This window comes from Anomaloglossus baeobatrachus, chromosome 1, assembly GCF_048569485.1.
Source record: "Anomaloglossus baeobatrachus isolate aAnoBae1 chromosome 1, aAnoBae1.hap1, whole genome shotgun sequence".
Classification (NCBI taxonomy): Eukaryota; Metazoa; Chordata; class Amphibia; order Anura; family Aromobatidae; genus Anomaloglossus; species Anomaloglossus baeobatrachus.
Window position 1 is genome coordinate 949,752,071 of NC_134353.1, and position 243,134 is coordinate 949,995,204.

At 48.2% G+C, this 243,134-nt stretch overlaps 3 protein-coding genes across 3 annotated transcripts in view; 1 reads left to right on the forward strand and 2 right to left on the reverse strand.

Moving 5' to 3' along the window:
• Positions 1-7,207, forward strand: part of LOC142257084 (uncharacterized) — a 15,334-nt gene extending 8,127 nt beyond the window's left edge. The window contains exons 6-7 of the mRNA XM_075329158.1: positions 179-281; positions 5,621-7,207. Coding sequence (XP_075185273.1) covers positions 179-281; positions 5,621-7,086 — 1,569 coding nt within the window. The 3' untranslated portion in view covers positions 7,087-7,207. The remainder of the gene's footprint in view (positions 1-178; positions 282-5,620) is intronic.
• Positions 7,208-64,801: 57,594 nt separating this feature from the next.
• On the reverse strand, positions 64,802-210,457 carry LOC142259134 (uncharacterized). Its single transcript, XM_075331670.1, is given in 14 exon segments — positions 64,802-67,008; positions 73,802-73,904; positions 74,106-74,176; positions 74,258-74,381; positions 74,464-74,640; positions 75,102-75,179; positions 98,965-99,457; positions 180,306-181,779; positions 182,830-182,932; positions 183,134-183,201; positions 183,283-183,406; positions 183,489-183,665; positions 184,553-184,651; positions 210,409-210,457. Coding segments are annotated over 13 exon segments (4,224 nt in total). The 5' UTR covers positions 184,631-184,651; positions 210,409-210,457; the 3' UTR covers positions 64,802-65,854.
• LOC142257138 (uncharacterized) lies at positions 110,349-136,593 on the reverse strand. Its single transcript, XM_075329250.1, has 7 exons — positions 136,537-136,593; positions 117,583-117,684; positions 115,857-116,033; positions 115,651-115,774; positions 115,502-115,569; positions 115,198-115,300; positions 110,349-112,839 (listed from the first exon to the last, which is right to left on the reverse strand). Exons 2-7 carry the CDS (start codon positions 117,658-117,660, stop codon positions 111,659-111,661), a joined length of 1,731 nt encoding a protein of 576 aa, XP_075185365.1. The 5' UTR covers positions 117,661-117,684; positions 136,537-136,593; the 3' UTR covers positions 110,349-111,658.
• Positions 210,458-243,134: the final 32,677 nt, after the last annotated feature.

Consider the following 243,134-nt stretch of genomic DNA (forward strand, 5'->3'; position numbering starts at 1 on the left):
GGTGTAGACGGCTGTGACCTCCTTGTGGTCAGTCTTGTTTTCTCCTCCAGTATTAGATGTTTTATACTTGTGTAATGAGAGCGGTGGAGACGGCAGGATCACAGCTGACCACAGACCTCACATGTCCGGATCTTATCACCATTATTCCCAGGGACCTTTACAGTATTTTGTTTTGCAGCTTTTGGATCCGGATAAAGATCTGAACAATATTAATTCTCCAGAGAGAAATGTGAGGGGTGATCAGCGGAGTAACGAGGAGATTCCTACAGATCACCGCCCCGGTGAGTACAGACCACCCAATAATGCACACAAGTCACACATTTCTCCTTTTCTTAGTATCAATCTATTTTTTTCAGCTGTCGGGATAGTAACATGTCCATTCAATATACTGTTATTTGTGATATAACAGGTCGTGCATTGATAATACGGATGGACATATACGGCTGAACATGAAATCTTCCTATGTGACCGCAGTCAATTTCTTCTTCATCTGTTGTTACTTCTAATAAAGGAAAAATGTTTTTCAAATTTTGTGATAAGAAACCATTAGCTAAAAGAATTCAAAACATGAAGACATAAATCTAAACCAAAAGAGATCATGGATCATCTTCTCATCAGGGACCATGAGAAAGAAACTAGATCATCATTAACATGTAACAAACCGCATTGTTAGCGTGAAAGACGACTTTCACCTGTCACTAAATCACAAGTGTCCAGCTCCGCTGTTGAGCATTATTAATTTAATATATTTATTGTTATAAATTCGCCATACGGTTCCAGATATACTAGTTTTTGTACTTACTGCTAAATTTAAACTTGTTTATCAAGGATTCATGGTTCACATGATTCTCTGGGGGCGTCTGTAGGCTGATCAGCTGTTTCCTGTGTGCTCAGTGACTGCACTTCTCCTCAGTATTTACCTCACTGCTCCTCTGCCCTATCAGCTGGTTCCTGTGTGCTCAGTGACAGCACTTCTCCTCACTGTTTACCTCACTGCTCCTCTGCCCTGTCAGCTGGTTCCTGTGTGCTCAGTGACCGCACTGCTCCTTAGTATTTACTTCACTGCTCCTCTGCCCTGTCAGCTGGTTCCTGTGTGCTCAGTGACAGCACTTCTCCTTAGTATTTACCTCACTGCTCCTCTGCCCTGTCAGCTGGTTCCTGTGTGCTTAGTGACAGCACTTCTCCTTAGTATTTACCTCACTGCTCCTCTGCCCTGTCAGCTGGTTCCTGTGTGCTCAGTGACAGCACTTCTCCTCCGTATTTACCGCACTGCTCCTCTGCCCTGTCAGCTGGTTCCTGTGTGCTCAGTGACAGCACTTCTCCTCCGTATTTACCGCACTGCTCCTCTGCCGTGTCAGCTGGTTCCTGTGTGCTCAGTGACCGCACTGCTCCTCAGAGTTTACACTCACTGCTCCTCTGCCCTGTCAGCTGGTTCCTGTGTGCTCAGTGACAGCACTTCTCCTTAGTATTTACCTCACTGCTCCTCTGCCCTGTCAGCTGGTTCCTGTGTGCTCAGTGACAGCACTTCTCCTCCGTATTTACCGCACTGCTCCTCTGCCCTGTCAGCTGGTTCCTGTGTGCTCAGTGACCGTACTGCTCCTTAGTATTCACTTCACTGCTCCTCTGCCCTGTCAGCTGGTTCCTGTGTGCTCAGTGACAGCACTTCTCCTTAGTATTTACCTCACTGCTCCTCTGCCCTGTCAGCTGGTTCCTGTGTGCTCAGTGACAGCACTTCTCCGTATTTACCGCACTGCTCCTCTGCCGTGTCAGCTGTTTCCTGTGTGCTCAGTGACTGCACTTCTCCTCAGTATTTACCTCACTGCTCATCTGTCCTGTTAGCTGGTTCCTGTGTGCTTAGTGGCCACACTTCTCCTCAGTGTTTACCTCACTGCTCCTCTGCCCCAGGGAGTCAGCTGGTCCCTGTGTGCTCTGTGGTGGAACTTCTCAGTGTTTACCTCGCTGCTCCTCTGCCCTGTCAGCTGGTTCCGGTGTGCTTAGTGGCCACATTTCTCCTCAGTGTTTACCTCACTGCTCCTCTGCCCTGTTAGCTGGTTCCTGTTTGCTTAGTGGCCACACTTCTCCTCAGTGTTTACCTCACTGCTCCTCTGCCCCATCAGCTGTTTTCTATTCTTGCTGAATTATAGTATTTTCTGCCAGAAAAATTCAATATGTGGAGAAGTTATTCTCCTCAAATGTAATGTCCCTTATTACATTCTTGGGTTTCTCTAGACCCCAGAGCTTATTAAACGTAATATTTAAAAATTAATACAAATCTTCATTCACCTCATTGCTCACATCGCCGGCCCCTCTGCTACTCACCGCTACTCACTTACCGATCCTCATGGTATCTTCAGATTGGTGTTTGTGGCACTGAAATCCTTGGGCCTTCAGGTTTTACTAGGCATGGGAGGTGTAAAGGCTACATAATGGGCCGCAATCTTTGCAGACACATGGCCAGAACCCTCATGGGCCTTGAAGACTCTCTTTATTTTATTGTCAATCTTGCCATATGAGGGCTTATTTTTTTTGCAGGATGAGTTGTACTTTTAAAAGAAACCTTGAAATGTACTGGTTGGGAATTGTATCGTAATTGACTCAGATTGGTGTGATTCCATGTTTATTGTTAAATAAAGAATTTAAAAAAAAAAAATAAAAGAAACCTTGAGTTTTACCAAATAGTGTACTGGAAAATGGCAAAAAAAATCCAAGTGCAGAAAAATTGCAGAAAAAAATGCGATTGCACGATTGTTTTTGGGATATTATATTCCCCATGTTCACTATATCTTAAAACTGATGTGTCAGTGTGATGCATCAGGTCCAGTTCGTAGACACCAAACATGTATAGGTTTACTTTTATCTAAAGAGTTAAAAAAAAATCATACATTTGTCCAATAAAAGTGGCTCACTTTTTGCACCATTTTGACTTGTAGCGTTCTCATGTTTCAGGATATATGGCTCAGTGATGGCTTATTTTTTTGCGTTTTGAGCTGACATTTTTTAATGGTACCATTTTTGCACAGATGCTACTTTTTGATAACCTGCATTTTGCGCAAAATTAGCAATGACCAAAAAAAACGTAATTTCGGCGTTTGGAATTTTTTTTGCCCTTACGCTGTTTACTGATCAGATTAGTTGATTTTATATTTTCATCTGGCATTTCCAAACACGGTGATACCAAATATGTGTGTGTGTGTGTGTGTGTGTGTATATATATATATACACAGTTAGGTCCAGAAATATTTGGACAGTGACACAATTTTCGCGAGTTGGGCTCTGCATGCCACCACATTGGATTTGAAATGAAACCTCTACAACAGAATTCAAGTGCAGATTGTATCGTTTAATTTGAAGGTTTGAACAAAAATATCTGATAGAAATTGTAGGAATTGTACACATTTCTTTACAAACACTCCACATTTTAGGAGGTCAAAAGTAATTGGACAAATAAACCAAACCCAAAAAAAAAAATTTTATTTTCAATATTTTGTTGCGAATCCTTTGGAGGCAATCACTGCCTTAAGTCTGGAACCCATGGACATCACCAAACGCTGGGTTTCCTCCTTCTTAATGGCTGTTTGTGGGTCTTTCCGTCTTAAGTCTGGATTTGAGCAAGTGAAATTCATGCTCAATTGGGTTAAGATCTGGTGATTGACTTGGCCATTGCAGAATGTTCCACTTTTTTGCACTCATGAACTCCTGGGTAGCTTTGGCTGTATGCTTGGGGTCATTGTCCATCTGTACTATGAAGCGCCGTCCGATCAACTTTGCAGCATTTGGCAGAATCTGGGCTGAAAGTATATCCCGGTACACTTCAGAATTCATCCGGCTACTCTTGTCTGCTGTTATGTCATCAATAAACACAAGTGACCCAGTGCCATTGAAAGCCATGCATGCCCATGCCATCACGTTGTCTCCACCATGTTTTACAGAGGATGTGGTGTGCCTTGGATCATGTGCCGTTCCCTTTCTTCTCCAAACTTTTTTCTTCCCATCATTCTGGTACAGGTTGATCTTGGTCTCATCTGTCCATAGAATACTTTTCCAGAACTGAGCTGGCTTCATGAGGTGTTTTTCAGCAAATTTAACTCTGGCCTGTCTATTTTTGGAATTGATGAATGGTTTGCATCTAGATGTGAACCCTTTGTATTTACTTTCATGGAGTCTTCTCTTTACTGTTGACTTAGAGACAGATACACCTACTTCACTGAGAGTGTTCTGGACTTCAGTTGATGTTGTGAACGGGTTCTTCTTCACCAAAGAAAGTATGCGGCGATCATCCACCACTGTTGTCATCCGTGGACGCCCAGGCCTTTTTGAGTTCCCAAGCTCACCAGTCAATTCCTTTTTTCTCAATGTACCCGACTGTTGATTTTGCTACTCCAAGCATGTCTGCTATCTCTCTGATGGATTTTTTCTTTTTTTTCAGCCTCAGGATGTTCTGCTTCACCTCAATTGAGAGTTCCTTAGACCGCATGTTGTCTGGTCACAGCAACAGCTTCCAAATGCAAAACCACACACCTGTAATCAACCCCAGACCTTTTAACTACTTCATTGATTACAGGTTAACGAGGGAGACGCCTTCAGAGTTAATTGCAGCCCTTAGAGTCCCTTGTCCAATTACTTTTGGTCCCTTGAAAAAGAGGAGGCTATGCATTACAGAGCTATGATTCCTAAACCCTTTCTCCGATTTGGATGTGAAAACTCTCATATTGCAGCTGGGAGTGTGCACTTTCAGCCCATATTATATATATAATTGTATTTCTGAACATGTTTTTGTAAACAGCTAAAATAACAAAACTTGTGTCACTGTCCAAATATTTCTGGACCTAACTGTATATATATATATATATATTATATATTATATATGTGTGTGTATATATATATATATATATAATATATATATATATATATGTATTTATATATATATATAATATTTATTTGTATTTATTTATTTTTTTTAACCCTTTAATTTTCAATGGGGCGAATGGGGAATGATTTGAACTTTTTTTTTTTATTTTTTTTTTAAATTTTTTAAAACGTTTTTTAATTCTACTAATCCCCCTAGGGGGCTATAAGGATCAGCAGTCTGATCGCTGATTCATTTTTCCTGATCAGAGCAGCATCACTCTGAGGAGAAATGCAGTGTTCTTGTTACACCTGATGCTCTGCCCGCTGTACCAGGAACTACGTCATGATAGTGACAGGAGTTATCAGATGACCCGTCACTACTATGGCAGCCATCGGCTCCCCGTGATCATGTCACGGGACCTCTGATAGCACCGGGGAAAGGTGTTTTCCCTGCTGCGGCGCTTTAAATTGCGCTGTCATATCTTGACAATGCGATTTAAGTGATTAACGGGCGCAGGTGGATCGTGGATCCACCTGTACCTGCAAATCACACGTCAGCTGTTCATATCAGCAGACATGTGCTGGGATCACCAATGGCTCACTGCACCAGCTGGTAGTGATCACTCCTTCATGATTTAGGATATACCATTACGTCCTAGGTCTTGAAGGGGTTAATATCTTGGAAAACCAAATTAATAATACCTATATAAAATATACATATTAATTTACATTTTCTATAATTTCTAATAAACACTATCTTATATTTTGGCAGATGACTGTTCTAGGAGCTCAGAGAGATGTTCATCTTCAGATTTGAAAGCCGTTAATCCTAGTATACTTTATCCGTATGAAGATCATGAACTTTACATCCAAGATCTGGCATCTAATCTTACTTATCAAGTCCTATCTCCTGATTCATCGGAGAATGTTGAGCAAAAAAAAAATCACAGAAAAGGTGTTCAACATCAAAAAGCTTACTTAGGGGAGAAGCCATATTCATGTTCAGAATGTGGAAAATGTTTTACTTGGAAATCACGGCTTTCTGCACATCTAAAAACCCACACAGGGGAGAAGCCATTTTCATGTACAGAATGTGGAAAATGTTTTAATTTGAAATCAAAACTTGCTGTACATCTAAAAACTCATACAGGGGTGAAGCCATTTTCATGTTTAGAATGTGGCAAATGTTTTACTTGGAATTCACAGCTTGTTGCACACCTAAAAATTCACACAGGGGAGAAGCCGTATACATGTGTAGAGTGTGGGAAATGTTTTACTTGGAAATCAAAGCTTGTTGTCCATGTAAAAACTCACAAAGGGGAGAAGCCGTATTCATGTTCAGAATGTGGAAAACATTTTACTCAGAAATCGGATCTTGCAAGACATCACAGAATTCACACAGGGGAGCCTTTTTTATGCTCAGAATGTGGAAGATGTTTTACTTGGAAATCACAGTTTCATGCACATCTAAAAAATCACAGAGGGGAGAAGCCATATCCATGTTCAGAATGTGGAAAATGTTTTAATTGGAAATCACATCTTCTTGTACACCTTAAATCTCACACAGGCGAGAAGCCATTTACTTGTTCAGAATGTGGGAAATGTTTTACTCAGAAATCTGGTCTTATTAGGCATCAAATAATTCACACAGGGGAGAGGCCATTTGCATGTTCTCTGTGTGGAAAATGTTTTAATGAAGGGTCCCTTCTAAATGCCCATCAAAGAACTCACACAGGAAAAACATTTTCCTGTTTAGAATGTGGAAAATGTTTTATGCTCAAATCAAATCTTTTTAAACATCAAGAAACTCACACAATGGAGAAACCATTCTCTTGCTCAGAATGTGGAAAATGCTTTGCAAAAAAGTCAGTTCTTGCTAGGCATCAAATTATTCATACAGGTGAAAGACCATTTTCATGTACTCTTTGTGGAAAGTGTTTTAAACAAAAGTCAGTTCTAATTGTACATCAAAGAACTCACAAAGAAAAAACATTCCCATGTCCACAATGTGGGAAATGTTTTAGTCACAAATCAAATCTTTCTAAACATCAAAAAACTCACACAGATGAGAAGCCATTTTCTTGTTCAGAATGTGGGAAATGTTTTGCTAAAAAATCAGTTCTTGTCAGACATCAAATAATTCACACAGGGGAAAAGCCATTTAATTGTTTAGATTGTGGGAAATGTTTTACACAAAAATCAATTCTTGTTAGACATTTGAGAATTCACACAAGATAAATGTCAGTTGTTTAATTAAGAAATGGTACAAAGAAAAATACCATACTTATTTTTGTTCAATGTTGTAAAATAGAATATTATGTATTAATTTATAATTGTATCCCAAAACTTGTCACCAATCAGTAATGAGCTTTTGCTTTTAAACTTCCATGGTTATACGTGGGCTTGTCTTTGTGTTGTCCTTTTGATGGTATGCATTTTTCCTCAGAAACTGAGGAGTTGAGGAAAGAACTGATTTTGTATATAAAATGACTTTTTGAAATTTCTTAAGTTACTTTTAGAGATGAGCGGTTCCGTGGAGGTTTGGTTCGCCAGCAGCAAACGAGCCGAGCCTCCACTGGTTCGAGCTTGACCCTTGATCAAGTCACTGATTGGCAGTTCGAGTCTCTGCCCACATACAGCCAGCCATAAACAGATCACTTCAAGAAGCAGGTGGGCAGGCTTTTTTAAAAAAAAATGTGGCGTTGCACACTACATCTAATTGTGCTGATGTTACCTCCAGTGCGAGCTGTTCAAACACTGCAAGTGGCTAGCACAGGGCTGGCCACCAAGTTTACCTGAGCACAGCATTGCTCGCGCAAGTGAAGTTCACACGTAAAGCGTCCGAATGCCAAATACAAACTTTGATTTTCCAGGTCGCCACATGACAGCACCACAGGAGTTGTCTTTTGACCTCTACAGGGACAGGAAAACACAAGAGGTTAAAAGCACCTCGCACCTCAACCTTCTCAGTGTTTTTCCTGTCCCTGTACAGAACGGACACAAGAGGAATCTTAACGTCGGGATGAAAGGGGTCCAGGCGGATGCAGGGGCCTTGATCTCTCCTTCTGGCCTGTCAAGCAGCCCCGGGTACACCCCTCTAGAGAAGAGGTCCCTCAGCCTCGACGAGGCAGAGGGCTCTCGGCATCCTGCATGTTAGCCGCGGGCACTTCCAGTCTTGCGCACGGTGTGCGTTCTATGCTGGGATGCACACACTATGGATCCAGTTGCATTTCCGGTTCCGGGTCAGAGCTACACTCCGGAAGGTGGCATGGGTTCCAGTACAGAACAGAGGAGGCAGGACCAGGAAGCAACCTGGATCAGGTAATATAAACCTTTGGGGAAGTAAAGGGACACCGTCAGTATCCCTCGGTGTAGGTGGTGACAGCCTAGTCATGGATGAGGGTGCACGCTCAGACGTTTCCCCTGATGTGTCCCAGGTCCAAGTGAGTACCAGTCAGTAGGATAAGCCCCGAGGGAAATTCGGCGTACTAAATAGACTGAGCCCTTGTATGTTCTAGGGTTGAGGATTCTTTGCAGGCTCTGGTACCATCCCTAAGAAAGAGTCTGCTAAAAAGTCGACAGGGAAGTCTAAAAGATGTGCAGTATGCAGCGGGAAGTTGGCTGACACCTATGTTAAAAAACTGTGTCAGGCCTGTATTGCCAAACTTGTATCAGAGGAACAAAGTCCTTCTTGATGGATATGAGAGCGATGATTCGCAAGGAGGTGCAGACTACGATGTCTAGCATCATGCCCCAACAGGAGCCCCGAGCAACTTCTCGAAAAACAGCGCTGGGAAGTAGAGGAGTCATCTGAGGAGGAATATCTGTCTTGTGACTCACGATCGGAATTTGAGGAAGAAGTTATGGGAGCAATGCCGGAGGAAGGGAAGAGATATCTTTTCTCATAAGAGGATACAGATGAACTCCTGAAAGCAGTCCGAAGGACCATGATGGTGAAGGAGAAGGAGAAGCCACGATCCATCCAGGATGAGATGTTTGGGGGACTCAGGTCCCAAAGAAACTGAGTCTTCCCTGTTAACCAACATGTCCAAGCCGTGATAATGGAGGAATGAGAGGAGACTGAGAAGAAGATGGTGATTTCCCGGAACTTTAGAGCTCATCCTCCTTTTGAACCCGAAGACATCAAGGCATGGGAAGATGTTCCCAGGATTGATGTTCCTGTATCAAAGGTGGCTAGCAAGACATCTATACCTTTTGAGGACTCTTCCGGTCTTCGAGACCTTATGGACAGAAAAGCAGATGGCCTTCTGAAGGCTTGGGAATCTTCGGCGGCCACCATTAAAGCTAATATAGCGACTACTTCTGTAACTAGATCTATGTCTAAGTGGTTGGATGATCTTTAGAGTCAGATCAGGAGTATGGCCCCTAGGGAAGCTATATTAGATTAATTTCCCCTTTTAAATATGGCCACGGGGTTCATGGCAGATGCCTCAGCAGAATCTGTAAGGTTTACTGCTAGAAATGCGTTAACAAACTCAGCCCGCCGTGCAATATGGCTTAAAACTTGGTCAGGGGAGGGCGGAGCTAGCCGATGGCACATTAGGACACAGAAAGAAGGAGCTCCCAGAGACCCACGGCAGAACTCCAATAACACAGGCACTCACCGGGCTCCAGGACGGTAATGGCGCGCAGGAGAGGACGGGCGACGAGCACACAGATCCAGGAGGGAGAAGGTGCTGATATCGCCCGCTTTTTCGGGGCCGCAGCCTCTCAGCCTGACACTGCTGCTCTCTCCAAGATGGCGCCGGCAGATACTGAGACAGGAGATAATGCTCAGCAAACATGCAGAGGAGCGACCTCACTGCCCCCACACATACCGGCAGCCAGCACAGCTCACATTAAAGCTGGGCACCACAGAGGGGAATACTGATAACCCCTTGCCCCAGACACAACAACGATCTCCAGGGGAGTTACAGGCAGAGCAAGGCTCCAGCCCAATATTACAACAAACTCCAGCAGCTATGGGAAGCAGACCTGCAGCACCCGGAGAGGAGCCTGTAATAAAACCACCACAACAACATACATCACCTAAAGAACAAAGACCCTCCAATTCAAATACCTCCACCAGCAGAAACAAAGGAGACAAGAATAAACCAGACCAGTCACAGGTACAAGAGGAAGATTGGGATTGGAAAGCACATATTAGATCAATTCCAACCAGGCAGGAAATGGACTCTTTGCTGGGGAAACTAAGGGAATCCCACAAGCAGGACATGGCTGCTATACAATCAGAGATCAAACAAATTGGTCAGCGTGTAGCAGCTACAGAAGAGGTGCAGGAACAGATATTTTCCCATATAGAATCACATCAACAAGTCCTATCAGAGCACACAGCCCAGATTCAGGACATTTTGACCCATTTAGATGATATCGAGAACCGGCATCGCCGTAATAACTTAAGGATTAGAGGCCTCACAGAGGCAGTGGAGCCATCACAGCTGGACGAATGGGCACAAAAATTCTTCACCCGTCTCCTCCAATGTGATTCAGAACAACGCACAGAACTGGACCGCATCCATAGATCCCTGGGTCCCAAATCCCCTGACCCGGCCAGACCAAGAGATGTGATATGTCGGGTCCACTTCTATAAAGAAAAGGAGGCCATACTACAAAGATGCAGAGAGAAAGGAGCGGGTACATATAAAGGGACACCCTTGATTGTCCTGCCAGACCTATCACGGAGAACACTACAACTACGTAAGGCCTTAAGACTACTACTCCAGTCCCTTAAAGATAAAAATATTCCATATCGCTGGGGATATCCTTTCCAACTCATAGCCAAGAAGAATGGGAAGTCGGCAGTCCTCTGGTCCTTGGGAGATCTTCCTAATTTCTTAGGGACTTTTGAACTGCCTATGATCAGCCTGCCAGATTGACCAACTCCGGGAGGTCCCACACCCTTACCACCAAGGGAGCAATGGCGACAAGTACAGAACAGACGAGCTGGAGGATCCCCCCGAGATGTACATCGCTGATCATCGCTGACCATCCAGAGAAAGGAAGGAAACATACTGGAGGAACCAGGAGGCGAGATACATGTTGATTATATTTGACTGTTTATCTACCTACATATCTATAGAGCATAACTATATCAATGCTTTTTCCCACCTCTCCCATCATACCATCTCCTTCCCCCCCTTTTTGTTTTTTTTTTTTCCCTATTCTCTCTCCCCGCTTCCCACCTTCCCACATTCTCCACACTCTCTAGCACACACCATATTCAACTCTCTTACCCCCTCCCCCCCCTTTTTTTTTTCCTATTCTCTCTCCCCGCTTCCCACCTTCTCCACACTCTCATCACCCTCTAGCACACACCATATTCAACTCTCTTACCCCCTCCCCCCCTTTTTTTTTTTTCCTGCCCCCCCAAATTTTTCCTGCTTCTCCCCACTGGTCCTTTATCTTCGCATCATTCCCTGCGTTACATAGTCCTTCTTTCCCCAGTTGTCTTTCCCCTTCTCCCCTTTTCCCCTTCCCCTTCATCTAGATCTGATATTGAGCTCTGGTTTAATTACATTTTTCTAAGTTGGTTGTACCGTGTTCTCCCGGTGCCATATGTTTTATATTTGAAATATATCAAACATTCGGGGGTTGGGAGGAGGGAGGGAAGGAAAAGTTATTGATCATTATTAAATTGCATATGTGGATTGTTATTCATATTTCATGTGGAGGTCTGTCGTGGGGACAGGGGAGCTCTTGAAGTGCCATAGGCTTCCCCGTACCTCTATTAGGGACGTGGCAGAGTGCCACATTAGACAATAGTCTACTAGTAGATACTCAGGAGCAGTAGGCCATCTAGTCCTACTTAGCTTACTTACCTCTTTTCTTTCTCAACTATCTTATTTCTATTCCTCTCTTCTTCTTTTTCCTTTTCTTTTCTCTCTTTCTATCCCCTTCCCACTCTTTTCTGTGATGTCGCATCTAACCTTTTGCACCTACAATACTAAAGGTTTAAATAAACCTGAAAAGAGGAGTCAAATCTTATATCGTCTACATCGGAAGGGAGTTAAAATAGCTCTATTCCAAGAGACACACTTCATAGCTTCCAATACACCTAAATGTAAAACCAAAAATTACCCGACGTGGTTTCATGGCCCACACCCTAGTCAGAAGGCATGCGGGGTTTCCATTGCCTTCCACAAAACGTTCCAGCCAACAATCCTTGACACACTCATTGACCAGGAGGGACGCTGGTTATTTCTTAAAATATCTTTTTTGAATAACATCTATAGTATTGCTAACATCTATTTTCCAAATCAAGACCAGGTATCCTTTGGACTAGAGACTTTGAGGGGGCTGGCGGAGTTTGCGGGTGGCACCTGTATCATCGTGGGAGGAGACTTCAGCCTCGTTCTAGACCCCGTCCTGGACTCGTCCTCTGGTAGGTCCGCAATCCCCTCCTCGGACTACGTAGATTGAAAAGGGAACTGACATCCCTTAAATTAGTTGATCTTTGGAGGGTCCTACATCCCGGAGTCAGAGACTACAGTTTTCATTCCACAGTACACAACAGCTACACCAGATTAGATCACATCTTCATATCCCATGACTTGCTGGACAAATCCCCGGGCTGCTCGATGGATGTCTTCCTTTGGTCGGACCACGCACCAGTGTATGGGGAAATTGGGGTAAGGGACAGAGGGGACACGGGACACACCTGGAGATTTAATGATAATCTACTTAAAAATGAGCAGTGTCTGGAAGATATCCATAAGACCATTGCAAATTTCAAAATAGATCATGCGGCAGATCCTACAACAGACCCGGTCAAATGGGAAGCGTTAAAATGTATGATTCGGGGGGTTTGCATATCGCATGGATCCAGAATTAAAAAAGAAAGTTCAAGAGAGCTAAAAGAACTACTGCTGCAGCTAGGCCACAAAGAAACGATAAATAAATCCAGAGCCAGTGATATACTCAAAATAGAAATATCTAACATTCGTCACCAAATATTATCCATACTAGATCGAAAATCGTTGTGTGCCAGGGATAAATTCCGCAGGAATATCTTTGAGTTTGGAGATAAAAGTGGACGATTACTAGCCAGAACCCTACATCCCAGATATGCACAAACTCCAATACTCTCGCTAAACTCACAGACAGGAACTCAGATCCACTCTACCCCTGACATACTAGAAGAATTTAGAACCTACTATGCAAAACTTTACAACATACCAACTCCACATGCCCCATTATCTGACATGAGACACCATAACATCTTAGAATACCTCAATAAATATCCACCAGACCCTCTTGAGGATACAGAGGCTGAGAGCCTAGAAGAGGATTTCTCAGACACTGAACTAGGCGATGCTATTAAAGCCCTTAAAGTTGGCAAAAGTCCTGGCCCCAACGGGTTTACCCCCCGGTTCTACAAAATATGTGGAGAAGCCTGTAGCTCTATAATGTTGAAAGCCTTTAACTCCATAACAAAAACATGCCAGTTCCCTAAACAGACACTTCAAGCCCGAATAACAGTAATCCCAAAACCTGGCAGGGATCCACTAACTTGCGCCAATTACAGACCTATCTCATTAATAAACGTGGATATTAAACTATACTCTAAAATGATAGCTTTGAGATTAGGTCCCTACATTCCCAAGCTGATACACAAAGACCAGGTAGGATTTGTTCCAGGGAGGGAGGCGCGTGATAATACAATCAGAACCCTGTCTTTGGTAGCCCAAGCCCGACAACGCCAGACTCCAATGTGCCTCTTGACAGTCGATGCCGAAAAAGCATTTGACAGAGTCCATTGGGGCTTTTTAGAAGCCACGCTGCAGGCAATTGGCGTCCGTTCGCGCTTACTACAATGGGTAAAGGCCCTATACCGTGAACCAACGGCACAAGTGGGCGTGAACGGATGCCTGTCAACCCCATTCAATATTGGAAATGGCACCAGACAGGGATGCCCTCTATCACCATACCTATACATTTTGGTAATGGAATCCCTGGCAAACGCGCTTAGGAAAAACCCCTCGATAAAGGGGTTACAGATAGGACCAACGTCTCATAAACTGGCACTGTTTGCAGATGACCTCCTGATATATGTGACACAACCAAGGATTAGCTTACCCGCTATACTACAGGAGTTTGAGACTTTTGGTGGACTCTCCAACTTTAAAGTAAACCTACAAAAAACAGAGATCCTAAACGTATCGCTACCGTCGGTGGAAGAGGATGCCCTCAAACCCGTTTTTCCCTTTAAGTGGAACAGCAATTGCATAAAATATTTGGGGATCAGGATACCTTCTAAACACCAAGACCTATATGAACATAATTTTCCAGACCTTTTAAAAAACATACAAAAAGACCTCACGGCTTGGCATAACCTCCCCATCTCGTGGTTTGGCAGAGTCAATACAATTAAAATGGATGTCCTACCCAAAATACTATATATGTTCCAAACAATCCCATTGAATCTAGGAGAAAACTTCTTCCTCAAGTTAAAAAAGATGATCAGCAATTTTGTATGGCGAGGTACCAGACCCCGACTGAAATACTCCATGTTGAACAGGTCTCACTGGGGCGGAGGGGTGGGGCTACCTGATTTTAAAGCGTACCATGCGGCGTCGGTGGGCAATTGCATACTGGATCTCCTCCATAACAGGGACAGAAAATTGTGGGTAGAGATTGAATGTGATCTACACGCAACCATGACGCAGGGAATCTTCTGGTTATCATCTAGAATCAACTTGGAGACCCTGGGAATTTCCCAAATTCTCTTGTCTCTGGCTACTGCATGGAGGAGGGCCAATAGGCGATATAGGCTGACAGGGGAACCGGGCCCTATGACACCACTGGTGGGCAACCCTGCATTCCAATGCTGGCTTCACGAAATCCGTCCCGGCTTGATTTCAATGCCAACGGGAGGGATCCCACGTGTTAAAGATGTCATTACTCAACAGGGTTGCAGACCACTGATGTCCTTGCTAGATGACCGGCCAAGAGAGCCAAGTCATTGGTTTCAATACTTACAACTACGTAGCTTTGTAGACTCTCTATCTCCGAGATCTGAGATGCATAAGGACTTAACTCCATTTGACAGACTATGTTTCCTTCGAGAAACACCTCCCCACACAGTCTCAATAATCTACAACATAACAGTGTCTGGAGGGACGGGGGGGACCTGCCCGAGTATGTAGGGCAATGGCAGTCAGAACTGAGAAAGACTTTTTCCAAAGAACAGTGGTATAAGTCATTTAACCTAACACACAAATCCACCATCTCATGTAGAATGCAGGAACTCAACTATAAAATCCTTGCGCGGTGGTACAGGACACCCGCCAGGCTCCACAGAGTTTCCAGAGGTCTCAGACACTTGCTGGAGGTGTCAGTCCTCTGTGGGCACAATGCTACATGTTTGGTGGTTTTGTCCAGGGATTATGGGAAGACGTCTTTGCTCTCTATAATCATTTACATCAAGTGGGAGTGACACCCTCGCCGGAAGTGGCACTCTTCTCAATGTGCGGGGGGGCAATCTCTAAGGCGAAGAGAGGTCTGCTCTCATACTTCATGATCTCAATGAGACAGATCATACCGAAACATTGGAGGTCCACCTATACATTGAGAAGAGCAGACTGGGTGGGGGCTATGGATGCCCTGAGACGTTTGGAAGAGATAAGAGCATTTGATGAAGGGAGAGACTCACTATGCTTTTCCACCTGGTATCCGTGGCTTCAATTCAGAGAAACACAACAATTCCAATCCTGGTTACACACGGGCACGCTGCCACACTGATGTTTGGCGGGGCGAAGTGGCCCTCCTGATGGGAGGGTGGTGTGGTGCAACGTCACAGAACCCTACAGAATCTCCCCTTCTCTCTTTCTCGTGTTTTCCTTCTTTCTCTTCTCTTTCTCCCTCTTCTTCTCCTTTCATCCCTTGCTTTTCTTTCTTTCCCCTCTTTTCCTTCTCTTGCTTATCCAATTAGTGTACATAGGTTTACTTGTTGAAATATATGGCAAGATTATACAGAATGATATTGGCATCTACATATTAAATAGAACAAAAGATAAACGATTGATATATACTTGGGATAAGATGTCATTAAGGATGTTATGAAGAATTTTTCTTGTAAAACCTACGATAAAGTTCACTGTAGTATATGCTCTATAAGATTTAAATGCCCAGACCAAACTGCAACTTTTCCATATTCTGTAAAACCGGGCACTACAAAATTATCTATATTCATGCTTTGTTATATAATTTTTCTTGAAAACAATAAAGAAATATTAAACGAAAACTTGGTCAGGGGATAGCACCTCTAAAAATAAGCTTTGTTCCGTTCCCTTTTCATGGCTCTAGGTGTTCGGCCCATGTTAGACGATATCTTGGAGAAGGCTTCGGATAAAAAAGGAGGATTCCCAGAGGAGACATCTATGAGACCTCTGCCCTCTTGTAGAATTCAGTCCCACAAGGGGAAAGACTACAAAGTAAAGGGGAAAACAGGGAGGTGGAGCTACCCAAAAGAGAGGAAGGATAGGAACCCCCAATTCGATTCCCAGAGAAGACCAGATAGGCCCTGACGCCAAGTACATAGGCGGGAGACTGTGGCTTTCTGGGGGAGTGGAGGAACATATCCTCCAATCCATGGGTCCTCCAGATCATAGCTCAGGGACTCCAGATCGAGTTTTCCCATCACCCCTCTCCCCCCCAAAGATTCGTCTTTACAAGGCCTCGATCTCTATCTATTTGCAACTGACTCTGGACGGATGTAAAAACCTTATTGAATACGCAAACAGTAATTCCAGTTCTGAAACAATTTCAGGGTCACTTAACCCTCTTTTCTGTAAAAAACCATGGGGCGATTTCCGCACTATAATAAACCTAAAACTGCTAAACCAGTGGGTCAGATACAAAAAATTTCATATGGACTCAATCAAAACTACTATCCCTCTTATCAACACAAATTCAGTCATGGCCACGATAGATCTTAAAAGAGGCCTATTATCACATTGCTATTCACCCAGACTCCCAGAATTCCTAAGGTTCGCCATGGAAAAGAGGGAAAGGTATTCCACTTTCAGTTCCGGTGCCTCCCCTTCAGCCTGTCCTCTGCTCCCCGAACGTAATGGCCGAGGTAATCGCTCATCTCAGAAGAGACGATTTGACAATTGTACCCTACTTGGATCTTCTGCTTGTAGCAGACTCACAGGAAGAACTGTCCTGAAAGATAACTATTGCCTTAAGTCAACTTCAATCCCTAGGTTGGATAATAAATACCCACAAGTCAAGCCTTCATGCAGACACCAGGAAGGTGTTTCTAGGAATTTTACTGAACCTCCTTTTTACCGACACAGAAGGCAGAGCTGATCAGGAACAGAATCCAGGTAGTCAGACAGAGGCGGAAGAGCACGATCAGGGAAGGCATGAGCATTTCTCGGCCTGATGACATCGTTCATCCCAAGCGTCAGATGGAGCCAAGAGAACTTCAGACGCTGATCTTGACAGCTACGATCGGTTCCCAGTGGTCATTGAACAGGAAGATCGGTTTGCCCTACCATCTCAAGGAGGCTCTGGGATGGTGGATGGAATGGAAGAACCTACAGGTCGGAGTTCCCTGGGATTGCTCTCCTTGTGTCACACTTACTACGGACGCTAGTCATACGGGTTGGGTTGCCCATATAGGATCCAAATGCTACCAGGGAGTGTAGCCAGTAGAGATGAGCCACCCCCCTAGCGTTCGAGTTCAGTTCGGTTCGTCGAACGGAGGCTCCGTTCGACGAACTACTCGAACCCCATTGAAAACAATGGGAGGCAAACACAAACACATAAAAACACATAGAAAACACCTTCAAAGGTGTCCAAAAGGTGACAAACAACTCCCAAGACACCACAAACACATGGGAAAGTGACAAGGACATATACTCATGCGAAAACAAAAGAGCTGGACAAGTAAAAAGAGGAGACACAGATATAGGCATGTCATGCTCTTCTAAAATCAGGTAAAACACAGCAAGGGGACTCCAAGCAGAGTCTCCCTTTTTTCCAAAAATTGTGCCACACACACCACTTCAGTGGCATCACTTGTGCCCCAGTTGCAAACTGGACATGTTGATTTGCATCAAACACATTAAAAAATACGCCAGCCTTAACTGTCCCCAGGATGACACCGGGGTAGGTAGCAAAGTCCTTGCTGAACCATGACTTGTTCATCTTGGCTCATTGTTAAAAACACAGCAAGGGAACTCCAAGCAGAGTCTCCCTTTATTCCAAAAATTGGGACACACACACCACTTCAGTGGCATCAGTTGTCCCCCAGTTGCAAACGTGACAGGTTGATTTGCATCAAGCACATTCCAAAATACGCCAGCCTTTACTCTCCCCAGGATGACACAGGGGTAGTAAAGTCCTTGCGGATCCATGACTTGTTCATCTTGATGAACGTTAGTCTGTCCACATTGTCACTGGACAGACGCGTGCGCTTATCTGTCAGCACACACCCAGCAGCACTGAAGACACGTTCAGAGACAACGGTGGCTGCGGGACACGACAAGCTCTCCAAGGCATAAGTGGCGAGCTCAGGCCATTTTTCAAAATTTGAATCCCAAAATGAGGAAGGCTCCAGTTGCAAAGTCATGGCATCGATGTTCATTTGGAGATACTCCTGTATCATCCTATCTAGCAGTTGACTATGTGTCAGACTTCTTGTCTCTTGTGGCCTTGCAAGGTCTAAAAAAATTATGAAACGATTCCATAAAATTGCTGTTACCTGCACCAGATACGGTGTTGCTGGTACGGTTTGACTGATAATGACGAGACAGTCCCATGTTTGGCAAGTTACAACTGGGAGATTCATGTGCACCACTGGTGTTTGGTGGAGAAGCCGAGCTAAGATTGCGGAACAGCTTCTGCTGATACTCCTGCATATGTGCGTCCCTTTCTATGGCTGGAATTATTTTGCCAAATTTGGACTTGTACCGGGGATCTAAGACTGTGGCAACCCAGTAGTCATCATTACTTCTAATTCGAACAATCTGAGGGTCATGTTGTAGGTAGTGCAGCAAGAAGCAGCTCATGTGTCTTGTGCATATCTGCGGACCAAATCCTTGCTGTGTTTGTGGCGGAAAGGTGATAACCGTGCTTCCTTCCTCTGACATCTCCCCCCAACCTCGAACAACCGAAATTTGACCAAGGTCTCCCTCATCTGCTGAGTCTTCCATGCCCATCGACAGTTCGTCATCCATTTCTTCCTGGGCTCCTGCACCTTCCTCAACAGTTTGGCTGCTACCATGCACCTTTGTTTATCCCTCTCCCCCACCATCCCATGCCTGCCGCCTTGGTGATACAGAACATCTGGACCTTGCAGATCTTGATAGCCCTTCCACATATGAATCCTCATGTACTTCGTCCCCTTTCCCTTGTCCCACCCCCTGACTCCGAATAGTGTTTAGAGTGTGCTCCAGCATGTAAATGACTGGAATTGTCATGCTGATAATGGCATTGTCAGCGCTAAACATATTCGTTGCCATGTCGAAACTTTGCAGAGGGGTTCATAGGTCCTTGATTTGAGACCACTCCATGATTGTTATCTGCCCCACCTCTGCATCTCGTTGGCTCAGGCTATACGTCATAACGTATTGCACCAGGGCTCGGCGGTGCTGCCACAGTCGCTGCAATATGTGGAGAGTCGAATTCCAGCGTGTCGGCACATCGCATTTCAGGCGATGAACCGGCAGGCTGAAAGACTTCTGGAGCGATGCCAGTCGGTCAGCTGTGCCGGTTGAACGGCGGAAGTGAGCAGAGAGTGACCGTGCCCTGTGCAGAAGCCCATCTAGGCCAGGATAGTGGGTTAAAAATTGCTGGACAACAAGGTTCAACATGTGAGCCATACAAGGCACGTGTGTCACATTGCCCCGGCGTAGGGCCGCACCCAGGTTTGCAGCATTGTCGCACACGGCCTTCCCTGGCTGCAGGTTGAGTGGAGACAACCATTTACTAAACTCGCTCTCCACAGCTGACCACAACTCCTCAGCTGTGTGACTCTTATTTCCTACACATTTCAAGGTAAAGACCGCCTGATGCCGTTGAGTTCTGCTGCCAGCATAGTAAGGAGGTGTGCGGGATTCCTTGTGCGCAGTTAAAACACGGGTGGCCTGACCATGCAGGCTTGGGGCGGAGGTGGAGGACCCAGACGAGGTTGAGGACGCAGAAGCAGTGGAGGAACGTCCACATACAGAGGATTGACGCACAAGTCATGGGGACGGCAAGACTTGTACAGCAGACCCTTCTCCATCTCGCACATAGTTACCCAGTGCCCAGTCAGCGACATGTAACGCCCCTGTCTATGCTTACTGGTCCAAGTATCGGTGGGGAAATGCACCCGTTCACACACAGAGTTTCTCAAGGAAGCGGTGATGTTGTGTGCGACATGCTGGTGTAGCGCAGGCACACCTTTCTTGGAGAAGTAGTGGCGACTGGGCATCTGCTACTGGGGCACTGCGACGGACATAAGGTCTCAAAAATCCTCTGTGTTCACCAGGTGGAAAGGCAGCATTTCTGTAGCCAACAGCTTGCAGAGGGTGAAAGTCAACCTCTTAGCTTTGTCATGGCTCGGAGGAAATGGCCTTTTAATTGTCCACATCTGAGGGACCGAGATCTGGCTGCTGTGCGGAGACGGTGTGGAGTAGGGTGTCCCTGGAAAACTGCTGGTCTGTGAGGAAAGTGCAGGCGGAAACATGATATTGCCTTCATCCAAAGTTGGTGCTCTCGATGTCTGAGAGAGCTCTACAACAGCACCTGTTTCCCCTCCCAAAACAACTGATGATGACCTGCCAAGCAAAATGCCTGTTCTGGTTAAATAGGTGGAAGGTCTGCGTAGAAAAACATGTGTGACAGCTGTCCCCACAGTCATAGAGGATGATGAGCGCGCGGATGCAGTTGAAGGGGCAGATGGTGGTTAGCCCGCTCTGCTAGGCCGCATTGTAGCACAGTGAGCTTCCCACTGGGACTTATGCTTGTTATTCATGTGACGGTTCATGGAGAAAGTAGTCAAACTAGTGAGTTTTTGGCCTCTACTTACAGATTGTCGACAAAGCCTACAGATCACATGAGTTGGGTGATCCTTTGCAATGTCAAAAAAGACCAGGGAATGCAACTATTAGAGCCCATGTGACCTGCAGAGCCACCCCAACTTGTGCTCAGAGGCAGAGTTGTGACTGAGGATGCAGTTGTTGACATGCTTCTAGTACTCCGTCTTTGTCCAGGAAGGCGCAAGCTAACCTCGTCGTAAAGTCTAATCCTCCTCCACTGTCTCTGCTGACCTCCTCGAGTGCCTAACTGTGGGTTGACAGTAAGTGGGATCTAGAACTTCATTATCAACTGTTGTGTTTGCACTCCCCTCGCCCTCAGACCTAACCTCTTCCTGCCCTGACTGAATAGTTAAGTTGTCATTTATAATCATATATCTGAGTCTCATCGTCATCAGTATGTTCCTCATTGTCTCCACCAAGAGGTGTTACAGTTTGTGAATGAGGGTCTACATTATGCTCAGAAACTTGGTCATCCGGGCCTGAATCAGAGTCACAAAGCTTCTGGACATCAATGCAGACCATTTCCTGGTCTGTACTCACGGTAGCTTGGGAGCAGACCTCTGATTCCCAGGCTATAGTGTGACTGAACAGCTCTGCAGACTCACCCATCTCTGTTACACCATACTCTGCAGGGCGGATGGAGACTTGAGAGCTGGGAGAAAGCAAGTGCGATTGGGGTGACAACTTAGAGGATTGATGTTTTTTGGATGTTGAAGTTGAGGTGGAGGAGAGGCCATTTGTTGGAGCACTTGAGATCCATTCAAGCATGTTTTTTTTTTGTGCATCATCTACCTTTGTTACAGTAGTTTGGTTCCGTAAAAAAGGGAGCACATCAGATTGGCCACGGAAAGTAGTAGACATCTTACTTTTGCTTGAAGATGGCCTTTCTTCAGCAGATGTTAATGTAGCTTTACCACCTCTCCCACGGACACAAACTTTTCTTCTCTTTCCACCACGCCTGTTCTCCTTTCCACCCGCATCTGTCCTTTTGCCACTCATTTTGTTTGTGACCAGATTGGACACTTAAAATGTCGTAGCAAAAATGGAGAGGTGGTGTACAATGCAGAAGTGGTCTAGCTTTATTGACAGCTGAAGAACCAACACTGACTATCCCTGACAATGCAACTATGGCCCTAAAACTGGAAGCACTTTTTGCTATAAAAATTGCGTAGCAAAAATGGGCAGGTGTGTAGAATGCAGAGGTGGTGTACCTTGCGTGGCACCAGAGGAACACTAAGTTAGTATCCCAGACACTTTTAGTATGCCACTAAGTGTCAGCACTGTTTGCTATAAAAATTGTGTAGCAAAAATAGGCAGGTGTGTAGAATGCAGAGGTGGTGTACCTTGCGTGGCACCAGAGGAACACTGAGTTAGTATCCCAGACACTTTTAGTATGCCACTAAGTGTCAGCACTGTTTGCTATAAAAATTGCATAGCAAAAATGGGCAGGTGTGTAGAATGCAGAGGTGGTGTACCTTGCTTGGCACCAGAGGAACACTAAGTTAGTATACCAGACACTTTTAGTATGCCACTAAGTGTCAGCACTGTTTGCTATAAAAATTGCGTAGCAAAAATGGGCAGGTGTGTAGAATGCAGAGGTGGTGAACCTTGCGTGGTACCAGAGGAACACTAAGTTAGTATCTCAGACACTTTTAGTATGCCACTAAGTGTCAGCACTGTTTGCTATAAAAATTGCGTAGCAAAAATGGGCAGGTGTGTAGAATGCAGAGGTGCTGTAGGTAGTAGGACAGCAAAGGAAGCCTCAGTTTCTATCCCTGCCAATGAAAAAATGCAGCAAGGAATTGCCTGAGCTGCTGTAGCCAGACGCTGTTATCTAAAGCCCTGAACAGCGTTGGCACGGACCTGCCTAGCAACAATGCCTATGAACGGCTGTAATGTAGCCCTGAAAAGGGCTGAAATTACAAGTAGTCCCTAATCCCTAAAGCGCTGTGGAGATTGCACTGTATGTCTATAGCGCACACAGCAGCAGCGGGGGCGGGTGCAGTGACTGTCACCCACCCGTAGCAGAGAGATAATGGCAGCGAAGGGGAAAATGGCCGTGTCTTATAGGGCAAGGACATGTGACATGCACAGCCTATGACACATGCCCTTGTTTGTCTGGCAAACATCCACTTTGCTGTGTGTGTGTCTGTGATTTGCTGACAGCCTGGCCCGCCCCACTGTACGTGCGGTTAGAAAGAAAAAAAAAATAGCGATCAGCATTCTTTCAGCACTCAGCAGCAGCACTGATCTAAACCCCGTCCCACCAGCACACTATAGGCTGAATTTTGATAATATCATGATTCAAAGTGACTCACACTATTACAGTGTGAAGCCAGCTAGTAACTAGGTATGCTTTTTGTTGATCGAACCGTTCTGGAACGTAACTCGAACTACCAAACTTTTACCAAATCGTTCGAGTTCGTCGAACGACTCGAACACCCCCCAAATCACTCGAACATGAAATTGGCGAACCTCGAACATCGCTCATCTCTAGTAGCCAGTACAGATGAAGGACAAATCTTCAAATTTCAGAGATTTAAACACCGTCTGTCAAGCCCTCAGGAGGAATCCTGAATCGACATTTCTATCCAACAACGTCACAGCGGTGTCTTTCCACTGACATCAGGAAGGCTCAAGGCATCCCAATCTACAAGTCCTCCTTCTGCCAAGACTACAAAAATCAGAAGAAACGCTGCTTGCATTCCTTGGATGTCAGACGAACGGTGCTGTCTTATCTGGAGGCCACCCGAAACTGGAGGTTGGACTCTAGCCTATTTGTACAATTGAATGAAGGCCGCAAAGGCAACGCTATCAAGGTGGGTTACATCGGCTATAGATTTCACCTATAAATCGGTAGGTAAAGACCCCCCCCCCGCTAAACATTAGGGCCCACTCTACTAGGGCATAATCCACCTTGTAGGCAGAAAAATCAGTGTTTATTTATAACATTGGGATGTAGAAATTTTACCCATATGAAAAATATGGGTGGGAGGTAGCATTGATGCACAAAGTTGGCCCCCCCATCTGCCATGGCTATCCTAAGGGTATGGAGACATGACACTTTTTTCAAGCAGACTCCAAGACTACTTTAACAACAAGGACTTCACAAACTAGTGTACCGCCCCTGTGCGAGGAGCCGGGCTGCTACTGCTCGGATCCGCGGTGGCTCGAGGGGTCTCCGGAACCAGGGGTCGCGCGGCCACTCGATTAAAAGAAGGGGGGGGAGATTTGTACAGGGGGTTTTTGGAAAGTTTGTGACGCCACCCACAGTGCGTGGTAATGTGAGGGACCACCGCTGCCGTTGTGGAGCCCGGTGACGATGGTGAGGCAGCCTGATGTTTAACCCCTCCGTGGGTAGGGTGTTTGTGTCCCGGGGGCCCTTGATGGTTGGTATGGTATTTGGGTGCCGTGGGGGGGATAGGAACAGGGGTCATCAATGTACTCAGTCCTGGAATAACTAAACCGACAGCTTGTAAACCAGAATTCTGAGCAGCACTGCAGCCTGCGGGAGGCATGCTTGGATCCGTGCCCTTGGTGTTGCTGTTAGCCTGTGGCCCTGTCCTTGGCACCTTCGTCTCTGTTGGACCCGTAGGTATGAAACTCTTCGGGTCCCACTCACCCGTATGGCTAACGGAGTGAGCTTGCTCTCAGGGTTCACGCATAGGATTTTTTTGGACTGTAGTGGGAAAGTCCTATCCCATCGGTGCGCTAGTATCCCGATTTTGGAGCGGGTTGGGGATGACACTTGAAGTCTTCACCCTCATCGGGTAAATTACCGGAACGCGTGAAGCTACTTTCCGGCCTGGGGTCCACGTACCCCGTCGTGCCCTGGCCCCTGCCCAGTGATAGCTCAAGGCCGCCGGCTGCCCTCCTCAGCAGTCCATGCCCCTTGACACTGTCCCCTGCGACCGGGTTCTAGTCTCTCTCTCTCACTCTCTCTCTCTCCATTGACTTACATTGGGCCGGATTCCGGTTCGGATCCGGACTTCTATGACAACCCGACTGATCCGCCGGACCCGGATTATTAGCAATCTCAACTCTACTCAGGAGCCCTGCACCGGTGACCTCTCCCTCCCAGAGAGTCACTTCACCTCCTTCACTCTACACTGTCTGAACTCAACTGTCACTTTCCTCACTCTCCCCTTACCAACCCCCCATGTGGGCGGCCCTATTCCCTTCAGGCCCCCCAATGGTGTGTCTGGTAGGTTAAAGTGGGAAGTGTTCCTAGGATTTTGATTGGCTAAGCTGTTAGCAATACCAAAGGACCAGGATCCATAACCAAGGAGGGTGGATACTGTGCAGAAGGGCATATTGCACAATAACCTGTGACGACCTGATAGGCCAGGGCATCACACTAGCTCTACAAAAAGGCTTGCTATTGTCAGGATGATGAAGAAGAGAAGTGAGATGTGAGAAGACTAAATTCTGCAGAATCCATCCAGTTACATGAATTTGCCACATTTCGAGTAAGGGCCATCAAAGCAGAAACTATTTGAGAATAATTGTTAATAATACCAGAAATAATTTGCAAAAGCAAAAAATATCTGAACAGTTTTGATGTCCAAAGGGTATAGTCCGTTTTAAATTTGCCAGATCCATTTGTAAGCTGCCAGGGGATATGATGTATCTGAAAATTGCACCTCCGGGTGTTCAAATAGACATTTCTTCATGTTGATGTACAAAGTGATCTCTCTTAGTCTGTGTAGAACCAAACAAATGTGAAGGTGATGAACAAGATCGAGACTAATTTTTTATACAGGAGTATGTATCAAAACAGTAAATCTTTGACGTGTGTGAGCATTGTAGATGTGTCACAGAGCATAGGGCATAAACAGATACTTATAGAGACCATCCTGTTTGTTGAGTTGAATGTCATCTTTCATTCTTCCACCTCTTTAAAGCACCACTCCAGCGGTTTGTTTGTTTTTAAGCTTTGAAGTGGTGCCTTAAATATCAGTCCCCTGCTCTCATTGTTATACTCACCCTTCGATGGCTTCATCCTTTTTCAACACCACTCTAGTCCCATGGCGACATCTTATGCTTGTAACTGCTGACTGGCCGGAAATAAAAAGTTACATCACAAGTGCTCAATGCAAGGCTATGAGAGCCAAAATGAGCCCAGAACGTATCCTTTAGAGACCAGGAATAGGATTTTACCTTTGACATTCTTCATAGCCAAAATGTTGTTCACCTCAAAGATATTTTCAGACTAGACAGGTGTAGGCATGGAGCAAGGATCCTTGTAAAAGCAGCTCATGATGACTGGTTTTAGAAAGGATACAGAGAAGGAGTTGGGCATGCATAACGAGACAGGAAGCTTCAATTTGTAGGAAACAGCATTTATCCACCTCATCACTTCAGAAGGACCAATGAAGTGTGTACCCAACTTATAAGACGGCACCTTGAGTCGAATATATTTTGAGGAGAGCTATACCTTGTCCACAGGATGGAAATGCAGCAAATCTCTGCGCCTCTTGTCAGCATGTTCCTTCATCTGCTTGGACAATTTCTTATGAAAGATCTTAGTGTGCTGCCAGATTTTGGAGAAGTCCTTAGAGAGAGTCGGCTGCAGGGATACCAGAACTGGTTGTCACCAGGAGAGTTAGGCTGTTGGCCATAGACAATTAAGAAAAGTGACTTCGCAGAAGCCTCACTCACGTTATTATTGTACAAGAATTCTGCCCAAGGCAACAGCTTGGCCAGGTTGTTGTCGTGTGGATTTGTGAAATGCCACAAAAAAGTTGTAAGAATCGGATTGACTCGCTCCACCTAGCAGGTGGAATGAGGATAGTACGAGGATGAGAATTTCAAGGACACCTTCAGAAGTTGACATGTATCTCTCCATAATCTGGATGTGAACTGAACACCCCTATCAAACACAATGTGAAGAGGCAGATATGCTGAATGAACTCTTTTGCCAGCAGAGGAGCCGAAGAAATACTAGGTAGCATGACAAAGTAGTCCATCTTTGAGATGCAATCCACCACCACCCAAGCGACAGAGCAGCCAGAGCACACCAGAAGATCCGTAATAAAATCCATAGCTATATTCTGCCAGGGAGCCAAAAGAACAGGAAGTGGTAGTAGCAGTCCATAAGGTCGTTGCTTGGGAGTCTTGTTCCAAGCGCAAGAAGAGCAAGCAGAAACCATCTCCAGAATGTCCCTCCGCTTGGATGGCCACCAGTAATGTCGAGAAATGAGTTGGTCTTTTTCTTCCCAGTATGGCCAGACACTTTAGAAGAGTGACCCCACAACAAAACTTGCTTTTGATCAGACTCAATATTAAAGTCTTCCCTGTGGAAATTCGAGACAAGTCCACTGGAGCCAGAGTAACCATCTTGCTGAGGTTAATGATATGTTGGAGCTCCTCTCCCTGGTCACGAGGTAGGAGCAACCTAGAGAGAGCATCTGCCTTGATGTTTTTGTCCACCGAACAAAAATAGAGGATGAAATCAAAGCGGGCAAAGAACAAGGACTATCTAAGTTGTCTCAGATTTAGCCTCTGTGCGGACTGCAGGTAGGCATCGTCCTTATGGTCAGTATAAATAATACCTGGATGAATTTTTCCCTCAACAAGGTACCGCCACTGCTCTAAGGCCATTTTAATTGCCAACAATTCTGGATCCCCAAGAGAATAGTTGCGCTCAGGAGCAGAGAAGGCATTGGAGTAAAAAAAAAATAAACCATTTTGTGACGGGGTGTACAGCAGTGCAAGGAGAGACAACAGGCCGAGGAACGATCCAACAGGTTTATTCACAAGAACACTGGAACAGCACACGATAAGTCCACGTAAAACAGATTCGGGGGCCCTTCCCGACAATCCTCGGACCGGATTACAAAGCAATCATCCTTACAGTAGTCCAAAGAGTTCCACACAATCCCACGGGCCGCCACACAGGCCTAGCTCCGTCCGTGTCCACAGCCACACAGGCTGGAGCTCCTGCTCCCTTCAAGTTTCAGCTCACTCTGACTGAATCTCCCAGGTAAGCAGAGTTTACACTAGTTGGACTCTAGGCCCACCTCCCCCTACTCCCAGGGATGGAAGTGCCTCAAGAGGATACAACCTTGCATTTCAGGGGGTGATTACCTACAACAATAGAAATGTACACAGAAGTAGTTCAAATAAGACAATGAACCCAGCTTGAAATAGGAATCTGTACAGCAAGATACACCTCCCCCAAGGAAATACATGAATTACAACTAATACAACCAGGAAAATATACATATCATGACATAGTATCACAGCATATACAGTGAGAGGGTAAATTACATCTTCACAATCCCTCCCCCTCCCAACTTGTGTACGTACTAGGGACCTCTACAGGTCACTGGTTAAGTACACACAGGCAGAGCGTTACTTACATGTGGCTTCATGCAGCCACGAATTGGCATCGTAGCTCTCCCACATCATTGCCCAGGAGAACAGCTGCAGGCAGACCACCCATCACCCCAACTACACATCGCCTGACCCCAAAACCAAAGTTCAGATCCACAGTGGCTGTGGGAATAGTCCTCCATTGTCCACCAGCCAGTTCAATAACAATCCCAGGTCCTCTATGGATTGCCTCAGGCCGAACCACTCGGGGATCAGCCAGTGTGAGGAAAGCACCCGAGTCACAAAATCCAACAAGTCTCTGTCCATCCAGCACAACCTCCTGCAAGTGCTTACCTCGATGAGCAGAAGTCGTCATAACTGCGGGTCGCACCCCGTAAACTCCTGGTGGTGCAACATGGGGGGCTGAGTCACTAGGCCAGTCCTCACATAACGGTGCCACATCTTCCTCCATGGCACTGGGCTGTAAATAATTAACAATCCGATTGGGTGCAGGATCAGTCCTCATTTGAACAGCTGGGCAGGAGACTTGCCGATGCCCTGGCTGTCCACATTGATAGCATCTGCGCTGGGTCTCCCTCCATCCAAGGCGTCCTCTTGGGTAAGGGGTAGGGGAACTTGGAGGCCGGCTCCCACCTGAAGGTGCTGTAGGGGTTTGAGGATGATTCCTCCATGGCCTGGCTGGGCATGAGGCCTGCAAATGCCCGGGATGCCTACAAACATAACACCTGCGCTCTGTTACTTCCTCTCCCCGGCGTATTCCAGAAAGTGCAGTAGAAGCAACTGGAGGCACATTAACACGGGTATCAACATGTGGTGGCTTAGAGGAACGGGGAACAATGGGGACAGAATAACTGGGGGCATCCGGTGTTGTGGAGCTGTTAGGCGTCTCTCCATCCTCCAACAGAACCCTCCACTGAGGCTTGATGGTGAGAGCCTCATCAGCGAGAGCAGCAGCTTCCTCCACTGTCGCTGGTTTTCTCTCACGCACCCATTCCCGGATCTCAGCGGGGCACTGGGCAAAGAATTGTTCTTTTAGGATGACCTGCAGGAAGGTCTCCCAAGATAAGGCCTCCTCTGCCTCCAGCCAGCGATTACATATTTGTTTGAGTCTATGAGCATATATCTTAAAAGACACTTCCCCATCACAGGCTAAAGCACGGAACTGAGTCCTGTAAGTGTCTGGGGTCACAGCATAATGTTCTAGAATAGTCTGTTTAATATCCGCATACTCACAGTTCCACCGAGGGTCCATGGCTCTATAGGCTTCAGCAGCTCCCCCCTCTAGGAGCCCAACCAGATGCCGGACGCGCTCCCTTTCTGGGACTTCCATTAATCGACACTGATGCTCAAAGTCCTGGAAGAAGCCCTCAATGTCACCAGCAGCCTCATTAAACTGCTTGAAGTCTTTGCGGGACACTCTGGGAAGTTCCCTCATGATGGGTGCTGGGGTTACAGTCTGTCTGGAACCTCTCGCGGCTTCCACAGCGAGCTGCTTATCCAGCAATGCCATCTCCTCCATCCTGCGCTCCTTCTCTTCAGCTCCACGCATGGCCTCCCTCTTATCTTCTATGGTGGCCTCATCTCCAAGCAGTGCCATCTTTTCCTTGTACCACACAACCCATTGACTTTTTTGGGTATTCACCTCCGGCTGCCGTCTTTCTTCCGTTTGCTGTGAGGATCCTTCCTCCACGTCATTTTGCGAACAGACTCCTTCTAGCGCCTCAATCAGCTGCTCCTTGGAGAGTCCTTTGAAACGAACTCCTACTTCACGGGCCTTTGATTGTAGGCTCACCACAGTCCAGTTCTTGTACTCTGAGGTTCTGATTCCAGATGTTAATGGGCCGTTGTCCTCCATTCCTTCTGCTCTGATCCCAGCGCTGCCAACCAGTTTGTGACGGGGTGTACAGCAGAGCAAGGAGAGACAACAGGCCGAGGAACGATCCAACAGGTTTATTCACAAGAACACTGGAACAGCACACGATAAGTCCACATAAAACAGATTCGGGGGCCCTTCCCGACAATCCTCGGACCGGATTACAAAGCAATCATCCTTACAGTAGTCCAAAGAGTTCCACACAATCCCACGGGCCGCCACACAGGCCTAGCTCCGTCCGTGTCCACAGCCACACAGGCTGGAGCTCCTGCTCCCTTCAAGTTTCAGCTCACTCTGACTGAATCTCCCAGGTAAGCAGAGTTTACACTAGTTGGACTCTAGGCCCACCTCCCCCTACTCCCAGGGATGGAAGTGCCTCAAGAGGATACAACCTTGCATTTCAGGGGGTGATTACCTACAACAATAGAAATGTACACAGAAGTAGTTCAAATAAGACAATGAACCCAGCTTGAAATAGGAATCTGTACAGCAAGATACACCTCCCCCAAGGAAATACATGAATTACAACTAATACAACCAGGAAAATATACATATCATGACATAGTATCACAGCATATACAGTGAGAGGGTAAATTACATCTTCACACATTTGACCTCAGGAAGATTTTTGCATGAGGACTGCACCCACCCCAGAAGATGAAACATCCACCTCCATTAAAAATTGTTTATTAATGTCGGGCCTATGAAGCATGAGAGCAGAAAAATAGGCCAGTTTTAAGGAAAGGTCCCTAGTGCTCATCCTCAAATTGGTGCCCTTGTGGATTGTTGCTGAAATCAGAATGGACAGAGACAATAAATGAGGAATAAATTGGCGGTAGTCGTTTGCAAGACCTAAGAACCGTTGTATTGCTTTAATGCCGTAAGTACGATGCCGTTTGAGAGTTGCGGACAGATGTCTCAGGATCTATCGTCACTGCGGTGTCCGAGTTAATATAGCCCACGGGAGCGAGGACAGCACTTAGCATATAGATGATTATCCCAAGGTCTCGGCAAGATTTGGCAAATGTTCCTCCAGTGGGAAATCAGGTCTGGAGAGAAAACAAAGATATCATCCAGGTACAGCACCACACCAGTAGAGGAGATCTCTGAAGATATCGTTTACGAACTCTTAAAAAACAGCTAGGGTATTACAAAGCTCAAAGGGGATAGCACCGTATTCATAATGACCATCTCTGTGTCTACCATTCGTCTCCTTTACGAATATGGAATAAAGTTGTAAGATCAAACTTGGTGAAAAATCTTAGCTCCTCTTAGAAGATCAAACAATTCTGAAATTAGAGTCAACAGATATTTGTTTTAATTGTGATGCTGTGAGGAAAGAGTTAACCTTTTTCACTGGCTTAGAAAATAATAGAAATTCATTCTCCCTGGCAAGACCGAACCAAACTTATTTAGGTAATAAACTATGAGACCAACTTCAAGGACGCAGAATGTTTTGACTTAGAGACGACTGAAAAACATCTTGTTATTGGAGTATAAGTCATTATATTAATTTCTCTTGCTGGGAATATGTAATTCACGCCTTTAATGAATATGTATGTTGCATAGTTACGCCCTAATCAACTTTGTATAACTTTGTAATGTAAACAATACCAATACACCTTTCTATTCGGAGCCGCACATCTCCAGTCTTATGTGTATAACAGCGTCCGATTGTTTTCATTGAGACGGAGTAGCAGAGGGGGGGTCACCGGTACCCTCTCTGCATTCGGACATCGCTGGCAACAGCTGTGACTGTTAGGTCAACCTAACAATGCAGATGAGACCCTATAATCTATACACAGTCAGAAAGTTCCATCTTTTTTCTTCACAAACAAGAAACCTTCCTCAGCCGAAGAGAACAACTTCTGGATGAAATCTCTTCCCAGGTTTTCCTTGACATAACCAGACATCGCTTGACAGCGACAGGGGATAGATACTGCCTCGAAGAGAAGAGATCCCAGGAAGCAGGTCAGTGGTCCAGTTGGACAGTCTATGTGAAGGCAACATCTTCACCTCCTTTTTGTCAAAGTCCTGCAGACACCGAGCAGAACCCCCTGGAGCAGCAGCCCCTAATCATGTAACTGATCACATGACGGTGACATCACACAGGTCTTGTGAACACAATTGGTGCCGGCTCTGCGAGTGGAGACGAGTGGTGGCTCTCTGTCACAGTCAGGAGCTAATAACCAGGAGACTGGAGATGATAGAGCAGCAGTATCTGCTTATACTGGAGCCAGGAGACGCTGCTGTGGGAAGAAGCAGTAAGCATAATCACCCGAGACCCCCAGCACAGAGAGGCAAACTACTGATCCCAGCGCTCTGCAGAGACACATAGATTTCCTGCTGGGTGGCACCACAAGTCCAAGCCACACTAATGTCACACAGGACTGCGCCCCCAGTGCTGTCCACAGTGCAATTGCCACCTAGAGGCAGAAGCCGCGAAAGAGGGGTAAAATGCCAGTTAGTCTGTAAACTGTTCTCCATACAGATCCTCTGCTGATAACAAAAATGAAGAACAGAGGCAATAATATGGCGGAGAGGATAATAAACCTCACTCTGGAGATAATCTTCCATCTTACTGGAGAGGTGAGAGGTTCTGATGTCACCACATTACATCATTATCTATGGGAATAACAGAGGATATGACCGGGGAGGTGAGAGGCTCTGATATCATCACATTACATCATTATCTATGGGAATAACAGAGGATATGACCGGGGAGGTGAGAGGCTCTGATGTCATCACATTACATCATTATCTATGGGAATAACAGAGGATATGACCGGGGAGGTGAGAGGTTCTGATGTCATCACATTACATCATTATCTATGGGAATAACAGAGGATATGACCGGGGAGGTGAGAGGCTCTGATGTCATCACATTACATCATTATCTATGGGAATAACAGAGGATATGACCGGGGAGGTGAGAGGTTCTGATGTCATCACATTACATCATTATCTATGGGTATAACAGAGGATATGACCGGGGAGGTGATGGACTCTGGAAATGTCTGTAGTGATATTATTAATGTCTCCACACTCAGGATTACACAGTAGTGAAGACCTCTAGTGATCGCTCTAAGACGTCTGTGTCTGAAGGACGGGGAGGAACCCTGAACCCAATCCCAGGGTCTCCACCTCACCCCCAGATACATGAGGACATCAATGACCAGAAGATCCTGGAACTCACCAACAAGATGCTTGAGCTGCTGACTGGAGAGGTGACACTGCTGTGAATGCTGGGACATTATACAGGAGAGAAATGTGAGGGGCGATCAGCGGAGTAACGAGGAGATTCCTACAGATAATATTTATTCATTTATATAGCGCTATTAATTCTACAGCGCTTTACATACATTGGCAACACTGTCCCCATTGGGGCTCACAATCTAAGGTCCCTATCTGTATGTTTTTGTAGTGTGGGAGGAAACCGGAGTACCTGGAGGAAACCCACGCAAATGTCGCGGGCGGGGAGGAGGGTGTCGGCACACCGCGCTCACCCCCTCTGCTCGGGTCCGGCAGCTGCTCAGTGGTGGCTCGAGCGGTGGGCCGGATCCCAGGGTTTCTCGAGCGACACTCCTCGCCCGTGAGTGAAAGGGGATTTGTGGTTGGGTGTGGGGGATTGTTATAGTTCGTGACGCCACCCACGGTTGTGGTGATTTCACCACCGCTGCTCAATTCGGGGGTCCCGGGGATGGTGATGCGGAGCAGCCAGGTGTTGTGTTGCCCCTCCGTGGGTAGGGGTTGGTGATCCCGGGGCCCGGTGGTGGAGAAGGAGGTGCAGGGCCTGGTGGGCGCAGGGACGCGGGGGCAGCGCTGTGCCTTGCGGCACTGTGGTACTCACTCAGCCTGAGACTTGGACACAGTTTGTACGGTAAACCAAACGGCTGGTAGGACGGTCCCACAGACGGCTGCACCTGCACTCCCGGTAGTTGACGGTGATGTCCCTCTTCCTTGCACCTATGTTTGACTGATGGTAGCGGTGGATTCCCTCCGGTTACCCGCTCCCCGACTACAATCTGGGCCGGAGGAGCTCTACACTTTGCCCGCAGGCGCTGGCCCTGAGAAACTGGTGCCTTGGCGGTGGCGGTGTCTCTCTGCTTCAGGTTGGGCTGTTGCCGTCAATCGGGACTTGGTTGTTGGGGGATCTACGTCCCCTTCACTGACGGATTCGGCAAATTTGGCGACTCCTAGCCTTGCCGGGGTCCGAGAGGCCCCTGCCCTGGTGCTGACTGTCCTTCAGAACACTGCTCCAGACCACCGGGCACACAGCCAACGGGGTCCTTCCAGGAACTTCCAAACGGTCCCCCTCCAGACAGTCACCGCCGTCGCTGACCTTGCTGTTCTGGCCCTACACAAAGCTGGACCCTTCAGGCTTGCACACTCTCTGCTCTGTCACCACTTCTTGCTCTCCTCCTTTACTACTCTTCTTTCCTCCACTTTCACTTCTCTGTTGTTTACTCAAGCTCGTCCCTGAGCTGACTTCACTCTTGCCCTGCCCGGGCTAATCTCTCTGTTCACTCGTTCATGTCCCTCACTGGACTCCACTCTCAAGCTCTTCCCTGAGCTGTCTGCCTGGTACTTCCCGCCTCCAGAGCTGTGATCTCCTTGGTGGATGGAGCCAACCGCCTGGCCCACCCCCTGGTGTGAATCATCAGCCTCTGGAGGAAGGCAACAAGGATTTCTGGTTAGCTGTGATGTGCCTACCTGGAGTGTGGGGTATGGTGGTGTTGTGACCTGTGACCCCTGGCTTGCCCAGGGCGACACATTCCCCCTTAGCAAAATGCAGACCGTCCGCAGGCTGCCATCCTACACCGGTTTTATTTTTCTGAAAAAGGGGTAACAAGGTTAAGCAAACATGAATAACATTTTTAATAACTTCTTCCCAAGACGGGAGGCACATTTACTTTTAACGTTGCAACGGTTTACGGCTACGGTTTCCGCTCTCTCCCACCCAAGCAACCTGGCCCTGATGCTGCCCCTAAAACCCAGGCAGCACCCCTTGACCCACAGTCCAGCACACGGTACCCGAGCGGGATCTGTCCTTCCCTCCAGAGGGTAGCCACCGGTTCCTTTGGTGGCTGGGCCCTAGCCTGCTCTGCTGAGGGCCCTCCCTCCAACCTGCCTCTCCGGAGGCGGCATTGCGGAAAACGGTAACGGTAACCAACATATTTACAAGCCACTAACGTTTGTGGTTGCCCTGCAAGTTCACGGGCTTGTCCATTGATAGTTCCCATGCATTTTTAAACGGTCCCCACGGGGACAACGGTGCCGGCTCCAGCCGGTTGCAAATCACACGGTGAATCAGGTGAACTTCGGATCATTTTCATTTTCATCATTTTTCAAACTTTTCAAACAAACAAACAACCACTCCTTCATATTTGCGGACCCCTTTTACTCATAGAACGGTCTCCCTGTACCTAAGTGGGGGTCTACCTAGGTTGGAACGGGTGGACCTTCGGGGCCCGGTGTCAGTGGTGCTAGACAGTGGGGTAGAGGGAACAATCGGTTCCTCCTCCCGGCTATAGTGTGGAGCAGGCGGAGGCGTAGGGGAGCTGGGTACAGGTTCATCCCTGGGCACTGGCACTGGTTCTGGCTCACGGTTAATCGCTTCCACTACTTCTTCATCCACGGGTTGTGGGAACAGTATCACTGGAAGTATCACCGCGCCGTTCTGTGTAGGCCACTTTGCTGGGAAGTCACCCATTACAGTGTGGATTACCTCTGCTGCCTTCTCCACGGGTGGAGGAACCGGTACTTCAGCCTCTGCCTTCAACGCTGGGGGGCATTTTTTCAGATGGTCCCGAGAAACGGTGGCCAGGGTACCCCCTTGGTCACGACTGATCTGGTAGGTCTTCCCATCGTCCCACTCTGTGGGTTGTATGACGTAAGGGACTTGCTCCCACTGATCATCCAGTTTGTGGGCTTTCCTCTTCCGTTTCAGCACCACATCTCCTGGCTGGAAAGGACCGGCGGGTGCCTTCTGATTGAACCGGTGCTCTTGCTGTTCTCGACTCCGACTGAGGTTTTTCTCCACATACTCCTGGATTTGCCGGTACTGGGCCCTCCTTCGACTTTCCCACTCTGCCGTTGAAGGGAGTGCTTCCGGGGCCTCCAACCCCATCTCCAGATCCACCGGCAGGCGGCCAGGACGAGCCCTCATCAGATACGCTGGGGTGCACTTCGTCGAGCTGGACGGGATATTATTGTACATGTCGACCAAGTCGGGTAACTTTTCTGGCCACATGTTCCGTTCTTCCAGCGGTAGCGTCTTGAGGAGCCCCAGGACCAAATGGTTCATTTTCTCGCACATGCCGTTGGTCTGGGCGTGGTACGGAGTGGTCCGGATCTTCTTGCAGCCGTACAACTGGCAGAATTCGTGAAACACTTCTGCTTCAAAAGCCGGGCCTTGGTCAGTCAGCACCTTCTCGGGGTACCCATGGGGTCGGCAAAAATAGGCCTGGAACGCTCGAGCAGCGGTTCGACCAGTCAGGTCCTTAACGGGGACTACCACCATAAATCTTGAGTAGTGGTCTACCATGGTCAAGGCGTAGGTGTATCCACTTCGGCTAGGGGTGAGTTTGACATGGTCTAGGGCGACCAGCTCCAGCGGCTGATGGGTAACTATTGGATGTAAGGGTGCCCTCTGGCTAGTCTCGTCCTTTCTTCTCAGCGTACAAGGACCGCACTCTCGGCACCAGGCTTCCACCGATTCACGCATCCCACTCCAATAGAACCGCTCCCTCAACAGCATCTCCAGCTTCTTCCACCCGAAGTGGCCAGCACCATCATGGTATGCCTGTAGGACAGTGGCGACATCAGCTTGAGGAACGATTAACTGGCATATTTTCTCATGGGTCTTCGGGTTGATCAGCTCACGGTACAGCCTCCCTTGGTGTAGGTAAAGCCGTTTCCGTTCTTTCCACAAGCGTTGGGCTTCGGCTGGAGCGGCAGGGTCTATTCCCATAGCACCTTGTTCCACCAGGGTCTTGACAAGGCGGACAGCCGGCGCTTGGTCCTGGGCGTCCTGCCACTCTTGACTGGGCCGCGGGTCCAGATCCACCCTTTGCTGACATACTTGTACCCTCTCAGTAGGCGGCTGGTGAAACGCAGGCAACTCAATCTCCTCGAGGTCGTCATCCTCGCACCCCTCTTCTGACAAATGGGGCATCCGGGAGAGTGCATCTGCATTGATGTTGACATGACCAGCTCGGTACTTTATGGTGAAATCATAGTTGGCTAACCGGGCTACCCACCGCTGCTCCAGCGCGCCCAACTTGGCCGTGTTCAGGTGAGTCAGCGGATTGTTGTCCGTGAATGCGGTGAATTTTGCTGCCGCCAAATAGTGACGGAACCGCTCCGTGATAGCCCACACCAACGCCAGTAGCTCGAGCTTGAAGGAGCTACAGTTCTCAGGGTTCCTTTCGGTCGGCCGGAGTTTTCGGCTGGCGTAGGCAATCACCTTCTCCTTTCCATCCTGGACCTGGGATAGGACCGCTCCTAGCCCCACGTTACTGGCGTCCGTGTGGAGGATGAATGGGCGCCCATAGTCAGGGTACGCCAGGACCTCTTCTCCGGTCAGGGCCGCCTTCAACTGGCAAAAGGACTCCTCATGCTTGTCCTCCCACGACAGTGGGGCCCCGATGGGTTTACCACCTTTGGTCTGTCCCACGAGGAGATCTTGCATGGGGGCAGCCATCTTCGTGTACCCCTTTATAAAGCGCCGATAGTACCCCACCAGACCCAGAAACTGCCTTACCTCCCTCACTGTAGTTGGTCTCGGCCAGCTTTGGATGGCAGTGATCTTCTCAGGGTCGGGGGCGACACCATCCGCACTCACCACATGCCCTAGATACTGCACCCTGGGTTTCAGCAGGTGGCATTTTGAGGGCTTCAACTTCATCCCGTACTTGGCAAGGGACGCGAACACCTCGGCCAGGTGCTCCAGATGGGCTTCATACGTCTGGGAATAAACAATCACATCATCCAAATACAGCAGGACGGTCTCGAAGTTTAAATGTCCCAGACAGCACTCCATCAACTGTTGGAAGGTCCCAGGGGCATTGCACAGCCCAAACGGCATGCTATTTAATTCGCAGAGCCCCATCGGGGTGGTGAAGGTGGTCTTCTCCCGGTCCTCTGGAGCCACGGCCACTTGCCAGTACCCGCTGGTGAGGTCAAGGGTCGAGAAGTAGTTTGCAGTCCTCAGTGCGGCCAAAGACTCTTCAATACGCGGTAATGGATAGGCATCTTTATGGGTTATCTGGTTGATCTTCCGGTAGTCCACACACATCCGCATGGTACCGTCCTTCTTCTTAACCAGTACCAACGGAGCGGCCCAGGGACTACAGCTGTCCCGAATAACCCCCGCCTCCTTCATATTCCTCAACATATCCTTGGCACACTGGTAATGTGCAGGGGGAATAGGTCTGTACCTCTCTTTGACAGGGGGATGTTCACCTGTGGGAATGTGGTGTTGGACCCCCTTGATCTGCCCGAAGTCTAGGGGGTGCTTACTGAAAACCTGTTCGTACTCCTGCACCACCCTGTGTACCCCCGCCCTGTGATGTTAGGGGGGATCATCAGTGCCTACATGTAGCTGTTGGTGCCACTCTTTTGTGTCCCCCTGGGGTGGGGGAGTGTTGGTGGCAGGTTGGAGTGTGGAGGGACTGGCTTCATGGATAGTGTGAGGGTCCAGGGTAAGCAGCTTGGCAATGGTGGCATACCGGGGAAGCCTGACTTCTTCCTCCCCACAGTTCAACACTCTCACAGGCACTCTCCCTTTCTTCACATCCACCACCCCTCGGGCGGCCATTACGGTGGGCCAGTGCTCGGAAGGCATGGGCTCCATCATTGCGGGGTAGTCACGCCCCTGAGGCCCTACTGCTGCCCTACACCAGATCATCATCTCACTCCTAGGGGGCACAGTCAATGGAGCAACATCCATCACTCTCACTCCACCAATCTCCCCTCCTGTTGAGCTTACATGCTGGCGGTACATCAGGGCACGGATTTCACGCTGCACAGCCCTCTGCCGGCTCCCCGCCGCTGTGGCGGCTAGCTGTTGCAATAGGGTCAACACATCAGCCATGCAGTGTTCCATCACATTGGTTCCCAGCACTATCTTCGGGTTATGATCACTTGGTTCATTCATGATCACAATCATACCCTGGTGTTGTAGTTCAGCTTGCCCCACTGTCATAGCCACTTGTTTATACCCCACCTGGGTCAATGGAAGTCCATTAGCGGCTATCAACGTTATGCTATTGTCTGGGGGCGCCAGCTCGTCTACGGCCCAATACCGCTGGTACAACTTGTACGGTATAGTAGTTACCTGTGATCCAGTGTCCAAGAGAGCCATCACTGGTATGCCGTCCACAGCCACGGGGATAATAGGGCGGGCCCCGATATATCGGTCTCGCCAGTCCGGGGGGCCACGATGTTCTACTCCTGAGGATTGGCCCGGGGCCCCAGGGGTTGCTCGTTTAACGGGCACTGTCGGTAGTAATGGCCCGGCTTACGGCACTTGTAGCAGATTGGAGGTCTGCTCCGCGGGTTGTTAGCACTTCTCTGCTGCATCCAGGGAACATCCTCGGGACTGTCAGCAAGCTGTATCTGCGCTGGAGGCTGAGATCTGGTCAAAGGTTGCAGTGCAGCAAGGATTTTGGCAAGGTCTCCGTCCATGCGACGGACCTGGGCTGCCAACTCTTCGACTGTGCTGCTTGGGGCTGCAGGCATTACAGAGGTTGGTTTGGCTGAGGCCGCCACAACAGGAGCTGTCTCGACGGGCCACGGGGCGGGTTCCAGAACTTCGGCAGCTGGGGGCTGGAGTGCTTTGATAGCCCGCTCTTTTAACACAGCAAAGTCCACATCAGGGTGTTCCAGAGCCCACAGCCGGAGTTGTTTACGATCCTCAGGGGACCTCATCCCCTGCGCAAATTGTTCCACCAGCATCTTGTTGCTATCCGCCTCATTAATAGAGTTCACCCGCTTCAGCGTCCGGAGGGCGGTCTGCAGACGTAGAGCATAGTCCCGAATGCTATCCCCGGCTCGTTGCCGGCACTGGTAAAACTGCATCCTCAGCTCAGCTTCAGTCCGGGTCTCGAAGGCAGTCTGTAGCTTCTCAAAGATGGTGGCTACAGAGAGCCGGTCCCCCTCGGCCCAGGTCTCCGCTTCCTGCTCCGCCGCACCGGTTAGCTGGCCTAGCACTATCGCCGCTCGTTGCTTATCAGTCAGGGGGTACAGCTCCAGCAACGGGTTAAGCTTTTTCCGGAAGGCCTGTAGGGCATCCGGTTTCCCATCATACTGCGGTAGCCAGGCAGCTCCGGGCGCATAGGGCAAGGAAAACGGCATGACCTGAGCGAGCGCGGGGGCCGCGGCACCTCCCGCCGGTACAACCGGGGCTTGGGCAGGCCCATTCCCATCCGCGGGTGCCGCTGCGGCTGCGACCACCGCTCCTCCAGCGGCTCCGTCGGGCGCAGACATCTTGTTTTCGTCCCCCTTAGCTCTTTCCGGCCCCTCCTCTCTCGGGGCGGGGTTTTGGCCTTCGCGCCTCTACTGCTCGAGAAGACGCTCGAGCGGGAACTCTTCGCGCCAAAGATGGCGGCTTCTGAAATTTTTCTGCCGGATACCTCCGGCGGTAACAAGGCGCACCTCTACCAGACGGCAGAGCGGTAAGATCCTGTTCGTGACGCCAAGTTGTCGCGGGCGGGGAGGAGGGTGTCGGCACACCGCGCTCACCCCCTCTGCTCGGGTCCGGCAGCTGCTCAGTGGTGGCTCGAGCGGTGGGCCGGATCCCAGGGTTTCTCGAGCGACACTCCTCGCCCGTGAGTGAAAGGGGATTTGTGGTTGGGTGTGGGGGATTGTTATAGTTCGTGATGCCACCCACGGTTGTGGTGATTTCACCACCGCTGCTCAATTCGGGGGTCCCGGGGATGGTGATGCGGAGCAGCCAGGTGTTGTGTTGCCCCTCCGTGGGTAGGGGTTGGTGATCCCGGGGCCCGGTGGTGGAGAAGGAGGTGCGGGGCCTGGTGGGCGCAGGGACGCGGGGGCAGCGCTGTGCCTTGCAGCACTGTGGTACTCACTCAGCCTGAGACTTGGACACAGTTTGTACGGTAAACCAAACGGCTGGTAGGACGGTCCCACAGACGGCTGCACCTGCACTCCCGGTAGTTGACGGTGATGTCCCTCTTCCTTGCACCTATGTTTGACTGATGGTAGCGGTGGATTCCCTCCGGTTACCCGCTCCCCGACTACAATCTGGGCCGGAGGAGCTCTACACTTTGCCCGCAGGCGCTGGCCCTGAGAAACTGGTGCCTTGGCGGTGGCGGTGTCTCTCTGCTTCAGGTTGGGCTGTTGCCGTCAATCGGGACTTGGTTGTTGGGGGATCTACGTCCCCTTCACTGACGGATTCGGCAAATTTGGCGACTCCTAGCCTTGCCGGGGTCCGAGAGGCCCCTGCCCTGGTGCTGACTGTCCTTCGGAACACTGCTCCAGACCACCGGGCACACAGCCAACGGGGTCCTTCCAGGAACTTCCAAACGGTCCCCCTCCAGACAGTCACCGCCGTCGCTGACCTTGCTGTTCTGGCCCTACACAAAGCTGGACCCTTCAGGCTTGCACACTCTCTGCTCTGTCACCACTTCTTGCTCTCCTCCTTTACTACTCTTCTTTCCTCCACTTTCACTTCTCTGTTGTTTACTCAAGCTCGTCCCTGAGCTGACTTCACTCTTGCCCTGCCCGGGCTAATCTCTCTGTTCACTCGTTCATGTCCCTCACTGGACTCCACTCTCAAGCTCTTCCCTGAGCTGTCTGCCTGGTACTTCCCGCCTCCAGAGCTGTGATCTCCTTGGTGGATGGAGCCAACCGCCTGGCCCACCCCCTGGTGTGAATCATCAGCCTCTGGAGGAAGGCAACAAGGATTTCTGGTTAGCTGTGATGTGCCTACCTGGAGTGTGGGGTATGGTGGTGTTGTGACCTGTGACCCCTGGCTTGCCCAGGGCGACACACAAACACAGGGAGAACATACAAACTCCTTGCAGATGGTGTCCTTGGTGGGAATTGAACCCAGGACCCAAGCGCTGCAAGGCTGCAGTGTTAACCACCGTGCCACCCCGGTGAGTACAGACCACCCAATAGCGCACACAAGTCACACATTCCTATTTTCCGCTCTTTGCTGTGTCAGTTTCTCCAGCGGTATATTAACCCTTCATGTTAAATACACATGAAATGTGAATGAATCTGTGATGCCGATGCAGGTGATAACACAGGATGTGCAGTTATGTTATAGAGGAGAAATACAGCTGGACATGAATTCTGCCGATGTGAGCGAGGACGAGCTCCAGCTCTCTCCTATTATCCGCTGTCAGGGCTGATGAGGTATAAGAAGAAAAAATCCTGCTCCAAAATACTTGAATAAAAATTTCAAGGCTTTATTACAAACTTGCTGTTAAAATCCGAAATGGCATATACTGTAGCTAAAGGTAATAAAATATCATGACCCCATGAGGCTGAACATTGACCATAAAATACAAACGGCAACGCGTTTCAGACATATAGTTCTGTCAGAGATTCTATACACTTGAATGCAGTGTTCAGCAGTGAATGCTGTGTTCAAATGTGGATTTAAAGGGCCAGCAGCCAGGAAAGTGCGGCTGCCGGCCCCCCTGAGCTCAGCAAGTGGGCCCCCCCGGTTGTCAATGGCCCCAGCACTTGCCCAGGTGTGCCGGGTGCTGACACCAGCCCTGAATGCGAGCAATGCGGATCTAAGTCGCAGTCCATCGGCTCAGTGGTCATGGGACAACTGGTGGCTATGTTACCTCCAACAAATCACATCATTGTCTGCGGATTTTGACAACAACTCAAATGCCCCCTTGGCCTTTGGATGTGCCCCATATATTAGTCTACTTCCCTTCTTTTTATCGGCCTCCCTTTGGGAACCCCAGTACAGAGGTGCTATGAACCCTTGTTTCCCCAAGAACCTTTCAGCATACAGGCAATTTAAAGGCGTTGTCAACTGCTTGGACAATCCCTTTTTATTCCCCATATTTGACCCCATTAATATAAAAAACCTCATACTCACCTCAGCGGCGGTTCTAGCAGCTCACCGAGCTCCTCCACACTGCTCCCACCTTTGGACATAAGAGTAAGCTACAGGACGTGAGACCTACGGCTAGCGAGCTAATAGAAGCGATCAAGCTAGTTCTGGCCGATGCGTTTACAGGTAGTTACCAGCTATGTAGCACAGTTCTTTTATGATTCTGTACTGAGCATTTTACTACAATAGGATAGTAACGAATACTCTGCAAAATTAACCTATAAAGACAAAAATTGAAAATTAATAGAGAATAGTGTAGTAGCCTAACATTACTGATCCTTGCTTTCAGGTCTGGTTTAAATAAATGGGACAGAGCTGCAATACCCAGGACAGCTACTAAATGTATGAGGTACAGGGGGGAAGATAAGTATTTGATCCTCTGCTGATTTTTCACATTTTCCCCACCTACAAAGAGTTCTGTAATTTTTATCGTAGGGAACTTCAACTGTGACAGAATCCCCAAAAATAATCCAGAAAATCCCATTGTCTGATTTATAAAGAATTAATTTGCATTTTATTGCATGAAATAAGTATTTGATACAATAGAAAAACAGAACTTAATATTTGGTAGAAACCTTTGTTTGCAGTTACAGTGGTCGGACGGTCCCTGTAGCTCTTGACCAGGTTTGCACACACTGCAGCAAGGATTTTGTCCGACTCCTCCATACAGATCTTCTCCAGATCTTTCAGGTCACTCCTCCATACAGATCTTCTCCAGATCTTTCAGGTCACTCCTCCATACAGATCTTCTCTAGATCTTTCGGTTCACTCCGTCATACAAATCTTCTCCAGATCTTTCAGACCACTCCTACATACATATCTTCTCCAGATCTTTTAGGTCACTCCTTCGTACAGATCTTCTCCAGATTCTTCAGGTGACTCCTCCATACAGATCTCTCCAGATCTTTAGGTCATTCCTCTATACAGATCTTCTCCAAATCTTTCAGGTCACTCCTCCATACCAATCTCCTCCAGATTTTTCAGGTCACTCCTCCACACAGATCTTCTCCAGGTCTTTCAGGTCACTCCTCCATACAGATCTTCTCCAGATCTTTCAGGTTTTGGAGCTGTCATTGGGCAACATTGAGTTTCTGCTCCCTCCAAATATTTTCTATTGGGTTCAGGTCTGGAGACTGGCTAGAGCACTTCAGGACCTTAAAATGCTTCTTACGGAGCCCTGGCTGTGTGTTTCGGGTCATTGTCCTGCTGGAAGACCCAGCCACGATCCATCTTCAATGCTCTTACTGAGGGAAGGAGGTTGTTGACCAAAATTTTGTGATACATCACCCACCCATCCTCCCTTCAATACGGTTCAGTCATACTGGCGCTTTTGCAGAAACGCACCCCCAACGTTTGATGTTTCTACCCCCATGCTTCAAGGTTGGGACGTTGTTCTTGGGTTTGTACTCATCCTTCTTCTTCATCCAAACACAGTGAGTGGAGTTGATACCATAAAGTTCTATTTTGGTCTCACGTGACCACATGACCTTCTCCCATGCCTCCTCTCAATCATCCATATGGTCATTGGTGAACTTCAAATGAGCCTGGACATCTGCTGGCGTGAGCAGGGGGACCTTGCGTGCCCTGCAAGATTTTACTCCATGATGGTGTAGTGTGTTACTAACCGTAATCATTGAGACTGTGGTCCCAGCTCTCTTCAGGTGATTGACCAGGTCCTCCCGTGTAGTTCTGGGCTGAGACTTGACCTTTCTCAGAATCATGCTTACCCAATGAGGCGAGATCTTGCATGGTGCCCCAGATTGAGTAAGATTGACAGTCATAGAATCAAAGATAGTCTGTAAGGTATGTAACATATACTTGAAAACGTATTAAATGCAATGCTCATATAAATAAGTATTAAGATATAAGACTCACTGATGAAAATGGGCATATCGCAATATCAACCAAGCAAATGGCAGCCATTCATGAAAATTCTAAGTGAAGCCTAAAATGTGCGCTTTTACTCAGTGGAAACAAATATGGATCAACCCCGATAGGTCACTCAACTAAGATAACTGATGTCGTAACTCACTGCAAGAATTCTGTAAAGGGACGCTTTTGCTAGGTATTTGAGTAAATGAACAATGTCTCAATGACAACTTTTTATGCATGTTTAATTTTTATTTTGTGATGTAAATTCTTCAAAAATAAAATATATCTACATGTATGAATTTGTTTTAATAACCAAGAAGGCAAAAATAATAATATTTAGTTGACAGCAATCCTAGTTTTTCGACTAGTTGTATGCAGATTCATACGGTATATCATATCTCCTTAACTAGAGCTGATGGAAGAAAAATAAGAGCAGATTTAGAGTCAGCAACAAAAACTGACCTAAAAACAGGTTACATTTCACATGCCCCAATTTTTTCCTTTCCCAATGTAATAATTGCACCAACAGTTGTTGCCCTCTCACCAAGCTCCTTGCCTATTGTCCTGTAGCCCTTTCCAGCCTTGTGCAGGTCTACACTTTTGTCCATGGTGTCCCTACACAGCTCTTTGGTCTTGTCCATGGTGGAGAGGTTGGAGTGTGATTGATTGAATGTGTGGACAGGTATCTTTTATACAGGTAACGAGTTCAAACAAGGTAATGAGTTCGCAGAGTAGGAGAAAAAAAATAACAGGTCTGTGAGAGCCAGAATTTTTGTTGGATGGTCATTGATCAAATAGTTATTTTATGTAATAAAATGAAAATTATTTATAAATCATACAATATGATTTTCTGGATTTTTTTTTTGGGGGGGGGGGGCATTCTGTCTGTCACAGCTGAAGTTACCTACGATAAAAATTACAAATAAAAAAATTATCTTTTTTTTTAAAATCCGGTTCCGATCCAAAATCTGGTCCCTATTTAAGTCTATGGGGATCAGAAGCTGGAGATTAAAAATATTGGTAGAAGTTATGGGGAGATAGAAGCGCCCACGATGTACTTACCGAAGATCTGTCATGGCGGCAGGCTGCTTCCAGGTCATGCAGTCACTTCCGGACCAGCTAATTAAGCTTCATTGAATATGCATTGCTTTCCCTGCCCACCGGTGCCTGTGATTGGTTGCACACTGAGTGTCAGCGTCTCTGCATGTCAGCTGACTGCTTCCATTCACAGGCACTATGTTATTCTATATCGTAGGCCAGGGTCACACTGCCGTATGGCATCCGATGCAAGAGAATTGGATGCATTATGCTATTGACCCTCGGCTCAGGCTCTGCTTCGAGCTTGCACCGAGTGTCCTGCGATCGGATGACAGATGCAGAGGAGAGGGAGGGATTAATCTCCCTATCTCCTCCATTGTCATCCTGTGCGTATATCGCACTGCACGTGGATAACATCCGAGTGCAGTCCGATGTTTCTCTCGCACCCACAGACTTGTATGGGTGTGAGTGATAGGAGACTCGCAGACAATCGCAGCATGCTGCATTTTTTCCTCAGTTTGATTAGGGCTGAGGAAAAACTCGCAGATGTGAGCTGAAGCATTGTCTTACATGGGGCCGAGTGCAATGCCAGATTCTCTCGGGTTGCACTCGGGTGAGTCATACGTCAGTGTGACTCTACCCGTACAGTAAAAATAAATAAAAAAAATTGGAATAGGATCCCCCCATATTATGATACCAGCACAGATAAAGCCCATGGCCACAGGCTGCAGCTCTCATCCGTGCACTTATCTTGGTTGTGTATCAAAATGAGGAAATGCATGCGGCTTTTTTTTTTTTTTATTTAAATAAATAATTTAAAAAACAGTGTGCGGTCCCCCCAATTTTGATACCCAGCCAAGATAAAGCCCAACAGCTGGGGGCTGGTATTCTCAGACTGGGGAGGGTCATGATTATTGGCTGCCCCCCCAGCCTAAAAATAGCAACCTGCAGCCTCCCAGGTTTGTCGCATCCATTAGATGTGACAAGCCTGGTGCTTTACCTGGCTCTTCCCGTTGCCCTGGTGAGGTGGCAATCGAGATTATAAGGGGTTAATAGCCCACAGCTACTACTAAGCGCTAGATTAGAGATGGCAGGTGTCTATGAGACCCCCCAATCACTAATCTGTAAGTAAAAGTAAATAAACACAGAAACCGAAAAATTCTGTATTTGGAATAAAATACAAAAACCACCCTCTTTCACCACTTTATTAACCCCCTAAACACCCCTGCAGGTCTGACGTAATCACACAAGGTCCCACGGCAATTCCAGCTCTGCTATATCTCAGTCACAGCAAGCGGCCGTAGAGCATGACTGCCCGCTGTAAGCTCCAGGGAGAGAATGAATGAGCCGCGATGACTGGTTGCAGGCAGATGTTGTCACACAGGCTGAGGACGCATCTGACTGCAACCAATCACAGAGGCCAGGCCAGCCGATGGGCGATGAAAGCAGTGCATATGGATGAGCAATGATGAGCGGCCCAGGGAGGCAGCAGGAGCAGTGTACAACCACACGGGAGCAGTTTACAGCTGCAACGTAGCCTCGGTAAGTATGAAGCGGTCGCTTCATTCTTATTTTCTTTATTTTTCCTTTATATTTTTTTTTTATATGTCTAGTACCGAATCTGGATCAAACACCTGGAAGCCAAGGCCTGGCACCCAGGCAACTTTGAAAACGCGCGGATCCGGACTTTTACAGTCTGGGTCCACCCATCACTACAATGACCTCTCCATTCTTTGTAGATGGGAAAACTTGCAAATTCAGCAGTGTAACAAATACTTATTTTCCCTACTGTACTTGGTGTATGGAGCATAGTAACTATTCACAATAAGTCATAAATATTAATATCCTGGAAAACCAAATTAATAACTCTTATAAACTATAGGTGTCAATGTTCTATTATTTAAAAATAAAATCTTTATTTTTTTTTTGGCAGATGACTGTATTAGGAGCACAAAAGGACATCTATCTTTAAATTTTGAAGCTATTAATCATGGTATCATTCACCATACATATGGAGAACATGCCATTATCCCAGATATACCCACAGCTGGTCATATCCAAGATCTGTCATCTAATTACACAAAAGAAGTCCTACCTCCTGATTCTCGTAAGATTGTTGAGGAAAACCAGAGTCACAGAGGATGTGTTCAATATACAGTTAGGTCCAGAAATATTTGGACAGTGACACAATTTTGGCGAGTTGGGCTCTGCATGCCACCACATTGGATTTGAAATGAAACCTCTACAACAGAATTCAAGTGCAGATTGTATCGTTTAATTTGAAGGTTTGAACAAAAATATGTGATAGAAATTGTAGGAATTGTACACATTTCTTTACAAACACTCCACATTTTAGGAGGTCAAAAGTAATTGGACAAATAAACCAAACCCAAAAAAAAAATTTTATTTTCAATATTTTGTTGCGAATCCTTTGGAGGCAATCACTGCCTTAAGTCTGGAACCCATGGACATCACCAAACGCTGGATTTCCTCCTTCTTAATGCTTTGCCAGGCCTTTACAGCCGCAGCCTTCAGGTCTTGCTTGTTTGTGGGTCTTTCCGTCTTAAGTCTGGATTTGAGCAAGTGAAATTCATGCTCAATTGGGTTAGATCTGGTGATTGACTTGGCCATTGCAGAATGTTCCACTTTTTTGCACTCATGAACTCCTGGGTAGCTTTGGCTGTATGCTTGGGGTCATTGTCCATCTGTACTATGAAGCGCCGTCCGATCAACTTTGCGGCATTTGGCTGAATCTGGGCTGAAAGTATATCCCGGTACACTTCAGAATTAATCCGGCTACTCTTGTCTGCTGTTATGTCATCAATAAACACAAGTGACCCAGTGCCATTGAAAGCCATGCATGCCCATGCCATCACGTTGCCTCCACCATGTTTTACAGAGGATGTGGTGTGCCTTGGATCATGTGCCGTTCCCTTTCTTCTCCAAACTTTTTTCTTCCCATCATTCTGGTACAGGTTGATCTTGGTCTCATCTGTCCATAGAATACTTTTCCAGAACTGAGCTGGCTTCATGAGGTGTTTTTCAGCAAATGTAACTCTGGCCTGTCTATTTTTGGAATTGATGAATGGTTTGCATCTAGATTTGAACCCTTTGTATTTACTTTCATGGAGTCTTCTCTTTACTGTTGACTTAGAGACAGATACACCTACTTCACTGAGACTGTTCTGGACTTCAGTTGATGTTGTGAACGGGTTCTTCTTCACCAAAGAAAGTATGCGGCGATCATCCACCACTGTTGTCATCCGTGGACGCCCAGACCTTTTTGAGTTCCCAAGCTCACCAGTCAATTCCTTTTTTCTCAGAATGTACCCGACTGTTGATTTTGCTACTCCAAGCATGTCTGCTATCTCTCTGATGGATTTTTTCTTTTTTTTCAGCCTCAGGATGTTCTTCTTCACCTCAATTGAGAGTTCCTTAGACCGCATGTTGTCTGGTCACAGCAACAGCTTCCAAATGCAAAACCACACACCTGTAATCAACCCCAGACCTTTTAACTACTTCATTGATTACAGGTTAACGAGGGAGACGCCTTCAGAGTTAATTGCAGCCCTTAGAGTCCCTTGTCCAATTACTTTTGGTCCCTTGAAAAAGAGGAGGCTATGCATTACAGAGCTATGATTCCTAAACCCTTTCTCCGATTTGGATGTGAAAACTCTCATATTGCAGCTGGGAGTGTGCACTTTCAGCCCATATTATATATATAATTGTATTTCTGAACATGTTTTTGTAAACAGCTAAAATAACAAAACTTGTGTCACTGTCCAAATATTTCTGGACCTAACTGTAAAAGAGCTCACACAGGGAAGAAGCCATATTCATGTTCAGAATGTAGCAAACATTTTACTAAGATATCACAGCTTGCTGCACATCTAAAAAATCCACAAAAGAGACAAGCCATTTTCATGTTCACAGTGTGAAAAGTGTTTTAAATCACAGCTTGTTACAAATTTAAATTCTCACACAGAAGAGAAGCCGTATTGATGTTCAGAATGTGAAAGATCTTTTAAATGTAAATCAAAGCTTGCTGCACATCTACACAGTCACACAGGGGAGAAGCCATATTCATGTTCAGAATGTGAAAAATGGTTTAGTTGGAAATCACAGCTTGATGTACATATAAAAACTCACACAGGAGAGAAACTATTTTCATGTTCAGAATGTGGAAAATGTTTTACCCAAAATTCGAATCTGGTCAGACATCAAAGAATTCACACAGGGGAGAAGCCATTTTCTTGTTCAGAATGTGGGAAATGTTTCACTTCCAAATCAAATCTTTTTGTGCATCCAGAAACTCACACAGGGTAGAATCCATTATCGTGTTCAGAATGGGGGAAATGTTTTACAAGGAAAGAAAATCTTTTTGTACATCAAAAAACTCACACATGGGAGAAGCCATATTGATGTTCAGAATGTGGAAAATGTTTTTTTTTCATTGGAATCACAGCTTGTTAGACATCACAGAATTCACAGTGGAGATGAAATTTTCATGTCCTCTAAGTGGTAAAATGTATTAAACAAAGGTCAGTTCTAATTACACATCAAAGAACTCACAAAGGTCAATCATTTTTATGCCTTGAATTTGGAAAATGTTTTATCCACAAATCAAACCTTTTTATACACCAAAAAAAAAAAAGCTCACACAGGGGAGAAGCCATTCTCATATTCAAAATGTAAAAATGTTTGTTAAGCAAATGAAGTATTTTTCAAAGTAACAAGAACTCACACAGGGGAAAAGCCACTTAAATGATTTGAATGTAAGGAAGATGCAGAACATCCTAATAGCTTCGATCTTAAATGCAAAGATTTTGAAATCAGATTTTGCTTAAGAAATATATGTGTTAAGGGTCTCCCAAATAGCAGTACTCTCCTGAAGCATACTGCAATATCTCTTTTCTCTGCCGTTCTTCCTCATACCGATCTGGCATCACTCCACCTCACCAAGATCCATAGAGCACTGGGAAGACCGTGGGCTGCAGACTGTCCTAGAGATGTGGTATTGAAACTACACTATGAGGAGTCACGAGACTTAATCCTAGCTGATGCTCATGATATCTCACCACTCCCTGGCATACCAGATGGGGTACAGCTATTTGATGACACCTCCAAAACAAACCAAAGGGGGTGGCCATCTTCCTCAATAATTTCCCACTACAGATTTCAACCTTCTATTCAGATCCAAGTGGTGCTTTGTCTTCCTCTCCGGTTCTCTCCAGGGTCAGGAAATTTGTGTAGGCAATACCTATTTAGATACACGGTACTATATATACTGTGGAAAATAAGTTTTTGATATACTGACGATTTTGCAAGTTTTCCCATCTACAAAGAATAGAGAGGTCTGCAATTATTATTGTAGGTAACTTCAACTGTGACAGACCGAATAAAAATCCAGAAATTCGCATTGTATTATTTTCAAATAATTAATTTGCATTTTATTGCATGAAATAAGTATTTGATCACCAAACAACCACCTAGAATTCTGCCTCTCACAGATAGGTTATTTTTTCTTTAAGAAGCTCCTACTCTGCACTCATTGCCTGTATTAATTGCCCCCATTTGAACTTGTTACCTGTATAAAAGACACCAGTCCATCACACATCAACCTCTCCCCCATGGCAAAGACCAAAGAGCTGTCTAAGGACACCAGGGACAAAATTGTAGACCTGCACATGGCTGGGTAGGGATAGAGGACAATAGGCAAGCAGCTTGGTGAGAAGACAACAACTGTTGGCCCAATTATTAGAAAATGGAAGAAGAACATGGTGACTTAATCTTAGTCGGTCTGGGGTTGCATGCAAGATCTCGCCTCATGGGATAAGGATAATTCTGAGAAAGGTCAGGAATCACCCAGAACTACAGGGGAGAACCTGGTCAGTGAGCTGAGGCCACAGTCTCAAAGATTACCATTAGTAACACACTGTTTTCATGGATTAAAAACCTGTAGGGCACGCAAGGTCCTCCTGCTCTTGCCAGCACATGTCCAGGCCAGTTGAAAGTTCTCCAGTGACCATCTCTATGATCCAGAGGAGGCATGGGAGAAGGTCATGTTATCAGTTGAGACCAAATTAGAACTTTTTGGTATCAACTCCACTCCCCGTGTTTGGATTAAGAAGAAGGATGAGTACAACCTCAGAACACTGTTCCAATTGTTAAGCATGGGAGTGGAAACATCATATTTTGGGGGTACTTTTCTGCAAAAAAGACAGGATGACTGCCCCGTGTTGAAGGGAGCATGGATGAGGTCATGTATCATGAGATTTGGGCCAACAACCTCTTTCCCTCAGTAAGAGCATTGAAAATGGCTTGTGGTCTTCCAGCCATGGCAACTAAAGAGTGGCTTTGTAAGAAGCATTTCAAAGTCCTGGAGTGGCCTAGCCAGTCTCCAGACCTGAACCCAATAGAAAATCTTTGGAGGGAGCTGAAACTCAATGTTGCCCAGTGACAGCCCCAAAACCTGAAATAACTGGAGAAGATCTGTATTGAGTAGTGGGCAAAAATCCCTGCTACAGTGTGTGCAAATCTGGTCAAGAAATATAGGAAATGTCTGACCTTTGTAATTGCAAACAAAGGTGTCACGCTAGGTACAGGGAAGTACCCAGAATACGATGAAAGGGAAGAGAGAGATGGTGACCCCTGACCAAGTCTACTGCTGAGCCCTGGGTTCCCTCACCGCCTCAGATAGGTTCTGCACCTATGCTCCAAGCTGGATACCTGGCTATAGGCTGACCCTGATCTAGGTCCTAGGTAGGGAGCGGATGGGATGAGCGCATAGTCAACTTCACTAAGTTCTGAAGAAGACACAGAGATAACAAACATGGGAAGGAAACAACAATTTATCTCAAGATGCCCCAGGAAGAGGAATGGAGTATTGAGAAAAGAGGGTATATATAGACACCAATGAAGGGCTGATGAAAAGCAGCTGAAAGGGTGAGGAACTCTGCAGGGTCCTAAAGGGAATGGGATGAAAATAAAGCAGAAGAGATACATAGGATACCAAATCACATCAAGCAGGAATAATAGAAGGTCAGTGAGCAGTTTGCACAAGCGAGACGCTATGACCTTCTATTGCCGGACACCTTATGACCGTCTGTCATCTGTGACACACCCGTGACAGTACCCCCTTCTATGAGTGGTCTTTGGAAACTCAGGACAGGCTTATCTGGATGGGCATCATATAATTAATGAACCAATATTGTGGCATTCACATCCAATGCTGGGACCCGCACTTTCTCCTCCGGTCCATAACCCCTCCAGTACACCAAGCATTGAAGAGAATGACGTAGGAAACAAGAATCATCAATCTTAGCTATTTGAAACTTTAAATTGCCATCAACCATGATTGGAGCTGGCGGAAGGGGGATGGCTCCAAGTGTGCCACATACTTCTTGAGCAGAGACTTGTAGAACACATTGTGGATCCTAAGAGCCTAAGGTAACTCCAAACGAAACGCTACTGGGTTGATGACGGTGATTACCTTATAGGGACCAATAATCCAAGGTCCCAGCTTCCAGGAAGGAACCTGCAACTTAATATTTCGGGTAGACAAACACATAGTCATTCACTCTTAGCTCCAGACCTGGCAAACATTTCTTTCAGCTATATTTTTATATCTGTCTCCCATCAGCTTCAAATTACTCTGAACCCCATCCATTACAGAAAAGATCAATGAGTCAAAACGTTCTTCCTCAGAATCCCCCAAAGCCCCGCTACCACTAAAGGTACCAAACTGCGGATGAAAACCGTATGCATCAAGAAAGGTGACTTGCCAGTAGACTCCTGATGATGATTGTTTATAGCACATTCGGCCAATGGTAAGATGCCCAATCCTCCTGGTTCTCGGAGACAAAACACCTGAGGTAAATTTCCAAATTTTGATTTGTGCACTTGGTCTGACCATTTGATTGAGGGTGAAAGGCAGAAGAGAAAGACAACTGCACCCCCAGTTGAGCAGAAAATGCTTTACAAAACTTGGAAGCAAACTGGGTTTTCTGGTCTGAAACCTCATTGCAAGGAACCCTGTGAAGATTCACAATCTCATAGATGTACACCTGAGCCAGAGTCTTGGCATTTGGAAGTGCTGGTAATGCAATGAAATGTACCATTTTACTGAACCTATCCACAACCACCAAGACCACAGTTTTACCTGCAGACAAAGGTAGGTCAGTAATAAAATCATAAGACAAACCAAAATTGAATTCCATGAGCCATATCATAATTTAAGTACACGTGTACTAAACTGGAGTCCCAACTATAACAACCTCAAATAACCCCAAAAGTAGCAATATCAATAACTCTCATAAACCCAAATGGGATTTTTGTAAATGCACAATCAATTTTATTTATAGAAAACACACAGTGCAATAGGACTATAAAAACACTAAAACCAGCAGAGCAGTGTGATCAAGAAGATGTCTCTCTCAATATCACAACATAATTGTATATATACATATGCTCAGTTAGAGGCAATTAGATGTAGGGCTTGCAGTGTCATAATGCACGTCATAGGTTCACATTGTATAGCATTCTTCATTTATCACATACAACAGTGGGCATAGATAAAAATCCACAAATAAAGTGCATGTGTGGAAAGTACAAAAATTCGTAGTACATGCAGGACAGGCCGCTAATAGAGGAGGCACACATGCCTCAGCAATAGCCACAAGGTGGTGAACACATATATCAGACCAGTGTCAGAAACCACAGAAGGTAGCCATAATGATCGCATTGCGCTGAACCCCGATGCACGTTTCGCCAAAGCTTTCCTTAAATCCAGCTTAGAGAACCATTTAAATCACACAATCTGGTTGAACAAATCTGGAATCAAAGGAAGAGATTAGGGGTCTTTTTTTTTAACTTCGTTTTATTAACAATTTCAAACATGGTACAACTGACATTTGCCATATAAAGATAGCTCAGTATATAGATAGTAATATTTAAATATAACAATGAACAATCATATAAAGTCCATAATATCTTTAGCACTTAAGATAGAACAATGTTATTATCCATACTACTTATCATTTGCATATATATCTAATTTTATATTGAGCATAAGAACAGCTTTATCAGCATGACCATATTTTGAAAACAAGATAGAAAGAGGAATAGAAAAAGGAAGAAAGAAAGAACAACAGCCACATTGCATTATTATATCTTAATATACCATAGGACAGTGTTTCATATCCCAACATCTAACGGGAACCACCATTATCCGCATAATCTCCCTCAAACCTCCGCAAGTGTGTCTGGAGAAGAATTCCACAAACCCCAGATTTTGTTAAATTTTCCCGGGCACCCCCTATTATAATATACCACCCGCTCATAGACTATGGTTGCATTGACTAGTTTAACCCAGGACCGCACAGTTGGATTCGAATCTCCCATCCACCTCAGAGCTATTAATTTCCTAGCCAGAAACAATGCCTCTCTGAGGAATATTGTCATGTAATGATCCCAATACTCTTCCTCCACCACCCCAAACAGGCATATCAAAGGGTCACACAAAACAGAAATCGACACAATCAATGTCAGCAGAGATGTCACTCCCCGCCAGTACGAAGATATATTGGGACAGCTCCAAATCATATGTATGAAATTTGCCCCTGAGAGATGACACCTCGGGCACTCCGATGTACGAGAACGGCCCATACTAAATAATCGAGTTGGAGTAAGGTATGCCTGGTGGACAATGTAGCATTGAATCAACCTATTATTAACCGAAGGGGATACCGCAGTCGGAGATTCCAATATCTCTTCCCATTCCTCTCCCTGTAGAGAGGGAATTAGAGATTTCCATCTATCCTGGGCTGGCAAGGGGTCAGACTCCACCCCCACCGACAACAGGTAAATATATATAGCTGAGATGAGGCCTCGAGGTCCTTGTGATTTTAGAATACCTATCATAGGAAGTGATGATATCAAATTCCTCACTCCAATTTTCTGTATGTGGGATTGAATCACTGTGCGAATCTGCAGGTATCTAAAGAATTGTGATCTTGGGACATTATATTCAATCTGGACTTGTTCAAAGGACTTGAAGGTTGTGGTTCCCGGGACAAAAAGATCACCTAATGCACTGACGCTGTGAGTGGCTCAGAATTGCGCCGAGGGGTGATCTCTCAGAGTATGGAGGTGGCTATTCCCCCATAATGGGAGTTCCGCCACCACCCCTTCGAAGTGTACCACCCTCTTGGCTTGTCGCCAGACTAATCTTGCCAACCTGAGGAGGGGTAATTGTCGTGTTCTCAGTCCTTCTGATTCCAGAAAACCCACTAAACAATCAGTCCCAGCCGCGTGTGCCAAGTGACTCTCAGAGTTTGGCAGCTGACATCCAGGCATCCAAGTCTCTAGTGCCCTAAGCTGTCCCGCGAGGTGGTAGAGGAAGAACTCCGGTAAAGCCATCCCTCCCAGTCTTTTGGATCTCTGTAAAATGGATAACCGAAGTTTGGGTCTGGATTTCCCCCATATGAAAGAGGTAGTAAGCGAGTTCAACATTGAGAAGAAGGATTTGGGTACTGATACTGCACTATGTTGTAGTGTATAACTAAGCTTTGGAAGTAATATCATTTTGATTAAATTTATTCTGCCAACCACTGACAGGGGTAGCTTGCTCCACAAGTTATATTTAAGTTTAACGTGCTCCAGAAGTGGGGTTATACTCGTCTGCAGGTCTAGTGTATGGTCTTTCTGTATGTGTATTCCCAGGTATTTAAAGCTAGTTACCACTTGCAAAGGTGACCTACCCTCCATTGAAATTCCAGACCCATGCATTAATGGCATCAAAGCCGACTTATCCCAGTTGATGCGTAGTCCCGAAAACTCCCCAAATGTATCTATTGTGTCTATAACCACCGGTAGAGTCTCTTGCACTCGATCTAAGAAGACAACCATGTCATCCGCATACAATCCTATTTGATCTGTGCGGTCGGCTATAGTGATTCCAGTGATCTGTGGATGAGAGCGGATTCTAATTGCCAAAGCTTCAATAACTAGTGCAAACAATGCTGGAGACAGAGGGCATCCGTCTTGTGCCCCGATTCAATGCAAAGGGTGTAGACATAGCACCATTGACTAGTATCCTGGCTGTCGGGGACCTATACAACATATGAATCCAATTACTGAATTTAGGCCCAAAGGTGAATCTCTGGAGGCAGGCAAATAAAAATGGCCATTCTACCGAGTCAAATGCCTTGGCCGCGTCCAGCGAGGCCAAGGCCCACTCGTTCTCCTGGACCAGTGTGCTATATTGCACTATGGACTGGACCCGTCTTATATTTATAGGTGTTTTTCCCAGGCATAAATCCGGTTTGATCTGGGTGAACTATACTCAATATGACTGAATTAAGCCTGGACGCCAGTATTTTGGTAAAGATCTTGTAATCCACATTAACTAGGGATATAGGACGGTATGAACCGCAGTCTAGTGGGTCTTTACCCTCCTTCCTCAGCACGACTATATGTGCTTCGTACAAGGAGGCAGGTAGAGAGTCGCCGGCTGAAAAATGTGAGAAAACCTCTAAAAGAATCGGGGCCAATACGTCACAATATTTACTATAGAATTCTATGGGAAGGCCATCTGGACTCGGAGATTTCCCCCTAGCCATATCCGAGATGGCAGTAATCACTTCATCCAGTGTGATGTCCGCCTCCAGAGACTCCCGTTGTGATTCACTCAAAGTGGGAAACTCCAAATCCGACAAATATGTCACGCAACTTTGAACTCCATGAGGATTTCTAGATGTGTATAGGGTTTTATAGTATTCACAAAAGCACTCTAAAATATCCTCAGGGGATGTACCTATTGAGCCATCCATCCTCCGTATACCCAATATTGTATTTGAAGTGTTGTGCTGCCTAACCATATAAGCCAATAATTTACTGGATTGATTTCCAAGCTCAAAATATGATTGTCGGGTAAAGAACAATTTGCGTTTGGACTTGGTCTCAGAGTGCTGCATATATAACCTATATGATTGCATCCAGGCCGCCCTATTTCCATCGGTTGGGGCCGATATATATATTGCCTCTAAGTCCCTAAGTCTCCCCTCTACTATATCATCCTCAGTTTTAGTCACTCTTTTAAGATATGTTATGGTTGAAGACAAACACCCTCTAAGGTAGGCTTTAAGAGTGTCCCACACCAAGTTAATATTCCAGGGTTTAGGGTGGGCTTCCAGGAAATCCTCTATTTGGGTCAGAGTTCTATCACTTTGATCTATTAGTTTTAGCCAAAAGGGGTTTAACCTCCAAAAGGGTTTACTAACACCTTGGTTAGTCTTCATAGTAAGAATCACTGGGCTGTGATCTGATATGCCCCTAACCCCGTTTACCACGTCATCCACCCAGGTTGCGATATTGCTCGACCCAAAAATATAATCTAGTCGGGACAGCGTGCGTCTAGTAGAAGAATGACATGTATATTCTCGGGTGTTAGGATGCCGGAGTCGCCAAAGGTCAATCCACCCACCTCCCTCCGCGCATTGCTGCAAATCAGTCAAGTGTGTGGCCGAATGTTGTCCCCCTCCATCCATCCGAAACCTGTCCTGCTCCTCATTCATCACAAGATTAAAATCCCCCATACATAACACATACGCATCTGGATAATTGAGGGCAAAGCTCATTGCTTGTTTAAGAATGGAGATGCGAGCTGGCGGGGGTTGTAAATACATAATAGCACATAATCTCTAGAGTTTATAGACGCATATATAAACACAAATCGCCCCTCCGGGTCACGCCTCACCACCTTCACTTCCCAACGGATATGTCTATGGACCAATAGAGAGACACCCCTGGAGTAGCTGGTGTGGTACGCATGTGCCGACCATTGTACCCACGGTTTGTTTACTAGTCTGGCTGTGTCTCGTGTGAGGTGAGTCTCTACCAGTACCACCAGTTGGGCCTTGACTTGCTTAATTTGGGAGAATACCTTAATACGTTTTTTGGGCGATTTAAGGCCTCTGACATTCCAGGTCATAAATATTAGCTCTGACCCCATATCACATAGATCTTTTTATAGAACCAGGATCCCAGGTATAAGACGCTTTCTGCCCTGCAAGTAAGTGTGGTTATCCCTCCAACAGTAATAAGCCTGTCCCTGCAAAGAAATAAAGTTAATGCAATTGCAGCTGTAAACATATAGAACCAATATCGAACTTCAGGACCTTTCCAATAAGTCCTGTAAAACATTTCAAACATCAATGGGGATACCACCACTGAATACAGTGTCCTGGTATAGGTGGTATAAGGGTGCACAAGATAGGGCTCCCATTTCACAAGAACCAATTCCTGGCCAATTCCTCCATCACTCGAGGCACGGGGAAGTCCCATCTGTCTCCAAAGGGGGCTTAAAGCAGCCATGAAATAAGAGGGTCGCCAGGGGGCACAGAAAATGTCACCTAGGAAAGTAATCTCATGGCTTCTGCCCCTTAGGTTTCGGGTGTACCTGTAGCCAGTCCTCAGCCTCAGCAGGTGTAGTAAAAAACAGAGGCGACCCTTCATGCACTATGCGGAGCCGGGCAGGGTACAGCATAGAGTAGATGATGTTCCGCTCCCTTAATTTCTTCTTCACCTCCATGAAGTGTTTCTGGAGGTCCACCGAAAAGTCCGGAAAGATCGAGAGCGCAGCATTATTGAACTTGAGTGGGCTCTTCTGTCGGGCCAGACGGAGTGCTGTGTCTCTATCTCTGTAGTTGAGCATCCTTGCTAAAAAGGGACGTGGTGGCGCGCCTGGAATAGGAGGCCTCGTTAGAACTCTGTGCGCCCTCTCCACCGCAAATGTCGAGGAGAACTCATCTCCGAGATTACATTTCAGCCACTCCTCCAGGAATTGTTCCGGATGCTGACCTTCCGAGCGCTCTGGCAGTCCTATGATTCGTATATTGTTTCGACGCATGCGGTTCTCCAGATCGTCTGCTTTCTGGCGCCATGCATTTGCCGATCCGGCCATTGTTGTCATTTTTGTTTTGAGTGTTACAGTTTGATCCTCCAGTTCAGACACTCGCGTCTCGACTTCCGCTGTTCGAGCCCTCAGGGATTGCATGTCCTGACGCAGGAGGCCCACCTCTGAATGTACCTGCTCAATCTTCCCTGTGAGGGAGCTGTTGCTCGTAGAAATTGCTTGTAGAAGCTGTTCATACACCTGCCTCAGGGTTAAATCATCTTTATCCTCTGACCCGTCATCCAATAGTGCCTGACCTTTTGGGGTGGCATTTCTCTTGGCTTTAGGGGCATCTGCCTGACCACCCCTTGCGAACTCCTTAAGTTTGTCAATAGCTCCACTTTGTTTAGGGGGACTCATTGATACACTGGGGATTTGCTGATTCTGCACCCCTCTCTTATCGTGCCCCCGTGCGTCTGAATCTGTGCCTTTATAATGTATATTTAGTAATATGTCTTTCTCCACTTCCTCACCACGTCCAGAGAGCCGGAAAACAGCCACTTATAAGGTGGATAATAAGAATGAAGGGAGTCCCAGGGCAGCACAGCACTCAGGGTGTATTTATCAGGATGATGCAGGCCTGCACAGCGTGGGGACTTCAATATGTGTCACTTGTTTTCATGTGTCAGGAAAAATCTGCAGGGCCCGTTTTTTAAGGCACACACTCCAGACCCTCCAGCACTCTATGGGTTAAAGTCTCCCACACTGCAGCCCCCTGATGTGCTGCACACTGACTGCCAGTTACACAGCTAAGGGAGAATTAACTTCCCTGTGCTCACCACTCCTGGGTCTTCACCTCTGGCCATAAATCTGTCACTCCTCACTGCTCTCCGGAGTCATGCTCTGCTGCTCACTGTGGAAATGCAGGCTGTGGGAAGATGGCTGCTGCTCCACACTCTCCAGCCTCAGGAGATCCAGCAACGCCGTGCAGGAGTCAGGGAATAGCTCCAGTGGGAATCTGCAGCCTCCAGATGGTGTCTCCTGTCACAGCAGCAGGTCAGTGAGTAAATGGATTAGGTAACCAGGTGTAAATGGCCAGGATAAGATCAGGATTATAGGAGCTCTCTTCCCATGCATCCTCTCTGGTCGGCTACATCGCCCCGCCCCCAGAGGTTAGGGGTCTTGGACGGTAATTTAATTCGATTCCCAAAAATCCAAGCAAGGGCGGAGACCCCGTATTTCTTCTTAATGAAAAAAAAACCCTACTGCTACGGGCGAAGATGAGGGTCTGATATGTCCCTTTTCCAAGCTATCAGCAATGTAATCTTTCATGGCTTGTGTCCCTGGACCAGAAAGATTATACAGTCTGGATTTGGGAAGTTTTGCTCCAGGAAGCAGATTAATGGGACAGTCATATACACAGGCAAATTCTGACACCACCTCTCCGAAAATACAGCCAATGACATGGAGTACCTCTTTTTGTCGGGACCTTATCCTAATATACCTCAGAGGGGCCTTGTCGTTGGCTGTCAGGCTTACACGAATTGACCAATTTGTAAACCAAGTATCTTATTTTTTCCAATAGCAGTAATGCAATTCCAAAATTCCTATATTTCATGTTTGCATATTTTAGCTTTTAAGTGTGCTACTGTGCATATTTTTGTAACTTTGTTGAATTTTCAGTGTGCACCTGTACACTAGTGGATGTGCTGGTCAGTCTTTTTATATTAGTATTCCATGTCTTTCTGACCGAGCACTCCGCCCTTTAGCCAGAGCATGATCATTTAGCTGGATCCTACCTGCCTGTGGCATATTAAAATAGTGTCCTGACAAAAAGAGGTACGTCTTGTCGGTGGCTGTCGGGCTTTCACAAATTGTCCAATTTGTAAGCCAAGTATCTCATTTTTTCCAATAGCAGTAATTCAGTTCCAAAATTCCTATATTTCATGTTTGCATATTTTAGCTTTTTAGTCTTCCACAAATTAACCCCCCGACAATTGAGTGCTGTCATGAGGTAGAATCTCTATGGAAGGTGCTCTAACCATTCTATCTCTGAGGTGTCTATCCACACATATAGCCAAGGACATGGCAGCCTCTAAGGTCTCAGGGGTTTCATAAATCATCAGGGCATCCTTCAAACTTTCTGAAAGTCCCTGGCATAACTAGCTTCTAAGCACTGGGTCATTCCACTCGGTGTGAATTGCGCACCTATGAAATTCAGAGCAATAATTTGCTGACCGATCTGCTGGAGGCAATGCAGCCTGGACTTCACCAAAGAGACTCGGTAAGGATCATCATAAATTAGGCCCAAAGCCTCAAAAAATCCATCCACCGGCCATGGGCAACCTGAGCCACGTGACAAAGAGAAAGACCAGGATTGTGGATCCCATTTCAACATGAGATCATAATCCCCACCTGCAGTAAGCACTTTTTTGGTTGATGTTTGGTGGTGGATCTATGTGGTAGGCAGAGGTTATGAAGGGACAGCCGACGTGGAGCAGGGGGACCAAAATTTAGGGTGTTTAGCCTCCACTGTCAGGCAGGAAGGGATTTAAGGTGAATTAGTGTATTCCCTTACTGTCTGTGGTGTATACTAGCCTGATACTACAAGCCTCCATGATTCCTATACCTCTCCTAACCTATCACCATGACACAGGTATCTGTGTGTTTCATGGTGCACAACACCTTTTTCTTATTTTGACAGTTTTATTCTATTAAATAAAATATTTTGGTTTTAGAGGAATTTCAGTAGGTTTACGATGTTAGTATTAGCCATTGAGAAGGTATTCAACTCTATGTCCTGGCCCCATCTTTTTAACACACAAAATATATTTGGATTTTCACCAGGCCTGATTACTTTATTAAAATTGCTTCACATGGTTCCCCTACAGCTTATTTACAGCTTCCTTCTACTCGACCAGCACGTATTAAGATACAGAGAGATATGTGTCAGGGTCGCCAGCATAATTTGCATTGGTTGTGGAGCCCCAAGCTGAAGGATATCAAAGACAGGCAATGTGGAGTGATTACAAGGTCACTTTGTTCAAAGATGCTAAAGTAAGGAAGGAGTTAAAGTCTTCAAGCTTGCAAAAAGATTACAGGGGATGAGAGTCCACTTTTTAGACAAAGAACTGGATGAGAGTCCACTTTTTAGACAAAGAACTGCTTAGGGGGTTTGGCTAAGTTGGGTGAATTCTGGCAATGTCTGTATTTACTATGCATTTTTGTATTCTACGATTTGCTATCACATAAGAAAAACCTAATTTTATGCATGGTACACCAATATTTCTGAGGACTTATTAAAATCATTTGGAGAGTTTTGGAAATTACATACCTGTGTATTTCTTTGTCACCGGTGCCGTATAATGAATCCCAGAAACTTTTAATTGAAGTGAGAATTACTTCAACACAGACAACATTCATTTAACCATTTTGCAGCCTCTATTATCTCTCACTCACTTCTCCACACTTGTCTGAAGATTTCAAATAATCTCTGGCCTCAAGTTAAACATTGATAGATCAGAGGCAATGTTTTTAATGTCTTTACCTTCATACAAGACCATATAATCTCTCAACTTGGACTGACCAAAAAAAACCATTATCTAACCTTTGGGTTTGGGTTAGGTATAAATCTAACTACTAACAAATCAAAACTATTTAGGTGGAATTATGTTCCTTTGATACAAAAACTGCAGAGTGACCTCAATAACTGGACTTCTTCTTATCTGTCATGATTGGGATGCATTATTTTTAAAAAAAAATGGTTAGGTTGCTGTAACACCAGCGTCTCTGCAGCAGGGACACCAACATACTTACCACCGTGGTCAGCCTGCGCCCTCCTATGCCTCTTCACAGCAATTCACATGTGCTCCTGCTGCCTCCTGCTCGTGGGGCCTGGGAACGTCTCATAGGTCCCCCAGGAGTGTGCTTATGGTCAGTGCATACTGTACACACCATCCCTGTTCTTAAACAGCCAATGCCCTTTTACACAAAAGTGCCTCTCGGGGCACGAGATATTTAAGGCATTTTCACAAGAGGGGAGGTGCCTGAGCAACGTGATCAGTTAGTTTATTGTCTACCTAGCTAGTTGAGAGGTCCCGTTTCCGTGTGAATGTTACCTTTTCCTGTGCCCACCTTCCCATACCTGTCAGTATCGGCTGTCCTGTCTGCATCAGCCATCCCATCTGCACCTGCCTTCCCTGGAGACTGCCTGCTCGTACCTGAGCCTGTTTCTGCTCTGGGGGTCAGATGCCAGAGTCCTGGACATTGCCCTGGGAGTGGCACCAACAGTCAAGCCCATCCTCACCATCTGTGGCTTTGACATATACTTTATAGGTGCTTAGTTAAAGCCCCCCAAAAAAAAACACTGAAGTCACCACGCTCCTTTTAATCCAAAGAAGGCTGCTTAATAATATATCCGAAGAGCGCTGATCCAGCCGGTGCTGCCCAGCACTAGTGTGCTATCAGTAAGGGAGCACTTCACGCCTGAAACGCGTCAGTTTTTTAACCATGTTTGGACACGTTTTTATTTGATGAAATAAAGTTCTAGTTTTTATCTTACTGGATGGTAGCGCTACTCTTTCCTCCCCTCCTCCATTGTATACTAGTTCTGGATCAGAGCTCTTCGGATATATTATTCAGCAGCCACCTTTGGATTAAAAGGAGCGTGGTGACTTCAGTTTTTTTTACATGTTACTTGTATACAGCAGGTAGTAATATTGTAGGGATTCATGCTCTCAGGTAGGCATTAGTAAGCGTTCACACAGGTAACGCAGTCTGCTCCACACATGTGCAGTTTAATTGCTTTCATGGATTCAAAATTACAGTAAAACAGCCTCTTCTGGGCACAAAGGTATAACAGCAACTACACAGTTCATTCAGCGAATCATAGTTATATAGTTACATAGGTTGAAAAAAGCCCTAGGTCCATCTAGTCAGGAAGCAATGCAGAACAGATTAGGGGGGATCTTTAGGGGCATTATACTTTCACATTTATGGAAAAACAGTAACTGAGTCACAATATTGGAAAAACTGTTTAACGAGTATGATAGGCTCTGCCTCCCTAATACAAACTTTTTTATCCTGATGACTATTTTTCTCAACACACTAATGAAAAATCCCATTTTGGAGCTCCTTTAATCACCTGATGAGGTTATCAACAGTTGCATATTATTAGCTCTTAATCCCATGAATTCTTTATTTCCAGTACATACATAAACAGTTGTTAAGTGTTATAAGCACAAAGCCCATAATACAAACATCATTATCACTGTCCCCATTGGGGCTCACAAACCACACTCCCTATATACCAGGTTTGGAATGTGGGAGAAAACCAGAGAATCTGGAGAAAACCCACATAACACAGGAAGAACATACAAAGCTCTTGCAGATCGTTGGGGATTTGACAGAAACAATGGAAAAAAATATCTGCTCCCCTGTGTGTCAGTTCTATGATGTCTAAAAGAATTGATTGGTGGATATGTTTTTTTCTGTGTGAGTTCTCTGATGTGCAATCAGAACTGACTTTCGCTTAAAACACTTTCCACATATACAACCTGAAAATGACTTCTACCCTGTGTGATTTCTCAGATGTTTAAAAAATGCACATTTCTGAACAAATCATTTCCTCCATTCTGAGCATGAATACGGCTTCTCCCCTGTGAGATTTTAGATGTATAGTATAACGAGCTGTGATTTCCTATTAGAAAATATTTCCCATTCTGAACTTCACCCCTGTGTGAGTAATTTGATGGTTAAGCAGATTTGATTTGTTGATAAAGCATTTTCACATTTTGGGTATTAAAATGTTTTTCCAGAGTGCATTCTCTGATGTATAATTAGAGCGGACTTTTAGTTAAAAGATTTTCCACATACGGTACAAAAAATGGCTTCTCTCTTGTATGAACATTTTGATGTTTAAAAAGATTTGATTTATTGGCAAAGCATTTTCCACATTCTGGGCATAGAAATGGTTTTCCTGTGTGAGCTCTTTGATGTAAAACTAGAGATGAATTTTGTTTAAAACACTTACCACATAAGGTACATGAATATGGCTTTTTCCTTGTGTGAGTATTTTGATGGCTACGAAGATTTGATTGGTGGCTAAAGCATTTCCCACATTCTGGGCATGGAAATGGTTTTCCTGTGTGAATTCTCTGATGTACAACTAGAGATGACTTTTGGTTAAAACACTTCCCACATACAGTACATGAATACGGCTTCTCCCCTGTGTGAATTATTTGATGTCTAAGAACATCTGATTTCTGCGTAAAACATTTCCCACATTCTGAACATGAAAATGGCTTCTCCCCCGTGTGAGTTTTTAGATGTACAACAAGCTGTGATTTCCGAGTAAAACATTTCCCACATTCTGAGCAAGAAAATGGCTTCTCCCCTGTGTGAATTCTTTCATGGTTTACAAAATCTGATTTCTGGGTGAAACATTTCTCACATTCTGAGCAGGAAAACGGCTTCTCCCCCGTATGAGTTTTTAGATGTACAACAAGCTGTGATTTCCGATTAAAACATCTCCCGCATTCTGAACATAAATACGGCTTCTCCCCCGTGTGAGTGTTTAGATGTGCAACAAGCTGTGATTTCCGAGTAAAACATTTCCCACATTCTGAGCAAGAAAATGGCTTCTCCCCTGTGTGAATTCTTTCATGGTTAACAAGATCTGATTTCTGGTTAAAACCTTTTCCACATTCTGAACATGAATATGGCTTCTCCCCCATGTGAGCTCTCTGCTGTTGCACATCCCTCATGTGGATTTTATTTTGCTGAACATTCTGCGGATCAGGGGATTGTTTAGAAGCATCAGATGACGGATCTTGGAAGAGACGGGTTGAGGATTGATCTGGGATAATGACTTGCTCCTCATATGTATGTAGTTTGAAAGCAGCAGATGATGTATCTTGGATGTGAATGGCTGAGAATATATCTGGGATAATGACTTGCTCCTCATATGTATGTAGTAGGATACTACAATAATCTGTCAAGAAAATAAAACAGATTTTGTAAATTGTCAACACTATAACATTAAAACTTGATAAACTCAGGCCCCTGACTCCATTATCATTGTACTGCACAGATAGTGATGGTCTTATTACCAAGACGACTCTTCTACTTTTCCAAAGTTAAACTACATAGAAAGATGATAAATACTTACCGTTAATTTGAATTTCCAGAACCATGACCGCACCATACATGATAGAGTATATCCGCCCCCATGAACAGGAAACCTAATGTCACGCTTGCCGGGTGTAGCAAGCATGGGCAGGTGCGTTCAGACCTACGTGCGTCTGAAGCACAACAAAAAACACAAGAAAATGGGGGCACCGGTGACACAAAAACAATGGGAGGCCATGGAACTAGTGAGAGGGATGATGGGAACCTCCTAACCTCACCTGAAGCTGGCCATCCTCTCTTCACCAGTCCCTATACAGTCTCCGCAACTGTCGTCAAGGAACCTAGGACCCTCAGAAGACCCCGTTGTAACCCTGCCTAGTGAGGGGCAGGTGGGGTTCACTAGACCTCACCGCTGCACTAACAACACACTAGGGAACTAAAGACAAACAGGGGGGGGGGAACAACCAAAAGGATATAGCCTGAGCACCGGAACTTGACTTGCAGAACCTTCCTCGGAGGAGGCCAGGACACAAATGACTTTGTATCTTCAGCAGAGAATGCTGGGATACACCACTATTTAAAGCTGAATGGCGTGACTACTTAGTAAGTGCAGATGATCACTCAGCAAGGAACTGCTTTGGAAAAGCTGCAATAGAAAAACTGGCACTTAACCACTTCAGTGCCAAGAGAAATTAAACCCATTTAAATGAAGAGAGCCAGATGAGAGGCTCCAGTCGAAAGGCTGTCACTGGTCTCAACATGCAGGGAGACGAATGTGAGACCTATTGAAATAAAAAGGGTAGTACCTCCCCCTCCTGCCCCAGTGTGTTTATGGAGCCAAAGATGTAGCCGTCGTCATTAATTGAAAAACAGCCATACAAAGGAAATCTCCCAACTTAAGTAAACCTATTTGAAGGTGTGGTGAAAAAGCAACCCATCACCAATCCCCAGGGAATTAGCATAGTGCTGTCAGGTTCTGGAAAATCAAATTACCGGTAAGTAATTATCATCTTTTCCCTTCACCATGACAACACCATATGTGAGAGAATAAAATAGAAAAAACTATAGGGTGGGACTACAGCAGAAAGCACCTATCACCCAAAGAGAGGCCCAAAAGTTCCAACCTGTAGTGTTTCAAAAAATTAGAAGTTGAAGACCAAACCACAGCCTTACAGATTTGTTCCAATGAAGCATTAGCCCTTTCCGCCCAGGAGGAAGCTATAGCCCTAGTGGAGTGAGCCTTAATGCCCAGAGGTGGTCCTTACCCAAGGCAGAGCAAGCTAAAGATATAGCCATCCTCACACATCTAGCAATAGTGGATTTAGAAGTTCCTTTACCCCTATTTGGATCTTGGAACAAAATAAATATAACTGAAGAGTTCATCCATGGCTCCATTACCGCCAGATACTCAAGTAGGCACCTTTTGATGTCAAGGGATTCTAATGTTACTTCCCTTTGGGATTTTGGATTATTGAAAAAAGAAGGTAACACTATTTTTTGGTTTCTATGAAAGCTAGTGTTTACTTATGGTAGAAAAGCTGGATCAGGGTTTAGGATTATCCTATCTTGTAAGATAGTTGTAAACAGTGGACTAATCGAGATAGCCTGTAAATTAAATACACGTCTAGAAGTATTGTGTTGTGCATAAGAGCTTTGATGGAGATTAACGAGATTGGCTCAAATGGTGCCCCTGTAAAAGCATTTAAAACTAAATTTAGATCCCAAGGGGCTAACCTAGAAGTATTCAAAGGCCTAGAGGAGAAGGAAGCCCAGATAAACCTATGGATCCAGGGGTGGTCATCAATTTTCTGATTTAATAAACGCACCCAGGGCTGACACCTAAACTTTTAAAGGTGGTGGTGAGAAGGCCCCTCTCCAGACCCTTTTCTCGAAATTCTAATACCTCTGCTATTGGGAACTTGCTGGTACTGGGTGGTCAGACTTTGACCCCTGAGTTCCAGGAACATGTTCCATATTCTGGATTACTTCATGGAAGTCACCTTTTTCCTACTAGAAAGGAGAGTAGACACTAAGCTTTCTGAAAACCCTCTGGCTAATAACAACCCCCTTTCACGCTCCAGGCCATCAAATGTAACCTGTAAACTCAGACCCTGAGACTGCATATCTGGCACATCGGGAAGTATCCAGGGATCCAATATTGACATGACTCTGAGCCATGTGAACCATGCTCTTTTCAGACACAAAGGGGCACTTTATATGACCTTGGATTCTTCAGGACTATTGGAATCAGGGGAAATGGAGGAAAGGCATAGGAGAGGTGAAAGTTCCACCTTTGTAAGAGCGAATCTACCTCACCTGGGGATTCTTTTGGGTCTAGAGAAAAAAATAATTAATTTGTTGATTTTTCCTGGTCGCAAAAGAGATCTATTTCTGGTTTTCCCCAGTCCACACAAATGTTTGGGATAATTTCCCGACTCAGAGTCCACTCCCCCGGCTCAGCCGGTGCCGGCTCAAAAAGTCGGCCACAACGTTCTCTGACCCTTTTTAGTGACAGCCTGTTAAAGAAAGCAAGTTTTCCTCTGCTATCTGGAACAATTCAGATAAGCCTTTGTTGTTGGATAGAATAATTATGTCTCTCCCTGTAACTTGACCTAAGGCCATTTGAATAGAAAGTTTTACTGCCACTAGTTTCTTAAGGCCCAGTCACACTAAACAACTTACCAGCGATCCCAACAACGATCCAACCTGATAGGGATCGCTGGTAAGTTGCTAGGAGGTTGCTGGTGAGATGTCACACTGCGACGCTCCAGCGATCCCACCAGCAACCTGACCTGGCAGGGATCGCTGGAGCATCGCTACACGGGTTGCTGGTGAGCTCACCAGCAACCAGTGACCAGCCCCCAGCGCCGCGTGGAAGATGCTGCGCTTGGTAACTAAGGTAAATATCGGGTAACCAACCCGATATTTACCTTGGTTACCAGCGCACGCAGCTACACGTGCAGAGAGCAGGGAGCAGCGCACATCGCTTAGCGCTGGCTCCCTGCTCTCCTAGTTACAGCACACATCGGGTTAATTACCCGATGTGTACTCTGCTACACGTGCAAGGAGCAGGAGCCGGCACTGACAGTGAGAGCGGAGGAGGCTGGTAACGAAGGTAAATATCGAGTAACCAAGGACAGGGCTTCTTGGTTACCCGATGTTTACCGTGGTTACCAGTGACCGCAGAAGCCGGCTCCTGCTGCCTGCACATTTAGTTGTTGCTGTCTCGCTGTCACACACAGCGATCTGTGCTTCACAGCGGGACAGCAACAACTAAAAAATGGCCCAGGACATTCAGCAACAACTAACGACCTCACAGCAGGGGCCAGGTTGTTGCTGGATGTCACACTAAGCAACATCACTAGCAACATCGCTGTTACGTCACAAAAGTTGTTCGTTAGCAGCGATGTTGCTAGCAATGTTGCTTAGTGTGACGGGGCCTTTAGGATCTGAAGAGCCGGTACTTAGATCGGGGTCCCAACAGCCCTGGAGGAAAAGATCCCCTAGGTGGGCTCCAGAGCCCACAGGACTTACATCTGTGGTAACTACTAGCAGGTTCTGGATAGTTCAAGGTACTCTTGACTGTAATGATATGATCGGCCACTGAATTTCCCTCGTATGGAACTGAGCCCACTAGAAGGCTAGTATTGTAGCAGTTAGGGAACCTAACAGGGATATTGCTTCTCTTATGGGGATCTTTCGCCATACCTGATTTTGCCAATTTTGTCTTGTGGGAGAAAGCAACGTTGGCGGACTGAATCTAGACTGATCCCTAAAAAGACCTGAACCTGAGAAGGTCCTATTTTTTATTTTTTTCATGTTTATCAACCAGACTTGTTAATATTGAAAGGACCCACTTGACAGCGTCCTTCGCGATTTTGCGATCACCAAAAAGTCATCCAAATAAGGTACGATTAGGATATGCTCCTTTCTTATGTAAGAGGTCATCTCGGCTACAATATTTGTAAAGATCCTTGGTGTCGGGTAGATGCTGAAGGGAAGAAATTGGTATTGCAGGTGAGATGGAATTTCCCTGATTTCTACTGCCACCCTAAGGTATTTCTGTTCTATGTGAACTGGGATGTGGTAGTAAGCGTCTTTACTGTTGATTTTAGTGTCTCTATTTTGAATTTTTCCACTGTTAAATACTGGCTTAGGGACTTCTTAAATTTATAATAGTCCTAAGGGAGCCATCTGGGTTTTTTTTTTTCCAAAAACAAATTGCTGTAAAAACCCCCTCCTATGTCTTGACTAGTACCTGCTTCTCTAGCAGGAGTTAGAACCTCTCTTTCTAACGCAGTCCTGTTGTGACCACCCCCCATCCAGGGTTTTAATAAGCGCCGAGGAGGTGAGGAGGAAAAAGTTACCTTGAGACCCTGAGATAGGGTGTTCACCATCCATCTGGAGGCTGTTAGTGAAGCCCACTGATGGGAAAATAACTTTGACCTTCCCCCCACCTGTCAGCTGGCGTCATTGTTGTTTGGATGTTCTTCTGTCTTATTAAACAAAAAACCTTTGTTATTTTATCCTTCCCCCAGGGGAGTCTCCCCTTGGTCTTATCCTGTTCCACTTTATTCCTCCTCTATTCCCTGCACCCTGAAAGGATCACCTAAACCTGGGAAAGGGCGGAGGAGGGAAACTCTTTTTCTTATCGGCCGCTTTTTCAAAAATTTCATACAGGGCCAAACCGAACAGAAAAACTCCTTTGACTGGGACCTAGCATAGTTTTACACTCGATTGGAAGTCTGCCGCCCAGTTCTTGAGTCAGAGAGATCTGCGGCTGGGGTTGGACAGGTTGCAGGCACATGCGGAAAACCTCACGCTGTCCACTGAAGCATCTGCAAGGAAACTTGCTGCTTTCTGTATAATAAAGGGATAGCCTCTAGCAGTTGGTCCCTGGGACATTTATCGCAAATTTGTGTTGCTAGCTCCTGAAGCAATTTAACAATGGATTTTGAAGTACAGGTGGCTGCGATGCTGGGCTTAAAGGACCATGCTGCTGCTTACCAGGCCCCTTTGAGAAAGGTATCTGCTTTTTTATCCAAGGGTCTTTTAGGGATCCTAAGTCTTCAAAGAGAAGAGCGATGTGCTTAGAAATCTTGGCAATGGCAGAATCTATTTTTGGAGGCCTTTCCCAGATTTCACACAGCTCCTCGCTAAATGGGTACTGCCTCTTTAAGGCCTGAGAAACTGATAGTTTTTTTTAACAGTTTTTTGATTAGGGCCAGCAAATTCTTATGTAACGGGAATACTCGCTGTTTATGTTCCTCTGGGTTGCAGAACATAGTGTGCTGTATGGAGCGTTTACCTTTAGAGGATTCTACTCCCATAGTGGTTCTGACTATTTTTAACAGTTTGCTCCTGTCTTCCACCAGAAAGCATGGACGTCCATACTCCCCATCAGAGTAGGATGAATCTGACCCCTCTGATTGCAATAACTCCCCCGACTCTACCTCCGAACTAATGTCAGAAAGAAGCTGCTGCCTACTTGAGGAGGGGGAAGGAGTTCTGATACGGTGAATCTCCATCTTCACCGTGACCTTAACTTCTTCCTTAATCAAGGCTTTGGTGTCCTGGAGGATCGAGGAGGATTCCTCTGCCACCGTTTTCTCAATACATGAGCAACGAAGCTTCTTGTCATATGCTCTAGGTAACCCTTCTCTGCATAGGGCACATGCCCTATTTTTGTTCTTCTTGGCCTGAAACATTAACACTAGAAGTCCCAGGAATTTCGAGCTCCATAGGGTTCCAATGGTAGAAATGTTAAATGACCCCTCTCTGGGACTTCTAGTGTGAATGACAACACTACCATCATTATGCAGTTTTAGTGAAGCATTCACCTCATCCTGAGCCTTGGATCTACCACGCTAGGTGGAGGATTTGGGTCTTCTGCATTGCTGCTGAGCATTGTGGGGTTCTCGATGATGCACCTGTGATGCACCGCTCTGGAATCTTGTTTGCCATTATTGAAAAGGGACGGCCCCTTTAAATAAAATCTCAGGGGTACGGTATATTAAAACCCTGGGCCCTACTTGCGACCTGGAAGTGGTTGGGATACCGTACCTCTGGCGTGTGATGTCACATCCAGCTCTCAGAGTCTGGAAGAAGCTCGGAGATCCTGCACAAACCCATGGTGTACGCGATCCCAGCCACATACCCCTCTCGGCCTCGGCCCAGACCTTCATTCTGGAGCGGCCGCTAGGGCACATCTTGCCGCGGGAGCCCCATGGGGGAAACCTGACAGGGGGCTACGGACAGCAAGACACTGGTCAATGCCAGCATGTCTCCTCCACGCCATTTGGGTTTATTATGTCTCCATGTTCTGTATCTGTCACGCACTGACATGAGTATAATAGGAGATAATGGATTCTTAGTCTCTAAACTGGAGAAACCCCTCATCAGCCCTGACAGCGGATAATAGGAAAGAGCTGGAGCTCGTCCTCGCTCACATCGGCAGAATTCATGTCCAGCTGTATTTCTCCTCTATAACATAACTGCACATCCCGTGTTATCACCTGCACCGGGATCACAGATTCATTCACATTTCATGTGTATTGTACATGAAGGGTTAATATACCGCTGGAGAAACTGACACAGCAAAGAGTGGAAAATAGGAATGTGTGACCTGTGTGCGTTATTGGCTGATCTGTACTCACCGGGGCGGTGATCTGTAGGAATCTCCTCTTTACTCCGCTGATCGCCCCTCACATTTCTCTCTGGAGAATTAATATTATTCAGATCTTTATCCGGATCCAAAACCTGCAAAACAAAATATTGTAAAAGTCCCCGGGAATAATGGAGATAAGATCCGGACATGTGAGGTCTGTGGTCAGCTGTGATCCTGCCGTCTCCACCGCTCTCATTACACAAGTATAAAACATCTAATACTGGAGGAGAAAACAAGACTGAACACAAGGAGGTCACAGCCGTCTACACCTCATAGGGGAGATCTCCATCTACCTGAGGATCCTGTGGAGGAGGAGGAGGAGCGGGACATCTCTCTGGGGTCGTCCTCCTCGTACTGGAGAGACCTGCAGGAGACACAGACAGGACGGACATCATTATTACATACAGATAATTATAGGCCGGGTGTATTCAGTCCTGTCTATTACCTGGTGATGTGCGGGGCAGGTGCTCCTCCATCATCACCTCCTTGTACCGGTCCTTGTGTCCTTCTAGATACTTCCACTCCTCCATGGAGAAATAGACGGTGACGTCCTGACACCTTATAGGAACCTGACAACACAATGATACCGTCATTACCCAGAATCCTCCAGTGCCGTCCTGTATAATGTCCCAGCATTCCCAGCAGTGTCACCTCTCCAGTCAGCAGCTCCATCATCTGGTTGACGAGTTCTAGGATTTTTTGGTCATTCATGTCCTCATGTATCTGGGGGCGAGGTGGAGGCCCCGGGATTGGGCTCAGGGTTCCTCCCCGTCCTTCAAACACAGGGTCCTGACAGCGATCACTAGAGGTCTTCACTACTGTGTAATCCTGAGTGTGGAGACATTAATAATATCACTACACACATTTCCCGAGTCCATCACCTCCCCGGTCATATCCTCTGTTATTCCCATAGATAATGATGTAATGTGATGACATCAGAGCCTCTCACCTCCCCGGTCATATCCTCTGTTATTCCCATAGATAATGATGTAATGTGATGGCATCAGAACCTCTCACCTCCCCGGTCATATCCTCTGTTATTCCCATAGATAATGATGTAATGTGATGGCATCAGAACCTCTCACCTCCCCGGTCATATCCTCTGTTATTCCCATAGATAATGATGTAATATGATGACATCAGAACCTCTCACCTCCCCGGTCATATCCTCTGTTATTCCCATAGATAATGATGTAATGTGATGACATCAGAACCTCTCACCTCCCCGGTCATATCCTCTGTTATTCCCATAGATAATGATGTAATGTGATGGCATCAGAACCTCTCACCTCTCCAGTAAGATGGAAGATTATCTGTAGAGTCAGGTTTAATATCCTCTCTGCCATCTTGTCTTTGTCCTTATTCATCTTTCAGCAATCAGGAAAATCTCCTATTTTAAAAAAGACAATAGAGGATCCTTTATTGTAAAGAAGTTAAGATGTTTGTTCCATTAAAGATAAAACAATTGAAAAACAATAAAAAATTACACATATGTTTGGTAACATCAACATTAGTTAAAGTCCAATCTATTGAAATAAAATAAAAATAAAATAAATTACTCCGAAAAAGTAAAAGCTCCAGAATTATGTGTTTTTTTGGGCTGCCTCAACAATACAGTAAAATGTAATAAAACGTGATGAAAACATCACATCTACTCAAAAATAAGCAAAAACATCAAGGATAAAAACATGAGCCATCACACAGCCCCAGATCTCGAAAAGTGAAAGCAGTTTAAAGGGGGCTTTACACGCTACGATATCGTTAATGTTTGGTCGCCGGGGTCAAGTTGTTAGTGACGCACATCCGGCGTCATTAACGATATCGCAGCGTGTAATACTTACCAGCGACCTTAGGCAACCTCAAAAATGGTGAAAATCGTTCACCATGGAGAGGTCGTCCCAAAGTCAAAAATCGGTAAGGGTTGTTTAGCGTTGTGGTTCATCGCTCATGCGGCAGCACACATCGCTATGTGTGACACCGCAGGAGCGAGGAACGTCTCCTTACCTGCCGCCGGCCGCAATGAGGAAGGAAGGAGGTGGTCGGGATGTTACGTCCTGCTCATCTCCGCCCCTCCGCTTTGATTGGCCGGACGCTTAGTGACGTTTCGGTGACGTCGCTGTGATGCCGAACGTCCCTCCCCCTTGAAGGAGGGATTGTTCGGCAGTCACAGCGACGACGCCGACCAGGTAAGTATGTGTGACGCTGCGTAGCGATAATGTTCGCTACGGCAGCGATCACAAACAATCGCATGCGCGACGGGGGCGGGTACTTACACGGTCACTATCGCTAGAAATTGCTAGCGATATCGCTACCGTGTAAAGCCCCCTTAAGTCTCGGAAAACAGCGACAATTTTTTTTTCATTTACAAATTTCTGAAATTCTTTTCTTTACTTAAAAAAATGATACATGTTTAGTATCTAGTAATCGTGTGACCTGCAAAATCATATTATCAGGTGAGTTATATTGTAGAATGATAAGGTAAATGAAAAACCCATTGTGGAATTGCACTTTTTTTGCAATTTTCAACACAATTGGAATTTTTTTCTCGCTTTCCAGTGCATTAAATGAGAAAATTAATGTCATTCAAAAATAGACCTCGTCCTTCACATGTGGGATGAAAAATAAAAAACAAAGTTATAGCTTGGAAGAAGAGAGGAAAAAAAGAAAAATTGCTCGTTTGAGAATGGGTTAAAGCAATGTCGAAAGATGTCAGGCAATCACTTGAGCTGCAGACGATCAGTCATCGGCCGATGTTCTTCCAATCAACGTAAACTGGGATTGACAAAGATCACAGGAGCATCAGAGTGGGAGCGATGGGATATTTACAAAGTGTTTTGTTTGTTTTAACCCCTTAAGAACGAAGCCAATTTTGTCCCTAATGCCCCGGCCACACCTTACAATTCTGACCAGTGTCATTTTATGAGGTTATAACTCTGAAGTTTCAATGGATCCCGATGATTCTGACATTGTTTCTTCGTGACAGATTGGATTTCATGATAGTGGTGAATTTAGGACGATATTTTTTGTTTGTGAAATTATAGGAAATTTGGTGAAAATTTTGAAAATGTTGGGGGGCTTTGGAATTGTCATTAAAATGGAGGAATCTCATTAGTGTTTCATATCCGGATCGGGTCATGACAGCTGCAAACACAGGGGTACATTTCATTGTGCTACAATTTTCTCACATGCTGGAATCTGATCACTGGTGTGGAGAAGGTGGAAAGACTAATTTCTCCATCTACACTGCTCTATTCACATGCACATATATAAGCAGGTTTCAGAATAGATGCAGGCAGTTATACATATACTGTATGCACACACAGAGACAGGCCTCATACATATGTGATGCCCCTGGACGTCACAGGGTATTGCGCAATCTGCCCTCCCGTGCAGTATCCACCTCCTTCTTAGTTTTGGGTCCCTATGGTACCATATGGTGTTGCCTCCATCAGCTAATCAAATCCTAGATACACCCTGCACCACACCCACCAAAGACACCAGTGGACAGCTTGAGTGAAATAGAGTCGCCCACTTGTGGGGTTGGGGAGGGGAGGTGAGGAGTGTCAGAAGAGTGTAGACAGAGAGTGGAAGTGAGAAGAGGTTTGGAGCGGGGCTCCTGGAAAACTATCTAGGTTGCAGACGGTGGTCTGGGCCTAGAGGAGTCGGACCCCCGGTCGCAGGGGATCGTGGCAAGGGGCACGGATCTGTCGAGGAGGACAGCCGGTGGCCTTGCACCATCACCGGTCCCGGACTGAGGCACTACGTGGTACGTGGACCCTAGGTCGGGGAGTAGCTTCAGGCAACCCAATAATTTACCCGAGGAGAAACCCGCTCCAAAATCGGGGCACTAGTGCAACGAGGGGGATAGGACTTTCCAATCCGAAACGGTCTAGAAAATCCCAAGCGTGAGCCCTGAGAGCAAGCTACCACACTTAGCCACAGTGGGGAGCGGGACTACCGGGACCACCAGAGAAGTAAACTTAGTGCTAGGAGGCAGGTTACGGATCACCAGGCAGCACCATTGGGGACGGGACCCGAACTAAGCTCCCCTCAGCGGCAGCGGTTTCCAGAGATTTGTTTTACCAGTTGTCGGTGTCTGCTTAATGGACTGGGTGAGTATCAAAAGTGACCCCCCCTGCACCCAACGGCATCCCCCCAAACACCGAGTCCCGGGGTATTCCTCCTACCCGTGGAGGGTTCTAACACCTGGCTGCCCCATTCCATCACCCCCGGGTACTCCCAACTGCAGCGGTGGTACTCCTAGTTACCACATACCACGGGTGGCATCACGAACTCTATAATATCCCTTGTAAATACTCCCCTTCATTTGAGTGGCCGCATGGGCCCCGGGTCCGGAGACCCTCGAGCCACCGAGAACCCGGATCCGAGCAGCTCGGCTTCTTCCACGGGGGCGGCACACACACAAGCACCTACATACACACAGAACCTAGTATGTATAATTTACCTTCCAGCAGGAGGAGTTTGAGCCCACAGTGGAGGCCGGCCTCAGCGGAGAACAGGAACAGGAAGTCACTTAAGATCAGTTCCTGTGCAGTGAACACTGTAGCCTCCTCTCCCCACCCCCAACATTTCTCTGGTGAATGCGGCCTCCATATCTCAGTGTGCAGCTGCCGACCGCCTGTCCCTGCATGATGGCAGGGAGCTTCGGGGAAAGAGCAGCCGCTCAGACCAATGATGCAGGTGGCCGGGCTGCCTGAAACTGCTTCTCAGGGACCGGCCCAGGGGGCATTTGCCCCCGGAACCAACTTGCCCGTGAGGAATGGCACACGGTGATATGGCATGGTTCAAAGTAGAGCGAAGCATCAGAGAAAGCGGCATTCTGTCACGATTTATCTTCAATTTATACGAAGACACTATTTTCAGGAAGGCTGGACTTGCCGAAAAAGAAGGAATCAAAATTGCAGGACTAACCATCAATAATGTTAAATACGAAAAACGATACAACATTGATAGCAACAAGCGTAGATGGAATGAAGGACTTTTTTACTGAGTGTTAAAGGGAACCTGTCACTAGTTGTCTTTCCATGTACAGTGGGGAAGATAAGTATTTGATCCTCTGACGATTTTGCCGTTTTCCCACCTAAAAGAATGGAGCGGTCTGTAATTGTTATTGTAGGTAACTTCAACTGTGACAAAATAAAAAAAAAATCCAGAAAATCCCATTATATGATTTATAAATAATTAATTTTCATTTTATTGCATGAAATAAGTATTCCATCAGTTTACCAAGCAGCAGGAATTCTGCTCTCACAGACCGGTTATATTTCTCCTACCCTGCACTCATTACCTGGATTATTTGCACCTGTTTGACCTTGTTACCTGTATAAAAGACGCCTGTTCACACACTCAATCAATCAATCAATGAATCAATCAATCAATCACACTCCAACCTCTCCACCATGGCCAAGACCAAAGAGCTGTCTAAAGGTACCGTCACACTAAGCAACATCGCTAGCAACATCGCTGCTGAGGCATGACTTGCTAGCGATGTTGCCGTGTGTGACATCCAGCAACAACCTGGCCCCTGCTGTGAGGTCGTTGGTTGTTGCTGAATGACCTGGACCATTTTTTAGTTGTTGCTCTCCCGCTGTGAAGCACAGATCGCTGTGTGTGACAGCGACAGAGCAACAACTAAATGTGCAGGCAGCAGGAGCCGGCTTCTGCGGAGGCTGGTAACCACGGTGTTGTGAATGTTAGTTATGTCTTGGCTGCTGGGAGGCTCCCTCTGGTGGCCAGGAAGGGTTTGGACAGAGACCAGGTGTGTTGTGCAGTGGGTGTTTCCTTTCCTAACTCTCTGCTTATTTAAGTCCTGGTCTGATTGCAGGCTGTTGCCGGATGTCAGTTGTTCTTTGTATCTCTAGCCTGCTTAATCCTGCTCTACACCACATCCACTCCAGATAAGTGTTTGCTCTTTATTTATTGTCTGGTTCTTTTGCTTATCTAGGTTTGTCATTTGTTGTGGTTGGTTTCAGTTTATTTCCTTCCAGGGATTTTCCCCCTCAGTGGATTGTTGAGGAACTCCCTGCAGTTCTGTGTGGAGTATAGCTCCTTTGGGTCCATGTGTTTATGGCTTGTTGAATTTGTTATAATTCTTGTTTTCTGTTCATTGGTATGACAAGGGCACCTGGTATAGGACGGAGTTCAGATCGAGCGATCTGAGGGCCTTTTTGTACTATCAGGAAGTTGGTATTTTGCAGGGTTTTTCTCTGGCTACCATCAGTCCCTTTCCTGTGCTTTCCTATTTTAGTCAGCGGGGGCCTCACCTTTTGCTAATCCTGTCATCTACCTGTGTATTGTGTTTTTCCTATATCACCGCAGTCTTTGAATGTGGGGGGCTTGCTATTCTTGTCTATTTTCTGAGGCAGAGAGTTATTCATCTTTCCTACCTTTAGGATAGTTAGTTCTCCGACTGGGTTCGCAGTGCACAGGATGTTAGTTCACCCCTCGGCTACTTCTAGTTGTGTTGGTTAGTAAGGGGATGGCGGCCAGATTAGTTGCCAATGCTCTTGTCACCTTTTTGCCAATGATTTGTGGTGATCTTCCATGGTTCCGGATCATAACACCACGGTAAATAGCGGGTAACCAAGAAGCCCTTCCCTTGGTTACCCGATATTTACCTTCGTTACCAGCGTCCGCCGATCTCAGCTGTCAGTGCCGGCTCCCTGCTCCCTGCACACGTAGCTGGAGCACACATCGGGTAATTAACCCGATGTGTACTGTGGCTAGGAGTGCAGGGAACAGGGAGCTGGCACTGGCAGTGTGAGAGCGGCGGAGGATGGTAACGAAAGTAAATATCAGGTAACCAAGGAAAGGGCTTCTTGGTTACCAGCGTCTGCAGAAGCCGACTCCCTGCTGCCTGCACACGTAGCAGAGTACTCATCGGGTAATTAACCCAATGTGTACTGTGGCTAGGTGAGCAGGGAGCCAGCGCTAATCGGTGTGTGCTGGTAACCAAGGTAAATATCGGGTTGGTTACCCAATATTTACCTTAGTTACCAAGCGCAGCATGCTTCCACGTGTAGCGACGCTCCAGCGATCCCTGCCAGGTCAGGTTGCTGGTGGGATCGCTGGAGCGTCGCTTAGTGTGACATCTCACCAGCGACCTCCTAGCAACTTACCAGCGATCCCTATCAGGTTGTATCGTTGTTGGGATCGCTGGTAAGTTATTTAGTGTGACTGGGCCTTAAGGACACCAGGGATAAAACTGTAGACCTGCACATGGCTGGAATGGGCTAAAGGACAATAGGCAAGCAGCTTGGTGAGAAGGCAACAACTGTTGGTGCAATTATTATAAAATGGAAGAAACACAAATTGACTGTCAATCTTACTTGGTCGTTGCTCCATGCAAGATCTCACCTTGTGGGGTAAGGAAGATTTTGAGAAAGGTCAGGAATCAGCCCAGAACTACACGGGAGGACCTGGTCAGTGACCTGAATAGAGCTGGGACCACAGTCTCCCCAATCCAATCTATATAACATCAAAAAGACCTTTTGTCATACTCAATAGGCATTGTTGGTCTTGACCAGCATCTTTTCTCTGCTTGCGATCGTCGTCCTCCTGCCCTTCTTAGTATGGATAACACATCCTACGTCATCCACACAGTGTCCTCCATGAGCTGGCATATTTCAACCTTTCCCCATGACTGCGCATTACAATACTGTAATCTACCCTTAGCAGGGCAGAGAGACGTATGCGTGCACTGGAGCGCAATGGAGGACACTGTGTGGATTACATGTGTCATCAATATGAAGCTGGGAAGGAGGACAGCAATCGCAAGCAGGGAAGAGGCGATAGGACAAGACCAACAACTTCCACTGGACCCGACCGCTGCGCAAGGGAGTATAATAAAAGATGTTTTTTACGTTCTACAGAGCGGCATGAGCTCTTATATACAGTATTCTAGAATCCCGTATATAAGTGCTCACTGGTGGTGGCAGCAGCTCATAAGAGAAAAACCTGGTGACAGGTTCCCTTTAACTTCGAACATGGGTCTCCTAGTCAATACAAGAAGACAAAAATATTGACTACTGCCAGGTACAACCAGGACACATTTCAGATGGACGGTGATGAAGTAGAAGTTATAAAGTACTTCAACCTACTCGGATCGATGATTAGAGATGAGCGAACCTGAGGTTCAAGGTTTGATGTTCGGAAATCGACTTCCAAAAAAACAAGCTTTAAGTTCAATGTTTGAATGAGGTACGAGAGAAAACCACTCAAGTGAGCAGCTCAATGCTTGGATATGATTGATGCTCAGCCCTGTGCGAGCTGTGTGCAGTGTTAGAATGGCTCACATTTGGGGTAAAATAAGAGTGATTAGATGCAGTGTGCACACACAAACCATAAAAAAAAAAAAATTTGAAAAACCCTGCTCACCCGCCCCTGGAAGTGTTCTGCCTATGGGTGGCAAAATTTCCAATTACTGACTTCCATTAAGATTAGCATCAAGTCTGAGTCACAATCTGAACCTTAAAGGTTCAAATCTGCCGTGCGAACCAAACCTTCAAAGATTTTCTCATCTCTATCAAAGATCAGTGAAGATGTAGCAATGACACCAGAAGTCAATAGAAGAATAGCTATGGGCAAATCAACAATTAGGTCACTGGACAAGGTCCTCAAATCGAGGAACATTTCACTTGTAATGAAGACACGGCTCCTACATAGTTTGGTCTTTTCTGTAGTCACATATGGATGTGAAAAAAAAACGATAAAGAAACAAGACAGAAGAAGAATCAACGACTTCCAAATTGGGAGCTGGAGAAGGAGGTTATCACTACCATGGATGGCAAGAGGAACAAACAAATCAATTGTGGAACAAATCAAGCCTGACATGTCACTCGAAGCAAGGATCGTCAAGCTATGACCAGTCTACCCATCATACGAAGACAGTACTGGAGAAGGACATCATGGGTGGAAGAATAGAAGGAACAAGGTGAAGTGGAAGACCAGAAACCTGAGGGCTTAATATAATCAAGATAAAACGTGAAGACTCTGGTAAACCTATCTAGGCTGCACAAGATCGATCTTCCTACAGAACGTTCATCTATAAAGTCGCCATGGCTCAATATTGAGATGAAGGCTGTAAAAAAAAATTAAAAAAAGCCTGGATACTTGTTTTCCTCCAATTAGTATATGAAGCATGGCGCTGATGTGCTGCACCAATGCTCCATGTGTAGTGTAGTGCGGGGTCTGTCGCTCTCTCTCCCTCATGTGTAGTACGGGGTCTGTCGTTCTCTCTCCCTCATGTGTAGTGCGGGGTCTGTCGCTCTCTCTGCCCCATGTGTAGTGTGGGGTCTGTCGCTCTCTCCCCCATGTGTAGTGCGGGGTCTGTCGCTCTCTCTCTCCTCCATGTGTAGTGCGGGGTCTGTCGCTCTCTCTCCCTCATGTGTAGAGCGGGGTCTGTCGCTCTCTCTCCCCCATGTGTAGTGCATTGTCTGTCGCTCTCTCTCCCTCATGTGTAGTGCGGGGTCTGTCTCTCTCTCTCCCTCATGTGTAGTGCGGGGTCTGTCGCTCTCTCTCCCCCATGTGTAGTGCGGGGTCTGTCGCTCTCTCACCCTCATGTGTAGTGCGGGGTCTGTCTCTCTCTCTCCCTCCCTCATGTGTAGTGCGGGGTCTGTCGCTCTCTCTCCCTCATGTGTAGTGCGGGGTCTGTCACTCTCTCTCCCCCATGTGTAGTGCGGGGTCTGTCGCTCTCTCTCCCCCATGTGTAGTGCGGGGTCTGTCGCTCTCTCCCTCATGTGTAGTGCGGGGTCTGTCGCTCTCTCTCCCTCATGTGTAGTGCGGGGTCTGTCTCTCTCCCTCATGTGTAGTGCGGGGTCTGTCGCTCTCTCTCCCTCATGTGTAGTGCGGGGTCTGTCGCTCTCTCTCTCCCCCATGTGTAGTGCGGGGTCTGTCGCTCTCTCTCATGTGTAGTGCGGCGTTTGTCGCTCTCTCCCTCATGTGTAGTGCGGGGTCTATCGCTCTCTCTCCTCCATGTGTAGTGCGGGGTCTGTCGCTCTCTCTCCCCCATGTGTAGTGCGGGGTCTGTCGCTCTCTCCCTCATGTGTAGTGCGGGGTCTGTCGCTCTCTCTCCCTCATGTGTAGTGCGGGGTCTGTCGCTCTCTCTCCCTCATGTGTAGTGCGGGGTCTGTCGTTCTCTCTCCCATGTGTAGTATGGGGTCTGTCGCTCTCTCTCCCTCATGTGTAGTGCAGGGTCTGTCGCTCTCTCATCCATGTGTAGTGCGGGGTCTGTCGTCGCTCTCCCTCATGTGTAGTGCGGGGTCTGTCGCTCTCTCTCCCCCATGTGTAGTGCGGGGTCTGTCGCTCTCTCTCTCCCCCATGTGTAGTGCGGGGTCTGTCGCTCTCTCTCCCTCATGTGTAGTGCGGGGTCTGTCGCTCTCTCTCCCTCATGTGTAGTGCGGGGTCTGTCGCTCTCTCTCCCTCATGTGCAGTGCGGGGTCTGTTGCTCTCTCTCCCCCATGTGTAGTGCGGGGTCTGTCACTCTCTCTCCCTCATGTGCAGTGCGGGGTCTGTTGCTCTCTCTCCCTCATGTGTAGTGCGGGGTCTGTCGCTCTCTCTCCCTCATGTGCAGTGCGGGGTCTGTCGCTCTCTCTCCCTCATGTGCAGTGCGGGGTCTGTTGCTCTCTCTCCCCCATGTGTAGTGCGGGGTCTGTCGCTCTCTCTCCCTCATGTGCAGTGCGGAGTCTGTTGCTCTCTCTCCCCCATGTGTAGTGCGGGGTCTGTCACTCTCTCCCTCATGTGCAGTGCGGGGTCTGTTGCTCTCTCTCCCTCATGTGTAGTGCGGGGTCTGTCGCTCTCTCTCCCTCATGTGCAGTGCGGGGTCTGTTGCTCTCTCTCCCCCATGTGTAGTGCGGGGTCTGTCACTCTCTCTCCCTCATGTGCAGTGCGGGGTCTGTCGCTCTCTCTCACTCATGTGTAGTGCGGGGTCTGTCGTTCTCTCTCCCTCATGTGCAGTGCGGGGTCTGTTGCTCTCTCTCCCTCATGTGTAGTGCGGGGTCTGTCTCTCTCTCTCCCTCATGTGTAGTGCGGGGTCTGTTGCTCTCTCTCCCCCATGTGTAGTGCGGGGTCTGTCACTCTCTCTCCCTCATGTGCAGTGCGGGGTCTGTTGCTCTCTCTCCCTCATGTGTAGTGCGGGGTCTGTCGCTCTCTCTCCCTCATGTGCAGTGCGGGGTCTGTCGCTCTCTCTCCCTCATGTGCAGTGCGGGGTCTGTTGCTCTCTCTCCCCCATGTGTAGTGCGGGGTCTGTCACTCTCTCTCCCTCATGTGCAGTGCGGAGTCTGTTGCTCTCTCTCCCCCATGTGTAGTGCGAGGTCTGTCGCTCTCTCTCCGTCATGTGCAGTGCGGGGTCTGTTGCTCTCTCTCCCCCATGTGTAGTGCGGGGTCTGTCACTCTCTCCCTCATGTGCAGTGCGGGGTCTGTTGCTCTCTCTCCCTCATGTGTAGTGCGGGGTCGTCGCTCTCTCTCCCTCATGTGCAGTGCGGGGTCTGTTGCTCTCTCTCCCCCATGTGTAGTGCGGGGTCTGTCACTCTCTCTCCCTCATGTGCAGTGCGGGGTCTGTCGCTCTCTCTCCCTCATGTGTAGTGCGGGGTCTGTCGTTCTCTCTCCCTCATGTGCAGTGCGGGGTATGTTGCTCTCTCTCCCTCATGTGTAGTGCGGGGTCTGTCGCTCTCTCTCCCTCATGTGTAGTGCGGGGTCTCTCTCTCTCCCTCATGTGTAGTGCGGGGTCTCTCTCTCTCCCTCATGTGTAGTGCGGGGTCTGTCGCTCTCTCTCCCTCATGTGTAGTGCGGGGTCTGTCGCTCTCTCTCCCTCATGTGTAGTGTGGGGTCTGTCGCTCTCTCTCCCTCATGTGTAGTATGGGGTCTGTCGCTCTCTCTCCCTCATGTGTAGTGCAGGGTCTGTCGCTCTCTCCTCAATGTGTAGTGCGGGGTCTGTCGCTCTCTCTCCCTCATGTGTAGTGCGGGGTCTGACGCTCTCCCTCATGTGTAGTGCAGGGTCTGTCGCTCTCTCTCCCTCATGTGTAGTGCGGGGTCTGTCGCTCTCTCTCCCTCATGTGTAGTGCGGGGTCTGTCGCTCTCTCTCCCTCATGTGTAGTGCGGGGTCTGTCGCTCTCTCCCTCATGTGTAGTGCGGGGTCTGTCACTCTCTCTCCCTCATGTGTAGTGCGGGGTCTGTCGCTCTCTCTCCCTCATGTGTAGTGCGGGGTCTGTCGCTCTCTCTCCCTCATGTGTAGTGCAGGGTCTGTCGCTCTCTCTCCCTCATGTGTAGAGCGGGGTCTGTCGCTCTCTCTCCCTCATGTGTAGTGCGGGGTCTCTCTCCCTCATGTGTAGTGCGGGGTCTGTCGCTCTCTCCCCCATGTGTAGTGCGGGGTCTGTCGCTCTCTCTTCCTCATGTGTAGTGCGGGGTCTGTCGCTCTCTCTCCCTCATGTGTAGTGCGGGGTCTGTCGCTCTCTCTCCCCCATGTGTAGTGCGGGGTCTGTCGCTCTCTCTCCCTCATGTGTAGTGCGGGGTCTGTCGCTCTCTCTCCCTCATGTGTAGTGCGGGGTCTGTCGCTCTCTCTCCCTCATGTGTAGTGCGGGGTCTGTCGCTCTCTCTCCCTCATGTGTAGTGCGGGGTCTGTCGCTCTCTCTCCCTCATGTGTAGTGCGGGATCTGTCGCTCTCTCTCCTCCATGTGTAGTGCGGGGTCTGTTGCTCTCTCCCTCATGTGTAGTGCAGGGTCTGTCGCTCTCTCCCCCATGTGTAGTGCGGGGTCTGTCGCTCTCTCTCTCCCTCATGTGTAGTGCGGGGTCTGTCGCTCTCTCTCCCTCATGTGCAGTGCGGGGTCTGTCGCTCTCTCCCTCATGTGTAGTGCGGGGTCTGTCGCTCTCTCTCCCTCATGTGCAGTGCGGGGTCTGTTGCTCTCTCTCCCTCATGTGTAGTGCGGGGTCTGTCGCTCTCTCTCCCTCATGTGTAGTGCGGGGTCTCTCTCTCTCCCTCATGTGTAGTGCGGGGTCTGTCGCTCTCTCTCCCTCATGTGTAGTGCGGGGTCTGTCGCTCTCTCTCCCTCATGTGTAGTGCGGGGTCTGTCGCTCTCTCTCCCTCATGTGTAGTATGGGGTCTGTCGCTCTCTCTCCCTCATGTGTAGTGCGGGGTCTGTCGCTCTCTCCTCCATGTGTAGTGCGGGGTCTGTCGCTCTCCCTCATGTGTAGTGCGGGGTCTGTCGCTCTCCCTCATGTGTAGTGCAGGGTCTGTCGCTCTCTCTCCCTCATGTGTAGTGCAGGGTCTGTCGCTCTCTCTCCCTCATGTGTAGTGCGGGGTCTGTCGCTCTCTCTCCCTCATGTGTAGTGCGGGGTCTGTCGCTCTCTCTCCCTCATGTGTAGTGTGGGGTCTGTCGCTCTCTCTCCCTCATGTGTAGTGCGGGGTCTGTCGCTCTCCCTCATGTGTAGTGCAGGGTCTGTCGCTCTCTCTCCCTCATGTGTAGTGCGGGGTCTGTCGCTCTCTCCCCCCCATGTGTAGTGCGGGGTCTATCGCTCTCTCTCCCCCATGTGTAGTGCGGGGTCTGTCGCTCTCTCTCCCTCATGTGTAGTGCGGGGTATGTCGCTCTCTCTCCCTCATGTGTAGTGCGGGGTCTGTCGCTCTCTCTCCCTCATGTGTAGTGCGGGGTCTGTCGCTCTCTCTCCCTCATGTGTAGTGCAGGGTCTGTCGCTCTCTCCCCCCTCATGTGTAGTGCGGGGTCTGTCTCTCTCTCTCCCCCATGTGTAGTGTGGGGTCTGTCGCTCTCTCCCCCATGTGTAGTGCGGGGTCTGTCGCTCTCTCTCCCTCATGTGTAGTGCGGGGTCTGTCGCTCTCTCCCTCATGTGTAGTGCGGGGTCTGTCGCTCTCTCTCCCTCATGTGTAGTGCGGGGTCTGTCGCTCTCTCCCTCATGTGCAGTGCGGGGTCTGTCGCTCTCTCTCTCCCTCATGTGTAGTGTGGGGTCTGTCGCTCTCTCCCCCATGTGTAGTGCGGGGTCTGTCGCTCTCCCTCATGTGCAGTGCGGGGTCTGTTGCTCTCTCTCCCTCATGTGTAGTGCGGGGTCTCTCTCTCTCCCTCATGTGTAGTGCGGGGTCTGTCGCTCTCTCTCCCTCATGTGTAGTGCGGGGTCTGTCGCTCTCTCTCCCTCATGTGTAGTGCGGGGTCTGTCGCTCTCTCTCCCTCATGTGTAGTGCGGGGTCTGTCGCTCTCTCTCCCTCATGTGTAGTATGGGGTCTGTCGCTCTCTCTCCCTCATGTGTAGTGCAGGGTCTGTCGCTCTCTCCTCCATGTGTAGTGCGGGGTCTGTCGCTCTCCCTCATGTGTAGTGCGGGGTCTGTCGCTCTCCCTCATGTGCAGTGCGGGGTCTGTTGCTCTCTCTCCCTCATGTGTAGTGCGGGGTCTGTCGCTCTCTCTCCCTCATGTGTAGTGCGGGGTCTGTCGCTCTTTCTCCCTCATGTGTAGTGCGGGGTCTGTCGCTCTCTCTCCCTCATGTGTAGTGCGGGGTCTGTCGCTCTCTCTCCCTCATGTGTAGTGCGGGGTCTGTCGCTCTCTCTCCCTCATGTGTAGTGCGGGGTCTGTCGCTCTCTCTCCCTCATGTGTAGTGCGGGGTCTGTCGCTCTCTCTCCCTCATGTGTAGTGCGGGGTCTGTCGCTCTCTCTCCCCCATGTGTAGTGCGGGGTCTGTCGCTCTCTCTCCCCCATGTGTAGTGCGGGGTCTGTCGCTCTCTCTCCCCCATGTGTAGTGCGGGGTCTGTCGCTCTCTCTCCCCCATGTGTAGTGCGGGGTCTGTCGCTCTCTCTCCCCCATGTGTAGTGCGGGGTCTGTCGCTCTCTCTCCCTCATGTGTAGTGCGGGGTCTGTCGCTCTCTCCCTCATGTGTAGTGCGGGGTCTGTCGCTCTCTCCCTCATGTGTAGTGCGGGGTCTGTCGCTCTCTCTCTCCCTCATGTGTAGTGCGGGGTCTGTCGCTCTCTCTCCCTCATGTGTAGTGCGGGGTGTGTCGCTCTCTCTCTCCCTCATGTGTAGTGCGGGGTCTGTCACTCTCTCCCTCATGTGTAGTGCGGGGTCTGTCGCTCTCTCCCTCATGTGTAGTGCGGGGTCTGTCGCTCTCTCTCCCTCATGTGTAGTGCGGGGTCTGTCGCTCTCTCTCCCTCATGTGTAGTGCGGGGTCTGTCGCTCTCTCCCTCATGTGTAGTGCGGGGTCTGTCGCTCTCTCTCCCCCATGTGTAGTGCGGGGTCTGTCGCTCTCTCTCCCCCATGTGTAGTGCGGGGTCTGTCGCTCTCTCTCCCCCATGTGTAGTGCGGGGTCTGTCGCTCTCTCTCCCCCATGTGTAGTGCGGGGTCTGTCGCTCTCTCTCCCCCATGTGTAGTGCGGGGTCTGTCGCTCTCTTTCCCTCATGTGTAGTGCGGGGTCTGTCGCTCTCTCTCCCTCATGTGTAGTGCGGGGTCTGTCGCTCTCTCTCCCTCATGTGTAGTGCGGGGTCTGTCGCTCTCTCTCCCTCATGTGTAGTGCGGGGTCTGTCGCTCTCTCTCCCTCATGTGTAGTGCGGGGGTCTGTCGCTCTCTCTCTCCCTCATGTGTAGTGCGGGGTCTGTCGCTCTCTCCCTCATGTGTAGTGCGGGGTCTGTCGCTCTCTCTCCCTCATGTGTAGTGCGGGGTCTGTCGCTCTCTCTCCCTCATGTGTAGTGCGGGGTCTGTCGCTCTCTCTCATGTGTAGTGCGGGGTCTGTCGCTCTCTTTCCCCCATGTGTAGTGCGGGGTCTGTCGCTCTCTCTCATGTGTAGTGCGGGGTCTGTCGCTCTCTTTCCCCCATGTGTAGTGCGGGGTCTGTCTCTCTCCCTCATGTGTAGTGCGGGGTCTGTCGCTCTCTCTCCCTCATGTGTAGTGCGGGGTCTGTCTCTCTCCCTCATGTGTAGTGCGGGGTCTATCGCTCTCTCTCTCCCTCATGTGTAGTGCGGGGTCTGTCGCTCTCTCTCCCTCATGTGTAGTGCGGGGTCTGTCGCTCTCTCCCTCATGTGTAGTGCGGGGTCTGTCGCTCTCTCCCTCATGTGTAGTGTGGGGTCTGTCGCTCTCTCCCTCATGTGTAGTGCGGGGTCTGTCGCTCTCTCTCTCCCTCATGTGTAGTGCGGGGTCTGTCGCTCTCTCTCCCTCATGTGTAGTGCGGGGTGTGTCGCTCTCTCTCTCCCTCATGTGTAGTGCGGGGTCTGTCACTCTCTCCCTCATGTGTAGTGCGGTGGGTCTGTCGCTCTCTCCCTCATGTGTAGTGCGGGGTCTGTCGCTCTCTCTCCCTCATGTGTAGTGCGAGGTCTGTCGCTCTCTCCCTCATGTGTAGTGCGGGGGTCTGTCGCTCTCTCTCCCCCATGTGTAGTGCGGGGTCTGTCGCTCTCTCTCCCCCATGTGTAGTGCGGGGTCTGTCGCTCTCTCTCCCCCATGTGTAGTGCGGGGTCTGTCGCTCTCTCTCCCCCATGTGTAGTGCAGGGTCTGTCGCTCTCTCTCCCCCATGTGTAGTGCGGGGTCTGTCGCTCTCTCTCCCTCATGTGTAGTGCGGGGTCTGTCGCTCTCTCTCACTCATGTGTAGTGCGGGGTCTGTCGCTCTCTCTCCCTCATGTGTAGTGCGGGGTCTGTCGCTCTCTCTCCCTCATGTGTAGTGCGGGGGTCTGTCGCTCTCTCTCCCTCATGTGTAGTGCGGGGTCTGTCGCTCTCTCTCTCCCTCATGTGTAGTGCGGGGTCTGTCGCTCTCTCCCTCATGTGTAGTGCGGGGTCTGTCGCTCTCTCTCCCTCATGTGTAGTGCGGGGTCTGTCGCTCTCTCTCATGTGTAGTGCGGGGTCTGTCGCTCTCTCTCCCCCATGTGTAGTGCGGGGTCTGTCGCTCTCTCTTCCCCCATGTGTAGTGCGGGGTCTGTCGCTCTCTCTCATGTGTAGTGCGGGGTCTTTCGCTCTCTTTCCCCCATGTGTAGTGCGGGGTCTGTCTCTCTCCCTCATGTGTAGTGCGGGTGTCTGTCGCTCTCTCTCCCTCATGTGTAGTGCGGGGTCTGTCTCTCTCCCTCATGTGTAGTGCGGGGTCTATCGCTCTCTCTCTCCCTCATGTGTAGTGCGGGGTCTGTCGCTCTCTCTCCCTCATGTGTTAGTGCGGGGTCTGTCGCTCTCTCCCTCATGTGTAGTGCGGGGTCTGTCGCTCTCTCTCTCCCCCATGTGTAGTGCGGGGTCTGTCGCTCTCTCCCTCATGTGTAGTGCGGGGTCTGTCGCTCTCTCTCCTGCATGTGTAGTGCGGGGTCTGTCGCTCTCTCTCCCCCATGTGTAGTGCGGGGTCTGTCGCTCTCTCTCCCCCATGTGTAGTGCGGGGTCTGTCGCTCTCTCCCTCATGTGTAGTGCGGGGTCTGTCGCTCTCTCCCTCATGTGTAGTGCGGGGTCTGTCGCTCTCTCTTCCTCATGTGTAGTGCGGGGGTCTGTCGCTCTCTCTCCCTCATGTGTAGTGCGGGGTCTGTCGCTCTCTCTCCCTCATGTGTAGTGCGGGGTCTGTCGCTCTCTCCCTCATGTGTAGTGCGGGGTCTGTCGCTCTCTCTCTCCCCCATGTGTAGTGCGGGGTCTGTCGCTCTCTCCCTCATGTGTAGTGCGGGGTCTGTCGCTCTCTCTCCTCCATGTGTAGTGCGGGGTCTGTCGCTCTCTCTCCCTCATGTGTAGTGCGGGGTCTGTCGCTCTCTCTCCCTCCATGTGTAGTGCGGGGTCTGTCGCTCTCTCTCCCCCATGTGTAGTGCGGGGTCTGTCGCTCTCTCTCCCCCATGTGTAGTGCGGGGTCTGTCGCTCTCTCTCCCCCATGTGTAGTGCGGGGTCTGTCGCTCTCTCCCTCATGTGTAGTGCGGGGTCTGTCGCTCTCTCCCTCATGTGTAGTGCGGGGTCTGTCGCTCTCTCTCCCTCATGTGTAGTGCGGGGTCTGTCGCTCTCTCCCTCATGTGTAGTGCAGGGTCTGTCGCTCTCTCTCTCCCCCATGTGTAGTGCGGGGTCTGTCGCTCTCTCTCCCTCATGTGTAGTGCGGGGTCTGTCGCTCTCTCTCCCTCATGTGTAGTGCGGGGTCTGTCGCTCTCTCTCCCTCATGTGTAGTGCGGGGTCTGTCGCTCTCTCTCCCTCATGTGTAGTGCGGGGTCTGTCGCTCTCTCCTCATGTGTAGTGCGGGGTCTGTCGCTCTCTCCTCATGTGTAGTGCGGGGTCTGTCGCTCTCTCTCCCATGTGTAGTGCGGGGTCTGTCGCTCTCTCTCTCTCATGTGTAGTGCGGGGTCTGTCGCTCTCTCTCCCTCATGTGTAGTGTGAGGATGTCGCTCTCTCTCCCTCATGTGTAGTGCGGTGTCTGTCGCTCTCTCTCCCTCATGTGTAGTGCGGGGTCTGTCGCTCTCTCTCCCCCATGTGTAGTGCGGGGTCTGTCGCTCTCTCTCCCATGTGTAGTGCGGGGTCTGTCGCTCTCTCTCTCTCATGTGTAGTGCGGGGTCTGTCGCTCTCTCTCCCATGTGTAGTGCGGGGTCTGTCGCTCTCTCTCTCTCATGTGTAGTGCGGGGTCTGTCGCTCTCTCTCCCTCATGTGTAGTGCGGGGTCTGTCGCTCTCTCTCCCCTCATGTGTAGTGCGGGGTCTGTCGCTCTCTCCTGTAGTTCGGGGTGAGGAGAACATGCACTGACCTCCTCCTCAGAGCTGGCACCGCCTGTGCTCACAGGACCTGTGTGACGTCACCGTCATGTGATCAGTCACATGATCAGGGGCTGCTGCAGGGGGTCTGCTCAGTGCTGTGTGGGAGGAGGGCTCGGAGCTGGGTGTAATGTGGCTGTGCTCGGTGTCTGCAGGGTAGCACCTCACCTGGAGAATTAGACATGAATCGCACATCCCAAAATCATACGTTGATCTAAAGCCACTTTGGCAAAAATAAAATCCCTGAGCATGAGGTTGTTGGTTGTACATTCTGATCAGACTGTATGAAGCCGCTGCCAGGTCATGGAGAACCTCTGAGTGAGTCCCTAATCTATGCTTTAAAAGTGCGGTGTCGCGTGCCAGCCATTGCAGAAGCGACAATGCACCAGCAACAATGCACCAGCAACAATGCACCAGCAACAATGCTCCAGCAACAATGCACCAGCAACAATGCTCCAGCGACAATGCACCAGCGACAATGCACCAGCGACAATGCACCAGCGACAATGCACCAGCGACAATGCTCCAGCGACAATGCACCAGCGACAATGCTCCAGCGACAATGCTCCAGCGACAATGCACCAGCGACAATGCACCAGCGACAATGCTCCAGCAACAATGCACCAGCAACAATGCTCCAGCGACAATGCACCAGCGACAATGCACCAGCGACAATGCTCCAGCAACAATGCACCAGCAACAATGCTCCAGCGACAATGCACCAGCGACAATGCACCAGCGACAATGCTCCAGCGACAATGCACCAGCGACAATGCACCAGCGACAATGCACCAGCGACAATGCTCCAGCGACAATGCACCAGCGACAATGCACCAGCGACAATGCACCAGCGACAATGCTCCAGCGACAATGCACCAGCGACAATGCTCCAGCGACAATGCTCCAGCGACAATGCACCAGCGACAATGCTCCAGCGACAATGCTCCAGCGACAATGCACCAGCGACAATGCTCCAGCGACAATGCTCCAGCGACAATGCACCAGCGACAATGCACCAGCGACAATGCTCCAGCGACAATGCACCAGCGACAATGCTCCAGCGACAGTGCTCCAGCGACAGTGCACCAGCGACAGTGCACCAGCGACAGTGCACCAGCGACAGTGCTCCAGCGACAGTGCTCCAGCGACAATGCACCAGCGACAGTGCTCCAGCGACAATGCACCAGCGACAGTGCTCCAGCGACAATGCACCAGCGACAATGCTCCAGCGACAATGCACCAGCGACAATGCTCCAGCGACAATGCACCAGCGACAATGCTCCAGCGACAGTGCACCAGCGACAGTGCTCCAGCGACAATGCACCAGCGACAATGCTCCAGCGACAATGCTCCAGCGACAATGCTCCAGCGACAATGCTCCAGCAACAATGCTCCAGCAACAATGCTCCAGCAACAATGCACCAGCAACAATGCTCCAGCAACAATGCTCCAGCAACAATGCACCAGCAACAATGCTCCAGCAACAATGCTCCAGCAACAATGCACCAGCAACAATGCACCAGCAACAATGCACCAGCAACAATGTTCCAGCAACAATGCTCCAGCAGAGCAGGTGACCCGGTGCCTCACTACACAATGCTGCAATGCAGAGTCCCCGTGACTCCAAACCACCGCCACAAAACCAGTGTCTGCAGGACTCTACTGTGCGAAAGGACGGAACAGAGCTGCGTGTATTATGCGGGGGGAGCGTAACCACACGCGCGTGTAATGTGTGGGGGAAGCGTAGCCGCACGCGTGTGTAATGTGCGGGGGAAGTGCAGCCGCACGCGTGTGTAATGTGTGGCAGGAGCGTAGCCGCACGCGTGTGTAATGTGTGGCAGGAGCGTAGCCGCACGCGTGTGTAATGTGCGGCAGGAGCGTAGCCGCACGCGTGTGTAATGTGCGGCAGGAGCGTAGCCGCACGCGTGTGTAATGTGCGGAAGGAGCGTAGCCGCACGCGTGTGTAATGTGCGGCAGGAGCGTAGCCGCACGCGTGTGTAATGTGCGGGAGGAGCGTAGCCGCACGCGTGTGTAATGTGCGGCAGGAGCGTAGCCGCACGCGTGTGTAATGTGCGGAAGGAGCGTAGCCGCACGCGTGTGTAATGTGCAGAAGGAGCGTAGCCGCACGCGTGTGTAATGTGTGGCAGGAGCGTAGCTGCACGCGTGTGTAATGTGTGGCAGGAGCGTAGCCGCACGCGTGTGTAATGTGTGGCAGGAGCGTAGCTGCACGCGTGTGTAATGTGTGGCAGGAGCGTAGCCGCACGCGTGTGTAATGTGCGGCAGGAGCGTAGCTGCACGCGTGTGTAATGTGTGGCAGGAGCGTAGCTGCACGCGTGTGTAATGTGTGGCAGGAGCATAGCTGCACGCGTGTGTAATGTGTGGCAGGAGCGTAGCCGCACGCGTGTGTAATGTGTGGCAGGAGCGTAGCCGCACGCGTGTGTAATGTGTGGCAGGAGCGTAGCTGCACGCGTGTGTAATGTGTGGCAGGAGCGTAGCTGCACGCGTGTGTAATGTGTGGCAGGAGCGTAGCTGCACGCGTGTGTAATGTGTGGCAGGAGCGTAGCCGCACGCGTGTGTAATGTGTGGCAGGAGCGTAGCTGCACGCGTGTGTAATGTGTGGCAGGAGCGTAGCCGCACGCGTGTGTAATGTGCAGAAGGAGCGTAGCCGCACACGTGTGTAATGTGCGGCAGGAGCGTAGCTGCACGCGTGTGTAATGTGTGGCAGGAGCGTAGCTGCACGCGTGTGTAATGTGTGGCAGGAGCGTAGCTGCACGCGTGTGTAATGTGTGGCAGGAGCGTAGCCGCACGCGTGTGTAATGTGTGGCAGGAGCGTAGCCGCACGCGTGTGTAATGTGTGGCAGGAGCGTAGCTGCACGCGTGTGTAATGTGTGGCAGGAGCGTAGCTGCACGCGTGTGTAATGTGTGGCAGGAGCGTAGCTGCACGCGTGTGTAATGTGTGGCAGGAGCGTAGCTGCACGCGTGTGTAATGTGTGGCAGGAGCGTAGCCGCACGCGTGTGTAATGTGCGGCAGGAGCGTAGCTGCACGCGTGTGTAATGTGTGGCAGGAGCGTAGCCGCACGCGTGTGTAATGTGTGGCAGGAGCGTAGCTGCACGCGTGTGTAATGTGTGGCAGGAGCATAGCTGCACGCGTGTGTAATGTGCAGGGGAAGCTTAGCCGCAATCGTGTGTAATGTGCGGCAGGAGCGTAGCCGCACGCGTGTGTAATGTGCGGCAGGAGCGTAGCCGCACGCGTGTGTAATGTGTGGCAGGAGCGTAGCTGCACGCGTGTGTAATGTGTGGCAGGAGCGTAGCCGCACGCGTGTGTAATGTGCGGCAGGAGTGTAGCTGCACGCGTGTGTAATGTATGGCAGGAGCGTAGCCGCAATCGTGTGTAATGTGTGGCAGGAGCGTAGCCGCACGCGTGTGTAATGTGCAGAAGGAGCGTAGCCGCACGCGTGTGTAATGTGCAGAAGGAGCGTAGCCGCACGCGTGTGTAATGTGTGGCAGGAGCGTAGCTGCACGCGTGTGTAATGTGTGGCAGGAGCGTAGCCGCACGCGTGTGTAATGTGCAGAAGGAGCGTAGCCGCACACGTGTGTAATGTGCGGCAGGAGCGTAGCTGCACGCGTGTGTAATGTGTGGCAGGAGCGTAGCTGCACGCGTGTGTAATGTGTGGCAGGAGCGTAGCTGCACGCGTGTGTAATGTGTGGCAGGAGCGTAGCTGCACGCGTGTGTAATGTGTGGCAGGAGCGTATCTGCACGCGTGTGTAATGTGTGGCAGGAGCGTAGCCGCACGCGTGTGTAATGTGCGGCAGGAGCGTAGCTGCACGCGTGTGTAATGTCGTAGCCGCACGCGTGTGTAATGTGTGGCAGGAGCATAGCTGCACGCGTGTGTAATGTGTGGCAGGAGCATAGCTGCACGCGTGTGTAATGTGCAGGGGAAGCGTAGCCGCAATCGTGTGTAATGTGTGGCAGGAGCGTAGCTGCACTCGTGTGTAATGTGCGGAAGGAGCGTAGCCGCACGCGTGTGTAATGTGTGGCAGGAGCGTAGCCGCACGCGTGTGTAATGTGCGGGGGAAGTGTAGCCGCACGCGTGTGTAATGTGCGGGAGGAGCGTAGCCGCACGCGTGTGTAATGTGTGGCAGGAGCGTAGCCGCACGCGTGTGTAATGTGTGGCAGGAGCATAGCTGCACGCGTGTGTAATGTGTGGCAGGAGCATAGCTGCACGCGTGTGTAATGTGCAGGGGAAGCGTAGCCGCAATCGTGTGTAATGTGTGGCAGGAGCGTAGCTGCACGCGTGTGTAATGTGTGGAAGGAGCGTAGCCGCACACGTGTGTAATGTGTGGCAGGAGCGTAGCCGCACGCGTGTGTAATGTGCGGGGGAAGTGTAGCCGCACGCGTGTGTAATGTGCGGGAGGAGCGTAGCCGCACGCGTGTGTAATGTGTGGCAGGAGCGTAGCCGCACGCGTGTGTAATGTGCGGCAGGAGCGTAGCCGCACGCGTGTGTAATGTGTGGCAGGAGCGTAGCTGCACGCGTGTGTAATGTGCGGCAGTAGCGTAGCTGCACGCGTGTGTAATGTGTGGCAGGAGCGTAGCCGCACGCGTGTGTAATGTGTGGCAGGAGCGTAGCCGCACGCGTGTGTAATGTGTGGCAGGAGCGTAGCTGCACGCGTGTGTAATGTGCGGCAGTAGCGTAGCTGCACGCGTGTGTAATGTGTGGCAGGAGCGTAGCCGCACACGTGTGTAATGTGCGGCAGGAGCGTAGCCGCACGCGCGTGAAATGTGCAGGGGGAGTGACGTGCCCACAGGGTCTTGGGGAGGGTTACTCGTCACCAGGCCGGTATCGGTTTACGATGTCACAGCAGCCTGACCCGCTTCAGTGACCCTGTCGGTGTCAATCAAAGGGGAGATGAGGATGATAGGAGTACTGATTCATGACGCCACCTTTGGTGTGCGGCTATAATATGGGAGCCGCCGCTGCGAGGAGTTTCCCCTTAGGGCCGGTGGTAGTCCAGCTAGGTTGGTACAGCTGTCCACAGGCAGAGCTCGGGCCCACAGGGAGGTTGGGAGTAGTAGTCCACTCTGGCTGCTGCGCAGCTAAGGCGTTGGAAGGGGTTGCAGTTAAAGTTCTTTACTCACAGAGATGTCACCACCTTTGGACTGACAGACTCCACTGTCATGGTCTCCAGCCGATCCCGGATAGTTCGGAGGTCAGAACCGGTATTTCTTTCACTGAGTCCTTCCTACCTGCGTGTGAGTCCTTGCAGCCTGAAGCCACGCGGGGACCCGAGTCCTGGGAATGGTTTCTTTCCCGTCCCGTATAGCAGGCAGTGCGAGTCCGTAGATAGGGCCGCCCTATGGTCACGACTCCTGGCTCTATGTGCTGCTGTGCCCGGGCACTGTGTGTGGGTCAGAAGACTTTAAATCCTCTACCCGGCGGATTCTGCTGGCAGGATGTGAAGTACCCACCAACCTAGGGCTCCGAACACTGTAGTCTACGCTCGGTCCTGAGGGAGCTATGGCGCAGCTCTCCCCTCAGCGACCATGTCCTCAAGCGTACCACTTGTTTACTGGTTGCTGACTAACTGATTGTATGAGTGTGTGTCGCTTTGCTCCCCGGTGTCAAGCTCCTCCCCCCGGGGTCCTGAACTAGTGAGCAAAGGGTCCACTACATTAGTGATGGCCACCCCCCCAAGTTTCTACCTTAGCCCAGTCCCAGTGAGAGAGCAACTAACTGTATGTTTTGGTGAATTATGGTGGTTTACCGGCAATGACCTCTTCCTTACCCGGGATGAATACTGCACCTCTGGTGAGGTGCAGTACCCTATGGCGACTGAAGCCTCAGGGGTGCCACACTCCTCCACAGCGAATCCTAGCACATCTGCGGGCTGAAAAATAAGACAATACAATGGACATTACTGCAAAATTTTGTGATGCTGTAAGCATTAACATTTCTTCCCTTTATGGGAGGCATGGTTCCTTGAACATTACAAACTCTTATCACTATACACATTAAGACATATAAAACCTCCGGGTACTGTAAAATGCAATAAAACATTCACTTTTGAAACCTTGCATTGCTCCAGTCAAGTGAAAATTTTAGAAGAAAAAAGACAGCAATATGGGGGACCTGCCTCAAATCCCCAACTTAGGCTCTGGGCATGCTTCAGAGCATTCCAGACCACTCCTCGTTACTTCTGCACGTCCGACAGGTTTTGGGGTCCTATGGTCATATTAATGCTGATAGGGTGCACAACAGGTGCTATTTATTTACAAGGTAGTCCTTGCCACACCTAGTCCAGTGGCCCAGATGTCCATTTCAATACAACACTTATCAAACACTTATGCAGCATAATTTAACTATTTACAGGGTCTGGGTGAACTCATTATTTGTTTGCAGCATCTTGCTTTGAGACCCACTGGGGGCTCAGATAAGCCATTGACACCATCGTTTGGGTCTCCTGGTCACAAGGTCACACTGATGTAAGACCCATGTCCAGTTCACTATCTGAGTCGATGTCCTCCCGCAACTGGTTTGCCCGCACATCCAAGGCATACCACCACCTCTCACCTTTTTGACGGGTGTAGGTTACATGGTAGCCTGGGTACAGGTCATGTTCTGGGTGACCCCTGCTAAGGTGGGATTCCACGTCCCTCCGGGAGACGAATATGTCCTTCGTCATCCCAGACTCGCCAATGAACCCCCACCCCAGCTCTAAGTCAAATCTGACCACCACGCCATGCCTCAGCGGTCCCAATTCTGAGGGTCGCCTTTGACGGAGCCGCTGCTTGGCAGCCAGGTTTCGGGCCTCCAGAACTTCATGCCGAGCCCGGCACTCCACCTGCCCAGCCTGCAGTTTTCGGATCTGCTGTGTGCAGATCACATCGAAGGCGTCCTTTGTTATGGTGGGCTCCAGGGGAGCCTGCAGGTTTTTCTCCTTGTTGACCACTGCATCCCAGGCCACGCTTGGTCTGCCGCGGCCAGGTGTAAGGGTTGGGGGCGCTGCCAACAGTCCTACCAGGTCACCGTCGCCGCCTCCTGGGGCCAAAGGTGCTGACGCTCCAGGCACCTCATTAGTGACAGGTTGCTTCCCCTCCAGGATTGGCATCGCCGGTACTCCCAGCAGGGTTTCCTGCCACCTCTGGACTACTACCTTATGCAGCCCCAGCAGCTGGGCTCCAAGTCACCTCACTTCCTCCTCCAGCAATTCCGGGCTGATAATGAGTCACATCTTCGATGCCTCCGTGGGACGGCCAGAGGAGCTGGTTGCTTCCACCCCATGCTCCTGGGAGCTCGGGTTGCTGCTCGCCATCTTGCATCCGGAATCTGACTGTGCAATCAGCCCATCCTCCTTCACTTCCCAAAGAGGCGGGCCCTTCCCCTTGGATAAGTTTTGTTTTTGGGCCCTTGCTGCAGGGGGCGGGTGCAAGTCTTGGCGCCAAACTGCCAGCCAGCCCACGAAAGGCAGGTACAAGCAGACTGGGTGATTGCACATGGCACCTGTAGTTCTTTAATGGACACCAGTATGCAATCCTTGTAACAGTCAATTTGTAGGCATACAGTACCCGTTAGGATGGGCATGAAATCCTGTTTGTGACACCAAAGTTGACGTCTCCACGGGGTCTTGGGAAGGGCTACCCATCACCGGGCCAGTTTGGGGATGTCACAGCAGCCTGGCCCGGTTCCGTGACCCTGTTGGTGTAAATCAAATGGGAGATGGGGATGATGGGAGTAGTTATTCGTGACGCCACTTGTGCTGTGCGGCTATAATATGGGAGCCGCCGCTGCATGGAATTTCTTCTGAGGGCCGGTGGTAGTCCAGCTAGATTGGTACAGCTCTCCACAGGCAGAGCTCAGGCCCACAGGGAGGTTGGGAGTAGTAGTCCACTCTGGATGCTGCGGAGCTAAGGCATTGGAAGGAACAGACGACACAGAGGTTGTAGTTAAAGTTCTTTACTCACTGAGATGTCACCGCCTTTGGACTGCCGGACTCCGCTGTCATGGGCTCCAGCCGATCCCGAATAGTTTGAAGGTCAAAACCGGTGTTTCTTTCAGTGATTCCTTCCTCCCTGCGCCGTGTTGTGTGAGTCCATGTGGCTTGAAGCTACGCTAGTCCTGGGAATGGTTTCTTTCCCGTCCCTTATAGCAGGCAGCGCGAGTCCATAGATGGGGCCACCCAATGGTCACGACTCCTGGCTCTATGTGCTGCTGTGCCCCGGGCACTGTGTGTGAGTCAGAAGACTTTAAATACTCTACCCGGCGGATTCTGCTGGCGGGATGTGAAGTACCCACCAGCCTTGAGCTCCGCACCCTCTAGTCTGCACTCGGTCCTGAGGAGCTATGGCGCAGCTCTCCCCTCAGCGAACGTGTCCTCCTGTGTCTGACTTGTTTCCTGGTTGCTGACTAACTGATTGTATGAGTGTGAGCTGCCTTGCTCCCCGGTGTCAAGCTCCCCTTCCCCCCGGGTTCCTGAACTAGTGAGCAGAGGGTACACCCCCCCAAGTCTCTACCCTAGCCCAGTCCCGGTGAGAGGGAAACTAACTGCATGTTTTGATGAATTGTGGTGGTTTACCGGCAATGACCTCCTCCTTACCCGGGATGAATACTTCACCTCTTGTGAGGTGCAGTACTCTGTGGCGACTGAAGCCTCAGGTGCGTCACAGGATCATAGCCGTGCGCATATGTAATGTGCGGGGAGCGTATCGGCGCGCTTGTGTAATGTGCAGGGAGCATAGCCGTGCGCGTGTAAAGCGGGCTTTACCCCAGACGATAGATTGTGCGATATGTCGTCGGGGTCACAGTTTTCGTGACGCACATCCGGCATACCGCACGACGTCGTCTCGTGTGACACCTCCTAGCGACGCAGTATCACTCAAAAATCATGAGTCGTTTACTCGTCGCTAGGTTTCATAAAATTGTTTAATTAAAATGGCGGCGGTTGTTCATCGTTTCTGTGGCATCATACGTTGCTCCGTGTGACACCATGGGAACGATGAACAACAGCTTTACCTGCCTCCCGCGCCACCCGACGGCTTAATGGAAGGAAGGAGGTGGGCGGGATGTTTACATCCCGCTCATCTCCGCCCCTCCGCTTCTATTGGCCGCCTGCCGTGTGACGTCGCTGTGACGCCGAACGTCCCTCCCACTCCAGGAAGTGGACGTTCGTCGCCCACAGCGAGGTCATCCGGAAGGTAAGTATGTGTGACAGGGGTTAAACGAGTTTGTGTGCCATGGGCAACTAATTGCCCGTGACGCAAAAACGACGGGGGCGGGTACGATCGATTGTGCTATCGCACAATCTATCGTCTCGTGTAAAGCAGGCTTAATGTGCGGGGTGGGGAGCCTCAAGTGGGGGGCAGAGCCGCACATATAATGTTCTCGGAGATTCCAGAACAGGAGATTCCAGCGCTCATTGAAGGATTCTTTTCTTTGTAACGACACTAGAACAATGGGACTGGATGACATTTTCAAATTATTCTGCCCCTTTCTGGAGGTGGGGTGATCTTTGGGGGGGATGTTTCTTATTACCCTTTAGTGTGTAAACATTGTGACAATTTAACTCTTTAGTGACTCTCATCCTTAGCGTGTGTTCACACAAGCGTATGGCTCGCACAAATATCGGATCGCAATGCCTGGACCGGCTGGCTTCTTTCCTTGATAGGAGCAGCTCAGCTGCATGTATTTCTATGCTGCTGACTCGTTCAGGAGAGCCCTGTCCGGTCCAGGCATTGCAATCCGATACTCGCACAAGTCATACGCTTGTGTGAACGCACCCTTATAATGAAACTTTCTGAAAACTTTCTGAAAACTTTCTGAGTCCTCTTTCACACGTCCGTGAAAATCACGCACGTAGTAGCACCCCCTTTGTCAAGTATTACAGCTTTTAAATGCTTTTTGTAGCAACCAAGAGTCTTTCAATTCTTGTTTGAGAGATTTTCATTCATTCTTCCTTGCAGATGTCTTCCAGTTCTGTGAGATTCCTGGCTCGTCTTGCATGCTCTGCTTTTCCTTGGGGACTTCTTCCAGTTCTGTGAGATTCCTGGCTCGTCTTGCATGCTCTGCTCTTTTGCGGTCACGCCACAGATTTTCAATGATGTTCAGACCAGGGGACTGAGAAGGCCATTGTAAAACCTTCAGTTTGCACCTTTTGAGGTTGACTATTGTGGATTTTGACAATGTTTAGGATCATTATCAATTTGCAGAAGCCATCTTTATTTCTCTTCTTTTCAGCTTCAGCTTCTTTACAGATGGAGTTATATTTGCATCAAGAATTTGTTGAAATTTCAATGAATCCATTCTTCGCTTTATTCATGTATGGGCAGCGCCACTTTGCTTAGGGGTCGTATCTACCCTTTGTCACTGGCTTAGACACAGGCCATGTCCGAGTATGTCAAGGAGAACCTTGCCAGAGGTTTTATACAGAAGTCCTCCTCTGTGGCTGGAGACAGGTTCTTCTTCCTCAAGAAGAAGGATGGTTCTCTTCGACTAGCATTGGCAATATCTTGTGGTCAGACCACGCTCCAATTTATTGCTCCCTCAGAGTGCTCTCCTTCTCCAAATCATCAATTCCTTGGCGTCTGAACGAGTCATTATTACATGACCCAACCTGAAAAGCAGAGATCACTACAGCTATTTCCAATTTTAACACGGATCACACGAGGGACAACACAGCCCCCAGTATAAAATGGGAAGCCTTAAAATGCGTGTTGAGAGGAGTGTTTGTCAGAAATGGGGCCAGACGGAAAAGGGAGAGGGCACAGGAAATTGCGTCAGCTCTCCAAACAATGAGCCAGTTGGAGATGGCACATAAAGATGCCCTTTCTACAGAGACTCTTCGGAACCTGCTTAAGGCTAGAATGAAGGTAAAGCGATTGTTAGATATTTCTTTTAAGCGTCTCCTCCAGGTGGGTCGCAGCAAATTCTATGAATTTAGGAACAAACCAGGCGGGATGTTTACTAGGGCACTGAAAGCTAAAATCACGTCTCTTGCATTAAAAATGCGAACAACGTCATGGTGAATACTAGTCCAGAGATTCTGGATACCTTAAAAAAATACGATGCTAGACTTTACAATCTGCCCTCATCATTAGTTCCGCCCCCTGACTTGCCCTCTCTATTTCAGCCTCTGGGAGCAGGGGTTGTCGCAGAGTTGGAGGCCCCCTTGATGCAGCAGGAGTAAAGGCCCCGTTACACGCAATGACATCGCTAACGAGATGTCGTTGGGGTCACGGAATTCGTGCCACACATCCGGCCTCGTTAGTGACATTGTTGCATGGGACACGTACGAGCGACCGCTAACGATGCAAAATACTTACCAAATCGTTGATTGTTGACACGTCGTCCATTTCTCAAATGTCGTTGCTCGTTTAGGACGCAGGTTGTTCTTCGTACCTGAGGCAGCACACATCGCTACGTGTGACACCCCAGGAACGACAAACAACACTGTAACTGCGTCCTCCGGCAACGAGGTGGGTGTGACTTTCATGCGGCTGCTCTCTGCCCCTCCGCTTCTATTGGATGCCTGTCGTGTGACGTCGCTGTGACGCCGCACGAACCGCCCCATTAGAAAAGAGGCTGTTCACTGGCCATAGTGACGTCGCTAGGAAGGTAAGTATGTGTGACGGGTACTAGCAATATTGTGCGCCACGGGCAGCGATTTGCCCGTGACGCACAAACGACGGGGGCGGGTGCTTTCATGAACGACATCGCTAGCGATGTCGCTGCGTGTAAAGCCCCCTTTTTCTGAAGTAATTAATGGCCTTCCGGGCAATAAAAGTCCTGGTCCGGATGGCTTTACTTCTCAACTTTATAAAACGTTTGCAGAGCTGTTGTCTCCTCTGGCGTTGGCGGCCTTTAGCTTGGTAAGTGATGCCTCCCCCTTCCTGTACCATGCTACTGCTGCCTTTATCTCGGTGATCCCAAAGCTGCGGAAAGACCCAAAATCGTGCACAAGTTATAGGGCAATCTCCTTATTAAATATTGATTTGAAAATATATGCTAAGATGGTGGTGAAGAGACTCAATCCCCTTCTACCCAAATTAATACACCTGGACCAGACCGAATTTTTTCCAGGTAGAGAGGCCCGCGACAACACCATCAAAATAATTGATATTATACATCAGGCTAGTGTTAACAAAACCCCATTGCTGGTGTTGTCGCTGGATGCGGGTAAGGCGTTTGATCGGATTTCGTGGTCTTCCATATTGCAGACATTGAGGAACATCGATCTGGGTCCATGGTTCTCATCCAAAGTACTTGCCCTTTATCAATCCCCTTTGGCAAAAATCAAGGTAAATGGAGCGTTGTCCGAGCCACTCACCATAGGTAATGGCATGTGACAAAGGTGCCCTATATCCCCCCCTCTTATATGTGTTAGTAATGGAACATCTTCTCCATGCAATCTGTGAGAATCCACATATCATGGGTGTCAGGGGAGGAATATAAGTGTTCGGCCTTCGCTGACGACCTACTGGTGTATGTTACACACCTACTGACCTCCCTGCCACCCCTGGTGTCCATAATAGAGCAGTTTGGGGAGTGGTCTAATTTTAAATTGAACTTACACAGATCGGACGCTCTTGGCATATCCCTTTCTTCCCACATGATAGACACATAGGACGGATTACCCTTTCCAGTGGCCTTCTAGTGGGGTGATAAGCTACTTGAGAACCCTTATCTCGTCGGACCTTTCCATACTGTTTTCATTGAACTTTCAACCATGGCCAGGTTGGGGGGGGGGGTGGTTGGCATCTTGGGATAGAGCAGAATTTTCCTGGTTTGGTAGAATAAATAGTTTGAAGATGACAGTTCTACCCAGGCTGCTATACCTCCTTCAAACAATCCCGTTATACATCTCCGCACCCTTTTGGATAAAAATTCAATGCGTTTTTGTGAGCTTCGCGTGGAGCTCTAAGAGACCTAGGCTCTGGTATGAGGTTCTCACCCGTACCAAGTGAGCCGGAGGAGTTGGACTCCGGGATTGCAAACGATATTATTTTCCCTCGGCCCATGCGAGAGTACTCGATTTAATACACTGCCATTCTTCTAAATTGTAGGTACACTTAGACCAAGACATATGTCCCCCTTCACTAGCCACGACCCCCTGGACCTGGCCCACTCTCGTCTGGGACAGAACCCCCATGTCCTTTTCAATTAAGCAAACACTGAAAATCATACATACTCCGTCGGTTAGAGGGGTCTTGATAGATTCAAATGGACCTATGCAACCACTGACAGACTCTGCTCACTTCCCTCCAGGCACCTCCACATGTTCATTCTTATATAGTTCTAGACGGATTCCACTACGTGTATACTGTGTTGTGCCGGGGCGTACTCTTCTTCCTTTGGGGTCCATTTTGGGAGATCGTCCTACTTTGGCCCGCCATGCGTTTGAGTATATGCAGCTTCAACACTTCCTCTCAAGAATCACAAACAGATCTACCATGAGTCATTCTCTATCGGGATTTGAGGAGTTGTGCGCTGCCTCCATGGGGCCGGCACACTCAATGTCAGTATTATACGGTTTGCTGACTGAGTTGGGACGGAGGACGCCTCCTCCCTTTTGTGATGCATGGGAGCTTGAACTCGCTACCACCTTCAAGCAGGAACAATGGGAGAAATGTTTCTTTTTGTCACATAAATCTGTCTTGGCAACTTAATCCCAAGAGACAAGCTTTAAAATTGTCTCCAGATGGTATCGAGTCCCTGTGGTCTTGCATAGGTGGTTTCCGGCTATGTCTGGCCTTTGTTGGAGGTGCGGATTGGAGGAGGGATCCATGACCCATATATGGTGGTCTTGCCTGATCCTGCAGGCTTTCTGGCAGGGGGTACTCAAGGTGGTAAAATCGATCACGGATGTATCAGTGCCTGCCTGTCCGGAGGCAGTGCTCCTGTTCATGTTCCCGATGTCAAAGGTCACTTATAAGAAATCCTTGCTACATCACTTATTACAGCCAGCCAAAACAATAATTCCTCGATATTGGAGATCTACTGATCCCCCCACTTTGGAGGAGTGGTTTACAGAAATCTCTCTAATTCACCGCATAGAGACTCTAGTAGCTCAATCTCACCAAGATCAAGCTGATGTTGCTGCCAAATAGTTCCATTGGGAGGCCTTCCTATCCTCCCCACTGTATCGGTCCGTCTTGAGATAGAGATGGATGAGTGACAGAGTCTACGCCGTGGAGATGACCTTTGGGTTCTTCTCCCGGGGTGATGGGTTCTCGTGTTTAGAGTCTGGAGTTCTAAGGATATCTCAAAGCAGTTTCACTAACCGATTCTCTTTACCTCTCTATTCTTTATATCTCGCCTTTTTCTGTTTCTATGCTACTCTGCTTCATAGTTGCCTGAGAAAGTTTAAATTCACAATATTGTACTGATATATTTGCTGTATTGTCAGGCCATCTGTGAGGATAGGTTATTCCTTTTTTGTTTGAAAATAAAACTTTAAAATTGAAAAAATATGTATGTACGCACACTGCTTTATACCACGTGAACTGCATATACACCCTGCTGTATTCCCTCTATATTATGAATACATTTATAATTCTCTCCCCATCCCTCCATTACTCAGTGAGGAGGAGTAGGGGATAATCTGTATTGCCAGAGCTGCTGTTCTGGTGCTTTGTGCATTCCTTCTATTCCCTGTAACAGTGTCCTTTATAAGAGATTGTGCTGATACTGTGAGTGATGCTAGGGGTGAAGTGAGGAGGGTTTAGGAAAAGTTAGTGTGCCGCCCTGGAAAAACCAGGGTGTCACAGAGGTCTGAATCCATCTTTTTGGTGCAGATCTCACTCTCCCTTGGGGAGTTTCCCACACAGATACACACCAGCCAATCAGGCCCTACTCACCCCTTCCCCAGGAAAATGGGAGGGGGCGAGAGGAGCTTAGGAAGGGCAGAGCAGAGTTTGAGCTGTAGTCAGTCTGCAGGAGGAGAAAAGTCTGGAAGGAGCTCCATTGTGGAGCTAGGAGGAGCGGCAAAGAGGGCCTCAGGAATAGGCCAACCGCTTGTAGGGAACTAAAGTGGACCGGGACAGGGTAGTGGCCCTCCGGTGCCGACTGTCGGGACCCTGTCCGGACCTGTGCACGGAGCAGACACAGACGTCAGGCAGGAGAAAACCACCTGAATTACACGGGTGTGGGACCCGTCCTCACAGCATCCGTGGGCACCAGTTAGCAGCAACTTGGTTAATTCCTGGACTCGTGTCAGTTATTGCCTTACACTGTGAGTACTCCTGCACCACCCGGTCCAAGCCGGGGACTGCACCCGTCACTCCCCAATCCATTACACCGGGGTCCCGGGACATCAACACCCTACCCGTGGAGGGAAAATCACCACCTTGTTGCCCATCACCATCCCCGGGATCCTCTTACCGGCAGCGGCGGTGTTCCATTACCTCACCACACACCACGGGTGGAGTCACGGATCATAGACTTACAAATTTCCCTTACATATTCCCCTTTTGTTGTGGAGCATGGGATCACAGACCGGGTCACGCCACCGTGATACCTCTAGAAGCGACCCCATTGGCCCGGTTCTGAGTACCAGCTTACCCCCGGGGCGATACATTAGTAGAGCCCCGCTCAAGGGCTGATGAGAATCCTATTCGGTAGGGAGCGGAAGAATCTTGAAAAGGAGGTGGTGGCCGATACCAGAGCTGATGCCAGGGGCAGGAAGCAAAGCAGAACAGGTTAGGGCAGGGGCTTCAAACACGCTGCCTGGGGGCCACATGCGGCGCCTTCTTGCGGCCCGCGATTCCCTTGATGATCGCGGCCGGTGGAGAGGCTGCAGATGTTAGAGCTTTATTTCAGATGATTTGTCAAGCTCTGTGCATAGCTATCGCAGCCGCCAGTTAATCAAGAGGCCAATAGCTGAAGCGTATGACGTCAGCTGCTGCCTCTGATCGGCTGGCAGCTGCCCGTACTTGTGCACAGAGCTTGACTCTGCGCAGTGCATCTGAAGTAAAGTGCTGAGTGACTGCTGCACCAGAGACACGATCACCAAGGGGGCTGCAAGAAGAGGACACAAGGGAATGGAGGATAGCCAGGTGAGAAGGGCGGTGATGTATCCTACGGCCCCGGGGCCGAGTTACGGGAACCACAGTGCTCGGGCTGGCAGCCGCACTTCCTGGCTGCCGGCAGTTAAATCCACACCTGCACATAGTGTTCTCTGCTGAACGCTGTGTCCAGGGCAAGTTCATCTGTGTGCTGAGCTCCCGTCCCACAGATGAAGAGAAAAGCTAAAGCACCAACATCCCGCCGAGCTGTATGTTCCCCCAACCCCAGTGCTGCATGTATACCCCCCAGAACTGTCGGACATACCCAATCCCAGTTCTGCCTGTATACCCCCCAGGACTGTCTGTCCACCCAAACCCCAATTTTGCATGTATGCTCCCCAGAACTGTCTGTCCCCTTAACCCCAGCGTTGCCTGTATACCCCACAGAACTGCCTGTACCCCTCAACCCCAGTGCTGTCTGTATACCCTCCCAGAACTGTCGGTCATCCAAAATCCCAGTGCTGCCTGTATACCCCCCAGAACTGTCTGTCTACCCAAACCCCAGTTCTGCCTGTATACCACCAGAACTATCTGTACCCTCCAACACCAGTGCAGTCTGTATACTACCCAGAACTGTCTTGGCACCCAAACCCTAGTGCTGCCTGTATGCCTCGCAGAACTGTCTCTCCCCCAACCCCAGGGCTGCCTGTATACCCCCCAGAACTGTCTGTCCCCCAACACCTGTACCTGTATATCTCTCAAGAACTGTGTCTGTGCAACCCCAGTGCTGCCTGTATACCCCCAGAACTGTATACTCCCAGAACTGTCTGTCCCTCCAACCCCAGTGCTGCCTGCTTACCCCCAGAACTGTCTTCCCCCCAACCCCAGCCCTGCCTATATACCCTCAGAACTGTGTGTTCTCTGACCCCAGTGTTGTATACACCCCCAGAACTGTCTTTCCCCCCCAACCCCAGTGCTGTATACCTTCCCAGAACTCTGTTGCCTGACTTCACTGCAGTATAACCCTCCAGAACTGTCGGTCCCTCCCCCACCCCAGTGCTGTATCTCCCCAACCCACTGATGTATACCCCCCAGGGCTGTATGAGCGGCGTGTGTGTGTGTGTGTTTGTGTGTGTGTGTTTGTGAAGAATTGCACAATAGGCAAGACTACTACAACAGGGCATTGCTACCAGGGAGGACACATTACTACCAGGGGACAATGATGAGCACATTACTACAGGATGGGGACAAAGATGGAGCACATTACTATAGAATGGGCACATTACACAAGGATGGGCACTTCACAACAGAATGGGGCACATTACTACAGGATGGGGATCAGGATGGGGCACATTACTATAGCATGGGCACATTACATCAGGATGGGGCACATTACTACAGGATGGGTCACTTTTCTACAAGAAGGAGAACAGGATGGGGTAAATTACTATAAGATGAGGACCAGGATGGAAAAATTACTACAAGATGTTGGCCAAAATTACTACATGGTGCTAATTGTAATATTACTTACAAGAAGGGAACAAAATGTGAGCAAAAAAATACATAAAAATAAAGCATGATTTTTTTTATCACCATTAAAAATGCTTTTTATATATAATAAAAAAAAGTGCATGTTTGTTATAATAAACAAGCAAAATCTGTTCAAAAACAGTGATCCAAAATTGTAAAGAGAAATAAATGGTACCACTGAAAACGTCACTTGGTTCTGCAAAGAATGCGGCCCACCAGATTATTTTTTTTCCATATGCGGCCCATATGCCTAACTGAGTTTGAGACTCCTGGGTTAGGGGGATCTTTCGGGGCATTATACTTTGACATTTGTGGAAAAACAGTAACTGAGTCACGGTACAGGGGAAACTCTTTAATGAGTAAGATAGGCTCTGCCTCCCTATTACAAACATTTTTATCCTGATGACTATTTTTCTCTACATATTAAGGAAAAATCCCATTTTAGAGTTCCTTTTACCACCCGATAATGGTATCAACAGTTGAGTGCATGTTATTAGCTCTTAATCCCATGATTTATAGTGCATACATAATCAGTTATTTAGTGTTTGAAGCACACAGCCGATCCCTTATGCCAATAAAGCTGGGTTCACACATAGCGACAGCGACAACGACATCGCTGTTACGTCACCATTTTCTGTGACGCAACAGCGACCTAGTAATTCGCTGTTATGATCGCTGCTTAGCTGTCAAACACAGCAGACGCAGCAGCGATCATAACGACACGCGTCGCTGTGGAAGCCATGCTGCACTTGGTAACTAAGGTAAATATCGGGTAACTATTACCCGATATTTACCTTGGTTACCAGCGCACACGCTTAGCGCTGGCTCCCCGCTCTCCTAGCCAGGGTACACATCGGGTTAATTACCCGATGTGTACTCTGGCTCCGGCTACGTGTGCAGGGAGCCAGCGGTATGCTTTCACGGTGCCAGTGCCGGCACCCTGCTCACGTAGCTGGAGTACACATCGGGTAATTAACCCGATGTGTACTCTAGCTAGGAGAGCAGGGAGCCGGCAGCACTGGCAGCGTGAGAGCGGTGGTGCTAGTAACTAATGTAATTATCGGGTAACCAAGGAAAGGGCTTCTTGGTTACCCGATGTTTACCTTAGTTACAGCTTACCGCAGGCTGCCAGACGCCGGCTCCCTGCTCCCTTCAGTTCGTTGCTCTCTCGCTGTCACACACATGAGCAAAAAATGAAGCAGGACATTCAGCAACGACCGGCGACCTCGCAGCAGGGGCCAGTTCGTTGCTGGATGTCACACACAGCGACAGCGACAGGACATCGCTGTCACGTCACAGAAAATGGTGACGTAGCAGCCACGTCGTTGTCGCTATGTGTGACACCACCTTTAGTCACAATACAGATATCATTATCACTGTCCCACTGGGCCTCACAATCTATATCTCTGGAGTGTGGGAGGAAACTGAAGGACAAGGACATAGAAACACAAAGCCCTTGTTCATATGTTGTCTATTTGGGGATTTGACAGAAACAATGAAAAAAATATCTGCTTCCCCATATGTGAGTTTTATGATGTCTAAAAGAAGTGATTTGTGGATGTTTTTTTCTGTGTGAGTTCTTTGATGTACAATCATAGGTGACTTTCACTTAAAAAACTTTACACGTAGAGAACATGAAAATGGCTTCTACACTGTATGAATTCTCAGATGTCTAACAAACGCAAATTTGTGAACAAAGCTTTTCCCACATTCTGAACATGAATATGGCTTCTCCCCTGTGTGAGATTTTAGATGTATAATGAGCTGTGATTTCCGATTAAAACGTTTCTCACATTCTGAACATGAAAATGGCTTCGCCCCCGTGTGAGTATTTTGATGATTAAGAAGACTTGATTTGTTGATAAAGCATTTTCCACATTCGGGGCATGGAAATGGTTTTCCAGTGTGAATTCTCTGATGTACAAGTAGAGCTGACTTTTGCGTAAAAGACTTTCCACATATGGTACAAAAAAATGGCTTCTCTCCTGTGTGAACATTTTGATGGTTATGAAGATTTGATTTGTTGCTAAAGCATTTCCCACATTCTGGGCATAAAAATGGTTTTCCTGTGTGAGTTCTTTGATGTACAACTAGAGCTGACTTTTGTGTAAAACACCTCCCACATATTGTACATGAATATGGCTTCTCCCCTGTGTGAATTATCTGATGTCTAAGAGCACCTGATTTCTGTATAAAACATTTCCCACATTCTGAACATGAAAAGGGCTTCTCCCCCGTGTGAGTTTTTAGATGTACAACAAGATGTGATTTCCGAATAAAACATTTCCCACATTCTGAGCAAGAAAATGGCTTCTCCCCTGTGTGACGTCTCCCATGGTTAACAAAATCTGTTTTATGGGTAAAGCATTTTCCACATTCTGAACATGAATATGGTTTCTCCCCTGTGTGAGACTTTAAGTGTATAACTAGCTGTGATTTCCGAATAAAACATTTTCCACATTCTGAACATGAATAAGGCTTCTCCCCTGTATGAGTTTTTAAATGTATAATAAGCTGTGATTTCTGAGTAAAACATTTCCCACATTCTGAGCAAGAAAACGGCTTCTCCCCCGTGTAAATTCTTTCATGGTTAACAAAATCTGATTTCTGGATAAAACATTTTTCACATTCTGAATATGAATACGGCTTCTCTCCAGTGTGAGTTTTTTGTTGTTGATCACCCCTCATGTGAATTTTAGTTTTCTGAAGACTGTGCGGTGAATCAGGAGATTGTTTGAAAGCATCAGATGATGGGTCTTGCATGTGAAGAGCTGAGGATATATCCTGGACTTGCTCCTCATATGTATGTAGTACGATATTACAATTATCTGTGAAAAAAATAAAACAGATTTTGTAAATTTTAAGCACTATAATATTAAACTTTGTTTTCTCTGTTAACTCAGGCACCTGACTGCAGTATCCTTATGCTGCCCAGATAATGATGGTTTTACAGCCAAGACAACGCTTCTACAATTCCAAAGTGAAACCACATACAAAATTAGTAAATATTGATGAGTCCTCGGTTCCACTTGCATATCGTATCCAATGTGAGGGCATCGGATCAAATGTGCTAATGACCCTCGGCTTAGGTTCTGCTGCGAGCGTGATCAGAGTGTCATTCTACTGTGATGTGATCACCATAATGTCTAAATACTCTATAACAATGAGGAGTCAGCAACACTAATGTACAACGAATGTGATATTTTTCACATTTTAGCACTTTGTGATAAAAAAAACCCCTCCAAACCTGCATAATTCCTTTTTCCTATTCTTAAACTCGTATCGTGCACATTCACTGATGAAATTACGTCAGTAGAAGAATCTCTCAAGAATCCCACCCCCCAATATCAGGATTAAATTGCTGGACCCCGGACATCCTATCAGGACACAATGGGTAATATATAAAAGGTGACGCTCGTGTAACACCCCGGGGTCAAGGGGGTTAACCCGTCCCGTCATCGGGCTGGGGGTGCACATTCTCTGCGTTGTCACTCGTGTGACCAGGCCCGGTTTCGTGACCCCCTAGGCGTACAGAAGGGAGGGAAGGCGGAGGACGGAAGGGATGACGGAGGGTGAATGCCGGTAGAGGATGTGGGTGACTGAAAAAAGTCTTTTATTGTGATGCCACCTGTGGTCCGTGGCCAGAGATGGGGCCACTGCTGCGGGTGCTGCTCTCTCATGGCTGGTGGTGGAGGCCGCAGGCGGGATGGTATCGCTCCCCACAGGTGGAGCGGGATTACCCCGGGGAGGACGGGGGGTTGTACTAGTCCCTGTTGGCGCCGCAACGCTGGGCGACGGCACCAGTAAAAGAAAGGCAGAGACAGGGGCTGCGGTTCCAGGCCTTTTACTCACTGTTCATTTAAGTGCTGCCCCGAAATTCCGGTCTCCGCCATGATGGGCTCCAGCTGATCACGAATCCGTGGAAGATCAGGTCCGGTGTGTCAGTCTATGAGCCCTTCATCCGTGAATGCGCTAAAATATCGTGGCGTGAAGCACTGCGGGATGGGTGTCTCTAAAGTGTCCCGTACTGTATGCTGATAGTGCGGTAACGTCATGGGGCCGGTCCAAGACCACGGCCCCAGATCCTATATGCTATTGGCTTCAGGCTTTTGGGACAGGTCCGGTGACTTTTCTAGCCTGTTCCCGCAACCCTTGCAGAATTGGTAGACAACTTGAAGTATGCCTGCCCGAGGAATCTGTAACCCGACAGGACCGGTCCAGTGGAAGCAGCCTTCTGCTTCTCCCCAGCGACCGTGTAGAAAACTCCTTGGCCCACAGACCTGCCTTGCAGCACATCCGCTCTGCTCAGCGTCTAAAGCTGTTCTCTCTGCTTGTGGTGTTGTGTGGTTCCAAGCTGTTGCCCCCAGCCGCTGCCTCCGGCTGGTTCACTACTCTCACTAGGTCAACCTGCTCTTTCCAACTATGTGCTCATAACTCCCCCTAGTGGTTGCTTCTCCCTGACCATGGGTCCCAGTTCCAGGGGATCGGAGGCCCCCTATGCAGTGGCGTCCTGTAAACCCATCTGCTATGGAGACCCCTCATGTGACCCGACCCTGGTCCGCACCCCATTGGGGAGAGCAACCCACTGTGTCTGCATGTATGTGTTAGTGGAAACCAGCATCGACCTTCCTTAGACCCGGAATAAGTACTACCCCTTAAAAGAGGTGCAGTACCCTGTGGTGCCTGAAGCCTCAGGGGCGCCACATTCATCTTTCATGTAACCATGATATTTGTTATGTGATAATAACGCTCTGCCATAGCCGCCTCTTCCTCCTCTCTGGTGAGCAGCGTTACTGACCCTCAGAGCAGTAATCTCCATCCGCTCCTGTTATTTGGGTTTATGCCTCCATGTTCTGTATCTGTCACACACTGACATGAGTGTAATAGGAGATAATGGATTCTTAGTCCCTAAAGTGGAGAAACCCCTCATCAGCCCTGACAGCGGATAATAGGAAAGAGCTGGAGCTCGACCTCGCTCACATCGGCAGAATTCATGTCCAGCTGTATTTCTCCTCTATAACATAACTGCACATCCCGTGTCATCACCTGCACCGGGATCAGATTCATTCACATTTCATGTGTATTTTACATGAAGGGTTAATATACCGTTGGAGAAATTGACACAGCAAAGAGTGGAAATATAGGAATGTGTGACTTGTGTGCGTTATTGGGTGGTCTGTACTCACCGGGACGGTGATCTGTAGGAATCCCCTCGTTACTCCGCTGATCGCCCCTCACATTTCTCTCTGGAGAATTAATATTGTTCAGATCTTTATCCGGATCCAAAAGCTGCAAAACAAAATATTGTAAAAGTCCCCGGGAATAATGGAGCTAAGATCCGGACATGTGAGGTCTGTGGTCAGCTGTGATCCTGCCGTCTCCACCGCTCTCATTACACAAGTATAAAACATCTAATACTGGAGGAGAAAACAAGACTTAAAACAAGGAGGTCACAGCCGCCTACACCTCATAGGGGAGATCTCCATCTACCTGAGGATCCTGTGGAGGAGGAGGAGGAGCGGGACATCTCTCTGGGGTCGTCCTCGTACTGGAGAGACCTGCAGGAGACACAGACAGGACGGACATCATTATTACATACAGAAAATTATAGGCCGGGTGTATTCAGTCCTGTCTTTTACCTGGTGATGTGCGGGGCTGGGGCTCCTCCATCATCACCTCCTTGTACCGGTCCTTGTGTCCTTCTAGATACTCCCACTCCTCCATGGAGAAATAGACGGTGACGTCCTGACACCTTATAGGAACCTGACAACACAATGATACCGTCATCACCCAGAATCCTCCAGTGCCGTCCTGTATAATGTCCCAGCATTCCCGGCAGTGTCACCTCTCCAGTCAGCAGCTCCAGCATCTTGTTGGTGAGTTCTAGGATCTTCTGGTCATTGATGTCCTCATGTATCCAGGGGTGAGGTGGAGGCCCCGGGATTGGGCTCAGGGTTCCTCCCCATCCTTCAGACACAGGGGCCTGACAGCGATCACTAGAGGTCTTCACTACTGTGTAATCCTGAGTGTGGAGACATTAATAATATCACTACAGACATTTCCAGAGTCCATCACCTCCCCGGTCATATCCTCTGTTATTCCCATAGATAATGATGTAATGTGATGACATCAGAGCCTCTCACCTCCCCGGTCATATCCTCTGTTATTCCCATAGATAATGATGTAATGTGATGACATCAGAACCTCTCACCTCCCCGGTCATATCCTCTGTTATTCCCATAGATAATGATGTAATGTGATGACATCAGAACCTCTCACCTCCCCGGTCATATCCTCTGTTATTCCCATAGATAATGATGTAATGTGATGACATCAGAACCTCTCACCTCCCCGATCACATCCTCTGTTATTCCCATAGATAATGATGTAATGTGATGACATCAGAACCTCTCACCTCCCCAGTCATATCCTCTGTTATTCCCATAGATAATGATGTAATGTGATGACATCAGAACCTCTCACCTCCCCGGTCATATCCTCTGTTATTCCCATAGATAATGATGTAATGTGATGACATCAGAGCCTCTCACCTCCCTGGTCATATCCTCTGTTATTCCCATAGATAATGATGTAATGTGATGACATCAGAGCCTCTCACCTCCCCGGTCATATCCTCTGTTATTCCCATAGATAATGATGTAATGTGATGACATCAGAACCTCTCACCTCCCCGGTCATATCCTCTGTTATTCCCATAGATAATGATGTAATGTGATGACATCAGAACCTCTCACCTCCCCGGTCATATCCTCTGTTATTCCCATAGATAATGATGTAATGTGATGACATCAGAGCCTCTCACCTCCCCGGTCATATCCTCTGTTATTCCCATAGATAATGATGTAATGTGATGACATCAGAACCTCTCACCTCCCCGATCACATCCTCTGTTATTCCCATAGATAATGATGTAATGTGATGACATCAGAACCTCTCACCTCCCCGGTCATATCCTCTGTTATTCCCATAGATAATGATGTAATGTGATGACATCAGAACCTCTCACCTCCCCAGTCATATCCTCTGTTATTCCCATAGATAATGATGTAATGTGATGACATCAGAACCTCTCACCTCCCCGGTCATATCCTCTGTTATTCCCATAGATAATGATGTAATGTGATGACATCAGAGCCTCTCACCTCCCTGGTCATATCCTCTGTTATTCCCATAGATAATGATGTAATGTGATGACATCAGAGCCTCTCACCTCCCCGGTCATATCCTCTGTTATCCCCATAGATAATGATGTAATGTGATGACATCAGAGCCTCTCACCTCCCCGGTCATATCCTCTGTTATTCCCATAGATAATGATGTAATGTGATGACATCAGAGCCTCTCACCTCCCCGGTCATATCCTCTGTTATCCCCATAGATAATGATGTAATGTGATGACATCAGAACCTCTCACCTCCCCGGTCATATCCTCTGTTATTCCCATAGATAATGATGTAATGTGATGGCATCAGAACCTCTCACCTCCCCGGTCATATCCTCTGTTATTCCCATAGATAATGATGTAATGTGATGGCATCAGAACCTCTCACCTCTCCAGTAAGATATAAGATTATCTCTAAACTCAGGTTTAATATCCTCTCCGCCATCTTGTCTTTGTCCTTATTCATCTTTCATCAATCAGGGAAAATATCCTATTTTAAAAAACACAACAGACGATCTTTTAAGATGTTTAAAACAATCAACAAAAGGGAAAAACACAAAAATTATCTGGCTATAAAAAGGTAAGTTAATTGAGAGAATAACACGGAGTAGATGTTGTTTTCCCTCTTCTCTTGATCAGATGAATAACTTATCGAGGTTAAACCTCTGCACGAGTTTTGACGTACAAGTTTGTCAAAGGTCATGTTTCTGCCTTTGATGCGGGCTCGCACAGCCCACATCTTTCCTGGCAGATTTAATCTGCTATCATTTGCCTTTAACAGTCGTGGGTGGATCGGAGCTCTGCCCACAGCTGTTAACCTGTTAATCGCTGAAAACGGCATTTAACCCGCACTGGCAGGAGGGTGCATCATTCCATGTCTCATTGATGAACCGTGACGTGATCACAGGGCGCCAATGGGTTGCTAAGACCCCCCGTGCTTGTCACTGTAATTCTCCTGTGAAAGCAAGCATTTAGCTGGCGTTCATAGATCATGATTTTCTCTATACATAGCAGTGATGATGCACTGCAATGAACAGGACAAGCGGTCAGATCATCGCAGCTTCAAGTACTCTAAGGGGACTAGTATACACAATTACAAAAATGAAATAGAAGTTAAAATTACCCCCCTTTTGTCCCATTAAAAATAAAAGAATTGAACAAAAATACACAAATAAATGGTATTACTGAATTTATAAAAGTCTGTTCTATCGAAATATAAAATAAATGAATCCGAATAGTAAACAGTGAAATGCAACAAAAACGTAAAAACACCAGAATTATGGTTTTCTTGGCTACCGTAATATTGCAATAAAATGGGAAGGAAATAACGAGAAACAGGGCTCGGAACGGAAGGAGCGCCATTTGAAGTTTGGAAGCGAAATTTGGCTGAAATAGATTGCTGGCACCATGTTGCATTCGCAGGGCCCCTAACGTACCTCAACATAAGACACCCCCCACAAATGATCCCATTTTGGAAACAAGACCCCTAAAGGCTTTTGTTCAGGGGTATAATGAGCATTTTGAATCCACAGGTACTTCACAGAATTTGATAACATTAGGCTGTCATATTGAAAATGTTAATTTTTTCACAATAATCTTCTTTTAGAACCACATTTTTCTCTTTTAAGGGAGGCAACACCAAAAAGTGGACCCCACAGTTTGGTATCCCCTTTCTTGTGAGTGCAGTGATACCCCAACATGTTGTCCAAAAGTTCTGTGTGGAGAAACCGGAGGGCTGGGAACAAAAGGGGCAACAGTTGAATTTTGCAAAGCAAATTTTGAAGTTTGGTGGGTTGATTTTGCGGTCGCTACCTTCATAAATGAGAGAGGTGCACATGTACCCGCTTGGGCCTTTGCACATTTTGTACAATTTCTCACCACATTTATAAGCAGGGGTGGGATTCAGCCGGTTCTGTCCGGTTCGGGAGAACCGGTTGCTAAAATAGAAGCCGGTTCACCGAACCGGCAAGAAACAGCTCCGGCGATCCGGTTCCCTGTATTCATTTGTGTTAGTGTCTCTTTAAGACTCTAACACAAATCAATCCCCGTACCTCCGCACCGCACTCCCGGGTTCAGTGGAGCCAGTGTCTGCTCCCTGACCCGGCGTACAGCGACGCACTGACGCAGCAGAGAAGTCACGGCAGTGTGAGGAGGTAGTTCCTCCTACTGCCGTCTGTCAGCGTCAGTGTGCAGAGAGCCGCGGAGGATGGGAGACAGAGGAGATGTCACCTGTGCTTGCAGAAGGTAAGCGCTCAGTGAGCTGAAGATGCAGGGAGCAGGGAGAGGGGCCGCATAAGATTGCAGCTATATGGGAAAAGGAGCCATATGGGACAGGATCTGTAGGGGAAAAGAAGCACATGGCATCTGCTGGGGAAAGAGGCCATAATGGGATGGGATCTGCTGGGGAAAGAGGCCATAATGGGATGGGATCTGCTGGGGAAAGAGGCCATAATGGGATGGGATCTGCTGGGGAAAGAGGCCATAATGGGATGGGATCTGCTGGGGAAAGAGGCCATAATGGGATGGAATCTGCAGGGGGGAAAAGGCCATAATGGGATGAGATCTGCAGGGGGAAAAGGTCATAATGGGATGGGATCTGCAAGGGAAAGAGGCCATAATGAGATGGGATCTGCAGGGGAAAGAGGCCATAATGGGATGAGATCTGCAGGGGGAAAAGGACATAATGGGATGGGATCTGCAGGGGGAAAGAGGCCATAATGAGATGGGATCTGCAGGGGAAAGAGGCCATAATGGGATGAGATCTGAAGGGGGAAAAGGACATAATGGGATGGGATCTGCAGGGGGAAAGAGACCATAATGGGATGGGATCTGCAGGGGGAAAGAGACCATAATGGGATGGGATCTGCAGGGGGAAAGAGGCCAAAATGGGATGGGATCTGCAGGGGAAAGAGGTCATAATGGGATGAGATCTGCATGGGGAAAGAGGCCATAATGGGATGGAATCTGCAGGGGAAAGAGGCCATAATGGGATGGGATCTGCAGGGGGAAAAAGGCCATAATGGGATGGGATCTGCAGGGGGAAAAAGGCCATAATGGGATGGGATCTGCTGGGGAAAGAGGCCATAATGGGATGGGATCTGCAGGGGAAAGAGGTCATAATGGGATGAGATCTGCTGGGGAAAGAGGCCATAATGGGGTTTGATCTGCAGGGGAAAGAGGCCATAATGGGATGGGATCTGCAGGGGGAAAGGGGCCATAATGGGGTAGGATCTGCAGGGGGAAAGAGGCCATAATGGGATGGGATCTGCTGGGGAAAGAGGCCATAATGGGATGGGATCTGCATGGGGAAAAAGGCCATAATGGGATGGGATCTGCAGGGGGGAAGAGGCCATAATGGGATGGGATCTGCAGGGGGAAAGAGGCCATAATGGGATGGGATCTGCAGGGGAAAGAGGCCATAATGGGATGGGATCTGCAAGGGAAAGAGGCCATAATGGGATGGGATCTGCAGGGGAAAGAGGCCATAATGGGATGGGATCTGCAGGGGGAAAGAGGCCATAATGGGATGGGATCTACTGGGGGAAAAAGGCCATAATGGGATGGGATCTGCAGGGGGAAAGAGGCCATAATGGGATGGGATCTGCAGGGGGGAAAAGGCCATAATGGGATGGGATCTGCAGGGGGAAAGAGGCCATAATGGAATGGGATCTGCAGGGGGAAAGAGGCCATAATGGGATGGGATCTGTGGAGGGGGGGGGAGACCACATGGGATGGGATCTGTAGGGGAAAGCAGCCACATGGGATGGGATCTGTATGGGGAAGGACGTCCGTTCCAATTTTAGTGGGGCTCCTTTAGTAATAATTTTTAAAAATTGTAGAAAAACTGTTTAATACAATATGACTGACAGTGACTGGAACAACTGATGCTGGACAGGAGAGTGACTGTAGAGGAGGGGAAGAAGGGGAAAGATTATATTGAAAATTACTTGGATTTTTTGGTTGAGGAAAGTGTGAAAATGGGTGTGGCTTACAAAATGGGTGTGGTTACAGAATGGATGTAGTTTTCAAATGGGTGTTTAGTGTACTGAGAACCTGTTGTTAAAAATTTGAATCCCACCCCTGCTTATAGAGGTTACATTTGAGAAAGGACAGACGGCCCTTGTATCTCATCAAGGACTTGACAATGGAAACATTTTGCGCTGGGGTATAGAAATTTAGAAATAAATATTTTAGGAGGGAAATTAGGGGTCTCAATTTGATAAAGGCAGTAATAATTGGGATCAATTGGGGGCTTAGGAATTGTCCCTAAAATGGAGGAATCTCATTAGGGTTTCATATCGGGATCGGGTCATCACAGCTGCAAATACAGGGGTGCTGGGACAGACTTAGTTGCCCAGAAGGAAAGCAGAGTGGGTTGTTTTTTACTATGCAGAAAATAATAAACCAATAATGACCATCAGAAGTAAACTGTTGCCTCTCCAACAACAGGACAGGAAAAATGGTACTGTGCAGTGTATATACAGTATATAGAATAATACAGACACTGAGGATTACACCCAGTATATAGGACAGGAGAAGTGGCACTGTGCAGTGTATATATATACAGAATATTACAGATACTGAGGATTACACCCAGTATACAGGACAGGAGAAGTGGTACTGTGCAGTGTATATATACAGAATAATACAGATACTGAGGATTACGCCCAGTATACAGGACAGGAGAAGTGGCACTGTGCAGTGTATATATATACAGAATAATACAGATACTGAGGATTACACCCAGTATACAGGACAGGAGAAGTGGTACTGTGCAGTGTATATATACAGAATAATACAGATACTGAGGATTACACCCAGTATACAGTACAGGAGAAGTGGTACTGTGCAGTGTATATATACAGAATAATACAGATACTGGGGATTACACCCAGTATACAGGACAGGAGAAGTGGTACTGTGCAGTGTATATATACAGAATACAGATACAGAGGATTACACCCAGTATACAGGACAGGAGAAGTGGTACTGTGCAGTGTATATATACAGAATAATACAGATACTGAGGATTACACCCAGTATACAGGACAGGAGAAGTGGTACTGTGCAGTGTATATATACAGAATAATACAGATACTGGGGATTACACCCAGTATACAGGACAGGAGAAGTGGTACTGTGCAGTGTATATATATATACAGAATAATACAGATACTGAGGATTACACCCAGTATACAGGACAGGAGAAGTGGTACTGTGCAGTGTATATATACAGAATAATACAGATACTGAGGATTACACCCAGTATACAGGACAGGAGAAGTGGTACTGTGCAGTGTATATATACAGAATAATACAGATACTGGGGATTACACCCAGTATACAGGACAGGAGAAGTGGTACTGTGCAGTGTATATATACAGAATAATACAGATACAGAGGATTACACCCAGTATACAGGACAGGAGACGTGGTACTGTGCAGTGTATATATACAGAATAATACAGATACTGAGGATTACACCCAGTATACAGGACAGGAGAAGTGGTACTGTGCAGTGTATATATACAGAATAATACAGATACTGGGGATTACACCCAGTATACAGGACAGGAGAAGTGGTACTGTGCAGTGTATATATACAGAATAATACAGATACAGAGGATTACACCCAGTATACAGGACAGGAGAAGTGGTACTGTGCAGTGTATATATACAGAATAATACAGATACTGAGGATTACACCCAGTATACAGGACAGGAGAAGTGGTACTGTGCAGTGTATATATACAGAATAATACAGATACAGAGGATTACACCCAGTATACAGGACAGGAGAAGTGGTACTGTGCAGTGTATATATACAGAATAATACAGATACTGAGGATTACACCCAGTATACAGGACAGGAGAAATGGTACTGTGCAGTGTATATACAGTATATAGAATAATACAGACACTGAGGATTACGCCCAGTATACAGGATAGGAGAAGTGGCACTGTGCAGTGTATATATACAGAATAATACAGATACTGAGGATTACACCCAGTATACAGGATAGGAGAAGTGGTACTGTGCAGTGTATATATACAGAATAATACAGATACTGAGGATTACACCCAGTATACAGGATAGGAGAAGTGGTACTGTGCAGTGTATATACAGAATAAATATAGATACTGAGGATTACACCCAGTATACAGGACAGGAGAAGTGGTACTGTGCAGTGTATATATACAGAATAATACAGATACTGAGGATTACACCCAGTATACAGGACAGGAGAAGTGGTACTGTGCAGTGTATATATAGAATAATACAGATACTGAGGATTACACCCAGTATACAGGACAGGAGAAGTGGTACTGTGCAGTGTATATATAGAATAATACACATACTGAGGATTAAACCCAGTATACAGAACAGGAGAAGTGGTACTGTGCAGTGTATATATACAGAATAATACAGATACTGAGGATTACACCCAGTATGCAGGATAGGAGAAGTGGTACTGTGCAGTGTATATATACACAGAATAATACAGATACTGAGGATTACACCCAGTATACAGGACAGGAGGAGTGGTACTGTGCAGTGTATATACAGTTAGGTCCAGAAATATTTGGACAGTGACACAATTTTGGCGAGTTGGGCTCTGCATGCCACCACATTGGATTTGAAATGAAACCTCTACAACAGAATTCAAGTGCAGATTGTAACGTTTAATTTGAAGGTTTGAACAAAAATATCTGATAGAAATTGTAGGAATTGTACACATTTCTTTACAAACACTCCACATTTTAGGAGGTCAAAAGTAATTGGACAAATAAATCAAACCCCAAAAAAATATTTTTATTTTCAATATTTTGTTGCGAATCCTTTGGAGGCAATCACTGCCTTAAGTCTGGAACCCATGGACATCACCAAACGCTGGGTTTCCTCCTTCTTAATGCTTTGCCAGGCCTTTACAGCCGCAGCCTTCAGGTCTTGCTTGTTTGTGGGTCTTTCCGTCTTAAGTCTGGATTTGAGCAAGTGAAATGCATGCTCAATTGGGTTAAGATCTGGTGATTGACTTGGCCATTGCAGAATGTTCCACTTTTTTGCACTCATGAACTCCTGGGTAGCTTTGGCTGTATGCTTGGGGTCATTGTCCATCTGTACTATGAAGCGCCGTCCGATCAACTTTGCGGCATTTGGCTGAATCTGGGCTGAAAGTATATCCCGGTACACTTCAAAATTCATCCGGCTACTCTTGTCTGCTGTTATGTCATCAATAAACACAAGTGACCCAGTGCCATTGAAAGCCATGCATGCCCATGCCATTACGTTGCCTCCACCATGTTTTACAGAGGATGTGGTGTGCCTTGGATCATGTGCCGTTCCCTTTCTTCTCCAAACTTTTTTCTTCCCATCATTCTGGTGCAGGTTGATCTTGGTCTCATCTGTCCATAGAATACTTTTCCAGAACTGAGCTGGCTTCATGAGGTGTTTTTCAGCAAATTTAACTCTGGCCTGTCTATTTTTGGAATTGATGAATGGTTTGCATCTAGATGTGAACCCTTTGTATTTACTTTCATGGAGTCTTCTCTTTACTGGTGCCTTAGAGACAGATACACCTACTTCACTGAGAGTGTTCTGGACTTCAGTTGATGTTGTGAACGGGTTCTTCTTCACCAAAGAAAGTATGCGGCGATCATCCACCACTGTTGTCATCCGTGGACGCCCAGGCCTTTTTGAGTTCCCAAGCTCACCAGTCAATTCCTTTTTTCTCAGAATGTACCCGACTGTGGATTTTGATACTCCAAGCATGTCTGCTATCTCTCTGATGGATTTTTTCTTTTTTTTCAGCCTCAGGATGTTCTGCTTCACCTCATTTGAGAGTTCCTTAGACCACATGTTGTCTGGTCACAGCAACAGCTTCCAAATGCAAAACCACACACCTGTAATCAACCCCAGACCTTTTAACTACTTCATTGATTACAGGTTAACGAGGGAGACGCCTTCAGAGTTAATTGCAGCCCTTAGAGTCCCTTGTCCAATTACTTTTGGTCCCTTGAAAAAGAGGAGGCTATGCATTACAGAGCTATGATTCCTAAACCCTTTCTCCGATTTGGATGTGAAAACTCTCATATTTCAGCTGGGAGTGTGCACTTTCAGCCCATATTATATATATAATTGTATTTCTGAACATGTTTTTGTAAACAGCTAAAATAACAAAACTTGTGTCACGGTCCAAATATTTCTGGACCTAACTGTATATACAGAATAATACAGATACTGAGGATTACACCCAGTATACAGGATAGGAGAAGTGGTACTGTGCAGTGTATATATACAGAATAATACAGATACTGAGGATTACACCCAGTATACAGGACAGGAGAAATGGTAATGTGCAGTGTATATACAGAATAATACAGATACTGAGGATTACACCCAGTATACAGGACAGAAGTGGTACTGTGCAGTGTATATACAGAATAATACAGATACTGAGGATTACACCCAGTATACTACAGGACAGGAGAAGTGCTACTATGCAGTGTATATGTGCCGCCCCTGTAGCGGTCGAACCGTTCGGATCTTTGGGTTGCTGTGGCTCGAGGGTCTCTGGACCCGGGGGCTCACGGGGGTATTTACAGGGGAGTGAGAGTTCGTGACGCCACCCGTGGTTCGCGATAAGGGGAGTACCGCCACTGCCAATGAGAGTACCAAGGGGAGATAGAGTGGGGCAGCCAGATGACGTTCCCTCCACGGGTAGGGGAGGCTCCAGGACTCTGGATGGTGGAGGTGGAGGTGAGCGTGGTGCAGATTGGAAGCAGGGGAGGACAGCGTACTCACTCAGGCCATGTGGGTATGGATGCGACCAGAAAGCAGACTCTGACACAGAAGTAAACCAAGTCTCTGGGTGCCGCTGCCACTTCAGGGAAGCTCATCTGGGAGTCTGCTCCTGTTGATATTGCTGATGGTCTGTACCTTGCCTCCATGCACTGTATTTTAGATGTTCTGCGTGACCCCTCTGCTTGAAGCTGTTGGGGTCCCACTCCCTACTGTTAAGTTGGGGAGCTGTGCTCTCGATGGCTGACACTTGGGATTTCAGTGGTCTGCATAAGCTGGAAAGCCCTATCCCCCTCTTTGCGTTGGTGCCTTCGATCTCTGAGCTCTTGGGGAAAGTTCATAAAGAGACTATCCTCCACAGGTTAATTATCAGGTTACGTGAAGCTACTCCCTGATCTAGGGTCCAGTACCCTGCCGTCATGCTCGGTCCTGGTTCGGTTACTAGGTACTCCGGTGCCGACCGTTCTCAAAAACTAAGCCTGGCACTCTTCTACAATGCCCTGTGACCGGGTCTCCGACTACTCCAGTCCCAGACCACCGTCCGTGACCTAGCCAAAAGTCCCCAGGAAGCTCCAACTCCCAGCTCCTCACTCTTTGGGAGCTACTACTGCACTGACTGAGCTTTGCTCTCCACTTCCTCCCACTGACATCCTGCCTCCCACCAGTCTGCCTGACCCCTAGGTGAGTGGCCATGTTCCAGCTAGACCACCTACTGGTGTGCCTGACGGGGTGTGGTGTGAGGTGTGGGTAGGATTTGGAAGCTGATGGAGCAATACCAACATTTGGGATCCCAGAACAATGGGGGGTTAAGTCCTGCACCAGAAGGAAAGGGGTGCAGTACCCTGTCACACCCTGACTAGTTGAGGGGCGTCACATATATATATATATACAGAATAATACAGATACTGAGGATTTCACACAGTATACAGGACAGGAGAAGTGGTACTGTGCAGTGTATATATTCAGAATAATACAGATACTGAGGATTACACCCAGTATACAGGACAGGAGAAGTAGTACTGTGCAGTGTATATATACAGAATAATACAGACACTGAGGATTACACCCAGTATACAGGACAGGAGAAGTGGTACTGTGCAGTGTATATATACAGAATAATACAGACACTGAAGATTACACCCAGTATACAGGACAGGAGAAGTGGTACTGTGCAGTGTATATATACAGAATAATACAGATACTGAGGATTACACCCAGTATACAAGATAGGAGAAGCGGTACTGTGCAGTGTATATACAGAATAATACAGACACTGAAGATTACACCCAGTATACAGGACAGGAAAAGTGGTACTGTGCAGTGTATATATACAGAATAATACAGATACTGAAGAGTACATCCAGTATACAGGACAGGAGAAGTGGTACTGTGCAGTGTATATATACAGAATAATACAGATACTGAGGATTACACCCAGTATATAGGACAGGAGAAGTGGTACTGTGCAGTGTATATACATAGAATATGGCTGGGGTCACACTAGCATAGAGCATTGGATGTGCCGAGTTTCTCTATCTTCTCCATCTCTGCATACATCACACTGCACTCAGATGTCATGCGTGCTGTCCGAAGTTTCACATGCACCCATAGACTTGTATGGGTGCACGTGATCCAATTTGCAGAGGCACTCGCAGATCTGCTTGGTTTCGTTGACTAACATTGCTTCGAGTGTAATGTGAGGAAAATCTAGTCCGATTTAAACGAAAAAGTAATTGAGCCCTAATACAGATACTGAGAACCTTTGAAATAGTGCAACTCATATGGGCAAATAGAGACTTCCCCAACTTTTTTCAAATGTAACCGGAGTGCTGTTTGTTATATATATATTATATTACAGATATAAAGCAGATACTGAGAATCGCACCATGTATACAGGACAGGAGATGTATACACTGCTCAATTCAACTGCATACATATAAGTAGGGTTCTGAATAGATGCGGGCAGGATTATATATATATATATATATATATATATATATATATATATACACACACACTGTATACACACAGACGCAGATAGGCTACATACACAGGTAACACAAGCACCTACATACACACGGAACCTAGTATGTATAATTTACTTTCCAGCAAGAGGAGTGTGCGCCCACAGTGGAGGTGAACAGGCACCGGAAGTCACATAGGATCAGTTCCGGTGCAGTGGATACTGCAGCTTCCTCTTCACTGCAGACTCCCCAACTTTTCTCTGGTGAATGCGGCCTCCATATCTCAGTGTGCAGCTGCTGACCGCCTGTCCCCGCATGATGGCAGGGAGCTTCGGGGCAAGAGCAACCGCTCAGACCAATGACGCAGGTGGCCGGGCTGCCTGAAACTGCTTCCCAGGGACCGGCCCAGGGGGCATTTGCCCCCGGAACCAACTTGCCCATGAGGAATGGCACACGGTGATATGGCATGGTTCAAAGTAGAGCGAAGCATCAGAGAAAGCGGCATTCTGTCACGATTTATCTTCAATTTATACGAAGAAACTATTTTCAGGAAGGCTGGACTTGCCGAAAAAGAAGGAATCAAAATTGCAGAACGAACCAACAATAATGTTAAATACGATAAACGATACAACATTGATAGGAACAAGCGTAGATGGAATGAAGGACTTTTTTACTGAGTGTTAAAGGGAACCTGTCACTAGTTGTCTTTCAAATATATAGTTGGGAAAATAAGTATTTGATCCTCGGACGATTTTGCCGTTTTCCCACCTAAAAGAATGGAGCGGTCTGTAATTGTTATTGTAGGTAACTTCAACTGTGACAAAATAAAAAAAAATCATAAAATCCCATTATATTATTTATAAATAATTAATTTTCATTTTATTGCATGAAATAAGTATTCCATCAGTTACCAAGCAGCAGGAATTCTGCTCTCACAGACCGGTTATATTTCTCCTACCCTGCACTCATTACCTGGATTATTTGCACCTGTTTGACCTCATTACCTGTATAAAAGACACTTGTCCACACACTCAATCAATCACACTCCAACCTCTCCACCATGGCCAAGACCAAACAGCTGTCTAACGACACCAGGGACAAAACTGTAAACATGCACAAGGCTGGGATCAGCTACAGGACAATAGGCAAGCAGCTTGGTGAGAAGACAACAACTGTTAGCGCAATTATTATAAAATGGAAGAAACACAACGTGACTGTCAATCTTACTTGGTCTGTGGCTCCATACAAGATCTCACCTTGTAGGGTAAGGAAGATTTTGAAAAAGGTCAGGAATCAACCCAGAACTACACGGGAGGACCTGGTCAAGGACCTTAGTAGAGCTGGGACCACAGTCTCCCAAAGGCAATATATATAACATCAAAAAGACCTTTTATTATACTCACCTGAGGGGCAGTCCAGTTCGATGGGTGTTATTGGTCTTGGCTGGCACCTTCTCTCTGCTTGCGATTGTCGTCCTCATACCCTGCTTCGTATGAATAGCACATCCTACTTCATTCTCACAGTGTCCTCCATGAGCTGGCAGTCTTTCACCTTTCCCGGGGACTACGCATTACAATACTGTGATCTACCCTTAGCAGGGCAGAGAGAAGTACTCGTGCACTGGAACGCAATTGAGGACACTGTGTGGATGACATAGGATGTGTCATCTATACAAAGCTGGGAAGGAAGACAGCGATCGCAAGCAGAAAAGAGGCACTGGGTCAAGACCAACAACTCCCATTGGACCCCACCGCCCCGCAAGTGAGTATAATAAAAGATGTTTTTTAAGTTTTACAGAGCGGCATGAACTCTTATATACAATATTCTAGAATGCCGTATATAAGTGCTCACTGGTGGTGGCAGCAGCTCATAAGGGAAAAACATCATGACAGATTCCCTTTAACATGGAACATGAGTCTCCTACTCAATACAAAGGCAAAAATATTGACAACTGCCAGGTACGACTGGGACACATTTCAGATGGACGGTGATGAACTAGAAGTCAAAAAGGACTTCAACCTACTAGGATCGATGATTAGAGATGAGCGAACCTGAGGTTCATGGTTCGATGTTCGGAAACTGACTTCCAAAAAAACAAGGTTCAACTTCGAGTGAGTTACGAAAGAAAACCACTCAAGCAAGCAGCGCAGTGCTTGTGTATGAGTGATGCTCAGCTCTGTGCGAGCTGCGTGCAGTGTTAGAACGGCTCACATTTGGGGAAACATCAGAGTGATCAGATGCAGTGTGCACACACAAAAAAAAACAAAAAAAACAAAAAAAAAAACATATTTGAAAAATCCCGGTAACCCGCCCCCGGAAGTGTTCTGTCTATGGGTGGCAGCATGTACATGGAGCCACAAAATGTCCAATTACTGACTTCCATTGAGGTTTGGTTCAAGTCTGGGTCACAATCACAACCTTAGCTAAGGTTCAAATGTGCCCTGCGAACCGAACCTTCAAAGATTCGCTCACCTCTATCAATGATCATTCAAGATGCAGTGATGACACGAGAAGTCAATAGAAGAATAGCTATGGGCAAATCAACAATGAAGTCACTGGACAAAGACAGGGATCGCCGAACAGTGTGTTGTCTTCCTGGCGCTCGAGTTCGGCACATCGCTGATCGGGTTGACAGATTACTGGGAGGGGCTGGGGAGGACCCAGCGGTCATTGTACACATTGGCACAAATGACAAAGTTAGAGGTAGGTGGAAGGTCCTTAAAGATGATTTCAGGGAATTAGGTTGTAAGCTTAAAGCATAGACCTCAAAGGTGGTATTTTCGGAAATACTACCTGTGCCACGAGCCACACCAGAGAGGCAAAGAGAGATCAGGGAGGTTAACAGGTGGCTCAGGAATTGGTGTAGGAAAGAGGGTTTGGGTTCCTGGAGAATTGGGCCGACTTTTCAGTTGGCTACAGATTCTATGCTAGGGATGGGCTGCATCTTAATGGGGAGGGTGCAGCTATGCTGGGGCAGAAAATGGCTAGAAGGTTGGAGGAGTGTTTAAACTAGGAATGGGGGGCGAGGGTATTCACTTTATAGAGGGGGAATGTAGTGCAGATAGTGACCAGGGCACAAGTAATGAAATTGGGGGTGGTACGGGGGGAAGGGTTAGGACAGTCAATACAGTAAGCAGGAATACAGGTACAGAGTCATACGTAACGTGCATGTACACTAATGCCCGAAGCCTCACAAATAAGGTGGAGGAATTAGAATTAATATTGTTGGAAGAAAATTATGATATAGTGGGGATATCAGAGACATGGCTGGATGAGAGCTATGACTGGGCTGTTAATTTACAGGGTTATAGCCTATTCAGGAATGACCGTACAAATAAGCGAGGGGGAGGTGTGTGTCTATATGTAAAATCATCCTTAAAACCCATCCTGCGTGACAACATATGTGAGGGTACTGAGAATGTAGAGTCCCTATGGGTGGAGATAAGGGGGGGAGAATGAATAATAAAATACTGATAGGAGTGTGTTATAAGACGCCGAATATTATGGAAGAGGTAGAGAATCTCCTCATAAAGCAAATTGATAAAGCAACGAGTCTCGGAGAGGTAATTATTATGGGGGACTTTAACTATCCTGATATAAATTGGGGAACAGAAACTTGCAGTTCCAGCAAAGGAAATAGATTTTTGATAACAATGAAAGATAATTACCTTTCACAAATGGTACAGGACCCCACAAGAGGGGGAGCACTACTAGACCTTGTACTAACCAATAGGCCAGACCGCATATCAAATATACAAGTTGGGGGTTACTTGGGGAATAGTGATCACAAAATAATAAGTTTTCATGTATTCTTTAGTAAGATGTATAGTAGAGGGGCTACAAGGACACTAAACTTCAGGAAAGCAAATTTTAAACGGTTGAGAGATGATCTTAGTGCAATAAACTGGGATGATGTACTAAGTAATAAAAGTACACAAAGCAAATGGGAGACTTTTATGAGCATCCTGAATAGGGCTTGTGCAGAAAATATACCCTATGGGAACAAACATGCTAGAAATAGGAGGAAACCCCTATGGCTAAATAGAGCTGTAAGGGAAGCAATAAAAGAAAAACAGAAAGCCTTAAAAGAATTAAAGAGGGTAGGTAGTGATGAGGCATTATATAATTATAGAAAATTAAATAAAATATGTAAAAAGCAAATTAAGTTAGCTAAGTTTGAGACAGAGAGACTCATTGCGAGAGAAAGTAAAAATAATCCTAAAATATTCTTTAACTACATAAACAGTAAAAAACTGAAAAGCGATAGTGTTGGCCCCCTTAAAAATAGTCTTGGTGAAATGGTGGAAGGGAATGAGGGTAAAGCCAACCTGCTGAATGACTTTTTTTCTACGGTTTTTATACAAGAAAATGCCATGGCAGATGACATGACCAGTGATACCATAAATTCACCCTTGAATATTACCTGCTTAACCCAGCAGGAAGTACGCCGCCGCCTCGAAATCACTAAGGTTGACAAATCTCCGGGCCCGGATGGCATACACCCCAGAGTACTACAGGAATTGAGTTCTGTGATAGATAGACCATTATTTTTAATCTTCTCAGATTCCTTAATAACAGGGTCGGTACCGCAGGACTGGCGCATAGCAAATGTGGTGCCAATATTCAAAAAGGGGACAAAAACTGAGCCGGGAAATTATAGGCCGGTAAGTTTAACCTCTACGGTTGGTAAAATCCTTGAGGGTTTCTTGAGAGATGCTATACTGGAGTATCTCAAGAAAAATAACCTTATGACAGAGTATCAACATGGGTTTATGAGGGATCGATCCTGTCAAACTAATTTGATCAGCTTCTATGAAGAGGTAAGTTCAAGCCTGGATCAGGGAAATGCAGTGGATGTTGTGTATATGGACTTTTCAAAAGCTTTTGATTCGGTGCCACACAAAAGGTTGGTACATAAAATGAGAATAATGGGGATAGGGGAAAATATGTGTAACTGGGTTAAAAACTGGCTCAGTGATAGGAAACAAAGGGTGGTTATTAATGGTACGTACTCGGACTGGGTCTCAGTTCATAGTGGGGTACCACAGGGGTCAGTATTGGGCCCGCTTCTTTTCAACATATTTATAAATGACCTTGTTGGGGGCATGCGGAGTAGAATTTCAATATTTGCAGATGATACTAAACTCTGCAGGGTAATCAATACAGAGGAGGATAATTTTATATTACAGGGAGATTTATGTAAATTGGAGGATTGGGCTGAGAAGTGGCAATTGAAGTTTAATGTAGATAAATGTAAGGTCATGCACTTGGGTAGAGGAAATAACATTTATAATTATGTACTTAATTGTAGAACACTGGGTAAAACAGACACAGAAAAAAACTTGGGTGTATGGGTGGATGGTAAACTTCACTTTAGTGGACAGTGTCAGGCAGCTGCTGTCAGGGCTAATAAAATAATGGGATGTATTAAAAGAGGTAGAAGTGTTCATGAAAAAAATATAGTTCTACCTCTGTACAAGTCACTAGTGCGACCGCACTTATATACTGTGTACAATTCTGGTCACCGATATATAAGAAGGACATAGCTGAACTGGAGAGGGTGCAGAGAAGAGCGACCAAGATTATTAGAGGAATGGGTGGGCTGCAATACCAAGACAGGTTATTAAACTTGGGGTTATTTAGTTTGGAAAAACGAAGGCTTAGGGGGGATCTAATCACAATGTATAAATATATGAGGGGACAGTACAGAGACCTTTCCAAAGATCTTTTTACACCTAGGCCTGCGACTGGAACACGGGGGCATCCGCTACGTCTTGAGGAAAGAAGGTTTAATCATAATCACAGACGAGGATTCTTTACTGTACGAGCAGTGAGACTATGGAACTCTCTGCCGCATGATGTTGTAATGAGTGATTCACTACTAACATTTAAGCAGAGCCTGGACGCCTTTCTTGAAAAATTTAATATTACCAGTTATGTATATTAGATTTTATGACATGGTATTGATCCAGGGAACTAGTCTGATTGCCGGATGTGGAGTCAGGAAGGAAATTTTTTCCCCATTGGAACTTGTTTGCCACATTGGTTTTTTTTTGCCTTCCTCTGGATCAACATGTTAGGCTACGGGTTGAACTATATGGACTTAGAGTCTCCCTTCAACCTTAAAAACTATGATACTATGATGATGATGACAAGGTCCTCAAATCGAGAAACATTTCACTGGTAATGAAGACACGGCTACTACATAGTCTGGTCTTTTCTGTAGTCACATATGGATGTGAAAAAAAGGACAATAAAGAAACAAGACAGAAGAAGAATCAACAACTTCCAAATGTGGTGACCAGTCTACCCATTATACGAAGACAGCAATGGAGAAGGACATCATGGGCGGAACAATAGAAGGAACTAGGTGAAGAGGAAGACCAGCAACACAATGGCTTCATAGAATCAAGATAACAAAGGTGAAGACCCGGGTGGACCTATCTGGGCCGCACAAGATCGATCTTCCTACAGAGCGTTCATCTATCAAGTCGCCAGGGCTCGATTTTGAGCTGAAGGCTGTAAAAAAAAAAAATGCCTGGATACTTGTTTTCCTCCAATTAGCATATGAAGCATGGCGCTGATTTGCTGCACCATTACTCCATGTGTAGTGCGGGGTCTGTCGCTCTCTCCCTCATGTGTAGTGCGGAGTCTGTCGCTCTCTCCCCCCTGTGTAGTGTGGGGTCTGTCACTCTCTCTCCCATGTGAAGTACGGGGTCTGTCGCTCTCTCTCCCTCATGTGTAGTGCGGGGTCTGTCGCTCTCTCTCCCTCATGTGTAGTGCGGGGTCTGTTGCTCTCTCTCTCATGTGTAGTGCGGGGTCTGTGGCTCTCTCTACCTCATGTGTAGTGCGGGGTCTGTCGCTCTCTCCTCCATGTGTAGTGCGGGGTCTGTCGCTCTCTCTCCCTCATGTGTAGTGTGGGGTCTGTCGCTCTTTCTCCCCCATGTGTAGTGCGGGGTCTGTCGCTCTCTCCTCCATGTGTAGTGCGGGGTCTGTCGCTCTCTCTCCCTCATGTGTAGTGCGGGGTCTGTCGCTCTCTCTCCCTCATGTGTAGTGCGGGGTCTGTCGCTCTCTCTCCCTCATGTGTAGTGCGGGGTCTGTCGCTCTCTCTCTCCCTCATGTGTAGTGCGGGGTCTGTCGCTCTCTCCCTCATGTGTAGTGCGGGGTCTGTCTCTCTCTCTCCCCCATGTGTAGTGCGGGGTCTGTCGCTCTCTCTCCCCCATGTGTAGTGCGGGGTCTGACGCTCTCTCCACCATGTGTAGTGCGGGGTCTGTCGCTCTCTCCCTCATGTATAGTGCAGGGTCTGTCGCTCTCTCTCTCCCTCATGTGTAGTGCGGGGTCTGTCGCTCTCTCTCCCTCATGTGTAGTGCGGGGTCTGTCGCTCTCTCTCCCTCATGTGTAGTGCGGGGTCTGTCGCTCTCTCTCCCTCATGTGTAGTGCGGGATCTGTCGCTCTCTCCCTCATGTGTAGTGCGGGGTCTGTCGCTTTCTCTCTCTCATGTGTAGTGCGGGGTCTGTCGCTCTCCCTCATGTGTAGTGCGGGGTCTGTCGCTCTCTCTCCCTCATGTGTAGTGCGGGGTCTGTCGCTCTCTCTCCCTCATGTATAGTGCGGGGTCTGTCGCTCTCTCTCCCCCATGTGTAGTGCGGGGTCTGTCGCTCTCTCCACCATGTGTAGTGTGGGGTCTGTCGCTCTCTCCCTCATGTGTAGTGCGGGGTCTGTCGCTCTCTCTCCCTCATGTGTAGTGCGGGGTCTGTCGCTCTCTCTCCCTCATGTGTAGTGCGGGGTCTGTTGCTCTCTCCCTCATGTGTAGTGCGGGGTCTGTCGCTCTCTCTCCCTCATGTGTAGTGCGGGGTCTGTCGCTCTCTCTCCCCCATGTGTAGTGCGGGATCTGTCGCTCTCTCCCTCATGTGTAGTGCGGGGTCTGTCGCTCTCTCTCCCTCATGTGTAGTCTCTCGCTCTCTCTCTCCCTCATGTGTAGTGCGGGGTCTGTCGCTCTCTCTCCCTCATGTGTAGTGCGGGGTCTGTCGCTCTCTCTCCCCCATGTGTAGTGCGGGGTCTGTCGCTCTCTCTCCCTCATGTGTAGTGCGGGGTCTGTCGCTCTCTCTCCCCCATGTGTAGTGCGGGGTCTGTCGCTCTCTCTCCCTCATGTGTAGTGCGGGGTCTCTCTCCCCCATGTGTAGTGTGGGGTCTGTCGCTCTCTCTCCCTCATGTGTAGTGCGGGGTCTGTCGCTCTCTCTCCCCCATGTGTAGTGCGGGGTCTGTCGCTCTCTCTCCCTCATGTGTAGTGCGGGGTCTCTCTCCCCCATGTGTAGTGCGGGGTCTGTCGCTCTCTCTCCCTCATGTGTAGTGCGGGGTCTGTCGCTCTCTCTCCCTCATGTGTAGTGCGGGGTCTGTCGCTCTCTCCCTCATGTGTAGTGCGGGGTCTGTCGCTCTCTCCCTCATGTGTAGTGCGGGGTCTGTCGCTCTCTCTCCCTCATGTGTAGTGCGGAGTCTGTCGCTCTCTCCCTCATGTGTAGTGCGGGGTCTGTCTCTCTCTCTCCCCCATGTGTAGTGCGGGGTGAGGAGAACATGCACTGACCTCCACCTCAGAGCCGGCACCACCTGTGCTCACAGGACCTGTGTGATGTCACTGTCATGTGATCAGTCACATGATCAGGGGCTGCTGCAGGGGATCTGCTCAGTGCTGTGTGGGAGGAGGGCTCGGAGCTGTGTGTAATGTGGCTGTGCTCGGTGTCTGCAGGGTAGCACACCTCACCTGGAGAATTAGACATGAATCGCACATCCCAAAATCATACTTTGAAATGAAATCCCTGACCATGAGGTTGTTGGTTGTACATTCTGATCAGACTGTATGAAGCCGCTGCCAGGTCATGGAGAACCTCTGAGTGAGTCCCTAATCTATGCCTTAAAAGTGCGGTGTCGCGTGCCAGCCATTGCAGAAGCGACAATGCTCCAGCAACAATGCTCCAGCAACAATGCTCCAGCAGAGCAGGTGACCCGGTGCCTCACAACACAATGCTGCAATGCAGAGTCCCCGTGACTCCAAACCACCGCCACAAAACCAGTATCTGCAGGACAGAGCCGCGTGTGTCATGTGCACTGTGATTCATTTCCACTTTGCCCTGTGTGTAGACAGGAGCCCCGCAGAGACTGTTCACTCTAGAGATGATGATAGATGAGCCATTGGAGGGTCATAGAAGTGAGTAAAGACCTGTGGAAGCTAAATTGATGAAATGTGATAAATTGCAAAATATGATCAATTCAGAATGAAGGAAACATGTGTGACACGCCCAGCTCCAGGGCTGGGGGGGTACTTGGTACCGGGCCGGACTAGTCCGGCAATTTCGCAGCGGCGTGGCCCGGTTCCGTGACCCTGGCGTTGTCTTTCAATAATAAAGGGATGATGATTATGATATGATGGGAGTTGTAGTTAAAAGAAAAGGTTTGTGACACCACCTGTGGTACTGCGGCTATGTGGGCCGCCGCTGCGCTGTGTATTCCCCGGGGCAGATGACGATGGCGCAGCTGAGGTGATCTTGTTCCCCACAGGTGGAGCAGGACCCCGGGGCAACTGTTGGAGAATCTATTTTTGGGAACTGGTGGGCTTCAGGATGCAGGGCCAGGAATGTGGACAATAATGGACAAGGACTGTAGTTTCCTTACCTTTCACTTTACTTGTTAACCGGTGAGGAAGTCCTGGGAGACCGGTACAGGTGGTGATGATGGTGGTCCGAATAGCCTGGAAGCAGTCGGGGAAGTCACCCTGGCCAGATGGGTCTGAGGCCTACCCGCTACGCTCTTTCCCGGTTTTCAGGGCCTCGCTGCGTTAGCTAGGTTGAGGCCCTCTCCTCTGTCACTTGTAGTAATTCTCTCACCCATATGGCAGGCTGTGCAGGGCGTCGCAGGTACTGCTTTGCTGACAGCAGCTCCCGATCCCTAATCTGCAGCTTTTCCTTCAGGTGGTCTGTGGGGCCAGGAGACTTATAATCCTCCTGCTCTCCTGATTTAGCTACCAGGGCTCGAGTACCCGAGCAGCCACGGACGGTGTCCGGTTTCTAGCGTGCCCTTCTGGGGTGTGCCGGCTTAGCTCCACTCCCCAGAGTATTCCTCCTTGTTCTGCCTTCGTCCACGTGTGAGCTGTGTGGAATCCGGCATACAGCTAACCTTCATCCACTGTTTCAATAAACAGACTGTGTTGCCTTTAAGTCTTTATTTATTAAATGATGATGGATAGGTGGATGATCATAAGAAATGGATGATTGATTGGTAAAAACTATAACAAAAGATACAAATCCATATCAGTACAGGCATATCACAAATAACAGAATGACATACATAGTAGTACTGGTATTTACAGAATCTGCATAACACAGAGAGCAATGCATATGACTGAATACAACATTTACACTGCTGATGCCGCCCTACACCTGCTCTGCATGTATCACAGCCTATGCAATCTGAGTAGAGCCACTGCCACTTCACAGTGCCTACATAACAACTGTACACATATTCCAACACAAATATGTAGTCTAGTACAATGATTCCTACCGGGATCCATTAGTCAGGAGGAACGATTGAAGAAAAGGAACTGGAGCCGGCCATAGCACCTCTGAATCCTATGGAGACACCAAGACATCTGCGTCTCCAACTCAGTAAGGGAAGGGAAAAGGGGCAGTCCAAGGAAGTATCTTTTCCTTAAAGCAACAGGCTCCAAACCACAGAAATACTGTAGAGATGTATGAGGAAAACATAAGAAAGCCAACAGTGACCTCTTGTGGGCAACAAACGATATTACCCTTATCCTATTTAATGAATAGAAGACAGAACACTCCCCGCTTGGCGTTAACCAATGCCACTATTGGACTCCTGAGGGGATAACAACAACACAAGTTCAGTGACTGGTCTGGTGAACAGTTTGTTCTCTCCGAGCTTGCTCACTCTGACCTCTACCTTGCGTACTCTCCCATCCTTGCTGGGAAAGGGTTTGGTGACTAGGCCGAGTGGCCACTCATTTCGGTGTGATTGACTGTCCTTTACAAGTACCACATCGCCAAGTCTGATGTTTGGATGGTCTTTCTGCCATTTTGTTCTGGTTTGCAGAGTGGAGAGATATTGTTTCCTCCATCTGTCCCAAAAGGCATTGGACACGTTTTGTACTTGCCTCCATTGTCTTCTGTAGAGGTCTTTCTCGGTGAATTCTCCAGGTGGAGCTCCTGGGACACAGGTTTTCTGTGTAAGTAACATGGCAGGAGTAAGAACTGTTGAGTCTCCAGAATCTCCAGAAAGAGCTGTCAATGGCCTAGCATTCATGATAGCTGTAACTTCGGCCAAGAACGTAGTCAAGCTTTCGTGGGTAAGTCTGGTGTTTGCTTGCAAGAGGATAGAATCTAGAATCTTGCGTGCAATTCCTATCATTCTTTCCCAGGTGCCTCCCATGTGCGAAGAGTGTGGCGGGTTGAAGGTCCAGGTGCATCCTTGCTCACCTAGGTACCTCTCTACATTTGTAATGTCTAGATTGGAAGGGATTTGGAGTTCTCTTGCTGCTCCAATAAAGTTTGTGCCTCTATCAGAACGAATGTGCTTCACAGGGCCTCTGATAGCAATGAAGCGTCGAAGTGCATTTATGAAACTTGAAGTGTCCATAGATTCTATTACTTCGATATGAACAGCTCTGACAGACAAACAGGTGAATAGAACTGCCCAACACTTTGCTTCGGCATGGGCCTTCCTAGTGCGTCTTGTAGCTACGGACCAGGGGCCGAACACATCCAGTCCAACGTTGGTGAAGGGGGGTTCAGTACTGAGCCTGTCAGGTGGAAGATTGGCCATCTTCTGGTTTTGAAACATGCCACGAAGTTTGCGACACGTAACGCAGTTGAAGATGAGTTTACTCGCGCTTCTCTTCGCTCCGACTATCCATAGTCCAGCCGTTCTTAGACTCCCTTTGGTAAACAAACGACCTTGATGTCTCACCAAGATGTGATGATGTTGAATGAGCAAGGTTGTGACGTGATGACGTCCGGGAATTATTACCGGGTGTTTCTCTGAGACTTCTACCTTAGCTTCTTGAATGCGGCCACCTATTCTCAGCAGCCCATCTTTGTCAATGAACGGGTCGAGTTTCCTCAACGCACTGTCTCTAGGAATGGGTAGTCCTTTGTCGAGATTGTCTATCTCCTTGTTGTAGGCTTCATTTTGTACAACATGGAGTATTGTAATCTTGGCTTTCTCTAGGTTGGGAGCAGTAAACGCATGCTTGCAGTGATGCCAACCTTTACTGCATCTCTGATTTGTTGGTAGTTCGGACTTGTAAAACTGAGTCACGTGTAGTAAAAAAGCGATGGCTCTAACAAGTGAGTACCAGGTTGAGAATCTACTGAACCGATGAGATCCGAGGTGACGTCCTGAAACCACTGTATGAAGAGCTGACACTTGAGGACGAAGGTCTTCATCGACATCTGGATCCACCAGTTCGAATGTATCGGGCCTGCTGATGTAGGATGTTGTTCGGTACAGGAAGGCAGGGCCTGTGAACCATGTAGTGTCCTTAAGGTGACTTTGTGCAACGGATCTAGTCGCATGGTCGGCGGGATTGTGATGAGTAGATACGTAATGCCACTGATCAGGGCGAGTTGATCTTCTTATTCTCAATACCCGGTTGCTGACGTAGACATAGAAGCGTCGTGTTTCGTTGCAGATGTATCCTAGTACCACCTTGCTGTCAGTGTAGAACTCTGCATCTTTGATCTCCTGATTCATTCCATCTGAGATAAGTTCAGCCAGCTCTACTGCAAGGACGGCAGCACAGAGTTCCAGTCTAGGTATCGAGTGTTCACGGAGTGGCGCCAGTTTTGTCCGACTCATGACGAACCCAATATGGATCTGTTCATTCACATCAGTGGTTTTAAGGTATACTACCGCTGCGATTGCTTTGACTGATGCATCGCAGAAGATACAAAGTCTTTGAGATTTGACTTCGGTGGATGGCACAGGAGCGTATGGTCGGTTCACATGAAGATCGGTCAAGGCCTTGAGAGACTTCCTCCACTCTGCCCACAGGTGTGCCTTTTCTGCAGGAAGTGTATCATCCCAATCAGATGTCTCTTGGGTGAAGTCTCTTAGCATCATTTTACCTTGGACGGTAACTGGAGCTACGAATCCCAGAGGATCGTACAAACTATTCACAAAGGAAAGGACACCTCTACGTGTGAAGGACTTTTCTTCTTTGTTGATCTGAAAGGTGAAGGCATCTGTCTTCAAGTCCCAAAGTAGTCCTAGGCTCCGTTGCATGGGAAGAGAGTCGATGCTCAGGTCTATGCCCTTCAGATCACTGGAATAGTCTTGAGAGGGAAAGGCTTCCATCAGTTCTCGGCTATTGGATGCAATCTTATGCAACCTTAAGTTGGACTGAGCGAGCATTTCTTGAGCTCTTTTTAGAAGACTGATTGCTGCCTCGTTTGTGGGTGTGGATTTTAAGCAGTCGTCTACGTAGAAATCCTTTTCCACAAAGGATCTAACATCCGACCCGTACTTCTCTTCACCTTCTTTGGCGGAATTCCTGAGACCGTAGATAGCCACGGCGGGGGAAGGACTGTTCCCGAAGATATGTACCCTCATCCGGTACTCTATGATGTCTTTATCTGGGTCGTTGTCACGGTACCAGAAGAACCTCAGGTAGTTTCTGTGTTCCTTTTTGACGAGAAAGCAGTGGAACATCTGTTGGATGTCAGCCATAAATGCCACCGTATCTCTGCGGAAACAGAGTAGAACTTCTAAGAGTCTGTTGTTGAGGTCTGGGCCAGATAGTAGGACATCATTCAACGAGACGTCTTCGCACTTGGCACTTGAGTCGAACACCACTCTTATTTGGCCTGGCTTTTTAGGATGGTACACTCCGAAGATGGGTAAGTACCAGCGTTCCTCAGAGTCCCGTAGTGTAGGTGCGATCTCTGCATGGTTATTTCGGAATATCTTCTCCATGAAGGTAAAGAAATGTTCTCTCATCTCGGGAGACTTCTTGAGCTTGTGTCTGAGGGAGACAAATCGACTGTAGACCTGTTTCCTGTTGTTGGGTAGGCGTTGTCTCCGTGGTCGGAATGGTAAGGGTGCCACCCAGCTGTTCGACTTGTCTTTGGTTATTTCTTGGTCCATGATATCCAAGAACATCCTGTCTTCTATGGACATTGCTGTTTTGTTGTCCTCTTTGGTCCTGTGGAAGACTGTACAGCATATGTGGTCTTGTTCGCCCTCACAAGCGTGGTCTTCGTTGGAAGGAACTGCGAAAGGACATGGCAGAGGAGTACTGCTTGGTAATTCCTTTACCAACAGACTGTTGTGACATGGTCGGAAGAAAGACGGACGTCCATTTTCTAGTGTGTTGGTGAGCATACTGTTGACTGAGGCTGGCTTGTGTGCTCCTCCTAGACAGACATCTCCTATTACGACCCATCCTAGGTCAAGTCTCTGCGCATATGGAGCGTTCTGGGAGCCGTTAATGGACTCTCTAGCCTTATGCACACGTACCATGTCTCTTCCAAGGAGTAAGGCTATTGGAGCTTCTGAGTCCAGTTCTGGAATCAGGTGAGCTATACGCTTCAGATGGGGGTGATGAGCTGCTACCTCTGGTGAAGGTATCTCGGACCTGTTGTCAGGAATCTGGTTGCACTCCAGTATGGTAGGTAATGATAGGCAGGTCTGGCCATCTATGGATTCCACCTTGTACCCGCTTGCCTTCCTCCCCGCCGTCTCAACGGTACCTGTCTTCATCAGTGTTCTTCTGTTTTCCATCGTGTTCTTCTGCTTGCGGCAACGCTCGTGTAGGTGGTCCAGGGTGTAAGGCTGTATTGTGATCCGTGCTGTCACATTCTGCACATTTCACGCTAGCTTCGCAGTTCCTGGCCATGTGCGATGTTGCAGCACAGCATTTGAAGCAGATGTTGTGTTCCTTGAGGAAGCCTTTGCGATCCTCTAGAGACTTCTCCCTGAAGGCTCTGCATTTTAGTAGAGGATGTGGTTTCCGGTGTAGAGGACACTGTTTACTGATATCCTGGGGTTTGTTCTCTTCTGGAGGATGCTTACTCTCTTTGTGAGCAGGACCTGAGGAGACAATGTTAGTTTTGTGGACCGCCACGGGTGTCCTACTGGGTTTGACACCGGGGGCGGTGGTACATGACAGAGTAAAATCAAAACTAGGGTCATTTCTGATTTTAGCTTGCTGAGCTACAAAATCTACAAATACGGCAAAAGGAGGGAATGGCGCGTTATGTGTTTGCTTATACCGTGAACCATGTGAGACCCACTTTTCTTGTAGATTGTAATGAAGTTTTTGCACTATCGGATTGACACCCCTAGCGGTATCCAAGAATGCCAATCCGGGCAAATCTCCTTCCTCTTGGGCAACCTGTAACTCTACTAAGAGATCGCTTAGCTCTCTTAGCCTTTGAAAGCCTTTGGGTCCTATCTTAGGGAAGTCATCAATTCTTTTAAACAGAGCATTTTCAATAACTTCTATGGACCCATAGCATTCATCAAGTCTCTTCCACGCCAAGTGTAGACCTTTGGGTGGGTTTTTAATGTTAATGTCTCTTAGTCTTTTGGCGTGTTCTACCGATTCACTACCAAGCCATTTTACCAGGAGGTCTAACTCCTCACTACAAGAAAGGTCCAAACCTCTTATGGTGTTCTGGAACGAGGCTCGCCACGACCTATAATTCTCGGCACGATCATTTGAACTTTACAAGTCCTTTTGTGACCAGATCTCGACGAGCAAAGAACTTTGCAAAGTCCATGGTGGCTTGGTCAGTGCTGGTGCGAGCTGGTGTATGGTCGTGTCTATTGTGTGGTGTATCACCATACCTGTAGGGTGTTTCCGCCTTCGGAAAGTCAGCATAGTACCTCCCCGGAGAGAAAGGTGTCTCTTTGTGGTAAAATGGTGGTTGTACCTTCCACCCTGTGGAATAGTAGTTTTGGTGAACCTCCTCGTGCTGTACACTCTCTTGCTTGAAGCGGTGTAATTCAAGGTTGGATGGCTGGCCGTCTGCGTAGTCTGTTTGGTGAAGCACATCTGAGCTGTCATCTATCCTGGAGTATTGGTAGATGTATTCTGCGACGCGCTGTGCTGGATCCTGCTGGTTTAGGTCCGGCCCAAGAACATCGCTACGTCTTCCTTCGGGTTGCTCTGCCGCTTCCAGGAACTCTGCCTTTGCTATTGCGGCCGCTGTCTCCTTTTCTACGGCAAGTCTTTCTAAAGTCAGTTGCAGACGTGCATTCTCTGCTTCTTGTTCTGATTGCAGACGTGCACTCTCTGTCTGTTTTAGTTTGAGTTGCATTTCCTGTTCAGCGAAGGAGGACCTCACTTTAGCTGCTTCGGCCTCAGCGCGGGCGACGGCAGCAAGCTCCCTAATTGAGGATTTAGTAGAGCTTGCCCGTGACCTTGTCTTCAGGGAAGACGCTCGGCTGACAGACATTGTGCACTTGGCTGCAGACTATTTTAGCGGGAAACAGAGTCTATTTGCGGACGGCCTTCCGCGTGGTGGAGAGTGGAATGGTGGTTTCTGGCGTACTGCGGTCTAGTCACTGCGGCTGTATGGTGGCTGCTGCGACATCCATATGCGGTACAGCGTGGATGTTAGCGGTCCCGTACTACAGCCTGCGACCGGCTATCTTTACTGGAGCTGGACTGCGCTCTTGTTCTATGTAGCTGTATGGCGGCTGCTGTAATACCCGTGTGCCGTGTAGCGTGGGTGTTAGCTGTCCCGTACAGTTCGTACAATCGCTGCCTGCGACCAGCAGCCCGTTTTTACTGTTCTGCCTTCGTCCACGTGTGAGCTGTGTGGACTCCGGCATACAGCTAACCTTCATCCACTGTTTCAATAAACAGACTGTGTTGCCTTTAAGTCTTTATTTATTAAATGATGATGGATAGGTGGATGATCATAAGAAATGGATGATTGATTGGTAAAAACTATAACAAAAGATACAAATCCATATCAGTACAGGCATATCACAAATAACAGAATGACATACATAGTAGTACTGGTATTTACAGAATCTGCATAACACAGAGAGCAATGCATATGACTGAACACAACATTTACACTGCTGATGCCGCCCTACACCTGCTCTGCATGTATCACAGCCTATGCAATCTGAGTAGAGCCACCGCCACTTCACAGTGCCTACATAACAACTGTACACATATTCCAACACAAATATGTAGTCTAGTACAATGATTCCTACCGGGATCCATTAGTCAGGAGGAACGATTGAAGAAAAGGAACTGGAGCCGGCCATAGCACCTCTGAATCCTATGGAGACACCAAGACATCTGCGTCTCCAACTCAGTAAGGGAAGGGAAAAGGGGCAGTCCAAGGAAGTATCTTTTCCTTAAAGCAACAGGCTCCAAACCACAGAAATACTGTAGAGATGTATGAGGAAAACATAAGAAAGCCAACCGTGACCTCTTGTGGGCAACAAACGATATTACCCTTATCCTATTTAATGAATAGAAGACAGAACACTCCTTTTTGCCTCCTTGTCAGACTCTGTTCCCCTAGGCTTTTCTCAGCCCCCCGTAGGGATGTGTCGGTCGGGAACGATCCGACACAAAGATCCGACTCTCCTGTGACTGACAGGAGCCGGATCACCACTGAGAGCCACTAAATTCTCTTAACGGCTCTCACTGGGCGTAAAATATGACTGTTTGGTCGGCAAAACCCCGCCCACCTGAAAAAAACCGCCCACTTCGAAAATTGGCTTGTTGTGGGTGGGCGGAGTTGAGCCACGGTTGGGTGTGCTTTCGGTGGCGGTAAACACGTTTTTAATAAGGAGCCATAAACGATCTGAAAGATCTGGCTCTTTTTGGTGAGCGGAGCCATGGGAACCGGATCTCCAAAAAGAGCCGGACTGCCCATCACTAGCTTCCCGACCTCAGGAGGAGCCGGTCTGCTCTCCTCAAACTCTTGGCTCCAACTCCTCTCACTCCAACGGTCAACTCCCAACTGTCACTCCCCTAACTCCTCCCCCAGGTCAGAGCTTCTGGGAAGCTCCCCAGAACACCAGGTTTAGAGCTCCCTCTGCTGGCCCGGAGTAGGAACTGTGTTGAATGAAGGTACTTACTGACCAAGGGACCCCACGCTTGCTTCCAGGCTTAGTATTAACCCCTCTGTGGGGGAAACACTACTGTGACAACCAGACCACTGGGGTGCCACACAGGAGCCTATTCCCCGTAATCCCACTCCTGACATCAAAAAACTCATTCAACTCACATCTGACAAACACCTGAAACTAGGCACAATAGATCAAAAACTAGCAGAATTTCTGGATAAAATACATCCCAAAACACCAGTATTCTATACACTGTCTAAGATTCATAAGAACTTTAACAAACCCCCAGGCAGACCCATTGTAGCCTCCACGGAATCTGTTACCTCACCCTTGTCAATTGCCTTGGAGAAAATGCTGACACCTCTTGTGCCGCTTATTCCCTCATTTCTTAGAGATACTACTGACATGCCCACCAGGGCCGTGGGGCACTCGGGACCGGGCCGGTTCTGTTGGGAAGTCACGGCGGCAGGGGCCGACTCCATGACCCTGACGGTGTTGTTTAAATGAGGGATATGTACAGGGGGATAAGTCATGACGCCACCTGTGGTATTCGGCAATGTATGGCTGATGCTGCTGGATAAAACCACCGGGGCAGATGGTGATGCAGCAATGATGGTACAGCTCCCCACAGGTGGAGCAGGGCCCCAGGCCAACCGTTATAGTCTATGATGGAGGAATTAACGTTGGGGTGCAGGACCGAAGACGCAGCCAATAACTGGATGACACAGGGACTGTAGTTTCCTTTACCTTTTTACTTGATAGTGAATGGTGCAAGCCAGTGAAACTAGTTCAGATGGTAACAGAGGTCCGGGCAGTCTGGAAGCAATTGGGGATCCACCTTGCCAGGTCGGTTCGGAGGCCTTCCTTCTGTACTGTCCTGTGTAGGTCCCTGCTGCTTAAAGCTATGCTGTGGCCCTCTTCCTGGTGTTTCAAAGGCTAAGAGAGCTAAGCGATCTCTTAGTAGAGTTACAGGTTGCCCAAGAGGAAGGAGATTTGCCCGGATTGGCATTCTTGGATACCGCTAGGGGTGTCAATCCGATAGTGCAAAAACTTCCTTACAATCTACAAGAAAAGTGGGTCTCACATGGTTCACGGTATAAGAAACATCTCACTCTTATGGCAGGTGGCACGAGTCTTTTACAGGTGCCGCTCCTCTGGTCTCGATTTTGGGCTCTAATATGCTGCTGTGCCCTGGGCGTTCTGTGTGGCCAGACAACATGCAGTCTCCTGTCCTCCGGATTCATCTGCTGAGCCTTCAGTACCCGGACAACCAAGGACTCCAGCATCCTGTTCCTAGCGCTCTTCTCTGGGGCGAGCTCTCTTCCTGCTCCGCTCCCCAGGCTCTTTCATCAGAGATTGTCTGCTTGATTCTGCTCTGCTCTCCTCTTCCCTGTTTCTGACCCCTTCCCCAGGCCAGGATGTATAGGGAAGCTCCCCTTAAACTGGGTTCTTGAGCTCCCCATTCTGGTCTGGAGTCAGGAAAGTGTTAACTGCTGGTGCTACCTAGTATGGGGAAGTCTCTTCTTGCTTCCAGGCATAACATCACCCCCTGTGAGGAGGGAACACTACTGTGGCAACCGGACCACTGGGGTGCCACATTACCAACTTCCTCTCTTGCTTTAGAGACATACCCCTTATTCCTCCTAATTTATTTATTTATTTATTCCTCCTAATAGCGTCTTAGGGACCCTTGACGTTAACAGTCTATACACGAGTATTGACAACTGTTATGGTGTTGACTCTGTAGAATGGTTTCTGAAACCAAGAGTACAATCACAGCACCACAGATATCATTCTGCACCAACCTGCTTCAAATAATATTGGAAAAGAACTTCTTCCTCTTTGAGGACCAATATTATACACAAGGGGACCACAATGGGATCGAATGTGGCCCCGCCGTATGCAAACATCGTCATGGCCAGATTTGGAGAAGATTTTATACGGCCTCATCCACTCTACACAGACATAGTCATTTGGAAACGATACATCGACGATGTGTTCATTATTTGGAATGACAGCAAAAATACACTCGAGGACTTTGTTAGGGACATTAATATGTGTCTATCTGGTATTACATTCAGTCTGAATTATCATGGTATAGATATCAATTTTTTTGATACAATCGTACACATGACCAAAGAGAGTACTATCTGGATGGACTGATATACTAAGCCAATGGATAAAAACTGTCTTCTACATTTCACAAGCTGCCATCCACAACATATGTAAAGGGCCTTACCGAAGTCCCAACATGAAAGAGTATGCAGGATTGTCTCTGATGACAAACAACGTGCTATCAGACTCAGAGAGATGAAATCTAAATTTATAGAAAGGGGTTACCCAAGTGACTTAGCCAGACATGACAACTCATCCAGTATACGCAGCAGATCAACTAACCCATGTATACCATTCATCAGCAGGTACCACCCTTTCCATCCCTTAATCAGGAATTCTTTGTTAAGACACTGGTCCCGATTTCGGTCAGCATATCCTCATATTTCTGAATTCCCGGCTCACCGATTATTCTGCCATAAGAGAAGCCAGAATCTCCGGGACACACTAGTCTGGGCGGATATAGGCTCAAACCAGATCACACCCAGCCAAAAGACACTTCCCAATCCACGCAAAGGCAACTTCCCATGCCTACACTGTGTATAATGTTCCAACCTAACGAAAGTGGAAACATTCTCCCATCCACACACAAGCAAGTGTTCAGGATTAATGGATTTTTTACTTGTGACTCAAGTTTTGTTGTGTATCTCATCAAGTGCTCGTGTGGTCTCGCATATGTTGGCGAAACCACACAACATATCCAGGACCGCATTAGCAAACATAAGTCCACCATTAGATGTAGACATATATTGCTACCGATCCCTGCACACTTTATCTCACATGGACATACGATATCTCAACTTAAGTATCAGGTGATCGAGCATGTCCTTCCGAACAGAAGGGGTGGTGATCGGGAACAGAAACTTAAGGAACAAGAGGCCCTTTGGATCTTCACCCTTAAGACCCTCGAACCATTTGGCTTAAACCGAGAGTATGAAACGTTTTAACAATATATAGTCTGTATGCTGCGGGTAACTACAACATCTTGGGCAAATGTTATTTTGTACATAAGTATATGCAGGTATATCATATAATATAACTTATATCCCGTTCTTTTGGATATTATCCCTTATATCTGTTACAGGGACATCTAGGCACAAACTATCAATACTATTCTCATAGTACAAAATTACAGAGTCTATTAAAGGTTATATTTCTTCCCTGTACATCAATATACACATCTGTTAGGTATATTGACATCTGACACATCATAACCCTTTTGTATATCTATTTATTGCTATACTTCATGTTATAGTATATACAATTTTTTTTATATATATATATATATGTAACATTTCAGTCATGTATTCTGACTTCTAATTCCATTATTTTACCTCCACAGATATCGTAATTATCCCTCACTGTAACCCTTGTGTCATCCTGTACACCTTTTCCTACCCTCTGTTCATGCTCTACTACTCAGGTCTGACCACTATCGTCCACTTCACGCTAGTGTAATACTATTGTATGGTTTGAGGATTTCGATAGCGTTTAGGGCAATGACAGCCAGAGACGAGTTTGTGGTACAAGATGTTTATGATATGTAACCACGGTAGATACACAACAGAAATACACAGTATAACAAACACAAAAATACCTTTCTGAAACGGAGCGAAGGGGATTCCCGGGGCCACGCACCGGACTCCCCCAGGGAGACCACCAGAGCGAACCCCTATACAGGGACTGTCCGGCAATCAACCCCGGAAGGCCTAAATGCGCCGCAGCCGGGACACAAGGGGCAAGCGGTAAAGTCCAGAAGTGTCCGTACGGAATGAAAGTCCAGAATGGTTATGAACCGGAAGAAACCCGGCAGACGTGCTGACAAAAGACGGCAGACGGAGTCCGGGCACAGTTTGAAGAAACCGGGTATGGTCCAGAGTCGGTCGGTAGATCTTCAGGAGGATCCAAAGGTAATCCAGTAGCAGCAGCAGCAAAGCAGGAGCACACAGCAAGCAGTATACTCAGGCACTGGACTAAGCTTAGAGGCGGCCTTTTAAGCAGCTGGACAGGAAGTAGGGCAACAGAACACAAAACTCCATGTTAACCGAGGGCAAGCTTTTTCAAAAGAGGACTGGAAAACCCGGAAACCTGACATTACTCCCCCCCCCAGAAACGGCCTCAGGACGGGTCAGGGCCCGGCTTGTCCGGGTACCGTCGATGAAACTGAGCGATCTTCCGTGGTGCTCGAATGTTACCCACCGGTTCCCAGGAATCGTCCTCGGGGGCGTACCCCTGCCAACGTACCAGATACTGAAGCCGACGACGATGAAGCCGGGAGTCAATAATGTCCTCAACCACGAACTGCTCCTCGCCGTCGACCATCACAGGCGGAGGAGGAGGCACGACACGACCATGAAACGTATTGGGAGAGACGGATTTGAGGAGAGAAACATGAAAGACCGGGTGTACCTTTAGATGGTGCGGTAACCGCAGCCGACAGGCCACAGGGCTCACGATCCCGGTGATCTTGAACGGACCGATGAATTTTTGTCCCAGTTTCTGCGAAGGAACACCCAATCTCAGGTTCTTGGTGGACAACCATACAGAGTCCCCTACCTTATACATGGGTGCCGGTCTCCGGTGAGCGTCTGCCGACCTCTTGTAACGCTCCTGAGCTGTAGCCACAGTGTCCTTCAGAACCTCCTGATTTTGTCGTAGCTCTGTTAATCTGTCCTCCACCGCAGGCACTGAGACCGCAACCGGTGACCTAGGCAAAATAGTCGGATGGTAACCCAAGTTAGCAAAGAAGGGCGTTACCTTAGTGGAGCTGCTCTGAGTGTTGTTATATGAGAACTCCGCCAACGGAAGCATCTTCAACCAATCGTCCTGCAGATGGCTGACATAACAGCGAAGGTATTGTTCCAGTGTTTGATTGGTCCGTTCGGTTTGCCCATTTGTCTGAGGATGGTATGCAGAAGACAAACAGACATCAATCTGGAGTGCCGTACAAAACCCCTTCCAGAACCTAGACGTGAACTGCACGCCCCGGTCAGAGATGATCTCGTCTGGTACCCCATGCAATCGGAATACGTTCTGGATAACCAGATCCACTGTCTCTGCGGCTGAGGGAAGACCGGCACACGGAATAAAGTGAGCAGCTTTAGTCAACCGATCCACCACCACTAAAATGGTATTGTGACCGTCTGAGACGGGCAACTCCACAATAAAATCCATTGAGATAGACCCCCAAGGGCGAGATGGCACGGGTAACGGTTGGAGGAGTCCTGTAGGAGCCACACGAGGGACCTTGCACCGGGCACAAACCACACATGAGTGGACATAGTCCTTTACGTCCTTTAAACAGGTAGGCCACCAGAAAAAACGGTTCAGAAATTCCTGCGTCTTCTGTACCCCCCTATGACCAGCCAACACGGAGTCATGGACCAACTTGAGAACCCGAAGTCTTACGGCCTCCGGGACATAAATGCGTCGCTCTCTCAACCACACACCATTCCGAAGAACAAGAGTTACATCATTCGGGGGGGCAGCAAGAAATACGTCACCATCATAGGCCAGCTTGATGTCCTTCCACAAGTCCTGGTCCTGGATTACTCCAACGAAATTGGCATCCGATAACACGGTCTGAGACGGGGTTCCAGGCACGGAGTCCACGGCGTGGATTCGGGACAAGGCATCGGCTTTCCCATTACGTGAACCTGGACGGTATGTAACGACAAAATTGAACTGGTTAAGGAATAGGCTCCAACGGGCTTGCCGTGGAGACAGGCACCTGGCAGACTTAAGAAATTCCAGATTACGATGATCTGTGAGTACTATCACTTGCTGCGCGGCTCCCTGTAAGTGGTGTCTCCATTCCTTGAAAGCGGAAATAATCGCTAACAATTCCTTGTCCGCAATGCCATAGTTCCTTTCTGCAGGGGACAACCGGCGGGAAAAGAAAGCACACGGATGTAAGAGACTCTTGTCCCCAGTCCTTTGTGAAAGGATGGCCCCTAATGCGTAGTCGGAAGCATCGACTTCCACGATAAAGGGAAGTGCGGGATTCGGATGTACCAATATAGGCGCTGAGGTAAAACAAACCTTGAGACGATGGAAAGCTTCCTGGGCCTGGGCGGACCACACAAACTTCTGTCCTTTCTTGGTTAACAGAGTGATGGGACGAACGATCTCTGAAAAATTACGGATAAAACGTCGGTAAAAGTTGGCAAAACCGACAAAGCGTTGTACCTCCTTGATGTTCCCCGGTTCCGGCCAGTCTAGAATTGCTTGTATCTTGCCAGACTCCATGTTCAGTCCCTGAGGAGAGATGACATAACCTAAGAATTGTATTTGTGAGCAGTGGAACTCGCATTTCTCCAGTTTGATGTACAGGTGGTTTTCCCTCAGCCGGGTAAGTACGGTCTTGACGTGTTCCTGGTGTTCCTGTAGGGAATCAGAAAAGATTAGGATATCGTCCAGATAAATCACCATGAATTGGTCCATGATATCCCTAAAAATATCGTTAACTAGATGTTGGAAAGTCGCGGGAGCGTTACAAAGTCCAAAAGGCATCACTAGGTACTCAAAATGTCCATACCGACATCGGAACGCGGTCTTCCACTCGTCTCCGGGACGTATACGGAGTAGATTGTATGCCCCACGGAGATCCAATTTGGTGAATATTTTTGCCTGTTGGACCCTCTCCAATAGCTCAGGAATCAACGGTAACGGATACCGGTTCCGGATAGTTATTTTATTCAGTTCCCGGTAGTCAATACAGGGTCTCAGAGTCCCCTCTTTCTTTTTCACGAAAAAGATGGGTGCCCCTGCTGGTGAGGTAGACGGACGAATGAATCCCTTAGCTAGACTTTCATCAATGTATTCTTTTAGTGCTTCTAGCTCAGGTGCCGCCAACGGGTAGACATGACCAAACGGGATCTCCGCCCCTGGGAGTAAGTCTATGGGGCAATCATACGGTCTATGCGGGGGAAGCCGATCGGCTTTTCTTTTGTCGCATATATCCGCAAAGTCATTATACACCGGGGGTAGAACAGGTACCTGTACAGTGCCCTCCGCATTCGGTGTTACTGGAACCGGAACAGTTGGACTAATGGTCGGAATACTCTGCGGGGGGAAGGATATTTCCTTAGTTTCCCAATCGATGACCGGATTTGTAGACCGTAGCCACGGAATACCTAGAATAATCGGAAAATGAGGAGAAGAAATTAACATGAAAACAAGGGTCTCCTGCTGACCTGGCTTCATGACGCATTCTAGCGGTACGGTTTCCCGATCAACTGGTCCAGAGATTAACGGAGATCCGTCAACCGTCTCCATGGTAACCGGTGAGGATCTTTGCTGAGTCCGGATACCGTGTTTCCTGGCAAAAGAGGAGTCCATGAAATTTCCCCCTGCCCCAGAATCTATCATTGCAGAGGTAGGTATTAGCTGTCCCTCCCACCGGATCTGAATGGGGAGCGAGCAATGGGTATATTTCCCTTCCGAGTCCTTCGGTGAGGTTGACATTACAGTCAAGGGAAATACCGCATCCAGGTGTCCACTTGCCTCCGAGATATCGGACTCTGCGTCCGTGTTGTCACACTCTGCCATGGCTGCCAATACCTTATTTGGGCGATTCGGACGTTTCGGGCAGTCGATCAAGAAATGGTCCGATTGACCGCAATAGAAACACAAACGCTCACGGAGCCGGTGTTCGCGACGTTCATTGGTCTCTCGCTTTTGCAGAGAGTCTACTTGCATAGGAACGTCCTCGGCCTCCCGTGGCGTCCTGAGAGCGGGTTCTCTGGAAGGAAAGGCAAAGTTGTTTACACGGTTTACAGCTGCCCATTTTTCCTGCCTACGTTCCGTCAAGCGGGTATCAATACGCACACAGTGCTGGAGAAACAGTTCAAACTCCCCTGGAGATTCGGAACGAGCTAACTCGTCTTTGATGGTACCGGACAAACCCTTTCTGAAAACAGACAATAATGCATTGTTTCCCCAGTCGGTGTCTACCACTAACCTCTTAAATTCAGTGGCGTATTCAACGACAGAACGCTTTCCCTGACGTAAGGAAAGGAGAGCCGATTCAGCGGTAGCACGGCGATTTGGATCATCAAACATCTGCGCCATTGCGGTCAGAAAGTCCTCTAGGTGATTTAAACGGATGTCCCGGTTCTCTATCATAGGATTAGCCCAAGCCAGTGCTCGTGAGGTTAATAACATAATTATACATAACACTTTGGACCGGTCAGAACGGTAATAATCAGCATGTACATCAAAAAACAGTATACATTGGTTCACAAATCCACGAAACTGACTACGGTCACCATTGAAACGGAATGGGGGTAACCTAGGCATACCGGCAGCTGATACGGACGTAGTGGGGCCGGCTTCCTGAGCCTCCACTCTGACTTGCAAATCCTGTATAGCCGGACCCAGTACCTGGTGATCATGGCCCAGCTGTGTCTCCACATCTCTAAGTTTAGTCTGCACCACCTCCATCTCCTGCTGCAAGGAGTTAATCATAGAAAAGAGCTGATCTACTCGTGTCTCAGTCATTGCCCCAGCGAAATCCTCTTAGGGCCTGAGTATAATGTAATACTATTGTATGGTTTGAGGATTTCGATAGCGTTTAGGGCAATGACAGCCAGAGACGAGTTTGTGGTACAAGATGTTTATGATATGTGTGAGGCAAATCCCGGGATATGAAGATGAATTATGACTCCAGTCATAATCCCTCATCACTCCCTGGCAGTGCCCCCTCCCTTCTTGTTCTCAGTGTTCCACTTACACCTCCATGGCCATGTCCTGTGATATGGAGATGAGGTGGTGTGGGAACAATGGACACAGGATGACTCCCTGCCGTCACCCTGTAACAAGAGTTGTATCTCATTAGCAAGGCTATGGAACTAGCTAGACAGAACGACTCCAGTAAAAAATGGTTCATATCTCGCAAGCCATATTTCCGATAAATATGGCAACCATAAAAATGGTGTCTCTGCATGCGGACGATGCCGGCACACCCTTTTTATGGGAGCAGGACATTGGGAAATGCCCCAGGCGTGATATCAGCCAATGGGGAACTGGCAGACAGGTCATGAGTCCCCTCGTTCTGTAGCTAAATTCATAACTGTCACAATGAGAGCATTGGCGTCCGCCTACGACGCTCCCAGGCAAAGTTATGGCCATATTCCATGTTGTGGATTTTGTCCATAACTCCAGCCAGGGGTGGAGCAGTGCTCCCTCTGAGGTCACGAAGGTAGGAGGGGACCTGGATTTGTCCAGGTTGATAACCCTACTTCGGCCATTTTCCAGTGTTCTTTTCGCTGGGGGCACGTGTAGGAAACATCTGTGGGAAGGATCCTAGAAACCTGGGTACAGCGCCCCCCTGTGGCCAGACGCAACAAGGTAACTGCTGGAACTGTGTATGCCTGTTTGTAACCCATGCTTTGATTGTAACTGTACTCTGACATATGTATATTCTGTAGATTCCCTATTGTATATATTGTAGTTTCTAGTGTGCTAGGCTGATTAAATTATATAATTAATCTTGGGCTGTTCTGTTATCTCGATCTTGAATCCCACGTCTGTGTGTTCGGCTAATAGTTACCGTAAATCGGTTGGTGGCAGCGAATTGTGCCAAGGATTATTGTGGGGAGGCCAGTGAGATTCGGGGAGATTTTATATATTCCGCCCGCGGAGGTCGGGGGAATATATACCTTACTCTCACCGGGGACCCTTCAATAATCGGCATAAGTAGTATAGCGGCCTCCTTGCTTATGGTCGGGCAATTCCATAATTGGCCTGACTATAAGAGGGGCGCTAGAGAGCGCGTCACGTGCTCTGTCTGTCGGTCGGGAGGTATAAAGGAGGGGTGACCCCCACTTGTTACCCCCCCGATTGTGACGTACTGGTAGCCAGCGCGGGGGATTTCTGAGTGACCCCCCCGGTGGTTTGTGACATATTGGTGGCATAGCGGTGGGATCGAGATAATAGTGTGTGTGAGTGTGAGACCCATACTCCCAGACACTAAAGACTGCCTGCAGCAGCTGTGGCTGCTGGGGTCTTCAGACTAGCTCAACACTAGAGTGTCAGAGTGCAGATACTGTAAGGTGTGTGGAGGCATCAGGTGTCAGTTCTGTGTCAGTGACCAAAAGTCTGCAAGAATGGCTGATGGCACCAGGAGCAGAGCTATGCAACTGGCCAATGCTAAGGCAGGAGCCGAAGAGAGGGAGGACGGTGCTGTGGACAGCAATGAGGAGGTTGCCCACGAGTCCTCCAGGAGCTCGACGCCAGAAAACCGTTCTGCCGAGGACATTGCGCAAAATGGCACTGCTGGACAAGATGAGGAGGAGCTCACCCAAGGTTCCTCAACGAGCCAGATGCCAGCCCTCCGCTCTGAAAGGGACAGTGAATCGCCTAGCTCTGCAGCGTGCCGCAGATCACCACGTGCCATTCCACCGAGCCTGGGAGGCTCGGATAGCCTTCTTCAAATGGCTATGGCCCTTCTCCAGGCTGGAGACCAGGAGGGCTACAAGGAACTCCTGGCAGAGCGCAGGGCAGAGCGGCAGGCAGCGCGTGAAGAGCGCCAGGCAGAGCGTGAGGCTGCGGAGCGACGGCAACAGGCAGACCGTGACCACCAGCTGCAGCTAGCTCAGCTCCGGCCCTCATCAGCCACATGTGACCTTCGAGACACCAAACTTCCAAAGGTCCGTGTTGAGGACTTCCCAGTGCTGGAGAAGGATGGAGACTTGGACTCTTTCTTGACTGCTTTTGAACGGACTTGCTTGCAGCACCATCTGGACAAGGACCAGTGGGCCAAATACCTGACCCCCCGTTTAAGGGGTAAGGCCCTGGATATCCTTGGGGACTTGCCTGCTGAGGCAGATCAGGGCTACGACACCATCAAGCGGGCCCTGATCCAACAGTACAACCTCACTCCAGAGTCCTACCGCAAGAAGTTCCGGAGCCTACAGAAGGGACCAAAGGACTCCTGGGCTGACCACCGGCGGGCACTTGCCCGAGCTGCCGACCACTGGACCCAAGGCCTGCAGCTTTCCACCGGACCGGAGATCCTGGACTTGTTCATCACGGAGCAACTCTTGTGGAACTGCCCTGAGGATCTCCGCCAGTTCATCCGAGACCAGAAGCCAAAGGGGTCCACGGCTACAGCTGCCCTTGCCGATGACTACACCAACAACCGGGCCCCTGAGGCCAGGAGAGCGGCCACCAGCAGCACCTGGAGAGGGGGTAAGATGAATTCGGCGACTGCCCCACCTGCCCCTAGACTGCAGGGGGTGTCCCCCTCAACTCCCCTCTCCAGGCCCGTGGCGGAACCAAGACGGTGCCACCAGTGCAACCTACCTGGACACTTCAAGGCCATGTGCCCTCAGCGTCCCAAGGCCCCGGCTCCGTCCCCGTCCCAAGGGCCGCCCAAGGTGTATTGTGTGGGTGGGGGTGGTGGTAGGTCCCTGGACAGCTTCCAACCTGTCACCGTCGGCCGGTCTGTGACCATGGGACTGCGAGACAGCGCCTCGGAGGTGACTCTGGTGCGGCCTGAGATGGTGTCCCCCCAAGACTTGATCCCTGGAAAAACCCTCGCTGTCTCCGGGATTGGAGGCACTGACCCGGCGCTGCCTGTTGCTGACATTTATGTGGACTGGGGCGCAGGGCGGGGGGTGAGGGAGGTGGGGGTAACTGATCGGATCCCTGCAAACGTGCTACTTGGGACAGATTTGGGGCAGATAACCTCCCAGTTTGGGCCCCCCCCAAGGGCTGAACCTTCAGCCCGTACTGACATGACTCCTAACAATGTTAATGTGTTATCTATGAATGATGTAAGGGAGGAGGGAGTGAACCCTGATATTTCTGCTTGCATAGACACCATAGACACACACTCAGCTGCAGCTGTGACAGGGGAGGGGGTCAGAGAAAGGTGTGACAATGCCTCTACAAGTAACCAGCCTGTGAGCTGGGATCTGTTGCCCTCTGCAGGGATAAGCAGAGAGCAGGGTGCTGCAGGGGGAGGACCAGTGTGTGGGGTGGGGGCTACCACAGCAAATGTGGGGTCCCCAGAGATTTCACAGCGGGGTTCTGTTGCTGCAGGAGGGGAACAGGCAGGTGAGATTGGGGCCGGTCCAGGAGCGGAAGTGCTCCCAGGTAAGATCTCGGTGCATGGTTCCCCCACAACCGGGGTGTCAGGAAGCCAGGTAGGTCTGCCTGAACCGGCGACTTGGTCAGGAACGGAGGAGGAGCAGGCACGACCCACGGTCGCAGCGGCTGTGGCCGCTGTCACCCGCAGTGGGAGTGCTGGAAGCCAAGGGGCCTCCCGGAGGTCCGATAGCTCTTCCCCTTCTGACCAAGTGGCAGCCGAGTCAGGTGGAGGCCAGGACACAGGTCCCGGGGTACTGACTGAAGATGTGACAGTCTCGTCGATTCTGGCCACATCTAGTCAGGGGTTTCAGGCAGCGTTAGAAGCTGACGACAGCCTGAAAGCTCTTAAGGAGCAGGCGGCACAGCCTCCCTCGGACTCGGACCCGGAGCGAGTGGTCTGGGACCAAGGAAGGCTGTACCGGGCCACGGTCCAGCAGGGTTCACCGGAGGCGTGGCCCAGGGACCGACAGTTGGTGGTACCCTATCCGTTCCGGACGGAGTTGTTGCGGATCGCACATGAGATTCCGATGGCCGGACACCTAGGGATCGCTAAGACCAAGGCCAGGTTAAACCAGCATTTCTACTGGCCAAAAATGGGGGCCGATGTGGCTGCCTACTGCCGTTCGTGTGAAACCTGTCAGAGAGTGGGGAAGGCGGGGCCACGCCCCAAAGCCCCACTGGTATCTCTGCCAATCATCGATGAGCCTTTCAGGAGGGTGGCTGTGGATCTGGTCGGCCCGCTGGCCATCCCCAGCAGCTCCGGGAAACGCTTCATACTGACGGTAGTGGACTATGCCACCCGGTACCCAGAAGCAGTGGCCTTGTCGTCCATTCGGGCTGACAAGGTGGCCACCGCATTGCTGGAGATTTTCTCCCGAGTGGGTTTTCCCCAGGAAATGCTCACTGACCGGGGGACCCAATTCATGTCCCAGCTGATGGAGGCCCTCTGTAAGCAAGTCCAGGTGCGACATCTGGTGGCCAGCCCGTACCATCCACAGACTAATGGCCTGTGCGAGCGGTTCAATGGCACCTTAAAGCAGATGCTTAAGATGTTGGTCGACTCCCATGGGCGTGACTGGGAGCGGTATCTCCCACACCTGTTATTTGCTTACCGGGAGGTTCCACAGGCCTCAACAGGATTCTCACCGTTTGAGCTCCTGTACGGGCGACGTGTGCGGGGCCCCCTGGCTCTGGTGAAAGAGGCTTGGGAAGGGGATTTGGCCACCCCTGGAGTGTCAGTCATCGAGTATGTCATGCGCTTCCGGGACAAAATGCAGGCCTTGACGCAACTGGTACACGACAATATGGCTCAAGCCCAGGCCGGTCAGAAGCGTTGGTACGACCAGAACGCTTGTGAGAGGACCTACCAAGTGGGTCAAGAGGTGTGGGTACTGGTCCCCGTACCACAGGACAAGCTTCAGGCAGCCTGGGAAGGCCCATACCTCGTGTACCAGCAGCTCAACCCTGTAACGTACCTGGTCACCCTGGACCCTGCCCGTGGAAGGCGGAAGCCCTTCCATGTGAACATGATGAAGGCACATCATGAGCGGGAGGCATGTGCGCTCCCCGTGTGCAACCTGCCCGAGGAGGGAGAAGCGGAAACCCTCTTGGATATGCTAGCCCAGGTTAGGGCAGGCGGATCCATTGAGGATGTGGAGGTTGGCCACCAGCTCTTGGAAGACCAACGGTCCCAGCTGTGGGCCACCCTCCTCCCCTTCCGGGGGTTGTTTACCAACCAGCCCGGAAGGACTGACTTGGCTGTCCATCACGTGGACACTGGGGATCATCCCCCGATCCGGCGTTCAGCATATCGGGTCTCCCTGGAGGTGCAGCAACACATGCGCCAGGAGATTGACGAGATGCTGAAGCTGGGGGTGATCCAGGCATCCAACAGCGCTTGGGCCTCGCCTGTAGTCCTCGTCCCTAAGAAGGACCGAACCACTCGGTTCTGCGTGGACTACAGGGGGCTCAATGCGGTCACGGTCGCCGATGCGTACCCAATGCCACGCATCGATGACCTGCTCGATCAGTTGGCCGGGGCTCAGTACCTGACCATCATGGACCTGAGCCGGGGATATTGGCAGATCCCCCTGACTCGCAAGGCCAGGGAACGCTCTGCCTTTATTACCCCATTTGGACTGTACGAGTCCACGGTGATGCCATTCGGGATGAGGAATGCCCCTGCCACTTTCCAGCGGATGGTCAACACCCTGCTCAAGGGACTTGAAGGGTACGCGGCCGCGTACCTGGATGACATTGCCGTCTTCAGTCCCACCTGGGAAGATCACCTAGAGCATCTAGCACAGGTGCTCAGGCGGGTCCACCGGGCAGGTTTGACCATCAAGCCGGGAAAGTGTCAGCTGGCCATGAGCGAGGTCCAGTACCTCGGCCACCGGGTAGGTGGGAGAACACTGAAGCCCGAGCCTGAGAAAGTGGAAGCCATCGCATCCTGGCCCACCCCCAGGACCAAGAAGCAGGTGATGTCCTTCTTGGGGACCGCTGGGTACTATAGGAGGTTTGTTCCATGCTATAGTAGCCTGGCAAAGCCCTTGACGGACCTCACCAAGAAGAAGCTGCCCTCTGCAGTCGATTGGACAATGGACTGCGAGACAGCCTTCCGGGCCCTAAAGGACGCCCTGTCCAGCCCGCCCGTGCTACAGGCAGCCGACTTCACGCGGCCGTTTGTAGTACAGACCGACGCCAGTGACTTCGGCCTCGGTGCGGTGCTCAGCCAGGTGGACTCTGCGAGCCAAGAGCACCCAGTCTTGTACCTGAGCAGGAAGCTGTTACCAAGGGAAGTTGCCTATTCCACGATGGAGAAGGAGTGCCTGGCCATAGTGTGGGCCCTGCAGCGTCTGCAACCCTATCTATACGGGCGCCACTTCATCGTGGAGACGGACCACAATCCCCTCAGCTGGTTGCACACCGTCTCTGGGACGAATGGGCGATTGTTGCGATGGAGCCTTGCGCTCCAGCAATACAACTTCACCATTCGCCACAAAAGGGGCCGTGACCACGGTAACGCAGACGGGCTGTCCCGACAAGGAGAGGTCGCGGACGGGCGCACGGGGGAACACCGGAGTGTGCTGCCCCCTAGCGCCCTCAAAAGGGGGGAGGTGTGAGGCAAATCCCGGGATATGAAGATGAATTATGACTCCAGTCATAATCCCTCATCACTCCCTGGCAGTGCCCCCTCCCTTCTTGTTCTCAGTGTTCCACTTACACCTCCATGGCCATGTCCTGTGATATGGAGATGAGGTGGTGTGGGAACAATGGACACAGGATGACTCCCTGCCGTCACCCTGTAACAAGAGTTGTATCTCATTAGCAAGGCTATGGAACTAGCTAGACAGAACGACTCCAGTAAAAAATGGTTCATATCTCGCAAGCCATATTTCCGATAAATATGGCAACCATAAAAATGGTGTCTCCGCATGCGGACGATGCCGGCACACCCTTTTTATGGGAGCAGGACATTGGGAAATGCCCCAGGCGTGATATCAGCCAATGGGGAACTGGCAGACAGGTCATGAGTCCCCTCGTTCTGTAGCTAAATTCATAACTGTCACAATGAGAGCATTGGCGTCCGCCTACGACGCTCCCAGGCAAAGTTATGGCCATATTCCATGTTGTGGATTTTGTCCATAACTCCAGCCAGGGGTGGAGCAGTGCTCCCTCTGAGGTCACGAAGGTAGGAGGGGACCTGGATTTGTCCAGGTTGATAACCCTACTTCGGCCATTTTCCAGTGTTCTTTTCGCTGGGGGCACGTGTAGGAAACATCTGTGGGAAGGATCCTAGAAACCTGGGTACAGCGCCCCCCTGTGGCCAGACGCAACAAGGTAACTGCTGGAACTGTGTATGCCTGTTTGTAACCCATGCTTTGATTGTAACTGTACTCTGACATATGTATATTCTGTAGATTCCCTATTGTATATATTGTAGTTTCTAGTGTGCTTTAGGCTGATTAAATTATATAATTAATCTTGGGCTGTTCTGTTATCTCGATCTTGAATCCCACGTCTGTGTGTTCGGCTAATAGTTACCGTAAATCGGTTGGTGGCAGCGAATTGTGCCAAGGATTATTGTGGGGAGGCCAGTGAGATTCGGGGAGATTTTATATATTCCGCCCGCGGAGGTCGGGGGAATATATACCTTACTCTCACCGGGGACCCTTCAATAATCGGCATAAGTAGTATAGCGGCCTCCTTGCTTATGGTCGGGCAATTCCATAATTGGCCTGACTATAAGAGGGGCGCTAGAGAGCGCGTCACGTGCTCTGTCTGTCGGTCGGGAGGTATAAAGGAGGGGTGACCCCCACTTGTTACCCCCCCGATTGTGACGTACTGGTAGCCAGCGCGGGGGATTTCTGAGTGACCCCCCCGGTGGTTTGTGACAATATGTAACCACGGTAGATACACAACAGAAATACACAGTATAACAAACACAAAAATACCTTTCTGAAACGGAGCGAAGGGGATTCCCGGGGCCACGCACCGGACTCCCCCAGGGAGACCACCAGAGCGAACCCCTATACAGGGACTGTCCGGCAATCAACCCCGGAAGGCCTAAATGCGCCGCAGCCGGGACACAAGGGGCAAGCGGTAAAGTCCAGAAGTGTCCGTACGGAATGAAAGTCCAGAATGGTTATGAACCGGAAGAAACCCGGCAGACGTGCTGACAAAAGACGGCAGACGGAGTCCGGGCACAGTTTGAAGAAACCGGGTATGGTCCAGAGTCGGTCGGTAGATCTTCAGGAGGATCCAAAGGTAATCCAGTAGCAGCAGCAGCAAAGCAGGAGCACACAGCAAGCAGTATACTCAGGCACTGGACTAAGCTTAGAGGCGGCCTTTTAAGCAGCTGGACAGGAAGTAGGGCAACAGAACACAAAACTCCATGTTAACCGAGGGCAAGCTTTTTCAAAAGAGGACTGGAAAACCCGGAAACCTGACAGCTAGTCTGGCCTAATGCCCACTGCGCATGCGCCGACGTGCGTTTCACATACCTCATCCTGCGTTCCACCACATGGAAACAGGTAGTGCAGGCCGCATAGTATAAGAAGCCATACCAGCACTCTATTCAGGCACTTTCACTCACCAGCGCGGACTGCACGGACCGGCAGGAGGTATGTAAAACTTCACCTCGTTATAGTAGTATCCTTTGTTCGTTTACTTATCTCACATCCCTCCTCCTTTTGTCATAACAGGTTTTCTCACATGTGTCTCGCCACCCCACTCCAGGTTTTGCTTGGAATAACCTCATTCTCCCGCACCTTTTACTGACGGCTGGTACGTGCTGTAATACTGACAGTGTTACATGGTGATGATTATCGTTAGATGTTCTTCATATGTCACAATGCCTATAATGCTGTTTTCACAATATATAATTCTTATAGAAATCTATAAAGTTTTTGAGGGCATTTTAAGGAATGACATGCAACAATATATTGCAGAAAATAATATAATAACTGACAGACAGCATGGATTCATGAAAGATAAGTCGTGTCTAACCAACATGTTGGGGTTCTATGAGGGGGTAAGTGCAAACCTGGATATTGGTAATGCAGCTGATGTGATTTATTTGGACTTTGCAAAGGCATTTGATACTGTACCACATAATAGCCTTATACTAAAGCTCCAGAAGCAAGGACTAGGGGAAACTATGTGCAACTGGGTAAGGAATTGGCTAAAACATAGGAAACAAAGAGTAGTCATAAATGGTACATTCTCTAAATGGGCCATAGTCAGCAGTGGGGACCGCAGGGTTAGGGTTAGGGTTAGGTCCGTGCTAGGACCGATTCTTTTTAATCTCTTTATTAATGACCTTGTGGATGGGATTGATAGTAAAGTGTCAGTCTTTGCTGATGACACCAAACTATGTAGGATATTAAAAACTGACCTTGATAGCACAATATTACAAAAAGATCTGGATAAGATGTCAGAATGGGCAGACACTTGGCAAATGAGATTTAATGTTGATAAATGTAAAGTAATGCACCTAGGTCGGAATAATCCTATAACTGTGTATTCATTAAATGGAAGTAAACTCGGGATTACAGAACAGGAGAAGGACTTGGACTTATTACAAATAAGCTGAGCAGCAGCACTCAATGTCAGGCAGCAGCTGCTAAAGCAATCAAGATTTTAGGGTGTATAAAAAGACAGATTAGATCCCGTGATCCCAACATATTGTTACCCCTCTATAAATCACCTATAAGGCCACATCTGGAATATGGGATCCAGTTTTGGGCTCCACATTTTAAAAAGGACATTCAGAGGTTAGAGTCAGTTCAAAGGCGGCTAACTAGACTACTACAAGGAATGGAGGCCGCCCGTATGATGAGGAATGGAGGCCTCCCATATGATGACAGGTTGGAAAAGTTAGATTTGTTTAGCTTAGAAAAAAGACGTCTCAGAGGAGATCTCATTTATATGTATAAATACATGTGTGGTCAATATAAAGGACTGGCACATGATTTATTTCTTCCAAAGACAATACTAAGGACCAGGGGGCACTCACTGCGAGTGGAAGAAAAGCGATTCCGGCAGCTAAATAGGAAAGGGTTCTTTACAGTTAGAGCGGTCAGACTGTGGAACGCCGACCACAAGAGGTAGTAATGGCAGATACTATAACAGCTTTTATATCAGGGCTGGATGATTTCCTCAGTACACACAACATTGTTGGTTATAAATGACTTAGTGACCAAATGTAGAACTGGTGGAGGAAGGGTGAACTAGATGGACCTAGGTCTTTTTTCAACCTAAGTAACTATGTAACTATTGGGAGACCATTTCCTGAAATAAGAGAACCCTCACTGCCTCTACAGTACCTGTTGGATTGCAAATGCCATTGCACTATACCCTTCCCATATTTTGGTACAAAGTAGGATGCATGTTATGCCTTAATAATGGTAAAAATATGATCCTGTTTCCCACCTTTTCATCCTTGCATGATTCTGATTTTCTATACTCACACGTTTACATAGGACATTAGGTCTAATTTCCGACATATCTTTATAGTAACTGTTGGTGAGATTGTTTCCTGGAAAAGAACCCTCACTACAATTACACCTACTGCATCGGAATTACAATTTGCATGAAACCTCTCCTTCGCCTTTGCACACAGTGAGATGCAGATCACGCTTCATTAACAGTAAAATTAGATTTTATTTTTCCATTTAGTGTCCATATGCCGTTTGATTCTCAATTTATCATATTTTGCAATTTATCACATTTCATCAATTTAGCTTCCACAGGTCTTTACTCACTTCTATGACCCTCCACTGGCTCATCTATCATAATGTAGAGTGAACAGTCTCTGCCTGGGTTCCGGTCTACACACAGGATAATATATTTCTCCCAATAGACAATATGAACACCAATAATGCTACTTTGGTTCTGTAGCCTCAAAACGGATCCCTGACCAACCGCTCTCATACAGAGTATTCAATTTCACCTTGGTTAGAGGTATGCTCTAAAAATATTTATCATCATTAAACCTGCATGTACATACTAGTCTTTGAGAATGTGTGTACTACACTGCTCAAAAAATTAAAGGCAGCACTCATATAACACATCCTATATCTGAATGAATGAAATATTCCCATTGAATACTTTGTTCTGTACAAAGTTGAATGTGCTGACAACAAAATCACACAAAAATAATCAATGAAAATCAAATGTTTTAACCAATGGAGGCCTGGATTTGAAGACACACACAAAATGAAAGTAGAAACAAGTCAAAATGAGACTCAGTATTGTGTGTGGCCTTCACGTGCCTGTATGACCTCCCTACAACGCCTGGGCATGCTCTTGATGAGGCTCAGTATTGTGTGTGGCCTCCACGTGTCTGTATGACCTCCCTACAACACCTGGGCATGCTCCTGATGAGGTTGCGGATGGTCTACTGAGGGATCTCCTCCCAGACCTGGACTAAAGCATCTGCCAACTCCTGGACAGTCTGTGGTGTAATGTGAAGTTGGTGGATGGAGCGAGACATATTGTCCCAGACGTGCTCAATTGGATTCAGGTCTGGGGAACGGGCACGCCAGTCCATAGCTTCAATGCCTTCATCTTGCAGGAACTGCTGACACACTACAGCCACATGAGGTCTGGCATTGTCCTACATTAGGAGGAACCCAGGGCCAATTGCACCATCATGTGGTCTCACAAGGGGTCTGAGGATCAGTCAGGCTACCTCTGGCGAGCACATAGAGGGCTGTGCGACCCTCCAAAGAAATGGCACCCCACACCATTACTGACCCACTGCCAAACCAGTCATGCTGAAGGATGTTGCAGGCAGCAGATCACTCTCCACGGCGTCTCCAGACTCTCTCACGTCTGTCACATGTGCTCAGTGTGAACCTGCTTTCATCTGTGAAGACCACAGAGTGCCAGTGACGAATTTGCCAAACCTGGTGTTCTGTGGCAAATGCCAAGTGTCCTGCACGGTGTTGCGCAGTGAGCACAACCCACATCTGTGGACGTTGGGCCCTCATGCCATCCTCATGGAGTCGGTTTCTAACAGTTTGTGCAGACACATGCACATTTGTGGCCTGCTGGAGGTCATTTTACAGGGCTCTGGCAGTGCTCCTCCTGTTCCTCCTTGCACAAAGGTGGAGGTAGCGGTCCAGCTGCTGTGTTGTTGCCCTCCTACGGCCCCCTCCACATCTCCTGGTAGCGCCTCCATCCTCCGGACACTACGCTGACAGACCCAGCAAACCTTCTTGCTACAGCTCGCATTGATGTGCTATCCTGGATGAGCTGCACTACCTGTGCCACTTGTGTGGGTTGTAGAGTCCGTCTCATGGTACCACGAGTCTGAGAGCACAACCAACATTCAAAAGTGACCAAAACATCAGCCAGAAAGCATCGCACTGAGATGTGGTCTGTGGTGTCCACCTGCAGAAACAATCCTTTATTGAGTGTGTCCTGATAAATGCCAATAATTTCCATCTGATATCTATTCCATTTACACAACAGCAGGGGTAATTGATTATCAATCAGTGCTTCCTAAGTGGACAGTTTGATTTCACAGAAGTTTGATTAACTTGGAGTTATATTCGGTTGGTTAAGTATTCCCTTTAATTTTTTGAGCAGTGAATATGAACGTACACCATAATATGATACTAATACAAGATCTCGGTATTTTTAGGTCTACAGTCCTCCTTTGCATCTTATGCTATATGTGAATATCTCTGCTTTGCCTTATTCATATAGGTAAATCTCTAGTACTGTGATGTCATCTCCTCGTTGCCTTCTCCATAGTCATATTTGACAATTACTTAGCCTCATTGTTAAGAGATCTTATATTGATTAGCTTAATACATTATTATGTGGAAACTTACTTATTCAGTGTGTGTTTCACACACACACACACATATATATTGTTAGGACCAGGAGGACGGGTAGGCCCAGGAGGTGGATCCACTGGACTCAGCACCCCACCGAGGGCAAGGTGCCCGGTAGCCGGAGCACTATGGGTAGCAGGACAGTCCGTGCAGAGGACCGGAGTGAAGAAGTCCCTGGGACCACAGAGTCTCTGAAGGTAGTCCGGGTGATGAAGCTCAGGTTCGGAGGCCGGGATGATGTCAGGCAGAATCCGGAACCAGCTGAGCGAGAAGGTCGGTCACCACACGGATCCAGGGATCGGAGACGGTAGGGACTGATGAGATGGCGGGCAGTCACCGTCCGGAGTTCTGGAACCGTCAGGACCGGTTGGCGAGGCAGGAGCGGCTCTACAAGACAGATAAGTCAGTACGGGACAAGGCACAGGGGGACCTGACTCCTAGCTTACTAAACATGAAGAACAGGCCCCGCCCACTTAGAAAGAAAACCCCTTTATACCCTGTACCTGTGTGTGTAATATCCTGTCAGTGGATGCTGGCCCTTTAAGAAAGGGTCAATGACCGCGCGCGCGCCCTAACGCGCATGCGCGAGGCCCGGGTGCCAAAAGCCAGGGCAGGAAGCGGTGCACAAGAAGCAGGAGTGCCCGGCAGAGGGCTCAGAGTAGCGGAAGGGTGCCGGGAGCGGGGACCAGGACGTCTGGAGGACGCAGGTGAGGGAGAGGAGGCAAGGAAGCTGTGGAGCGGAGGACCGGGGACCATGGCACGGGAGCCGGGGAGCGTGGCACGGGAGCTGGGGAGCGTGACACGGGAGCCTGGGAGCGTGGCACGGGAGCCGGGGAGCGTGGCACGGGAGCCGGGGAGCGTTGCACAGGAGCTGGGGAGCGTCACAGTACCCCCTCCCCCACGCCCCCCTCCCCGCAACCGGGACAGGAAGGCACGTATCAGGGGAGTACCCACATTCTCCCAGGGTTCCCAGGACCTATCCTCAGGACCATACCCTGCCCAGTCCACCAGGAAGAACTGCCGGCCCCGCACGCTCTTCATGGCCACGATATCCCTTAACGCATAGATGTCATCGTCAGCAATAGGTGGAGGAGCAGAACGGGCATCAGCGGAGAAGGAACCAAGGACAACCGGTTTGAGCAGGGAGACGTGGAAGGAGTTGGGTATCCTCATCGTGGCCGGGAGCTGCAGCTTGTAGGAGACCTCATTGATCTTGCCGATGACTTTAAACGGCCCGATGTAGCGAGGACCCAGCTTGTACGACGGTAGCTTCAATCGGACATATTTGGAAGCAAGCCAGACCAGATCTCCTGGAGAGAAACACGGAGGATCCAGATGCCTCTTGTCCGCGTGTCTCTTCATCCGCAGGGAAGCGCGTCCAAGGGACGTCTTGACAGAGTTCCAAATTGTTGAGAAGTCACGGACTACGGTATCAGCAGCAGGGACAACCGAGGTAGAGGATACAGGTAATGGGACGGAAGGCTGCAGTCCGTAAACGACATGGAAGGGAGAGCTGGAGGAGGACTCACTGACGTGATGGTTATGGGAGAATTCAGCCCAAGGAAGGAGCGTGGACCAATTGTCGTGATGGATGTTAACATAGTGGCGCAAGAAGGAGGTCAGGATCTGATTGACTCGTTCCACTTGGCCATTCGACTGAGGGTGGTAGGCCGAAGAAAAGTCCAGAGCCACTCCCAGATGTTTGCAGATCGCCCTCCAGAAGTGCGAGGTGAACTGAGTTCCTCTGTCGGACCCAATGTGTGAGGGAAAGCCATGCAACCGGAAGATGTGCTGTATGTAGGCGTCAGTGAGCTCCTGGGCAGAGGGCAGTCCGGCCATAGGGACGAAATGAGCCATCTTGGAGAAACGATCCACCACGACTCATATGACCGTGTGTCCGGAGGACAAGGGCAAGTCTGTAATAAAGTCCATTGCAATGTGTTGCCATGGAATGGAGGGAATTGGCAGCGGCAGAAGACGACCATATGGCAGGTGTTTGGGCGTCTTGTTCCGGGCACAGGAGGAGCAGGCTGAGACAAAAGACGCGACGTCCGTGCAAAGGGATGGCCACCAATAGTGCCGGACAATCGTACTCCATGTTCTCTTCTGCCCAGCATGGCAGGCTATTTTCGAGGCATGGCCCCAGTGCAAGACTTTTTGTCTGTCGGTTTCAGAGACGTAGGTCTTCCCAGGGGGTATCTGAGCCAGAGTGACAGGAGCCACCGGAATGACTTTACTTGGGCAGATGATGAGCTGGGATGTCTCCTCCTCCTGTTCCATGGGCACGAAAGACCTGGACAAGGCATCTGCTCGCACGTTCTTATCCGCGGACCGAAAATGGAGTTGAAAATCGAACCTAGCAAAGAACAAGGACCACCTGGCTTGTCGTGGGTTCAGTCGTTGAGCAGACCGCAGGTATTCCAGGTTCTTGTGGTCAGTGTAAATGATCACGGGGTACACTGCTCCCTCCAGAAGGTAGCACCTTTCTTCCAGAGCCAGCTTGACTGCTAATAGCTCTCGATCACCGATGGTGTAGTTGCGTTCAGGCGCCGAGAAGCTCTTGGAGAAGAATCCGCAAGTGACCATCTTCCCGGTGGAGGACTTCTGCATGAGCACTGCCCCGGCCCCAGAGGAGGAGGCATCCACCTCCAAGATGAACTGTCGGTTTAACTCAGGACGGTGGAGCACAGGAGAGGAAGCAAATGCCCACGTCAGGGAGCCAAATGCGGCGTTGGCCGCAGGTGACCAGTCCTTCGGATTAGCCCCCTTCTTGGTCAAGGCAAAGAGAGGCGCAGTCAGGGCAGAGAAGTGGAGCCAAAGGAAACGTTGCCAAGGAAACGTTGAATCGCCTTCAGTCCGGAAGGAGGGGGCCAATTGAGGATTGGAGAGGCCTTCTCTGGGTCCATCTGCAGGCCGGTATCGGAGATTACGTAACCCAGGAAGGGAAGAGACGACTGTTCGAAAACACACTTCTCGTACTTGGCGTACAGGCGGTTCTCTCTAAGCCTTTGTAGTACCAGCTGCACGTTCTCTCTGTGGGTCTGGAGGTCCGGAGAGAAGACCAGGATGTCATCCAGATATACCACCACATCAACAAGAAAAAAGAATGTGCAAAATAAGTGGGATCACCACAATGGATAAATATACAAAAATATCTTTATTATAGAATAGGCACAAGTACCAACAACCAATTAAAATCAATTAAAAAAGCAAAATAGCTTATAGAAAACACACATACTAAGAGTGCCAATGGTATGACACCCAAAGAATACCTCACACCCTCAAAGAGCCCAAACCCCACAAACATATAATAATGCAATGATTTAAAACACAGTGTCCATAGACTGGGACCACCAAGAGAGCAGATGGAAAATGCAAAATCAATCAAACAGATCAGAGTCCCAGTAAATACCGAGGTAGGTTGGCAGTGCAGCAATATCGCCACCAATAAGCATGATTTGAAGCAAAAATAGCACATACAATACCACCTACGGATGGACACACTAAGGGGTGCAGGCAAGGAGTAGAGGGGTGAGGTATAGGCCCCACGCGTATTGCTACAAACAAGGTGTAGCTTCCTCAGGGGAAATGTGCAATGATAGGAACAATGTGCCTTTTTATAGTACACCATGATTAGAACATAATTACAAAATTGCCTACCAGCGTGTGGAGAAAGAGGCAAGGAGAGGGTGCTATGGAGATGGAAGACGCCCGGTGGAAGCTGCCATTTTGCCACGTGCCACGTCGTTCACTAGTTCTTGAAAGATGCCGGTGCGTTACACAGGCCGAAGGGCATCACACAATACTCGTAGTGCCCATCGCGAGTGTTGAATGCGGTCTTCCATTCGTCCCCAGAGCGGATGCGGACCAGGTTGTAGGCACCACGAAGATCCAACTTGGTGAATATACGAGCTAGTCTAAGCCGATCAAACAATTCGGGGATGAGCGGCAGGGGGTATTTATTATTTACGGTGATTTGGTTCAATCCCCGGTAGTCAATGCAGGGGCGCAGGTCGCTCTCTTTCTTCTTAACGAAGAAGAAGCCTGCTCCAGCAGGAGAGGAGGATCTCTGGATGAATCCCCTTGCCAGGTTCTCAGTGATGTAGGCAGACATGGCCCTTGTTTCAGTAGGGGACAAAGGATATATCCGTCCTCGAGGTGGTGTGGTTCCCGGCAGTAGGTCGATGGCACAGTCGTAAGGACGATGTGGCGGCAGTACCTCAGACTCTTTTTTTATCAAAAACGTCCGCGAAGGACCAATAGGCCGAAGGCAGTCCTGGTAGGGACTTCGGGACCGGAGGTCGTCGGATGGGCTGTATGGACTTCAGGCAGTTCTCGTGGCAAGAGGAACCCCATCGGGTAATTTGGCCAGCACGCCAGCTGACCGACGGTTCGTGTGTCCGTAACCAGGGAAGTCCCAGCAGGATTTGATGAGACATGTGCGGGAGGACGTAGAGAGTGATTTTCTCGGTGTTCAGGGCACCGATACGTAGTTCTACAGGCTTGGTGATCCACGAGATGGTGTCAGAGAGGGGTCTCCCATTACAGAGGCAATAACGAGAGGTTTGTCAAGTGGAATAACAGGCACCTGTAACTTGTCCACCGTAGCCTGCTGGATGAAATTGCCTGCTGCCCCGGAATCGAGGTACGCTTCTGCCGTGAACCGCGACTCTCCCGCTGTCACTTGAACAGTCCACGTAACCGAGTCTGAGAGAGTCCCAGTACCTAGGGTGGCCTCTCCTACCAACCCTAGGCTTTGGAGTTTCCCGGCCTCTCTGGATAGGAACGTAGCAGGTGTGTGCCCTCTCCGCAGAAGAAGCAGAGACCCTTGGCGAGCCGTTCTGCTCGGCGTTGCTCGGACTCCCTCAAACGGTCAATCTGCATGGGCTCGTGGACAGAGACGCCAGATGACGCCGACTGAGGAACGGCGGGCTTCTGCGGAGGAGAGGAGTGCCGTATCAGACGTCTCTCGCGGGACACCTCTTTAGATCGTTCCTGAAAGCGGAGGTCCACGCGGGTGGCTAGATCAGGGCATCCAGAGTGGAAGGAACATCGCGGCCGGCCATCTCGTCCTTAATACGACCGGAGAGTCCTTCCCAGAAGGCGGCGGTTAGGGCCTCATTGTTCCACCCTAATTCTGAGGCCAAGGTGCGGAAGCGGATGGCATATTGACCCACCGTCAAGGTCCCCTGACGTAGCCTGAGGAGTGATGAGGCGGACGCGGCGGCACGTCCGGGTTCATCAAAGGTGGTTCGAAAAGGCTGCAGGAATTCCTGGATGTTAGTGGTTACAGGGTCCTCCTTCTCTCACAAGGGGTTCATCCAGGCCAGTGCCTCACCATCTAGATGGGACATCACAAACGCCACCTTGGCTTGGTCGGAGGCAAACAGATGCGGAAGCAGCTTAAAGTGGAGGGAGCACTGATTCAAGAATTCTCTGCAGGTCTTAGGATCTCCGGCATACCGGGGCAGAGAGGCCAAGCGGAGTTTAGAGGCTTCCAAGGAAGCTCCCATGGCAGCTGTGGACGTGGACTGTGATGCCATGGACGTGGCTGTTGCTTGCAGCGTATTCAGGCAGGTGTCCACTGAGGTCATGAAGGCTACCATGCGGGATTGGGTCTTGCGTTGTCGTCCGAGTTCCTGCTGCAATCCGGTCAGCTGGGACGCTAGTGCTTCGGCGGGATCCATGGCCTGTTCTTGCTGTTAGGACCAGGAGGACGGGTAGGCCCAGGAGGTGGATCCACTGGACTGAGCACCCCACCGAAGGCAAGGTGCCCGGTAGCCGGAGCACTATGGGTAGAAGGACAGTCCGTTCAGAGGACCGGAGTGAAGAAGTCACTGGGACCACAGAGTCTCTGAAGTTAGTCCGGGTGACCAAGCTCAGGTTCGGAGGGCGGGATGATGTCAGGCAAAATCCGGAACCAGCTGAGCGAGAAGGTCGGTCACCACACGGATCCAGGAATCGGAGACGGTAGGGACTGATGAGATGGCGGGCAGTCACCGTCCGGAGTTCTGGAACCGTCAGGACCGGTTGGCGAGGCAGGAGCGGCTCTACAAGACAGATAAGTCAGTACGGGACAAGGCACAGGGGGACCTGACTCCTGGCTTACTAAACACGAAGAACAGGCCCCGCCCACTTGGAAAGAAAACCCCTTTATACCCTGTACCTGTGTGTGTAATATTCTGGCAGTGGATGCTGGCCCTTTAAGAAAGGGTCAATGACCGCGCGCGCGCCCTAACGTGCATGTGCGAGGCCCGGGTGCCAGAAGCCAGGGCAGGAAGCGGTGCACAAGAAGCAGGAGTGCCCGGCATAGGGCTCAGAGTCGCGGAAGGGTGTCGGGAGCGGGGACCAGGATGTCTGGAGGACGCAGGTGAGGGAGAGGAGGCAAGGAGGCTGTGGAGCGGAGGACCGGGGAGCGTGGCACGGGAGCCGGGGAGCGTGGCACGGGAGTCGGGGAGCGTGGCACGGGAGCTGGGGAGCGTGACATATATAGATAGATAGATATCCCTTGTAAACATTACATGTGAACTATTGTTCTATAGCACTGTATATATTGTTCACTGCACTCATGTCACCTATTTTATGTATGCAGATAATGTCACCCTGATGAAGGTCAATTTTTGATAGGCCGAAACGTCGGACTGAATGGATTGGATCTATTTTGTTGTTATCTTCTTCACATTAAAACATCACTAAAGAAGTCACGTTTCCCTTGCTTCCAGTGACATGTCTGGCTTGATTTATTCTAAAATTGGTTTGTTTGTTCCTCTTGCCATCCATGGGGTGGATAACATATTTCTCCAGCACCACATTTTGAAGGTGTTTATTCTTCTTCTGTCTTTATCGTCCAGTTTCACCTCCATATGTTTCTACAAAAAAGACAATGTATGCTCTTACAAACATGGCTCTTGTCCTCAGGTTTTCTTCTTCTCTGGGATCCCTGGATCCCCACAAATATTGTCTTTTTGAATCTATGAGTGTGTGCCGCACCTGCAGCAGTCGAACCGCTCCGATCCGGGGTTGCTGTGGCTCGAGGGTCTCCGGACCCGGGGATCGCGGCCACTTCAAATGAAAAAGGGGGTATCTTTACAGGGGACGAGAGTTCGTGACGCCACCCGTGGTTTGCGGTAAAAGGAGTACCGCCGCTGCTGGTGGGAGTACCTGGGGAGATGGAGTGGGGCAGCCAGATGACATTCCCTCCACAGGCAGGGGAGGCCCCGGGACTCTGAATGGTGAATGGTGATGTAGGGGAGCGCAGTGCTGGTTGGAAGCAGGGGAGGACCACGTACTCACTTAGGCAGTGTTGGTGATGATGCAACCACAAAGCAGACTCTGACTACAAGGTAAACCAAGTCTCTGGGTGCCGCTGCCCTCTTGGGGGAGCTCGTCCGGGTGTCCGTCCCCTCTGGTACTGTCGGGTGATCCGGAGCCTGCCTCCGTGCACAAATTAGAAGTGTTCTGGTGGCCCGTTGGCTTAAAGCTGTCCGGGCCCCGCTCCCTACTTGTTGGTAGTGGAGCTTCGCTCTCAAGGGCTCACGCTTGGGATTTCCATGGGTTGGAAAGATCTATCCCTCTCATTGCGCTAGTGCCCCTGATCTCTGAGCTTCTTGGGGACAGACCATAAAGTCACTATCCTCCACAGGTTAATTGCCGTGTTGCCTGAAACTACTCCCCGACCTAGAGTCCTGTACCGCGCCATGCTTTCGGTCCCAGACCGGTTATTAGGCTCAAGATGCTGACCGTCCTCCAAGACCGGGTCTAGGCACCCAGTGTCAATACCCTGCAACCAGGTCTCTGACTCCTCCAGGCCCAGACCACCATCTGCAACCCAACCTGCAACATACATGGAGCCACCACTCCCTTAGCTCCTCACTTCTCGAGGGCTTCTACGCTCTCTCTGTCTACTTCCCTTCCACCAGTCTGCCTGACCCCTTAGGTGGGCGGCCCTATTCGAGCTAGGCTGCCCACTGGTGTAGAAAACCACTTGTATCCTTAACAAGAATACATACAATGCTAATTTTCCTTACGAAAGTGTATTTTATTGATAAAGTTTAATACATAAAATTACACATCTAGACATAACAGCACAACAAGGTGAGAGGACAAGTACCTACAACTCCCATACATTGGGGAAGGGGAGGGTTTTGGAACCTACAGCGGATCCCTTTTACAAATAATGAGTACACAGGGACCATTGGTCTGCCTACAAATAGTATAATGCTGCATAATATTATATAATATAACCACTGTCACATGCTGATACATTGGAGCTCAAAAAAGACTAAATTTCAATTATAGCAGGTTAAATATAGAGCTTCTCTGTCCACAAACTGCTTCCAATGTCTGCTAGGATATGAGGATACAATTTATTGGTATATGGGGGTATAATTAGGAGACACATCCAAAATCACGGTGATGGCAATAAAGTACCTTCATGAATGCCAACATACCCTATATATGTCTCCTCCCCATATAATTCAATCAAATCACCCTGTATCCAAAAATATTATACATCCCTACAGACAAACGAAGCAGGAAACTTAGCACTGCTCACTTGTTAGTCTGCAGATTACACAGATAAAGCTCAATATGCATCATACATCCAACAGTGTGAACCGTACCAACTGAGGAAGCCCAGTTGGTGAAACGCGTTGAGGCGTGGAGGGTGGGAACCGCAGCTATCACTATTCAGGTCTGTACTATTGCTATATACCACCGTTATGACTGTGTTCTATGGTTCACACTGTTGGATGTATGATGCATATTGAGCTTTATCTGTGTAATCTGCAGACTAACAAGTGAGCAGTGCTAAGTTTCCTGCTCTGTATGTCTGTAGGGATGTATAATATTTTTGGATACAGGGTGATTTGATTGAATTATATGGGGAGGAGACATATATAGGGTATGTTGGCATTCATGAAGGTACTTTATTGCCATCACTGTGATTTTGGATGTGTCTCCTAATTATACCCCCATATACCAATAAATTGTATCCTCATATCCTAGCAGACATTGGAAGCAGTTTGTAGACAGAGAAGCTCTATATGTAACCTGCTATAATTGAAATATCACCGTTATGACTGTGTTCTATGGTTCACACTGTTGGATGTATGATGCATATTGAGCTCCATCTGTGTAATTTGCTGACTAACAAGTGAGCAGTGCTCAGTTTCCTGCTTCGTTTGTCTGTAGGGATGTATAATATTTTTGGATGCAGTATGATTTGATTGAATTTATGGGGAGAAGACATATATAGGGTATGTTGGCATTTATGAAGGCACTTTATTGCCATCACTGTGATTTTGGATGTGTCTCCTAATTATACCCCCATATACCAATAAATTGTATCCTCATATCCTAGCAGACCTTGGAAGCAGTTTGTGGACAGAGAAGCTCTATATTTAACCTGCTATAATTGAAATTTAGTCTTTTTTGAGCTCCAATGTATCAGCATGTGACAGTGGTTATATTATATAATATTATGCAGAATTATACTATTTGTAGGCAGACCAATGGTCCCTGTGTACTCATTATTTGTAAAAGGGATCCGCTGTAGGTTCCAAAACCCTCCCCTTCCCCAATGTATGGGAGTTGCAGGTACTTGTCCTCTCACCTTGTTGTGCTGTTATGTCTAGATGTGTAATTTTATGTATTAAACTTTATCAATAAAATACACTTTTGTAAGGAAAATTAGCATTGTATGTATTCTTGTTAAGGATACAAGTGGTTTTCTAGGTTGGTATATGCTATCCTGGTTATAGTGAACAAAATATGTGGAATGTGTGGTCATATGCCCACTGGTGTGCCTGACAGGGTGTGGTGTGAGGTGTGGTTGGGATTTAGATGCTGATGGAGGCAGTACCATAAGTTAGGAACCCAGAACCATTAGGGATTGACTCATGCACCAAAGGGTAGAAAGTGCAGTACCCTGTGACGCCCTGACTAGTCCAGGGGCATCACAAGTGTATTAAGCTACTGTCATTTTTGGTCCCTCAATATCCCAATACTTCAGAAAGCAGTGGAGATATGTCACCTATATTGTCCCACGGGGGTCTCTATTCTTGTCAATATGTTTTTAGGGTCTATTGGTGATAATGATTCATCTATAAATGAGAAGAGTCCTCTACTTTTACTCCTAAAAAAATCTGAAAATTAATGTCCATTCTGTTTTACATCTTTTTATTGTGATCGATCATCTGTGTATGCCGTGTACTAGGGATGACAGCTCTGCAATAATTCAGCTCTGTAACGTGTACAGGCTCGGAGTGACCCAGTAACTCTCACAAGTGGTAGAATAATAGCTCCAACCTTTTGAAAGTTTGAAACAAAAATGTTATAGTGAGAGAGTTTATTACCTTCCATGTAATGTGTCAGGCTACTGGGTGTAGACCCACTGTGCCAATGGACCGGGCTTACTCTGAAGGGGTGTGACTAAATGCCTACCTGGTTTTTATCAGAGCTTCTCATGGTGACGTTGGACTTGGCTGCCGGTATTGAGCAGATACCATTCCAGGGCAGTCCTCGATTCTGCAGTTACTGACCTAAAGATGCAGGAACGGAGGGCAGGAAGGACAGAGCGGATAGAGGAGATAGTATCCTGTACCTGTCTGTTCAGTCTAACAGGAGGGTTTCAGGTACAGGATGCTGTCAAAAAGCAGACTGGCATACCGACAGGATCAAATTAACCAGTAACCTATTTACCCAGGCACCTCCCTACAGGATGTCACAAGGAGATTGTGCCCTGGAGCACAGAAAGAAAAGAAAGAGCAGGGCAACGAGCAGGGTGGCTGCAGTGATGAGTACATTAACATCCCTGCCAGGTGGAGGACAGTGCAGGGACACCAGTGTTACATAATTGCAGAAATCCTGGATGGAGAGGCCGTGGAGTATGTCACTAACAGCCGGATGTCGGCAGGTCAGGAGGAAGTAAGACAACTAGTGGGGACCACTATTGAAGGATTTCTCACTGGTAAAACGGTAAATAAAATGATTTACACATTTCATGCTCGTCACCAGCTTTATTACATGACAACACATTGTTTGAAATGGTCGTGACCAACAGAAGAACATTAGTCAAAATATTCTTTATAGGGGTTGGCCGCTTCTTTATACTTTTCATGAGCAGTAAATCCCATAGATAAGCTCTTCTGTAAATACTTTCCCAAATCCATCTATAAAATGATCTGCTCTTCTGATCACATGACCTCTGCCTGAGAATCTCCTGACTTCCTGTGATGGCCAAAATCTCCCTGAGATCTCAGCTCTGTAAACTGACATCTGGGCAGGGCTTAATGTGGTGGGAGTGGCTCCATCAGAAGAGCTCACACTGCTCCTGTGTATGCTGCTGCAGCAAACACAGTTCTTTTTAATTGTATGTATACAGCAGGTAGTAATATTGTATGGATTCGTGCTCTCAGGTAGGCATTAGTTAGCGTTCACACAGGCAATGCAGTTTGCTCCAAACATGCAGTTTAATTGCTTTCATGTATTCAAAATTAAACAGCATCTTCTGGGCACAAAGGTAACGCAACTAATCAGTTCATTCAGTGGATTACCCAAACAAATTACAGTCCACTCCTTCTCATCTTTTGGCTGTGACTGCCAACACCACAAGTCTTTTCTTCCTTCCAGAGTCTCAATTCAGCTCCAGCAGCTTCCACACACTCCACTCTGCTGAACATCCCCAGCAGATTGAAAGACCCAAGTGTCCTGCCTCTTAGTCAAAGCTAGCCAGGTGCCTCTCATCAAGACCTGCAGTGGAGCTAGACTTAACCCACCCCTACCTGGCTTTGTAACAATATGTATGTATGCACACTGCTTTATATCACGTGAACTGTATATACACCCTGCTATATTCCCTCTATATTATGAATACATTAATAATTCTCTCCCTATCCAACCTTTACTCAGTGAGGAGGAGTAGGAGATAAAGTACATTCCTTCTATCCCCTGTAACACTGTCCTCTATAGGAGATTGTGCTGATCCTGTGAGTGATGCTAGGGGTGATGTGAGAAGGGTTGAGGAAGAGTTAGTACAGCTCAGCACAAGGGCTGATGAGAATTCCATTTGGAAGGGAGCGGTGGAATCTGGAAGAGAAGGTGGTGGCTGACAGCAGAGCTGATGCTGGGGGCAGAAAGCAAAGCAGAACAGGCTAGGGGGATCTTCGGGACAGTATACAGTACTTTGACATTTATGGAAAAACAGTAACTGAGTAACGGTACTGGAAAACTCATTAATTAGTAAGATAGGCAATGCCTCCCTATTACAAACTTTTTTATCCTGATGACTATTTATCTCTACATCTTAAGGAAAAAAACCCATTTTAGAGCTCCTTTTACCACCCAATAATGTTAACAGTTGAGTGCATGTTATTAGCTCTTAATCCCATGAATTATTTATTTCCAGTACATACGTAAACAGTTAAGTGTTAGAAGCACAAAGCCGATCTCTTATGCCAATGAGTCACAGCACAGACATCATTATCACTTTCCCAATTTGGAGAAAACCTGGGTAACACAGGGAAAACACACAAAGCCCTTGCAGATGTTGTCTTTTTGGGGATTTGACAGAAACAATGAAAAAAATATCTGCTTCGCCATTTGTGACTTCTATAGTGTCTTAAAGAAGTGATTTGTGGAATTTTTTTCTGTGCAAATTCTTTGATGTGCAATCAGAGGTAACTTTCACTTAAAACACTTTCCACATAGAAAACATGAAAATGGCTTCTACACTGTGTGAATTCTCAGATGTCTAACAAACGCAAATTTGTGAGCAAAGCATTTCCCACATTCTGAACAAGAATACGGCTTCTCCCCTGTATGACATTTTAGATGTATAACAAGCTGTGATTTCCGATTAAAACGTTTCTCACATTCTGAACATGAAAATGGCTTTGCCCCCGTGTGAGTATTTTGATGATTAAGAAGATTTGATTTATTGATAAAGCATTTTCCACATTCGGGGCATGGAAATGGTTTTCCAGTGTGAATTCTCTGATGTACAAGTAGAGCTGACTTTTGGGTAAAAGACTTTCCACATATAGTACAAAAAAATGGCTTCTCCCCTGTGTGAACATTTTGATGGTTATGAAGATTTGATTTGTTGCTAAAGCATTTCCCACATTCTGGGCATAAAAATGGTTTTCCTGTGTGAGTTCTTTGATGTACAACTAGAGTTGACTTTTTGCTGAAACAGTTCCCACATACAGTACATGAATATGGCTTTTTCCCTGTGTGAGTATTTTGATGGTTACAAAGATTTGATTTGTTACTAAAGCATTTTCCACATTCTGGACATAGAAATGGTTTTCCTGTGTGAATTCTTTGATGTACAACTAGAGATGATTTTTGGTTAAAACAGTTCCCACATACAGTACATGAATACGGCTTCTCCCCTGTGTGAATTATCTGATGTCTAAGAACACATGATTTCTGGGTAAAACATTTCCCACATTCTGAACATGAAAATGGCTTCTCCCCCGTGTGAGTTTTTAGATGTACAACAAGTTGTGATTTCCGAATAAAACATTTCCCACATTCTGAGCAAGAAAATGGCTTCTCCCCTGTGTGACGTCTCCCATGGTTAATAAAATCTGTTTTATGGGTAAAGCATTTCCCACATTCTGAACATGAATATGGCTTCTCCCCTGTGTGAGATTTTAGATGTATAACAAGCTGTGATTTCCGAATAAAACATCTCCCACATTCAGTACAAGAATACGACTTCTCTCCCGTGTGAATTTTTAAATGTATATCAAGCTGTGATTTCTGGGTAAAACATTTCATACATTCTGAGCAAGAAAACTGCTTTTCTCCACTGTGACTTATTAGATGCACAACAAGCTGTGATTTCCGAGTAAAATATTTCCCACATTCTGAGCAAGAAAATGGCTTCTCTCCAGTGTGAATTCTTTCATGGTTAACAAGATCTGATTTCTGGATAAAACATTTTCCACATTCTGAACAAGAATACGGCTTCTCCCCAGTGTGAGCTCTTTGTGGTTGAACACCTCTCATGTGGATTTTAGTTTTCTGAAGACTCTGCGGTGAATCAGGAGATTGTATGAAAGCATCAGATGAAGGGTCTTGCATGTGCAGGGCTGTGGATATATCCTGGATAATGACTTGCTCCCCATATGTATGTAGTATGATATTAGAATTATCTGTGAAGAAAAAACAGATTTTGTATATTTTAAGCACTATAACATTTAACATTGTTTTCACTGGTAACTCAGGCCCCTGACTGCAGTATTGTTGTGCTGCTCAGATAATGATGGTTTTATTACCAAGATGACACTTCTACAATTCCAAAAACTGAAATCACATAGAAAATTAGTTAATAAGTCATAATTCTTCGGTTCCACTTGCATATCATATCCTAGGTGAGGGCATCGGATGAGATATGCTAATGATCCTCGGCTCAGGCTCTGCTCGAGCGTGATCAGAGTCATTCTACTGTGATCTGATCACCATAAAACTGAATGTCTAAATACTCTATAATGAAGGGGAGTCAGCAACAGTAGTGTACAACCAAGGCGATATTTCTCACATTTTAGCACCTTTTGATAAAAAAAAAAAAAAATCCGTATAATTCCTTTTTCCTATTATGAAACTCATATCCTGCACATTCACTGATGAAATTATGTCAGTAGAAGAATCACTCAAGAATCCCCCCCCAATATCATGATTAAATTCTATCAGGACACAATGGGTTATATATAAGAGGTGACGCTTGTCTTTCATGTAACCATGATATTGTTATGTGACAATAACGCTCGGCCATCTCTGTCTCTTCCTCCTCCCTGGTGAGCAGCATTACCGACCCCCAAAGCAGTAATATCCATCCACTCCTGTTATTTGGGTTTATGTCTCCATGTTCTGTATCTGTCACACACTGACATGAGAGTAATAGGAGATAATGGATTCTTAGTCCCTAAACTGGAGAAACCCCTCATCAGCCCTGACAGCGGATAATAGGAAAGAGCTGGAGCTTGTCCTCGCTCACATCGGCAGAATTCATGTCCAGCTGTATTTCTCCTCTATAACATAACTGCACATCCCGTGTTATCACCTGCACCGGGATCACAGATTCATTCACATTTCATGTGTATTTTACATGAAGGGTTAATATACCGCTGGAGAAACTGACACAGCAAAGAGCGGAAAAATAGGAATGTGTGACTTGTGTGCGTTATTGGGTGGTCTGTACTCACCGGGGCGGTGATCTGTAGGAATCTCCTCGTTACTCCGCTGATCGCCCCTCACATTTCTCTCTGGAGAATTAATATTGTTCAGATCTTTATCCGGATCCAAAACCTTCAAAACAAAATATTGTAAAAGTCCCCGGGAATAATGGAGATAAGATCCGGACATGTGAGGTCTGTGGTCAGCTGTGATCCTGCCGTCTCCACCGCTCTCATTACACAAGTATAAAACATCTAATACTGGAGGAGAAGACAAGACTGAACACAAGGAGGTCACAGCCGTCTACACCTCATAGGGGAGATCTCCATCTACCTGAGGATCCTGTGGAGGAGGAGGAGGAGCGGGACATCTCTCTGGGGTCGTCCTCGTACTGGAGAGACCTGCAGGAGACACAGACAGGACGGACATCATTATTACATACAGATAATTATAGGCCGGGTGTATTCAGTCCTGTCTATTACCTGGTGATGTGCGGGGCTGGGGCTCCTCCATCATCACCTCCTTGTACCGCTCCTTGTGTCCTTCTAGATACTCCCACTCCTCCATGGAGAAATAGACGGTGACGTCCTGACACCTTAAAGGAACCTGACAACACAATGATACAGTCATCACCCAGAATCCTCCAGTGCCGTCCTGTATAATGTCCCAGCATTCCCAGCAGTGTCACCTCTCCAGTCAGCAGCTCCAGCATCTTGTTGGTGAGTTCTTGGATCTTCTGGTCATTGATGTCCTCATGTATCCGGGGGTGAGGTGGAGGCCCCGAGATTGGGCTCAGGGTTCCTCCCCATCCTTCAGACATTGGGGCCTGACAGCGATCACTAGAGGTCTTCACTACTGTGTAATCCTGAGTGTGAAGACATTAATAATATCACTACAGACATATTTCTATCCGCAATAGAAGGATGACATGTCCCCTCTCAAGAGATGGATTTATCTTATTGCCACAGATAATGATGTAATGTGATGACATCAGAGCCTCTCACCTCCCCAGTCATATCCTCTGTTATTCCCATAGATAATGATGTAATGTGATGACATCAGAACCTCTCACCTCCCCGGTCATATCCTCTGTTATTCCCATAGATAATGATGCAATGTAATGACATCAGAACCTCTCACCTCCCCGGTCATATCCTCTGTTATTCCCATAGATAATGATGCAATGTAATGACATCAGAACCTCTCACCTCCCCGGTCATATCCTCTGTTATTCCCATAGATAATGATGTAATGTGATGACATCAGAACCTCTCACCTCCCCGGTCATATCCTCTGTTATTCCCATAGATAATGATGTAATGTGATGACATCAGAACTTCTCACCTCCCCGGTCATATCCTCTGTTATTCCCATAGATAATGATGTAATGTGATGACATCAGAACCTCTCACCTCCCCGGTCATATCCTCTGTTATTCCCATAGATAATGATGTAATGTGATGACATCAGAACCTCTCACCTCCCCGGTCATATCCTCTGTTATTCCCATAGATAATGATGTAATGTGATGACATCAGAGCCTCTCACCTCCCTGGTCATATCCTCTGTTATTCCCATAGATAATGATGTAATGTGATGACATCAGAACCTCTCACCTCCCCGGTCATATCCTCTGTTATCCCCATAGATAATGATGTAATGTGATGACATCAGATCCTCTCACCTCCCCGGTCATATCCTCTGTTATTCCCATAGATAATGATGTAATGTGATGACATCAGAGCCTCTCACCTCTCCAGTAAGATGGAAGATTATCTCCAGAGTCAGGTGTAATATCTTCTCCATAATTTGGTCTTTTTCCTTATTCATGTTTCATCAATCAGGAAAAATCTATTTTAAAAAAGATCAACAGAAGATCCTTTATTGTAAAGAGGTTAAGATGTTAAAAATAATCAACAAAAGGGAAAACACAAAAATTATCTGAATATAGAAAAGGGAAATTATTTGAGAGGCTATCACAGTGTAGATCAGATGAATAAACTTATTGAGGCGGCTCCTCTTTGTTTGAGGTTAACCCCTTCACAACCTTTATGTACATGTACATCAAAGGTCATGTCCATACTTCCCAACTGTTGCAGAAATGAAAGAGGGATAAACTTTGTGGCACGCACTGCACCAAGGCAAATTTTGACCACGCCCCTAGCCACACCCATTTGGCAGTAAGGGTCATTCAGCAGATGTCCCGGACTGTTCATTCATAGTCATAGCAGCCAGAATTTTCTTATATTTCTATGTGTTACTATATGACATGTTGCTTATTTGTGCCTATAAGGCCGTGGTCACACGTTGCATAAACTCTGTTTCTTTTTGTTTCTACACAATAACAATCTTCTCTGGTTATTCAATTTTTGCTGCATTTGTTATACCTTTTCTCCATTATTTAATGTGTTTTGGTGCAGATGTGAATCTGTGTTGTTTTTTAGTGTTTTTTTTGTACAGAGAAGCTTTTTCCTGCATTTTTTTTTTAAGCTTCACATAGAAACCTCTAGGGAAACAAAGCACCAAAACCGCAGAGTTCAGTGATATTATTTCATGGACTCACATCCACTTTGCTTGGACAATTAAACATAGCAGAATATACTGTATGTGCAAAAAAACAGCAGAAAAAAAATGCAGCATTTACACTACATGTGAACATGGACTAATTGTCCAAGCAAAGTGGATGAGACGTCATGAAATCTTCGTCCTCGGTGTCTAAAAACGCTGCTGAACTGTGCGGATTTGGTGTTTTTTTCTTTATGAGCTTCAAGACTCACATCTGCACCAAACATGTATCTAATAAGGGACAATGCATAAAAAATACCGCAAACACGCAATAATCAGAGAAGATTGTTATTGCACTCGTGGTGTGGAGACCTGCAGTAAAAAAGCAGCATTTACGCTATGTGTGAACACGGCCTCAGCAATACATGTTTATTACATTTTTTTATGGGTTTTAATAAAGAAAAATAATAAATTGCGCCTTTTTTTACGCCATTTACCGATCCCCATAAATCTCATCGCTGTGTTGTTCGGGTCGTTACGATTACAGGGACACGAAATATGTCCATGTTATTTGCTGATTTGTGATGTTTATTATTTTATAAAAAAGTGCAATAAAATTACATTATTCTATTTTTTTATTTTTAGTAATTTGATTAGAAGAAAAAAAAAATCTCTTTTCCTCTCTCTCTAGAATACAGGAGATAGAGACATTGCTCTGTACAATGCTGTGTCCTGTGTAATCTGTGTGAGAGGCTGCATTGTAGGTTCATCCATATAAAATCCTTCTTCTGACATCATCAATCTTAGTGGCTAAACAGCTAAGGCTGCTTTCACACTACGTCTTTTTAACATGCGTCCTGAACGTTTTTTTAACGCAAAAACGGATCCAGTGCAAATGCGTTTTCATTTCAATGCATTTGCAATGGACTCGCGTTAACATGCGTTCACCTGCGTTTACGTGCGTTAAAGTGAGGATCCAGCGACTTGCAGTTTTTTAACATCTTTCAAAAATGCTACATGTAGCGTTTTTGAGCTGCGTCCAAATACTGCAAATCGCTGGATCCTGACTAAACAGCATGCAAGCGCATGTGAACGCTGGCATGCTGATAGACAGGATCCTGCTTGCTCTACTGAGCATGCCCAGAACCAGTCTCGTGTGATCAGTCCCTCTCTCTCCTACCTCTCTGTCTCTCCCCCTCCCTCTCCTCCACCTGAGAGCTGCAGACACTCGTAACCAAGGTAAATATCGGGTAACCACTTATCTTAGTTACCCGATGTTTACGTTGGTTACGTGTGCAGGGAGCCCAGCTCCTAGCAGCTGCAGACGCTCGTAACCAAAGTAAATATCGGGTATCCAAGCAAGTATACCCGATGTTTACCTTGGTTACGAACCTCCGCAGTTGTAAGAAGCCGGCTCCCAGTCTGGCACGTTTAGTTCCCATCACTCCCGATCACATGACTCCAATGCCCGCCCCTAAACATCCAGTGACAGGATCCTGCAAAGTAACACATGCGTTTTTTGCTGTAAAAGCAGGATCCGCTTTTGCAGCAAAAAAACGTTCAGGACGCATGTTAAAAAGACGTAGTGTGAAAGCAGCCTAAGACAGCTAGATCAGCTAGGAGTGCTGCTGGACATGTTTGAAAGTTGCTGGCTTAAATCCAAGGGGGTGAAAATAAAGAAACACACACATTATATATATATATATATATATATATATATATATACATATATATATATATATATATATATATATATATATATATATATATATATATATATACACTAGCTGTACTACCCGGCTTCGCCCGGGTTAATAACTGCTGTTAACAAAATAGAATGTATTAACATTCCCAGGATAGAATGTATAAATAGAATGTATTAACGCCCAGGATAGTAACTGTCTGTTTCTCTCCCATTCTCTGTCTGTCTCCCCCTCTGTATATATCTCGCTGTCTCTCTCTCTCTATCTTTCCCTGTCTGTCTCTTTCCCTCTCTTTCCCTGTCTGTCTCTTTCCCTGTCTGTCTCTTTCCCTGTGTCTGTCTCTGTCTATTTCCCTGTCAGTCTGTGTCTGTCTCTTACCCTGTCTATGTCTGTTTCTTACCCTGTCTGTGTCTGCCTCTTTCCCTGTCTGTGTTTGTCTCTTTCCCTGGCTGCATTGTGACACACCAACATTCCATATAAGGGCGTGGCTGCGCATTCTTCTGAAGTTCTGGCTGCACTGTGGCTCCCAGCTCCATTCGCTTTAATGGAGGCAGGTTTTTTTGTCGAATAACTGAAAAGCGCAAGGTTAAAATTTCCCCTCAAAACATAGCCTATGACGCTCTCAGAGTCTAGATGTGTGAGTGTGCAAAATTTTGTGGCTGTAGCTGCGACGGTGCAGATGCCAATCCCGGACATACATACATACACACACACATTCAGCTTTATATATTAGATATATACATACAGTGCTGGCCAAAAGTATTGGCACCCCTGCAGTTCTGTCAGATAATACTCAGTTTCTTCTTGAAAATGATTGCAATCACAAATTCTTTGGTATTATTATCTTCATTTATTTTGCTTGCAATGAAAAAACACAAGAGAATTAAACAAAAATCAAATCATTGATCATTTCACACAAAACTCCAAAAATGGGCCAGACAAAAGTATTGGCACCCTTAGCCTAATTGTCACGCTGTACTCTAAGATGTACAATAGCAGTACAGCGCAGTAATGTGGGCCATATAGAGAGGGCCATATAGAGATCTCTCCCATGATCTGTTTGTACCAAGGACTATGACAAGAACAAGGGGGCATTCTCTTCGATTGGAGGAAAGAAAATTCCTACATCAGCATAGAAGAGGGTTCTTCACGGTAAGAGCAGTGAGGCTCTGGAACTCTCTTCCTGAGGAAGTGGTGATGGCCAACTCACTGAATGAATTTAAGAGAGGAATGGATGCTTTTCTTGATAGCAAAAGTATAGAAGGTTATAAATAGCATAATCTTACAGGTAGATAGAAGAGCGACCAAGATTATTAGAGGAATGGGGGGCTGCAATACCAAGACAGGTTATTAAACTTGGGGTTATTTAGTTTGGAAAAACAAAGGCTTAGGGGGGATCTAATCACAATGTATAAACATATGAGGGGACAGTACAGAGACCTTTCCAAAGATCTCTCTACACCTAGGCCTACGACTGGAACACGGGGGCATCCGCTACGTCTTGAGGAAAGAAGGTTTAATCATAATCACAGACGAGGATTCTTTACTGTACGAGCAGTGAGACTATGGAGCTCTCTGCCACATGATGTTGTAATGAGTGATTCACTACTAACATTTAAGCAGAGCCTGGATGCTCTTCTTGAAAAATATAATATTACCAGTTATGTCTATTAGATTTTATGACAGGGTGTTGATCCAGGGAACTAGTCTGATTGCCGTATGTGGAGTCAGGAAGGAATTTTTTTCCCCATTGGAGCTTATTTGACACATTGGGGTTTTTTTGCCTTCCTCTGGATCAACATGTTAGGCTACGGGTTGAACTAGATGGACTTAGAGTCTCCCTTCAACCTTAAAAACTATGAAACTATGAAAGTATGAAACTGAGAGGATTCCTGAAACTATCTGAGAAGGTAGTTTGCTGGTAAACCACTAGGGGGCGTAAAAGTGGAGGAAACGTATGAGCAGGGAATTCCCTAGCAGAGGTAATACTAGTCAAGCCCACCAAATGGCAGTAGAATCGTCAGAAAGCCGTGTCACAACATGAGGTCTTGTAAGTACACAAGAGCAAAGTCTAAACGTAGTCAGAGGGAAGCAAATAGTCAGTAGCCGGGAAATCAGAGCCTAGAAGCGAGGGGGAGTGGGAAGACAAGACAGAATTAAGGTAAACAGATAAGGAACGAACAGGGATACAGCGGGAGAGACACTGATGGAAACAGACAACAGAGGAGGTTAACAGGTCAGGTGAACACGGAGGTCAGGAAGGGGCAGGGCAGACAACAGGTCACTCAAGAGCAGAACACAGCAGAGCCAGAAATATCACTGGCGAAGTCCAAGAGAAACAGTGCCCTAATAAAGCAGCCTGACCTCCAGAACGAGGCAGGAAGGATTAACCCCTAACATGACCTGCATCAGAAGTGAAACTAAAAAAAAGGCTCAGCTCCAGCTGAGCCAGGAGTCAATCATGACACTAATACCATCAATGAGTTTCTTACAATGCTCTGCTGGAATTTTAGACCATTATTCTTTGGCAAACTGCTCCAGGTCCCTGAGATTTGAAGGGGGCCTTCTCCAAACTGCCATTTTGAGATCTCTCCACAGGTGTTCTATGGGATTCAGGTCTGGACTCATTGCTGGCCACTTTAGTAGTCTCCAGTGCTTTCTCTCAAACCATTTTCTAGTGCTTTTTGAAGTGTGTTTTGGGTCATTGTCCAGCTGGAAGACCCATGACCTCTGAGGGAGACCCAGCTTTCTCACACTGGGCCCTACATTATGCTGCAAAATTTGTTGGTAGTCTTCAGACTTCATAATGCCATGCACACGGTCAAGCAGTCCAGTGCCAGAGGGAGCAAAGCAACCCCAAAACATCAGGGAACCTCCGCCATGTTTGACTGTAGGGACCGTGTTCTTTTCTTTGAATGCCTCTTTTTTTTCCTGTAAACTCTATGTTGATGGCTTTTCCCAAAAAGCTCTACTTTTGTCTCATCTAACCAGAGAACATTCTTCCAAAACGTTTTAGGCTTTCTCAGGTAACTTTTGGGAAACTCCAGCCTGGCTTTTTTATGTCTTGGTGTAAGAAGTGGGGTCTTCCTGGGTATCCTACCATACAGTCCCTTTTCATTCAGACGCCGACGGATAGTACGGGTTGACACTGCTGTACCCTCGGACTGCAGGACAGCTTTAACTTGTTTGGATGTTAGTCGAGGTTCTTTAGCCACCATCTGTACAATCTTGCGTTGAAATTTTTCTTTTCCTTTTACATCTAGGGAGGTTAGCCACAGTGCCATGGGCTTTAAAACTTCTTGATCACACTGCGCACCGTAGACACAGGAACTTTCAGGTCTTTGGAGATGGACTTGTAGCCTTGAGATTGCTCATGCTTCCTCACAATTTGGATTCTCAAGTCCTCAGACAGTTCTTTGGTCTTCTTTCTTTTCTCCATGCTCAATGTGGTACACACAAGGACACAGGACAGAGGATGAGTCAACTTTAATCCAGGTCAACTGGCTGCAAGTGTGATTTAGTTATTGCCAACACCTGTTAGGTGCCACAGGTAAGTTACAGGTGCTGTTAATTACACAAATTAGAGAAGCATCACATGATTTTTCACACAGTGCCAATACTTTTGTCCACCCCCTTTTTATGTTTGGTGTGGAATTATATCCAATTTGTCTTTATGACAATTTTTTTTTTTCATTGAAGACAAATTAAATGAAGATAATAATACCAAAGAATTTGTGATTGCAATCATTTTCAGGAAGAAACTGAGTATTCTCTGACAGAATTGCAGGGGTGCCAATACTTTTGGCCAGCACTGTATATACATATAATTTTTTTTTTCTCATTTCTTTATAGTAGTTTTATGAGAACAAATTAATCTCTCCTTCACCTACAAAGAAATGCAGTATTTATCTATCATGTATCTATTATATATCTATCTATCCCTCTATTATGTATCTATCATATCTATTTATCTATATTTATCGATCCCTCTATTTATCCATGTATTCATCTATCTGTCCATCTATCCATGTATCTATCATGTATCTATTATATATCAATCCCTCTGTCTATTATCTATCTATTATATATCTATCATGTATCTATCTACAGTGCCTACAAGTAGTATTCAACCCCCTGCAGATTTAGCAGGTTTACACATTCGGAATTAACTTGGCATTGTGACATTTGGACTGTAGATCAGCCTGGAAGTGTGAAATGCACTGCAGCAAGAAAAAATGTTATTTCTTTCTTTCTTTTTTTTTTTTTTTTTAAATTCTGAAAAGTTTATTCAGAGGGTCATTTATTATTCAACCCCTCAAACCACAAGAATTCTGTTTGGTTCCCCTAAAGTATTAAGAAGTATTTCAGGCACAAAGAACAATGAGCTTCACATGTTTGGATTAATTATCTCTTTTTCCAGCCTTTTCTGACTAATTAAGACCCTCCCCAAACTTGTGAACAGCACTCATACTTGGTCAACATGGGAAAGACAAAGGAGCATTCCAAGGCCATCAGAGACAAGATCGTGGAGGGTCACAAGGCTGGCAAGGGGTACAAAACCCTTTCCAAGGAGTTGGGCCTACCTGTCTCCACCGTTGGGAGCATCATCCGGAAGTGGAAGGCTTATGGAACTACTGTTAGCCTTCCACGGCCTGGACAGCCTTTGAAAGTTTCCACCCGTGCCGAGGCCAGGCTTGTCCGAAGAGTCAAGGCTAACCCACGGACAACAAGGAAGGAGCTCCGGGAAGATCTCATGGCAGTGGGGACATTGGTTTCAGTCAATACCATAAGTAACGTACTCCACCGCAATGGTCTCCGTTCCAGACGAGCCCGTAAGGTACCTTTACTTTCAAAGCGTCATGTCAAGGCTCGTCTACAGTTTGCTCATGATCACTTGGAGGACTCTGAGACAGACTGGTTCAAGGTTCTCTGGTCTGATGAGACCAAGATCGAGATCTTTGGTGCCAACCACACACGTGATGTTTGGAGACTGGGGTCGTAGCACTGCATACGACCCCAAGAATACCATCCCTACAGTCAAGCATGGTGGTGGCAGCATCATGCTGTGGGGCTGTTTCTCAGCCAAGGGGCCTGGCCATCTGGTCCGCATCCATGGGAAGATGGATAGCACGGCCTACCTGGAGATTTTGGCCAAGAACCTCCGCTCCTCCATCAAGGATCTTAAGATGGGTCGTCATTTCATCTTCCAACAAGACAACGACCCAAAGCACACAGCCAAGAAAACTAAGGCCTGGTTCAAGAGGGAAAAAATCAAGGTGTTGCAGTGGCCTAGTCAGTCTCCTGACCTTAACCCAATTGAAAACTTGTGGAAGGAGCTCAAGATTAAAGTCCACATGAGACACCCAAAGAACCTAGATAACTTGGAGAAGATCTGCATGGAGGAGTGGGCCAAGATAACTCCAGAGACCTGTGCCGGCCTGATCAGGTCTTATAAAAGACGATTATTAGCTGTAATTGCAAACAAGGGTTATTTCACAAAATATTAAACCTAGGGGTTGAATAATAATTGACCCACACTTTTATGTTGAAAATGTATTAAAATGTAACTGAGCAACATAACTTGTTGGTTTGTAAGATTTATGCATCTGTTAATAAATCCTGCTCTTGTTTGAAGTTTGCAGGCTCTAACTTATTTGCATCTTATCAAACCTGCTAAATCTGCAGGGGGTTGAATACTACTTGTAGGCACTGTATATATCTATCATGTATCTATTGTTTATCAATCCCTCTGTCTATTATATCTATCTATCCATCTTTCTATCTATCATGTATCTATTATATATCTATCCTCTATTATCTATTATATATCTATCTATCATGTATCATCTATCCATATATCTATTTATATATCTAGCTATCATGTATCTATTTATCATGTATCTATTTTTCTATGTATCTATCTATCATGTATGTATGTATCTATCTATCCATCTATTATCTATCATGTATCTATCATGTATATATCTATCCATGTATCTATCCATCTATCCATCTGTCTATCCATCTATGTATCCATCCAACAATCTATCCATCCCTCCCTCCATCCATCTTTGTAGCTGAATAATCTGCTTCTGGTTTCTCTACTGCAATACAGAGGTCAAGATTACCAAATCTTCCTATGTTTTTCATTAGAGGCAGTAGCTCAGTGGTAGAGCTGCTGCCTATGGACAATGAGTTCAGGAGTTTGAGACCCGGTAACCTAGAACAGATGAAAATTTAATGTATTCACTGCACTGAGGGGAGGAGCCGGGACATCAGCTGTGGGCCGCGGGACTGCAGGAGAGACCTCTCAAATCGGGACAGTCCCGCAGAATCCAGGACGGATGGGTGGTATACATGTCCCTGCCTTTAATGGGGGCTCACACAGCCCACATCTTTCCTGGCAGAGAGGACGGCTGATTTTCTCTACACATAGCAGTGCTGATGCACTGCAATGTACAGCACAAGCGATCAGATGACCGCAGCTTTAAGTACCTTAAGGGGACCATTAAATACAATTAAGAAAAAATGTATGCAAAAAGAAAAAAAAAATTCAAATTGCCCCCCTTTTGCTCCATTAAAAGTAAAACAATTGAAAACAATAATAATATTAGGTGAACAAAACATCACATCTACCCAAAAATAGTATCAGCAAAAACGTCAGCTCAAAAATAAGCCCCAGATCCCGAAATTTGAAAATGTTTCCGGTCTGGGAAAAAAAGCGAAAAAAAGTAAAAAAGGATTTGTTCTTTTTAATTTACAAATTTTCGATTTTTTTGTATTACTTAAATAACAAAAAACAAAATGATACATGTTTGGTATCTTGTAATCGTACGGAGCTGGAAAATCATATCAGGTCGGTTTTATTGTATAATGATTTGGTAAATAAAAAGCCCAGTTGTTGAGTTACATTTTTCTCTTGCAATTTTCAACGCAATTGGAATTTTTTTCCGCTTTCCAGTGCAGCAAATGATAAAATTACTGTCATTCAAAAATAGAACTCGTCCTTCACACGGTGATGTGGGAAGAAAAATAACAAAAAGTTATAGCTTGGAAGAAGGAGAGGAAAAAACAAAAAATTGCTCATTTGTGAAGGGTTAAAGCAATGTCGAAAGATGTCAGTTCTTAACATGAGAGTTGCAGGCGATCAGTGGAGCTGCAGGCGATCAGTCATCAGCTGATGTCCTTCCAATCACTGTAGACTTGGATTGACAAGGATCACAGGAACATCAGCACGGGATTATTATTATAATCTGCTAATCTGTGGTAAAACACATCTTCCATAGATTTGACAGCCCAGATGTATAGACTGGACTCCACGACACCAGAACTTTTTAATCTACTGAGAAACAATATTTACTGGAATTTTGCAATCACTTTATAAACCTGACCGAGGTCTGAACTTCTTGGTAAAACACAATCTGAGGAGGAGACTGTGCAGCAGATCAGGCGACTCCAACACTTTCTCCTTAGTCCTAAAATTGTCAGACTCTAAAAGGAGTTTATCATAAACCGGCCATACGGGAAACTTTACTACTTGCTTCTATTAGAGGACGAAAGGAGGAAATAGAAGGGAATGTTGAAAATCCTTTGGTCAAAATAAGACATTGGGTCTACTATTCTGGCGATGATAACCGAAGAAGAGACAGTGCGGCTTTTATTCTCAACCGAAAAATTGGCCGGCACTGTCCTGAATTACAATGCAGTCAGTGATAGCGCCACCTCAATATGACTACAAGGAACGCCAATCCAGATCAAAGTTTGTCACCCCCAAGCATAGAGACACTCAGCGTGTGGCACATTACTGGGGAAACAATGGGAGTGGTATAGAAGGACGGCCATGACGATAGAGAAAAGGAAGAAGGTCACCTATTACACTCACCTCAGGCAGATCCCTGCACTTCCCAACTTCCCTATACAGGTCCTTTTCCTTTTCACCGTCAAGTGCCTAGGCCCTCGCTTGCCCTGAAGTCACCCTGGCTAGTAACAAGGCCGACGAGAACACTAGTCTCACCACTAGAATAATACAACACAAGGTATGAAACACAAACAGGGGGAAATAAACAATAAAAGGAAAACACTTCAGACAACTCCAATGCAGCAACTTCAATGCAGCTAAACACCACAGCTGTAATTGTAACTACTCCTCAGTTTCTTCCAGAGACTGGCTCCTTCCAAAGTGGCCAGTATAGGACTGAGAATCTATAACCGATGGTAAGACACGTGACTTTTTATAGCAAAGGGGAGTGGGCAAAAAAGAGCTGCACCTGAGATTAAGGCTACAAAGGACAGCCAGATAGGAAAGAGTTCTTAACCCCTACAGCATTAATAGAAAGTAGATTTACTCAAATACAAATTGTAAACCTGCGCATAATAAGGCTTTGTAACCTTCACCAGAGGTCTCCCCAGAGGTGACACACAATACATGATAGAGTTATATAAGTCTACACACCAAACGCAGATGCCGAGAAGGAGGACGCTGAACTATTCCACGATCAAGTTCAAGAAGAAAATAGACAAGACGCCAAGACAAGACTTGAATGCCAAAATGGGCCACGGATAACATGTAAACGTTGTTGTAAACTTTGGACTCTGGAGGAAGATTCATTAAATTTTGTTTCACAAACAACTGTCCATCATGATCAACTTCTTCCAAATTCACAAATGGAGACTCTACATATCGACATCACCAAATCAGGCCTATAAAAATCAGATTAACCACATATGTGTTCGACAAAGATGGAGGTCATTGATCATTACTGTGAAAACAAGGCCTTCAACTGACTGTGGATCTGATCATAAACTTTTGAAAGCAAAGATTACAGTCAAATTGCACAAATGGACTAGACATCAGTTTGTTTCCAAGTTTGATTTGAACAACATACAGTGGGGAAAAAAGTATTTAGTCAGCCCCCAATTGTGCCAGTTCTCCCACTTATAAAAATGAGAGGCCTGTAATTGACATAATAGGTGACCACAACTACAGTGCTGGCCAGAAGTATTGGCACCCCTGCAATTCTGTCAGATAATACTCAGTTTCTTCTTGAAAATGATTGCAATCACAAATTCTTTGGTATTATTATCTTCATTTATTTTACTTGCAATGAAAAAACACAAAAGAGAATGAAACAAAATCAGATCATTGATCATTTCACACAAAACTCCAAAAATGGGCCAGAAAAAAGTTTAGGCACCCTTAGCCTAATACTTGGTTGCACAACCTTTAGCCAAAATAACTGCGAACAACCGCTTCCGGTAGCCATCAATGAGTTTCTGACAATGCTCTGCTGGAATTTTAGACCATTCTTCTTTGGCAAACTGCTCCAGGTCCCTGAGATGTGAAGGGTGCCTTCTCCAAACTGCCATTTTGAGATCTCTCCACAGTTGTTCTATGGGAGTCAGGTCTGGACTCATTGCTGGCCACTTTAGTAGTCTCCAGTGCTTTCTCTCAAACCATTTTCTAGTGCTTTTTGAAGTGTGTTTTGGGTCATTGTCCTGCTGGAAGACCCATGACCTCTGAGGGAGACCCGGCTTTCTCACACAGGGCCCTACATTATGCTGCAAAATTTGTTGGTAGTCTTCAGACTTCATAATACCATGCACACGGTCAAGCAGTCCAGTGCCAGAGGCAGCAAAGCAACCCCAAAACATCAGGGAACCTCCGCCATGTTTGACTGTAGGGACCGTGTTCTTTTCTTTGAATGCCACTTTTATTTCATGTAAACTCTATGTTGATGGCTTTTCCCAAAAAGCTCTACTTTTGTCTCATCTGACCAGAGAACATTCTTCCAAAACGTTTTAGGCTTTCTCAGGTAAGTTTTGACAAACTCCAGCCTGGCTTTTTTATGTCTTGGGGTAAGAAGTGGGGTCTTCCTGGGTATCCTACCATACAGTCCCTTTTCATTCAGACGCCAACAGATAGTACGGGTTGACACCGTTGTACCCTCGGACTGCAGGGCAGCTTGAACATCTTTGGATGTTAGTCGAAGTTCTTTAGCCACCATCCGCACAATCTTGCGTTGAAATCTCTCAATTTTTCTTTTCCTTCCACATCTAGGGAGGTTAGCCACAGTGCCATGGGCTTTACACTTCTTGATCACACTGCGCACCGTAGACACAGGAACTTTCAGGTCTTTGGAGATGGACTTGTAGCCTTGAGATTGCTCATGCTTCCTCACTATTTGGATTCTCAAGTCCTCAGACAGTTATTTGGTCTTCTTTCTTTTCTCCATGCTCAATGTGATACACATAAGGACACAGGAGAGAGGTTAAGTCAACTTTAATCCATGTTAACTGGCTGCAAGTGTGACTTAGTTATTGCCAACACCTGTTGGGTGCCACAGGTAAGTTACAGGTGCTGTTATTACACAAAATTACAGAAGCATCACAGGATTTTTCAAACAGTGCCAATACTTTTGGCCACCCCCTTTTTTATGTTTGGTGTGGAATTATATCCAATTTGCCTTTATGACAATTTTTATTTTTTTCATTGAAGACAAATTAAATGAAGATAATAATACCAAAGAATTTGTGATTGCAATCATTTTCAAGAAGAAACTGAGTATTCTCTGACAGAATTGCAGGGGTGCCAATACTTTTGGCCAGCACTGTATGAGAGTCAAAATGAGAAAACAAATCCAGAAGATCAGCTTGTCTGATTTGGAAGATTTGTTTTTGCAAATTATGGTGGAAAATAAGAATCTGGTCCATAACAAAAGTTCATCTCAACATTTTGTTATATATCCTTTGTTGGCAATGACAGAGGTCAAATGTTTTCTGCACGTCTTCACAAGGTTGGCACACACTGTTGGTGGTAAGTTGGCCCATTCCTTCATGCAGATCTCCTCTGGAGCCGTGATGTTTTGGGCCGGTCGCTGGGAAACACGGACTTCAAACTCCCTCCAAAGGTTTTCTATGGGATTGAGATCTGAAGACTTGCTTGGCCACTCCAGGACATTTATATGCTTCTTACGAAGCTACTCCTTCATTGCCCTGGCGGTGTGCTTAGGATCATTATCATGCTGAAAGACCCAGCCACGTTTCATCTTCAATGCCCTTGTTGATGGAAGGTGTGGCACCCCTGAGGCTTCAGTTGCCACAGTGTATTGCATCTCACTTAAGGTGCAGTATTTATCCCAGGTAAGGAAGAGATTAACCGCTGATGTTCACTTACACAACACACATAGCTCAGATGCTTTCCCACTGGAACTGGGCTAGAGGTGGTCACCATAGCAACGGGATTTCCCCAGCTCTAATGAGTCATCAGGAAGGTGGGGGCAGCATGAGGGAAGTTAGAGAACACACAGACTTTTAGGTCAGATTAGTCTGGGACACTGAACAAAACGGTCACTGCGAGGAGTACTTCAGAGCTCTCTCAGTTGAGACCGGCCCGACTGGAAGAAGCAGAAGACGACCGGGTGTCCTGGAGAGACAGAGGAGCAACATGGTAGCTGGAGGTAGAGCTGAGTAGCTACCTCAGCACCAGCACAGTTAGAGTGCAGAGCCCTAAGGTGGCGTACACTTCAGTTGTGCCACCAGAATCTGCCAGACGGGGATTTCACGTCCCTCTGGCCACCACAGGATCCCGGAGCACAGTGGTGTATAGAGCTCAGAGTCCAAATCACGGTCAGGCCCAAGAAAGGACTCACGCTGCCTGCAGACGGGACTGGAACTAAACTCAAGGACATGGGGTCCCCAAGTAATTTCAAGCTAGGGGATCCACACTAAAGAGCGCAGAAAGGAAGGTCTCTCAGTTCACAACACCAGTGGTGGCCTCTGACTTACCCGGGATCAGCTGGGGCCCATTGCAGCGGAAAACACCACTCCGAGGGTGACGACCAACAGTGAATAAAGACTTTGAACCGCATCCACTATGTCAGCCCATCATTGCCAGCGTCCCGTGCTCCGGCGCCAACGACCACTACTACCACAATCATCCTCCCTGAGGCCTAGCTCCACCACTGGGGAGCTGAATCATCCGAGCTGCGACACCATCTACCTCCAGAGGACAGCACCCACAACGGCGGCTAATCCCTGGCCGTACACCACAGGTGGAGTCACGAGACAACTACTCCTAACATCCTCAACCCCTTTATCATCATCCCATCATCCATACCCTTTTTGTGGACACCTCAGGGTCATGAAACCGGGCAGGGACACCTGTGACATCCCTGACTCTCACCAGCCCGGTGACGAGTAAAACCCCGGCCCCGTGGGGTGCTCCAGAAGCTTCCATTCAAAATCTCACAATACATGGCCCCATTCATTCTTTCATATACATGGATCAGTCGTCTTCCCTTTGCAGAGAAACAGCCCAAAAGCACGATGTTGCCACCCCCATGCTTCACAGTATGTATGGTGTTCTTTGGATGCAACTCAGCATTCTGTCTCCTCCAAACACGAGTTGTGTTTCTACCAAACAGTTCTACTTTGGTTTCATCAGACCATATGACATTCTCCCAATACTCTTCTGGATAATCCAAATGCTCTCTAGCAAACTTCAGACAGGTCCGGACATGTACTGGCTTAAGCAGGGGGACACGTATGGCGCTGCAGGATCTGAGTCCCTGGCGGCATAGTGTGTTACTGATGGTAACCTTTGTTACGGTGGTCCCAGCTTTATGCAGGTCATTTACTAGGTCCCCCGTGTGGTTCTGGGATTTCTGCTCACCGTTCTTGTGATCATTTTGAACCCACAGGGTGAGATCTTGTGTGGAGCCCCAGATCGAGGGAGATTATCAGTGGTCTTGTTTGTCTTTCATTTTCTTATTATTACTCCAACAGTTTATTTCATCACACCAAGCTGCTTGCCTATTGCAGATTCAGTCTTCCCAGCCTGGTGCAGGGCTACAATTTTGTTTATGGTGTCCTTTGACAGCTCCTGGTCTTTACCATAGTGGAGTTTGGAGTGTGACTGTTTGAGGTTGTGGACAGGTGTCTTTTATGCTGATAACAAGTTCAAACAAGTGCCAATACTACAGGTATTGAGTGGAGGACAGAGGAGCCTCTTAAAGAATAAGTTACAGGTCTGTGAGAACCAGAAATCTTGCATGTTTTAGGTAACTAAATACTCATTTTCCACCATAAATTTTCAAAAAAATCTTGCCAAATCAGAGAAGGTGATTTTCTGCATTTGTTTTCTCATTTTGTTTCTCATAGTTGTGGTATACCTGTGATGTTAATTACAGGCAAATCTCATCTTTATAAGTGGAAGAAATTGCACAATTTGTGGCTGACTAAATACTTTTTTCCTCCACTGTACCTGACGTTTTTTGCAATGGTCTGCGATTTATATCATTGGACACAAATGAAAGAAAGGATGAGGAATTATGGACACGTATAAAGAATATTACTACTGAAGAAGCCTGAAAGACAATAAAGAGGCAGAAGATACCCCTGCAGCCATGGCTAACAGAAGAGACCCTAGAGATCATTGAAGAAAGACGAATGGCAAAAGATAACAAGCAGGACGCAAGCAACATCAGTCAAAGACTAAAGAGAGCCATTCAAGCAGACTTTCTTGAAGAACTTTATTACTAAAAGATGTGAACAGAGATAGAAAATGAACATCTGAAGGGCAAGACCAGGATGGCACCAAAAGATAAAAAGCTATACAATGAAAGTTTCAACCAAGAGTGGAAATGTTGAAAGGAGCCAACGGAAACAAACTAACTGAGCCAGAACAGATAAAGGAAAGATGGAAAGAATACACAAAGCATATCTACAAAAATAACTCAGTGATACGGGAAGAAATGAAGACTGGAATTGATTGCGAACCAAACATCTGTCAAAGCTTCTGTCAAAAAATCAAAGAACCCGGATATGACAATATTCCAATAGAGGTAATAAAGTTTTCTGAAGCAGCAGTTGATGTCATCATACGTCTGTGTCAACAGATATACACAACTCATAAATGGCCCAAAGACTGGACAAGTTTGGTGTTTATTCCTATTCTAAAGAAGGGACTATGGAAACTATCGAACTATTGTGCTTATTCCTTTGTGGCGCCCCTGAGGCTTCAGTTACCACAGGGATACTGCATCTCAGCTGAGGTGTAGTATTCCATTCCGGGTATGGAGGAGGTCATCCACCGGTATGCTCACAAGTCACACAACACTCCCTTTAGCAGCTCTCCCACTGAGACTGGGTTAGGTTAGGATGCTGGGGGTGGCCATCATAAGGTATGGGACCTCCTGCCCACTAGTCCAGACACCCGGAGGGCAGAGTGTAGTTAAGGGGAGCAGCCGATTACAACAGGGCTAGAAGAGAACCATCACGGACAGGAAGCCGAACGGATTGGCGCAGGACATGCAGCAGTCCAAAAGACCAGTGGTTTGGAGCTAGGGCAGCTCGACCCGGGAACAAGAAAAGAAGGGATTCTGGGGCTCACGGGAAGTGCGTCAGGCACCCGAGACCCGCTCCACTGACCAAAGCATTGTGGTGGAGGGAGCACAAGCAGGAAAGACACATAAAACAGTGCATCAGCCTTGACCTCCGAACTATCCAGGATTGGCTGGAGTCCATCACGACGAAGCTCAGTACTCCAGAGGCGGTCACGTGTCATCTATGTGAACATCTGAGTGAGTAAAAGCACTTGACTGCAACCCTGTGTCGTCTGATCTTTCCTGCGCCACCATCCTCGCCTGTCTGCACGGCAGCGGAGACTACCACCCTCATCATCCCTGGGGATCCTGGCTCTGCCTGTGGAGAGCTATACCAACTAAGCTGCTCCATCATCTTCCCCAGCGGACACCTCCCGCAGTGGTGGCTCCTATATTGGCCGCATAGCACCGGTGGTGTCACGAATAAACTCAACTCTCCTGTAAATACCCCCTCCGTTCATCTTTATTGACACAGCCGGGGTCACGAAATTGGGCTTGGCCGCTGTGACATCCAATCAATCCCTCCCTACACCGGCCCGGTTACGAGTAACCACCACGGTCCTGGCGAGGGCGTGTCACCTTCATGCCAGCAAAATACTACTGAAGATCCCACAAAGATGGCTACGACTTTACTGAGACCAAGAGCAGCCAGAGAAACAAGAAATGTAATTGCTAAAATTAGATGGATGATAAAAAAATGCCAAGAGAAAATAACAAGGAGATCTATTTTTGCTTCATCAACTACAGCAAAGCCATTGACCTTGTTGATCACCAGAAATTTTGAATATGGGTGTGCCAAACCATCTGATCAGCCTCATCAGGAATCTTTATATCGACAAAGAGGCATCACAGAGGACGGTAACACGGCATAGTTCAAAGTAGAGCGAGGCTTTCAGGCAAGGCGGCGTCCTGTCACTATTTCTCTTCAATTTATATGCAGAAGCTGGACAAATCATCAACAATCTTAAATACGCAGATGTTAAAAAATATACTCTTAAATATATTTTTTTCTTCAAATACATAAAGCCGCATGAAAGAAAGAACTTCCAAAGATGTAAAAAATAAATGTATTTTATCTATTTAAAAATGGTTGCCAGGGTTCAGTTACAGAAAGGAAAAATAATATACTTTGATAGATTACGCAAAGAGTTCATTTAGTCCATAATGATCTATGGGAAGTCTTTACCCAACTTTCTTAGGTTCCAGAATAGCATGGCAGGAGATGTCATCTCTTGGACAGCATGTATTGCAGCACTGGAGTCTTCTCACAGCAGGCAGTGTGGAGGAGCGCCCCGTAGCCCCCTCCATCGTGCATTATATACCAGCTGTTCAAACCATATAGGGCATTCTAGTGTAACACAGTTGAATATAGTTCCATATTACGTAACCTTCTGGAAACTTCGGAAAGCTTCGGGAAGGATTTAAATATATCCCTTCATGCTCAGCACTCAAGTATATTCAATATGGGCATATTTACCCTTATAAACTTTATTAATAACCTATGCCCTCCAACATAAACAGAACTATGAACGTATATGTCTTACTATGAAATATTTGATAACTAGATGTATTAATTTTACATTGATAGCAACAAGTGTAGATGATAAGAACGAATTATTAAGGTGGTGTCAAACACAGCGACAACGACAACGACGTTGCTGCTACGACACCATTTTCTGTGACATTGCAGCGACGTCCCGTCGCTGTCGCTGTGTGTGACATCCAGCAACGACCTGGCCCCTGCTGTGAGGTCGCCGCTCGTTGCTGAATGTCCAGCTTCATTTTTTGGTCGTCGCTCTCTCGCTGTGACGCACAGATCGCTGTGTGTGACAGTGAGAGAGCGACGAAATGAAGCGAGCAGGGAGCAGGAGCCGGCGTCTGGCAGCTGCGGTAAGCTGTAACCAAGGTAAACATCGGGTAACCAAGGTGGTTACCCGATATTTACCTTCGTTACAAGCCTTGGCCGCTCTCACGCTGCCAGCGCCGGCTCCTGCTCTCTGCACATGTAGCTGCAGTACACATCGTGTAATTAACCCGATGTGTACTGTAGCTAGGAGAGCAAGGAGCCAGCGCTAAGCAGTGTGCGCGGTTCCCTGCTCTCTGCACATGTAGCTGCAGTACACATCGTGTAATTAACCCGATGTGTACTGTTGCTAGGAGAGCAGGGAGCCAGCGCTCAGTGTGCGCGACTCCCTGCTCTCTGCACATGTTGCAGCACAGCGACGCGTGTCGTTATGATCGCTGCTTCGGCTGCTGTGTTTGACAGCTAAGCAGCGATCATAACAGAGACTTACAAGGTCGCTGCTACGTCACAGAAAATGGTGACGTAACAGCGACGTCGTTGTCGCTGTCGTTTAGTGTGACCCCAGCTTTACTGTCAAGTATCAAGTCGAGTATCAAGATGAAAAGCTCAAACAATGGACTCCTCAATACAAAGAAGACAAAGATATGGACTACTGCCACGTACGACCAGGACACATTTGATATGGATGGCAACGAACTGTAAGTTGTAAATGACTTCAACCTAGTACCTACTAAGATCAATGATCACTCAAGATGCAGTGACGACACCGAAAGTCAATAGGAGAATAGCTATGGTCAAATCAACAATGAAGTGACTGGACAATGTCCTCAAATCAAGCAAGATTTCACTAGTGATGAAGACACAACTTGTACATAGTCTGGTCTTTTCTGTAGTCACATATGGATGCAAAACTAGAACAATAAAGAAACAAGACAGAAGACGAATCAACTCCTTCCAAATGTGGTGCTGGAGAAGGAGGTTATCAATACCATGAATGGCAAAAAGAAGAAACAAGTCAACTCTGAACAAATCAAGCCAGACATTTCACTCATAGCAAAGATCACCAACCTATGACTTGTCTACACGATACGAAGACAGCAATCACTGGACGAGAACATTAAGCCCGGAAAAATAGAAGGAACAAAATGGAGAGGAAGACAAGCAACCCGATGGCTTTATCAATCAAGATAATGATAGAGAAGACCCTGATGGACCTATCTAGGCTGTAATAAACTTCCTGACCTAAATATAAAAAAAATCCCCTTTTCTTCCACTTAGTATATGCACCATTGAACCGATGTGCTGCACCAATACTCCATGTGTAGTGCGGGGTCCATCGCTCTCTCCCCCCATATGTAGTGTGGGGTCTGTCTCTCTCTCCTCCATGTGTAGTGCGGGGTCTGTCGCTCTCTCTCCCATGTGTTGTGCGGGGTCTGTCGCTCTCTCCCCCCATGTGTAGTGTGGGGTCTGTCACGCTCTCTCCTCCATGTGTAGTGCGTGGTGTGTCGCTCTCTCTCCCCCATGTGTAGTGCGGGGTCTGTCGCTCTCTCTCCTCCATGTGTAGTGCGGGGTCTGTCGCTCTCTCTCTTCCATGTGTAGTGCGGGGTCTGTCGCTCTCTCTCCTCCATGTGTAGTGCGGGGTCTGTCGCTCTCTCTCCTCCATGTGTAGTGCGGGGTCTTTCGCTCTCTCTCCTCCATGTGTAGTGCGGGGTCTGTCGCTCTCTCTCCCCCATGTGTAGTGTGGGGTCAGTCACTATCTCTCCTCCATGTGTAGTGCGGGGTCTGTCGCTCTCTCTCTCCCCCCCTATGTGTAGTGCAGGGTCTGTTGCTCTCTCTCTCCCCCCCATGTGTAGTGTGGGGTCTGTCGCTCTCTCTCCCCCATGTGTAGTGCGAGGTCTGTCGCTCTCCTTCCTCCATGTGTAGTGTGGGGTCTGTCGCTCTCTCTTCTCCATGTGTAGTGCGGGGTCTGTCGCTCTCTCTCCTCCATGTGTAGTGCGGGTGTCTGTCGCTCTCTCTCCTCCATGTGTAGTGCGGGGTCTGTCGCTCTCTCTCCTCCATGTGTAGTGTGGGGTCTGTCGCTCTCTCTTCTCCATGTGTAGTGCGGGGTCTGTCGCTCTCTCTCCTCCATGTGTAGTGCGGGGGTCTGTCGCTCTCTCTCCTCCATGTGTAGTGCGGGGTCTGTCGCTCTCTCTCCCTCATGTGTAGTGCGGGGTCTGTCGCTCTCTCTCCTCCATGTGTAGTGCGGGGTCTGTCGCTCTCTCTCCTCCATATGTAGTGTGGGGTCTGTCGCTCTCTCTCCTCCATGTGTAGTGCGGGGTCTGTCGCTCTCTCTCCTCCATGTGTAGTGCGGAGTCTGTCGCTCTCTCTCCCCCATTTGTAGTGCGGGGTCTGTCGCTCTCTCTCCTCCATGTGTAGTGCGGGGTCTGTCGCTCTCTCTCCTCCATATGTAGTGCAGGGTCTGTCGCTCTCTCTCCCTCATGTGTAGTGCAGGGTCTGTCGCTCTCTCTCCCTCATGTGTAGTGCGGGGTCTGTCGCTCTCTCTCCCCCATGTGTAGTACAGGGTCTGTCGCTCTCTCTCTCCTCCATGTGTAGTGCGGGGTCTGTCGCTCTCTCTCCCTCATGTGTAGTGCGGGGTCTGTCGCTCTCTCTCCCTCATGTGTAGTGCAGGGTCTGTCGCTCTCTCTCCCTCATGTGTAGTACGGGGTCTGTCGCTCTCTCTCCCTCATGTGTAGTGCGGGGTCTGTCGCTCTCCTTCCTCCATGTGTAGTGTGGGGTCTGTCGCTCTCTCTCCTCCATGTGTAGTGCAGGGTCTGTCGCTCTCTCTCCTCCATGTGTAGTGCGGGGTCTGTCGCTCTCTCTCCCCCATGTGTAGTGTGGGGTCAGTCACTATCTCTCCTCCATGTGTAGTGCGGGGTCTGTCGCTCTCTCTCTCCCCCCCTATGTGTAGTGCAGGGTCTGTTGCTCTCTCTCTCCCCCCCATGTGTAGTGTGGGGTCTGTCGCTCTCTCTCCCTCATGTGTAGTGCGAGGTCTGTCGCTCTCCTTCCTCCATGTGTAGTGTGGGGTCTGTCGCTCTCTCTCCTCCATGTGTAGTGCGGGGTCTGTCGCTCTCTCTCCTCCATGTGTAGTGCGGGGGTCTGTCGCTCTCTCTCCTCCATGTGTAGTGCGGGGTCTGTCGCTCTCTCTCCTCCATATGTAGTGCGGGGTCTGTCGCTCTCTCTCCTCCATGTGTAGTGCGGGGTCTGTCGCTCTCTCTCCTCCATATGTAGTGTGGGGTCTGTCGCTCTCTCTCCTCCATGTGTAGTGCGGGGTCTGTCGCTCTCTCTCCTCCATGTGTAGTGCGGAGTCTGTCGCTCTCTCTCCCCCATTTGTAGTGCGAGGTCTGTCGCTCTCCTTCCTCCATGTGTAGTGTGGGGTCTGTCGCTCTCTCTCCTCCATGTGTAGTGCGGGGTCTGTCGCTCTCTCTCCTCCATATGTAGTGCGGGGTCTGTCGCTCTCTCTCCCTCATGTGTAGTGCGGGGTCTGTCGCTCTCTCTCCCTTATGTGTAGTGCGGGGTCTGTCGCTCTCTCTCCCCCATGTGTAGTACGGGGTCTGTCGCTCTCTCTCCTCCATGTGTAGTGCGGGGTCTGTCGCTCTCTCTCCCTCATGTGTAGTGTGGGGTCTGTCGCTCTCTCTCCCTCATGTGTAGTGCAGGGTCTGTCGCTCTCTCTCCCTCATGTGTAGTACGGGGTCTGTCGCTCTCTCTCCCTCATGTGTAGTGCGGGGTCTGTCGCTCTCTCTCCCTCATGTGTAGTGCGGGGTCTGTCGCTCTCTCTCCCTCATGTGTAGTGCGGGGTCTGTCGCTCTCTCTCCCTCATGTGTAGTGCGGGGTCTGTCGCTCTCTCTCCCTCATGTGTAGTGCGGGGTCTGTCGCTCTCCTTCCTCCATGTGTAGTGTGGGGTCTGTCGCTCTCTCTCCTCCATGTGTAGTGCGGGGTCTGTCGCTCTCTCTCCTCCATGTGTAGTGCGGGGTCTGTCGCTCTCTCTCCCCCATGTGTAGTGTGGGGTCAGTCACTATCTCTCCTCCATGTGTAGTGCGGGGTCTGTCGCTCTCTCTCTCCCCCCCATGTGTAGTGTGGGGTCTGTCGCTCTCTCTCCCCCATGTGTAGTGCGAGGTCTGTCGCTCTCCTTCCTCCATGTGTAGTGTGGGGTCTGTCGCTCTCTCTCCCTCATGTGTAGTGCGGGGTCTGTCGCTCTCTCTCCCCCATGTGTAGTACGGGGTCTGTCGCTCTCTCTCTCCTCCATGTGTAGTGCGGGGTCTGTCGCTCTCTCTCCCTCATGTGTAGTGCGGGGTCTGTCGCTCTCTCTCCCTCATGTGTAGTGCGGGGTCTGTCGCTCTCCTTCCTCCATGTGTAGTGTGGGGTCTGTCGCTCTCTCTCCTCCATGTGTAGTGCGGGGTCTGTCGCTCTCTCCCTCATGTGTAGTGCGGGGTCTGTCTCTCTCTCCCTCATGTGTAGTGCGGGGTCTGTCGCTCTCTCTCCCTCATGTGTAGTACGGGGTCTGTCGCTCTCTCTCTCTCATGTGTAGTGCGGGGTCTGTCGCTCTCTCTCCCTCATGTGTAGTGCGGGGTCTGTCGCTCTCTCTCCCTCATGTGTAGTGCGGGGTCTGTCGCTCTCTCTCCCTCATGTGTAGTGCGGGGTCTGTCGCTCTCTCTCCCTCATGTGTAGTGCGGGGTCTGTCGCTCTCTCTCCCTCATGTGTAGTGCGGGGTCTGTCGCTCTCTCCCTCATGTGTAGTGCGGGGTCTGTCTCTCTCTCCCTCATGTGTAGTGCGGGGTCTGTCGCTCTCTCCCTCATGTGTAGTGCGGGGTCTGTCTCTCTCTCCCTCATGTGTAGTGCGGGGTCTGTCACTCTCTCTCTCCCTCATGTGTAGTGCGGGGTCTGTCGCTCTCTCTCCCTCATGTGTAGTGCGGGGTCTGTCGCTCTCTCTCCCTCATGTGTAGTGCGGGGTCTGTCGCTCTCTCTCCCTCATGTGTAGTGCGGGGTCTGTCACTCTCTCTCCCTCATGTGTAGTGCGGGGTCTGTCGCTCTCTCTCCCTCATGTGTAGTGCGGGGTCTGTCACTCTCTCTCCCTCATGTGTAGTGCGGGGTCTGTCGCTCTCTCTCCCTCATGTGTAGTGCGGGGTCTGTCACTCTCTCTCCCTCATGTGTAGTGCGGGGTCTGTCACTCTCTCTCCCTCATGTGTAGTGCGGGGTCTGTCGCTCTCTCTTCCTCATGTGTAGTGCGGGGTCTGTCGCTCTCTCCCTCATGTGTAGTGCGGGGTCTGTCTCTCTCTCCCTCATGTGTAGTGCGGGGTCTGTCACTCTCTCTCCCTCATGTGTAGTGCGGGGTCTGTCGCTCTCTCCTCATGTGTAGTGTGGGGTCTGTCGCTCTCTCCCTCATGTGTAGTGCGGGGTCTCTCTCCCTCATGTGTAGTGCGGGGTCTGTCGCTCTCTCCCTCATGTGTAGTGCGGGGTCTGTCACTCTCTCTCCCTCATGTGTAGTGCAGGGTCTGTCGCTCTCTCTCCTCCATGTGTAGTGCGGGGTCTGTCGCTCTCTCTCCCTCATGTGCAGTGCGGAGTCTGTCGCTCTCTCTCTCCCTCATGTGTAGTGCGGGGTCTGTCGCTCTCTCCTCCATGTGTAGTGCGGGGTCTGTCGCTCTCTCCCTCATGTGTAGTGCGGGGTCTGTCGCTCTCTCCCTCATGTGTAGTGCGGGGCCTGTCGCTCTCTCTCCCTCATGTGTAGTGCGGGGTCTGACGCTCTCTCTCCCTCATGTGTAGTGCGGGGTCTGTCGCTCTCTCCCTCATGTGTAGTGCGGGGTCTGTCGCTCTCTCCCTCATGTGTAGTGCGGGGTCTGTCGCTCTCTCTCCCTCATGTGTAGTGCGGGGTCTGTCGCTCTCTCCCTCATGTGTAGTGCGGGGTCTGTCGCTCTCTCTCCCCTCATGTGTAGTGCGGGGTCTGTCTCTCTCTCCCTCATGTGTAGTGCGGGGTCTGTCGCTCTCTCTCCCCCATGTGTAGTACGGGGTCTGTCGCTCTCTCTCTCCTCCATGTGTAGTGCGGGGTCTGTCGCTCTCTCTCCCTCATGTGTAGTGCGGGGTCTGTCGCTCTCTCTCCCTCATGTGTAGTGCGGGGTCTGTCTCTCTCTCTCCCTCATGTGTAGTGCGGGGTCTGTCGCTCTCCTTCCTCCATGTGTAGTGCGGGGTCTGTCGCTCTCCTTCCTCCATGTGTAGTGTGGGGTCTGTCGCTCTCTCTCCTCCATGTGTAGTGCGGGGTCTGTCGCTCTCTCTCCTCCATATGTAGTGCGGGGTCTGTCGCTCTCTCTCCCTCATGTGTAGTGCGGGGTCTGTCACTCTCTCTCCCTCATGTGTAGTACGGGGTCTGTCGCTCTCTCTCCCTCATGTGTAGTGCGGGGTCTGTCGCTCTCTCTCCCTCATGTGTAGTGCGGGGTCTGTCGCTCTCTCCCTCATGTGTAGTGCGGGGTCTGTCGCTCTCTCTCTCATGTGTAGTGCGGGGTCTGTCGCTCTCTCTCCCTCATGTGTAGTGCGGGGTCTGTCGCTCTCTCTCCCTCATGTGTAGTGCGGGGTCTGTCGCTCTCTCTCCCCCATGTGTAGTGCGGGGTCTGTCGCTCTCTCCCTCATGTGTAGTGCGGGGTCTGTCTCTCTCTCCCTCATGTGTAGTGCGGGGGTCTCTCTCCCCCATGTGTAGTGCAGGGTCTGTCTCTCTCTCTCCCTCATGTGTAATGCGGGGTCTGTCTCTCTCTCTCCCTCATGTGTAGTGCGGGGTCTGTCGCTCTCTCTCCCTCATGTGTAGTGCGGGGTCTGTCGTTCTCTCTCCCTCATGTGTAGTGCGGGGTCTGTCGCTCTCTCTCCCTCATGTGTAGTGCGGGGTCTGTCGCTCTCTCTCTCTCATGTGTAGTGCGGGGTCTGTCGCTCTCTCTCCCTCATGTGTAGTGCGGGGTCTGTCGCTCTCTCTCTCCCTCATGTGTAGTGCGGGGTCTGTCGCTCTCTCTCTCCCTCATGTGTAGTGCGGGGTCTGTCGCTCTCTCTCCATCATGTGTAGTGCGGGGTCTGTCGCTCTCTCTCCCTCATGTGTAGTGAGGGGTCTGTCGCGCTCTCTCCCTCATGTGTAGTGCGGGGTCTGTCGCTCTCTCCTGTAGTTCGGGGTGAGGAGATGTCTGGAGCTCGGAGAACATGCACTGACCTCCTCCTCAGAGCCGGCACCACCTGTGCTCACAGGACCTGTGTGATGTCACCGTCATGTGATCAGTCACATGATCAGGGGCTGCTCCAGGGGTGGGTGTGTGTCAAGCCCAAAGCATGTGTCTTATGAATATAAACAGGTTCGCTATTCATACATCTTCACAATACGTTTATAAAATTCATCATAGATAAGAATAGCATTTATCATATATAAAGAACATGCTCTAAAAAATTCATTTTGGCCTTGTGACACGTTGGGTTCCTTCAAAATACATCTCCCAGGGGGTTCATCATTCTTTAGTTTAAATGGTGGTTTTGGCGAGGCTATATTCATCATAGGGAGCTAAAAAGAGACAAATATTTAAAGTTAAAAAACACATATGTGAAATAAGTGCATATTAAAATTCGCGCTAACCTGACAGATAGGACTTAAAACTTAAAGAATAATTTAGTCCGTTGAGTGTCATCGTATCTCATGTGTCATGTGAATGGAGCAGAGCCGTGTGTGTGTGTGTGTGTGTGTAATCAAATAGGTACAAGGCACTCTCAAGGGTTAATTGTCATAAATTTATTCCAAAAGTCTAAAAAATGTGACGTTTCAGCCACTAGGTGGCCTTCATCAGACAACTGGTATCATAAACTGGCCAAAATTGGAGTGTCAAGGCAGCGGTGTCCACCGCTATGCTGCGTGGACACCGCTGCCTTGACACTCCAATTTTGGCCAGTTTATGATACCAGTTGTCTGATGAAGGCCACCTAGTGGCTGAAACGTCACATGTTTTAGACTTTTGGAATAAATTTATGAAAATTAACCTTTGAGAGTGCCTTGTACCTATTTGATTGACTTACGGTTTGGAAACCAACAAGTGCACCTCAATATACCTCCACTATATTGGCTGTGCCTTATCCTTCTACAAGCATGTGTGTGTGTAATGTGAATAGAGCGGAGCCGTGTGTGTGTGTAATGTGAATGGAGCGGAGCCGTGTGTGTGTGTAATGTGAATGAAGCGGAGCCGTGTGTGTAATATGAATGGAGAGGAGCCGCTTGTGTGTAATGTGAATGGAGCGGAGCCGTGTGTATGTGTAATGTGAATGGAGCAGAGCCGTGTGTGTAATGTGAATGGAGCAGAGCCGTGTATGTGTGTGTAATGTGAATGGAGCGGAGCCGTGTGTGTGTGTGTAATGTGAATGGAGCGGAGCCGTGTATGTGTGTGTAATGTGAATGGAGCGGAGCCCTGTGTGTAATGTGAATGGAGCGGAGCCGTGTGTGTAATGTGAATGGAGCGGAGCCGTGTGTGTAATGTGAATGGAGCGGAGCCGTGTGTGTGTGTAATGTGAATGGAGCGGAGCCGTGTGTGTGTGTAATGTGAATGGAGTGGAGCCGCTTGTGTGTAATGTGAATGGAGCGGAGCCGCTTGTGTGTAATGTGAATGGAGCGGAGCCGTGTGTATGTGTAATGTGAATGGAGCAGAGCCGTGTGTGTGTGTAATGTGAATGGAGCGGAGCCGTGTGTGTGTGTAATGTGAATGGAGCGGAGCCGTGTGTGTGTGTAATGTGAATGGAGCGGAGCCGTGTGTGTGTGTAATGTGAATGGAGCGGAGCCGTGTGTGTGTGTAATGTGAATGGAGCGGAGCCGTGTGTGTGTGTAATGTGAATGGAGCGGAGCCGTGTGTGTAATGTGAATGGAGCGGAGCCGTGTGTGTGTAATGTGAATGGAGCGGAGCCGTGTGTGTGTGTAATGTGAATGGAGCGGAGCCGTGTGTGTGTGTAATGTGAATGGAGCGGAGCCTTGTGTGTAATGTGAATGGAGCGGAGCCGTGTGTGTAATGTGAATGGAGCGGAGCCGTGTGTGTAATGTGAATGGAGCGGAGCCGTGTGTGTAATGTGAATGGAGCGGAGCCGTGTGTGTAATGTGAAGGGAGCGGAGCCGTGTGTGTAATGTGAATGGAGCGGAGCCGTGTGTGTAATGTGAATGGAGCGGAGCCGTGTGTGTGTGTAATGTGAATGGAGCGGAGCCGTGTGTGTGTGTAATGTGAATGGAGTGGAGCCGCTTGTGTGTAATGTGAATGGAGCGGAGCCGCTTGTGTGTAATGTGAATGGAGCGGAGCCGTGTGTATGTTTAATGTGAATGGAGCGGAGCCGTGTGTGTGTGTAATGTGAATGGAGCGGAGCCGTGTGTGTGTGTAATGTGAATGGAGCGGAGCCGTGTGTGTGTGTGTAATGTGAATGGAGCGGAGCCGTGTGTGTGTGTAATGTGAATGGAGCGGAGCCGTGTGTGTGTGTAATGTGAATGGAGCGGAGCCGTGTGTGTGTGTAATGTGAATGGAGCGGAGCCGTGTGTGTAATGTGAATGGAGCGGAGCCGTGTGTGTGTGTAATGTGAATGGAGCGGAGCTGTGTGTGTAATGTGAATGGAGTGGAGCTGTGTGTGTAATGTGAATGGAGCAGAGCCGTGTATGTGTGTGTAATGTGAATGGAGCGGAGCCGTGTGTGTGTGTGTAATGTGAATGGAGCGGAGCCGTGTGTGTAATGTGAATGGAGCGGAGCCGTGTGTGTAATGTGAATGGAGCGGAGCCGTGTGTGTAATGTGAATGGAGCGGAGCCGTGTGTGTGTGTAATGTGAATGGAGCGGAGCCGTGTGTGTGTGTAATGTGAATGGAGCGGAGCCTTGTGTGTAATGTGAATGGAGCGGAGCCGTGTGTGTAATGTGAATGGAGCGGAGCCGTGTGTGTAATGTGAATGGAGCGGAGCCGTGTGTGTAATGTGAATGGAGCGGAGCCGTGTGTGTAATGTGAATGGAGCGGAGCCGTGTGTGTAATGTGAATGGAGCGGAGCCGTGTGTGTGTGTAATGTGAATGGAGCGGAGCCGTGTGTGTGTAATGTGAATGGAGTGGAGCCGCTTGTGTGTAATGTGAATGGAGCGGAGCCGCTTGTGTGTAATGTGAATGGAGCGGAGCCGTGTGTATGTTTAATGTGAATGGAGCGGAGCCGTGTGTGTGTGTGTAATGTGAATGGAGCGGAGCCGTGTGTGTGTGTAATGTGAATGGAGCGGAGCCGTGTGTGTGTGTAATGTGAATGGAGCGGAGCCGTGTGTGTGTGTAATGTGAATGGAGCGGAGCCGTGTGTGTGTGTAATGTGAATGGAGCGGAGCCGTGTGTGTGTGTAATGTGAATGGAGCGGAGCCGTGTGTGTGTGTAATGTGAATGGAGCGGAGCCGTGTGTGTAATGTGAATGGAGCGGAGCCGTGTGTGTGTAATGTGAATGGAGCGGAGCCGTGTGTGTGTGTAATGTGAATGGAGCGGAGCCGTGTGTGTAATGTGAATGGAGCGGAGCCGTGTGTGTAATGTGAATGGAGCGGAGCCGTGTGTATGTGTGTGTAATGTGAATGGAGCAGAGCCGTGTGTGTGTGTACTGTGAATGGAGCGGAGCCGTGTGTGTGTGTAATGTGAATGGAGCGGAGCCGTGTGTGTGTGTAATGTGAATGGAGCGGAGCCGTGTGTGTGTGTAATGTGAATGGAGCGGAGCCGTGTGTGTAATGTGAATGGAGCGGAGCCGTGTGTGTAATGTGAATGGAGCGGAGCCGTGTGTGTGTGTAATGTGAATGGAGCGGAGCCGTGTGTGTGTGTAATGTGAATGGAGCGGAGCCTTGTGTGTGTGTAATGTGAATGGAGCGGAGCCTTGTGTGTAATGTGAATGGAGCGGAGCCGTGTGTGTAATGTGAATGGAGCGGAGCCGTGTGTGTAATGTGAATGGAGCGGAGCCGTGTGTGTAATGTGAATGGAGCGGAGCCGTGTGTGTAATGTGAATGGAGCGGAGCCGTGTGTGTGTGTAATGTGAATGGAGCGGAGCCGTGTGTGTGTGTAATGTGAATGGAGTGGAGCCGCTTGTGTGTAATGTGAATGGAGCGGAGCCGCTTGTGTGTAATGTGAATGGAGCGGAGCCGTGTGTATGTTTAATGTGAATGGAGCGGAGCCGTGTGTGTGTGTGTGTGTAATGTGAATGGAGCGGAGCCGTGTGTGTGTGTAATGTGAATGGAGCGGAGCCGTGTGTGTGTGTAATGTGAATGGAGCGGAGCCGTGTGTGTGTGTAATGTGAATGGAGCGGAGCCGTGTGTGTGTGTAATGTGAATGGAGCGGAGCCGTGTGTGTAATGTGAATGGAGCGGAGCCGTGTGTGTGTGTAATGTGAATGGAGCGGAGCCGTGTGTGTAATGTGAATGGAGCGGAGCCGTGTGTGTGTAATGTGAATGGAGCGGAGCCGTGTGTGTGTGTAATGTGAATGGAGCGGAGCCGTGTGTGTGTGTAATGTGAATGGAGCGGAGCCGTGTGTGTAATGTGAATGGAGCGGAGCCGTGTGTGTAATGTGAATGGAGCGGAGCCGTGTGTGTGTGTAATGTGAATGGAGCGGAGCCGTGTGTGTGTGTAATGTGAATGGAGTGGAGCCGCTTGTGTGTAATGTGAATGGAGCGGAGCCGTGTGTGTGTGTGTAATGTGAATGGAGCGGAGCCGTGTGTGTGTGTCATGTGAATGGAGCAGAGCCACGTGTGTGTGTAATGTGAATGGAGCGGAGCCGTGTGTGTGTAATGTGAATGGAGCGGAGCTGCGTGTGTGTGTAATGTGAATGGAGCGGAGCCGTGTGTGTGTGTAATGTGAATGGAGCGGAGCCGTGTGTGTGTGTAATGTGAATGGAGCGGAGCCGTGTGTGTAATGTGAATGGAGCGGAGCCGTGTGTGTGTGTAATGTGAATGGAGCGGAGCCGTGTGTGTAATGTGAATGGAGCGGAGCCGTGTGTGTGTAATGTGAATGGAGCGGAGCCGTGTGTGTGTGTAATGTGAATGGAGCGGAGCCGTGTGTGTGTGTAATGTGAATGGAGCGGAGCCGTGTGTGTAATGTGAATGGAGCGGAGCCGTGTGTGTAATGTGAATGGAGCGGAGCCGTGTGTGTGTGTAATGTGAATGGAGCGGAGCCGTGTGTGTGTGTAATGTGAATGGAGTGGAGCCGCTTGTGTGTAATGTGAATGGAGCGGAGCCGTGTGTGTGTGTGTAATGTGAATGGAGCGGAGCCGTGTGTGTGTGTCATGTGAATGGAGCAGAGCCACGTGTGTGTGTAATGTGAATGGAGCGGAGCCGTGTGTGTGTAATGTGAATGGAGCGGAGCTGCGTGTGTGTGTAATGTGAATGGAGCGGAGCTGCGTGTGTAATGTGCAGCACTTCAGGATTTTCAGAATTGTTATGGCAATCAGACGAGCCTCGTGCCCAGTGAATTCTTCGCCGGCAGGAGGAAGTCAGCAATGACCGTCGTGTGGTTCCTCAGATGAGTAGATACCGGAATGAGGGAGGGAGGGGGCATTTTTATTGAAAAGCTCTAACATATAAGTCAATGTACCCCAACATACATTGGTCAATCTTATCACTATCACATAATGATTGGTTACACCCTTGTTTTCTATCATACTGATTGGTTCTTCTGGAATATCATGTAAATCAGAGACCACCTGATTCACATGGCTACCAAGATAATATTCTTGGCATACTGAAAGTTCCAAGATGATCTATATCTCGTCCTTACATAGTCTGGGGACTTATTAATATCTACCTATGTAATGTGGAACATGCAGAGTCATGCCTCATCACACCATGTGCATGAGGGGCCACTCTCAGAGATAAGGGCTCGTACATTTTGTAATACACCAGTACGTAATATATCATTTTATATTTAAAGGCACATTACACTGAATATGGCCTCCACACAGGTCTGAATGTTATTCTATATTAGATGTAAAAAATTCAAACAATAATAATAACAATCTGATTTTGTAAATTAGATTATTTCCTTAACAGACTTCGCTGACATAACGATAACGATTTTCTTGCAGATTTGTAAAAATGTACAAGCAAAAACACACACACACACATATATACATATATATAAAAAAAAAAAACAGCAAAAATGCACCTTATGCACACAGCCAGAGTGCGCACATACAGGCTCTTTTCCAACTGCAATTTGCTTGTACAAGTGCAATCCGATAAAAAATCTGATTGCACTCGCATCAGTGTTAATCAATGAGGCAGTTTCCTTTTTCCTGTTATATCTCCACAGGAATCGGGCTCTCGATGTAATCACAGCATGCTGCGTTTTGCAGTGAGTCTTGGCTCACACATCCCAACATCGCACTGTACTCACATGGTATGTGACTGTAGTGCGGTGCGCGCAGAGACAGACAGCAGAGGAGATGGGGAAAAAGTGCTCCGTCCATCTTCTCCACTCCTGTGGTGCAATTGCAAGATTGCATCACAGTCGCATGACCCTCGGCTGACACCCGCAACAGAGAGTCGTTAGCATATCGCTTCCGATGCTCTCACATTGGAAGCGGTACACAAGTGGAAAAGAGCCCTAAATCTCACGGTAGCGGTAAGAGAAGGTGACGATGTGGATTACACTCTCGCTCCGCACCTCAGTTTCCGCTGTATAAACAAAAAAATATAAATATAATAGAATCGCAGTGTGAATGGAGCTGTAAGAAAACAAGTAGCATAACAATCCCCACAAACTCATTGTGGGACCTTTTGAGATAACACAGTTTGTTTTTTCACACTTTGCTGCTTTGGTCTCTTTATTGGCACTTTGCATTGCAGTTGTTGTCCTGAAAATTTTTCTTTTTTTCCTATGGGGCTGAGAACTAATTGTCCGGTCGTTGATAACTACCTGTGGCTTCTGTCCCGGAAGCTCCTGACAACGATTCTTCTGTTTGATTTGACCCAACATCAACAGCACAGCAGCTCTTCTTTCTCCTCCTCTTCCTTTTCCTCTTTCTCCTTTTCTGGGCTGATTTGGTGATGCGGTATGACTGCCGGGGTCACTATACCCGGGGTTAAAGTGGCCTAGGCCAGATTATACTCCTCCAGGCAAGATTATCCCCTGGGTCTATGTTAAAAATATATCCATAAAATATATTTTTCTTCAAATACGTGATAAGGTGCACGAAAGACAAACTTCAAAAATGTAAAAACTAAATAGATGTATTTATATTGAGTAAAATGGTTGCCAAAAAAATAAAGTTACAGTAAGGAAAATAATATTCTTTGTTCGCTTACGTGAAGAGTTCAATAATAGTCCATATGTTTAGCTAAAAAGGAAATTTTTGTGTACTCACCGTAAAATGTCTTTCTTGGAGCCTTTCATTGGGGGACACAGACAGTGGGTTATATGTTGTCTCCAGGGGAGGCTTGACACTAGATTTAAAAAAGAGTTAGCTCCTCCTCCCACAGCATATAACCCCGGCTAGGCGGGAACTAGCCCAGTTTGGTGTAAAAGCAGTAGGAAAAGGATAACCAAAACCACAAGTGCGGGAGCTGTGTCCCCCAATGAAAGGCTCCAAGAAAAACATTTTACGGTGAGTACACAAAAATGTCCTTTCCTTTCTTACCTTTTCATTGGGCGACACAGACAGTGGGACGTCCCAAAGCAGTCCCTGGGTGGGAACTGAACTAACAACAGTGTATAACGTCAGGCTAAGAGCTGACTAACAACTGCAACAGTAGTGAACTCATATGAAAACACTGTCAGAACCGAGCAGTGGCCACTTATAAATGGGCCACTGCCGCCTGAAGAACTTGTCTTCCAAGAGCAGCATCCGCGGAGGCATGCGTATGCACTCTGTAGAATTTAGTGAACGTGTGCACACTGGACCAGGTAGCGGCCTTGCAAAGTTGGGCTGCCGATGCCTGATGGCGGATAGCCCAGGAGGCACCCACTGCCCGTGTAGAATGGGCACGCACAGATTGAGGGGGAACGGCACCTCGTGCCTTGTATGCCTCACAGATGGCAGTCCTGATCCATCGGGAAATCGTGGATTTAGATGCTGGGTTGCCCTTCTTGTGTCCTACTGGGCGGACGAAAAGGACATCGGACTTGCGCAATGGCGCTGTCCTGGAAATGTAGGTCCGCAAAGCCCTGACAAGATCCAGATTGTGAAGGGCTTTCTCAAAGGAGTGGACCGGGGCCGGGCAGAAAGACGGCAACACAATGTCCTCGTTCAGGTGGAAAGAGGATACGACCTTCGGAAGGAAGGCAGGGGAAGGCCGAAGAACCACCTTATCATGATGGAATATCAAGTAAGGTGAACGACAGGAAAGAGCTGCCAGTTCGGACACTCGCCTGATAGAGGTGATAGCAACTAAAAAGGCAACTTTCCAAGATAGTCTTTGAAGAGAGATTTCTCTCAGAGGTTCGAAGGGAGGAAGTTGAAGAACTCCCAGAACCAGATTCAGATCCCAGGCATCCAAGGGGTGGCGATAAGGAGGGACCAAATGCGCTACCCCTTGAAGGAAGGTACGGACCTGAGGGCGAGAAGCCAGCTGCTTCTGGAAAAAAAATCGACAAGGCAGAAACTTGTCCTTTAAGGGTACTGAGAGCAACACCCGAGTCCAGACCGTCTTGCAGAAAAGCAAGAACGTTAGGGATTGAAAAGGTCAGGGGTGACCGACCATGACGGTCACACAAGGCAAGATAGGTCTTCCAGGTCCTGTGGTAAATGCTGGCGGAGGAAGGCTTCCGAGCATTAAGCATAGTATGAACTACCCTGGAAGAAAACCCCGATCTGGCTAGAATCAGGGATTCAAGCGCCACGCCGTCAAATGCAGCTGTGCCGAATTCTGGTGGAATATTGGCCTTTGCAACAGAAGATCCGGGCGGTCGGGAAGACGCCAGGGAGTGTCGCTGAGAAGTTGGAGGAGCTCTGGGTACCAGGCCCTCCTGGGCCAGTCCGGGGCCACGAGGATCACCAGAATTTCCTCCGCTTTGATTTTCTTGATTACTCTCAGAATGAGAGGAAACGGAGGGAAGATGTAGGGTATGCAGAACTGCGACCATGGAAAGACTAGAGCGTCGGAGCCTAACGCTAGCGGGTCTCTCGACCGCGATATGAAGGGACGTATTTTGGCATTCATTCGAGACGCCATTAGGTCCACATCCGGGAGCCCCAACGAAGAGTGATCTGATGGAACACTTCGTCGTGGAGGGACCATTCTCCCGCCGCTAGACCTTGCCTGCTGAGAAAGTCTGTGGCCAGTTGTATACCCCTGGGATATGGACAGCTGATGTGCAGAGAGCGCTCGGAAGGAGACCAGCATCCCTGAACAGTGTGGTGGAGAAACACCGCCCCCCAGCCTATCAGGCTGGCATCCGTCATGACAACCTGCCAGTGGACCGGGCGAAAGGACTTCCCTTGAGATAGGGATGAGACTTGAGTCCACCAGACGAGGGAGCTGAGCGCAGACCGAGACAGGCGGACTGACCGGTCCAGGGAAGCTGGATTCTTGTCCCAGGAGGATAGAAGATCCATCTGTAGAGGGCGCAGATGGAATTGGGCAAAGGACATGGCTTCCATGACCGCCACCATTTTGCCTAACACTCTCATTCCGTTCCGAAAGGATGTGTGACGGCGAGAGAGGAGGGATTGCGCAGCCCGAATCAGGAAAGCCCTCTTGTCCTCTGGAAGGAAATCCCGGGACTGAGCCGTGTCTATCAGCATACCTAGGAAGGTGATGCGCTGATGGGGAATGAGGGATGACTTGTTGAAATTGACAAGCCACCCTAGCCTTGACAGGGTGTCTAGGCAAATCTGCACGCTTTCTGAGCAAACGTGAGGAGAACTCCCTTTGACCAGAAGGTCGCCCAAGTAGGGAACGACCAGGATGCCTCTGGGGTGTAAAATGGACATGACGGCCGCCATGACCTTTGTGAAGACCCGAGGCGCAGTAGCTAGTCCAAAGGGAAGGACCCTGAATTGGAAATGACGGTGTCCTACGGCAAAGCGAAGGAACCGTTGATGAGAGACACATTTGGGAATGTGTAAAAAGGCATCTCGAACGTCTATGGAAGCTAGGAATTCTCCAGGTTCCATGGCGGCTAGCACTGCTCTCAGAGATTCCATTCGGAAAGTACGAATGCGTACGAATTTGTTTAGCCGTTTGAGGTCCAAGATAGGGTGGACAGAGCCATCTTTTTTGGGAACGACAAAAAGGTTTGAATAGAAACCTTTGCCGCGCTGTTCCAGGGGCACTGGAATGATAACGTTTGCCTGTTGTAAAGAAGCTATGGCCTGAATTAAGGCCTGGTTTTGCGTCTTGGACTTTGGGAGACGAGAACGCAGAAACCTGGTGGCCGGCAGGGAATGGAAATCGATCTTGTAACCCGAGGTGACGATTTCTCGAACCCAGGCATCGTGAGTGTGTTCTAGCCAGATATCCCGGAAAAGCAGAAACCGTCATGCTGAGGGGGCCTGTACAGATTGAGGTCCCTTGGATTTGGACTGCTTGGAGTGGGAACGCCAAGAAGAGCCCCTTGAGGGACCGGATCCTTGATCTGAGCGTTGGGACGGTCCTTGGGCTGATGGCTTTTGGGGAGCTGGCCGAAAGGACCGCCTGCGCCAGGAAGATTTTTTGAGATTTCTGGCTACAGGCCGCTTTTGTGGTAGAATGGTACTTTTACCACCCGTCGCCTCAGATATGAGCTTGTCCAGGGATTCACCAAATAGACGAAGACCCTGGAAGGGAAGTGTGGACAGGGACTTTTTGAAGGCACTGTCCGCATTCCAGATTTTTAGCCACAGAACCCTGCGGGCGAAGACAGCATTGGCTGCCGTTAGGGCCGACCAGCTGGCTGCATCTAGAGAGCCGTGAAGAAGATAATTAGAGGCGAGAGAGAACAAATCAAGAATCTCAAGAGCCTCCGGAGGAATATTGCAAGTTCCTACTCCACACACTCATAGCTCTAGCCACCCATGTTATGGCAAACAGGGGGCGTAGAGAGGAGCCCGAAGCCTGAAAAATAGATTTGACCGCAGCATCAACTGCGCGGTCAGACGAGTCCTTAAGAGACGCGTTGTCTGAAACAGACATAACCGTGTGTTTAGCCAGTCTGGATACTGGCGGATCCACCACGGGGGGTACCGACCGGGGCTTAACCATTTCCGGGGGAAAGGGATAAGCGAATGAAGAGGAGGATTTTTTATTATACCTCCTATCAAGGTGATCCCACCGTTTAGATACGATTTGATGAAAAATCGGATCAGGGGCAAAGGACTTAGGCGGCTTCTTGGCTCGCCTGATTGCCGACTGAGAAGTCGGGTCCGAGGGTTGATCAGAAATCGACAGAGTGATTGACAGCCGCTATCAGAGTGTCTTCCATATGCCTAGACTCAGAAGGGACATCTGAATCAGAGTCAGAGTCTCGGGAATCGTGACTACTAAAGGTCACAGAGTCTGAGTCAGACTGACCATCGTGTGAGTCAGATGAGGCGGAGCGGACGCAATGGCGCCTTTTGGAGACAGCCTTTTTACATACTGGGGATGATATACCAGACGAAGGCGGGCTCCCCTGAGGGAGCTGAGCCGGGGGGAGGCTGTAGGAGCCTGTGGAAGGCTGAGATATCTGAGCGGCCAGGTCATCTAACCTTTTAGACATCAGAAGAGCTCATGCAGGGATAGCCTCCTCAGATGGGGGTGCTGCCTGTATGGCGGCCAGGGCCGAACCCACAGATTGCACGACCCCCTGGTCCGGCAACGCCTGTTGTGACATTGTAGTAGGGGCATCGCAGCCTCGGCAGAGTGGATAGCTTTGCCCATTGGGAAACGAGCTGTCACAGGTGGTGCAAGCATAGTACAGGTCCATAGAGGATGCCTGGGAAGCTTTATCACCCTTGCGGTTTTTACGCATGTCAGCAACAAACGTATAATTATACTGTGAGCCTTTAGCAGTATTACACAACTGTGGGTGAGGAGCTACTAGCAGTATTAGAAAAGGACTGCTATACAGAGCTGGTATATACCAATAGTAAAGCGGCACACACTGCCAAACAGTCAGTATATACCTGCAGGCACAGTCAGTATATACTGCTAAAAGCTGATATACACCGCCAGCTAGCAGGCACACACCGCTAGAAAGACAGCGATATACCACTGAGCAGAGCGGTATATAGTGCTGCAGAATCGCAGAGCTAAGGAGGCGATCTCACCCGTGTCTGCTCCCCACATGTAATGGCGTCCAGTGTTCTCTGGCAGCATGGAGGGGAGAAACAGCCCACTTGAGGGAGCAGCTTCTAGAGCAGTGGAGGGGGCGTTGCTAAACATGCAGGCCGACGCCGGGAGCTAAATTAATGATGCTTCCCCGGGATCACGGCCTGCATCGCCCCACCGGCGCCATCTCAGGCGGCGGTCCGAATGCATGGGACTGACTCGTCGTCTCCCTACCTGCCCTTGCTCCGTCTGAAGACGCGTCGGTCCTGGGATGCGGGGATCTCGGGGACGCATCTTCGGCTCAAGGCTAGCAGGTACTCGGTTCTGCCTAGCCCTCTGGAGCTACCTCTGTGAGGTGCTTCCAGGGAGCCTGGAGGGGTACGCAGACCCGACCACTTGGGCGCGAGGGAAGACTGACGGCTTTTGCACGTCAGGTTTCCTCTGCCCGTACATGGGGGGAACGGGGGTGGCAAGGCACCCTGGTATTGCCCCTATCAAAAATAGAATGAATAAGAAAAGAAAAACAAAATAAAAAGTAAAAATAAGCTGGGCTGAGGCACCTCTGGTGGAGCTCAGTCCAGACATGTCAGCCTCCCTGCTGACACTAAAAAGAACTGGGCTAGTTCCCGCCTAGCCGGGGTTATATGCTGTGGGAGGAGGAGCTAACTCATTTTTAAATCTAATGTCAAGCCTCCCCTGGAGACAACATATAACCCACTGTCTGTGTCCCCCAATGAAAAGGCGAGAAAGGAACAGATGTCTTCATTCATCTTTCCCAGGTTCCTGAATGGACGGCAAGGATGATACACTGTAGGCCTGACAGCATGTGTTACCATGGTCTTGGATCCGTGGATCAGGCTCCCAGCAGCTTCGACATGTGCAAGAGTGACCCCCCGGAACAAGAGTACCCCTCCCCCCATGTGTGTCATGTTATATATGCAGTCGTCCAACACAATATAGGGTGATTCTTCTGAATGCATGATGTAAGTCTCTGGACGGATCCAAATAGTATATATATATATATATATATATATTATATATATAATATACCTTAATATTAATCTAATATATAAAGGTAGGTGTGTGTGTGTGTGTGTGTCCGGGATTGGCATCTGCACCGTCGCAGCTACAGCCACAAAATTTTGCACACTCACACTTCTGGACCCCGAGAGCGTCATAGGCTATGTTTCGAGGGGAAATTTTAACACCGCGCTTTACAGTTATTCGCCAAAAAACCTGCCTCCATTAAAGCGAATGGAGATGGGAGCCACAGTGCAGCCAGAACTTCAGAAGAATGCACAGCCACGCCCTTATATGGAATGTTGGCGTGTCACAATGCAGCCAGGGAAAGAGACAGACACAGACAGGGAAAGAGGCGGACACAGACAGGGTAAGAAACAGACACAAAGAGACAGACTGACAGGGAAAGAGACAGGTAAAGAGAAAGACAGGTTAAGAGACAGACACAGGCAAAAAGACAGACTGACAGGGAAAGAGAGACAGGTTAAGAGAGAGACACAGACAAAGAGACAGACTGACAGGGAAAGAGACAGACATGGAAAGAGACACACAGGGAAAGAGACAGACATGGAAAGAGAAGGAAAGAGACACACAGGGTAAGAGACAGACAAAGACAGGTAAAGAGACAGACAAAGAGACAGACACAGGGAAAGAGACAGCGGGAAAGAGAGGGAAAGAGACAGGGGAAAGTGACAGAGATAGATAGACAGGGAAAGAAAAATAGATAGACAGACAGGAAAGAGACAGACAAAAAGAGAGAGAGACAGAGAGATATATACAGAGGGGGAGACAGACAGAGAATGGGAGAGAAACAGAGAGACAGTTACTATCCCGGGGAGTGCCGGGTGCTATGTTGTGAGGCGAAATTTTAACCCCGCGCGTTCCAATTTACCAATCAATTTTGCCCCTATCTACATAATGGGGGAAAAGTGAAACGAAAAGTGTTGGGGGCAAATTGACAGCTGCCAGATGTGAACAAGGGGGACTTAAAAAATGAGGCGATGGCGCCAAAGAGTATATACCGTACAGTTGCTAAGGTGGGGCCCCGACATGGGATACTCACTGGACTCGGGGATATGAACACACACACACAAAATGCGCCACACACTATCACGTGCTTGAACACATATAACACCCTCAGCACACATTTCACCACACATACACCAACCTCGCCACATAATCGCCCTAAAACACACACAAGTCTGGTATTATCCTTTAAAAATAAAAATCTGATTAATAAGCAGCCAAACTACAAGAACAACAAATGTACCATATAGGAAATACGGCAGCTGTCAGTCACATGACCTGTCTATTATGTGTATGTGTGAGCTAATATATACTGTCAGGGGGGAGGGCTTTCTGTTGCCTGGAGATTTATCAGGCTGCCAATAGCAACCAATCACAGCTTAGCTTCTATTTTGCTACAGTTAATTAATCTGAGCTCTGATTGGTTAATATAGGCAACAATTTAATAATTACATTTCTATCTATTTGTTTTGTGGTTTTTGTGTGCAAAATACATTTTTGTTAATACATTCTATTTTGTTAACAGCTGTTATTAACCCGGGCGAAGCCGGGTAGTACAGCTAGTTCCTTATAAAAACTGTTATCAATAAGCTATGCCCTCCAATATAGACAGGACTGTCAACATATATAATATGTCCTATTATAAAGTGTTTGATAACTAGATGTATTAATTTTAATGTTTTTACAGTCTACACCCCTCCAGGGCAGAAGATTGGTGTTTTTTTGCTGCTGTAGTGCTACAGTATATATAGATGCACATACACAAACCATATACTGTATATATTAGGTGCTACTGTATGCTACTTTCTATGACATACATAAACATGTTATGGCATACAGTAGTAGATCTAGAGCATGTTCACACTGGATGCAATTTTTTGCAAATCCACACCAGATCCATAACATTTCATGCAGCTTTTGTCAGATTTTGCCACAGTCTGCAGCAGATTTCACTCTTTCACGTGACACGGAGAAATTTGCTCTGATTCTGCACATAAAATCCATATCATTGGGATGCGGATTTTGATGCGGATTTGCTGCTGTTTTTTCCCTGTGGAAAATCAGCAGCAAATCTGGTACATGGAAATGTATCCAAAGTCAGGGCTAGACTTACAGTATGTGTTGGACTGACAGTAGATGGCGCTGTTCCATCAGTGCATAGTTAATGTTATGTATTGTAATTTATGTGTTTCTCCCTGCTCTCTATGATCTGCACTTTCATTTCTCCATTGTGAGTTCCTATTCTATCCTGATAAGATATTGTGAGGTATCAACCGGCTGTATTACAAAGGGCCGGTATGTTTTGCAGAAGCGTGGGTGCTCTGCAATGTGAAGCTGGCTGGGACCTGTGGTTCCACAGGATTGCATTACATGCAGAGCCATGGAAGGGTGTGTGATGCTGATTACACACTCCTTACCACCTGTGGGTGTGGCTCCAGGGGTTAAAGCAATCCTGTCTCTGAACCTGGGTGGAGTGTGTCTAGGGCAGTCTAGTTAGAGACTAGCTCTAGACTTCCAGCGTGTATGCTGGGAGAGAGTGAGAGCAGAGCCGAGAGTTCTGCATGAAGTGTGTCTAGGGCAGTCTAGAGAGAGACTGGCTCTAGATGTCCAGTGTGTGGACTGGAAACAAGTGAGAGCAGAGCCAGGAGCTTTGGGTGTATCAGCCTGCATGGAGGCTGATCACAAGGCTCTGATATTGAGTCTGAGGTGAGTGCAGCCAGGCCAGGGCTGTAGGGCCGAATCTCTCCTGGAGGAGAGACAGACAGGGGTCTGCAGAGGGCCCTGGGTGCTGGAAGGAACCTTGGCTAGAGCTGTACGCTGGCAGGTGCCAGAGAGTGGGGAAGTTGCTAAACTTCCATTATGGACTTATTGTTTATGTTTGAGGGCAGTTTATGCTGAGTGTTTTTAATAAACTGCCAGAATTTTTATGAAGGGACTGTGTACGTGTGTTGCTGAAGCTACCTCACACCGCTGCAAGCGAGTGAAACCCCCCACGTTGCAGGGCGCAACGTTACAATATGTAATGTGAACTTGGAACACCTCCAACACCAAAATAAGTTTTCCAATTGTGACAACCAGGGAAGACCAACACTATGATCAGCTTTTGAGATTCTACACTGCACAACAAAAGTCCCCCCAGTGGATCTACGATCGACCCCCAGAGAAATGTTCAAATGCCAAGTCCCAGTTTAGACAAACATCTAAGCCATATCGAGCAGAGAAAGGGATTTATTATAGAGGAAAGGAGGTTCTCACTGAAAACAGACTGCCCAGCATCAATTGAACCATTTGCGGCTATGCTTCATGTGTCCGTTAGCGTAAAATTGTTCGAGATCAGTGGTCTGGAGCAAAAGGTTTCCCTCTATGCAGACGATCTGTTGCTGTATCTAAGGGGTACTTTACACGTTGCGACATCGCTACCACTATATCGCCGGGGTCACGTCGTTAGTGACGCACATCCGGCGCCGGTAGCAACATCGCAACGTGTAAATCCTAGGTAGAACAATGAACGAGCACAGAAGCGTGCAATCTCGCTGATCTGTGTAACGTCGTTCATTTCCATAATGTCGGGTAGACCGCAGATACGATGTAGTTTGTCGTTCCTGCAGCTCCACACATCGCTGTGTGTAAACCCGCAGGAGCAACAAACATCTCCTTACCTGCGTCCACCAACAATGCGGAAGGAAGGAGGTGGGCGGGATGTTATGTCCCGCTCATCTCCGCCCCTCCGCTTCTATTGGCCGACTGATTAGTGACGTCGCAGTGACGTTGCTGTGACGCCGAACGCACCTCCCCCTTGAAGGAGGGATTGTTCGGCGGTCACAGCGACGTCGCCGACCAGGTATGTGCGTGTGACGCTGCCGTAGCGATAATGTTCGCTACGGCAGCAATCACCACATATCGCATGTGCGACGGAGGCGGGTGCTATCGCGATGGACATCGCTAGCATCGGCTAGCGATGTTGCAGCGTGTAAAGTAGCCCTTAGCAAGGTGGGGACATCAATGGGCCCAGCAATTAATATTATTAAAGAATTTGGTAGGCGCTCTGCGATCCTAATAAGCTGAAAGAAGTCGGCTCTGCTCCCTATAGAGCCACTCCCATCTAATTTTGCTACTCTAAGGTTGCCAATTCCGACGGTGGATAAATTCAAATACCTGGGGACTGTTAGTGCCCGACCGCACTATTACTACGCTCAAAATCTGGAACCGTTGTTGATTCAGTTTAGGAATAAGATAGATGTCTGGTGTAGGCTCTCGCTGTCCCTTACTGGCCGTACTAATCTACTGAAAATGGTGCTGATGTCCAAACTTCTATATCTTCTCCACAACGCCCCATTATGGGTCCACTGGAAATTTTTCCATAAAATCAACACTCTGTTGTAGGTGAGTGTTAGGGCTTGTGTGCACGTTGCGTAAATTCATGCATTTACGCTGCGTATAGCACTGCAGCATAAATGCATGCGTCCTCAGCACAATCTATGAAGATTGTGCATAATCCATCCGCACGTTGCTTTTTTGAATGCAGCGATTTGAGTGCTAAAATTTTGACCCAAATCCGTGCGTTCAATAAAGCAGCATGTAAATTTATTTATGCGCTTTGGATGCAGCTCCCACTCTGTCTATGGGAGAGCCAGCATCAATAGCGCGCATGAAATCGGCATGTAATCTGCTGAAATACTGCATCCATTACGCAGTGTTTCTGCAGCGATTTGAAGCGCACGTGCTGTCAAATCACTGCAGAAATTTCAGCATTTACATGCGCACAAAGCCTTATAGTGTTTTATACGTTCTACACAGCGGCCTGGGCTCTTATACACTGCAGAATTATTAGGCAAGTTGTATTTTAGAGGATTTTTTTTTTATTATTGTTCAACAACTATGTTCTCAATCAACCCAAAAGACTCATAAATATCAAAGCTTAATATTTTTGGAAGTTGGAGTGGGGTGTTTTTAGATTTGGCTACCTTAGGAGGATATCAGTTTGTGCAGGTAACTATTACTGTGCAGAATTATTAGGCAACTTAATAAAAACCAAATATATTCCTAGCTCACTTGTTTATTTTCACCAGGTAAACCAATATAACCGCACAAAATTTAGAAAAAAACATTTCTGACATGCAAAAACAAAATCGAAAAAAATTAGTGACCAATATAGCCCCCTTTCTTTCTGATGACACTCATCAGCCTACCATCCATAGATTCTGTCAGTTTCTTGATCTGTTTACGATCAACATTGCGTGCAGCAGCCACCATAGCCAACCCGACACTGTTCCCAGAGGTGTACTGTTTTCCCTCCCTGTAGATCTCACATTTTAGGAGGGACCACAGATTCTCTATGGGGTTCAGATCAGGTGAACAAGGGGGCCATTTGATTATTTTTTCATCTTTTAGACCTTTACTGGCCAGCCACGCTGTGGAGTAGTTGGATGCATGTGATGGAGCATTGTCCTGCATGAAAATCATGTTTTTCTTGAATGATACCGACTTCTTCCTGTACCACTGCTTGAAGAAGTTGTCTTCCAGAAAATGGCAGTAGGTCTGGGAGTTGAGCTTCACTCTACCCTCAACCCTAAAAGGTCCCACAAGTTCTTCTTTGATGATACCAGCCCATACCAGCAGGGTGGATTGATTTAAATCACGCCGATTTAAATCATGATTTAAATCACGATTTAAATCAAAAGATTTTTTTCTATTTAAATCGGATCGATTTAAATCATGATTTTAATCATGATTTAAATCACTGATTTAAATCAAAAGGTTTTTTTTTAATATAAATCACGATTAAAATGAGAAGTGAGAGCAGTGTGCATGTGCGCCCATAGTTACACGGACGAAACTAGGGGCAACGATCTAACGCCAGGGTGAGGGGGGGACCCCAAAGTAAGCAAAAATCTTTTTTGTTTTACTATATGGCAATAGGTAGGTGTTTAAAAGCAGCATGTCTTAATTGTATAAACTATTAATAGCCTCCACATTTTGTTCATACTGCCCCTTAATTCCACACTTCTAGCTTGGTTTCAGTTTTGGTTTAGTTTCTTTTTCCCTGCATTCAGTTGACATGCCCAAACTTTTTGGATAGTCAGCAGTACTTGGCTCAGGCTGTAGTAACATCAGCAGTGCTTGGCTCAGGCTGTAGTAACAATCAAACTTCATAAGTGATCTGTGTGAGCCATGGCAGCAGGTCGTAAGAGAGACCCTATTTGGGTTCATTTTGTTGAGATGCCAGCAGCAGATCTTGGAAAGAAAGGTGCAAGAGCAAAGTGCAAATACTGTCAAAAGGATATCCAAGGACTTGTTTGCCGTTTGAAATCACATTATGAAAACTGCAACCAGAAGGGAAATGAAGATGTTGATAGTGATACAACTAATGTCAATGAACCCCCACAGCTTCTTATGCACCAGGAGCCTAGTACTAGTGGTAAGTCTGGCAATTAATTTACAACCTATTTTTTTAACAGACATTTTACTGGGATGGTTAAAGTCTATGAAAAGAAAAATTTCTAGCACTGGTAGTTCTGGAGTATAGAGAAGGGCATTTTGTTACTTACCGTAAATTCCTTTTCTTCTAGCTCCTATTGGGAGACCCAGACGATTGGGTGTTAAGCTACTGCCTCCGGAGGCCACACAAAGCATTACACTAAAAAGTGTAAGGCCCCTCCCCTTCTGGCTATACACCCCCCGTGGGATCCCGGGATGCTCAGTTTTAGTGCTAAAGCAAGAAGGAGGAAAGCCAATAACTGGTTTAAACAAATTCACTCCGAAGTAACATCGGAGAACTGAAAACCGTTCAACATGAACAACATGTGTATCCAAAAAAACCCAAAAATCCCGAAGGACAACAGGGCGGGTGCTGGGTCTCCCAATAGGAGCTAGAAGAAAAGGAATTTACGGTAAGTAACAAAATTCCCTTCTTCTTCGGCGCTCCATTGGGAGACCCAGACGATTGGGACGTCCAAAAGCAGTCCCTGGGTGGGTAAAGAAATACCTCATGTTAGAGCTGCAAGACAGCCCTCCCCTATGGGGAGGCAACTGCCGCCTGCAGGACTCTTCTACCTAGGCTGGCGTCCGCCGAAGCATAGGTATGCACCTGATAATGTTTGGTGAAAGTGTGCAGACTCGACCAGGTAGCTGCCTGGCACACCTGTTGAGCCGTAGCCTGGTGTCGTAATGCCCAGGACGCACCCACGGCTCTGGTTGAGTGGGCCTTCAGCCCCGATGGAACCGGAAGCCCAGCAGAACGGTAGGCTTCAAGAATCGGTTCTTTGATCCATCGAGCCAGGGTGGCCTTGGAAGCCTGCGACCCTTTGCGTTTACCAGCGACAAGTACAAAGAGTGCATCCGAGCGGCGCAGAGGCGCCGTGCGGGAAATGTAGATTCTGAGTGCTCTCACCAGATCTAACAAATGTAAATCCTTCTCATACCGATGAACTGGATGAGGACAAAAAGAAGGCAAGGAGATATCCTGATTAAGATGAAAAGAGGATACAACCTTAGGGAGAAACTCCTGAATGGGGCGCAGCACTACCTTGTCCTGGTGAAACACCAGGAAGGGAGCCTTGGATGACAGTGCTGCTAGCTCAGACACTCTCCGAAGAGACGTGACCGCTACCAGAAAAGCTACTTTCTGTGAGAGTCGAGAAAGTGAAACATCTTTCAGAGGCTCGAAGGGCGGCTTCTGTAGAGCAACTAGTACCCTGTTTAGATCCCATGGATCTAACGGCCGCCTGTACGGGGGGACGATATGACAAACCCCCTGCAGGAACGTGCGCACCTGAGAAAGACGTGCTAGACGCTTCTGAAAAAACACGGATAGTGCCGAGACTTGCCCTTTAAGGGAGCCGAGCGACAAGCCCTTTTCCAACCCAGATTGCAGGAAGGAAAGAAAAGTAGGTAACGCGAATGGCCAGGGGGATACTCCTTGTGCAGAGCACCAGGATAAGAAAATCCTCCACGTTCTGTGGTAGATCTTAGCAGAAGTGGACTTCCTAGCCTGTCTCATGGTGGCAACGACCCCTTGGGATAATCCTGAAGACGCTAGGATCCAGGACTCAATGGCCACACAGTCAGGTTCAGGGCCGCAGAATTCCGATGGAAAAACGGCCCTTGGGACAGTAAGTCTGGTCGGTCTGGTAGTGTCCACGGTTGGCCGACCGTGAGATGCCACAGATCCGGGTACCACGACCTCCTTGGCCAGTCTGGGGCGACGAGTATGACGCGGCTGCAATCGGATCTGATCTTGCGTAGCACTCTGGGCAAGAGTGCCAGAGGTGGAAACACATAAGGGAGCCGGAACTGCGACCAATCTTGCACTAAGGCGTCTGCCGCCAGAGCTCTTTGATCGCGAGACCGCGCCATGAAGGCCGGGACCTTGTTGTTGTGCCGGGACGCCATTAGGTCGACATCCGGCACCCCCCAGCGGCGACATATTTCCTGAAACACGTCCGGGTGAAGGGACCATTCCCCTGCGTCCATACCCTGGCGACTGAGGAAGTCTGCTTCCCAGTTTTCTACGCCCGGGATGTGAACCGCGGATATGGTGGATGCTCTGTCCTCCACCCACATCAGAATCCGCCGGACTTCCTGGAAAGCTTGCCGACTGCGTGTCCCTCCTTGGTGGTTGATGTATGCCACCGCTGTGGAGTTGTCCGACTGAATTCGGATCTGCTTTCCTTCCAGCCACTGCTGGAAGGCTAGTAGGGCAAGATACACTGCTCTGATTTCCAGGACATTGATCTGAAGGGTGGACTCCTGCTGAGTCCACGTACCCTGAGCCCTGTGGTGGAGAAAAACCGCTCCCCACCCTGACAGACTCGCGTCTGTCGTGACCACTGCCCAGGATGGGGGTAGGAAGGATCTTCCTTGTGATAATGAGTTGGGAAGAAGCCACCATTGCAGAGAGTCCTTGGCCGTCTGGGACAGGGAGACTTTCCTGTCCAGGGAAGTTGACTTCCCGTCCCATTGGCGGAGAATGTCCCATTGAAGTGGGCGCAGATGAAACTGCGCAAACGGGACTGCCTCCATTGCCGCCACCATCTTCCCTAGGAAGTGCATGAGGCGCCTTAAGGGGTGCGACTGACCATGAAGGAGAGACTGCACCCCTGTCTGTAGTGACCGCTGCTTGTCCAGAGGAAGCTTCACTATCGCTGAGAGAGTATGAAACTCCATGCCAAGATACGTTAGTGATTGAGTCGGTGACAGATTTGACTTTGAAAAGTTGATGATCCACCCGAAAGTCTGGAGAGTCTCCAGCGCCACATTCAGGCTGAGTTGGCATGCCTCTTGAGAGGGTGCTTTGACCAGCAGATCGTCCAAGTAAGGGATCACCGAGTGTCCCTGAGAGTGCAAGACTGCTACCACTGCCGCCATGACCTTGGTGAAAACCCGTGGGGCTGTCGCCAGACCGAATGGCAGAGCTACGAACTGAAGATGGTCGTCTCCTATCACGAAACGTAGAAAACGTTGGTGCTCGGTAGCAATCGGCACGTGGAGATAAGCATCTTTGATGTCTATTGATGCCAGGAAATCTCCTTGAGACATTGAGGCAATGACGGAGCGGAGGGATTCCATCCGGAACCGCCTGGCGTTCACATGCTTGTTGAGCAGTTTTAGGTCCAGAACAGGACGGAATGAGCCGTCCTTTTTTGGCACCACAAAGAGATTGGAGTAAAAACCTTGCCCTTGTTCCTGAAGAGGAACAGGGATCACCACTCCTTCTGCTCTTAGAGAGCCCACCGCCTGCAGAAGGGCATCTGCTCGGTCGGGATGTGGGGAGGTTCTGAAGAACCGAGGCGGAGGACGAGAACTGAACTCTATCCTGTACCCGTGAGACAAAATGTCTGTGACCCACCGGTCCTTGACCTGTGGCAGCCAAATGTCGCAAAAGCGGGAGAGCCTGCCACCGACCGAGGATGCGGAGAGAGGAGGCCGAAAGTCATGAGGCAGCCGGCTTGGAAGCGGTTCCTCCGGTTGCTTTCTTGGGGCGTGAGTGAGCCCGCCAGGAATCAGCGCTCCTTTGCTCTTTCTGAGTCCCTTTGGACGAGGAGAATTGGGGCTTGCCCGAGCCTCGAAAGGACCGAAACCTCGACTGCCACTTCCTCTGTTGAGGTTTGCTTGATCTGGGCTGGGGTAAGGAGGAGTCCTTACCCTTGGACTGTTTAATGATTTCAGCCAATTGCTCACCAAACAGTCTGTCTCCAGATAGTGGCAAGCTGGTTAAACATTTCTTGGAAGCAGAATCTGCTTTCCATTCCTTTAACCACAAGGCTCTGCGCAAAACCACAGAGTTGGCGGACGCCATTGAGGTACGGCTCGTAGAGTCCAGTACCGCATTGATAGCGTAGGTCGCAAACGCAGACATTTGCGTAGTTAAGGACGCCACTTGCGGCACTGCTGGACGTATGATAGAGTCCACCTGTGCCAGACCAGCGGAAATAGCTTGGAGTGCCCACACGGCCGCGAATGCTGGAGCAAACGACGCGCCGATAGCTTCATAGACAGATTTCAACCAAAGGTCCATCTGTCTGTCATTGGCATCTTTAAGTGAAGCCCCATCCTCCACTGCAACTATGGATCTAGCCGCAAGCCTGGATATTGGGGGATCCACTTTTGGACACTGGGTCCAGCGTTTGACCACGTCAGGGGGAAAGGGATAACGTGTATCCTTAAGACGTTTGGAGAAACGCTTGTCTGGATAAGCATGGTGTTTCTGGACTGATTCTCTGAAGTCAGAGTGGTCCAGAAAAGTACTCAATTTACGCTTGGGATACCGGAAATGGAACTTCTCCTGCTGGGCAGCTGCCTCCTCCGTTGAAGGGGCTGGGGGAGAAATATCCAACAGTCTATTGATGGCCGCTATAAGGTCATTTACCATAGCGTCACCATCAGGGGTATCTAGATTGAGAGCGGTGTCAGAATTAGACTTCTGATCACCCACCTCTGTCTCATCACACAGAGAGTCTTCTCGCTGAGACCCTGACCAGTGAGATGACGTCGAGGGTCTTTCCCAGCGAGCTCGCTTAGGCTGCCTGGGACTGTCATCCGAGTCAGAGCCTTCAGCCTGTGAAGCCTGGGACCCCCTTGAAGTACGGATTAGTTCCAACTGAGGGGGACCGGGGAGCATAAACACAGCAGTGTCCATGGTCTGAGTAACTGGCCTGGACTGCAAGGTCTCCAGGATTTTTGTCATAGTCACAGACATCTTATCAGCAAAAACTGCAAATTCTGTCCCCGTCACCGGGGCAGGGTTCACAGGCGTCTCTGCCTGGGCCACTACTACCATAGACTCTGGCTGACGAAGTGGCACAGGGATTGAACATTGCACACAATGTAGGTCATTGGAACCTGCCGGTAGATCAGTCCCACATGCGGCACAAGCAGCACATACAGCCTGTGCCTTGGCACCCTTGCGTTTTGCGGATGACATGTTGTTGTCTCCTCAGCAATATAGGGTATAAGCCAAGTGTCAGGTTTCCGGGTTTTCCAGTCCTCTTTTGAAAGAGCTTGCCCTCGGTTAACATGGAGTTTTATGTTCTGTTGCCCTACTTCCTGTCCAGCTGCTTAAAAGGCCGCCTCTAAGCCTAGTCCAGTGCCTGAGTATACTGCTTGCTGTGTGCTCCTGCCTTGCTGCTGCTGCTACTTGATTACCTTTGGATCCTCCTGAAAATCTACCGACCGACTCTGGACCATACCCGGTTTCTTCAAACTGTGCCCGGACTCCGTCTGCCGTCTTGGGTCAGCACGTCTGCCCGGTTTCTTCCGGTTCATAACCATTCTGGACTTTCATCCCGTACGGACACTTCTGGACTTTACCGCTTGCCCCTTGTGTCCCGGCTGCAGCGCATTTAGGCCTTCCGGGGTTGATTGCCGGACAGTCCCTGTATAGGGGTTCGCTCTGGTGGTCTCCCTGGGGGAGTCCGGTGCGTGGCCCCGGGAATCCCCTTCGCTCCGTTTCGGAAAGGTATTTTCATGTGTTTGTTATACTGAGTATTTCCGTTGTGTATCTACCGTGGTTACATATCATAAACATCTTGTACCACAAACTCGTCTCTGGCTGTCATTGCCCTACGCTATCGAAATCCTCAAAACATACAGTAGTATTACACCAAGAAGCGACCGTACAGTGCAATATATATATCTATATATATATGGTACAGGGAAAAAATGCACCAAAAAACACTGTGGCACTAATGGGGCCAGCACTTATGTGCAGCTTACCGCCCGCAGAAACGCGGGTGTGTGGTCGCCAGAGTCCCTTGTCTGGGTCCCCCAGAGCCTGTGTCCGTTCTCCAGCCAGACTGCATGCAGGAATGGCTGCCGGCGTCCTGTGGAGAGGGGCGGGCCCTGGGCGTGTTGAGACCAAGAGCGGGAAACTTGCGTCCCCACTGTGCCCAGTGAGAGGGCTGGAGTATGTAAATAAGACTCCAGCCCTCGGCGCTGACTATTGTACAGCGTCTCTCCCCTTCCCTGACTGACAGGGTGGGGGCGGGAACGAAGTGGAGCTAGGCCGCAAAAGCCGGGGACTAGATTTATAAGCGCCGCCGTCGTAAAAGCACGGTCGGCGCTAAGTCCCCGGCGCACTACAAGTCCCAGCCGCGCCGCCGCTCCCGGAGCGGCCGGCGCGGTAGTTCCCAACACATAAAGTCACTCAGCTAAGCTGCAGTGACTCTAACCCCAGCGCGCAGCGCTACTGTCCCCGGCGCACTAGCACACCCAGCAAGTCTGGAGTGTGCGTGGCCTGTCTGTGCGGGGACACAGAGTACCTGACTGTTGCAGGGCCTTGTCCCTGACGGTACTCAGCTCCTCCAGCAGGGTGTCTGGGTCTGTGGATGGAGCCCGGCCTCAGGGTTTGGGGGCCGGTAAGATCCCACTTCCACAGAGCCCCTCAGGGGGATGGGGAAGGAAAGCAGCATGTGGGCTCCAGCCTCCGTACCCGCAATGGGTACCTCAACCTTTACAAACCGCAAGTGGGGTGAGAAGGGAGCATGCTGGGGACCCTATATGGGCCCTCTTTTCTTCCATCCGATATAGTCAGCAGCTACTGCTGACTAAACAGTGGAGCTATGCGTGGATGTCTGACCTCCTTCGCACAAAGCTTGAAAACTGAGCATCCCGGGATCCCACGGGGGGTGTATAGCTAGAAGGGGAGGGGCCTTACACTTTTTAGTGTAATGCTTTGTGTGGCCTCCGGAGGCAGTAGCTATACACCCAATCGTCTGGGTCTCCCAATGGAGCGCCGAAGAAATTTAGATTTATGTTAAGGCAATATTTCACAGAAAATTAACGCTAAAGGACATGTGCACCTTTATTTTTTTAAGGTGCACATGTCCCCCCCCCGCAGCGCTCTTACCTCCGATCCCCGCAGCGCTGAGATCCGTGGCTTCGTTTTGACCGTCCGCCTCCCGTCCTCCGGTTGCGGCCTACTCGCAGTGATCCAGCGGCGTGACGTCAGCGGGCCGCACGCTCCATTGAAATGAATGGAGGCGCGCTCGCGGACGGGCAGAACGAAGCCACGGATCCCCGCAGCGCTGACATTGGAGGTAAGAGAGCTGCGGGGGGAGGACATGTGCACACTGTGACTGGCTGCACCTTAAAAAATAAAGGTGCACATGTCCTTTAAGTAAAAATAAAGTGTGTATACGCTTATTTTTTTTTATTGTAGGCTGCAATTCACTTTTGAAGTCTGCCAAATTGACCATTTTAAAAAAAAAACATTTTTAAAACTTTTGTGACAATTTTTTTCAGTTGCTGAGGCTCTGATATTAGTTGCCAGTATTACAGCAACCTCACCGGAAAACTTGAGTAGCATAACTTTTGAGACAGCCCTTATAGGACGAGGACCATTACATTGTTCAAAAAGTTTGTTTCAATATTTTCGTTATATTTCTTCAAATACGCAGTCGATTTATATTTTTAATTTCTGTGCTTTCAGGGTCAAATATGGCTTGTGCTGCACGTGACAATCAATATCTGGGTACAACTTCAACAAAGCAGCCCAAAAAAAACTTTGCGTGCAACAAAGTGTAGAAAAATTCATCTTAAAGACTACGACGAGCCAGAAAGAACATTTTGATGAATTAATTGCTAAATTCATATTTGCAACCAATTCTTCTTTCCGACTAGTTGAGCACCCATTGTTTGTACAAATGATCGAAGGAATTAGACCAGGCTACAAACCACCAAGTAGATTTGATATCTCAGGAAAACATCTTCAGGCTGTATACGACATAGAAGAAGGGAATTTTGTTACTTACCGTAAATTCCTTTTCTTCTAGCTCTTATTGGGAGACCCAGACGATTGGGGTATAGCTACTGCCCTCCGGAGGCCACACAAAGCACTACACTAAAAAGTGCAAGGCCCCTCCCCTTCTGGCTATACCCCCCCGTGGTATCACGGGTTCTCCAGTTTTAGTGCCAAAGCAAGAAGGAGGAAGCCAATAACTGGTTTAAACAAATTAACTCCGAATAACGTCGGAGAACTGAAAAACCGTTCAACATGAACAACATGTGTACCCGCAAACAACAAAAAAATCCCGAAGGACAACAGGGCGGGTGCTGGGTCTCCCAATAAGAGCTAGAAGAAAAGGAATTTACGGTAAGTAACAAAATTCCCTTCTTCTTCAGCGCTCTATTGGGAGACCCAGACGATTGGGACGTCCAAAAGCTGTCCCTGGGTGGGTAAAGAGATACCTCATGTTAGAGCTGCAAAACAGCCCTCCCCTACGGGGATGTCACTGCCGCCTGCAGGACTCTTCTACCTAAGCTGGCATCCGCCGAAGTATAGGTATGCACCTGATAATGTTTGGTGAAAGTGTGCAGACTCGACCAGGTAGCTGCCTGGCACACCTGTTGAGCCGAAGCCTGGTGTCGCAAAGCCCAGGACGCACCCACAGCTCTGGTTGAGTGGGCCTTCAGCCCTGAAGGAACCGGAAGCCCAGCAGAACGGTAGGCTTCCAGAATTGGTTCTTTGATCCATCGAGCCAGGGTGGCTTTAGAAGCCTGCGACCCCTTGCGCTGGCCAGCGACAAGGACAAAAAGTGCATCTGAACAGCGGATAGGCGCCGTGCGAGAAATATAGATTCTGAGTGCTCTCACCAGATCTAGCAAACGTAAGTCTTTCTCATACCGGTGAACCGGCTGAGGACAAAAGGAAGGCAAGGATATATCCTGATTAAGATGAAACGAGGATACGACCTTAGGGAGAAACTCCGGAATGGGGCGCAGCACTACCTTGTCCTGGTGGAACACCAGGAAGGGAGCCTTGGATGACAGAGCTGCCAGCTCAGACACTCGCCTAAGCGATGTGATCGCAACAAGAAACGCCACTTTCTGTGACAGGCGAGAAAAGGAAACGTCCTTTAGAGGCTCGAAGGGCGGCTTTTGCAGAGCAACTAGTACTCTGTTCAGATCCCATGGATCTAACGGCCGCTTGTAAGGGGGCACAATATGACAGACCCCCTGTAGGAACGTGCGCACCTTAGGAAGACGTGCTAGACGCTTCTGAAAAAACACAGATAGTGCCGAGACTTGCCCTTTAAGGGAGCTGAGCGACAAGCCCTTTTCCAACCCCGATTGCAGGAAGGAAAGAAAGGTGGGCAATGCAAATGGCCAAGGGGATACTCTCTGTGCAGAGCACCAGGATAAGAAAATCTTCCACGTTCTGTGGTAGATCTTAGCAGACGTTGACTTCCTAGCTTGTCTCATTGTGGCTACGACTCCTTGAGATAATCCTGCGGACGCTAGGATCCAGGACTCAATGGCCACACAGTCAGGTTCAGGGCCGCAGAATTCTGATGGAAAAACGGCCCTTGGGACAGTAAGTCTGGTCGGTCTGGCAGTGACCACGGTCGACCGACCGTGAGATGCCACAGATCCGGATACCACGATCTCCTCGGCCAGTCTGGGGCGACGAGTATGACGCGGCTGCAATCGGATCTGATCTTGCGTAACACTCTGGGCAAGAGTGCCAGAGGTGGGAAGACGTATGGGAGCCGGAACTGCGACCAATCTTGAACTAATGCGTCTGCCGCCAGAGCTCTTTGATCGCGCGACCTCGCCATGAATGCCGGGACCTTGTTGTTGTGCCGGGACGCCATTAGGTCGACGTCCGGCACTCCCCATCGGCGACAGATTTCCTGAAACACGTCCGGGTGAAGGGACCACTCCCCTGCGTCCATGCCCTGGCGACTGAGGAAGTCTGCTTCCCAATTTTCTACGCCTGGGATGTGAACCGCGGATATGGTGGATGCTGTGTCCTCCACCCACATTAGAATGCGCCGGACTTCTTGGAATGCTTGCCGACTGCGCGTCCCTCCTTGGTGGTTGATGTATGCCACCGCTGTGGAGTTGTCCGACTGGATTCGGATCTGCTTTCCTTCCAGCCACTGTTGGAAGGCCAGTAGGGCAAGATACACTGCCCTGATTTCCAGAACATTGATCTGAAGGGTGGACTCCTGCGGAGTCCACGTCCCCTGGGCCCTGTGGTGGAGAAACACTGCTCCCCACCCTGACAGACTCGCATCTGTCGTGACCACTGCCCAGGATGGGGGCAGGAAGGATCTCCCCTGAGACAATGAGGTGGGAAGGAGCCACCATTGTAGAGAGTCCTTGGCCGTCTGGGAAAGAGAGACTTTCCTGTCCAGGGACGTTGACTTCCCGTCCCATTGGCGGAGAATGTCCCATTGAAGTGGGCGCAGATGAAACTGCGCAAAGGGAACTGCTTCCATGGCTGCCACCATCTTCCCGAGGAAGTGCATGAGGCGCCGTAAGGGGTGCGACTGGCCTTGAAGGAGGGATTGCACCCTTGTCTGTAGGGACCGCTGCTTGTTCAGCGGAAGCTTCACTCTCGCTGCTCGAGTATGAAACTCCATGCCAAGATACGTTAGCGACTGTGACGGTGACAGATTCGACTTTGGAAAGTTGATGATCCATCCGAACGTCTGTAGAGTCTCCAGCGTAGCATGTAGACTGAGTTGGCATGCCTCTTGAGAGGGTGCCTTGACAAGTAGATCGTCTAGGTAAGGGATCACCGAGTGTCCCTGAGAGTGCAAGACTGCTACCACCGCCGCCATGACCTTGGTGAAGACCCGGGGGGCTGTCGCCAGACCGAATGGCAGAGCTACGAACTGAAGATGGTCGTTTCCTATCACAAAACGTAGAAAACGTTGATGTTCTGTAGCAATTGGCACGTGGAGATAAGCATCTTTGATGTCTATTGAGGCAAGGAAGTCTCCTTGAGACATTGAGGCAACGACAGAGCGGAGGGTTTCCATCCAGAACCGTCTGGCGTGCACATGTTTGTTGAGCAGCTTTAGATCCAGAACAGGACGGAACGAGCCGTCCTTTTTTGGAACCACAAAGAGATTGGAGTAAAACCCTCGCCCTTGTTCCTGAGGCGGTACAGGAACCACTACTCCTTCCGCTCTTAGGGAGTCCACCGCCTGCAGCAGGGCATCTGCTCGGTCTGGATGTGGGGAGGTTCTGAAGAACCGAGCTGGAGGACGAGAACTGAACTCGATTCTGTACCCGCGAGACAAAATGTTTGTCACCCACCGGTCTTTGACCTGTGACATCCAAATGTCGGAAAAGCGGGAGAGCCTGCCCCCGACCGGAGATGCGGAGGGGGGGGGCTGGAAGTCATGAGGTAGCCGCTTTGGAAGCGGTTCCTCCATTTGCTTTCTTGGGGCGTGCGTGAGCCCGCCAGGAATCTGAGACTCTTTGCGTCCTCTGAGTCCCTTTGGACGAGGAGAATTGTGTCTTGCCCGAACCTCGAAAGGACTGAAACCTCTGCTGCCATTTTTTCTGCTGAGGTTTGCTTGATCTGGGCTGGGGTAAGGAAGAGTCTTTACCCTTGGACTGTTTAATGATGTCAGCCAATGGCTCGCCAAACAGTCTGCCTCCAGATAGTGGCAAGCTGGTTAAACATTTCTTGGAAGCAGAATCTGCTTTCCAGTCCTTTAACCACAAGGCTCTGCGCAAAACTACCGAATTGGCGGACGCCATTGAGGTGCGGCTGGTAGATTCTAGGACCGCATTGATAGCGTAAGACGCAAACGCAGACATCTGCGAGGTAAGGGACGCCACTTGCGGCACCGCTGGATGTATGACAGCATCCACTTTTGCTAAACCAGCTGAAATAGCTTGGAGTGCCCATACGGCTGCGAATGCTGGAGCAAACGACGCGCCGATAGCTTCATAGACAGATTTTAACCAAAGGTCCATCTGTCTGTCATTGGCATCCTTAAGTGAAGCGCCATCCTCCACTGCAACTATGGATCTAGCTGCAAGTTTGGAAATCGGGGGGTCTACTTTTGGACACTGGGTCCAGCGCTTGACCACATCAGGGGGGAAAGGAAAACGTGTATCCTTAGAACGTTTAGAGAAACGCCTTTCTGGATGAGCGTCGTGTTTCTGGATTGACTCTCTGAAGTCAGAGTGATCCAAGAAAGCACTCAATTTACGCTTGGGATAGAGGAAACGAAACTTCTCCTGCTCTGCAGCTGCCTCCTCTGCAGAAGGAGCTGGGGGAGAAATATCCAACAGTCTATTGATGGCTGAGATAAGCTCGTTTACCATGGCGTCCCCATCCGGGGTATCCAGATTGAGAGGGGTTCCAGGATAAGACTCCTGATCACTCTCTTCAGACGCATCACAGGGCGACTGATTGCGCTGAGACCCTGAGCAGTGTGATGATGTTGAGGGTCTGTCCCAGCGAGCTCGCTTAGGGTGGCTGGGGCTATCATCTGAGTCATAATACTCAGCCTGGGAAGCCGGGGACCCCCTTGCAGTCTGGATTAATTCCAACTGAGGGGGATTAGCGGACAGAGACCTCGCCGTGTCCATAGACTGAGCCCCAGTCATGGATTGCAAAGTTTCAAGGATTTTTGCCATAGTCACAGACATTCCATCAGCAAAAACTGCAAAGTCTGTCCCTGACACCGGGGCAGGACTTACAAGCGTCTCAGCCTGGGTCACTACCCCTCCGGACTCCGGCTGGCGAAGCAGCACCGGATCTGAGCATTGCACACAATGGGGGTCTTTGGAACCTGCTGGTAGAGCAGCCCCACATGCAGCACACGCAGTGTACACAGCCCTAGCCTTGGCAGCCTTGCGTTTTGTGGATGACATGTTGCTGCCTCCTCAGAGCGATCTGGGGTATCCAGCCAGGAAGCGACCTCACAGTGCAAGAAATAAATAAATATATATATCTGGTGACACAGTACACCAATACACACTGAGGCACTAGAGGGGCCAGCTGAAATGCCGCTTACCGCCCGCTTAAGAGCGGGTGTGTGGTCGCCAAAAAGCCCCCTAGTCCAGGTCTCCCAGAGCCTTGCGTCCTTCCTCTAGCCAGACTGCATGTAATGGCTGCCGGCGTCCTGGGAGAGGAGGGGGGGCGGGCCCTGGGCGTTCCTGGCTAAGAGCGGGAAGCCTGCTTCCCTCTGTGCCTAGTGAGAGGGCTGGAGCATGTAAATCAGGCTCCAGCCCTCGTCGCTGCTGCGAAACAGCGTCTCTCCCCTACCCTGATTGACAGGGTGGGGGCGGGAACGAAGCGGAGCTAGGCCGCAAAAGCCGGGGACTGGATTTATAAACGCCGCCGCCGTAAAAGCGCGGTCGGCGTGTCCCCGGCGCACTACAAGTCACAGCAGCGCCGCCGGTCCAGTGGGGG

Coding starts and splice junctions, on each gene's coding strand:
- LOC142257138 (XM_075329250.1), bottom strand. CDS start 117,660: ATGAATAAGGACAAAGACAAGATGGCGGAGAGGATATTAAACCTGAGT. Junction 116,034..117,582: donor TCTTATATCTTACTGGAGAG/GTGAGAGGTTCT, acceptor CTCCACACTCAG/GATTACACAGTAGTGAAGAC. Junction 112,840..115,197: donor TCCTACAGATCACCGTCCCG/GTGAGTACAGAC, acceptor TTTTTTTCACAG/ATAATTGTAATATCGTACTA.